General features: G+C 35.0%; 11 protein-coding genes, 1 long non-coding RNA gene and 3 pseudogenes across 37 annotated transcripts; 4 read left to right on the top strand and 11 right to left on the bottom strand.

The window, feature by feature from the left end:
- Positions 1-3423: 3423 nt before the first annotated feature.
- LOC131602219 (putative pentatricopeptide repeat-containing protein At5g59900) lies at positions 3424-7087 on the top strand. Its single transcript, XM_058874266.1, has 2 exons — positions 3424-6497; positions 6705-7087. The coding sequence occupies exon 1, from the start codon at positions 3490-3492 to the stop codon at positions 6169-6171; it is 2682 nt and encodes an 893-aa protein (XP_058730249.1). The 5' UTR covers positions 3424-3489; the 3' UTR covers positions 6172-6497; positions 6705-7087.
- A 730-nt stretch (positions 7088-7817) lies between these two features.
- LOC131602220 (uncharacterized) lies at positions 7818-10859 on the bottom strand. The gene is made up of 7 exons (XM_058874267.1): positions 10466-10859; positions 10321-10379; positions 9744-9803; positions 9595-9664; positions 8783-8852; positions 8224-8250; positions 7818-8118 (listed from the first exon to the last, which is right to left on the bottom strand). The coding sequence occupies exons 1-7, from the start codon at positions 10706-10708 to the stop codon at positions 8069-8071; spliced, it is 579 nt and encodes a 192-aa protein (XP_058730250.1). The 5' UTR covers positions 10709-10859; the 3' UTR covers positions 7818-8068.
- A 10634-nt stretch (positions 10860-21493) lies between these two features.
- LOC131602221 (peptidyl-prolyl cis-trans isomerase 1) lies at positions 21494-22401 on the bottom strand. The gene has a single exon (XM_058874269.1). It carries the CDS (start codon positions 22326-22328, stop codon positions 21813-21815), a length of 516 nt encoding a protein of 171 aa, XP_058730252.1. The 5' UTR covers positions 22329-22401; the 3' UTR covers positions 21494-21812.
- A 42886-nt stretch (positions 22402-65287) lies between these two features.
- Positions 65288-97532, bottom strand: LOC131602222 (uncharacterized). Of its 2 annotated transcripts, none has more exons than XM_058874271.1 (32): positions 97233-97532; positions 96980-97153; positions 96762-96857; positions 89295-89364; positions 89030-89160; positions 88545-88685; positions 88299-88456; positions 87294-87462; positions 87103-87201; positions 86875-86952; positions 86726-86785; positions 86464-86621; positions 86114-86315; positions 85866-85985; positions 85030-85118; positions 84803-84907; positions 84501-84599; positions 83876-83964; positions 73867-74015; positions 73087-73230; positions 72882-72989; positions 72272-72382; positions 71613-71720; positions 71412-71522; positions 70528-70691; positions 69898-70369; positions 69261-69368; positions 69026-69084; positions 68243-68621; positions 66089-67612; positions 65679-65883; positions 65288-65556 (listed from the first exon to the last, which is right to left on the bottom strand). In XM_058874271.1, exons 1-32 carry the CDS (start codon positions 97338-97340, stop codon positions 65474-65476), a joined length of 5871 nt encoding a protein of 1956 aa, XP_058730254.1. In that variant the 5' UTR covers positions 97341-97532; the 3' UTR covers positions 65288-65473. The 2 variants fall into 2 exon arrangements, with proteins under 2 accessions (XP_058730254.1, XP_058730253.1); XM_058874270.1 differs by having other exon boundaries at positions 86726-86791.
- Positions 97533-112680: 15148 nt separating this feature from the next.
- Positions 112681-116766, top strand: LOC131602223 (uncharacterized; annotated as a pseudogene).
- A 374-nt stretch (positions 116767-117140) lies between these two features.
- LOC131602224 (uncharacterized) lies at positions 117141-118540 on the bottom strand. Of its 2 annotated transcripts, XM_058874273.1 has the most exons (3): positions 118280-118540; positions 117690-118187; positions 117141-117592 (listed from the first exon to the last, which is right to left on the bottom strand). In XM_058874273.1, exons 1-3 carry the CDS (start codon positions 118290-118292, stop codon positions 117330-117332), a joined length of 774 nt encoding a protein of 257 aa, XP_058730256.1. In that variant the 5' UTR covers positions 118293-118540; the 3' UTR covers positions 117141-117329. The 2 variants fall into 2 exon arrangements, with proteins under 2 accessions (XP_058730256.1, XP_058730255.1); XM_058874272.1 differs by having other exon boundaries at positions 117690-118540.
- A 1431-nt stretch (positions 118541-119971) lies between these two features.
- On the bottom strand, positions 119972-143917 carry LOC131605260 (protein FAR1-RELATED SEQUENCE 5-like; annotated as a pseudogene).
- A 2232-nt stretch (positions 143918-146149) lies between these two features.
- On the bottom strand, positions 146150-150689 carry LOC131607136 (leucine--tRNA ligase, cytoplasmic-like; annotated as a pseudogene).
- A 7653-nt stretch (positions 150690-158342) lies between these two features.
- Positions 158343-225717, bottom strand: LOC131602227 (transcription factor bHLH95-like). 2 transcript variants are annotated; one of them, XM_058874276.1, is made up of 3 exons: positions 225386-225717; positions 158756-159238; positions 158343-158587 (listed from the first exon to the last, which is right to left on the bottom strand). In XM_058874276.1, exons 1-3 carry the CDS (start codon positions 225701-225703, stop codon positions 158504-158506), a joined length of 885 nt encoding a protein of 294 aa, XP_058730259.1. In that variant the 5' UTR covers positions 225704-225717; the 3' UTR covers positions 158343-158503. The 2 variants fall into 2 exon arrangements, with proteins under 2 accessions (XP_058730259.1, XP_058730258.1); XM_058874275.1 differs by lacking the exons at positions 158343-158587; positions 158756-159238 and adding exons at positions 224037-224174; positions 224341-224829.
- On the bottom strand, positions 165714-168156 carry LOC131602225 (extensin-1). The gene is made up of 2 exons (XM_058874274.1): positions 167896-168156; positions 165714-167654 (listed from the first exon to the last, which is right to left on the bottom strand). Exons 1-2 carry the CDS (start codon positions 168053-168055, stop codon positions 166045-166047), a joined length of 1770 nt encoding a protein of 589 aa, XP_058730257.1. The 5' UTR covers positions 168056-168156; the 3' UTR covers positions 165714-166044.
- Positions 169477-176163, top strand: LOC131602229 (uncharacterized). Of its 13 annotated transcripts, none has more exons than XR_009283966.1 (15): positions 169478-170202; positions 170439-172027; positions 172156-172382; positions 172484-172541; positions 172666-172713; positions 172800-172878; positions 172950-173041; positions 173732-173798; positions 173903-173969; positions 174063-174205; positions 174297-174412; positions 174640-174842; positions 175190-175253; positions 175329-175605; positions 175693-176162. It is a non-coding gene; the product is annotated as an uncharacterized LOC131602229 (long non-coding RNA). The 13 variants fall into 13 exon arrangements; XR_009283959.1 differs by having other exon boundaries at positions 169479-170202; positions 174640-174798; positions 175693-176160; XR_009283963.1 differs by having other exon boundaries at positions 169483-170202; positions 170439-170663; positions 171888-172027; positions 174640-175253; positions 175693-176154.
- On the bottom strand, positions 210856-213838 carry LOC131602228 (translocon-associated protein subunit alpha-like). The gene is made up of 8 exons (XM_058874277.1): positions 213678-213838; positions 213198-213356; positions 213049-213099; positions 212745-212833; positions 212370-212447; positions 212055-212258; positions 211284-211355; positions 210856-211169 (listed from the first exon to the last, which is right to left on the bottom strand). Exons 1-8 carry the CDS (start codon positions 213736-213738, stop codon positions 211119-211121), a joined length of 765 nt encoding a protein of 254 aa, XP_058730260.1. The 5' UTR covers positions 213739-213838; the 3' UTR covers positions 210856-211118.
- A 22257-nt stretch (positions 225718-247974) lies between the features above and the next one.
- LOC131602232 (transcription factor bHLH121) lies at positions 247975-250999 on the top strand. Of its 8 annotated transcripts, XM_058874283.1 has the most exons (7): positions 247976-248184; positions 248506-248594; positions 249153-249215; positions 249335-249452; positions 249801-249928; positions 250017-250487; positions 250588-250999. In XM_058874283.1, exons 4-7 carry the CDS (start codon positions 249353-249355, stop codon positions 250741-250743), a joined length of 855 nt encoding a protein of 284 aa, XP_058730266.1. In that variant the 5' UTR covers positions 247976-248184; positions 248506-248594; positions 249153-249215; positions 249335-249352; the 3' UTR covers positions 250744-250999. The 8 variants fall into 8 exon arrangements, with proteins under 8 accessions (XP_058730268.1, XP_058730270.1, XP_058730266.1 ...); XM_058874285.1 differs by lacking the exon at positions 248506-248594 and having other exon boundaries at positions 247975-248184; positions 249153-249212; XM_058874287.1 differs by lacking the exon at positions 248506-248594 and having other exon boundaries at positions 247975-248184; positions 249153-249209.
- A 926-nt stretch (positions 251000-251925) lies between these two features.
- LOC131602233 (uncharacterized) lies at positions 251926-253539 on the bottom strand. Its single transcript, XM_058874291.1, has one exon. The coding sequence runs from the start codon at positions 252509-252511 to the stop codon at positions 252131-252133; it is 381 nt and encodes a 126-aa protein (XP_058730274.1). The 5' UTR covers positions 252512-253539; the 3' UTR covers positions 251926-252130.
- A 924-nt stretch (positions 253540-254463) lies between these two features.
- LOC131602230 (uncharacterized) lies at positions 254464-266034 on the bottom strand. Of its 4 annotated transcripts, none has more exons than XM_058874278.1 (12): positions 264933-266034; positions 264510-264774; positions 264184-264436; positions 262414-264004; positions 260832-262175; positions 260245-260603; positions 257899-259622; positions 256617-257058; positions 256329-256497; positions 255579-255682; positions 255183-255274; positions 254464-255100 (listed from the first exon to the last, which is right to left on the bottom strand). In XM_058874278.1, the coding sequence occupies exons 3-12, from the start codon at positions 264378-264380 to the stop codon at positions 255024-255026; spliced, it is 6099 nt and encodes a 2032-aa protein (XP_058730261.1). In that variant the 5' UTR covers positions 264381-264436; positions 264510-264774; positions 264933-266034; the 3' UTR covers positions 254464-255023. The 4 variants fall into 4 exon arrangements, with proteins under 4 accessions (XP_058730261.1, XP_058730262.1, XP_058730263.1 ...); XM_058874279.1 differs by having other exon boundaries at positions 254464-254898; positions 255006-255100; positions 264510-266034; XM_058874280.1 differs by having other exon boundaries at positions 254464-254932; positions 255006-255100; positions 264510-266034.
- Between the last annotated feature and the right edge of the window lie 7015 nt (positions 266035-273049).

Consider the following 273049-nt stretch of genomic DNA (forward strand, 5'->3'; position numbering starts at 1 on the left):
ACCGAAACATTGCCATATTCACACAATTACACATATGCATAATATTTCGTTTCACAAAGCAATAAAATCAATTTTAAAAATAAGTCGAGCCACCTCCCAATCACCAATTCATCATATAAAATATTTAATTTTCTTTACAACGCCCAAAATGGCACCAAGAAAGGATACACGGATCAAAAGATACGCTATCTCAAAGTTTAGAAAAATTTCTGTACAGCAGGGTTCGCTCAGCGGACCACTAGCGACTCGGGACAGAAGCAAGCTAGGTCGGGTCCTCCGCTTAGCGGACGTCCTCGCTTAGCGGACCTGCGATTTTACAGATTCTCAGGTCTGCGACAGACCTGCGATTTCACTCTCCTTTCACCCAAAATCGATTCCAAACGTCATTTACAGACATACAGTCATCACGAAATCATCAGATATCATCAAACATCAAATAAACATACTATTAATCATCAATTCATACAAATTCATCAAGTTTCTCTAAACCTAACAATTTCAAATCCCGATATACCTAATTGAATCGAATCATACGTTAATCCATCCTATTACATATAATCGCATAATAGAAATTAACCGGAAGAGTCTCCCCTTACCGTAAGCCCTTTTTCTCCAATTTCAGCAAGAATATCCAATCTTCAAACTCGCTTATCTCCCTCATCAAGAATCTCCCTGACACGAATTAATATATCAAATCGAAGTAAATTTCGTGTAGAATCCGAATCTTCAAGAATTACCTGATTTGGAGTTATGAGCAGAAAGTTATGACTCATTTTGTGAGGGATGTACCATGAATACGAAAATAGTCTTGTCTATAAGTTCTTCTTCTCTCCCTCTTAGGTTTTCCTCTTCTATTTCTCAATCTCTTCTTATTTCCTTGTTTTATGAAAACATAACATAATTTAGTAATGGGCTCAAGTACTTAACACCCCCTCATTACTAAATACCACACTTGGCCCAAAGACCAATATTCCATAATTCCTCCAATTAGTTCAACGAAAATACTAAAGAATTCTAAATAATAATTTAATTTCCGATTAAATTAAAATTAGAAAATATGGGGTGTTACTGTGCAAAAACGAAGGAGGAAACAATAAGTGATAGTACACGAAGGGGATTTTACTGCAAGTAGATGGAACAAGATGGAACATAAAGGAGATTAAACCACGAAGCAAGGACAGGAGACAAACACACAAGGGGATATAGAAAGTAATTGAAAAATTAGGGTTTTCAAGTTTGAGTGTGGGAATATATAAAAAAAATCATTAATCCACGTTGTACTAGGTACGTGGCAATAAAATTGACGTTTGGGTGTCCACGTATGCATCCGTTGACTCATTTTTAACGAGAGGGATGAAAGTTATGGATGGAAAATTTTGTGAGGACCAAAGTTTGAAGGAAAATTTATGAGGGACTAAAAATGAATTTTGTGATATTTATAGGGACCTCAATCATATTTAACCCTTGATTCTACTATGGAGATGACCTGCATGTCAAGGCCTAAAAGCAAGCAATACGAAGGAAAGCACAAAGAAATAGGTACCACCTTGCTCGATTTTTGAACATCATAATTCTAACTTCCTGCTAATTTTGCATTGTCGAATTTAATTAGACGATGATTTGCATGAGACGTCGTATCAAGCGGAAGCGTTTCAAACTGTTATCTCTATATAAAGGTCTCCACGCACTAAGATTTAGTGAAAATGTGAATGTGGAATGGTCTAGAGTGCATTTATACTAAAATTTGTAAGAGATATGGAAGGAGAAATTGCACACCAGGCTTATATTGATTTAGTGCATTTGTCCTCGCTTTGCGCATAGGCGAGTCTTCAATGGCAAATTACTGAAAAATAGTTAGGTCTTCCACTATTTTGCAAATTATTATACAAGAGTTTTTTCTATAGTAGACAAGCAAGACAACACTGAACACTTCAAGCTAAATTGTGAAGCAAACACATATCTAAATCTATATTTCTCTTCCATATTAGCAAGACACTAAAAATTACCAATTTCATAAGATCTTCACTTGATCTTGAGCAAATCTCCTTACTAGACCCAAACTTCTGCTCCAAGTTTTTGTTCCGCAACATTTTTCACTCAATCCTACTGAAAATCCCTTGTTGGAGCCTTTGTTCTACAAAAGGATCCCCATTTGGTTACACTGCAATCTTCATTTGGTTCTACCGAAGTCTTCAATCAAAGAGATATAATATTTTTCTTTGTTGGAAGCCAGTCTTCATACACTAAAATCACAATATTTATCTATAATATGATACATACAAAAATATTCACAACAAACATTTGATTCCCTAATGTACTTTGCATCTATCACCCAAAGTCAATTTTTTAGAGTTGAGCATCACAATAATGAGGTTTATGGGTTCAAGGTTGAAAATGATTGGCGATCTAAAGAATCTCCCATAAATCCTAAAGAGGTCTAATCTAAAGAATCTCACATAACTCCTAAACAGGTCTAACTCAATCAACAAACATGAAGTTTTCTATAAGCTTGACTTGAAAGAGAAGGTGTGAGAGAAAGAACAATCATAATTTTTTTTAGATTTGTGAAAAATATGGTTTCTGATTATCTTCATTGTTGTTGATCATTAACAAAAATTATAGTGTTATATTTTGCAAAAGGGCTTTGCCTAGGGCGATTCCCTAAGACTGCCACCTAGATGGCCAACGTAATACTGATACGAAAGGTTAATAATAGATGGTGCATGTGTGTAGACCTCACGGATCTAAACGGTGCCTGTCCTAAGGATCCATATCCGCTGCCAGACATTGAGTGTCTAATCAACTGGTCGTCATGCTACTGTACGTCTAGCTTCATGGACGCCTAGTTGGGATACAATTAGATCCGAGATAGATCCCTTGGATGCGTCCAAAACCGCTTTCATGTCAAACCATGTCAATTACTAGGATAATGTCTTGCCTTCGGCCTCAAGAACGTTGGCACCACGTAACAGCGGCTCAGAAACGCGATTTTTGCCCATCAGATATGGCGAAATCTAGAGGTGTATGTCGACGACATGAATATCAAAATGGGGGAAGGCATTACAGTCAGTAAAAAGGCATGATATGTGCCTGAACTCCGCCAAGTGCTTTTTCGGAGTTCAGGCCAGGGGAGATTTCGATTTTAGGCAGACAAGAAAAAGGATTAATGCCAATCTAAACAAGTTCCGAACGATCATTGATATGAGGAATCCCACGAACGTGAAGGAAGTACAATAACTTACTAGACACTTTGTCGCCTTGTCAAAATTCCTCAATCTATATTATTTATTTATTTTAATAAAGAGCTCTGTCCATATTATTCTAGTTCTAGTTAATAAATTGAGTTGAATTAATTTTATATAACAAAAATAATAATTAAGAAAAAAATGTTTATTTGATTAAAAAACATTTTTGATATGTTTACCTAAGACCCCATAAACCCATCCCACATACATGAGGCGTTGTTACGGCGGTAGCGAATGAATTCCGATGAAGCTCCGCCAATTCCGTCGCGCACCCCTTTCATTCTCACTCTCAAACCCTCACCTTCAAAGAAACTTCTGCACCTCCAAATTCAACGACGAAAACGACACTCGTTTCGTATCACTCATTTCCGACATTGTTCGAGGAAATCAAAGTTGGAATGTAGCATTCAACGACCCTTCAATTTCATCCACATTGAAACCCCATCACGTAGAACGAGTCTTAATCAACACCTTACATGATTCCAAGTTAGCTTTAAGGTTCTTCAACTTTCTCGGTTTACACAAAAACATGAACCATTCCACAACCTCGTTTGCCATCTTAGTTCATGCCCTTGTTCAAAATAAGCTTTTTTGGCCTGCAAATTCTCTGTTGCAAACCCTTCTCCTTCGTGGGTCTGACCCAAAATTAGTTTTTGACAAGTTTCTAGAAACTTATAAACAGTGTAAGTTTTCTTCCACTTTGGGTTTTGATTTTTTGGTTCAGAGTTACTTGCAGAACACAAGAGTTTTTGATGCTGTGTTTGTTTTGAAACTCATGCTTGCTAATACTTTGTTGCCTGAGGTTAGAACATTGAGTACACTCTTGAATGGGTTATTGAGGATTAGAAAATTTATATTGGTTTGGGAACTTTTTGATGAGTCTGTGAATGCTGGTGTTAAACCTGATCCTTATACTTGCTCTGCCGTGATTCGGAGCTTGTGTGAATTGAAGGATTTTTTTAGAGCTAAGGAAAAGATTAGGTGGATGGAATCTAATAGGTTTGATCTGAGTATTGTTACTTACAATGTCTTAATTCATGGTTTGTGTAAGGGTCATCGGGTTTTGGAAGCTGTCGAGGTTAGAAAATCGTTGAGGGAAAAGGGTTTGAAGGAAGATGTGGTTACATATTGTACACTAGTGCTTGGATTTTGTAGGGTTCAACGATTTGAGGATGGAATTTGCCTCATGAATGAAATGATTGAATTAGGGCTTGTTCCATCCGAGGCTGCTATATCGGGGTTAGTGGATGGGTTAAGAAAGAAGGGAAAGATTGATAGTGCTTATGATTTGGTTGTTAAGTTAGCCAAATTCGATTTTTTGCCAAGTTTGTTTGTGTATAATTCATTATTAAACTCTTTGTGCAAAGGTGGGAATTTGGATAAAGCAGAGTTGCTTTATAATAATATGCGTTTGATGAACTTGCCGCGGAATGATGTCACATACTCTATTCTGATTGATTCCTTTTGCAAAAGGGGGAGATTAGATGTTGCAGCATCTTATTTTGATAGAATGATAGAAGACGGTATAAGAGAATCCGTATATCCCTACAACTCTTTGATACACGGTCAATGCAAGTTTGGGGATTTGAGTGCCGCTGAGTCTCTGTATACCGAGATGATCAATAAAGGGGTAGAGCCAACAGCTACTACCTTTGCAACATTAATTAGTGGATATTGCAAAGACCTACAAGTACATAAAGCATTTAAGCTATATAGTGAGATGACCGAGAAAGAAATTGCACCGACTGTATATACTTTCACCGCACTTATTTATGGTCTTTGCAGCACAAATGAGATGGCTGAAGCATCCAAACTTTTCGATGAAATGGTGGAAAGGAAAATCAAGCCAACTGAAGTGACATATAATGTTATGATAGAAGGGTATTGTATGGCTCATAACATGGATAAAGCCTTTGAATTGCTGGAAGACATGATCCGTAAAGGCCTTGTTCCGGATACTTATACGTACAGACCTCTTATCACCGGCCTTTGTTCTACTGGTAGGGTTTCAGAAGCTAAAGATTTTATTGATGATCTCCACAAGAAAAACCTCAAGTTAAATGAGATGTGCTATAGTGCGCTTCTACATGGTTATTGCGGGGAAGGAAGAATGACGGAGGCACTGAGTGTTTCTTGTGAGATGATTCAACGAGGAATCAACATGGACCTGGTTTGCCATGGTGTACTTATTGATGGTGCTCTAAAGCAACCAGACATGAAAATGCTATTTAGTCTCTTAAAAAAGATGTACAGTCAAGGATTGAGACCCGATAGTGTAATGTATACAAGTATGATTGATGCATACAGCAAAGAAGGGTCTTTTAAGAAAGCCACTGAATGTTGGGATTTAATGGTTACTGAGAAATGTGTTCCTAATGTTGTGACTTACACGGCTTTCATGAATGGTTTATGCAAAGCAGGTGAAACTGATAGAGCAGGTCTCCTTTTTGAAAAAATGCTGGCGGAAAATATCCATCCTAATTCAGTTTCATATGGTTGTTTTCTCCACCGTCTTACGGAGGAGGGAAATATGAAGGAAGCTACAGAGCTTCACTGTGCAATGCTTAAAGGGCATTTAGCAAGCACAGCAACATACAACATTCTTATCCGGGGCTTCTGCAAATTGGGTAGATTAATTGAAGCCACCGAAATTCTTTCTGAAATGACTGAAAATGGGATTTGCACCGATTGTATAACCTATTCAACTTTAATTTATGAGTATTGCAGAAGCGGTGATGTTGTAGCAGCAGTTAAATTGTGGGATACCATGTTAAAAAAAGGCGTTGAGCCAGATTTGGTTGCATTTAACTTGCTAATATATGGTTGCTGTGTTAATGGAGAGCTCAACAAGGCATTTGAATTGCGTGATGACATGTTGAGAAGAGGGTTGAAGCCAAGACAAAATTTACAACTGCAAAATGGGTAAAATAGGAGCAGCAGTTGAATTGTGGTGTATCATGCTCGAAAGAAGGTCGATAGCGTGATTTGGATGTGTGCGACTTTCTAAATCGTGGCTGTCGTGTGACTAGGGCGGTTAACAAGGAACTTCAGTTGCACAATGGCATGTTAAGAAGAGCAGTGAAGCCAAGGTAGAATCTCTTCTGTTGTTTGTGGCTAAACTATCTGAAAATGAGGTTGATGACTGAAGTTGAAGGTGGCTTCTGCAACCTGGAAATGCGGAAGGGAAGTGTTTGTATTTACAAACCGTACAAGATGGTGTCGTATATCCAAATCAGTCGATTTCCAGAAAAGGTTAGTATTTGCAGAGTAGATAAAATGTTCTTTTAGTTTTAATAACAATTGCTGCATATATTATTACTATTAGGCACTTGACTCCTCTAAAGTGGATGAACTTGACTCCTTTATTAGATAATCAATAGTTGAGATTATTATGATTGATGTGTAGACTGCAAAGTGGTATTATTATGTAGTCATAATTTTCTTTGTTTGGTATTGCAGTTAAGTGGTGTTCGGGATTGCTTGTGCAGTGGTGCGCTTTTGAACTAATAGCTTGCCTGGAACCATGATGGATGGCCAATTTATGCACATCATAACCAAAGATACGATCTAGACCTTGTTTCTGCGAGGAACTGTCTCTCTTGTCAAGTTTAATGATGAACTATTGGTTTAGGATAGAGAATTCATATATGATTTGTGCATTGACTGAAAGGAAAAGTATATGATTCATTCATTGTTTTTTTCCCTGTCAACAATTAGTCCTCCATGAAGTGAACACATTGTTCTTTCATAGTTTCATACAATTGATAACTAGGCAAAATTGAATTGTAAACATTGAGGATGATTATAAGTTTGGCAAGTGTCTATACTTCATCACGTAATAAGGTTTGTAACTTCCTCTCCAGTAATGATTTTGTGGCTATCTTGCACCGATGCAATCTAATCTAATTACATGTATAGAGGTTATTAAAGTAATCCATACTAATCTCCTAGTAGATTTAAACACAATCAATCGTTTGAGATTACATGCATGTTTGAATGATCGGTGAAATTGAAATATTACAAAGGTAGAAAAACTACCAAAGTAGAGACAAATCAAACACAAGAAAATGTGGGAGCACCTTTTCCATCAAACATTTCTAAAAGATCAACACATGGTTATGAAAGTATACTTCACAACAATATGATTTGGCACACAACCGGAAATATCATCGTTCGAACTCTAGTGATAATCAACCTAACAATATCGACTTAAAGATGTACTTTATTTACATTTAAAAGGTAGAGAAAGTTAATTCCAAATTTTTGTTAATAGAAATAGCCCAACTGAGATAATAAAGATTCTAAAAGTAGTGAGTTTAAGTGGTTTTTAAAACAAGTGAATTTGCAATGGTATCCATCATCCATGTTATAGTATGAGATACCGTGAAAGATGTTGACACAATGTATCTTATTCATCATGAGATTAAACTCATGGATAGTATTTTTGTTATTTTTCACCGCACTAGTATTTTCTTATGCCAAATACATGCATATTTTGTTTATGATGGCCTAAAAATAGTCACATCTCCCAAAAACAAATCATGGTACAATAACATAAATTTGGACACAACATTTCAGATAAAACAATGAATTGCAACCGTCTGTATTTACTACTAGTTTCGTGATTCCAAGTACAAGTTTTTCATCGTCATCATTACTGTCAACTGAAAATAAACTACAAAATTTTGAGTGGGTAAAGAACATGCCAAATCTTCCCGGGGCTCTAAGGACGTAAAGTTCCATATCGTTTAAAGTCTTATCCTTCATGAACACGTCCTTCATGAACACCCAACGGTGAATAACTAACCGCCTTCATTGGACAATTAAAGAAGTTTCAGTCCACCTGTTACCTCATCTACCACTTCAACAGGTCCTGCACATGAATATCATGTTAAAATCAAACTATTTTGAGCTATGAAAAGAAAAGGAAAAGCTAAATTGGCATGGAAAAATAGTTGTTACACTAGAGGAGTATTACCGAGAATTGCCATCACCGTTCTGGAATCTAGTAGGAAAAAAAAAACCATCATAAGCATTAAATACAAACCTATATATCGTAATAGAATGTTACATAATAAAAAAACAACAAAAAGCAGTTACTCATTCTGAGTACAATTTAAAATGTAAATCCACCTATCTTATTTCAGATACAGTTATAAACAGTCCAGAGGAACCAACTGCACATTTCTTTTATTCAAAATGCAAGCATGAACCAGCATTTTCAAGCACGGATTAATCTTCAATATATAAATAGAGGATAACGGAACATCTATTTCATTTTAGGGGATTGCCTAAAAACTATCTCTAGTTTCAGTTCTAGTTGTACTGGTTTCTGCAAACACAGTTTAATTGATATATATCCAGACAATTATATTACTTGAATATTTGCATCAACTCAAGTGTGAGATGTTAATAATTTTTTCATATTTCCGTTAGGAAGATAAAGAACACAAACGCGGGTAAAAGTTCCAATTACATGGCAAAACACTTCAAATCAGTCAGATAACAACAGAACAAGAGTAGTTTGAAATACTTACTTGGTGCAATCTGTGTTCGCCCAGCATCAATTGTTATATGAGTAGGTAACTTCAGAGATTTAGCTCTTTCCTAATTTTGGAGAAATAGACACAGATGGAATAAGAAGACTAATTGATTTGAAGGCAAAAATGATACCAATCAATATCAAATATAATTTATATAAAACCAGCTATTTGAGATTCTGACAATATGCTGAGTGCATAATAAAACTTGTTTCTTCTATTCTTTTTGTTAAAATAAAAGACCCGGTGATTTATATCCACATAGAGTACCATAACTTCTTCTGTATTTTACCATACAATTTAATCCAATCTAAAGATAATTCAATTAATCTTTTCAGCCTAAGAAATTAAAAGGATATTTTTCTTTTGAATTTGGCATTTTTTAAATCAAAATCTTTCCGTTGAATAATTTTCACCACTTCCTCTCCCTGCCCAATCATCATATACCTAGCGCTTCATTTATGTTAACTAGCAATCCCGGAAAACAAACTTTCTTTTTTCACTTAAGCCATGATATTTCTTTTGGACAGCTTTAAAACCTATATGATTGCAGTTGTCGATAAGCATATAGTGATTTTCTAAGTTTTAAGTTTGCAGATAATGTTTTCACAGTTAAGCCCAATTTTCATGCCTCGCATTCCTCAATGAAAGCGTCCCTTTCCTAGTGCTCCTTTTCATTTGTTGTTATAATCACAATCAATAACTGACCAATGTATAGCAAGCAAGTATCCAGTAAGAATCTTAAAACAATACAAAGAGAACTTAGCTAATGTAGCACAAGATTTCCCTAAGAATCAAACAATACATACTTGCAAAGCCAGCATATCTTCCTCACTTTCAATTTTGACAACAACCTTGGGCTGTGCGGACATCTCCCACCTGCACATTACCATTGCAAACTTGAAAATGAAGTTACACAACAATTCAAGATGGCCAAAAGCTCAACCAGTGACAGTACCTATTTAAAGCTTTTGGAGCTCGATAAAGAACCTTTTTGTAGAGTCCCAATGTTGCATGACTACAAGAAGAAAAGGAGACAGAAACTGAGCTTGGACCATTAATCATCAAGTTTTTTATAAGACAAAAACTACATAATAAATGAAAAACAAAATAGGAGCAACAAACAAGTCCACCCTTCACATGGACGAGGGATCTCTATGCCAGCAAGCTTCTACAAACTAGTGAAATTAAGCGTTTTTGTTACCTTAAGGGGTCACACTCTAAGCCATAGTAATATATTTGGAAGTTATTCCCAGTTTCATACAAATAAGGCCCCTGATTGAACTGGCTTATTCAAATTTTCAAACAAATAAGGCACCTGATTGAATTGGCTTAATCAAACTTATCTACCGCAATAAGCACCTATAAGAGACTATTTGAGAGAGCATATGGAAACAGCTTAATGATATTTTCAGTTTATTTCACAAGTTATTCTGGATAGCTTATACAAACAGCTTATGATATTTTCAGCTTATTTTCACAAGTCATTCTGGATAGCTTATAAAAACAAAGTAACATTAACAAACATCACATACCTGCATTGAGCTGCAATTTTTCCTTTACCCATTTTAAGATCATTTCTTACAACGAGTATCTACACAAAAAGGTACAATTTTTTAAGCAACCCATTAAAATAAAGTTACTAGGTTAGCAAAAAATCAATTCTTTTAGTCAATTTACCATCTTAAAATCCTCGAGAATTTCCGCGAGCTGTTCAACCTCAAGTGAGTCTTTGGTTTTGGGCTTACTATTCTTCTTCTGCTTACTGTTGTTGTTGTTATTGAGAAGCGAAGCATCTTTGTCTTTAGGGGATGAAAATCTATTGGAGAAAAAGAAACGATGGGGATAGTGAGAACCAATGAAGTAACCGAAAGCGAGATAACCGGCACCGACCAAAATTGCACTCAACCATGATACTTCCATTTCAATCGCTTCGGAAGCTGAAGATCACGGTTGGGATTTTAGGGTTCCGATAAGGAGGTCTTAGGGTTCCGAAGATTTTAATAATTAGTAAAATAAAAAATCACAACACCGAAAGAACTCTTTGAAAACTGCTAATTACACCCTTTACCAACCTAATTACGAGTATTTGATTAATAAAGGTTTAATATTTGTATGTTTACTCGGAAATCATTTTAATTTCATAATTTAAAAAAAATTATAAATTTTTTTAAACTATGTAAATTGAGTTATATTAGTTTTTTTTAATGAGTAAGATTATGTAACAATGATGTTGAGTATTTGATATCTATGTGTCATGGTAGACTCCATGTGATTAAACCAACTTTTATGATTGATTTAATGCCTAATGTGATTAATCTGAAGCTGCTAAATTCATAAAAGCTTAATCTTTCCCAGCTTCAGATTCCAATTTTCAATCTCAAAACTCTCCATTTCATATTGTCACATATAACTAGTGTATGATACAAAATGCAACAAATCATAAAACTTAGGTATAACCTTTGTTCTAGCAAAAGCGAAATTATTCTTTCAATTCCACATTTTAGTTGTTCCGTATAGGGGTGATCAAAACCAAACCAACCCAATAGAAAATCGCAAACCAAACCAAATCAAACCGAAACCGCAAAAAACCGCATTTGGTTCGGATTAGTTTGGGTCATCTTTTAACAAAACCGCATGGTTCGATTTGGTTTGCGGTTTGTATTTTATAAACCGAACCAAACCGAATCAAACCGCATTATGTTACAACCTAACTTTTACTTAACTCACACCCAACCCAAACTTAAATCTATAATACCTTAACCTTATGATTACGAACAATTTTCTCATCCTTACACATGATTTTAGTCCCGATCTTCTCAAATCTCTAATAGCATTATCGCTTCTTCTTTGTCACATACACCTTCCCTCTTTTTCTATAATCTTTACTCTCTTATATTCTTTCTTTTTCACCTTCTCATTTTTATGAAAATGTTCCCTATTTCAGTTTCGTTTTTATCGCACATCTTCTTCTCTAATCTCTTAACTCTTTTGTTTTTTCTTTTTCACATTCACTAATCTCTCGTATCTTCTACTTTTTTGTTTCATTCTAATAATTTTTATATTATTTTATACTATTATTTTATGTTTATTATTTCACTTTTGTCTAATTTAATTTTTACATATTAAATAGAAAGTTATTGTCAAAATATGACGGGTTTTGTTGTTATTTGATAGTGTATGAATGTCTAAATACAAAGTTATGTTATCATCTATATGTATATGAATGGTTCAATAAAATATTTCTAAAAAACCGAACCAACCGCACCGAACCAAACCGCATTAGGTTGGTTTGGTTTGGTTCGGATTTTTTTTAAAAGCCAACCGAACCAAACCAACCGCACGATTTTTTCTCTTGCGGTTCGGATGATTTTTTTCATCAAAACCGCCCAAACCGCACCGCGATCACCCCTAGTTCCGTACATGAACAAGAAACATGTGGAGATTGAATGAAACATAGTTTTGACGCGGTTCAGTGAGCTTTCAATACGAGGGAGAGGTGTGAACTTGCAAGGTTATAACTCCAATGTTTGAGTTAGTGAATGAATGAGAAAGTAGTTTGAGTGTATGAATGAAATAATACCTCAAATAACTCATGTAATACTTTATATAGTACTGTGGGCGGTTAAAATTATCCATGTGTATTTGATGCCTTACATAGGAGATTGTTCGATTATATCTGACTATGGGTGATCATTCAAGGGCGAGAGTGAGATGAGAGTCTCATTGTATCGGATACCATGAGTCCTCAATGTCTTTGTATGCACGTTCTTAGACTAGATTGGTCACAATTGAACTTTTTTGTCTTTGAGCCTGTGGTCGGCCCGGAACAGTTGCCACCAAAGTTTGTCATTGCGCATAAATGAGAAGACTTATAGAGTATTGGATCGTTGTCCCCTTCGATCGCGGTCCTCATGACATATTCTTACCTTGTAGGAATGGAAATGCTTGGAAAGCAAGAGCGGGTGACCTTCAAAACAAGCGCATTAAATGTCAGTCTTGTAATAAAAATGTTATGCCGAATCATTCTTACACGTGGCACTAGATCCCTAGGATAGGGTGTTGCACTTTATGGTACTCAAGTGTACTCGAGTGTCGTTATGATCTCGAGGAGAATTTGTGCGTTAATTTTTTTATGCCTAGCTTCCTTCATTTTAGACCGTTGATTCATTTACTCTGCTATGCTATATAAAGGAAATTTCTATTTTCAAGTTATGTTTCATTCTTTGTGCAAATAAAGGATTCCAATTCATTCTTAGTAGAATGAGAAGAATGTAATGCCCGATGGGGTTGTTCCATGAATCTTAACTCAAATCTTTCGTTCTCAAAAGCACGAGGTTTACAATAAGGTAAATAAAGGGAGAAATCTGCCAGTTTATTAGGTTTTACAAATGATCTGGACAAAGGACCCAGACATAAATGCACGAGTCTTACTTACAATGGAGAAAGGAATTAGTACTTTGGAAGTATATATGATGGTTTTTTTCCTTCTTCATTGGCGGTTCTGGAACAAAGTGTTACTGTCAAAATAGATCGGACCCTGAATATCAGTAGTAGAAGAGACTTGGCGTTGCTTTGTGATACTAGAAGAAGAGGCCATTTTTTGGAACTTAAGTAGAAGAAAATGTGAGAATGGAGACTGCAGAATATGAAAGTTCTTAGGGTTCAGAAAGAGTAAAGTGGTGAAATATAAGGAAGAAGAGGAGAGAAAGTTATATAGCTATAGTAATGAGACTCTTTGGTTTTCCCTCTAAAATAAAAACATAAATTTTGATTTTTTATTTAACTCATTATTAATGATTTTTCTTTTATTTGGTATAGTAAATTTTTGTGGCCTACAATGGCCTTGGAAATTAGAGTCATGATGGGAGGTACACACACGTTACTGCCATGATGGCTAGGTAATAGGAGTCATGAGGACGATGACGTATGCAAAATAGTTTGAATAATGCTTACTAAAAAACGTCATATTTCTTTCATGTTGCAAATATGATCGAAAATGGCATTTTGAGGGGGCATTTGTTAGCCTGAGATTTTTGACTTAGCCTTTTCTACATGGATGTTAGATACAAGGCGAATACAAATACTAAGTGTAGGTAACTAAGTCATGTCGTCAACACCAAGTTACAAATTCGAAAAATGAAGTTTTCGACAAATGTGATTAGGTAGCTTGAAGATGTTTTCGACAGCAACAACGGTTTGGAGCGGTTTGAACACGTGGAAACACTTCAAAAAAAATGCTCCCGTAGAAGATACATGTCGAATTTTAGAAATATAACTATTGTGGACAGTTATTAATGTACATAGTATATAAGTAGTTTTCGTTTATGTTAAAAGGGTTCGCGTTTTCATATTATTCTCTTTTAAACTCTCATATCCGATTTACTAAGATCATGACTCCGTGAGAAGTGTATGAACTTTTGTTTCTTCTTTAATTTAAATACTTTCTATTGCTTTTTATAATTTACATTTTCTTGTTCTTTTTTTATTTTAAGAACATTTGCTCAAATTCTATAATTATTTGTATTAGAAAATCTTACATCATTATCACACGTTTTCAAAATATTTACCGCAAAGTGTTCTTTTAAAATTTTCTAATCTGATCCTTAAAAAAAATAAAATTCATGGTTATTTACAAAAACAACAGTAAACAAATTTAACTCTGAAAAATTTGAGTCATTTACGGTAACTAAACTTTCATGCCCTTAAAGAGGACTTTGTCTTTAAAATTCCTTTATACGGTGATATACGCGGGTTAGTTGGTCCTTATTGATGTGTTTTTAGAATTTTATGTCTTCTTTCTCTAATTTATCTAAAGTGCTTGTGATTTGGACGAACTGACTCAATCTAAAATGGTTGGCTACATTACCTCTATGGACCTTTAAGTTATTTAATTGTAACGACTTGGTCCTTTATCTTATTTTTGCTACAACTAGGTCCTTTATGTTAACTAACATCTTCAGCATTGTCCTTCCTCACAGATTCCGTTCAAAAAAGGATGATGTGTCGCTAAAGTTGCTGAGGTGTCCACTACTATGTGTTGACTATGTATTTCTTTTATTATTAGAATAGTTGAAACGTTTTAATCAATCCTAAAATAGATTATCCCACCATAATCCCAAATCAGAGAGCGTTAAAGGAGGAGGCTACGCCGAAGCAGGGAACATTGAGGGAGAAGGTACTTGGAGATGACGATGGCACTGAAGGTGACGCAAGGGCAACGCTGAGGTACCTTTCACATTTTCTAAAGTAATTGTGGTATTCATTGTATGTGTGTCTGTTATTGATAGTAGCAACATTAGGGTTTTATGATCATTAGGTTGTAGGGTTTGTATGAGGCTGATGTTATTAGGTCAAAATGGTTATGGATGCATTTTATGTTGATTTCCATCATGAGGATTTTTCATTGGTGGTAAGTATGAAGAAGAGGAAGTGTCAAACTGGAAGTGTGATGGTGATAAATGGAGTTACTTTGAGATTTTGGGGGTTGTTAATGAGATGAAGTATCTAGGGGTTCTTGAAATTTGGTAAGACTTTGCTGGAACATTGAAGGCGCTAGAAGATGACTTTGGTGCTATAGAAGCATTGAACTAGTCCAAGACTAATGAAAAAGTTTATTTATACATTCTTCACCCTATTTCCCAACATGATATAGAAGTTACCCTACCTGAACTCCAACATGAAGTAGATTCAAATGAACTAACTGAAGTCCAACCTAAAGTTGTGTCAACTGAACCAACTGAGTCCCAACCTAAAGTAGTATTAACTGAACCAACTGAGGCCCAACCTGAAGTAGTGTTAACTGAACCAACTAAGGCCAAAACTGAACCAACTGAAGCCCAACCTGAAGTGGTGTCAACTGAACCAACTGAGGCCCAACCTGAAGTAGTGTCAACTGAACCAACTGAAGCCCAACCTGAAATAGTTTCAAATGATGCAAATGAACCAACTGAGGCCCAACTTGAAATAGTTTCAAATGAACTAAATGAGGCTCAACCTACAGATGTTATTGAGCAACAACATGATAGTGATGACAGTGATTTAAGAGTCACGTTTATGACTCAGATGATGAGATTTTAAATAATGGATTTGGTAAAGTGTTGATGAACTCCTGCCAGATGAAACATGTAAAAAAAAGAAAGAGGAATAGTGGAAGCCCAAAGAAAAAAAGGGTGGGAATGGAACTCCAAAAAAAGGCATCAGGTAGATCCAAGTCACAAATAGGAAAAAAAAGGGAAGACTAGAGAAAAAAGGGTGGATGGAGGAAGTTCAACTGCAGTTAGTGTTGAAACATCAAGTGAGGAAGATATTCTTGACTTTAGATTTAGACAAAGGAGTACAGGTATGAAGGTATGTCATGGTTTGTCAGATTCTGACTATCAAACCGAAGAGCTACAAAGTGAGGATGATATGAGTACTGATTATTTAGATGAGGGTGGGAATGTAAAGCATCCATCATTTGATATGCCTAAGAAGTTTAATGACTATAAGTGGGTATTAGGAAGCTTGTTTTCAACAAAGGAGTACTTCAAGGAAGCTATTGCAAGTTATGATGTTCACAATGACAGGGATTTAAGATTTATGAATAATGACAAGACTGGGGTTATAGTGGGCTGCAAAGAAGGGTGTGGATTGGTGGATTTATGTTTTAAGTTGCCAAATGAGGATACTTGGAAATTAAGAACCTTAAATGATAATCACTCTTGTAATAAAGATTATAATGTTATGATGTTTAATACTAACTAGCTAGGGACGAAATTATACTCAACAATTAGAATTAACCCCAATGTAAAATTGATTGTTATATGTGAAAAAGTACATGAGAAATGGAATGCTGGAATGAATAAGGCGAAAGCCTACAGGGAAAGAAAGGCAGTACTAGATATTGTTAAATGGTCTTTCAAAGAATAATATCGTAGACTTTATGACTACACACATGAGCTATTGAGGTCTAACCCAAACAACACCATCAAGATGAATGTCCAAGAACCTGAACAACATCCTACTGAAATTGAATAACAACCTGAAGAATATGTTAGTAGGCCATTACTACACGGTTTCCATAGAACTTATATGTGCCTTGATGCTTGCAAGAAAATTTTTCAAGTCTATAGACCAATAATAGGAATAGATGGATGTTTTCTCAAGGGTAATTATGGTGGGAAGATTCTTGCAGCAGTTGGTAGAGACCCCAATGATCAAATGTTGCCCATTGCATTGGCTGTAGTTGAAGCTAAGGCTAATGATTCTTGGGCATGGTTTTTTGATCTACTAGTTCGTGACTTGGGAGGACCAGAAATCTGCAAGAACATTACTTTCATTTCAAATCAGTAATAGGTAACATTCATGTCCTTCACCCTTTTATTTTGTAACAAGTAAGTCCTCTATGTTTTAAAAATACAATAGACTTGACATTCGTGATTTTAAATTGTAACACATTTTGTTTATTACATGATTAGGGACTGTTACCTGCAATAGAGGAGTTGTTACCTGGAGTTGACCAGAGATTTTGTGTTAGACATCTGTATAGCAACTTTAGAAAAAGGTTTCCAGACAAGCAGTTGAAGGAATCAATGTAGAGGGCAGCCAAAGCAACATATCCCCAACTATGGGAAAGGGGGATGAGGGAGATGAGAAATGTTAATGAGGAGGCATACAAACATTTGTTGAAGATTTCTCCTAGATACTGGAGTAAGTCACAGTTCAAATATACTACAAAAAGTGATATGTTGGTGAACAATATGTCTAGAACTTTTAATAGTGTTATAATTGGACCAAGACAAAAGCCAATTGTAACAATGTTAGAGGAGATCAGAGGGTACCTCATGGACAGATGGGCCACTAATAGAGCCAAGATTGAAGATTATAGTGACTCTGTACTTCCAAGAATTAAGAAGGTGCTTGAAAGAAGGCAAGAAATCTCAAGATTCTTTATAGCAAGGTAATTCAACATTATTTTACAATACATTAAAGTAATTCAGTAACACTATACTCGTGTAATTCTTATGTTTTTTAGGTTATTGAGCAACATGATTTATGAAGTGAGGCATATGAAAGTGTGACTGGGGAGAAATTCACAGTTGATCTCAAGAAGTTTGAGTGCTCTTGCAGGAATTGGATGCTTACTGTGATTCCATGCTACCATGCAATTTCTTGCATCCAAAGTAGATCTAAAGACCTAGATGAGTACATTCCTTCCTAGTATAGGAAGGAGAATTACCAGGCATGCTATTAACCATTGATATATCCAACAAATAGGGAAAATTGTGGGAGTTGACACCATATCCCAACATTCTTCCACCCCTATCGAGAAGGGCACCTAGGAGGCCAAAAAGAAGAAGAAACAAAGATGTTGATGAAAAGAGGAAGGATACAACAACAGTTTCCAGAAAAGGATTGCCAAACAAATGCTCAGCATGTGGTCTTTCTAGACATAACAAATCATCATGTCCTTCTGCACCAAGACAGTCCAAAACTGCCACCACTATCCAATCCCAAACTCCCCTAGTTGTCCAATCTCAAACTCCCCCAGTTGTCTAATCTCAAACTCCCACCACTGCATTCCCAATTATTCAATCCCAAACTCCTACAATCGTCCAATCTCAACCAAGTAAGAGAGTTCAAACCAGACAATCCCAAAATGCTAACATCCAAAGCCAACCAATCCAGAGAGTTCAAACAAGGCAATCAGCAGTGATCCAAAATCAAGGAGTACAACCACGACATTCAATCATAGTTTCTCAGCTACTTGTCATGAGAAGGGCTAGACAAGGACCAACAGCAGCATTTCAGTCACCACCAAGTCAGAGACCAAAGATGCCTTATAAGAGAATTTCCGAATAGGATGTTATCTATGTAGTTTTTTTTTTTTTTTGGATCCTTTCTAATGGAATGTTTAGAATCTTTTCTAATGTATTTTAGGATCTTTTCTAATGTATTTTGGGATATATGATAACAATGTTTTGGTTTATGTTATAACAATTCTTTGAATGCTATAGCGTTTTATTAGATTGTGCAAAAGTTCTGTTATGACTCTGCAATTTACTGGTTTGTGCACAAAATCTGTCATGTTTCTGCTATTTTTGGTTCAAAATAAAGTAACAAAATATATCAGTTCTATTTTAAATTGTAACAAACATCCTTCAGACTTTTAAATTATAACAAACATGTTCTAATTATTTATAAATTGTAACAAACATGTCCTTCAGTATTTATTAGTTGTACATAGTAGTAACTTACAGTATCAAAACTGGAATAAAAATTCAACACAAATTAAGCGAATCTGATTAATCTCCAATTGTCATCAAATATTACAACAACATGCCAAAAGTTATGTGTTACAATAATAACATCAACATTAACTAAGATCACCAATTTTTAAACAACATACAAATCAACACTACAACAATCAAAACTAAATAGATTATGACATAAAATAGCATCTTCAATATGTTCTTCATCATATCCTTATCGTAGTTGTCATCCCTTCTAAGCATCTTGATTTGTACATTCTTTTCATCACATTTGAAACACTTTGAAAATGCAATGTGTTGTATCTCTGGTTTGCCTTCATCACTGTGTTAGTTTTCGTACCAGAGAAAAAGGGTGCAATCAGGATTATCATCTTCACTCTGTAAACAAAATCATTAATAGTAAACTCAGCTTAGACACAGAAAAATGAAATATCAGAGCCACCTATTCACAACATACGTACCTTAAAGTATTTGCATCCCCAAAATAGTTTTCCCAAGTTTCTTCCTTTCTTCTAAACTGGTCTTATTGCTGCTTTGGATCCACACAAACATATCGGTTCGATTCCAGATTGGATGCACTCGAAATTAACGAGTTTGAGTTTCCAGCTCTTCGATTTGTTCCGCTGCTATAGAATTGTGCCATTGATGGAAAGCTTGAAAGTTAGGGTTTACAATTGTGGAGGACTATTTAACCTTTTCATTTTTCTTCAGAAATAAATGAAATATATAGTCAACATAGTTAACAGACACCTCAACAACGTTAGTGACACATCATTCTTTTTGAAATCGAATTTGTGAGGAAAGACAACGCTAAAGACGTTACGTATCATAAATAACCTAGTTGTAGCGAAAATAACATAAAAGATCAAGACGTTACAACTAAATAACTTAAAGGACCCTTGAGGTAATTTAGCCAAAACGATTTATATTAATTTAATATTTTTTTAAATATAAATTATTCAGTCTTATAAACACATTTACTATTGATATTTATTTCGTTTTTGTATTATATGAATCAATTAGGATTTTTTTTAAAATAACCATGTATTAAAAAAAATTACGTAAATAACCACATTTCGAAAAAAATTACGCAAATAACCAGGTTTCTGAAACTCTTAACACCAAGGCGCCATCTCACATGGCTTATTCCCTTTTTATTAGTCCTAGGCGTCATCTGACATGGCACACTCAGTCCCAATAAGCCATGTTAAATGGCGCCTCCCTTCAACTTTTAAGAGGAGGAGTCATCTCATATGGCGCCTCCTTGTATATTTTTGTTCAATTTTCCATTTGAAAATGCACCAAGACGCCATCTGAGATGGCTTATTGCAGAAAAGTTGTACATAGGAGCCATCCCAAATTGCGCCTCCCTTCATCAGATACAATGGTGACGTTATTTCACATGGCGCCTTGGTGACAATGTTTTCTGAAACTTGGTTATTTGCGTAATTTTTTCCAAAGTATGGTTATTTGTGTAATTTTTTTCTATTACATGGTTATTTAAAAAAAAAAAAAAAACATCAATTAGAGTTTAGACTTAAGAAGTCTTCAGTTAAATTAATATTATACTCCAACCTTAATTTGAGTTGTACTACCGACCCTTCAACACTAGTGGTGTGGTGTGATTTTCAAAATCGATGATGTTGAAAGGTTTTGACATCTTCAACCCAACCTCCTTCAACAACCTTTACGTCTATAAAGTGACAAAATCTACGGGGTTCTCGTCATCCATTCTAGATATTCCAATAACGTCCATACACCTACTGAAGCGCATGACTCCATTTGTATTTTGAAGCTTTATTGATTTATCATTTTGTTTTTTTTTTCTAATTAAAAAAATGACACCTTTTAAATACCTTTCGGTGGTATGTTTTCAAAAATCAAAGGAGTAATAAACAATTCTCAGTCAAGAAAAATTATAAAATGATAAATCATAAAACTAAATACTGAGGCCAGAAAAAATTGAGGTTATAGTTCTCCGCGTCCTACGGTAGTTAAATTATTAGTGGAGACATGTTTATAAAGATACTTTCAACTGTCCTTGCACTCCGAACCTGACACTAGATCACGCCTCCATCATCAACAATAATTTGAATCACGTGTTAAAGAAGTACAGTATCGCAAAATGCTACTTTACCAATAAAAATAAAGATAAAGTACAATATATTTTCACAAACATAAAATGAACAAAACAGTGTTTAGTTGTCAAAATCCAAAGGGATGGATAGAGTGGTTGTTGATAAAAAACTATCTTAATTTAATCTTTGTTAAAATATTTCTATTTGAAGTAAAATCACGTCTAGATTAGCTAATTGCCTTCAAAAAAATACAGATCAAAGTTAAATTGCTTCAAAAGGATGAAATTAACCCTAACAACAGGTCACATTTCAATATCAAATTAACATACTCACATGCAAAACGAAAATATAGAAAAACATAGATCAGATCAAAGATATATGAATAAATCCTAGTTTATTGAAGGTAGCTCATCATTTTTATGTTTAGCATAACAAGACTCAACTCACTCAACTACTAATTTCATACGGATAGTAACAGTAACAGAAAATTAAAAGGAAAGGGGGTTCAATACGGATAGTAACAGTAACAGAAAATTAAAAGGAAAGGGGGTTCAATACGATCCACAGAATAGCACCACCACCACAAACCCTAACACAACAAAAATAAAACGACACCGAATAACAAGACACTACTAGAATTTCAGATCAAATTAAAATTCAGAGCCACCAGATAGAAAACGCCTCAACGGTCAACATCTACAGTTGTCCAGAATTGGCGATCACAACAGGCTTCGAGGTCTTGCCGGAGCCAGATCCAACCTTCTCGATATCCTTCACAACGTTCATTCCCTCAACAACCTGACCGAACACGACGTGCTTCCCGTCGAGCCACTCGGTCTTGGCAGTGCAGATGAAGAACTGAGATCCGTTGGTTCCAGGACCAGCGTTCGCCATGGATAAGATTCCTGGACCGGTGTGCTTCTTGATGAAGTTCTCGTCAGCGAACTTGGAACCGTAGATCGATTCTCCTCCGGTGCCGTTTCCGGCGGTGAAGTCACCTCCCTGACACATGAAGTTGGGGATCACACGGTGGAAGGAGGATCCCTTGAAGTGGAGTGGCTTGCCGCTGCGACCGACTCCTTTCTCGCCGGTGCAGAGAGCACGGAAATTCTCGGCGGTTCTGGGAGTCACATCGGCGTAAAGCTCGAAGATGATGCGTCCAGCGGGTTGGCCGCCGACGGTCATGTCGAAGAAGACCTTAGGGTTTGCCATGGTTTAGGGTTTGAGAAGAGATTGAATCACAGTAATGGGAAAAAGGTTTAGGGTTTGGGAGATTGGGAACGACGAGCGTGGGTATTTATAACAGCGCGTGCTTCTGAATATCTTCAGCGGTGACCGTTGGATGGAGACACGTGGCGGGTTTTGAGATAAGTGGAGTAACTATGGTTGGGTTAGGAATTGACTAGGGTTAGTGACGCGGATCCGAGGACACGGATATGCTTTTCTTCTTTGGGTTGGGATTGGGTGTGGACTTGTTTTGGGCACAAACAAACGACGCCGCTTCGTGCTTAGAAGGTTGAGAGTAATTATTTTACGCGTTTTGTAGTTTTAGATTTAATTGCTCTAGTTTGGATAATTTTAAAATTGTTGATTTATCCACTAGAGCCATTCATATCAAAGTCACTTTTCAAAAAATAAATAAATTAAAATCATAAATTTATTAATTAAAATACTATAAATAATTATTTAATTTTTTTTAGTGAATTCAATGTCTTGAAGTATCGAAGATGCTATTAAATATAAAATATAAATATTTATAAATATTTTTTGCTATAAATATTAATAAATTATTTCATGAAGTTGTAAGACAATTTTTGAGAATTTCTTTATCCACCTCCTAACTTACTTGATCATCTCTGGTGAATTTACCAAAATACCCCATGTTTTGGAAGTTCATTTCCGAAAACGTACTTTTATTGAAAAAAAATGTATTTTCGGAGATGTATCTCCGAAAATGTGTTTTTTTTAATGTAAAACATTGATTTCGGAGATGCATATCCGAAATTGGTGTATTCGAAAGTTCATCTCCGAAAACACCCTCCTTGGATGAATTAGGAAATGTATTTCCGAAATAAGGTCTGGACAGAAGAAAAATAACAAACAACAACGATTCGCTTTATTTAATCGGATGAAGATTACAATGATAACATTACATAAAATTAAAGTTACATATTGTTGAACACGAGTAGGTGGGGATGAGTCAACATTTTGATAACGTCGTCCCCCGATCTTTGAAGTTTCGCGTCCAACTCGATCGGGCCCTTCGAAGAAAATTGGTCGAAAGTTGTCCACAAAACCGCTAAATCTTCGTTGTTCTTGATCTCAAAAGGTGTGAACTCAATGTCTCCCTCGTCGTTAAGCGATGGTGAGCGGTACTTGAGCTTGACAACCTTTCGATTTTTGGGATATTGCAATAGCGTGTTGAGCGACGTTATCAACACCGCAAACGGCGTGTCGCGCGAGAAGCGGAATTGGAACGGCATCGGGTAGCCGGTGGTGAAGTAAACGAATGCTAGATGGGGGTAGGTTTGTGTCATTTGTGTTTTGTGGTGTGAAGAGGATGAAGAAGAGTGTGTTGTATTTATAGACTTATTGGATCAATAATGGCCCAACAAACCTTATCCTGCATTCAGTGGTCATTTCGGAAATGAACTTCCAAAAATTGGAGGCAGACTAGTATATTTCGGAAGTTCATTTCCTAATTATGCAGAAACAGATGTAAATTTTGCATTTTGTTGATTGCTTAATGTTTTGTGTAAAAAATACAAAAGGAATTCAAAATAGACATAAATTACACAATGATGACATAAAACATACTTATATTATATATGTATTGAATCGGTCTGATTTTACATGATAAACAACAATACATACAAAAATGGTCATTACAAATAAAAAATGATCCGGAACAAACTAAAATTCACTGAACCAATCGGTGGATCCTAAGTCCAAAATAGGTATGTTCTTCGACCGCTCTCTATTTTGCTCGCGCTCTTGGCTCATCATTTCTTCAAACTCCGTCATTCTTGAAACGAAAGGATCCGGCCAAGTCTCCGCCTCATTTGAACGATGTGCCGTCCATTGACAAGAAGTAGCCGGTATAGGACACCCCTGTTTCAAAAACAATTGGACAAAGTGCCGCGATCGTAGATACCCGATGCATATGATGCGGCTCGACGCGTCCATTGGCAGTCGACTATGAAGTGGAAAGAAAGTTTCACTTAGTCCAAACCTCGTCAAATCGACACACACCATATCATATGCACTTGCTATTAGATGACCCATATCGGAGAATGACATCCACTTCGAAACCGGAGCGATACCGGTAAGTGATGGAACAAGTAAATCATGAATTTTCGCAAACTTTTCTTGATTTTCATATAGTCGGCCGTAGATGTCCCGATACGAAGTCAACTCCACAATAAGTTCTCGTCGGACTAAAGTGTGATTATTTTCCCCTTTACCGAGCAAACCCGCAACGGCCCGATATCCATAATTGTCGTCGCCTCCAACATCAACGATGTTATCGATATATTTCTGCATAAAAAGTGGCATCTCATCAATGTAGACAATGGGTATTTTTTGATCGGCGGTGTGCGAGGTGGCTTCGAAATACGGGCTCCTTTGTTACCACTACACTTGGACTTCGGTGTCGGTGAATCCGGGAATGATGCATCAACATGTTCAAAGTAGGATGGAGATTGTTTTGTTGATGTGTCTTCTTGTGTAATTTTGGACTTTTTCGGTGCACCTTTCGTTTTAACCGGTTGAGATGGCGGTTTCAAATCGGTGGTCTCCGGAAATGCAATTTTTCGCAATTGTTCTTTTATGTGCATTTTCATTGTGTCATCCGCTTTAGCAAACTTCTCCATTATCACTTCCAACTCGTCGGAGATGGTGATTTTGGAGTCATTTTCTTTCGGCGGGTCAAAATCATCAAAACGAAGCTTCTTCCAATGGTCGGCTACCTCATCCATGCGTATTGGTGAATTCAACTTCTTCTTTTCTGAAAGTATACAAGCACATGGAAGGCCGTATGTCTTTCTAATGGTGCACCCTCATAAAGAACTATCCGGCCTCGTGGTCTCCGACCGCTTCGCTTCATGAAACAAAAAATTCAAACCCGATCGGGATATGTTGTAAATCAATTGGGAGAATAGAATTTGAGCCTTATACCGGTGTTCCATAACTGTCTTGATTCGACCGAACGATGTTTGAATTTCATTGTGTTGATTTTCAAGCATTTGGTTCACGGTGTCCCATCCCCGACACAAATCTCCCTTGCTATCACCCAACCACCTCTTGAAGACCGCATGTGCAGATTCAACTCGGTTAGTCGTGGTGCAACCAAGATGTCTAACTCGATTTCTCCAAGCGCACACGACTTTTTCCCGCACTTTGTCAAGAATGGTGGATTCGACGTAATGACAAAAAGTCTTAATGGAACCACACAAAGACCTAAAGTGTACCAATTTCTCGGTATACAGATTTTTGGAGTATGCATCCAAAATTTCCTTCCATACCGCCATTATCCTATCAACCACAACACCGGCTTTGATAACTTTACCGTTTTCATCCGGCCTATCTTTTGTCCCAACCGCGGGTTTCAACTTACTTCTCACGTTACAAGTTATGTGATACCGACAAAGTAACACGGTAGATGTCGGGAAGACGGTATCGACCGCATTCATCAAAGCATTGTTCCAGTCGGTGACAATGACGTTTGGCATAACCTTTTGATCAACTAACAAAGACTTGCATATTCCCAAAGCCCATGTAAAGTTTTCTTCTTTTTCACACTCCAAAAAAGCAAACCCGATCGAATAAGTCTTGTCCGTCGAGGTCACACCGACTATCTCTAGAAGAGGAAGCCTATATTTGTTTGTCTTGTACGTCGAATCCATGACTAGAACGGTTGGAAATGTGTTGAATAACATGATACTTTCGGGATGAGTCCAAAAAATATCATGCACCGTAACTTTGTCCTCGGACGTTCGGAAGCTTGACACATATTTGTTATCGCCTAATAGTTTCAAAAGTTGTTCATTTCCGACCGAGGCCCCATTTTCAAAACTTTGAGATTGTGTCGTTCGTTGTAAACTTGCTTGATATTTGAAACGTTATCTGGTTTTTTCCGTTTCAAATCGGCAAGAATGTTGCGAGGCGCCACTTTAACTATCGATAAATCCGTGTCATACCCCAAAATTTGCCCATGCTATTTTTCATACACAAAACCAAATCAAAAGACAAAGCTCCAAAACACAGTCTCCTATACAGAAACTCTAAACTAGGGTTTGACTAATTCAAGGGAAAAACACTGAATCAATGGCTCAAGATGGTTCAATAAGGTCCCTAATATCCCAAAGTATCTCCATATAAAATTTCAAGTCAAACAGAACAAGCTTGGTCCTTCAAATCATGATTAGGTCAACAGTCGATCCTCAAGGGCAAAATAGTCATTTCAGGTCAAAATACAGTCAAAGTTCAAGATACTTGGTCAACAATATCCTCATAACCCTAAAATCATCATTTGATCAAGGATTGATCAGAGAAGTCAAAAGTCAAAAGTTACTATTTTTGGCATGAACTGAAAAAGTCAACCAAACTTTGAAAATTCACCAAAAATTCATACTTCATCAGAAAAATTCCCACCAAAGCTCATTTTGAAGGGAATTCAATTATCTATCCAATGGTACAAGAATCAAAGCTCATAGGTCAATGGTTTAAGAATTATGGCCTCAGACATTACAGGTCCTTTTCAAAAGCCAACAAAAAGACACTTTCTTCAAAAGGTCATAAAATAAGAATGGGAAAAGATTTTGATATGGGACCAAGGACATTGGTTAGAGGACTCTCCAAAGTTTCTAAAAAAATCCAAGAAATTGAAAAAATATTGAAGTATGAGGAAATGGCAAGGTGTACAAGTTCATTGATTTTTAAGGGTATGCATGAAGGAAAAGGGCCCAAAATCCCAAATATATTCAAATGAGCCCACATTCTTTTCATCCAATCCTTTTCCTTAGCCCATCCACGCCCCAAAAACACATCCCTCAAATTTATATTATTTTTATTAATTATTTTATGATTTTTTATACATTTAAATCATGATTTAATTATATGAAATAACAAATAAAATAAAGATATGATTTTGCTTGGATTTTAAGCCACATATCAATCAAATATCTTCATTAAAGCATACAAATTTCGTTCCCATACATTGAGATGCAAGAAAATCAATCAAGGCCAAAGATAGAAAGATATTTCCAATCAAATTTCCCAAGATTGCAAATCAAAGATTCACAAGGGATTTGGTTCAATTTTGTTACCCTAATCCATCCCCTATAAGTACTAAACAAGTTCAGATGGCAAGGGGTCAAGTTTTTTGCAGCTGGAAGCCCTAATCCGAGTCAAAGAAAACTCCAAAATTCCAAATTTCAATTCTGAGATTTAAGTCAATCCAAGGCCTCTAATCAATCTCAAATCATTCCTGGATCATCACTAAACGATTCCCAATCATTTTCGAGTCACAAAACCACACGAATCAAGCACTGTAAGTTGTTCTTAACCGAGTTCTAAACCAATTCGATTCTCTATATTCATGCATCCATATTCAAATCCAATTGCATATTTGTGTATATTATGATGTGTTGATTAATTCTGGAACTTTATAGATGTTATTATGCTGTTATGAATGATATACCATTGTTAGGGTTCTTGCTTCAATTTAGGGCTTTTCTGTACAAGCAAAATTAGGTTCAATCGATGCCATGGTCATGTTCGCAAGGACCGTATGAATCGAACGGTAAGGGTGCGCCAAATGTATGTGAACGATTAGCCATATTCGCTATTTTGTAGTTTCGTATGCAGGGGTTTTTACAGCACTTCAAATCAAAAAGCGCTGTAATAGGTACAGTTGCAGAATCTTGAGGTCAGGGATGATGCGTGTCACGCAACCATTGGCCTGTTCAAATCCAAAAGCGCGCGCAAGAACCTGGACTCCTGAGGGATCACGTGCGTTAAGAAACACGCTGTTATCATGGACCTTCGCATCCAGGCTGTCCGATCCCACTTATGCTCGATCCAACGCTCATAGAGATGCTGGCACACCGTAGACCTCATGCGAATGCTACACTGGATCAAAAGTTAAGATTTCCAGAAATTTTTTTATTTTTTATTACACAGCCACGTGTTTTTCTTCTTAATATATATATTTTGTTTCTTTTTACTAGATTTATTTTTATATGTAAAAATTATATAAAAAAATTATAGAAAAATTTTATAAAAAAAAACCTTTTATATGTTTATTTATTATTTAATTGATTAATTGTTTAAATTAATAAATTCATATATACTTGTTTAATAACTTTATTTATTTATTTTAATCTACCTTTAAATCTTTGAAAAATCATAATTATTTTATTTAAACTCCAAAAAATTTCTAAAAAATATTTTTACCTTCAACTTAATCTTCTGATCCTGATTTAATTAATTAGGTCGCAAGACCAATAATTAATTAAATCATTTGTGGTATTTTATTTAAATTCGTGCCCTAATCAGGGTTTACGAGATCATGCCATACACTGATTTATTTTTTTCTTTCTGTGCATTGCCAGGGTTAGCAACATGATTCGCCCCGAGTGCGCGCCTTCAACAAACCTCGAAGATAAGTGTGCTGCTTTATTCAATTTTTATTTATCTCTTAAATTGATTTATTTTTAGGATTTGCCTTGCGTTCACTTCTCGTTTTGCCTCGCCTTTTTCAGGGTTACCTCCGAGGTTTCCTCCGACTCTAACCATATCAGATCAAATTCGAAGCTAAGTGTCTATTCACTTTATTTTATTTTTTTAAATTTCATTATTCTTTATTTTTAGGGTTATAATGTTTGCCTCCGAACCGATAATGCACTCACCCTATTTCTGTTTGCCATTTTTCCGCCTTTTCAGGTTTGCCAAATGTCAAAGCCTCGCATAGTCGGTAACTCTAAACCCTAATTATTACTTATGTCAGACTTATTTATTTATTATCCCGCTGGTTTCAATTCCCCTTTCCTCCGCTGGTTTCAATTTCCCCCTTCCCTTTATTATTATTATTATCACTCTATAACTGCGTGGTTAGTAATTTAGGGAGTGCAACTTTAAATCGAATTAGCCTCACTAATTATAAGATAATTTAATCGAATTAATCACGTGATTGTTGCACACACGCACACCTTTTGGGTAATCCTCTTTGTTGCCTGTTGCCTGTTGCCTGTTGCCTTCGTTTTTCTGCAGAATAAGCCATGTCCCTCGAATTCGAGGATACCTCAGCCGTGTTGCCTCGATAAAAAGGTCACGACCCTAATGATGCTGCCTTCGATACACAAATGACCTCGACCCCCGGAAGTTGCCTACGAATAAGGCTGAGGTATCTTCTGGCTGCCTACGAAAAGGCTTATTCTGATCCTCGCCTTAGACTACCTGCCCTCTTTATGGCATGGGACAGTCTCATGGCAAAGGATATTTCGATGACCCTTAAACCTCCAAATGAAAGGCTTCTTGCCCTCTTATGGCAAAGATAGACCCTTTCGATCTGAAAGGCTGAAAGAACAGATTTCTCAAATACAAGGTAAATTGCTCTTAAATTGCTTTGCCTTGCTCTAAATATTTTCAAATATTCTTTCTCAAAATTCTTCAATATGGCTACGCTCATTTACGAGCTAAAGTTCATATCTTCTTCTTCTACCTTTCTGAAACAAAAAGAGCAAAGCAAGTTAAGAGCCCATGGATAACCATGGATGCAAAGGGTGCCTTACACCTTCCCTTTGCATAATTACCCCCCGAACCCTATTTTATTTAAAAGGTTTTTCCTGTTCTTTTAGCCTTTCTAATTAAATTTGGATAAAATAAAAGTCGGTGGCGACTCTTGCTTACCGCGACATTCCGATTAATAAAAAAGTCAGTTCACCGTGTTACTGAACTGGCGACTCTGCTGGGGATGCTTTCGAATAAAAGAGGGGTTACCTTAGAGTTTAGGATCACTTTATTGTTTGTTTGTTTGCTTTATTTTCCAAGATTGTTTTGGGTATTGAATGGAAGATAAATCCTATACCCGGATTCGAGTGCACCTTAAGATAGGAGCGGCATAGTCATGGAGACCTCCCTTGTGCATGCTTGGGATTGGTCAAAATGAAGTTCGCGCTTGAGTTAGGCCTCCATTGGTTATTGTGTACCTCTTTTGCATGAGAGAGGTTTACGCATGTATCTTTGGGTGCGTCGGAGCTCAGGGACCTTTAGTCACCTTCAACCCATCTTGGCCTTTAGGAACGTAGTGGGAGGACTACTCTTGATGCGTGTTAAGGGCATAGTCGCTACCCGATACTACAACTCAGATAGGTTCTTTCTCAAAGTATCATTGCGTGGTATGCATGTACCATGTTCGAGGGTGCTTTAGAAGGGCTGACAATTCTGGGTCACCTGGTAGAACCCGTTGCTGATATCATCCTTATCCCTAGAAGTACCTTTGGGGGAAGGGTAGTCACCTGGTCATACTTCATGCAAGCCTTTAAACTTAAGGACTCTTGTGTGACTTGCTTGTTATCTAACCTTTTGGTTTCCTTGCAGGATTTGCTTGTAGGACATTTCGTCCTTATTACCATATGCTCTACCTTTCTATTTCCTTGCAAGATTTGCTTGTAGGACATCTCGTCCTCGTTACCTTATGCTCTAACCTTTTATTTCCTCGCAGGGTTTTCCTGTAGGACGTCTCGTCCTTATGACCTTATGCCTTACTTAATGCATTGCATCTGCATGACATCATAACATCATAACATCACCTGTAAACTAACCCTTTCAAGGATCTTAGGGATTCAAAGTGCACAATCTCTTATCAAGGACGGAATTCCTAACTAGGGGCAAGAAGATTTACTTTCCTTTGGCCACGTACCTTCCAATTCAAAGACACCGTACCCATCAAAGGGGCAAGAGGATTTATTTTCCTCTAGCCATGTATCCTGAATCAGAGGCGATGACCCACTCGATATGGTGAGCTTGATTCTCAAAGAAGGATGTTCAAAGACAAAAGTCGTAATTCTTCAAACAAATATGCGACCGAATCACTCTCCAATGCTGCTAACTAAATTCCTTAAAGATCCTTGAAAACATTTCATTTGCATTCATGACATTGCATATTTCTAACTTTGTTTTCAGGTTCCGCCTCGACAATCATTCGTCTCAAATATAATCGAGCTGGAGATTCATTCTGACAAGCCCTTTTACATTCCAAAACTTCGTCGAATAACTCATCGACTCTAACAAGCAAGCATTCTCTATCAGATATGGTCTAATGTACGACCCGTTCCGGTATTCTCTATCAGATATGGTCTAATGTTCGACTCGTTCTGACACCCTTCATCAGACATGGTCTAATGTATGGCTCGTTCTGATGTTCTCTTCAGATATGGTTTAATGAATAACTCGTTCTGATTTCCAACTTCCAGATATGGTCTAATGTACGACCCGTTCCGGTATTCTCTATCAGATATGGTCTAATGTACGATTCGTTCTGACACCCTCCATCAGATATGGTCTAGTGTATGGCTCGTTCTGATGTTCTCTTCAGATATGGTTTAATGAATAACTCGTTCTGATTTCCTACTTCTAGATATGGTCTAATGTACGACCCGTTCTGGCATTCCTCTTCAGATATGGTTTCATGAATAACTCGTTCTGATGTCCTACACCAGTTCCACAACAACAACGCAAGCCAGATGCACCTAAGCGTCAATTCACCAAGATCAATATATCGTTGGCTCAAGCATTACAACATCTGTTGAAAATCAGATTGATTATTCTGAGGGATGCTCCTAAGAATTCTAACACCTACTATAAACCCAATGCGAGGTGCGCGTTCCATTCCAACAGTCTTGGACATTACATAAACGATTGCTGGACATTAAAGAATAAGATACAAGATCTGATCAATGACGGAGAAATCAAATCCAACCCTCTTGAAACCCCTGTGGTGATCACCGCTCCTATGCCTAGTCATGACAAGACTGATTGACGTCTAGACGGACAAACTTTTGGATCATTAGATCTACTTTCATTTGCAAGTTTCTTTTCTGTTTGTTTAAACATTTGACTCATGATAGACATTATCTGTTTTAATAATCATCATTAGTGCATTGCATATATTTGTCTTGAATAAATTATTTCGCTATCACTCATTTTAAAATATGTCTCTACTTTGCATATGTTTTATGATACTCAACTCCTGCTAAAGATGTATACTTTTTTAGGGAGGATGACGAAAACGATACCGCAACCTCATACAATATGCTTTTGAGCGGACTATGCTGACGATGTACAGGCATTGTTTCAATTCTTAAACAGTGGAGATATAAGGATGTTAATCCCTCGTTAACCCCTTTGGGCCTAAGAAGTAGAAGTTTCTTTTCTTGTACTAATTAAAACCCTTGATCATGACCTGGGGCAGGGTAGTTCTCAGTTAATTTGGCTGTGCATTCTATTTTAAGAGAATCATTCAGTACACCTTTCAACAAAGGTCTCAATCACAAGCGTTCATTCGCACACATCAAAGAAGTGTTGGAGGTGTCAATCGAAAGCCAATGATGGTTCATCAATCATTAAGCGAGGCAGTCAATATCTTTCAAAAAAGAAAAAATGAAAAAACATATATACAAAGAAAAGCCTGCTAAGTCAAAAAACCAAAAAGGTGACTTAGGCAAAAAAAATCAAGGCATCCCGCTGACTGTAAGCTCAAAATAGACAGTTCAGGCAAAAGTTAGGGATATCAAAAAGATGAAAAAAAAAAAAAAAAAAAGAAGAGAGAAGTCAATAAATTCTTGAACAACTCAAAGTTGTGACTACCAAAAGGAAGAAGTGACTGCCATCTCAAAAGTTCTCCCTGCTTGTGAACCATCATCATCAAAGGTGCAAATCCAAAAGTCTCTTGGAACCTGAATGCATAAGTCGAATCAATTGAGCTTAGGATTGAAGATCATCACGAAGAGGGGTGGATACAATCAAATTTCGAGCCTTTATCCTTTGTTTCTTAAACCGTGAACCAAGCCACGTTACAACCCTTGAAAGTCCTAACTGAAGCATGGTTAGTTCGAAAGCATACTGTCACCAAAAAAGAGTATCCCGACTCCTTAAGGTTTACTACAAATGTTAAGTTGATATCCTGTTTTTACAAACATCACGTTTTTATAAACATCATGCTTTTACATATCCAGTTTTAATGTTTTTCAACAAACTCAAGACAGACATATGCATTGCATCTCATGAATTCATTATTAAGCATATTCTGCTATATAATTTCAAATGTTAGCATCAGAAAGAACTTGCACAGGGTACAACTAATGACTGAAAGTTATCCCGACAGACAATATTACTCCAAGAAGCAATGTCTCTTACGTATACAAGGGGCATGATACGTTTTTTCCAATCAATCTGGGGCAATCAAGTCAAGATTCCAAGAATATCTCAAAAGCCAAACAATCAAAGGCATACACCTCAAGTGGGTTTCAAGCTATGTTCTTGATCAAACTGAGGCAATCAAGTCAAGATTCTGAGAATCTCTCAGGATGCCAAAATAATCAGGGGCATCATCCTGAGTTTACGATTACTAAGGGCATGTCGCCCATAGCGCACATCTCATAAAGTCCTCGTGAGGCGAATCTTTCCAAAGCTCTTACTAGCGGGGGCAAACCTATGCAAGTCCAGTTTGACATCTTGATCAACATTCAGTGACATGTCCTAAATCCAGGAATAGCAGGTACTATAATGCTAGGGGCAACTTTCACCCATGTCTCCCCACAAAGCCGGGTTCACAAGATCATATCCCCACAGAGTAATCATTAAGAAGATATCTTCAAACGCTCCCGATAAAGACATGGCTGCCCAACAGAGTTTACATCTTCAACACTGTCGCTCTCCTCCAACATGATTTATCAATATCTTTATCACCAATCAGGGAACATCAAGTCACTGATCATCTCCAATCATAAATTCCCAGCTGAGCATCTTCAAGACAAGATCAGACAGTACAATTACAAGGACATAAAGATCTACTTTCTTAATCAAAGACAACATAAATCATATTCACATATCATATGTCATAAACATATTCATACACTGCATACATTACCTCATACATAACATGCAAAAGCTCTCATTTATTTTGAGGGATTCATTACATAACTCATGCATCATGACATTGCATAAAGATTAACCTTACCTTTTTCAGAATACAGGTACCGACAAATGAACGAAATCTCCAACTTTCCAAGATCTAATTCAGCTACTACGAATGGTACTGACACGATCAACGCTCGAAGATCTAATTCATTTACCACGAACGGTAATGACACGATCACTTTCAAAGTCTAATTCAGCTACTACGAACAGTACTGACACGACAAAAGATCTAATTCGGTTACTACGAACGGTACTGACACGGTCAACTCTCAGAGATCTAATTCTATCATCACGAACGGTGTAGACACGATCACTGACTTTCCCAGTCTAATTCAGCAACTACGAACGGTACTGACACGACAAAATATCTAATTCGGTTACTACGAACAGTACCGACACGATCAACCTTTAAAGAGATCTAATTCCATCATCACGAACGATGTGGACACGATCAAATATTTCCTAAGTCTAATTCAGTTACTACGAACGGTGCTGACACGATCAAACTCTCAAAGATCTAATTCATCTACTACGAACGGTAATGACACGATCAAAACACAAACAACACTTCTCAAACACTTCAAACACCTGGATGGCATCTTCAAGCCCATCTCCGACAAAAGTCCCTACTTCAGCTAGGGCAAATTTCTTGGTATTCTAGTGTTCAATCATCTTCCACCTTCAGATACCGACTGGCACACAAACCACTCTATATCTTCAGGTTTAAGAAGATTGAACAGGGGCAGCTGTCATACCCCAAAATTTGCCCACAATATTCAAATATTCAAATTATTTTAAAATTGGATTTTTTTTATAAAATTTTGAGGTCATTCACATTGACGTCTTGAATTTTATAAATATTCAATTTAAAGTCTATTTTAAAATATAATAATTTACTCTTAAATTATTTATATTTTAATAAATAGCAAAATGCTTTCTCATGCTTCATACACTTCCAATTGGCTTTTATTTCAAACAAATAATATAACATAGTTGGTAAGGAGGTAAGGCTTGCAAGTACAAAGTCTCGGGTTCAAATCCCACTTCTAACACTTTTTTTTTCTTTTTTTTCTAACTATAGTTTTAATTTTATTTTTATTAAAAAAATCACAAAAAATCATTTTTTTTATCATTTTATTTTTCGCACTATTTAAATATGCATTTTTTAAAATAGTCAAATTTTCACTTTTATGTATTTTCTAGTCAAAAAGCATCAAAAATCATAAAATATTCAAAAAAATCCAAAAAAAAAAGTTTTTAATCTTATTTGTCCTATTTTTAGCACTTTTTATAACTTAGAGAACAAGTCAATCTTATTAAATTAGTTTGATTTAATTTTTTATTAAAATTAAAACAAATTGATTTTTGGGCTTTGATTTGGTCCATAGTTTTACTATAATTATTTTTTCTAACCTAATTCATGATATATAAATAAAACTAACAATTACAAATTTCTCAATTTACTCTCTCACAACTAAACCCTTATTTTTTTTAACACCTTCAACCTTATTCTTCATTCCTAATTCCTACCTACAAAACAATTCACCAAGTTTCTTTCAAAACTAAAAATAAACCTTTTGTTTTCAAAACCTTTTGGCCAATGATTATCATATGAGGCCCTTGATGTATGTTTTTATACTAACTTTAGTTTTTGGCTAATGATGATACTTGAGGCCACCTTTTATCAAAATTCTTATGTTTTTGACATCCTCTTTATGTTTCGAAACATTTTCTTTCAACTCTCTTTTTTTAAAAAACCTTTTTCAAATACTTTATCTAGAATTACAATTTTTTTGGCCAATGATGATACATGAGGCTTGTTTTTTTTAATCATTGTTTTGGTCATTGTTGCTACATTTTAGTTTAAATTTATGTTTTTACAATCATAATTATTTTTTTTTTACTTTTGAGAATTTTTGCCCTTTTAGCCATAATCTAACTTTCTGAACCTTTCTTTATTTTTTTGGGAAAATTTAGATTATATGAGGTCAAACCTATTTTATAATATTTTTTATTTTATTATTGTAACTATTATAATTACTAACCCTTATTATTATTATTATTATTATTATTATTATTATTATTATTATTATTATTATTATTATTATTATTATTATTATCATTATTATTAACATTATTACTATCCTTGTTTGCAGGTACTTCCTTTGGCCATTAACCTTGTTTTGGCCAAACAATTTTGCTGGCCACTTTCTCACCATGTACTCTCAAGAGCGCACAACACCCAATCTGAGCTAAGTTTCTTTTTTTGTTTTTATTTTAATTGCATGAAATTTTTTATATATATTCCTTTCTTTTTTTATTATTAGTATAATTTTTTTCTTTTATTTATTTTTATTTATTTAACCAAATTAGTTTTTATATATAATAATTTCATAGTTATTTATTTTAATCGAAAACTCGTTTTTTAATTTTATCAATAATTATTTTTAAAACAATAAAAAATTTTATTTTTGTATATATTTTTAATTAATTAATTAATTGAAAATTAATAATTAAAGTTTTTGTTAAACTTGATTCATTTATAAACCTTAAAATCTTCAGGCAGGTGTTCTCCACTAACGCATTGTTAGGCCTTATAAACCTTTTGGGTCACAATAAGTTTTCTTAAATAACCCTTTAGGGTTCGTAAACTTTTTAGGGTTTATAATCAATTAACGTTTAAATCAGTTAATGCACTAACATTTCTCTTCTTCATGTCAATTCTTTTCAGGGTTACCATCAGGGTTCGTCCGCCTACGCGCCACGCCAGATCAAAAGCTAAGTCCCTAATTTGATTATTATTTTAAATATTATTTTTGTCCTATAAAATAAATTATGATTTACTTTTAAATATCAATGAGTCAGCCATACACTCACTGCATCCTTTTTCTTTATGCCCATCTTTTAGGATTCATCACAATCTGGTCAGTGTCAATGCTTCATGCCTCAAGGCTAGCCTCTGCCCATCAACCTTCATCCATCAAAGATAAAAGTTTGTCAGACTGCCAAAGCTACGTTGGTAACCCTAAACTCTGTCTTTATTATTACTTATGTCAAACCCTATTAAGGGATCCGCTGGTTTCATTGTTCCCTTCCCCGTATTATTATGTAACTGTTCCCTGGTTGTATTGTTTGGCCTTGAAGGCACTTAAAACTGTTATATTATATTTACTGCGTGGTTAGTAATTTAGGGAGTGCAAACCATGAACTGAACATAGATCACCTAATTACAAGATAAATGTAATCGAAGTTAACCACGTGATTGCTGCACACACTCACCTTTAGGGTAACCTCTTCTGTTGCCTGTTGCCTTGCTGCCTCTAAGTGTACTAAATAGTCAATTCCCTCGATTCCGAGGATACCTAAAGCAAAACAAATGTTGCCCTAAGTTCATTATCATCATCAAGTTTGTCCCTCGATGTTGCCTTATATGATGATTGTCCCAATTGCTAAGGTATCCTCGCATGATGCCTAAAAAGATTAATGACTATTATATCCTTCCCTTAGACTACCTGCCCTCTTTATGGCATGGGACAGTCTTATGGCGAACGATTACTCGATGACCCTTAAACATCCAATTGAAAGGCTTCCTGCCCTCTTATGGCATGGATAGATCCTTTCGCCTCGAAAAGCTAAAAGAACAAATTTTTAAACTTAGGGTAAGTTGCTAGTAATTGCTTGCTCCATTCAAATTCAAAATTCAAAATCAAACTATTTTCCCATTAATTTTCAAATACTTTTCAAAAAGACTACGCTTATTTACAAGCTAAAGTTCTTCTTCAAAGTTTACTTTTCACACCTCCTATTTCAAAATAATTTCAAACAAGGCTACGCTTATTTATAAGCTAAAGTCCTTAACGAAACCTTTTACTATTCGCACACCGCTTTTCAAACAAATCAAACAAACAAAGTGAGCTAAGCAATTAAGAGCCCATGGATAACCATGGATGCAAAGGGTGCCTTACACCTTCCCTTTGTATAACTTACCCCCCGAACTCAAAATCTTTCAAAAGGTCTTTCCTGTTCTTTTAGCCTTTCTTTAAATTGGATAAAATAAAAGTCGGTGGCGACTCTTGCTTACCGCGACATTATTAAAAAGTCAGTTCACCGTATTACAATCCGAAATCACAATCTTCTCTTCACGGGACAAACGACACGCAATTGGATGCCCGTATAACTTGGCATCCAAGGCATGATTATGAACTCCACAAATGACGCTTAAACGCCACAAATCATCAACCCTCCAAGTAACACGCAACTTAAACGGACACCTGCACTTTCTCGATCCCGTGTCTTCGTGTTTTAGCACCCGGTTTGATTGTGCATAACTCCCACCCCATTCGCAATTCAAAACAACGAAAGCTTTCCGCCTACTATTTCCATTGTCGGACCTTAAAATAACAATTCCAAATCCAAGTTTACTAACTTCGTTCCGAACCCAATCAAGCAATTGTTCACGACTACCGAAGCTCCGATCATTTGTAAATTCTTGTCGTACATCAACCGCATTGATCATAGATTTAACGTCGATAACCGAGTCGTTATTAACGTTGACAACTTCCGGAATTACTACGTCATCGTCTTGCACAATGTTGTCCGGATGCACCATACCTAACATATGCAAAAATTAGCAAAATTGGCCAAAACTGTTTTTTTAACTGCCAGGGCATATTTCATAAGTTCATTTTCGAAATTTGTTAGGTAATATATTTCGGAAATGAACTTCCGAACCATCGTAGGTTTCAGCATAAATTTGTTGAATCAATGTAGTGAAATAGGGGATGAAATGAGAGATGCTTACCTCAAATTGTAGCTTTCTATGCTCCCTTTAACGTGATCAACGGTTTGAAACTTGATTTTGAGACGAAAAATGGATGGAGATTGATTGAGTTTTGGATAGGGTTTGGAGAAGTTTTGGAGAAAAAATGATGAAATAGTGAAGGAGGGAAATTGTATATGCAACAATGTTTTCGGAAATGAACTTCCGAAATATTCACGGTTTTGAATTTTTTTTTACTTCGGAAATGCATCTCCGAAAACACCACTTTTTTGGTGTTTTCCGAGATGCATTTCCAAAATCAAAAAAATTATAAAAAAAAATAACTTCGGAGATGCATCTCCGAAGCAGGGGCAATCAGGGATTTCGCTGGGGTCACCCCCATAGGGAGGTGGGTAAAGAAATTTTCCAATTTTTTTCTTTCTAATAAGCAAAAGTAGATTAAACTAAAAAGAGAAGTGTAAACATTGGGGACATAAACTGAAACTCATGTAACAGAAAATACAAAATCCATAAGGGTGATATATAGTAATCATTAAAAGATAGAGTAAACAAAAATCTTACTCTAAAGGTGTATTTGAATTGGTGGTGAATATAATTGAGTTTTATAGAATTGATTTTAACATAATTGAGTTTAGTAGAATTGATTTATGTTTGAATACATTTATATAAAAAAAATTAAACAATAAATATTAATGTAAAAATAATCCAGAATCAATTCTAAAAGTAGAAGCTACAAATTCTGTCTTCAAGTATAATCAATTTTGGAGACAGAATCAATTATACTTTTGATAAAACAAACATCTCAAAATCATCCAGAATCAATTCTACACCTCTAGAATTGATTCTGGGTCTTCCAAAAGTCAATACAAACATGCTATAAGACAAACAATTTTGCATCACTTGTACAATCTATCAAACTCACGTAGGGGAACAAAATCGAATTGTAAACAAATATGAAGTGTACATTGCTTGGCCCAAGACTCTGATCTTAGAATATGGATAATAAAATCGACCACAAACACGGTAACAAAATCATACCAACAAGTCATTGTAATGACAACAACAAAATTAAGGTCATTTATAGTCAACTAGTCATTTTCAATCACGAAGGATTAAGGTAGAACAAATCATCCCAAAATCTCCGGGTGGATGCAAAATCGAGCAAACTTGAACTTGTAGAACGCAACAGATCAAAGAACAAACATGGAACATACTCATAGATCCAAATTAATCCATAATGCAAAAACCACCTTGATCAATAAATATGATTACAGATTTGCAACTCCGAAAAAATATCATGGTTTAAAAACAAACATACGTGTTTGTGGTCAAAGAATGACCCAAACTAATTAAAGAAGAATTACCATCCACCGGTTATGACTGCCCGCTATTTACAAAATGTAAACCGTCCACCACGAACCGAAAAATGTATGACCACCCTTAAAGGGTGGTGAAGTCGTTAGGAGTGTGTAGAAGACTAACTTAAAGAGCTTTATAGGGCAAAAGAATATAATTTGAAAATAAAGTATTAAAGACTTTATAATTTCAATTTTGATAAACACGATAACTTACTCTAAGACTATACAACTAAACTTGATCATGTGTGAGCCTCTAGGCATATTCAATACTAAAAACCATAACTTAAGTATAAGCACATTCATAATTACGCACACACTTGGTCTCACTAATATAAATTTATATGTATTGGTCAATACCTCAATGTACATGGCCATCTTAAAAAAGGGTCATTAACTACTTTCGTATTATGGTGTCTAAAATAGAGGTCACAACCGAAGTGGGAGTGGGTACTCTTTTATCTATAAAGAGGGAATTCAACATAAACCCTATCATCAATTGTTATCTTAAATATTTAACGTCTCGAGTTTTGGTCATAGAATGTCTCTAATGATATTAACATATCATATACATAAGTATTACAAGATTTTGTTCATCGTTTACTGCTAACAAGATCCATCACCCATATAGTACGAACATTTGGTGCCCCCACTTAAAGAAAGTAAGGTTTTGGTTGCAATTCGAGCCACCATGAACGAATTACAAGATCAAAACAAGGCCTTTTAGACATAGTGTAATGCTTTTGATTATCAACATCCTTTTTCTTTCTTTTCGGAAACGGCACGCACAATCCTTCACGTGAAATTTGGAAGAAAAGGCAGCCTTGGGGGGAATGTTTCCTAGTCACACGAACTTTTAATTTATCCTAACTAAGAGGAAGGGGAAAAAGATCCCAATCTACCATAGGTGCTTAGGTGTGGGGATTTCACCTAATAGAGTTTTCTGGGGTCCGAGTACTCTACGGGAACCTTTCTACTGTCTATGCTTTGATTTGGTTTGTTTGTTGCTTGATTATTGGGAAAGTTTCTCCTTTGTGTTAGGAGAGGAAATGAACTGAAGAATAACGTATGAACTAAATATTTATGGTGTTTTTGTTTGCTCGCAAAGATTCCTTGTGAATCTTTTTCCTACATATCCCTAATGGAAGTCAAAGCTTTTGTAGTTCGGGAAACTAATTAGGGAAATGGATTGAATTTGAAGGTGCCTTGTTTAAAGCTCAAGATTGAAGCTTGGTGACCTCTGTTTACAGAAAAGAGACAAGTAGTCATCTTTACAAAGAGATATTTCTACTATTCCACCATAAACATTTTGAAGTGACAGAAAAGAAGGTTCATTTCACAAGAGAAGGGACCTTACTTGGATGAAGCAAGTATGCCAGTCACAGTCTATTGAATGAAAGAACAATTCTCAACCATTTTAGAGAGAGATGACAGTCTGGACGTGAAGTCAACAGAGCAGTGCATCTTGTGTCAATCTAAATGGGAAAATGTTTTGAAAGTGAATGGAAATGTTTGTATGTTTGAATGTGGAAAAATAGGAGAAATGTCTCTTTATAGAGATAAATGATGTTTATCTTCTGTATGAAAGATCTGAACTTTGACTGGCTTGCACAAGGCCCAAGCTTAAGGCTTAAATGACAATTTGAGGCTGACTCTGTTGAACTTTGATTCCATAATGGGATTGATGGTTTTGAGGATGCTCTTATTAAGCAGAGATTAATGATAAAAGCTCAGAATTGAAGCTGATTTTACAGAGGGTTACTCTGTTGAGTTTTTGACTGAATGGTTTTTGAAGGTGTTATGTACTAAGCTCAGAATTGAGGCTGACTCAGAGGGGAATTAATTTCTTTCTTGCATGAAAGTCCATAGTGGAGATTAACTCTAAGGGGGATTATACGAACAGGGTTGATTGAGGCCTTAGGTTAAGGTTGGCTCTTTGGGGGTTGTAGAAGACCAGCTTACTCTTATTTTGAATGGATTCTCTTAGGGGATAATATGCTTCTCATGTGCATCCTAAGATTGAAACTGACTCAACTGGGGAGTATATGAAAGATTGTGTGATGATTTGTGTCTTGCACAAAGCCCAAGATTGTGTTATGTATGACAATTCTTTTGGTGTCTTGTACAAAGTCCAAGATTGAGGCTAATCCTACTAGGGGATTTTGATGTTTTTCCTGGTTGGGGAGATCCAATGGTCTGGATTCTTTGATGGTTTGAAAGATGAGGTTTTTTTGTGTCTTGTACAAAGCCCAAGATTGAGGCTAACTGCTAAGGAAACAGAGTTTTGGAGATTATGGGTGACTCTATTTTGTGCCTTGTACAAAGCCCAAGGCTGTGGCTGACTGCTGGTAGGGGAAAGACCCAAAGGATTTTGAATATTTTGACTCAGGAAAGGATGTTTATTTTCCTTGTACAAAGCCGAGGTTGTGGCTGACTTATTGGGAAAAACTCCAGAGGTTTGAATCTTTTGACTCTTAATGAGGGACGGCCCCAGGGGTTTAAATCCTTTGATTATGAGAAGGGATTTTATGCCTTGTACAAAGCCCAAGGATGTGGCTGACTATAGCTAGTGAGACACTATTTTCTGCCTTGTACAAAGCCCAAGGTTGTGGCTAAACTTCACTGGGGAAGAAGTTAGGGTTTTACACAGGTGAGGAAGAATTCCAAGGGTTGACACACCTGGATGAATGAACTCGGAGGTTTGAATCCTTTGGACTCTGTTTGGGGAAATAAGATATGGATGACAAAGACTGTCCATGTCTCTCATTCCTAAGGGTTGAATGAACTAGGGATGACTGAAGATGTTTGAGAGTTAAGACTTTCCATGTCTTTTTCTCTGTAGAGGAGAGTCTAAATGATTGAGATTGAATGAACACTTGAATGATTGTGATTGTGAATTTTAAGGATTTGGCTTCTCACAAGGGTAAAGGTGACTAAAGACCTATCATATGCTTTCAGGAAGCCTGAAGGGTCCTTGTATACAAGCTGAAGAGGAAGATGAAGGGATGCTTATAAGAAGCTAGTGGGTCCTTGTATTGTAAGCCCAAGAGGAGGCTAATCGAGGGCCATCGAGGGTCCTTATTGTAGCACAAGAGAAAGCTATGTTGGCATGACTAATTTGGCTCTAAGAAAATGGGTAAGAGGTTTCACCGAGAATAATTTCTATTGGGTGGATATGCCCTATTGTGGATCTAAGGTTTTTTTTCAAGATGTTTCATCGGGAATAATTCATCTTGAGGGGAGAATCTATGTTATTCTATTAGGAAAGAGTCTTCACCGGGATGTCGTCCTCAATCCTAGGTCATAGTCCTATAATATATATACATGTTTATCTGTCCTAAGGTTTTTCTCAGACGAAGATTTAAACAGTATATATTTACAGGTTATATTTGACAGGTATTGAAAGCAATAAATTTAAAAGCTATAAACACTTATCTGGGTGAAGAGGAGGCTCAGAGATTGATGTATGTACAAAGCCTCATTTGAACAGTTGAATGTTTTATTGAAAAAGCAGTCAGATGCTTTATTTGAAAGACAGTTGAATGTCTTATTGAAAATAGTTGAATGTTTGAATTGAGAATGAAGTAGAAGATTTGAATTGAAAAACAGTTTAAAAGTTTGAAAACAGAAGAATTGAAGTTTGGGAGTTTATACCTCAAAAGAGGGGCCCAAAGGTCTAAGAGCAATTTCATCGGGAATAATGCCCCTCTTAGTACCAGAGTTTTGTTTTGAAAAACAGATAAAAATAAAAGAAGGGAAGGCTTAGGACTTATACCTCAGAGAGGGGCCTAAATGGTCTAGGAGTAGTTTCACCAAGAATAATGCCCCTCCTAGTACCAGAGATTTAAAACAGATGAGAGGGTTTTGTACAAAAGACAAGGTTTTGAAAACAAACAAGTATGTACAAAAACAAAAAGGGTTCATATGAGCACTTCACTATTTATGAAAAATAGTTGAAAGGAATTGATGTTTGAAATTGAATTGAACTAAAATTGAATTGAAATTAAATTGAACTGAAATTGAATTGAAAATGAACTGAATTGAAAAAAGGGGGTTGGGACTTAGACTCAAGGAGGGGCCCATGAATTGTTTTGAAATGATAGAACTTTGATTGAAGGATATAGGATTTTGTTGATTGAAAATCCTAATTGTCTGTTTAATCGAGAATTGAAGAAAACAGTTTTTTTTGAATGATAAAACCAACAAATTAAGGTAAGATACAATATCTACACTTAATTAGGACCTAAATAATTAGGGTTTGTTCACAAAATATTTACAAAGATTAGGTTTTGAAAATCAAAAGGAAAACATATTTTTTAAAGTATTAAAAATACTTTAAAATACATCATTTTAAACCTAATAAAAATATGTCAAATAAATAATATTTTTGTGATTTTTTTTATATTCATAAAATAGGTAGGATATATGAGAAGTGTGTGAAAAATCAAGTGAAAATAATTAATTTTGATAGGTGAAATGATTAAGTGAAGTTGGTAAAAAAATGATGAAAAATAGTGGTAAAAACAAACACACGCGTTTTGTAATATTTTGAATCTTCCCAGGAATTCATAAAACGTACGCATCAGCATCTTCATCTTCAACCTCAAGCTCGTGGAATTTGAATTTCCAGCTTCCTCGGTTCTCAACCAAATTGGATGATTCAAGCATGAAAGTTGTTATAAGTTTCCTCACAATTCCAAATATGTAACTAACATAGATTTATATTAACTACAACTATTGAATTTCTAAGAAAACATGAAGAACCCTAGAAGCTTGAAAATAAAATAAAATAATGATGCTAATGAATAAATGAACGGTGATAGAGGGCTTTTGATCCTCTAGTAATATATAACAAACTGGTATCGAGCTTTGATGAAATATGTACAAGAATAAAGGAGTTGAAGTTTAAAAATCTACCTCTGAAACTAAAGGTCGATGGCTATGGTGGAGAGCTCCCAACAATGATTTGATGATTGCAAAAGCTTCCTTGTACCTTAGGGATGCTAAAGGGACCTTTATTTCACCTTGGATCACTCTGAATTGCTCAGCTCGATTCCACTTGCTCAAGCTCTAAATGAAAATGTAGGATGATGATTCTGCACTTACAGATGTGTTGCAGGCACTTGGATAGCTTCCTTACAATTGGATTGACACCCTCTGAATCCTTCAACTCGACTTCACTTGCATAAGCTCCAAGTTGAAAGTCACCATGGTGCTCCAGCTGCTACGGAGCTCCAAAGAGTACTTGGACCACTTCCACTCAACCTCCTTGAGATGTTAGGACACTCACTTTCAATGGCTAAGTTCTGGTTTAAAGAATTGCCTTCTTCACTCCATGAACTTTTGAAAAATGAGCAAAAGAGAGAAATTTTAGAGAAAGCAAGTATTGAAGTTTATTTGGTGTGATTTGAACTGAAAATGAGGGATCTGAGTACTTGAAGGAGTGAGGTGAGCTTGATGAGGTCACTTGGAGAGTAGCTTATCCATGAAGAAATGTGAAATATCTTGAAAATGCAATGATGGATTTTTTATTCCTCTTGATCAAGTCCCTAGCCATTGATTCCATCTGATCTTATGGCTCAATTCTGACGTGTAGGAGCATCAAATTTTGTTTTAGGAAGATTCCTTGATGATTCACCAATTTGCCATAAATTCCATTTTGTAATCATTACATAATCACATGGTTTTGAAATTTTGTGATTGGCCAAACAATAATTTGATGATGAATTTGATTCTTCTCAATCTCTTCTGATATATTTGAAGCTCAGATGTACCAATTAGTAGAGGCGTTTACACAAAAATGACTAAAACCAAAGTTGGTCATGCCTTGAAATCCATCCTTGAATGCCTTACTTTGATCATGCATAACGTCTTGCTCAAATTGAATTAAGAGATGATCCAATACTTTTTGAAAAGCTTGGAGGATGTATTTCAATCCACTTGTTTTGTGTTTCCTCGAAATCATTAGGGATCTTGGTGAAAATTGCCCATAAAGTTTGAAGAAAATTAGAGTTTTTCAACACTTAAGGATTTTTCAGGAACTTTGAGAGCCCCTATCTCTCAAATGGTTGATTTTTTGAAGAAACTTTATATATGTCAAAGTTGTTTATTGGATCAAAATCTACAACTTTTATGTTGGAAGTTTTCTTCATTTTGTACTTGAAATTTAGAGTTATTTCTCTTTGAAGTTCGGACAAAAAACCATAAAAACACAAATTTCTACGTGTTGAAATTTCCAACTTTGACTTTTGTTGAGTTTTTGATTCTTAATTGATTTTCTTGATTTTTCTTAGTCATATGACTTCGATAATCATATGTTGATGATTTTGATCTTCAAAAGTCCATGGTTGACCAAAATTCCAAAAAGTCAAAGGTAATCCTGTATAGTTGACTTTTCCTGATGAACTGTGCTTCTTGAGATTTCAAATGAATCAAGCTCTCCTCTTTAAATGAATGATATTAATGGATAATATTGAATTAATAGAGGACCTTGAGCTATTATTTGGGCCATGGGGTCTTGTCCTGGTCAAAAGTCAACTGTTCGAGTGAATTAGGTTAAAAACCCTAATTGTGGACTAGATGAAATTGATGATTATGGATCTTGAATTGAAGTAAATCTCTCATTGGATATTGATATAGGAATCATTTGAATATGCTTGGCCCTTTTGGATCATGCCTTGAAGCTTTGTGAGTCTTCCCAAATGTAAGCCCTGATTTCAGTCCTCGATAGGCTCAAAACCCTAGTCTGGTGACGTTGATGGGTCTGAGGCCTGATGCCTTGAATATTGAAGATCATATATGGATGGATGAAACATCTTTAGCCCTATGATTGTGTTGGGGATAATTTCAATCATTGATTGATCCTTTGTCTGAACTTCCTGGCTTTGAAAACCCTGATATGAGTACTTGGTGAACAAGTGACTGCTCTAGGTATCTACTTTGAGTTGATGGAGTAGTTGAAATGTAACATCTCAGGAGGGTTCAAAAATTAGGGTATGACACATAGTTTCTGGTTATTCAACAGGAATGAGTCGTAAAGAGGGATCACGTCAAAGAGTTATAAGATCTTCAACATCTAGGTCAAAAATTTAGGGAGGCATGTATATTAGAGAAGTAAAATCCCTATTACTATAACTCATTTGATAGAAACAATAACCTAAACTCAGATATATATGTGAGGGCATTTCAGAATAGGTTAAAGGTCAAACACTTCAACAAATATCTATCATTAAAATTAACTCCAACATGGAAGAAATCATGAAGCGTGTTGAATACTACATTAAGTGAGAATAAAACAATGTAAAAGATATTAGCATAAATGTAAAATAAAATTCACTTGAATGAAAGTAAAAATTACCTATCAAGGCGTTGAGACATTTAATAGAGAAGAAAAATAAAATCAATGACTTTGTGATAAAAGACACTACAATTTCCAAACAACTCGATTGAATTCCAAGAGGAGTCAATTTCTGAAAAAAGATGATGAACATGAGACTAATGGACAATTATCCGAAACCAAAAGGCTCAGATGGGACCTAGAGCAAGTCAATGATGAAAGACTAATATAATGAAGACACATGAAGAAGTGGGTATAAGAATCTCGTTTAGAGACTAGTTGGACAAGAAACATGACATCCTTTCCAAGATCCTCCATAATAGAAGACAAAGAGAAACATAATAAAAAAGATAAACATACGACCACACGCACTTTTAACACATCTCCATTTTTTATCTTGAGGTGGCGAGTCGAGCTCAACTAGGTAAATATATATGAGGTAGTTAGGTGGCGAGTCAAGCGTACCAAGTTTCATTTTCATTGGAGATTCATTTATGATTGAGAAGGTTTTGTTTATTTTGACCCCATCTTCAAGATCTTAAAATCACTACCTCTCATGTCTTTTTATTTTATATATCGATATGTCATTACTACACCTTTTATCACAGCATCTCGTGAGACAATTTGTGTTGTTGTTACTTCCCATCAATCATGTTTCTATCTTTATTGGTCTTGAGATCATTTTAAAAAATAAAATAAAATAATGGCCTAAATGCACTTTTGGTCCTCCTATTTTCATATTTTTTAACTTTTAGTCCCCCCGTTTTAAAATCAAGCTTTTTGGTCCCTCAATTTCACATTCGTTGGGATTGTTGACCCCCCGCCAGTTTTGTATATATGGCCTTCTCATTAATGATGTGGCACTACTACAGTGAAGTCAAGTCGGATTTTATTTCATTTTTAATTAAAATTAATTATTTTTTTATTTTTTTAATTATTACAAAACATTTTATACTCTATTTTAAATATGTTAAATAGCAACAATTCTCTAACCCCCATTTCTGGAAAAAAAAGGAAGAACCCTTATTCCCCTAATATTCAATCATCTTTATTTTTCAAACATAATCTCTCAAGAACCATTGTTGCTTATTCAAATCCAAGCTCAATCACATCTACATACTCGCAGCTCAAACGTATCTGCCACCAATTGAGAATTTTTCTTCACATCCTTCTTTTATTCTCTAGTAACAAAGATGAGTCTCAATCAACTATAATGGAAGATTAATACTTCTTATTTTCTTAATCAACTTATTAGCCAATAATCCCACAGTTACCTCGACTTTCTTACCGTAAAAATTTTCACCGTTCTTAGTAAAAACGACAACCTCGTTGTCGTGGTTTTTGAAATCTTCAACCTTTGAGTTGTCTTTGAGAATAAAATTGTGTGTTGCGAGCCAGTGTGTGAAACACGGCAGCAGCTTTTGTGGCCTTTAACATTCTGACATGTTATGTGCACAAACCCACTAAACCTTCTTATAAGTCAGGTTTTGGGAATAACTTTGCAGTGAATTACTCGGTGTTTAGGACCTTATGGTTGAAACTTAGAACCATGCTTCTAGCATTGATGACAACACGGAAGGAAGGATTTTTGAAGTGGCAAATATGAAGGTGTTGGGCTTTGAACTAAACATCATAGCTAAATTGAACCTGGACCTCTTCCCAAAGTTTGTATGAGTTAACTACAAGAGGGTAATAATGACTTTGGGATAGGTGGATCGAATTGTGCAAGACTTACCATAGGAGGTAAGGGTGGACAAAAGAAAACCATCCGTGAATAACCGACCGGTCCGAATCAAAATAAACAATTCGGGTCGGATGAAATCGGGTCACGGGTTAAAATGGGTGATTCACTCGGTTTAAAGTGGACTGCTTCGGTTCGGTTCGGATTAAAATATTGGGCCCATCGGTGACCGAATCCGACCGATCCGGTTATTACTTTTTATTATTTATTAACACTGCTAGGGTTTCAGAACACAACCCAAATTTCTCACTTCATTTTTCTTCTGTTCCAAATAGCGCCGCTTCCCTCTCCTCTCATATGTTCTTCATCTTCAAACTTTTAACCTTATGTCTCTAGATCTTAGAAAAAAAAACCACCACCTTCAATGTTTTCATCACCACCACCTTCAATCTTTTCATTACCTTACTCACATATCAGTTTTGAAACCCAAACCATATCCCTAAATCCAGAAAAAGATCACAATAACAACTTGTTATTAGAGAATCCTTTAAAAAAAACAATACATGTATGTCTTTATATTTGTTCGTAGTTCTCGGTCTGCTTTGGATTCCACACTTGTTCGGAAATAAGTATCATTTTCATCTTTCTGTATTTTATTTTTAGGTGCTTGACCAACTTAAAGCTATCACATGTGGTACTCTGAATGTTACAAAAGGTTAGTTGTTGTTGATTTTTCTGTATAAGTGATTTAGATCTATGGCTAGTATTTGAGTTTTTGTGAACTTTTAAGATTAAGTCCGATTTGTTTTGATTTTAGTTGTGCTTTAATTTTTAGGTTCAACAAAGTGATATAATGAAGGTGATTCTTCTTTTAAGGTAACAGTTCTTAAGACTTTGATTAGGTTTTGATTATTCTGATTTTTTTCTAATTTGTTTAATCTTGTTGCAGCTTGAAAGATCTTAAGTTTCCTGAATTTATAGATCTTGAAAAGAGAACTCTCTAAACAACAAAGATCTTGATAAACACCTAAGACCAAGGAGTATTGTAATTACCTAGTTGTTGAAGATTTTTCCTATTTTTCTATCTATTTAGTGTAAAGTTCATTTTCTCTTACTTGTTTGAAAAACTGGTTTACTATCCCTATTTCATAGTTTGACTATTATCTTCTTGTCTTTGCAGACAAAACTGGTTTGCAAGAGGGATGACTTTCTGGTTCAGATCTACACTTTATACAAGTAAATCTAACTTTTTTACAAGTTTTGTTTAGATCTACACTTTATACAAGTAAATCTAACTTTTTTACAAGTTTTGTTTACTCTGTTTATGGTTTTTGTTTATTGTGATTTTGATGGGTCATGTGATTTGTGTTTGATTTGTGTTTCTACCAACAGGGTCTAACATTATTCCTCCACTGTAAGTTTTTTAGTTTCATTATTTTTTATGATGTTTATTATCATTTCATATTACCATGTTCATAGGATGTAAGACTGGTTCCTTATGCTTGTTAGTTCTTATGATCTTTCTAATATTTTTCCTACAATTTCAACTGCAGAAATCATTCTTTGAAGAAATCAATAAAAATGTGTTTTTTTCCTGATATTATAAGAATATCATTCTTTGAAGAAATCAATAAAAATGTGTTTTTTTTTCTGATATTATAAGAATTTATTGAACTTTAATGTTATTGAGTCAAATCAAATATTATCATTTATTCAATACTAATTTTGCATTAATAACTTTTTTAAGCTATTATTATTCTGTTTAAATGTTTGACAGGTATTACATGAATTTGAAGGTATCTCTTGGAGGAAGTATGGACATATCACACTTTATGATACAGAAGGATGGATATTCAATTTAAATGTCCATTTAAGTTGTAATAATAATATATTTGAAACACTTTATATTTTGTTTTTACTATGTTTTTCAATGTTTTAATTAAAATAATGTTTGTAAAGATAATTTTATTTTTCTATGTAAAAATGAAATATAATATATTTTTTTAATATGGTAGTTAAGTGAAGATAATTAAATTATAAATTTTAAAATGGAAAATATGAATTTAGTTGGGCTTGAAATATAAATTGGCCCAACAATGGAGTTAAGTTAACCTGAAAAAAATAGAATTCATTGACATCATTTTGGGCTTAAAAATCAAATTGATCCAATAAAATTAACCGAAAAAAACCGTTGTTGTAAACCGAACCGTTTTAAATCGAACCCGAAAAAACCGAAGGGTAAAACGGTCGGAAGTTGGGCCTAACCATCTCACCCGTGGATTGGTTCGGTTCAGTGGTTTGGGCCCGAAACCGAACCAAACCGAACCGTTGTCCACCCCTAATAGGAGGAACCATGCTGGTGAATGAAGTGAAATTATTGAAGAAAGTGTTTTGAGGCCACGTTTTGAGTAATAATGGTGATGGAAGAGAAATGGAATTAGAATTCTTTCTTTTTCCATAAATGAGATATTACAGAATACTATAAAATTATATTAAAATGGAATATATAAAAGTTTTAATAATTTACAAAATAAAAAATGATAATTTTAATGAAAAATGAAATACAATCTGACTTGGCTCCACTGTAGTAGACGCAGTGCTACGTCATTAACAAGGAGGCCACATGTGCAAAGCTGGATAGGGGGCAACAAAATCCCAAAAGATGTGAAGTTGATGGACCAGAAAGTTATGTTTTAAGATGAGGGGACTAAAAGTTGAAAAAACATCAAAATAGAGGGACCAAAAAGGCATTTAAGCCTAAAATAATTGAACTAAAAGTTTAACAAGATGAAGATGGAAAGAGAGAAAAATTGTAACTAACTTTTACTCAATTGAAAATCCAGTTATAAGAATGATTCTACACTCTTGCGCTACTAATAATTACCAAGCAAAATGTAATATATACTAAACCCATATTGGATCAAACTAACTAAAGTCTAACTCAAGGCCCCAAACAAACTAATAGCAAATACACTTTGAATGTGCAATTACACTTCAACAATATATGCATGAAGGATAGACTTGAGGAGTCCTTAACCTCCAATAAGGCATTGGATAGACTTTATGTTACATGTTGTCAATGATGATGCATTTTGTGTACCTATTTGTGTGATAATTCTATTTTTTGTTTTTTATATGTTTCCATTATTGATTAGGGTTTTGAAGATTTTGGGGCAAACTTGGATTTAAGGGATTAATAGATTTTATGTGTTAATTTGATTATTTGATATGATATTGATGATGTATAAGATGTTAATTGATGGTTTTAGGATGTAATAACAGTAGGTTAATGACCTATAATGATAGATTTTTGAAATAAGTTATTTCGACATGTTAAGGAGTGTTTGGGTGAAGTTTGTAAAATAAGTGATTTTATTGTACGTGTTGAAAACCTTGAAAAGTGATGATTTTGTTGATACCAATATGTGATATATTATGAATTTTCAATTTTAATCATTGGTTAATTATAGTATGTCGATTTCTGATATCAGGATTTTTTTGAGCTTGTAACCAGTTAACCACCGAGTGTGACTGGTTACCACTATTTTGGGTGGAAAATTGCTAAATTGAAAATGACGTAACTTGAGCTTCGTAACTCTGTTTGATGCGTTCAAAACGTTGGAAGGCTAATGCGTGGTACCATCTCATAGTGACGCCTTAAGAAGCTGATTGTGATGTCTTAACATTGAATTATTTGATAGTTGTTTATATAGGAGTTGTTTATATAGGAGTTGTTTATATTAATGTTGCAATTGTCGATTTCCGTGTTTTGTTGGTTGTTTGGCTATTGTTAGCTACTGTTTTGGGACTATTTTGATGTAATTAATGATTACATTGTAATTTACTTGATTTTGTGAAATATTCGACAAATTGTAAGTAATTGAAAATGTATTGATAATATTGTGTTGAGTTGTTATGTGTATCGTTAAGTACTTGTTGTTGTGTGAGCATAGTTATGTTATGTTGTTGTTGGTGGTGATTGTTGAATAATAATTCAGTGCGGGATTATTATGTTGTTGTCAATGCATGTTGTTTACGGTCGGTGTGGACCTTAAATGTTATAGTTGTTGTTGAGTTTTATTGACTTGCATGACATGCATCATATGTTATTGTTGTGGAAGAGGCGAGTTCATAGGTTCGGTGTGGGATTCTGTGACTTGTCCCAAGCTCGGTGTTGCGACTTAGAGCTTAGTGTGGGGCTTGGAGTTTGGTGTGAGACCCACTTTGAGTGAGGAACAATTTGTTGAGTTGGCACCACATGCATATGCCTCGAGTTGCATACTTGAGTCACATTGCATAATGAGTTGTATGCTTAATCACAACTGTGTATGATGTTGATTTGGGTGTGAGAATGTGATGGTATGATTTTTGTGAGCTATGTGTAGTTGTATATGTTCTACCTTGTAGTTTTTACCATTTAATTTATTGATGTGAATTCTCACCCTTTGTCGTTGTTGTCGTTGTTGTGGTATGTGTTCCTCTCGGAGTACATACAAGCAGGTAATAGAGTTGCTGCTTATAGAGGGAGGATGGCGCGAGACTGTTTTTATTTCCCTTTTATTTTTCATTTTAGAATAAGTGCCCTGGCATGTAACACTCGGAGAGGGAACATTATTATTTCGTGATTTATGTTTTGTTAATGAGAGTTAGATGATATACTCTCGGTGATTTGATGTTGTTAAATAGGGAGTCCTTGCCTAATTACTTTTCAGTTTCATGAAAGTTGTTTTTTATTGTGAAGCATGCTTAGTTGATGAAATTCCACTGCGATGATACCATACGTGAAGGTGAGCATGCGATGATAGGTGTTAAATGTTTTATTTTAAATTATGTGTTATAAATCAAGTAGTGATTTGAGATGCATGACATCCTAATGTGAAATATGTGATACACTCTTGATTTATTTTGTTATATTACGCGCGGGGAACTTAGGGTATTACATAACTCATCCATCATAATTGATTATGTCAAGTATCCGTTGGTGAGCATCTGCTCTCTTTTTTTAATGTCCAACAATCAATTCTTTTTAATCTTATTTTTGGGTATTTTTTTAGTATTTCTTCTTAATTATTATTTATCATTTTTATTATTTTATGTTTGTTATTAATATTATTTTTGAGAGTTTTATATCCTGCATAATTTGAATTATATTATTTTTGCTTCAAGTTGTTTAAAGTTTAAACATTTTATGTAATTTGTCATTGGTTTTTGTTTCAGTCAACCTTAAGTCAGCGACAATGCAGTTACGAGATATTGTTTGTTTTGAGTGTGAGAAGTCTCACGACTTTGTCATTTACAAAAGATGCCTTGTTAGGTAAGGTATATAAGTGTTGTATGTAAACTAATGTTAGTATTGATTCTTAAGAAATGTGAGACTATTTTGGCAAGTCCGAAACATTTGTCTTCTAATCAAGGTTAGAGGGCATAGTGCAAACTCTCAGTCCTCACAGACAGCTAGCCTAGATTCCCAAGTAATGTGAAACTATTTTGGCTAACTCAAAGTAGTTTCCCTCTATTTGAAGATAAATGACATAGTGCAACCTCTGAGTTCCCACCGACGACGCCAATGTTCAGTTAACAAACCAAAATATGTTTGGTAAGATGATGGACTAGAATCTTGATGCGGTGGAGTGGATTTCTGATACAAAAATGCGGGGGTGACCTGCTAAGTTAACACTCCAATACCTAAGACACTAGGAGAATGAAAAATAAAGTGAGTTATATATTAGAGAGGAAATACCTCAAATCTCATCGGGAATGCCTCGTTTACGAATGTTCTCTACCATTTCGACGTGAAGTGCAAGAGGTTTCCCAATGACTTCGCTTGAAGTTTGTCGCGGAACTCATACGATCTACCGCTCAAACCCAGAATCTGACCAATATTTGTCGAAAAAATTATACTCTATCGCCGCGATTACAACACCTAAACGGCCAAAAAACAACAATTTCCTAAAGGTTCCTAGCCCTTCCTCGGCGACGTCGGCGTCCAAAGTGGCACGACCACCATCAAATACCAACATCCACCAAAGAACCCCTAAAATCTATTTTTTCCTTATCCTAACACATGCATTATAAGCAAAAGCTAATACTGGAACTAATAAAAGCAAGAAAAATAGAAGAACTTACGTGTTCGGTTGTAGAAGAGTGGTGGTCAGATAGTTCAGACGGTGGAGGACGGCGGAAGATGACAGCGCAAAAAGTTTGCGAGAAAAAATGCAGAGAAGAAAGAGAAGTGAAAATGGAAATGGATAAAGCTCCCTCCTATTTATAAGGGACGCATGCAGCGCCTGTTCGAGCACGCGCCTAGCCTAGCTCATCCTAGCCATCATTACGCATAAACAGTTCAGCTCCCTGGGAGCCAAGCAACGATAATTCTCCTCGCGGACCTTCCACCCCAAACAACCGAAAAGTCGCCACCTCTTCAGAGAGCGGGCACCATCTGTACATATTCTCCTTCCTCGGACCATGATCTGCTCTTAAGTCATCACTCTCATGCTCGAAACAATGATTTGGGGGGCTCATGTTCTGGACTAGCCCAATGGCTAGGCGTGGCCTAATCCACTTCTGCACCCAAAATTGTCCAATAGCCTTGACCCAATCAGCTAAGGGCAAAAGAAGCCCTTCTTCCTCCAACCCTTTTCCGAGGACACACCTCATTCTGGATTAAGGACAACATACCATTATTGTCCTCGACCATACCTACTTTTTTTCCAGCAACAAGACATCTGCTCTGCTCCCCTGTTGGGTACAAGGGCTCCCATGCTTGTTGAGCAATTTCGGAAAGCCTCCTTGGATTCCTAAATACACTCCTAGAATCATGGCAGTCACGCGATTTGGACTTAGATCCACGATCCATCCCAAAACATGAATCAATGGCCAAACACTGAGGGCAATATAAAAACCCTCTCATTTGAAGAGGGCCGAATAACACAATTTCAAACCCTTAAAACACTAAAACCTATATGTGCTCCTACTTACATGATCGTCAAAGTATCTTGCAGGTACACCCCCTCCTCCTCATCACCAACATTGTGCAGACGTTTCAAGCCCACTTCTGATTCTGATCGAGAGCGCTTTAATTATGATGAATAAATCATTATCAAAGTATTATTAAAATATTCATTATAAATATTAGGATATGAATATTGAATACAAAATATAATTTAAATATATTTAGTATTTTTATTTAAAATTAAAATGACCTAAATTATAAATATTTTTTTAAACTAAAAGAAAAAAATCCAAAATAAAATTAATTTTAAAATATTCATAAACATAAATTCTTTATTTTTCTTCCTAATACTTAATTTATTTTTAAATAAAATAATTTTATATTAAATTCTTTTAAAATATTAGCTCTTAAAAATATAAATTAATTTCAAAAAAGCTATTTTAACATTGTATTTCACATTTTATATAATTATATTTTTTCACAATTTCTTTTGATAAGAAATTATGCTAAACTTACTTTTAAAATCAAACAAAAATCTTGATATTTTAATAACAATTTAATAATCACAATAAAGATTGTTAAATAAAAATTTAACATTAAATATATAACTTCTTTGAATTATTATTAGTTTTAAAAAATATTTAATTTAATTTTTAAATATTAAACATATTGATCGCGACAAAATGGGTATGTCTATGATTATGACTGCAAGTGCACAGTCTATCGCGTAGCTTAAAAGATTATCGAACCCAAAGGACTAAGAATCGACCTACGGTATTTAATTGTTACTACGTAAATCTAAGGCTAATATCTAATTAATTAGGATCAGACGGGGGAAATAGGGAAATAGAATTTGATTAAATTAATTGGGAATTACACCGGTATGTAATGGTCGGACGTTAGGAATCTAGTAAACAATCAACGCGATTCGTAATTTTAAATATCTTTCTGTAGAAATCATTAGTTTAAAAACCTTCCTCTCACACTCTCGTGTTTATTAATTTCGATCTTATTATTAAACCTAAGTGAGTGCTCTCGCTGTGTCAATTAAAGTTTAAAATAATTTTTGGAAACAAATGAAAACTAATTAATCTTAAAGCGCTCTCGCTGTATTTAAGGTTAATGCCTAATTTCTACTGTCCAGTTAAAACCTCAAACTCTCGTTTATCTTGATTTTAACTTCAATTGTTTTTAACTCTCGTTACAAAACAATTTAACTAAGTGCTAGAAATTATAACCAGGTAAATTATTTTTCAACGACGAATCGTATTGACGGTATTTATAGACTCCCTCAGTTTTGTGACCTTACATACCAGTGATATAAATCTAGCCGGACATAGTTTTAATTGACAGGGAAGAACAAATAAAATAGATAAACAACATTTCAGACATCAATTTATGGTTCAGCATAGACAATAAATAATAATGAATAAAAATAAAAATAATAAATACTAAAAATTGAAACCTGAATTAAAATTGCAGAACTGAAATTGCTAAACTGGTAGTATCAAGCTTTAATCCGGAACTGGAAATAATTTGCAGAAACAAAATCTACTCCTAAAACTAAAACTAAGTTCTGAAGTTGAAAAAGGAAATTGAAATGCAATAGTATTTCCGGTGTGGAAATCTATTGCTGAGACTGGTTGGGAAAAAGACTTGAAACTGGATGCAGAAGAAAAGTGACGGCAGTGGAGAAAAATCTTCGTTCTTCTTTCAAATCTTTTCTGAGTATTTATATCAAAGCTTTAGGTTTAGGTTGAATCTTTAATTTGTTTCAGAGCTGGGTTTTCGGAGGAGAAAGTATAGGGGTTGACGTGCTGATCGTTTCTGGGCTTTTCTCTTCTGGGCCAAGCATGACTAACGTCACACTTGGGTGTGTGACAGACGGCATCTAGGGGGTGACGGTCGGCATGGTGGGGTGCCTGACGAACGGCCCCTTTTGCCCCACGTTAACTTGTGTTGCGTGTGGGCTTGGGCCTGTGCTTCATGTGTTGGCTATTTTGTTTGGACCTCCCTTATTCTTTAGCACCTCCTAGTGCTTTTACTTCATTTTTCTTCTTTTTTCTCTATGTTTTCTCAAGCAAGCTCCTAAGTAATAAATTCCTGAAACATAACAAAATACCGGCGTAATGCGAAATAAAGTAATATAATTGAAATAAAATAGGAAAACAATACATATAAATTAAGCTAAATACACGATACGTTTTCGTGTTATCACATATCTATAACAAATAGAAAATACTTTTAATAAGAATATCTTTTTTTTAAAATTGTAATTATCAAATATAATAGAAAAATATTAAGTAAGATCTTTCTGCTTTTTGGTAACTCAACTAAGATATTTCTAATATAAATATTTTAAAATTTAATTAAATCTGAGCATTAATATCGTTTTTTATTTTGAAAATATCTTATTACACCCATTATATATCTCACACACCATGTGAGTTGCCTAAAATGTTCTTCTGCTTCCGTAGATGTACATCTGAAAACACAATTTTTAAATTTAGTTGTTTTGTTCCGTAGATGTACATACAGAAGCTTCCGTAGATGCATCTACATAAGCATTTGATGTTATATTAGCGCCAAACTCTTTCTTTCCCCATTCTCCACTTTCTCATTCCAAAAATCTCAAACTCTCTCAACCTCAAAAATCAAACTTCCATCGAAGGTATTTTCTTCCTCTTGAGTTCGGCCGATAACGTCAATATCATCTACCAACACATTCCAATAAGTTCTAAACTCCATTTAATCAATAAGTTTTCCAGATATCGAGTTATTTTAAAGTTTTTGTAATATAGATTTAATTTGATTTTTAGGTGTAGAAATGATTAGGTAGTTTTATAAATATATTTAGAGACAATGTAGGCAGTGTTTGATGTGTAAAACGGGCGATCAAGCCACCAAAATGGGGTTTTTAACCCTCTGCAACAGTGAGCATACGTCATTGTTGCGTTTTGGAGGTTTCACAACCTTCCGTAGATTCATCTACGGAAGAATGGAACGTTGGGTCATTCCGTAGATGCACCTACGAAAGAAACTCATTTTTTGAAATGTAAGGTACTTTCGTAGATGCATCTACGAAAGGTTCTGATATTTTTTTCCTTTCTTTTTCTTGTTATAACTACCTAGTAACTAATTCGATTTTATTAAATCATCATGCAGACATTATGGCCGACCATCCAGACAGACTTATACATGGGAGGACTGCATAACATGCATCTGTGCGGCGTGAACGGATGCATGTAGCATCACAAGTGTTTGATGGAGCTCCTGTTTAAGCTGATGTACCTGCTATACCCGTTCCAGTCGAGCCTACTCCATCAGTTCCAGTCGAGGGGTCTTCTCCATCTGTTCCAGTTGAGAGGCCTTCTCCATCTACTACTGCATCATGGAGGCCTTGGGATGATGCTGAAGGTTCATCACAGATGCCCTCCGCCGGAAGATGTCGGCGGGGCAGTTCTTCTACTTCTATGCATGTGCTAGTGACGGCCGCTGCAGGATCTTCGGTGCCATCTGATGAGCTGCACAATAATGATCCGGTTCCGGAGCTTGTCTGGTATCTGGGGGGTCCTATAGACGCGTCCTTGTTGACAGGGTATGCAGATCATTCAGGTAGACATATCTGGGAGAGAGAGGTAAATTTTCTTTGGTTATCACTTTTTTTCTTCAATTTTTTGACTTTGCTTATTAATAACAATGTTTTTTTGGAAAATTTCAGGATAGGGATCCCCAGAGTTTCTACAACCACGGCCGGAAGATTGCTGCTCTCACACAGCCTAATGGGTCGTGATTCCGAGATGCACTCGCAGCTTCTGGGCCGAGGGACCTATGTACGCTAGGCTTCCAGACGATTTATAACGGGATGCTGATGGCATTTGCAGAGAGGTGGCATCCAGATACTCATCCTTTCATCTTCCTCACGATGAGATTACCATCACTTTGAACGACATTGCATGCCTCCTGCATCTATCTATCAGGGGCGCCCACCTTAGTCACGATAGGCTGACAAAGGAGGAAGCGATGGAGATGCTGATTGAGGAGTTAGGGGTTGATCCTCCTGATGCGCTTGCGGAGGTGGAGAGGACCTGCGGGGCGCACATGAGGTTTCACTCCTTGTAGCAGATAAATGATGTGGAGCTTCTTGCGGCATATCAGGCTATTGGTGACGAGGAAAAGGCGGATATACATAGAGAGCCGGTGTTGAGATGTTAATTACTATATTTGATATGTCACTCAGCTATTTGTGGACACGAGCTCGACATACACAGACGTCATTTACCTGACGTATTTATTCGGATATCGCACGTGTTCATGAGTACAACTAGGGAGCGGCTACACTCGCGTACATCTACCATAAAACCGAAGGGGGATGCCTGTGGAAGGCAATGACTGTGGCTGGCTGCTGCAACCTCTTAGTGGTAACAATCTTATGATCTTCTATATTTTCTCAAAGTTTATTATATATTTGTAGTAAATTTGATCACCGTGTTTTTTTCCAAGGTTGGATACTACAACACTTCCCTGACATTATTGGCTAGGGAGAGGTGTCAGGTTACACTGAGGACATGCCGCGTGCCAGAGCCTTATCCCCCTCAGATGGAACCAGGTGTTGGATCCTTATAGACGTTGTCCTGACTGCATGGCTGCTAAAGACGTCCACAACGACCGCTACACTAATCACTTTGAGACGGTTTCGTTTGATGAGATCATACTATATTCTGGATGGTTGGTTGTCAGTTCGACCATCATTGTTCGTTATCTTCCGGAGTGCATCATGCGTCAGTTCGACTACCAGCAAACGATACCTCGCCACCATTCTGACTCCGCTCCTATCGCCATAACTCGTCGACATCTAGATGAGTTCTTTGCAGATTGGGAGCACTACATGGTTCCTGAGGCTCGGGCGACCACATTAGAGAGGGACTAGAGCCGCGTCGACGGGTTAATCACCTGGTACTACAGAGTGTCACACCCATACATGCTTTCCACCACACCTAAATCACCGCCCATACCAGCCCACGAGGAGATTTTGCGGACTCATCAGGCTCAGATGGACCACACTCAGGATGTTCTTCGTCGGTGTCATAAAATAGCTGACATGACGCGGACAGACATTGCCGTTGGGTTATTCCCCGAGGGGTCAGCTGGTCTGCGTCTAGTGGAGAGTATCATTATGGTAGTAAAGGAGGAATTTTTGTACTGTAGAAACCATGCCAGGACAAGTGGGTCACTCGACGGTAGAGGAAGAGTAGCCAACAGATGGCGCGGTGGATGCAGAGGCGGAGGCGGGGCCAGAGACAGCAGAGAGGCAAATGATGATGTCCGACACACACAGTAGTGATGCATGTGATTTATTTGATATATAAATTTGTTAGTACAAAAAAGTGGTAAGGTATGTTGATGGTACATTTAATAGGAAAGTCCTATAGATGAAAGGATTGGGCCATGTAAAAGGGATTTATAGGAGAAGTTGAGTCAAGGATAGAGAAAAGCTCAAGAAGTGACAAAGTTGGTAAAAGAGGAAAAGTCGACACAAATCCACAAAATTGGTCGAACCTTTTTCTGTCGACCATATGGGAAGCTAAAACTTAGAAATTTTTTGATGTGTTATGCGCTGGAGAGTAGTGTTGAGAGGAAGACTTGAGCGGGATAATTTGAATTTCAAATGTCAGCGGTTAACATAAAAGTAATCTTCAGAACAAGCGCCAAAAATGTGGGGGGCAGTTACTTGGGTCGTGTAGCAAGACGTCTAGCCTGCAGCCAGTTACGTTGCAGTTATTTTTATGTGTAGGCAGTTACTTTGTTGTATTATAAATAGGAGATCCTACAAAGGTCTCCAGGTGTTCACTTATACTAAATCACTTGTAAAAACTTCACATTCCCAACGCGAGGAAACAAAGAGTTTTCAAGAATGCTAATGTACGTGAATCACCATTTTTATCTAAATGCAATTTCCTTATTTATCAATCGTTCCTCTTGAACATTTTATTTTACTTTCATTTACGTTTGAACTATCTTTTTACGTCATTGTATACGCTATTGAATGTGGTTCTGTTACTATAATGGAATTCACCATAGATGCATTCGTTGTGTATCTATTCTGAATGTTATAGCGTTCTGTCGGTCACGAGTTACCCTCAATTGATAACATTAGCACCTTTTTGTGGAAAATTTCGCTTGCTCAAACTCTTTGTAGGAAACCGTTTCTCTTAGAGTCAAATATTGTGTCAAACTGAACAAGCTAAACCTTAGCTGCATTAGCACGTGTCTTAGGATCAACTAGTCGATTCTGCGAGTGACCCTTAGTTTGTAGACTTTGGGAGGACTAGCGGTTGTTTATCGATTTCCACAGTAAACAGTATTTTAATTTCATTTATGTACGAGGTTTTGATATATGTATTCGACATTATTGGCCGACTATTTATTCGATGTATTTTTTGTGTATTATTTACTATTGTCTTTAAATTGCATTACTTTAATTTACTATAATTGGGTTTTCCATTGCTGTTATAACAATTGAGTTTTGGAGTGAAATATATGTCATTGAAAAATATAGCAGACTTTTCCGTATGTGCATCTACGTAAAAAAAAATACTTTTTTTTGAAAAAAAATGTATTTCAAGATGTGCATCTACAAAAATAAAGAGCATAATTGAAATTTTGCCAAATAATTAAGAGATTCAAGAAGTACATTGAGATTTTGTCTTTATATACTATATAGTGATTCTTATTGAATACACTTTATAGATATCAGTGTTGTTGCGTGAGAATTACTTGATGTGAGAAAGTACAAAGTGCATATGGGGCCAAGTGAATATGGACAACAATTCATGTCGACCATCTGAAATGTACAAGACTCTACGGTGTTGATTTGGTTGTTTGGTCGAGAACCTGGCGAGGAGGAGGACTTACATTTTTTAAAATATATTAATACATAGGTTCTTATAACAGCAAAAAAGGCACGAGTGGGACATATCATCATGTTAAGGAGATATATTATATGCCATGCAATGAACAAATAGCACTCTACTTTTTTTATTATTTAAAGAAAGCACTCTCCTGCAAAATAAATGAGTAATGAAAAGCAAAAGTTTGTTAATGAAAAGCACTCTACTGTAAGATAATGGACATTGAAGTGATTATAGTTTCGACTATCTGGGAATAAAAATGGCAAAGTAAAGGGAGGGTGCACTAACCTAAACAAGAATTTGATTCTACCATTGGTTCCATAACGATTATTTTGGTATATCTATTTTTTTTCTTTAACTGCTCGTAAGGTCCACGACAAAAGGTTCAAGCATCGCGCAAAACAAATGAAACTTTAGCTCAGTTGAGGGCACTTGATTGGCTGATTCCAGCCTTTAATAAACTTTTTACCATTAGAACTGATTAAATGATTATCTAGATAAGGCGTCAGTTCTCATGGATGCAGTTTTAATCATCTGTCTTATATAAATCATTGTGAGATATTGGATCAAACTCTAGTATGGTCGAAGGGTAGCTTATTGGTTCGACAAGATTAAGCATGAAGTCGAAGGTTGTTCACATACTGGTGTCGAAGATGCTAGGGTTGTTAGCATGTTAAATTAGGTTTTAGTGTTTAAACCCTTCTTAAGTTAGCTTGTATATTAAGTTAACTTGTGTAATGGGCCTTGGGGAAAAAAGCTCATTAGTTTAGTATGTTAGGTTTTATTATAAATAGCATACTAGTCTCTCATCATTACATACAGCAAATTTTAATTTAGGGTGAGAGATGTTATTTGTTATTCTTGTAAACTTGTAATTTTGTTTTCTAAGAGAAAGTAAAAGAATAGCAGTTATAACCAATTCTTGTGTTCTTCTTCTTCCTTGTTCTTTATTCGTTCCTTGTTTTATACTTTGTTATTGGCATTGAATTCACAGCAATCATAATACGAATTAGATATTTTTTCATTCATATTTTTAAACTATTTTCTCATTCATTTACTAACTTAGATGTTGTAGTGCTAACCTTGCAATTCTACTTCTATTTTACCAGAAACTCACTCCATTGCATCAGAACTCAAGTGCACTCAATCTTCACCTATGGCTGGTTCTCGTACGAAACATTAACGTCGTATGTAGAAATTGACTTCTCACCCTCACGAGTTTCCCCAAAGGGCAACCATCTCTTCGCTACAATTTCAAATCACTGACCATATCTCTTTCAAAACACCAATCTCTTTCTCACAAAGATCATCGATCAAATTCCTATAGTCATGGTAGCATCGAAAACAATTTGTTTGGCCGTTCCACGCAACACCATTGCCACGCTAGCTATCATAATCAAATCTCTAGATTCGATGAAAGAGGCTCCATTTCTCACATCAGCTAAGGAGGCTCCGGTCTTAGTTACTCCTTATGTAGTTCTAACACTGCAAAATGTAGCACCTACGCCAGTTGGACAAGGAACCTTCCAAGTTCGTCCAAATTTTCAACTTCCCCTACAGCCGATCCAAAGTCGATATTCGAAGTGAACTTCTTATATTATGATAATGAAAGGGCTTAATGGGTAGTTTGTGCACAAATAATGAAAAAAAGTACTTTAATTAGAATGTTACGATTTTGCCCATTTGTTAGTGTAAATTTATTTGGAAGAAAGGGCAAAATAGAGAGATTGGTCAATTCTTTAGTAATGGTAAGATAGTAGATGTTGTCATAAACTCATAATCATTAATTACAGTCATAACTCACAAGTAACGATTGAACTTGTCAGGTCAGTACCCAATATTTGGTAAACTGTCTATATCATATACAATGTTTTAAGCTATCCTTATTAAATTGCAGAGTTGTAGTTCTTTGAGATCATTCATAAGAACGCTCTAGCAATTTTTAAGGTCGATGTCTTTAGAGGAGGAAAAACAATTTAATAACTTTATATTGTATATTTGCAATATTTGCAATCAGGCAAGTAAACTACAATTGCATGAAAGCCCTTTACTACCAAAGCTACATTTATATATCAACATTATGTACAATCAACAATCTTCTGTCCAGTATCCAGGGCAAATCTAACACATCAAATTCTCTGCTTACAACAACCCAGGATAGATACATGATATCATCTGTTTTAAAGAATTTCTAGATGCTTTCAGAAAATCATGACCCTCCAATGCTGCACAATGAATCAATAAATAATTAAAACTTCCTCAAGAAAGAGAATTAAATAATTATAAAAAATTTAAAGGTAATAAAATCAAACACAAATGCTACAGAAGGATGAAGAATAACATTTACCACTAAATAAAGATTTGGCTTCCTTTGAGAAGTCCTCAACACGCCCTAATACAGGTCTTATGGTGCAAATTTGCAGAACACATAGTTCCAATTGCAAAGCCATTTCAAGTATTTGCAATAATAAGTTGCATACACTCTTTATTTCCAAGGATTCCGTCAGTTTGTGGGTTTGACAGAGCTCCACTACAATGGTAATTGCTTGATCCTGCACCAAAAAGAAATCATGCTCAGATGTACATCCAATTATTTGCTTTCCCGATTCACGTAGCCCTTAACAATTAATTGTGTAAAGCAAGGCTTAAGCGCACTTGCATAATTCAACCACTGAAGAAACATCACATCGCTTTATATTAAAGCATATTACAAAAGTGAAAACAGCATATGCATGTAACTTGTGAAGCTCAATTTACCTGCAGTCCATGCAGGATTTCTGGCATCGGAAGCTCAGGAAAATGTGCAAGATCAATAAAGCCAACCTCCTCAGCCCTTTTAGCAGCACCCTCAGCTTGCAAACACAGAAATTTCAAAAGAAGAAATGTAATTCTATATACCTGTACAGCAACAGTGTCAGAGAAGCATGTTTTAGGAACAGGGTCAGTAGTGTCAGCCGTTTGACCATAGATAGATAATGCAGTTGAGAACGAAGAGGTCTTTGGTTTTGGCACACATCCAGGTGGTGAAAGAGCAAACCATCCACTTCTGCTGTTGATATATGAAGGTTTTGAGCAAATATCAAAATCCTCTTTAAGAGTAGGTGGGCACAGAAGAGGGGGACTCTTAATTGAAGGTTCACCAAGACGTTGAGTTCCCCTGCTAATGAAGGCTAAAAGATGAATGCACTTTTCTCTTAGCTGTTTATCCACATTTTTTATTGCTTTAATCCATGAATTCCAGTGTTTTGCTAATTCACACATGAGCATCAAAGTATGTTCTGTTTCTTTAAGAGTAGCAAAAGAAATCCATGGCCTCTGTGCCCGAGGTCTTTTCTTGTCGTGATCCTCGGAAGGGAAGTCTGGGGCATCAAGAGAATTGAAGATAAGATGAGCTTTCTCTGAAAAAAAGTAAGGCATCATGCTTTCCACTATAGCAGTGCCAGAAGAACTGTCGCCCAGTGATTGAACCATAGCAGTAACAACAGCTAATCCGAGTCCCCAAATGTCTTGAGGTATTTCCAACTTTTCACTTGCGCCCATATTCGGGCCACCGATTCTCGAGAAAGCCTCACCAAACTGAGAAAACAGCACTCTCAATGATGACAAGAAGCCAGAACAATAAAGCATCTCAGCAGCTCCTCTAGTCTGGGCAATGGTCAAAAAGAACTTCAGTATAATCGGAATGGTAGAAGAATTTTCATCTTGGAGTTTTAGCATGACAAACTGCATTTGGAGGTGATTCTGCAGGACAGGTAACCACGTTCTCGGCATCAAGAAGCTTCCCAATATCAGGTCCATGACCGACAGGGAGAGCATGCAATGCTCAGAAGTTGTAATGCAGTTGCAAAGAATGGGTAGTAGGCCAAGGGTTGCATTTGAAACCTTTGAGAAATCCTTACCAGAACCTTTGTCTGCTGCCGCATCAGAATTCAAATTGAGGGAGTTGGACTCAAGTACCAAAAGCAGCAATGTGAGTAATAATTTCACGATCAAATTGGCTTTGGAAGGTAACAGCTTGAGTTCACTTAACAATTTTAGACCTGAACTTGCGCATTTCATAACAAGTAGTGAAATGTCTGTGGATAAGTCTTTGCAAACAGTTCTAGTCAACAGGAGAAGCAATTCTACTTGACAAGCTAGAATATTGAGCATATCCTCAGAAGCATCCAGAACTGGTGATAACGTCTCAATGGTAGCAAGGAAAGATTGGCATATGTTATCCATACAGGTGAATATGAGTTCATTTTGAATTCTATCTCCAGTAGTAGCCCTCCCTTTTGACTGCAAAATTATGTACAAAATTAATAATGAACCGACATAAGATACCACAAAGAACAGAAAGAAGAAATTTACTAAGAGTAATAAAACTAAACAAGAAAGTTTCAGTTAATTAAGAAACCAAATGAAGTACAAGAAACCTGCAACATGAATGTTGAAACACTTTTTCTCTCAATCCTTTATTAGATAAATTACCAAAAAAAATTCTAATCATCCCTTGACATTTATAATCGTAGTAAGAAAAGATAAAATAGTTTAGAATCTTAACATACTGCTTCATGGTAAAGCAGGATCCTATTTTCCATATTTAAGTTGAGATATTGCCTTATTTAGTTTCTTTTATTTTTATTATATAGATATTTCGTTTTCATCTTTATGATATTGACTTCTACTGTTATCCCTATAATTCCGAGATCTTGATTGTAAGCATTTGATTATAAATACACTAGGCTGAGGGTTTAATCTCAAGCATTCAATCATTTCATTCAAAAAGAGTCTTGCATAAACCAACTGCAAGGCTCAAATTTGGAACAGTTGAGGTTGCATGCAGACAATTAAACATCTGTACCTTTGTAACTCTATTGTTTAGTTAGGAAAATGCAATGAAAGGAAATCAAGATTATAGATTCTTACTTCATCATGATAGACAGCCAACACAGCTATCAATTCTTTTAATGCAGAAAGCTTTGAACTCGAAAGCAACATAACGGCGTTTGCATCCTGCAGGAAACGCAACATGGTTTCTGCAATTTCCTTAGATGTTCTCCAATCAGAACAATCCCAAGCACCTAAGTTCAAATCTGCTCGCAATTGTGTAAGGTCAAACAAGTAAATATTCTTTGCGAAAAAATCTTCACTGAACTGGTGTTGATAGGATCCCAAAAAATTTGATTCAACAAGATACTGAGATAACTCTTTGAAAGGTCCGATACCCATTTTTCTCCCTTCAAGCTCTCCTTGTAAATGATAATAAAGGTCATTAAAAATCAACTTCTTTAGTTCCTTCCCCTCACTGTAGAAATTAAGAATAACGACCATATTATGATTGACATGGAAAATACAAACCTGTTTTAGTTAGATAACATAAATTCAAGACACATAATTTGGTGGAAAAAAACACGATTTTTTACTCAAAACCACCAAGAATTTTATAAAAAAGTGAGGCTTCCTGGATTCTCAGTAGTCCAATTCTTTTAGATACAATGATAGTAAAATCTGAGCCAAAAGAGTGTTCTGAAGTAAATTGAACATTCAAGAAAAAGGCATGCATCTTATTCAAAAATAAAAAGAGCCATGCATGATTATATGCAGCAAAATGAATTGTTAATTGACATTTCAAAAATCCCAGATAGTGTGTAATTGATAAGAAAACCTTTAATTAAGATCTTAAAGCAACAATCCAAAAAATCTAGTGACCTGTAACCACGGTGTGAATACTGAGATAGCAATTCAGAGAAGGCGGGATGAATTGTCAGCTGCAAACAAGAAACATTTTGTTAGAAAATGTTGACAAAATAGTCATAAGGATTAAATTTTAACTTTTTTGAAGCCTAACATATTACATCATGATTTGCACAAGACCGATTAACATGTTATGATAGTAAAGTAGAATAAATTACTTTCATAGATGAAAATAGAATAGACGTTAAACCTTCGTAACAATTCCATGAATCTTCTGAAGCAAGGACACGGATAAACTTCCGGAGTCGTTAACTGCTAATTTTAACATCACATGAACACAGAATAAACTGGTGGCCACCTGAAAATTTTCATGCATTTAACATGAGCATAAAGATTACGAGTTTATAATGCAAATCTATAATTAATTGAGTCACATAAAAATCATTAACACAAATAAAAAAGAATTTTCAGATTTTGATTTGTATGATACAAAAGGAAATGTTGTAAATAGAACCACATCAATGTTCCACTTTCAAGTAGTTTAGTTTCTGTACAGCAAGTAGTATAGATTCAATGCGTCTTAGGAAATAGGGATACTTTAGCAACCAATCTAATAAATTGTAGTATTACTCTTTGTAATCTTTCTGCATAAATTAAACACTCTGCTGGGCATTAATTCACTCAAGCATATTTGGAAAATCGATCTTATTTCTTAACTTTCACACATGTAAGTACTCAACAATAAGATTATAAGGGCAGAGAATGGAACATATACTTAACTTTATAACAAAACTAAGAAAATAGTACCATGCAAGTATAGAATTAACCCTATCGTAGTGAAGACTACCACAACTGTTAAAGCAACAAAAAAATCTTATCGAGCTAACCTTTGCACCATCATATACATCATTATTATGTGCACAAGAAGTATATGTTTTTATTAGTTTCTCTAAAACAGAATCTTTGAACCATGAAGACCAGACTCCCTTAAGATCATGAAAATCTGTGGCTTTAGATTTTTCAGTTTTTGTGGCATTTTGCTCCTTGTCCTTAGATTCTGCTGTATTCTTCACAAGTGACTCTGCATGCAACAACTTTTTCTGCAAGAATATTTCATATGCCATGATTCCCAGTATGGCAGATTGACAACGGAAACTGTATGCCAGATTAAGTGCATCTTTTCCTTTCAGACTCTCAAATAAGGGATTTTCACTGCTAGCAGTACTTGTGATTGCATTGGCCAAGTGCTTCCAGAAATTTGCGTGGCTTCTTAGAGACTCTAAGAGATTTGCATACTGGGGGGCTCCTTGCCATAAGGCAGTCAGGAAGTTAAGCACACAAAGCAGTATGCGGGGCTTACTGGAGATAAAGAAAAAAAAATACAATACGAAGACTAAGTCAAAAGAAATGTGTGACAAGCAAGCCAATCTACAAAAGGAACAGGCAATAAGGATGGAAATCAAAGCAAAAAACAGACAAACCCCCATCGCCCAACCACAAAACCCTCCGAATTGTACCTTTTGATCAGATCATCTGCCCGCTCAATGTAGTTTATAAGTGCATCTATCAGACTAGAACCTTTAGGCGCATAAGTTTCATTTCTTTGTAGCTTTGCTTCATCGGTACTTGAGGGGTCCTCATTCTTCTCCCCCGGAGCCAAGATGGAAACAATAAAAGAAGGCTGCAAAAACAAATGCTATATGAGAAACTGATAATTTAACACGAATACAGTGAAAAAAAATCTAATTGCAAACATCATCAACACTGTTAGAGCAAACAAAAAAGTATATAAAAATACGAATACTATCTTACAATATTTTAATCTATGTTAATACGCAATAATAGATATTAGGCTTAACTAATCCTAACAAGTCAGATAGAGATTGGTTATTAGTTTGTTATGCTGAGCTGTCATTCAAGTTTCACTATAAATAACAAACTCTGTAACTAACTCATCATGAATTCTGTTAATTCAATGCAATAGATTCATCTTTTTCTCTCATCAATGCTCCCTTTATCATTCTCAAAAAAATATTATATCTTAGAATAGCTTTCCATATTTCCTTAACTTTCATGATTGGTTTCCTTAATCAATTAGAATTGAGAGTTAAGTAAACCATCATAATATTGTACCAACAGCATTTGAGAGGTACCATCTTCAGTGACCTATGATGTCACTATTCCACAACTAAGTACAAGTATAACATGGTAGAGAGAAAATATAATGTACTGTCCCTCATATAACAGTTATAGAGTGGTGACCCAAGAGAAACTGAAGCCTCTATATGCCAGTTGTGAAAATAAAGTCCCTCATATAATGAAAATAAACACCAGACAAACTAAAAATGATATCACTGCAAGTAAACTTGTAATTATTAAATTCACTAAATATAGTTTCAACCTGGTAGTTTGCTGCAGAAGTAAGCAGGTTAACTGTTGCAACAAAGAGATCTTCATTTGATTCTGATTTCTCCCGGAGTATGTAGCTCATAGAGTGCCTCAAATTTATGATCTAAAACCAATTAGAAAAATCATCGGTTAAATTTTGCTTATAAACCAAAGGAACTATGAAGTTGAAGAAACTGAAACTAACACCCCAGACCTCCTGATTATCTGGAGCAAAGTATGTGGTTTCACATGAAAATGATTGGACACAGTCTGTTGTGGCAAATAATGTTGAAATAAACTTGACAGCACCAAGTTGGATGACCTGCATAAGCAGCACATCTGTTGTTAAACAACACAATAGGTAATCAGACACTCTCAAGTATACACTGGCTGAGAGTGAGGTATAATAAGTAACAAATACTCCATCAAGTATCAAGAAAGGTATGCAGGGCTCTCTAAGAGAACATTCAATACATTAAATGCCCAAAACGACATATATTTGATGAAGGAAAAGCGAGAGTGAAAAAAATAAGGCAATACAAGATTACAACATGAAAAAAAAGAGACAACAAGTTGTTAATCCAAGTAACTAAAAAAACTAAAGAAAATCTGGAAATTGTGACAAATATGAACAACGTAATTTAATTATGCAGCTAAATGCTAATGCCATTAATACCAATACTGTATACTGAAGTGTTCACAGACCACAAAATGATGAAAGACAAGAAAGTGGGCATAAAGAACATGTTCATTATGGTTGAATATAAACTCATTTAACACCACTGCAAGTGTGTGGTTCAGAGGAAGTCGCCATATTAAAATAATCAGAAAAATATAACAGTACTCCAATTTGAGAAAAGTTAAAGTTCATACAGGGTCTCGGAAGTATGAAATCAACGATATAGCAGAAGTGACAACAGGAACCGGTTTGGTTGTGCATGAGAACACTGCCTGAAGAAAAACAGGAATGCTGGATGATGTATCCTGGACAACACAGAACGATTTTCAGTACATACAGAATGTAAAGATGTTATAATTATAAATGTAAATAGTTCAGACTATTAACAACAACAACAACAACAAATATATATATATATATATATATATATATATATATATATATATATATATATATATATATATATATATATATATATATATATAAATATAATAATAATAATAATAATAATAATAATAAAAATAAAAATAATAAAATAATAATAATAATAATGTTAATAATAATAATAATAACAATAATAATAAAATAATAATAATAATAACAATAATAATAAAAATAATAATAATAATAATAATAATAATAATAATAATAATAATAATAATAATAAGATGCTTTACAAAAAAAATGAGATGACACTTCATCAATTCATTGCCATCACATGAAATTCTGTAATTACGTGAGACTGAAAACTATTGAAAATAGAAATGATCAGTCAAGATAGAATATTGGTGGCTTTCTTGGTACCTTAGAAAGCTTGGTGGTCATCTCTGAAAGAATATCTAAAACAGAACCTATAGCAAGGTGCAACCCTTCAATTTCCAATGGATCGAAGAAACGGCTTGCATTCAATTTCTGTTAAAAATAAATGATTTTGTCAATAAGGTGAAGGAATAATAAATACAATAACAAAATTACAATTACACAAAAAAAAGACTTCAGCTTATGTCACCTCCAAAGCATGTGCAGTAGTGCAAGCAATATGAAAAAGCGCGTTGTGGATGGAAGAATCAGAGAACAACACATTGTGTATGATCTCACCCAATTTTCCACAATACGGCATTAATATAATGCATTTTTTCATCAACTCGAGAACCTACAGAAGTATCCAAAGTTTGAAATAATCAGAATAGAATAATTGTTAAGTCTTAATTGTATAAAACCTACAATGAAGTAGAATCAACTGACTTAAGCTTCAGACAACCAAAAACTATTTCATATAATGTATTGTCATGAAAATATCTTTTAAAGCAAGTTAAAGTAAAAGACATATCAAATGATGCAGATTGTATATAATAAAGTCTTGTATTTCAATTGACCATAACAATGAAAGATAACCAGCGAAGATCAAATATACATAAACAGTTTTTTCCTGAACAATAAATATAAAAGACTTTTACAAAGTAGAAACATATTGGCATAATTAACAAAAATGAGGCATTCATAAAAAGATCAACAAAAAGAGCAGTATAAAACCCCAAGAACAGAGCGTTAAAATAGCTCGGCAGCCAATGCTTATTGTAATGAAAGAACATATACATGAAACCAAAAAACTGTCCAGGAGTAATGGAAAAATGTATTATTGACGGTTCAATTCAGTACACAGATAATAGGAGAAGAAATGACAGAAAAGTTATCATCACCTAGGTCAATCATGATCTTAGAAGTACTTCACTAAAAATAATTAAAACAATATAAAATTTAGCAACTCCAAAAGAAAAGCAGGACATACCTTCAATGTTATTTTCCATCTAATATGTTTTATCCTGTATTTCCAGTACTCATGATTGACCAGGACATACTGAAAAGAGAAAATGATCAATGCCAGGAGAACATCATTCTCTACTCCTGTTTCTACAAGCTCTATGGTGAAGTCTAGCACTGCAGGATTTGAACAGGAACATAAGATCAAGGAAAAAATGGATATAATATAACACACAATTTCACAAAAGCATGTCAGACCAACAATTCAAAGAATTAGTTAAAATATGAGAGAAAGAGAGAAATTTAGGTAAACCATGTGACTAAATGGCACTACGGAAAACGTGTGACTAAATAGCACTACGGAAGTTCTATTATATAGGGAAATGCACAATTAATTGTATTAATTACATAACAATGCAAAGAAATTCAACAAACAACAAACATTAATGGCTACCAAGATGAATTTGCTCAAGAACACGATGAACTTTTTTCCGATCGAATTTGAATAGGATGACTTGTATGATGCAGGGACAGTACTCTTAGTATTGGATTTGGAATTTCTTCATCAACAAGAAGAGATTCACAAATCAACTTAGAGTTTCAAGCTTTTTCCAAAGTTTCTTAAAGATGAAGAAACTTGAAATTTGGAAAGTGATTTGTGCAAGGCTTTGCCTCTATTTTTTCGTGTGTTTGTTAATGTCATTTATGGAAGAAATGGTGTTGATTTACAGGCTCTAGAATTGCGTGAAAGGATGGTTAAGAAATTATGAAAAAATGCAAAAAGTGTGAGTAAATTTGGATGAATTTAGACGTGAATTTGAATTTAGCATGAAATTATCTCAATTTTAAATTCAAATTTTGATATATTGTGTAATTAAATGAGATCAAAAGAAGTGTGAGTGAGAAGTGTGATGAGGCAAAACAACTGTGATTATTTTGTGTCTTTTATGCCCACAATCTTGACTTTTTATTAATGTTTTGAAATGAATGGTGTATGATAAATGAAAAATGAAATGAATAAAAATGATGATGAAATGAGAATTTGGCTTGGATTTTTTTCATTGAAATTACTATTTTTGGTTTTTTATGCATATGATGCAAAAATGAAAAATGATGCAAAATAATTTGAATATTTTAGTCAACTTTATCATTATTTTTATGCTGACTTTTGATTTTGAATGATGCAAAATGTATATAATGAATGATAGGAATTTACTTGAAATGATATGAAAGCACAAAATATCTTGAAGTATCTTTTATGTGCTTCAAGTATTATTTGTGTTTTGAATTTAGGTAAACCATGTGACTAAATAGCACTACAGAAACCATGCGACTAAATAACACTACGGAAGTTCTATTATATAGGGAAATGCATAATCAATTGTCTTAATTACATAAGGAATATACTACAGTATATTTAAGGAATATGCCAGAGATGTCATTCCCGGCCGCTATGGCCGCTATAGCGCGCTCTGGAGAGGAACGGCCCCCACCCGCGCGAGATACAGGGTGCGGTGGCGGAGATGCTGTAGCGTCTGCTACAGCCGAGGAACCGGGTCACGGATCATTCCCGGGCGGAGCAGATCCAGATTCATTCTTCTTTCTTTTTTTTAAAATCTGGGGAAAATTACTATATTGCCCTCGTTTTAAAAAGTCTAAAAGCTGAAAATGTTTTCTCTCTTCATTTTCTATCACTCTCACTCTCGTGCCCTAATCTCTCACTCGTTCGTGCCTAAGCTCTCACTCTCATTCGTGGCCACCGTTCCAGCCACCGTTCAGCCACCGTTCCAGCCACCATCGTTCTTGGTAATCTTCTTCTCCCTTCTTTACTTCTACTTCTTCTTCTACTTCTTTACTTTACTGATTTATACTTCTTCTTCTACTTCTTCTTTGTAAATTTATACTTTACTGTTATATACTTTACTGTATTATACTTCCTCTTTACTGTTTTATACTTTCTTGTTTCTACTTCTTTGTAAATTTATACTTTACTGTTTCATACTTTCTTGTTTCTACTTTACTGTTTTATACTTCTTCTTTGTAAATTTATACTTCTTCTACTTATTCCCCCACTGTTTTATTAAATTTATACTTCACTGTTTTTTGTCGATTCTAGAACAATATGGCTGCATCATCTTCAACACCGAATTCTGCATCGGTTGCTTCGTGTGCTCCAACATTCAAACCAACCAATAGTAAGGACATAGGATGAAAATATAATCATTTGAAGGATTTGAATAACCGGAAGAAGGTGACATGTGATTTCTGTAGTATAACAACCAGTGGGGGAATAAGTAGAGCAAAAAGGCATCAAGCAGGAATTCAAGGTGATGTAGTTCCTTGTTTGAAAACACCTGAGGATGTTAAGGCTATATTACGTGCTGACATGGTTGAGAAAGAAAGAATTAAGAAAGGAATACAAGAAATTGCGGAGCAAATAGATGCGGATGATAACATTACCATTGATATCGAGGAAATAAGTAGGATTCAAACCGGAAAGAGGCTTGCTGAGAGTGAGACCTCTTCAATAGACGTCAATAGGACTAAAGGGCCACTGGATTTGATGTATAAGAAGGCTAAGGACACAAGCATCAATGATGCGTGTGATAAAGAAGCAAGGGCAAAAACCATCCAATATATTGCTCGCTTTTTTTATACGTGAGTTGCTTTTAACGTAGCAAATGCAAGAGCTTTTAAGTTGATGTTGGAAGCCGTTGGAAGCTATGGTCCTCATTTGAAGCCGCCAAGTTATCATGAGCTTAGGGTTCCACTTCTTAAAAATGAGTTGGAATATACGAAAGGTTTGTTGAAGAACCAAGAGGTGCAAAGGAACAAATTGTCAATAAGGAAATCTGATATTATTAGTTTCCTATTATATTTTGTATAACTTAGGAAATTAGTAATTGTATATAATTATAATTCAAATCAAGATATTTGTAATTAGTAGTGATAATTATGTAATTATTGAGACTGTATTATTTATAGAGGAAAAGATAATGAAAGAGGCATCAAGCCAGAATTTGTTTTGACATGGTATCAGAGCTCTTGAATCTTGAACCGTGAATTTTTTTTTCCCTCTTAGTTCTCTGGTCTTGTTAGTTAAAAAAAAAAAACCCTTAGAGCAGTAGCAACTAGTGCAACAGTAGTTGATCAACTCTTTCTGTTCCTTGCGCACGAGTATTGTGCGATCTTGTTTCGATCACTTCGTCTCGTTATTCGTCGTTTTCTCATGGAAAAAGAGAACTCCTTCTGTGTTCGTTTTACCGGCAAAAATTATGCCGCTTGGGAGTTTCAATTTAGGATGTACGTGAAAGGAAAAGGTGTGTGGGGCCATGTTGATGGTACTTCAACACTTCCAACTGACAAAACTGCATTGGAGGCATGGCATACAAAGGATGCTCAAATTATATCTTGGATTCTCGCGTCCATCGAACCCCACATGGTTAACAATCTGCGTTCCTATTCTACTGCTAAGGACATGTGGGATTACCTGAAGCGCATTTACAACCAAAACAATGCTGCAAAAAGATTTCAGTTGGAACTTGACATAGCTAATTATCGTCAAAGCGATCTTTCGATTCAAGACTACTATTCCGGGTTCCTTAATCTGTGGGCTGAACATTCAGCTATTTTACATGGTGATCTTTCTGGGGCTGCGCTCATTGTTGTTCAAACTGTTTATGAAGTCAGCAAGCGGGATCAGTTTTTAATGAAACTTAGACCAGAAATTGAAGTTGTACGTGCTGGACTGCTGAATCGATCTCCACCTCCTTCTTTAGATGTGTGTCTTGGAGAATTACTGCGGGAGGAGCAGCGTCTGTTAACTCAAGGGGCCATGTCAAACGACAATACTACTACGGATGTCGTTTCTGTGGCCTATTCTGCCCAAAGTAAAGGGAAATCGCGTGATATGAAGCAAGTTCAATGTTTTTCCTGCAAACAGTTTGGCCACATCGCTCGCAATTGTAACAAGAAATTTTGTAACTACTGTAAGCAACATGGTCACATCATCGCAGAATGCCCGACCCGGCCCGCAAAGAGACCAGTGCAGGCCTTTCATGCCAATGCTGCTTCCTTTGGCCAGACCTATGCCACTGCTGCCTCCAACAATGTTGCTGCTGCCTCCAACAATGTTGCTGCTGCCTTGACTCCAGAAAGTGTGCAACAAATGGTACTCTCTGCCCTCTCTGCCTTAGGCATCCAAGGTAATTATAACACTGCCTCTCCACCTTGGTTTATTGATTCCGGGGCCTCCAATCACATGACTGGCTCCCTTGAAAATTTGCATAATGTTCACACATACAACGGCACCGAAAACATTCAGATTGCAGATGGTAATACTCTTCCTATAAGTGCTGTTGGTGACATTAATTCCTCTTTTCGGGATGTGTTTGTATCCCCTGGACTTGTTTCAAATTTAATTTCAGTTGGACAATTGGTGGATAATAATTGTGATGTTAATTTCTCTCGTGCTGGTTGTTCTGTGTAGGATCACGTGTCGGGGAAAGTGATCGCGAGGGGGCCTAAAGTGGGTCGTTTGTTTCCTCTCCAGTTTAATTCTAGTAATGTTTCTTTTGCTTGTAATAAAGTTCCTCATCAATATGAGGATTGGCATAGAAAGTTGGGTCACCCGAATTCTGTCGTTTTCTCTCATTTAATAAAAAATGGATTGATTGGAAACAAATCTGTTATGTCTAGTTCTTCCATTCCCTGTGCTGTTTGCAAACTTGGTAAAAGTAAAACTCTTCCTTTTTCTTCTCCTGCTCACCGTGCTACCAAATGTTTTGATGTTATTCATAGTGATGTTTGGGGTATGTCTCCTATTTTATCTCATGCTAAATATAAATATTTTGTGACGTTTATAGATGACTATAGTCGGTTTACTTGGTTATATTTTTTACGCTCTAAAGCTGAGGTTTTCACTATGTTTAAGAATTTTGTGGCATATCTTGAGAACCAATTTCAAACTAGCATTAAGATTTTACGCACTGACTCGGGAGGAGAGTATACCTCTCACGAGTTTCAAAAATACTTGCAGCAAAAAGGAATTATTTCTCAACGCTCTTGTCCTTATACACCTCAATAAAATGGCATTGCTGAACGCAAAAACCGACACTTGCTTGATGTTACAAGAACATTACTGCTTCAGGCCTCTGTTCCATCAAAATTTTGGGTTGAAGCTTTGTCCACTGCTGTTTTCTTGATCAACCGTCTTCCATCTCAGGTTCTAGATTTTGATACACCTTTCTTTCGTCTTTTTAACACTCATCCCAATTATCATAATCTTCACACTTTCGGTTGTGTATGTTTTGTTCACTTATCGCCTCGTGAACGTCATAAGCTTGGGGCACAATCTGTCCAATGTGCATTTATGGGGTATAGTCTTAATCAAAAAGGATTCTTGTGTTATGATGCCTCTGCACATCGCATCCGTATTTCTCGCAATGTGATTTTCTTTGATCATCAATTCTTTTTCCCATATCTTTCCCCTAATTCTTATGATGTTTCTATTCTTCCCAATTTCCAAGAGGTCTCTCGGTCTATAGAGCGTTTTAAACCCGGACTTGTGTATGTTAGGCGCTCCCCGCCACTTCTCGACACTGATCCGCCACCTGAACCTGCGCTGGAACCACTGCGGAAATCCACAAGAGAGTCTCACCCCCCAGATAGGTATGGTTCTTGGCATACTTCTTTAACTACCACCTTATCGAATATAGTTGTTCCAACATGTTATTCACAGGCAGTTAAAGACCCATGTTGGGTGAAAGCAATGCAAGATGAACTACAAGCACTTCAGGATAATTTTACTTGGGACATTGTCTCTTGTCCACCTGATGTGAAGCCCATAGGTTGCAAATGGATATATTCTCTGAAGTTGAATTCTGATGGTTCTCTCAATCGTTACAAGGCTCGCTTGGTCGCTTTGGGCAACAAACAAGAATATGGGATAGACTATGATGAGACATTTGCTCCTGTAGCCAAGATGACTACCATTAGAACAATGCTTTCTATTGCTGCTTCTGCAGGCTGGTCCCTTCATCAAATGGATGTGAAGAATGCTTTTCTTCATGGAGACCTTGAAGAAAATATTTACATGACTTCTCCTCAGGGTCTATTTTCATCTTCTCCAGGTGTTTGCAAGCTTAAACGCTCTTTATATGGCCTGCGACAAGCTCCTCGGGCATGGTATGAAAAATTTCGATCTACTCTTCTTGGATTTTCTTTTACTCAAAGTCAATATGACTCCTCATTATTCATCCATCGCACGACTACTGGAATTGTGCTTCTTCTTATTTATGTTGATGACATGGTCATTACTGGTTCGGATCAAGTGGCCATACAACAACTTAAACAACAACTTCAAGCCTCATTTCAGATGAAAGATCTTGGTTGCCTGCATTATTTCTTGGGTCTTGAAGTTCATTCTGATTCCAAGGGCATTTTTCTTCATCAGCACAAGTATACTACAGATCTAATCTCCTTGGCGGGGCTCCAATCTGCTGCTCCGGTGGATACTCCTCTTGAGGTTAACGTCAAATACCATCGTGATGAGGGTGATCTTTTGCCTGATCCACTTTTATATCGTCAACTAGTGGGGAGTCTTAATTATCTAACAATTACTCGCCCCGACATCTCATTTGCAGTCCAACAGGTCAGTCAATTTATGCACACTCCTCGACACCTTCATTTGGCTGCTGTTCGTCGCATCATTCGTTACATGAAAGGTAGCTCTCACCGTGGCCTCTTCTTTCCTATTGGATCATCCCTTGATTTGGTTGGCTATAGCGATGCTGATTGGGCAGGTTGTCCTGATACTCGACGATCTGTCACCGGTTGGTGCATGTTTCTTGGTTCCGCTTTAATTTCTTGGAAAAGTAAAAAAGCAAGCACGAGTTTCCAAGTCCTCCACTGAATCTGAATATCGAGCTATGTCAACAGCCTGTTCGGAAATTATTTGGCTTCGTGGTCTTCTAGCTGAGCTTGGTTTCTCTCAGCAAACAGCAACACCTCTCTATGCTGACAATACTAGTGCTATTCAAATTGCTGCCAATCCTGTTTTTCACGAACGGACTAAGCATATCGAGGTGGATTGTCATTCTATTCGGGAAGCCTTTGAGAATCACACTATATCTCTTCCACATGTCACCTCACAACTTCAGCTTGCTGATATATTCACCAAGGCTTTTCCTCGTCCTCGACATCAATTTCTCGTTAGCAAATTGATGCTGCTTGACAAGCCGCATCAATTTGAGGGGGGATGTCAATAAGGAAATCTGATATTATTAGTTTCCTATTATATTTTGTATAACTTAGGAAATTAGTAATTGTATATAATTATAATTCAAATCAAGATATTTGTAATTAGTAGTGATAATTATGTAATTATTGAGACTGTATTATTTATAGAGGAAAAGATAATGAAAGAGGCATCAAGCCAGAATTTGTTTTGACACAAATATGGTTGTTCAAGTATGTCGGATGGTTGGACGGATAGAAAAGATAGAACATTGATCAATTTCTTGGTCAATTGCCAGACGGGAACCATGTTTGTGAAGAGTGTGGATGCTTCTAACTATGCAAAGACGGGGAAAAGCTAGCTGAGTTGTTGGACACATTTATTGAGGAAATGGGTGAAAAAAATGTTGTCCAATTGATCACCGATAATGGAAGTAACTATGTAGCGGCGGGTAATAAATTGTGTAAGAGGAAACACATGTTTTGGACTCCATGTGCTGCCCATTGTATAGACCTTATGTTAGAAGACATAGGCAAAATTCTAAAGGTTCAAAAGGTTATACAAAAAGGGATTAAGGTTGTGGGCTACATTTATAACCATACTTTTGCTTTGAATTTAATGAGAAAGACTGCCAGCAATGTTGAATTGGTTAAACAAGGAGTGACAAGGTTTGCTACTCATTTCCTTTGTCTACAAAGGATGCAAGAATTAAAAGGAAAGCTTAGAGAGATGTTCCTTTGTGAAGAATGGACAAGTTCCAAGTGTGTCTATAAAGGATGCAAGAATTAAAAGGAAAGCTTAGAGAGATGTTCCTTTGTGAAGAATGGACAAGTTCCAAGTGTGCCAAAGATGCTAAAGGACAAAGGGCAGCTACTACTATACTTACGGTATCATTTTGGAATGATGTTCGCTACACTCTTAAGTGCATGGCGCCTCTTGTAGATGTGCTAAGAATGGTTGACAATGAAAGGAAACCCGCAATGGTACATATATGCCGCAATGGGGGTAGCGAAGGAATCGATTGAAAAAGCTTTCAGTTCAAATTCAAGCAAGTACAAAGCCGTATTTGAAATCATTGATAAAAGATGGGAGTGTCAACTTCATCATCCGCTACACGCTGCAGGTCACTATCTCAATCTTGAATCTATATGTTTTGAATCTTTATGTGTTGAATGATTAAGCATTGTTCTTTGTTTGACATTAGATTTTATAAATATTTTATGAGTGTTGTGAAATTAGTTTAGTATTACATGACATATGTTTTATAGTTTTTTATATAATTATTAGTATACAAAAATTTGTCCCGCTATCTGGGATACCGCTATTCCCACTATTCTCATTCCCGGAGGTCGGCCGCTCCGCTCCGCTATCTGGGATTAACAACTCCAGAATATGCCACGAAATATTTTATTCTAAATATAAACAAATATCAACAAATTCTATATGTTGAAAAAACAAATCAGCACAGAACTATATCAATATATTTTCATCAAGTACGGAACAAGTTTAGAAATGCGAGAAGGGAAATGCTAACGAGTGCCCCTGGGGCACTCTTCAAGGGCTTAGTGTAAGCTTAATCAACCAAATCGACATGGCAGTAGTGTCAATGTCGGATTTTTGGTGTTTGTACTTATTAGTGTAAGCTTAATCAACCAATTCAGGCTCTAACCAACGGAGATTCATTTATAAGTTGCGCTCTGAATTGTGCAATAATTGAAAGGAACACTAGGTAGAGGAATTTTGTTTGAACGGAATGAAAGTAAGTCTTGAAACATATACTGATGACTATGCATGATCAATTGTGGATAGGAGGTGAACTACAGGATATTGTACTTTCAATGATGTACATCTTATGAATCGAAAGAGTAAAAAAACAAAGTGTGATATCTAGATCTAGACATTTAGTGTTGATGCAGAGTTCAAGGCAATGTCATAAGGGATATGCTAATTACTATGATTGAAATTGATCTTAGAAGAATTAAAGATAAAGTGTGACAAACCAATGAAAGTTTATTGATATAATAGGATTGCTACTAACATTGCTCATAATCTAGTGCAATAGAACTAAACATATTGAAACTCACAAACATTTCATTTAAAAAAATAGATACTGGTGTTAATTGCACTACATATGTCTCTTGACAAGGCAACCTTGCAAATCTTCTAACATAAGGGTTGAATATCAACAACTTTGAAATAATTGTTTTAAAGCTGGGAAGAACAAATATTCATTCATCAACTTGAGGAGGTGTCGTAAATAATTAACTTTTACTTTTGTTATTTTTATTATTGTTTATAGTAATTTGTATTCGGACCTTTAGTTCATTAATCAAGCTCGTTAGAATAGAATACTCTATATTAACAGACAAGAGCTTGTACATTATTCATGCCGAATATATAATACTCAGTTTTCACACCTACTATTGTTCAATCAATGAAAAGTATTGTTGATAATTCAATTTTATAGTTTTCAATAGTATCTCCCTTTCTATCTGAAACTTAACAGTTAAAAATGATTTTCTGGGACTTGTTGCATATACCAGGTATTTCTAGAGAGCTTACAGATTAACAGGCTTAAAGCAAAATCTAACTAATCAGAATTCTAAGTCTAATGCAGCACACACACTGCAAAATCTTTCAAAACAAGCATCCGATATATTGAGTGCCCTGAGTTGCAATGTCGTCGATCCAACGGTATCGAATAAAAGACCGAAGAAAGAAGACAATAATACTAGAATCAAATCAACAGAAAAATTCAAAGATAAGCATAAGATTGCATGAAAGACATTGTTAGCCATACCTGATATTGTCAAGGGGTAGTCATTACTGTTTTGCTCACAGTCAATTAAAAGCATTCTAGCCAGTCTGCCAGAAAGCATCCATGACCCACTGGAAACAGACAGAATGACAGGGAGATGTAACTTTATATGCTATAAAATACTGTAGTGACTACAAGCCACTAAGAGTGCATGACCACTAAAAAAATGCATAAGCAAATGTGACATCGTAAAATAGAGGACCGAAGGATTAAAACAACCCATGGTTAACTATATCTTATGATACACGAGTCATATCTCGAATTAAAAGCAAAAGTAATCCTATCTATACAAATTGTCATGGACACATTTGCAGCATGAATATCAATTAGTTTTGATGGATCACAACTCCCTCAACTTATGGTTTTTGCATAATCCATTACTACTTACTTAAAAAGTGCCATATTTCTATTGATCGTGTATCCTATGATTCATAATAAGATCCGATTCACAATTTGGAAAATATGCATTTTGGTTAATGCTTTGAATCTTGATTTGATAACCATCCCTCTCTCTCTTTTTACATGGGCAACAATACAGAGCCAATTTCGTAAAGATGATAAAGATCCTATTTGTATATGCATGCTATTTTAAAAAATAGGACTTTACCTTGACAAATCATTACTGCTTACACTGAACACAGCAGTCTGCAAAGTGATATCAAATAGATTTGCATTTAGAGCAACTGCTGTAACATTAGATGGAGAACTGGATAGGAAATGGAAAAAAATTAGTGAATCTTTTCTTGACAACATAATCAAGTGCCAAAAATATGAAGATCCCAATAAGATAACCTAAAACAATCCTTCCAGATACAAGTTTTTAACTCTTGAGACTAGAGATACAAATACAGATCAAATACTTGATTAGCACAAATTGTTCAATTCTTTAAAAAAAATAAGTTAAATTACCAAATCAACATGACACCTAAAATCCTAACACCGATAGACATAAGCGCAGCACCGTAGGAATCCAGAGGCAGGTTTTTAACTAAATTGCAAATCATCTCAACCACCCTGTAAGATAAAGTAAAGTAAACCACTAAAAAATATACAAAAGATACTAAACAAACACGTGAAGATAAATGTGAACAAATTATACAACTAATCAAGAACAATTATTCGAAATGAAAATTTACCAGACATTCTTTTCAACTTGCTCATTTGTCAGTTTAATATCATGAAATTGCATGGAGTTGCTAATGTCCATCATTGCAAAACAAACAGCCTGCACAGAGTAAGTAAATCGTGTGAAAAAAACAGGGGAAAAGTCTTTTTACATAAAAATACAAGAGTATTATAAAGCATAGACTACACTTCTTGAAAATACTTTTTTAGTATAAGCAACTTCAAGTTTCAACAGAATCCAACTTGATTCAGTCAAGCTAGTGGTGACAAAGAACCATAACAGGCTCATAAATCAGGGCTTAGAAAAACAGAATATCTGAAGAGTGAAGCAGAATCATAGTCCCCACACCAAAACAGACATAATAAAAGCAAACTCATAATAATGCTGAGAGCCTCATGATACTTAAAAGAAAGACTTAATCTTGGACCAAAAACATTGTGTCACTTTTCTAATAATATGTGGATTATTAACATTCTATCTTTCTCCGAATATTTGATAAATTTATTACAAAGCTGAGGCATTGAAACAATTGGCACAAAAAGACTAGAAGCCAGTTGGTAACTAAATCTGATCCAACAAATAATAACAACACAGGTATAAGTCCAATTAAGTCAAAATAAAAGTCAATGACAAAATTCCTTAGGTAGACAAAAAGATTACTCCAAGACAATTGTTGCGCAGATCTTTGTCATTAACTTAAGCTATTCAACACATTTAATATCATCGCATGATGCCATTGATGAGAAATATCACACTGTACTGTTTTAAGCATTCATTATGCATCCATAAATCAGTCATGAAAGAATCAAATTGGAGATAAATCCCCAATGAAACTAACCAACTTACAGTGTTGAAGGAAACCAATCTATTGAGCAGGTCAAGAGTGAAAAAAACTTCCTCCTTTTTATTCAGATACATATCTTGTGCCAAGTGTAAGAGTAACACATATACTCCAGATGGGGGTAACTAGAAATATGAAAGTTTTGTTAGCAGGGAATTGTGCAATTGAGATTATATAATTATAGACCATCACAGGTTACAGCAGGCACTCCAACATAAAGTAAAACATAATAACAATATTACAGAGAATTCACCTCCCATCGTACAAGGGAAGTTTCCTCTCCTACAACTTTCAAGACACGCCCACGAGTTCCAGGTGGAACAAACAAGCCTTCAATTCCAGGAACCTGCACTGCTTGTTGTGCCTCAAGAATATGGTAGTCATCACTTGCTAGCAAATCACTATTGATCTCGAACAAGGAAGATATACCAACAGATCTATCTAGAAAGGTATACCTGTTGAAAAACTGCACCCATAAAAAAGGCTACCAACGATTGAAGAAGAAAAAAATGTTCCTTCAAGTTTGAGGAGACCAATTGCAGTGTCATACTCATTCCAATATACGAGATAACATGAAAAGGAACATGAAATTTGTGTACTTACACACACTCTGCAGGCCAAGTTCCTTCACAAAGGGATGAAAGGAGTTTAACAAGCTCTACTGTCCTGAAAGGGAACTCGCTCTCTATGTTGCAAAGAAGACTCCGAATTGGACCATCAATAAAACTTCCCTTGTCCCAAAACTGAATACACAGAGATTCCTGAAATTATATGAGCAGAATCCTTTATTAATAAATGATCACCAGCAGGTATTGTGATACTGGAGCAATGAATGAACTGAAGGGCTATGATTATATATCCAAACCTCTCCGCGATAAATCTTGCAGATAATATCCAGTATCAAAGCAGAGTTACTGTCCTCAGGCTGTACCTTTGTTGGAGCACACCAAATGAGAAATAAGTTTTTAAAAAAAAAAACATCCTTAAAGCTAACTACAGATTTTACAACCATACCTGAAGGTTGATCTCATAAGATGCAATAAATGCAGATATTAATGTCCTCAGAACACTGCGATAACCGGAAACCGGGCCCTGAATGGACAGGAGAAAGGGATAAATCCAAAAGCATGATTTAGTAGTTTAAAGAGAATGTTTCGTCACAGAGAAAAGAGGCCCCAAATCAGGTTTAACAAAAAAATCGTCCATTATAACAATTATGCTACACAGGAAAGAATGACTCACATCATAATCCTTCAAAATGTCACACTGAAGAATTTCAAGACAATAGTGTAATGATCCAGCCTCAAAGGCTTGACGAACATAACCAATGTGATCAATCTCCTGGGTGCAGAGTAAATAAAAGGGTCAAATCTGTTATATGCACAGATGCTAGAGTAGTAAATAAAAATTTCAAATATAACTTAACCACATACGATGAGCTCATTGTTCCCATCTTTTCCCGGGAGTGTAGAGAGTAGATAAAGAAATACTGCCCATGCTAGAACTAGAGGACCAGCTTCGTTCATTTCACAAGCACTGAAAGTAGAAACTAGTGTATCCATCTCTTGCACATCAGTAAAGGAGAAAGTATATGCACCTTTCCTGGAAATCCAAACAGATTTTACAACAAAAAACATAATATTAATTCGAAAAAACAGCCATAAAATACACAGATTTTGCCAGCCTACAGGACTACTTTAATAAGAAGACCAAAGAAACGTCATTAGGAACTAAGACCTAGGCTTAAAATCCACAGTTCTAGCTGACGAATATCAAAGGCTGGCAAGTAAAATTAATTAAAATACAAAATTCTAGGTAAAATCAAAGAACTCCAGCAATGACTTAAAAGATAGATATAATATACATCCCAAACAAGTAACACAAGTACAAGCCATCAAGGAGGGGGTTTGATGTATTACAGTGGAGAACAGAGCACGGCAATATGCAATTTCTTCCCAAGTTCCCAATTGAAAACTGTGGAAAATGAAATAATTCCGGCGAGACTCAAAGGATTGAACATCTGCCCCGTGTTTGCTTCATCAACTAGAAGATACTTTAATAAAGAGTGGAATTTATTGTACGTTCAAGACAAAATATGTAACACCACATTCAGTTCAGCATTTAGCAAGTTCATCAGAAATGAGGCTTGATATTACGGTATTGCAACTGGTAGTATATCATTGGTTTAACCAAACTGCCAGTTCCACAATGTGTTCTCCTCATAAGTAGTATTGTTTATGATGTTGTTGATATTTGTAAATATTTAATATTCGTAGCATATTCCTTAAATATACCATAGTATATTCCTTATGTAATTAAAACAATTAATTGTGCAATTCCCTATATAATAGAACTTCCGTAGTGCTATTCAGTCACATGGTTTACCTAAATGTCTCTCTTTCTCGATTTCAACAGATGTAAACAAAGACTAGTCTAACCTGTATGGTGTTTCGTCATGAACCATTTGAAGAAGATTCTCCAAGTTTAGGGTTTCTATTAAAATAAGCAGCAGCTGAACTTTGACATAATAAGATAACTGCTGTGCTTCGGAAGTAATTGACAGCTTTCCTAAGTTATATTCACCAGCTAAGATCCCCTGAATCAAAAGATAATCTTGAGCTAGATTTTAACTTATGAAAATATCACAAAACAAACCAAGTATAAGTAGAAATATATTAGTATACCTTGTAAATAGAACCAAACTTCTTCCATATCCCACTACCACATGTACAAAATGGGTCATAATAGGCTAGAAAAAGAATGTCTAAAACCAAATTGTCTTCAATTAGAGTCTCCTCAGCCCATAGAGTAAACAGATCAACATCCTTCAACCATTTCACAGTTAAGTAAATGGAGTCATCAAGTAATAAAATTTTCGGTTACAATTCATATCATAAAATTACCAATCAAAAACAAAGTAAATCCCCAAAAAAAGTTCCTAATTTTAAGTGTTTCGCATGTTGCATGAGTTAATCTACTGGTACAACATCCATAGCTTGGAGACACAGCGTCCTAATCAAGATTCAAGAACATGTAAAAGAGTGGCAAGACAATCCTATACTGGACTGAAATAAGCTAAGTGATGATCACATGTTGAACACTAGTTAACAACCCGCCTTATAGGGAAGTGCAAAATCAAAGACAGGTGGTGCATGGAGATTGAACATACCATTTGCTCAGGGTAACTGCAGGATAAAAGACCCTCCAAGAAAGATACTAATTTACTTTCCAGTCCATCATGAAATAGCTCTTTTGCCTCCTCCTTCACAAAATTGTTTTCAGACACAGCACCAATGTATACTGCATGAAATGTCAAGGTCTAAGTAATACCAGCAAGAAAATCCGACTAAGACAGAGTAGACAAGTAGCTGTCTTCCATACAAAAAATTGGCAGAGTAAGTACCACGTAGACATGAAAACGACATGACACTTACTAGCTCGCATGAGAATCCACCTGATGCATTTCAACAAACACTGCCGCTCCTTGTAATATTGAATTAATATCTTCATAACAAGATAGAAAACAAGTCAGAAACAGGAAATTAAAAGCTTGCCACACTGGTAAAGCTGTCTACAAATCTGCCCCACTTTTTTAGCAAAAAAACTGCCTAATAATATTTATTAAAAAAACTCATTATTATTACTATCTTAATTAAGGTTTATATCTAACAATACTCCCCCTTGCCCCTCCCAAAACTATCACCTTGCCTTCAAGGTGATTTACTGGAGAATAAAATCGAAAGCAATAATTAAAATGTTGGAATTTTTGCCTTCATTGCGGTACGCCTCTAGTCGTCTTAATTGCAACATTTGGCTTGCCTTCATTGCAGCCTCCAACACCATCATTGTGTTGGGTTTGAAGGGGTAAATTTAGTCTCACATTGCTTAGAGATATGGCATGTGTTGTGCTTCTAAGTGGGGACAATCATCACCTTACAAGTCGGTTTTGTAGGGATGAATTAGGCACAAAATTGTAATGAGTCTATCCTAGATTCATTGTTGGGCTTCCCGCATCGTCCACGTTTTGGGGTCATTGAAGCCCAAGCGTGAGGGGGTGTGTTGGAATTTCCGCCTTCATTGCGGTCCGCCCCTAGTCGCCTTAATTGTTGTATTTGGCTTGCCTTCATTGTGTTGGGTTTGAAGGGGTGAATTTAGTCTCACGTTGCTTAGAGATATGATTTGTTTTGTGTTAATAAGTGGGAGCAATCTTCACCTTACAAGTTGGTTTTGTAGGAATGAGTTAGGTCAAACCCAAATTGTAAGAATAAAACTATTTTAATGGCTTCCTGCAGCCCAATACTACCCCTAGGTCCCACACATGGGACCAAGCATTTTGAGATTATTGCACTGGCATTTGTTGGTCTTCCTTTGTAGGTTGGAGCATGCGGTGAATCTCTTTGTAGTCGTCGTCCTGTAGACAACAACACTCTTATCTGTCGATTTCGTTGATGAAAATACAACCAACATGCAAGAAAATCCTTAATTCTTCTCAACCATAGACCATTCCTTTCTATCAGTTAGATTCACTTTGGGTGGTTCTTCTTTCACTGACAATTTTGTTTTCTTGATTGTACTTTGTTGCATGCCTCCAATTTACTCTTTTCACGTTGTTTTCTCCATTTTTACTTTAATTTTTTACCGATCTGAAACACCAAACTCACCGCCTTCTTCTTTATTAGGGTTCTTTTCTTTGCTCCTTTTTTTCTTACCATGGATATTCAAAAAAAATTATATTTTCCTTGATTTCATAATCAATTTTGGTTCTTGATTCTCTACTGAATCAATTTAGACAATTTCTCAATCCACCCCATAGATCTCTTAGCCACCACGCAAAATTCCAATTTTGCCCCCTGTTTCCGTAGATGCACATACGGAAGCACCCCCTTTTTTTAAAAAAATTTGGTTTTTTCCGTAGATGCATCTACGGAAACGTTAAAACATAGTGGAACTTGGGATTTTCCCAATTAATTGGGAAAATCAGAATGATCCTTAGATACATCTACAGAACACTCTCTTTTCAACCCATTCCGTAGATATATCTACGGAAGATTTCATCGACTTAATTAATTTGGGATTTTCCCAATTAATTGAAAAATTAATTTGGGATTTTCCCAATTAATTTATAAATTAATTTGAGATTTTCTCAATTAATTTGTAACTTAATTTGGGATTTTCACAATTAATTGGGAAAATCACACGCTTACATATATGCCATGAACTTAACTAATTTGGGATTTTTCCAATTAATTGGGAAATTAATTTGGAATTTTCCCAAATAATTAGAAAAATCTCAAAATTTACTATGTTCTGTAGATGCATCTACGGAAAGAAAAAACAAAAAAAAGATGCTTCCGGAGATGCCTCTACGGAAGCACGAGGGCATTTTTGCCAATTCGGTGGTGCGTGAGAGACCTATGGGATCTATTGAGAAATCATCTCAATTTACGACCCAAATAGCTTGAGAATTACCTTTGTAAAATTTCTCCAAGTGGGACTTGGATTGGCCGAAACCCTTTATTGGTATACCATGTGACGACTCTACCACTTATCCAATGCGCAACTTTTGGTGTTTGATCTTCTTCTTTACATACACCTCATGCATCCAAATATTTCTCAGCCTTATCATCCACTCAGCAACATTCCTTCCTTCAAAGATTACTTTCCAGTCGTAACTCTGAGTTCTCTTCTCCAAACTCTAATTTCTTTCAACATTTCATCAACAAGGTTAAGTATTCCATCCATTCTTAATAACAACTCCATTTTTTTTCTTTTTTTTTAATTCTCTCTCCCAGTTCAAAAGTGCTCTTATACCAATTGATAAAAACTAACTAATATAGAAAAGTAAATAGAGAAAATCCCTTTGATTACAAAATAATATCGCAAAACTAGGGTTTAGGGTTGGCCCGCACCTCCCCATTGCCAAAGTGACCCCTTTCCAATCCAATTCCAAGATATCCTTTCTCTCGTCACCCTCTCTATTTATAGAGAACACTTTCATTCTCCAAATTAATTTATTCTTATTCTAACTTAAATGCCATTATATATGACAATTATTTTTAATAAAAAATGCCTACTAATAAATAACTATTGCCTATTAATAATAAAACTATCTAATAATATTTATTAACAAAACTCATTATTATTACTATCTTAATTAAGGCTCATATCTAACAAAAAGCTCTTGTAGTGAGATTAAATGCATATACATCGGGGAATTTAAGGAACACGTGTGGCATTAGACCTTCTACAAAAGCCGAAATATGTGACATGAAATATATGCACAATTATAAGTCATTATTAGAATTTCTAAACTACTTACAACAACAATAACCAAGCTTTACCATACTAAGTGGGTCGGCTACAAGGACAAACTTTCGTCATAATGTTCTATCCAAGATCATGCTTTTATCCAAATTGTTGATCTCGTAATCTTTCTTAATAACTTCTCTTATAGTTTTTCTAGGTCTTTCTCTATCGCTGGTTGTTTGACTTATATCCATTTGATCTACTCTTCTTATCATAAATCTATAGGTCTTCTCTCTACAATCCCAAACCACCTAAGTCGATTTTCATCATTTTTTTTATTATAAGTGTAGCCCCGACACTCTCTCTAATATTATCATTTATAATCTTAATTTGTCTAGTCTTACCATACATCCAACGCAAAATCCTCATCTCTGTTAAATTTACTTTTATCTTGTGTTGATTCTTAACTGCCCAACATTTTGTCTGGTACAACATCGCGTGTCTTATTGCAGTCCGATAAAAAATTTCCTTCAACTTGAGCGGTGCATTTGTGTCACTTAAAACTCCTGAAGCCCTCCTCCATTTCAGCCACTCAGCTTGAATTCGATGGCTTACATTCCCTTCTATTTCTCCATCGTTTTGTATTACGAACCCATAATATTTAAACCATGTGACTTGTGGGATGATATGGTCTCCGACTTTCACCTCTAAGTTAGAAACACTTCTTTTGTTGAACGTACAATCCATATACTCCATCTTACTTCTGCTTAGACGAAAGTCATGTGTTTCTAAAGCTCGTGTCCAAGTCTCCAAGCTCTCATTTAAATCCTCTTCCGACTCTCCAAGTAGGACTATATCATCTGCAAAAAACACGCATCTCAGTGCTAGAACTTGGATGTGTTGTGTGAGTACATCCAAAATTAAAGTAAAAAGATTTGAGCTTAGGGTTGACCCTTGATGCAAACCTATTGTAATGGAGAAATCGTCTGGCTCTCCACCTTGTATCTGCACACTAGTCGATACTCGTTCATATATATATCTAGTATAGTTTGAATATATGCAATCCTAACTTTTTTCTTCTCTACAGCTTTCAACAAAATATCTCTAGACACTCCATCATACGCCTTCTCCAAGTCAATAAAATTAGGTACAAATCTTGTTGGTCCAAATTTCTCGTCTTTCTTTCTCTTCCTTTAGCAAGTCTTATACTTTTCCCAAGTTTAGACATTGTTACACCTAGACCATTCTTTTAATACAATCTTTTTTTACTCCAATTTTAATCTGAACACTTTCATTTCATTGCCAGTTTGCCACAATTTTTTACCCCTAGGTCCAAAACCTCTTGATTCTCTTAACGTCTCTTTAACTACTTTTCGAAACTCTTTGACCATCTTATTTCACATATCATCTGCACTTCCTGGTGTGAGATCTATATAGCTCTAGCTATTCTAGAAGCACTTTCTATTAGCTTCCTCTCCTTTCGATTGTCATGTCAGCATAACTAACCAAAAGTTAGTTATAAATGATGCAAGGTAAGGCAACTCAGGTTGCAGGTTTAAGCTAGCTATATAAGTTCTAAAACTCCATTGTAACAAAATCAATTTTCGTAATAACTGTTTTTCAAAGGAATGAAACATTTTCCAATAAGCTTTCTCTCATCTTACATGGTATCAGTTTTTCAAAGGAATGAAACATTTTCCAATAAGCTTTCTCTCATCTTACATGGTATCACAGAACCAAGTTCTAAGGCAACCAAAACTCCTCCCACCACACCACCACCTTCACTGGTGTGTGCAACTCCTTTGCACTCTATGGCATCTTCATTTGCTTCTGATCTTCCAAAAGTTATGTGACAACTAAAGATTTCTGAGAAATTGAACGAGAAGAACTTACTTGTGTGGCATCGGCAGTGTTGTCCATGGCGGTCAATGGCGGAGAGTCAAAATCCCACCATCCCTACCACTTTGCGACACTATTATAGAGGATTATGGCAAAAAAACTGTAACATCAGCTGATATTTACCATTGTGGCAAGCCAAAAAACCGCCATGTATATCCGCCATAGCAGCTATGGCTCGCAATCCGCAAGTTGAACCTATGATCAATACGCATAATCTTCATTCCTTTCTCTTCTTTTTGAGATTTCTCCTCGATACCTTTCGATTGATGATGAACTAGCGGGATTTGAAAACCTTGTGTTTTGTCCTTGGATCATCCAAGATTAATGGTTATTCGCATGGCTTCAATCCACACATCTAGATTTGTTGCGACAAGAGTCGTTGGTTGCGCTTGTGTCCAACAACTCTAGTATCACATTCACGCTCACTTCCAAAAATTGATATGAGCTCATACACGTTGTTAAGAGTCCCACATCGGATAATTATGGCCTAAACATGTGCTTATAAGTGGGGGCAATCCTCACCCTACTAGCCGGTTTAGTAGGGTCGGGGTAGGTCCAACCACACTTCTTAACACACGTCAACTTATGAACTACGAGCAACAACACTCTCAAATGGTTTTGTGAAGGACTATCTCCTTCGCATCAAGTCACCAATCAACTCTCTAGCCTCAATATGTGATCATTTCCCCGTTTTGCAACATATAGATTAGATCCTTGAAGGTCTAGTTTACCACGGGATTTTAGTCATATCATATCATCTTTTCTATTGAGAGTAAGTTTTAATTAGTGCAATTGGAGGAAGTTAAAGATCTATTCTTTGCACGTGAGATGTGTCTTGACAAGTTCAAGAAACTTACAATTTCTGACACAGCTTCCATCAATCTTACTCAATCGAATAATCTTGGTGACTCTTCCTCTACACATATACCTCTACATCTCAAATTGTCCCTCAAACATTGTAGCAGGACAACAATGGCTCAGGATTTGCCTTTTGAGGTTATGGTGGTTTTGGATGTGGTCGTGGAGGATGCAGTCGCGAACCTGGCAGGTTCAGACGTTAAGTCATATGCAATGTCAAGTTTGCTTCAAATTTGGTCACATTGTTGCCATGTGCTACCATGTTTCAGCCAATACTATCAAGCATAAGTACCTCTAAGTTTCCAATGCTAGGGCCTGCCCAGCCAATACTATCAAGCATATGTACCTCTAATTTTCCAATGCTAGCCGCCCCTCCATGTCTCGATACTTCCCAACACCTATTGATATGATCAACAATGCCACATCCCAGTTCCCTAACTTTGGTGCATCCTATCATGTCACCAATAGTTCCTAAAACATCCAATCAGCAAATGCCTTTTGAAGGTCTTGAACAGATCTTTAAAGGAATGGCCGAGGTTTGCCTATTATTTCTTCTGGTTCCTCTCATTCTCCCCCTCTTTCAAAGCTTAATGTCTCTATAGTTTTGCACAGTTTACTTCATGTTCCTTTCATTCCCAAAAGTTTTATAAGTGTAAGTAAATCTTCCAAAGACAACTCAGTTCATTTTGTTTTTTATCCTGATCATTGTGTTGTTAAATCCCATGTCAATGATGTTGTCTTACTGGAAGGTTCAATAGGACCTGGTGATAGTCTTAATTAATTTCCAAGCCATTAGTTGCAGTCTTCAAGTACTAGCTCTTGTTTAGTTTCTCGCAACATTATTAGTTGTATGGTTTGCAACTCTTCTAGTAACCTTGTTGAAATTATGTCCCCTAGTTCTTACTTTATGTGGCACTTAAGGTTAGGCCATCCTAATCAAAATATTTTAAAACATTGTAATCTTCCAACCTAAAGGTAGGGGATATATATATATATATATATATATATATATATATATATATATATATATATATATATATATATATATATATATATATATATATATATATATATATATTCTAGTAGCTTCTTTCTATTAACTTCTTGTAGAAGCCTCTTCTCCCTTCTGCTGCCACATCAGCATGACTAACAAAAAGTTAGATATGTTATGACAGTGTAGATTAAGTAAACTAAGTGTGCGGGTTTGGGCTAGTTATATAAGATCCTAATCTCTGCTGTAGTAGAATCAATTTTCATAATAACTGTTTTTCAAAGGAATGAAATATTTTCCTCTCAATTCTCTCACATCTTACACTACTGAGTTAATATTTTTCACACAGAGAATCTTTGAGAGGATTCTATGAACTCGGGTTGAGTTCAATTCTGTTTTGAATGAAATGAATCAATGCTAGGATCATTCTCTTATATAGAGCTCCAAACTTGCGAGGGAATATAAGCTTCTAGATTAGGCTAAGTGCTGAGCTGTCAAAAGTTTTATAGATTCAACTTTGATAATTATAGGTTTGTACCAATATGTTTCAACAAATTGAATGTTAGTTGAGGACATAGGTAACTAGTTAAATGTTAGTTGGGACTGTTTACATAACTGTTAGTCATTCCAAATATTATGTCACGTCTCTAAAACTCCCAACGACTACTCTAAAGTCTCAACAAAAACATGTCACCAAAAATCTACAAATAAAACTTGGAATCTAGCAAACAATGACTTCACATAATTCACTTTAGTCATTTTATTCGAATTATGCCAGGTGATAGCATATGAGATCAGACAAATCTTTTGAAACAGTAACAAAGTATATGACCAATGTAAAAACAATAAAGCAGGACACGGCTGCAATGTTATATAAATGAATGGCAAGATGGATTGAAATACTTACAGTGTGAAGAAACTCTGGAGCCGTGGAATCAGCAGCTGCACTGTTATGTTCAATGAACCTTTCAACAACTATGTACGATTGAACTTCGTCTAATAGCTGAAATAAACATGAAAAGCAATCGATAACATCCATAAAGATAACAACAATATTGATAATAATACAGTAGTGATCAGTAAAGGCTGCAATGTTCGCGAAGCAAAGACAAGGAAGTAACTAACCAAACAGGAGCTAATTTGCAGAGCTTTATCTTTCAACTGAGATTGAATAGTAAGCTGATGAGATCCAATTTTCAGCTTCTTTGAATTCAAAGCTTCCTTAGACTTCTGATTGGGCGGTTTGAAGCAAGAGAGCGCATTCAAGAACCAGGCATGATTGTCCTTCAACTTCTTGGCCTAAAAGCAGCAAGAAGATTCGTGTAAATGCACAAATTGAGCTGCGAGTGAAGAAACGTAGAAATGAGTGGAAGTTTACCAAATTTAGTGGGAGATCTGAGGAGAGGGAGGAATTCTCAAGCTCGGAGAAGAGGAGAGTGAATGAATCCCACCACAGTGAGGCGTCTGCGGAGCTTGTATCGGCCATTGTTGGAGGAGAGAACGAGAACGAGAACGAGGACGAATTGAAGGTAAAACCCTAGCACTGAGAAAACCCAGAAAATGGAAGGGTTTAGTTTAATCTTTTTATTTGAGTGTTCTCTTTTTCGCGCTTTCTCTGAGGGTGTCCCTATGGACTGCGTGGATTCTACTTCTGACTTCTCAAACAATGAGTCTTACAAACACTTTTTTTTCCTTATCAAAATTTATTTATATTGTGTTTGGATTGGCACCGCGGTGAGCAAAATTGATTTTATTAGAATTGATTTTAATATAATTGAGTTTAGCATAATTGATTTATGTTTGGATACATTTATATAAAAATAAGTTGAAAATTAAATTTCAGTGTAAAAATCTCTCAAAATCAATTTTGAAAGTATAATCAATTCTGAAAGCAGTATCAATTCTATTTTTGATAAAACAAACACCTTGAAACTACTCGGAATCAATTTCATATCTCTAGAATTGATTTTAAGTCTTTCAAAAGTCAATCCAAACATGCTATTAGTGATTTGTTAAAGGTGGTAAGAATTTTTTGTTTTTGAATGAATTGATTTTCTTTAAATGTGAATTGACACACATTTGCATGATTATATTAAGAGAAGTGCTAGGAACACTCTCTCAAAGACTTACTCTCTTATTAGTTCAAACATATGTGAGTCTCTCACTTTGAAAACAGATCTTACATAAAGTGGTAGGACTCACATATGTTTCATCCAATGAAAGATGGAGTGTTTGATAGTGTTGAAAATTGAGTGTTATTAACTTTTCTCTTATATTAATGTGAAAGGGATTTGTAGAAGGAGAAAGTTTAAAATACTTCAATAAAAAAATTGTTTTTTTCTTTCTAAAAAGTTAGGTAACACTTATTATTGTAATTTATAATCTAATCAATTTTGTAGATATAGAGAGAGTTTTATTAAACTTGCAAGTGAGTGGGGAATCTTGTTTTTTTAAGTCAGTTGGTTGAGATATATAAACATCTTTTTGAAGAAAACATTGTTAATGTCAATTTGTTGAAATTCATAATTGGAAGCCAAGGCAAATGTGAGAATTTATCTTACTATGGTAGGTTTCACAACTGAAGAAAAAGTTTCATTAAAGTCAAAACCGAATTGTTTATGATAGTTTTTGGCTAAGTCTATCTTTGTACTTATTCATTGTGTCATCAGGGTTATCCTTGACCTTGTAAACCCATTTGCATCCAATCGGTTTTTTATAAGGTGGGAGAGTGTCAAAGTCCACGTTTGATTGACCAAGAAAATATCATATTTAAGTTGCATAGCTTGATGCCGCTTAGGTTGGGATAGAGCTTGCTTGACAGATTGAGGGATTCCACATGTGTGACAAATGTTTTAGGTTTGAAATGATCAGTTTTGGCCCTTGTCAACGTGAGGTGGCCTCTAATGTACAGGACTTCTAGATGTGTGGAATTGTGTATGGAAGGTGAAAGATACTCCTCGTACCAGTTGGTATGGGAAAAGACATGTGGTCTAGAACCAATTGTTAAGGGTGTAGGAAAAGTCTTGTTACTGTCACGGACACTTTGAGAAAGATTATGTCTAGTATTAGGTTGAGATAATTGAGTAAGACTGCTTGAGGTACTTATGGGTAAGCTATGTTCAGGTACAAAACCAGTACTAGGACTTGACTTGTCAATTAGTGACTTAACAAATGACAGTATATCCTACACAATTTGAGAAGAATGGACATTTTTCATTGAGTTTGTGACAGTTGGATGGTTGATGAGGGGACAACTAAAGAGATGGGGTCATACTAAAAGATATTAGGAAAAGGAAAGCAATGATCATGGAATACAACATCTTTTGAAATGAGCATTTTCCCATATTTGCTAAGACACTTGAACCCTTTGTGTTAAGATAAGACTCTTATATACACACTCTATTGACTTTTGAATTCTAGCTTGTGTTTGTTATAAGGTCTTGTAAAGGGAAAGCATTCGCATTGAAACATTTTAATAAATTCGTGTGTGTGTGTGTGTGTGTGTGTGTATATATATATATATATCTTGAGATACAAGGCATGGAAAATAGAGTGGTACTTGGTCAAGCCAGCAGTTGAGAGCCTATTGATAATGTGCACTGAGGTAGCAGAGTTATGATCCCAAAACTCGAGGGAAATGGAAGAACGAGACAACAGAGTAAGCCCGAATTCCATAATGTGTTTATGTTTCCTTTCAACTGTGCCATTTTGATGAAAGGTGTGAAAGCAATTCAATTCATGTGAGATGCCTAGTTTAGATATCTACTTAGTGAAAGGTCTAAAATATCCCTCGTAATTTGATTGTAACACCTTAATAATGGCGTTAAACGGAGCTTTGATGATGCTAAGGAACAATTTTAAGGCATGTAGCTGATTCTTTATAATGGAAGAAAATTGATTCGTTGTTTTCAGATTTTGGCCTTGAGCCAACAAACCTTAGTTTTGGGTTTGCCATAGATGGAATGAACCCTTTTGTTGATATGAGTACTAATCATACTTTGTGGCTTATTCTTCTCATGACTTACTACATATATCCTTGGTTATGCATGAAGCGCATGTATATCTTGTTATCTACGATGATTTTTGGACCAAAATAACTTGGAAACGACATGAAAGTTTATCTAAGTTTATTAATTGAATATTTGGACTTTTGAGGGAGGAAGGCGTTGACGTTGATGATGTGTATTCAGGTGAAAAGTTTAAGACGTGTGCTATGTTATTTTGTACAATCAACGAATTTTCTATATATGGTAATTTGGATGGATATAGTGTCAAGGGACATAAAGTGTGTTATATATAATACATGTTTTCGCCAACTTCAGTTTGGAAAAAAGATCGTTTACATTGGGCATCATAAATTTCAAAAACATAATCATTCTTATCGTAGATTGCGAAAGGCTTTTAACGAAGATCAGGAGTTTGAAATTGCTCTTAAACCTTTAACGGGAGATAAATTTTATCAAAAATTAGAACACCTTATTATTGTCTTTAGAAAGAATAAAAAGTCTCATTGAGATAAATATTTGGAAAAAAAGTGTTAGAACAAGATTTGTTCTGATCAATGTTCTTTGTTTTGATGATAACATTATATATGAATTTTGTATAAGACAATGTGGTACTCTAATCCTTTGCGTTTTCCATTTCAGGAAATATATAAAGAGTATGCATAAATCAGCGCTTAAGAAGCTATGGCTCAAAGGTTCTGGATGGCTGCATCAGAACATGCTCTGGCAAGACATCAGAAGATGGTCAAGCAGAATCAGAACATGGTCTATAAAGCATCAGAAGAACATGAAGTTAGAAGCAGAAGCACTGAAGTTCTGAACGGTATCCCGCTCAAGCTCTTCAAAGTCAGAAGACAAGAAAATGCTCTGCACCAAACTGTTTGACTCTGATTATTCAAACGTTGTATCTACAAATCTGAGTTCAGAAGCAAGTACAAGATGACAGGCTACTAAGACTGACAAAAGGAACGTTAGAAGCTACAAAAGGCAAAGTCAGTAAAAGCAGCAAAAGCATGGCTCGAGGTAGTTGACAAAAGTGTGAAACATTAAATGCAGCGCTGTACTTTTCACGCAACACATTAAATGCTCCCAACGGTCATCTTCTCAAACGCCTATATATAGAAGTTTTGATGTGAAGCAAACAACACAACACTTGCGCATTATACAGAAACACTGTTAAACTCAAAGCTCACGAACTTCATCTTCAACCTCACAAACTCTTGTAATATTTAGTGAGTGTTAAGCTTAGAACTTAAGAGAAGTATCACTGTTGTGATTATAGCTTGATTAGAAGCAAACAATACTCTTGTAAACATTTATTTTACATTGATTGTAAAAGGTTCCTAGAGTGATCGGTTGATCAGTAGACTCTAGAAGACTTAGAGGTTATCTAAGTGTTGATTTCCTAGAGTGATCAAGTTGTGATCAGTATACTCTAGAAGACTTAGAAGTTTTCTAAGTGGATAACCATTATACTCAGATTGACTAGTGGATAGAATCCTCAGTTGAGGTAAATCACTCTAAGGGGGTGGACTGGAGTAGTTTTGTTAACAACGAACCGGGATAAAAATAGTTGTGTTCATTGTTTTTATCTTAAGAGTTTTTAAAGTCACACTTATTCAAACCCCCATTTCTAAGTGTTTTTCTATCCTTCAATTGGCATTAGAGCGCCGGTTCTAGGTACAAGCACTTAACCGTGTTAGTAAAAGATTCAGGAGAAAAACACTAAGTCAATATGGTTGATCCACCATGTAATACGGTGAACTGACTTTATTTGAAAATATCGCGGTAAGCAAGAGTCGCCACCGACTTTTATTTTATCCAAATTAAATAGAAAGGCTAAAAGAACAGAAAAAACCTTTTTAAAAGAAACCTGAGTTCGGGGGGTAATTTATACAAAGGGAAGGTGTAAGGCACCCTTTACATCCATGGTTATCCATGGGCTCTTAATTGCTTTGCTCTTTTGTAACCAAAAGTTTAGAAATGTAGAAGAAGAAAATAAGGACTTTAGCTCGTAAATGAGCGTAGCCTTTTTGAAGGTTTATGAAAAAGTGTAAGAAAAAGATTTAAGCCAGTGCAAAGCAATTAGGGGCAAATTACCTTGACATTGTAAAAAAGGTTCTTTTAGCCTTTCAGGGCTATCCATACCATAAGAGGGTAGGAAGTCTTTTTATTTGGAGGTTGAAGGGTCGTCGCAATTATCGTTCGCCACAAGACTGTCCCTGCCATAGAGGGGCAGGTAGTCTAAGGGAAGGATCAGAATAGTCATCATTATTAGGTAACCAGAGGACACCTCAACATTTCGTAGACAACTTCGAGGGACGAGATCATATAAGCGAATCGAAGGCAGCATCATTGGGACTTATGATCTGAATGAACTGAGGGCGACATTGCTGAGGCGTCCTCGTATTCGAGGGACTTGACTATTCTGCAGTGAAAACAAAAGGCAACAAGGCAACAGGCAACAAGAGAGGTTACCATAAAAGGTGTGTGGGTGCACAATCACGTGATTAATTCAAATAATTATCTTGTAATTAGTTATTCTAGGTTCAGTTCGAGTTTTCACACCCTAAATTACTAACCACGCAATAATAATGACAGTTTAAGTGCCTTCAAGGCCACACAATACAACCCAGGAGCAGTTACAAAATAATAGCCATGGGGAGGGGGGAACAATAATAAATCCCAACAGAGCAATAGGTCAGACATAAATAATAATTAGAGAAGAAATTTAAAAGGAATGAATTTTAGGTTTACCGAACATTTGAGCTTTGACCGGTTGGTTAACCCTGAAAATTAATAAAGGCAAGGAAAAAAAGAGGATGAGTGCGTTACCAATTCATTGGCGATTTAAAGTAAATCCTAATTTCAGGAAAAAAAATAAAAAGTAAAATAATATTAAATTAAATAGGGATTCAGAAACTTAGCTTTTCAATCGGCATGGTGCGTAATCGGAAGAACCCTGATGGTAACCCTGAAAAATTGCACAAAGAACAAGAAATTTTTAGTGTAGGAATGATCTGATGATAAACCTCGTAAACCCTGATCAGGGCACAAGTTAACTATGATTAATAGAATAAATAAAAGCCAAACTAATTAATCATTATTTTTAACCTAATTAATTGAATCGGCAAGAATAAGATTTTCGATTAAATTACCTAACCCTAATATGTATTTTTTATCAATTAATAAAAATATTTATAATTAATTAAATAACTAAACAATTTAAATTAATTTAAAACCTTTGAACCAAATAAAATTATTTAATAACTAAATTAAATAAATTTATTTATTTATTTTTTATGTTTTTGTGAAAAAGAAATTTTAGAATAATTTTTGATATTTGAAAGAATCTTGAAATAAAAAAAAAAACAATATATAAACAAAATAAAAAACCAAGTTGTATAATTAAAAATAAAAAAAAATAGAAAATTCTTAGCTTATGATCCTGTGTGGCATGCTTGTGAGGAGTATAGTGCGCCTGCAGGCTTTGGTGCGTGGGATTTGGATAGAAGATGATCAGATGGCCAGGAATGAAGAGAGCATCAAGCTCGCGTGGGCTGGCATGCACAGGATCTGTCATTGGCTAAAGAGAGAGCGCGCGCCTCCTTCTTTTCAAACCGACCAATCCAAAGGCGACACCTAATCGTCTTCTTCACCATGACCTGTAACAAACTTTTTTACAACGCTTTTTATTCGTTAGTTGTAAAATATCATCTCTATTACACATGCGAATTCGTCAAATCTCCATACAAGTACGAAAAATCACAAACGAGACCATGGTCGAACTCGCCTCGTTCATGCGATCCTAATGGCAGCATTAATTTGCCCTAATTGTACCTGCATAACGAAACCCTCAAACCCTAAAAAGAAAACCTAAACGACTATCATGGCATATCACTATTTAGGCACGGAAACAATGAATCAAAAGCCCAGAATCATTCACCACATCAAGATAAACAAGGATATGCACTCAAAAACCATTCATAATGCATGAAAAGATGAAATCGAGAGTAAAGAAAATCGGCCAAACCGTGAGTTCTAGTGAAGTGTTCTTGATGCTTTAGGGCTCGAGAGTGGTTGGAAATCACTCAATGATGATCCAGGAACGTGTTTGGATTGATCAAATGCCTTAAATTGACTTGTAGTCCAAAATTCAAGTTAGAGATTTTCTTGAAATTTGGAGCTTGAGTTAGGGTTCTTCTGGCTGTGAATGCTATGTATATATATTGGAAGGGTTTAGGTCAACTAATTTGGACAAAATCCAATCTAATCATTGATTTGCAAATTTGAGAGAATTTGATTCATGAATGTTTCTAATTTAGGTAAATTTCAATCTTTCTCAATCCAATATCTTTAGCACGAATTTGGTAATGAATATTGATTATTTGTATGATTGATAATGATTGATATTGGGAGCAAATCATATCTTCTCAATTTTATTCAAATTTTTTGACTTAAATCCTTGATTTTAATGAATAAAAAATTTAAATAAAATCAAATATTCATCATTTTTTCGTGGCTTCAAGATTAGAGCTTCTAGATGACTTTTATAGCAAGATTGGATCTTAAAATCATGGGCCTCTTTTCAAAAAAATCCATTTGGAAGCCTTTTATTTCACATTTTTTCCTTCAAAATTAGTCAACTTTGACAAGGCATATCTCCCTCAATTTTTAAGATATGGAGGAGTTCTAGGACTTTTTGGAAACCATGAGATGTCCTCTACAAGTCACTTTGTAACCTTCTTTTCATTTGAAGATTTTATCTTGATGATAATGGCTTTGACAAAAAACTGTTTTTGGTTGACTTTCAAAAAGGACTTATAATATTTTGAGTCATATCTCTAAAATGAAGCATTTTTGGACTTGGCTTGTGAGAGATAAATTTGTAGAGAATTCAATTTCCTTCAAAATGAGCTTTGAATGGGAAATTTCTGATGTTCTATGTAGGAGTTATGGCTGGTCAAAGTTCAGTTGATTTTCTCCCATGAAAACCCTAATTTAGAAACTTTTGAATTTGTTGATTTCTGATCTTTTTCTTGATGAACCATGATCAATCCTTGATCAAATGGTGAATGATACTTCAAAATAAGTTTGTTGACAGAAAATCAGGAGTTTTGACTGTACTTTGACCACAGTTGACTTTTAGGTCAAACTAGTCGACTGTTGACTTTCTGAGCAATTGAGTGATCAATCCTTGGAATTAAAACCTGAATTTTGTCATGGAGATAGTTTGAAACATCATAAGCCATATGATGTGCATTGGAGCCTTTGATCCATTGATTTTCTTCAGAAAAACAAAACCCTAATTCTTTGAACCATTGCTTAGGAGAGTATGTCTTTGAGCCTTGAACTTTAATATGTGTTTGAATAAGAGAAAAAGGATGGGAAAATTTTGGGGTATGACAGCTGCCCCTGTTCAATTTTCTTAAACCTGAAGATGCAGAGTGGTTTGTATGCCAATCGGTATCTAAAGGTGGAAGAGGATTGAACACTATAGTACCCAAAAATTTGTACCATCGGGGGATGGGCTTAGAGATGCCATCCAGATGAGTATTAGTACAAATCATACCTTAGACTATGTCTGAAGTGTTTGAGAAGTAGTTGTCGAATGTTGATCGTGTTATTACTGTTCGTAGTAAATGAATTATATCCTTGAGAGTTGGCCATGTCAGCACTGCTCGTAGTAACTAAATTAGACTTTGACAGTTGATTGCGTCTACATCGTCCGTGATGATAGAATTAGATCCTTAAAGGTTGGTCGTGTCAGTACTGTTCATAGCAAGTGAATTAGATCTTGGAAAGATGATCGTGTCTACACCGTTCGTGATGATAGAATTAGATCTCTTGTCGTGTCAGTACCGTTCGTAGTAATTGAATTAGACTTAGGAAATAGTTGATCGTGTCCATACCGTTCATGATGATGGAATTAGATCTCTGTGGGTCGATCGTGTCAGTACCATTCGTAGTAGCTGAATTAGATCTTTGAAAATGATCGTGTCATCACCGTTTGTGGTAAATGAATTAGATCTTCGAGAATGATCGTGTCTACACCGTTCGTGATGATAGAATTAGATCTTTGAGCGTTGATCGTGTCAGCACCGTTCGTAGTAACTGAATTAGATCTTGGAAAATTGGAGATTTCGTTCATTTGTTTGTACCTGTATTCTGCAATAGGTATAGCAAGTTTTTATGCAATATCATGATGCATGTATTATGTAATGAGTTACTCAAAATAAATGAGAAACTTCGTATGTTATGCTTGAGTTTATTATGAGACACCATATGCAATGTATGGATATGTATGCGATGTATGATCATGATTCATATCATATGAAGTATTTTGATCGGGACCCTGATGTCTTTATCTTGTCTGGAAGATATACAGCTGGGGATTTATGATTTCTGCTTGGGGATGAACAGTAACTTGATGTACCCCGACTGGGGATAAGAGATATTAATAAACCATGTTGGAGGAGAGCAAAGTGTCGGAGAACCGGCAGTGTTGAAGACGTGAATTCCGTTGAGGAGCTAAGTTTTCTGTTGAGAGTATTTGAAGATATCTTCTTAATGATTAATCTGTGGGGATTCCTCCAGATTATTGACTCTGAGGGAAGACTTTTGGATTACTTTAGACATTGTCTATTTTCCTTTCCTATCTTTTTACTAATCATACAAATATTTTGCAAAAGAAAAGATAAATGATAATCATGTTCATATGCATATGTTCATTCAAAATTATCATTGGACGTTTGCGAATTCGAGGAAGAGAGAAACTCAGAAAAATAGAAAGGAAAAAATAACTTGTATTAAGGAAAAGCCATGAATAGGCAAGATAATAAGAGAACATTTGTGTGTTTTTTAGAAAAGATAAAGCAATAAAACAAAAGAAAAATAGCTATGTGGAAACAGTCCTATTGAGTTTCAATTCTGCTATTGCTAATATGTCTTCGAGTATCTCATTCCTTGCTTGTTGGAGGAAGATGATTGAATCGGTCTGTGCCTTTTGAACTTGATATTGTAAATGGAACTGAATGATGAGTGATCTGAACGAGACATAGTCGTACGCTTTAATCCTTAACTTTTGCCTAGGCCGCCCTTTCAAGTTTTCAGCCTACCAGGATACCCTTTTTTGCCCAAGTCGCCCTTTCGGGTTTTCAACTTGTCGGGTGTACAATTTTTCTATATATATCCCTAATTTTTTCCCGAACCCTTTTGGTTCATCGGGATGCCCTTACTTTTGCCTAGGTACGTCGACCTAGCGGATCTTATTTACGCGTAGTATTTTTTGACTATGTCTGCATTCACATGATGTGGAAAGTCTTCACCATCCATTGTAGTGAGTATCATTGCTCCTCCAGAGAATATCTTCTTGATTACGAATGGTCCTTCATATGTGGGAGTCCACTTTCCCCTAGGATCTCCTTGTGGTAGAATAATTCTCTTTATAACCAAGTCACCAGTCTGGTATGCTTGTTGCTTGACTCTCTTGTTGAATGCCTTGATCATACGCTTCTGATATAATTGTCCATGATAAACAGCCGCAAGCCTCTTCTCGTCAATCAGGTTTATCTGGTCTAGTCGAGTCTGAATCCATTCGTCTTCATCTAACTCTGCCTCCTTCGTGATCCTCAGAGACGGAATCTGAACTTCAATGGGTAATACAGCTTCCATGCCATAGACTAGTGAGAACGGAGTTGTCCCAGTTGAGGTACGTGCTGATGTACGGTAACCATGAAGAGCAAATGGTAACATCTCATGCCAATCCTTATAGGTCACTGTCATTTTCTGTACAATCTTCTTTATGTTATTGTTGGCGGCCTCCACTGCGCCATTCATCTTTGGTCTATAAGGAGAAGAGTTGTGGTGCTTGATCTTGAATTGCGTACAAAGCTCAGTAATCATCTTGTTGCTCAAGTTGGTACCATTATCTGTGATAATCCTTTCGGGGATACCATACCGATAAATAAGGTTGTGCTTAATGAATCGGGCCACCACATTCTTGGTAACGGAATCGAATGAAGCAGCTTCTACCCATTTGGTGAAGTAGTCAATGCCCACAAGGATGAAACGATGTCCATTGGAAGCGGTGGGTTTGATTTCCCCGATCATATCAATGTCCCACATTGCAAAAGGCCAAGGAGCAGTCAGGACATTTAGTGGAACTAGAGGTACGTGTACTTTGTCAGCATAGATCTGGCACTTGTGACAAGTTCTGGAATGCTGATGGCAGTCAGTTTCCATAATGGACCAGTAGTAACCCGCTCTCAAGATCTTTTTAGCCATAGTATGTCCACTAGAATGAGTTCCAAAGGTATCGTCATGCATATCTTCCATAATCTCTTCTGCTTCCTTCTTGTTCACACAACGAAGCAGAGTTGAATCGTGATTGCGCTTGTATAGGGTACCATTACTCAGGAAGAACTTGGAAGCAAACCTTCTTAAGAACTTCTTGTCATTGATAGATGCCCCTTCGGGGTATTCCTGAGCTTCGAGGTATCTTTTTACTTCATGAAACCATGGTTTTTCTTCGACCTCGTCGGTAGCTATCTCGTAACAGTATGCCGGTTCGTCTTGTCTTTCAATAATAACTACAGGAGCCTCGTTGTCCCATCTGACCTTGAACATGTATGACATAGTAGCTAATGCGTCTACCAATTGATTCTCCTCCCGGGGAATGTGTTCAAAAGTAATCTCTTCGAAATGAGGAATCAAATATAACACCAAATCCTTGTAAGGCATGAGATTAGGATGCTTCGTGTCCCATTCTCCTTTGATCTGACTAATCACTAGGGCTGAATCCCCATATACTTCCAAGAACTTGATTCTTAAGTCGATAGCAGCTCTGAGATCCAAGATGCAGGCTTCATACTCAGCCATATTGTTGGTACAATCGAAACACAGTCTTGCTGTAAATGGAGTGTGTCCACCTGCCGGAGAGATAATCACAGCGCCAATACCATTACCAAGTGCGTTCGAAGCTCCGTCAAAAACCATGGTCCATCGGGATCCTTGTTCAGGTCCTTCATCCGGACCAGGTTGTTTATAATCAGTAACAAGCATAACATCCTCATTTGGGAATTCAAAACTCATAGATTGATAATCGTCCACAACTTGTTGGGCCAAATGGTCTGCCAATACACTTCCTTTGATTGCTTTCTGTGTCGTGTACAAAATGTCGTATTCTGTTAGTATCATTTGCCACCCCGCTATTCGTCCGGAGAGAGCGGGTTTCTCAAACACATACTTGATAGGATCCATTCTAGAAATCAGTAAAGTGGTATGGTTCAACATATACTGTCTCAGTCGGCGAGCAGCCCATGCCAGAGCACAACAAGTTTTCTCGAGCAGTGAGTACCTTGTTTCACAGTCGGTAAACTTTTTGCTAAGGTAGTATATTGCATGCTCTTTTCGACCAGACTCGTCATGTTGCCCCAGTACACACCCCATTGAGTTCTCCAACACTGTTAAGTACATAATTAGAGGCCTTCCTTCAACCGGAGGTATCATAATCGGAGGTTCTTGAAGATACTTCTTGATCTTGTCAAAAGCTTCTTGGCATTGGTCATTCCATTTCACTACTTGATCTTTCCTCAGTAACTTGAAGATCTGCTCACAAGTAGCGGTCAGATGGGAAATAAACCTGGCAATGTAATTCAAACGTCCCAAGAATCCTCTAACTTCTTTCTCATTCCGTGGGACCGACATTTCTTGTATGGCTTTTACTTTCGCAGGGTCGACTTCAATACCTTTACTGCTAACAACGAACCCTAGTAGCTTACCAGACCTCACACCAAAAGTACACTTGTTCGGATTTAGTCTTAACTTGTATTTTTTCAACCTATCAAACAACTTCTGCAGATGGACCAGATGTTCTTATTCAGTGTTGGATTTTGCGATCATATCATCAACATAGACCTCTATCTATTTATGAATCATATCATGGAATAGAGCTACCATTGCACGCTGATACGTTGCCCCTGCGTTCTTCAACCCAAATGGCATGACCTTGTAACAGAAGGTGCCCCAAGGAGTAGTAAAGGTTGTCTTTTCCATATCTCCGGGTGCCATCTTGATCTGATTATAACCTGAGAATCCATCCATGAAGGAGAACACTTTGCACTGCGCCGTGCTATCAACTAAGATATCAATCTATGGTAGCGGGAAATCATCTTTGGGACTTGCTTAATTCAAATCTCTGTAGTCTACACACATCCTGACCTTTCCGTATTTCTTAGGTACCGGGACTATATTAACGATCCATGGTGGATAGCTCACAACCTTCAGGAAACCGATATTGAACTGTTTCTCAACCTCTTCTTTGATCTTCTAAGCCATGTCAGGTCTGCTTCTTCGTAACTTTTGTTTAACTGGAGGACTGTTTTCTTTGATAGGTAGACGGTGAACCACAATATCAGTATCGAGCCCAGGCATATCTTCGTAGGACCAAGCAAATATCTCAACATTGTCTCGTAGCATCTGAATTAATCTTTGTTTGACCATATTCTCTAGTTCAGCTCCTATCTTGATTTCCTTCTTCTCTTCGTCAGTACCTATATTCACAACCTCAATTGGCTCTTCGTGCGGCTGTATAGTCTTTTCTTCTTGCTCTAGTAATCTGGAAAGTTCTCTGGGCACTTCGCAATCTTCCTCACCTTCATCCTCAGCTTGGTAGATCGGATTTTCAAAGTCATATTTAGCAATAGCGGAGTCGTTATCAATAGGACCCATAGTGGATATGGATCTGCCGTGCATTATGTGAGTGTGTGTAAGAACACATAGCTATAGAAAAGTAAAGAAAATAAAAGCGAACACACAATTTTGAATACGAAACGTCCAATGTTTTATTGAATGAAAATATATTTATGAAATGACAAGCCCTAACAACGAGCCGTTGTGCCCCGGGCAAGACACACAGCTTTAAAGTTTATTGTTTATTGAAGTACAGGAATTAAAATTGGAAAACATAAAAGGAAGCAAACAAAACTAAGAATGGCAATTACTCCTGACTATAGGAGAAAGAGACAATGTCTTCAGTTTTCCAGTTGTCCAGCCCTTCGTCAGGTGTAGGAAAGATCCACTTGTCCATGTTGCAATCATCTTCATCTTCTCCAATGGCATTGACTCCTTTGCTGATGAAATGATACTTCAAACCTTCTGGGCGAGGATGTCGTTCTCCGTTCTGATCTTTAGCAGTGCAACCTATACCCCATTTGTTGGATTTATAAGGAATATCAGGGAGTTGCCCCCAGATAGTACAACCACCTTCTTTTACCACAACCCTAACATCTTTCAGAGAAGCCATTGTAGGAGGAACTCTAGTAACTTTAGGAACGACATTGATGGGTTTAGTCTCAGGAGCCACTTGAGGGACCAATTCAAACGTTTGACGGGGAGATTCAAAAGCTTCTCCAGTGAATTCAACATACTTGGTCTCATCTATGAAGCTCACCACATATTCTTCGTCGCCATACATAGTGACAATCTTGCCTTTCGCCGGATATTTCAGTTTCTGATGGAGAGTTGATGTCACAACATTTGCCCCATGTATCCAAGGACGCCCAAGTAGACATGAATAAGCGGGATGAATGTCCATCACGTAGAACACAGTGTTGAAAGTCTGGGAACCTATTCTGATCGGGAGTTCAACTTCACCATATACAGTACTCATTGAACCATCGAAAACTTTTACTATCACATCACTGGATTTCAGCACGATTCCTTCAGGGTTGAGATCTCCAGTACCAACTTGGGTAATACATTCAGAGACGAACCGTTGTCAACCAGTACGTGGGCCAGAGTGGTGCCCCCACATTCAATGGATATATGTAGAGCTTTGTTATGATTATTCCCACTAGGAATTATATCAGCATCATAAAATCTGAGGTAATTATCTGTCGTCAGGTTTGCAATACAATTCTTGAGTTGAGTGACAGAAATCTCTTGTGGCACATGAGCGGCTTCCAAAAACTTCATCATAGCTTTGACGTGAGTCTTGGAACAACTTAGAAGTGACAACATAGAAATCTTGGAAGGAGTATGCCCCATTTGTTCGACAATGTCGTAGTCACTCTTGCGGATGATCTTTAGGAACTCATTTGCTTCTTCAAAAGATGGATTTTCAGTAACGGTCTCAACTGGTGTCTGGACAGGTTCATGCAATGACCCTTTACCTCGAGTATCAGCATTTTGATTAAGAATAATTGTAGCAGTAGGTGAAGCAGTGTTTGGAGAGATCTCTGGAGAAAACACTCTTCCACTTCTTGTCACTTTACTAGTTCCGACAATATTACCCACATCAGGATTGGCGTCTTCGGAAACTTTATCAGCTATGAGTTCTTGCTTAACTCCTTGAATATAGACCTCGGCACCATAGTTCCAAGGGATAGCCTTATTAGAAGAATATGGAATTAGACCAGGCTTAGTGATGATAATAGGAGCCACACGGGGTTCAGCAGAAATCTTGAATGGAGCCTTAGTAGGAATCTTCAGTAGAGCTTTGGAAATCACTAATACATCTTCAATCTTCAAGCCACGGGAGAAACCTTCGCACAAATTCTTTATAGAAGGAATCTTCTCAAACCTGATAGTGCGACGATCCATCCAGCCTTGAATTCCTCTCTTCAGGTTCTCACAACCATTGGGTTGGGATGCACAGTAATAACAACCTGGGTCGCAACCTGGAAATAAACCAGCTTGCAGCAGCCTTCTCTTGATGTCAAGGATAGGAGTTGACAGATCTCTCACATCATAGACATGGACTGTGTCTATGATAGCGTTAACAGTCTTGTCATGCTTTGGCATGGGAGCAGTAATGACATTCGGAGTTTCCGGCGGGTCAAACTCGATTTCATCAGCTTCATCTTCAACCTTGACACAAGAAAATTTGGATTTTCGAATTTGACCAATATTCAATCATTTTTGAAAATGTAAGGGTGTAACTTGCATGATTTTTTAGGACGACATGTTTTGAAGAAAATGTATAAAGAAAAAGAAGGAAAATGTATGAGTAAAATATGGAGGTGCTAAAAGCAAATCCTATGTTTTGGCGTACTAGAAAACATGTTTCAGCCCAAACGTGTGTTTTTGTCCGGAAAAAAACAACATCAAGCTTTGCCGACGCCGTCAAGGGTGGCGATGATTCCCTGAGCTCTTGGCTTTCAAAGGTTCTCTCTTTTACTATTTTCACATCTAAATTGTTAATACCCACCTTCTCTTTTGTTCAGGTTTACTTGTTAAATTAGTTTTAATATTCTTATTGTTCTTGCTGTTGTTTTGAACTATTTTGTTGTATATATGAAAAATTGGGGTGGATTTTCATTTTTAGGGTTTTTTATTGTGTGAATTGTAACTCAAGTAACCACTTTATAACTGATTTTGAGCTTCTCTTTTATCTGGCAGAACATTTCTAGCATTTGAAGTTATTGTTGTGCTGAAATCATGTATGGTTGTTGATAAGGATTTCATATTCCTCAAATCGGATGGCTTTTTTGTTTCAGAAATTTCAAGAGGTATCTACTTATCTTATGCTTTACTTGAAAAGTAGTTACTTATTTGCTGTGATTATGCTAATCTGAAGTTTAGTTTTTATCTGTTGTGCATCTTGTGAAGTTTATTACGAAAGTCTTGGTTTGGATTTTGTTTTCAGGGTGTGAAAACCCTTGCAAGAAGTCCCACTTTTGCTTTTGCTAGGGATCCAAGACAACTGCAGTTTGAAGTCGATCTTAATCGTTTGTTCCTCTATACAAGGTAAGTGTTTTTTTTGTTGTTTGCATTTAAAACTCAAGGGTGTGTTAAACTCGATTCTCTATTTTTTCTTCTTCTGATATCCTCTTAATTATTTATTTCAAACTCATAGATTTCTTCTCTCTTAATCACCCCGATGTTACTTTTGATGATATTATTTATAGGTTTTTGTGAAGCATTTAACTAGTGTGATAGGGACATTTTGATATTTTTATATATATGCATCATTTATATGATTCCTTAATCTATAATTAAATACCTTAAACAACTTAAGTTTTGGAATGGAAGGAGTACTGACAATGGTTGGATTCAAAATACCGGCTTTACACCCCCTGATTATATTTAACGCTCAAAGGAGTCTCGGGCCAGTCAAATGGGTCTCACAGCATTCAGTTCGTATAGCAGTGGTTTAGATGGCTTAAACATAGTCAGCAGTAAGTGGAGATTTCTTCGGCAATGATGGCTTGTACTTAGCTGCTAATTGGCAGTAGATGACTATATATGTTTTTCCCAAAGGGCATTTAGAAATTAGTAAATATAGATGCCTCCCACTTAAATTTTGATGGCCAGCAGTGTTATCAATGGCTGATTGCGAACGGTTGGAAATTCTGCCTTCATAGCAGTTCCCCCCTAACCACCTAATTGCAGCATCTAGGTAGCCTTCATTGCAACCTCCAACATCTTTATTGAGAACAATATAGACTTGTCGAAAACAGTGACCCTTCTAAGGATAATAAAAATGAGGAAATACTTGTTTCATTCTTTTTATTTAATACAGCTATTCTAATGACTGTTAGTAATAAAGAAAATAGATCACAATGATACGATTATGCTTATTATAATTTAACCTATAGAGTAAACAAACTAAAACAAGTTAACAAAATAGAATCAAACAATTTAGGGAACAAAACAAAAATCTGATTATGATGAAGATTGATGAGGATGAAGGTTGATTCTGGTTGGCTCTTCATGTTATGATTTCACACACGAATTGTTATCTATTTGACGATGTTGTAGGGTTATATAAATTTAATGTCGTTTTTTATTCAATGTTGTTGATTTTATGATTCTTCTCGATTCAACATCTTAACTTGTTTTGCTCATGTAATGACTTGACTCTCCAGCTACAATCGATTGGGGAAGAATGCTAGTGAAACAGATGCAGAAGAGATTATTGAAATGGCCAGTAAAGTCTCTGTTGCCGATCAACATATGCTAGTACAAGAAAATGCCTATTCTCAAATTAAAGCATTTTGCACGTTAATGGATGAAATTCTTCTTACAAATGGGAATGATGACTCCTTCTAGTTACTATCTCAACAAACAAATGTTTTACCTCAAAATAGTGAGCTTAGTTCTGCCAATCGTAAGTGTGTGATCCACCAACTAACAATCTTGGTGAATTTTTTTTGTTTTAATTTTTCCTTTGTTTACTTGTCCTTTGGAAATATTTTTTGCTCATTACTTGATGATCTCACAATATTCCTATACCTTTTAACTAAGTGGTTAATGAGTTTTAGCTAATGTTGAAGCGTTTGGGAGAACCCGAGTTCGAATCTCGGTTTCAACAATTCTTGGTCGGACTTTACCTATCACTCTGCCGAACTCCAGATTACCAAAGTAGGGGGATGTGAACCAAAGGATTATGAGAAAACAAAAACCTATTCTACAGTGATTATGAAATGTTAACTGTTGCCTATTTACTCTATTCATCTACTAATGAGGTGTTGCACAGGTTTCCCGAAACAAAGACCGATAAGTCAAGCTGAGCTTTCGCATAAATTAAAGGACAAACTTGGCTACACGCTCAATGTTAAACCTTCTCAAATATCTCACAAGGATGCTGGCAAAGGTCTGCTTTTAGACGGTGTAGTAGATGTTGGTGCTGTGATAGCCTTTTATCCTGGGGCAGTATACTCTCCGGCTTATTATTATCATATTCCTGGATATCTTGATGAGCTGAACCCCTATTTGATTACAAGACATGACGGGACTGTCATCAACGCCCAACCTTGGGGTCATGGAGGTGACAGGAAAGAACTGTGGAATGTTAGAAAAATGGTAGACGAGAAAGAGTCTCAAGTAGATAACACTGAGAATGTACTCGAGCGTAGGAATCCACTAGCTTTGGCATATTTCGCTAATCACCCTTCAAAAGGGATGCTTCCAAATGTCACAATTTGCCCTTATGACTTCCCATTGGTTGAAAATGACATGAGAGTCTAAATTTCTAATATATTATTTGGAAATGAAACAAGTAAATGTGAAGAGATTTGGAAGTTCTTGGTTCAAATCTAGAGTTTCAGAAAATACTGAACCACATGTTCCTACTACTCTGAAAACTGTTGTTTTGGTAGCAACTAGGGCTCTTCAAGATGAAGAACTTCTCATGAACTACAGGCTGAACAACACGAAGCGGTTGCCTGAATGGTATGCTCCAGTTGATGAAGAAGAGATCATAGAAAGGTAAAATGAGCCAACGAGACGATGAAATTAGCCAATTAGCCAGTAATTTTTTTCTTTTCCATTATTTGTACATTATCTTAAAGTTGTAAGAATGAGGTCATGTATTTTTTGTTATGGATGAGCATGATATGACCAAATTTTAAAGGCTGATTTTGGCTCTTTTTAAGATGTCAAATTCCACTTCAAGGCTACACAATGTGGCTATAATTAAACTTAAACAAATTGAGGTGATATTTCGTAGATGTGTTGAGAATAAATTGGTATGCATATGCTAAAAGTTATAAGTCATTACTTATTTTAGATATATATGTTTAGGCGGATTTTCATCACATCTTATGAGTTTTTTTACAAATTATGTGAAACTCCAATAGTGCCTAGAAGCAAGGTTATTGTTGGAACACACCTATTATCTTTTGTTATTTATTTGTTCTCATTTAGCAAATGTTAAAGAATTGTGTTCCAAGTTATCTTCGGACGCACTCATTGTCCTCTCTTGCTCATTTGGCTTCATTCAATAAAAATTAAAAGAATTGAAGATAACTTTCTAACTTTTTGACGCACCTATTATTCACAATCAACTTTCGGACGCATCGATTACCCTATATTGTTCATGAAAGATGATGTTATTTATTTCACATTCCAAAAAAACAAAATCGTTTGAAAAATATGAGTGTCTAAAAATAGCTTATAGGAAAGACAATTTCAAGTTTTTGTAAGGTCTTTGAGAAATTCATAAGATGTAATAAACAATCTCAATCTATTTATAACATAAATATGTATGGACAAATGTCGGGCCAAGACCCAACTAGTATATATTATCATGTCATTATTTTTCTTGGCCATTATTTATTACACTGTATGTCTTACTCACACATCTCGACGAAATTTCAAAAATATCCTTAAAATTAAGATTTTAAAACTCGGACGCACCAAATATACAACAAACTCTTTGAAATACGCCAAAACAAAGTGTTAAAAAAGTTAAGAATTTGAAACTCAGATTAATATATTGTCGAGATTGAAATTCAGATTAATATAGTGCAGAGAGATCAATCAATGCAACAAAAGAGAAACTTCAAAAGAGGAATTTATTGAATTGTATTCACATTTTCAATATGTATATGTGTACTTAGAGAAAAATGTTAGTTTTGGCTCAAGTCATTTATCACTAATATGCTAGACTATATGCATTCTGAAATGTGGGACTGGGAGTCTACCAGAGAGCCCTCTATACTATAGTTCCAAGTATTTTGTGAGTTTCAGTAATGATCTCTCTCAACAGACAATCCAACGCTAACTTGTTCGGGAGTCCCCTTGAAAACTTCTTCAGATGCTTCAACAGACAAGTCCGCAAGCTCTTGCTCCGCAACTTCCATAGAAATGTCACTAGAGACCACATCAGCTAAAGCGCCAATAGCTTGGTCAGCGACTTCCTGAGGAACTTCTTCTAGGGCAGAAAACCCTGTAACTTCTTCGGCTCCAAAGCGTTCCTTATTTTCTATTCCACCATATAGTTTAGGTTCTGAAAAAAAATCCGGTTCTCAGAAATTACAAAAGCAAACTATCATTGGATGCACAAAATAATAACAATAATTAAGATTAGCAGATGAAAAACAAACCTGCTTCTTTTGGATCGGATGTCTCAAAACTGCCGTGCAGATAAAAACTTGGGTTCTCACCTACATCCCCAACATGATGGATATACTCTAAGCTCTCTACTTCAGTCTGCAACTCTGAGCTCTCTACTTCAGTCTGCAACTTATCCTCTTCTTCAACCTTGTTAATTTCTGCTTCTTCCTCAGGAAAAACCATGACTTGTTTCTTTTGGCGAGGGGAAACTGCAGGAGGCCTTCTCACAGCAGGTGTAGTAAAAGGGAAAGGGAAGATGTAGTCTGGTTCCTTATACAAAACAATTTGACAAAATCCGAGTCCTCCCTCAATTTCCTTATCTTCGAATAGCTCATTCTTAAGACTATAGGAACCAATATCATTTTGATGCTCTTTCATGAAGAAGAATATATCCCCTTTCTTCCCCATTCCAATTGGGTAACAAGTGCTCGGTATGTGTCCGAGGCTGAAATTATATAATTTCATCCAAGATTCTTGGATGCCCGGCTCTAGCAATAACAACACATCAAAGAGATTAGATCCACTCAGATTCATGATAATAGTCACCGCTCTGTTTATCATGTTCAAATTCACATCATACCTATCAACGACATCTAAAAAGTCCAACGGTGACGGGGTGGTTATAAACTGCTTACTATAGAATTCAAAAGAAACTAAGAAAGCATTTTCATTGTCATCTTTGCCCCACCAATGAAATGTGCTGTCGAAAAAAAGCTCACGGTCAAATTTTTGATATCTAACCGGCATTTGAATGAAAAGATCTTTCCAAAATCGGGTTTTTGAACTGTAAAGCTGCCATCTAGAGCTGCGACATTCATAATACTGATAAGACCTGTTATACAATGGCGGTTCTATGGCCCAGCCAGTCCGGGGTGTGAAAATTAAAACAGATGAATAACCAATGGTCCAGACCCAACCCAATTAATTATTTATGAATCAAAACAAAAATTAAAAAAAAAACTCCCTTAAAACTAAACAATGATTACAACATAGGTTCTTGCTAACGAGTGTCCTCAAGGCACTCGTTAAGATATTCAATAAAGATTTTTTTTTTATAAAAGTCAATATTTTAATTTCTAATACAATTTTAATGGATTAAATACACACATTTTTTTAAAAAACATTTACCATTTTAATTATTTAAAGAGTTCTCTTGGAGCACTGGTTAACATTTCCCTAATATATAGGACTTGTCTTATATATTCCTAAGTCGGTATTATTTTTTATTATTAGTCATGACTATCATAAAAATAAACATATATGATGATTCTATAACATGAATGTACTGCTTTGTTAAAACATATATAAAAAAAAGCCCAAAAAATATTTAATGCATATACTTAAATCAAAATAAATAAAAGCAAAAACAAGTCCCTTTTAATTTATTAGAATTAATTTATTTAATTTGTTGTCTAATTTACTTAATTTATTCTAGTGTTAAAAAATATTTTAAAAAACACAAAAATGTTTTCTTTTATTATTATTAGATTATTTATTTTATTAAAAAAATAGAAAACATGTAATTTTATTTGATTAGGTTTTTATTATTCAATAAATTTTTTATTTAATTTTGTTTTGCTACTGTTTATTTCTTTTTTTAATTACTTAATTTCTAATAGTTTTATATCCCCTATATAAATTAATTGATAGAATAGTCTACTAAGAATATGAGGTTTGTAAGTTCCTCCTAAGTTAAAAAGTCTATTAAGATAAGGTTTGTAAGCTCTTCTCAAGTTCTTTCTTAGTTAAATTTATTATTAAATTAAGACAATTAAATTCATTCATAAATTAAATAACTCAGAATCTTATGAGAGTTCAGGTTCACATGCATTCCAACTGCATCAGTCTCTCCTTAAGTAATATATTAGTCTACAAATTCATTAAGTTGACTTTGATATTACCGGTGTCGACAACATCCGTTGAAAGAGTTTTTTCAGCAATGAGGATTATCAAGTCTAATTTGCTCAACAAAATCAACAATTTGTGGTTCAATGACTTGATGATATGTTACACCGAGCGGGAGATATTCAAGTCAATTAAAGATGTTGATATTATTCAAACATTCACCGCAAAGAGGTCTTAGAGAGGGCACTTACCTCCTAATTTTATTTAGCACAATATTCACATGTTAGGTTTCATCTCTCTTATGTAGCACACTTTATGACTATTTATATATTATGTCACATGTAATTTGCAGTTAAATTTTTTGCCCAGACTATCTAAAATTCCTGGCTCCGCCACTGCTGTTATATGGAGGAGTATCATCGAGCATCTAGTAATCGACCCCAAAAGGTCCTGTTATATGTTGAATAATACAATGTTCAATTTTCGTTTCTTTCAAATAGGAGTCATAGTCGACTTCGAAGTTGATTTCACTTTTAGCGCAACAGTCATCCAAGTATTTATCAGTTTCAAACTCCCTTTCGGTATCCTCCTCGAATGGAAAGCTTCCAAAGCCATGCACAAGAATACGGAATTCTGATTCAGGACAGTAATGCTCTAAACTAGGGGAAGGGATGGGCTGAACCTCACCAGATATAGGGTTCCATAGATGCAGGTGCATATGATTCCCATCCGCGATACCAAAAATATCTTCATCATGATTCCTTCCCCCTAAACCAAAAACATCTCCATATTGAAACCTCTCATAGCGACGTTCGTCATCACCGTCAAAATCATAAAAACAGAAGGTCCCATTTTCAGCTTTACCCAAAATACGAATAGACCTGTAATCAGGGAATTCAACCGAAAGTTCTAATTGGCTTCTATCTTGAACAAACTCTAAAGTAGGATCTATGTAATTATGAATTCGAAGTAACAACGGTTCTGAATCGTCCTAATCATCATCAAATTTCTTCTTAAAGGTGTCTAGGGTGTGTTGGTAGAACATTGTTTGGAACTCATGACCCTCTATAAACCCGTACCAAGATTTGTTAACAGACGAAAATCTTTTGAAAGAACGAAAAGGAAGCTTGCATAAAATTTAAAATGTGATATCATCGGAAACGTAATTTACCTGAGCCATGGTAAACACGGTCCGAAATTGAGAGGAACAGATTCCGACGACAAAGCTTCGAGGAGACGCTTTGAAGAGACGCTTTGACCAGTGGATTGTCAAAGACAGAACAAGAAAGGTAAGGGTTTGCTTTAATTGCTTAGCGAGATAAAAAAATATAAATCTTTTATATTAAAATTAATTTATTTTTAAATTACTCAGAAGTAGGGGTGGCAATTGAATCCATTAAGCTAAAATCCATCCAATCCATCCACCAAATAAAAAATAAGTTAATGGATGGATTAAATCCATCCATTTATATACATGGATGGATCCAATCCATCCAACACATTTGGATAATTCAATGGATTATTTTTATTTTATACTTTAAATGGTTTAAATTATTTACAAGTTTCTTCAGAAAATTGAAAAATCGAGTTTTTTTTCGAAAAAACAAAAAATCATGTTTTTACGAAAAACAAAAAAATCCAGTTTTTTCGGGAAAACAAAAAAATCGCGTTTTTTCGAATTAACGAAAAATCATGTTTTTTCGGAAAGAAAAAAAAATCGCGTTTTTTCAGAAAAACGAAAAAACCTAGTTTTTTCCAAGAAACGAAAAAAATCGTGTTTTTCCGAAAAACGGAAAAAATCAGGTTTTTCTAAAAAAACAATAAAGTCGAGTTTTTTATCTTCAGAAAAACAAAAAAATCGAATTTTTTTCCTGAAAAACGAAAAAGTCGAGTTTTTTTGGGGAAAACGAAAAAAATTGAGTTTTTTCCAAAAAACGAAAAAAGCTGAGTTTTTTTCAGAAAACAAAAAATCGAGTTTTTTTCGAAAAAATGAAAAAAGTCGAGATTTTTTGGGGAAAACGAAAAAAATCGAGTTTTTTTTAGAAAAACGAAAAAAGTCGAGATTTTTTGGGGAAAACGAAAAAAATCGAGTTTTTTTCGGAAAAATGAAAAAAGCCGAGTTTTTTTTCGAAAAACGAAAAAATCGAGTTTTTTTTGAAAAAATGAAAAAAGTCGAGATTTTTTGGGAAAAACGAAAAAAATCGAGTTTTATTTGGAAAAACAAAAAAACTCGAGTTTTTTTTCGAAAAACGAAAAAAGTAGAGTATTTTTTCAAAAAACGAAAAAAATCAAGTTTTTTTTTTGGAAAAAAGTCGAGTTTTTTTCCGTAAAACGAAAAAAATTGAGTTTTTTTGGAAAAATGAAAAATGTCGAGCTTTTTTTCGAAAAACGAAAAACATTGAGTTTTTTTTGGAAAAATGAAAAAAGTCGAGTTTTTTTGGGGAAAACGAAAAAATCGATATTTTTTTGAAAAACGAAAAAAGTCGAGTTTTTTTGGGCAACACGAAAAAATCGAGTTTTTTTGGGAAAATGAAAAAATCGAGTTTTTTTTTCTCGAAAAAACGAAAAAAGTCGAGTTTTATTTTGGGAAAACGAAAAAATCGAGTTTTTTTTAGAAAAACAAAAAAATTGAGTTTTTTTCGAAAAAAACGAAAATACGAGTTTTATTTTTGAAAAAATGAAAATTCATATTTTTTCGGAAGAACGAAAAATCAATTATTATTTTTCAAAAAAACGAAAAAACTATTTTAAAATACGTAAATTATTATTTTTATGAAATTTTTTAAAAAATAAAATATTTTTAATTATCTTTTGGATGGATGGATATCCATCCATTAGAAATTTGTTAATGGATGGATTTGATGGATTTTATTCCTTAATGGATGGATTGGATTGGATTTTTATTTAGAGAGTTTAATGGATTGTAATGGATTAATGGATTGGTTTGATCCATCCATTAAAGATCAAATCCATATCCATCCAATCCATCCATTTTGCCACCCCTACTCAGAAGTGAGAAAAAACTAATAATTTGATAATCGTCTAATCACTGGACTAGACTATTCAAGACGACTAAAAGATTTCTTCGTGGTAAACGAATTTTTCAGCTGATCAATCTTTATCTAACTTCATAGTTTTATATTGTCTTCACTTGTAATTTTTGGGGGAGTCTATTGTTGTGTACAAGTGTGAGTTGTCAGTCCCACATTGTTTAAAATAGTGGAGGTTGAACACTTTATAAGTGAGATGACTCGTACACCTATCACCTTAAGGTTTTAGGTGAATATGTGGTGTCTCTTTCACTTGTGAGTTGCTCCTTACCCAATTTGGATGCTCCTCATGATGACCCCCAACAGTGTGGTATTAAAGCCGATGGTTCAATTAAGGAATCGACTCCTTGTATCGAAAGTCTTCCTGGCAACGTGGTGGTTAGGCGGCGTGTCACATTACATAAGGATTCATAACATAAACATAGAAAATCAGATTGACCACAATGCGGTCAGGGGTGGCCCTGAGCAAGGGCTCGTGGGGCGGGAGCCCAGGGCCCCATAATTTTAGGGGCACCAAAAATATTTTTTTACCCCTATATATATTAAAAGAAAATTTTCTAATATAAAAATACTTGCTAGAATTTTATTTTTGATAAATACTGACTAACAAAATTATAGCGGCACTACAAAGTAAGAATTAATTAATAAAAGAATGTAATTTTCCATAAATAAAATAAAGAGTAGAATAAAATCAATTAATATTATGATGAAAATCCCCTAAAAACAACACTATGATGAAAATCTGTCTCAACTCACACAACTGAATCTTGAGTCTGTTGAAGAGTATTTCCGAAATAACTATTTCTTATATATGGCAGATCAAACAATTGGCTCACTTGATAGAAGATTTTAGCAGTATAGCACATATGAAAATATTTTTGAATTCTTGTTTAGTATTGAAAGGCTTAGATCATTATCTGATAGGGACTTGAAAGCATGTTGTAAACATCTTGAAACTTGTTTAAAACATGGCGATTCTGTTGATCTTGATAATGAAATTTAGTTTGAAGAATTTAAATTAATTAGAAAAGTTTTAACAATTGAATCAAAATCAAGCTATATGATATTGAGTTTTTTAAATACTTTTAATTGTTTTTCTAATACACGCATACGTTATAGAATAATATAGACTATTCCTACCAGTGTTGCATCTGCTGAAAGAAGTTTTTCGAAATTAGAATTATTAAAATCTTATTTTAGATCTACTATGTCACAAGATAGATTAAATAGTCTTGCATTGATTTCAATTGAAAATAATTTTTTGAGGAACCTTGAGTATGGGCAAATTATTAATGATTTTGCAATAAAAAATATTAAGAGGACGGTATTTAAATAATTTAAAGGTTTGGTAAAAAAAATTATAGAAAAAAAATCGGATCAAGAAGAAGAAGAATAAGAAGTCTCTTTATAGTGATTTATGTTTTGATGTAATATAAACATTAATTCTAAGATCCATACTTATATTCTTTTTGCACAATGTCAAATGAAAATGTGTTTTTATCCAATTATTTCTTTTATCCTTATGTATTTATTGTTAAAAACAATTTTTGGACCCCACTCTTTTGATTCGCCCAGGGCACCCAAATTCAAAGGACCGGCCCTGAATGTGGTGGTCAGGCGGCGTGTCACATTACATAAGGATTCATAACATAAACATAGAAAATCAGATCGACCACAATGTGGTGGTCAGGCGGCGTGTCACATTACATAAGGATTCATAACATTAACATAGAAAATCAGATCGACCAATCTTGAATCCCCTCTGTGTCAAACGTTACAAATTGGCGCCGGTAAAGTGGACAACTCCAAACTACAAAAATGACTATATTTCCACAGCAGAATACATGAACAAGATGACATTTACAATAAAATGAGATCTAACTACGCAAATGACCCAAAAAAATTATCGTCGTCCAAATCCACCGGAGGCACCCCTTTTGAGTTTTCTCTATTTTTTTTTCCTATTTCCATCTTGTTCAACTTGTTGAATTCTTGGATCGTTTCATTGAATTGGTCCGGCCAAATCTCAGAAGGCATTGTGAAATGAATCGCCCACTCCGATGATGTAGGTGGTATAGGGCATCCCGGTTTCAAATACACTTGAACAAAATGTCGCGGATTTGAACCCAACCAACACATATGATACAATCATTGGGGTTTGCACTTGGAGCAGTGTGCAGAGGGAAAAAATGTCTTCGAGAGACTGTATCTCGTAAGATTAATACACACCCTCTCATACGCACTTGTTATTAGATTACATATTTCAGGGAAACGCATTCACTTATCCTCTGGTACGAATCCACTCACGCTTGGTACAAGAGCGTTATATATTTCTTTAAATTTCTCTTTACTCCCGAACACGCGTGTGTATAATATCTATTTCCCCTCAACACTTTGATCAGGGTATGTCAGACAATAATGTAATCCTCTTCCCTTTTCCTGAGCAAACCCGAAACAGCTCGAAAACCACAGTTACTGTCGCCCCCATATTGACGGTCCGTTCAATGTACTTGTGCATAAAAACCGGCAAGTGATCGATGAATGGTATTTTTTGGTGGAGTTGGTGTTGTAGTTGGTTTGCTTATACGGGGGCCTTTGAAAGCGCTTTTCTGAGATTTTGGAGTAGGTGAATCGGGAAAAACTTTGTCAACATGTTCAAAATATGATGGACTCCTCGTACTATCGCCCGGTGTCGGTTTTAATTTTTTAGGTGCCCCTTTAGTTTTTACTGGTTGAGATGGTGGTTTCAAATATGTGGTCTCCGGGAACACAATCTTCCTCGGTTGCTCCTTGAATCACTTCCCATTCAAAAATGGAAATACTTCTTGTATCACTTCCCTCAATCAAGATGGAAATACTGAGCTTTTGTCTTTCGTTTTATCGCCATCTTCAAAATTGAGTCTCTTCCAATGGCTAGAGACCTCGTCCATATGAATTGGGTAATCAACTTTCATCTTCTCAGATGACACAAGCACAAGGAAGACCATATGTTTTTACAATTGTATAGCGCATATTTGGATTGATCCCCCCTAAGCGCTAATTTGGATTGATAACGCATATTGTAAATCTTCTTGATATTTGATGTATTCTAGGGTCTTTTGTGCTTCAAGGTTGCAAGAATGTTTTTGGGCAGTATTAAGCTCAAAGTCATGTCAGAAACACATGTCTTCTCGTCCGGAAGACGGTGACACAAAATTGGATGACCGACCAACTTTTGACTTAGATCATGGTTGTGTAAACCACATATCATATTAAATCTCCAGTTTTTATTTGCCAAATGATAATCAGGCAACTTAAGCGAGCATTCACATTTTCTTGAACTGGTGTCATCGCGTTTCAATTTTTGGATACGACTGATATATTTCCCACTTCTTTCGCATGTCAAAGTCACAAATTTATTTCTTTTAGACGTACCATTATCTGACCTTCTAATCACAACATCAAATCTTAGTTTTGTTTCCTCTATGCGAATCCAATGCAACATGTTGTCACGTAATTCAAACTCTTCTCCATTTTTAAAAATGATCTTGAATATCTACCATCTTTGTTATGATAGGAGATACGAGTGGTGAAACAACTTGAGGTAATTGAGGTTTGAGAATGTTATCGGGATGCACCATACCTAATGTAGTAGGTAACATAATCACCAATTCTGGTGGAAAATAAACACAGACAGAAAACCAGAAATGTACTTCCGGTATTGTTCAACTGTAAACCGAAAATATATCTTCGGTTATCGTGTGACCAATTTTTAAATTAAAAAACAACATAATATATGGAATGGGGATTGAGTAGAATAAACTTTACCTTAAATTCCACTTCCTTGAGCTCCTTTTGATATGATGAATCACAAAAAGAAAGATTTTGAGTGAAAAATAGATTGAGTAGGGAAGGGTTTTTGAGAGATTTCATGGGAAGTTGAAGAAATGATATGATCAAAAGGTGACCATGTTGGTTGTTGTTTTGGGCTATATATAGTTGCAATATGATAAGTGCCAAAATGTTGTTATTTTGAGTATATAATTGTGGCACTTATCGATTCTATTCATTCCGTTTTTGTAATAAAATCCCCACTTTTGTGTATATATTCACATTATTTAGTTTTTATATGTTTTATATATCGTTTAATAGTTTTTCCTTTGTTTTTATAGGTATTCATGCTTATTGGAGCCTCGAGGAATAAAGTGTCGAAGGCACGGCTCCGATTGCGCGATTTTGGATCAAATAAGCAAGTTTTGTGCAGAGAGCGCCGCTGAGCGGCGTGTAAGCGCGCTTTCCAGGGGCGAACAAATTTCTCTGGCCGCTAAGCGGTGACTCTGGCCGCTAAGCGGAGGCCTGTTTACTATTCTTGATATTTTTGTAATACGTGTAGTCCGCTAAGCGAGATTTGGCCGCTAAGCGGCCGTAGCAGAAATTGTGTTTATATTTCCTCATTTGTAACATTTCTAGGGTATGGTTTTGGAGAGTTTTTGGTTCCAACTCCATCATTTTCATTCTTAGATTAGGATTAGCTTAGAAAACAACACCGGGTCATGCACTTGGAAGATCGGAGGTGGATTTCTCATCAACCGGAGCTGACAACCCGCGAGATGTTTGGTTTATCTTCTCTATTCTTTGTGTATTTCTTTTGTGTTGGGTTTGTTTGTATATTTACTTGAATCTGATGTATATTTACCGATTATAATGTTATATTTAACTTGATTTATAAATCTGTGTTGATATTGTTCTGGATTTTTGCTTTGTGCTGGAGATTTGAGTTGCTTTAGAGATAAACTGCTTGAATCTTTATCTAGGATGATATTCTGTTGGTTCTAAACTCTAGAGATAGATTTAGAGCTAGCATTCACTGTTTGTATCTGTTCTTAATCCTTTCGTGTTTGAGCGGCGCGCGAGAGATCGCCGACGCGAGAATACGGATGTTCTCGCAGCTTCGCGTTAGAGATAACCTTAGTTGTTGATGATCTCGTTTGTGCTCCAGAGATGGACACTTATGTGAGAGATACGTGATGACATAGATGAGTATCGCAGGTTGAATATAACGGGTTGGTAAGTGTATGTTTGTGAATAGTGAATATATTTACATTCCTGATAAGTTATTTCTCTTCTAAGAATGTGTTCGTTATTCTTTCCTGTCTATATCTTTGTTAACTTTTTGCTCATTCAAATCCAATGTTCGAAACCGTAGAAACTGTTGAATGGCATCTCTCCATCTCTGAGGACGATAATTCCCGGATCAATATTTCCAAATCTTTCTTTTGTTGCTTGCCCTATACTGCATTCAACAAAATGGCGCCGTTGCCGGGGATGGTTGTGATTACATAGCAATAGTTTTCGTGGTTTTTAGCTTTGTATATAACGTATATATTGTATAGTTTCACTTGTATATATATTTAATTGTACATGTTTACTTGTTTATGTCCACCATATAGTTTTACTTGTATATGTTACATATAAGTATACTTTTATTGATGAATGTTGGTGAAACATGTTGATCTCGGATGAACTCTTTAATAACAAATCTTCACTTTTCAACTTGTGAATCCAACATTCACCAACTTTCTCTTTGTGTATGTTAATAGTTATATGTGTTTCATGTTTGTATATATGTGTTTGTTTATGTACATATTTATATACTTGCGTTTTCTTTTATGTTCGTATAATTGTTGTATATATTGTACTCGTAACGTTTGTTGAGTGCTTTGGTTAGGACACTTTCTTTAGGCTTGTGCGGTGAGACGTCACCAAGGCATGACGAGAGGAAGCTACTTTCCAAACACCAAAACAATAAAGGCGTTGAGCTAACGACGTAAAACAAGCGCTTGTTGGGAGGCACCCCAACGGTTCTAAATTTTTGTCTATATTTCAGTATTTGAGGTATTTAGGTGAAGTGGAGGAAGATTGGAACAGCTGTTTTTGTTCTGATTTTTCTGGTTTTTCTGTCATCCGCTATGCGAGCCTAGCTCCGCTAAGCGATGACAGCAGAATTTTGTTTTCTTACTTTGTACCAGTGGGATTCCCATTCCACTTGGTTCACTCATTTTTCCCACTTTCACCAAGGCTATTTAGTAATAGATACTAGTTTTGTTTTTCTAATTCTTTTGTGGTTGTTTGTACTCAAATTTTGTTCGGTAATTCGAAGATTTTTGAGGTGATTTTCCAAAGCTTGAGTGTTTCAACTTGCGGATGTATGGTAGGATATTGTTTTTGAAGTCGTATCATTCAAGGTACTCATTTATCGCTTTCTATAGCATAGCATGTTTAGGAAACTTTTCATTTGTACAATTACCATACAATTCATTCTTTTGCATTACTTGCTTGTTGATTGAATCACTTTAGTTCCCAAACCATAAATGTGAGGAAGCTTTCCATTGTTCATATATGCTGGAGGCCACAATCTTTGTTTTAACTGGATTTTATTATGCTTAATCTTTTGTTTATGTTGATTTTATGAAAGCATGAAAAGAATCAAGGCATTTTGTTTCATTTTGAGCACAACTACCAAAACTAAATAGTCAATTCACCTTGTGAGTGTGTGATCATTTGTTAACCATTTTGAGCTTTTTGTCAAGGTCCATGTTATTTTTGCTAAATGCTTATCTTTGAGTGTTCAGTTCTCATTTTTGCATGGATGATTGATTCTTTGTTTTCTTGAACCCTCAACCATGATTTTTGGTATGAATTTTTACCTTGCCTTAAAAAGTAGGGAGTATTCATATGATGGTGTGGTTGAATTCAAGTTGGGGAGAAATGATTGCTACTTATATGGTTGTTGCTATGAGGTTGAAAAGAAAGAAAAAGAAAAGAAAAAAAATGTGAAAAAGAAAGAAAAGAAAAAGAAAAAAAAAGGAAAAAGAGTTTTGAAAAAGAAAAAGAAAAGAGAAGTGAATAATTGTGCTAATAAGTATTGTGATTGGTTTGAGAAACTTGTGGTTAAGGAAGAAGTTTGATCGAGATTTTGTTGTTTGAATCTTTGGTGGATTGATCACTCCCTTAGGTTTAGGCAAGTTTTTGTTTCGATTAGCCTTAGGACTTATCCCTTGTTTGTTAACCAAGCCACATTACAACCTTGAAAAGTCCTTGTGATTCTTGCTTTTGTATCTTCAATGTGATTTTTGGATGAATGCATAATTTAATCTTTTGTTTGCAAGATTGTTGGATGAGTGTTAAAAGTCCTTCACCTTTGTGTGTTCTTCATCCATTGATGAATTTTTGCTAGGTGTGATTCATGATGTGAGCATGTATTGTGTTAGAATGTTTTGTATGCTTTTTGTGCTTAGGATTAGTTTCATTTACATGTTGTCGTTGTAGGATAGTGGTAAGTATTTACTTTGTTTATACGTTTTTGTATTGAGCCATACATTTGTTTTTGGTTTTCAAAACTTGTTGATTCACAATTCTTTGGTTTATTACTTTCAATTCCTTGATTTATTTGACATTGTTTGAGGACAAACAAAGTTTTAAGTTGGGGAGAGTTTGATAAGTGCCAAAATGTTGTTATTTTGAGTATATAATTGTGGCACTTATCGATTCTATTCATTCCGTTTTTGTAATAAAATCCCCACTTTTGTGTATATATTCACATTATTTAGTTTTTATATGTTTTATATATCGTTTAATAGTTTTTCCTTTGTTTTTATAGGTATTCATGCTTATTGGAGCCTCGAGGAATAAAGTGTCGAAGGCACGACTCCGATTGCGCGATTTTGGATCAAATAAGCAAGTTTTGTGCAGAGAGCGCCGCTGAGCGGCGTGTAAGCGCGCTTTCCAGGGGCGAACAAATTTTTCTGGCCGCTAAGCGGTGACTCTGGCCGCTAAGCGGAGGCCTGTTTACTATTCTTGATATTTTTGTAATACGTGTAGTCCGCTAAGCGAGATTTGGCCGCTAAGCGGCCGTAGCAGAAATTGTGTTTATATTTCCTCATTTGTAACATTTCTAGGGTATGGTTTTGGAGAGTTTTTGGTTCCAACTCCATCATTTTCATTCTTAGATTAGGATTAGCTTAGAAAACAACACCGGGTCATGCACTTGGAAGATCGGAGGTGGATTTCTCATCAACCGGAGCTGACAACCCGCGAGATGTTTGGTTTATCTTCTCTATTCTTTGTGTATTTCTTTTGTGTTGGGTTTGTTTGTATATTTACTTGAATCTGATGTATATTTACCGATTATAATGTTATATTTAACTTGCTTTATAAATCTGTGTTGATATTATTCTGGATTTTTGCTTTGTGCTGGAGATTTGAGTTGCTTTAGAGATAAACTGCTTGAATCTTTATCTAGGATGATATTCTGTTGGTTCTGAACTCTAGAGATAGATTTAGAGCTAGCATTCACTGTTTGTATCTGTTCTTAATGCTTTCGTGTTTGAGCGGCGCGCGAGAGATCGCCGACGCGAGAATACGGATGTTCTCGCAGCTTCGCGTTAGAGATAACCTTAGTTGTTGATGATCTCGTTTGTGCTCCAGAGATGGACACTTATGTGAGAGATACGTGATGACATAGATGAGTATCGCAGGTTGAATATAACGGGTTGGTAAGTGTATGTTTGTGAATAGTGAATATATTTACATTCCTGATAAGTTATTTCTCTTCTAAGAATGTGTTCGTTATTCTTTCCTGTCTATATCTTTGTTAACTTTTTGCTCATTCAAATCCAATGTTCGAAACCGTAGAAACTGTTGAATGACATCTCTCCATCTCTGAGGACGATAATTCCCGGATCAATATTTCCAAATCTTTCTTTTGTTGCTTGCCCTATACTGCATTCAACAAAATGGCGCCGTTGCCGGGGATGGTTGTGATTGCATAGCAATAGTTTTCGTGGTTTTTAGCTTTGTATATAACGTATATATTGTATAGTTTCACTTGTATATATATTTACTTGTACATGTTTACTTGTTTATGTCCACCATATAGTTTTACTTGTATATGTTACATATAAGTATACTTTTATTGATGAATGTTGGTGAAACATGTTGATCTCGGATGAACTCTTTAATAACAAATCTTCACTTTTCAACTTGTGAATCCAACATTCACCAACTTTCTCTTTGTGTATGTTAATAGTTATATGTGTTTCATGTTTGTATATATGTGTTTGTTTATGTACATATTTATATACTTGCGTTTTCTTTTATGTTCGTATAATTGTTGTATATATTGTACTCGTAACGTTTGTTGAGTGCTTTGGTTAGGACACTTTCTTTAGGCTTGTGCGGTGAGACGTCACCAAGGCATGACGAGAGGAAGCTACTTTCCAAACACCAAAACAATAAAGGCGTTGAGCTAACGACGTAAAACAAGCGCTTGTTGGGAGGCACCCCAACGGTTGTAAATTTTTGTCTATATTTCAGTATTTGAGGTATTTAGGTGAAGTGGAGGAAGATTGGAACAGCTGTTTTTGTTCTGATTTTTCTGGTTTTTCTGTCATCCGCTATGCGAGCCTAGCTCCGCTAAGCGATGACAGCAGAATTTTGTTTTCTTACTTTGTACCAGTGGGATTCCCATTCCACTTGGTTCACTCATTTTTCCCACTTTCACCAAGGCTATTTAGTAATAGATACTAGTTTTGTTTTTCTAATTCTTTTGTGGTTGTTTGTACTCAAATTTTGTTCGGTAATTCGAAGATTTTTGAGGTGATTTTCCAAAGCTTGAGTGTTTCAACTTGCGGATGTATGGTAGGATATTGTTTTTGAAGTCGTATCATTCAAGGTACTCATTTATCGCTTTCTATAGCATAGCATGTTTAGGAAACTTTTCATTTGTACAATTACCATACAATTCATTCTTTTGCATTACTTGCTTGTTGATTGAATCACTTTAGTTCCCAAACCATAAATGTGAGGAAGCTTTCCATTGTTCATATATGCTGGAGGCCACAATCTTTGTTTTAACTGGATTTTATTATGCTTAATCTTTTGTTTATGTTGATTTTATGAAAGCATGAAAAGAATCAAGGCATTTTGTTTCATTTTGAGCACAACTACCAAAACTAAATAGTCAATTCACCTTGTGAGTGTGTGATCATTTGTTAACCATTTTGAGCTTTTTGTCAAGGTCCATGTTATTTTTGCTAAATGCTTATCTTTGAGTGTTCAGTTCTCATTTTTGCATGGATGATTGATTCTTTGTTTTCTTGAACCCTCAACCATGATTTTTGGTATGAATTTTTACCTTGCCTTAAAAAGTAGGGAGTATTCATATGATGGTGTGGTTGAATTCAAGTTGGGGAGAAATGATTGCTACTTATATGGTTGTTGCTATGAGGTTGAAAAGAAAGAAAAAGAAAAGAAAAAAAATGTGAAAAAGAAAGAAAAGAAAAAGAAAAAAAAAGGAAAAAGAGTTTTGAAAAAGAAAAAGAAAAGAGAAGTGAATAATTGTGCTAATAAGTATTGTGATTGGTTTGAGAAACTTGTGGTTAAGGAAGAAGTTTGATCGAGATTTTGTTGTTTGAATCTTTGGTGGATTGATCACTCCCTTAGGTTTAGGCAAGTTTTTGTTTCGATTAGCCTTAGGACTTATCCCTTGTTTGTTAACCAAGCCACATTACAACCTTGAAAAGTCCTTGTGATTCTTGCTTTTGTATCTTCAATGTGATTTTTGGATGAATGCATAATTTAATCTTTTGTTTGCAAGATTGTTGGATGAGTGTTAAAAGTCCTTCACCTTTGTGTGTTCTTCATCCATTGATGAATTTTTGCTAGGTGTGATTCATGATGTGAGCATGTATTGTGTTAGAATGTTTTGTATGCTTTTTGTGCTTAGGATTAGTTTCATTTACATGTTGTCGTTGTAGGATAGTGGTAAGTATTTACTTTGTTTATACGTTTTTGTATTGAGCCATACATTTGTTTTTGGTTTTCAAAACTTGTTGATTCACAATTCTTTGGTTTATTACTTTCAATTCCTTGATTTATTTGACATTGTTTGAGGACAAACAAAGTTTTAAGTTGGGGAGAGTTTGATAAGTGCCAAAATGTTGTTATTTTGAGTATATAATTGTGGCACTTATCGATTCTATTCATTCCGTTTTTGTAATAAAATCCCCACTTTTGTGTATATATTCACATTATTTAGTTTTTATATGTTTTATATATCGTTTAATAGTTTTTCCTTTGTTTTTATAGGTATTCATGCTTATTGGAGCCTCGAGGAATAAAGTGTCGAAGGCACGACTCCGATTGCGCGATTTTGGATCAAATAAGCAAGTTTTGTGCAGAGAGCGCCGCTGAGCGGCGTGTAAGCGCGCTTTCCAGGGGCGAACAAATTTTTCTGGCCGCTAAGCGGTGACTCTGGCCGCTAAGCGGAGGCCTGTTTACTATTCTTGATATTTTTGTAATACGTGTAGTCCGCTAAGCGAGATTTGGCCGCTAAGCGGCCGTAGCAGAAATTGTGTTTATATTTCCTCATTTGTAACATTTCTAGGGTATGGTTTTGGAGAGTTTTTGGTTCCAACTCCATCATTTTCATTCTTAGATTAGGATTAGCTTAGAAAACAACACCGGGTCATGCACTTGGAAGATCGGAGGTGGATTTCTCATCAACCGGAGCTGACAACCCGCGAGATGTTTGGTTTATCTTCTCTATTCTTTGTGTATTTCTTTTGTGTTGGGTTTGTTTGTATATTTACTTGAATCTGATGTATATTTACCGATTATAATGTTATATTTAACTTGCTTTATAAATCTGTGTTGATATTGTTCTGGATTTTTGCTTTGTGCTGGAGATTTGAGTTGCTTTAGAGATAAACTGCTTGAATCTTTATCTAGGATGATATTCTGTTGGTTCTGAACTCTAGAGATAGATTTAGAGCTAGCATTCACTGTTTGTATCTGTTCTTAATGCTTTCGTGTTTGAGCGGCGCGCGAGAGATCGCCGACGCGAGAATACGGATGTTCTCGCAGCTTCGCGTTAGAGATAACCTTAGTTGTTGATGATCTCGTTTGTGCTCCAGAGATGGACACTTATGTGAGAGATACGTGATGACATAGATGAGTATCGCAGGTTGAATATAACGGGTTGGTAAGTGTATGTTTGTGAATAGTGAATATATTTACATTCCTGATAAGTTATTTCTCTTCTAAGAATGTGTTCGTTATTCTTTCCTGTCTATATCTTTGTTAACTTTTTGCTCATTCAAATCCAATGTTCGAAACCGTAGAAACTGTTGAATGACATCTCTCCATCTCTGAGGACGATAATTCCCGGATCAATATTTCCAAATCTTTCTTTTGTTGCTTGCCCTATACTGCATTCAACAAAATGGCGCCGTTGCCGGGGATGGTTGTGATTGCATAGCAATAGTTTTCGTGGTTTTTAGCTTTGTATATAACGTATATATTGTATAGTTTCACTTGTATATATATTTACTTGTACATGTTTACTTGTTTATGTCCACCATATAGTTTTACTTGTATATGTTACATATAAGTATACTTTTATTGATGAATGTTGGTGAAACATGTTGATCTCGGATGAACTCTTTAATAACAAATCTTCACTTTTCAACTTGTGAATCCAACATTCACCAACTTTCTCTTTGTGTATGTTAATAGTTATATGTGTTTCATGTTTGTATATATGTGTTTGTTTATGTACATATTTATATACTTGCGTTTTCTTTTATGTTCGTATAATTGTTGTATATATTGTACTCGTAACGTTTGTTGAGTGCTTTGGTTAGGACACTTTCTTTAGGCTTGTGCGGTGAGACGTCACCAAGGCATGACGAGAGGAAGCTACTTTCCAAACACCAAAACAATAAAGGCGTTGAGCTAACGACGTAAAACAAGCGCTTGTTGGGAGGCACCCCAACGGTTGTAAATTTTTGTCTATATTTCAGTATTTGAGGTATTTAGGTGAAGTGGAGGAAGATTGGAACAGCTGTTTTTGTTCTGATTTTTCTGGTTTTTCTGTCATCCGCTATGCGAGCCTAGCTCCGCTAAGCGATGACAGCAGAATTTTGTTTTCTTACTTTGTACCAGTGGGATTCCCATTCCACTTGGTTCACTCATTTTTCCCACTTTCACCAAGGCTATTTAGTAATAGATACTAGTTTTGTTTTTCTAATTCTTTTGTGGTTGTTTGTACTCAAATTTTGTTCGGTAATTCGAAGATTTTTGAGGTGATTTTCCAAAGCTTGAGTGTTTCAACTTGCGGATGTATGGTAGGATATTGTTTTTGAAGTCGTATCATTCAAGGTACTCATTTATCGCTTTCTATAGCATAGCATGTTTAGGAAACTTTTCATTTGTACAATTACCATACAATTCATTCTTTTGCATTACTTGCTTGTTGATTGAATCACTTTAGTTCCCAAACCATAAATGTGAGGAAGCTTTCCATTGTTCATATATGCTGGAGGCCACAATCTTTGTTTTAACTGGATTTTATTATGCTTAATCTTTTGTTTATGTTGATTTTATGAAAGCATGAAAAGAATCAAGGCATTTTGTTTCATTTTGAGCACAACTACCAAAACTAAATAGTCAATTCACCTTGTGAGTGTGTGATCATTTGTTAACCATTTTGAGCTTTTTGTCAAGGTCCATGTTGTTTTTGCTAAATGCTTATCTTTGAGTGTTCAGTTCTCATTTTTGCATGGATGATTGATTCTTTGTTTTCTTGAACCCTCAACCATGATTTTTGGTATGAATTTTTACCTTGCCTTAAAAAGTAGGGAGTATTCATATGATGGTGTGGTTGAATTCAAGTTGGGGAGAAATGATTGCTACTTATATGGTTGTTGCTATGAGGTTGAAAAGAAAGAAAAAGAAAAGAAAAAAAATGTGAAAAAGAAAGAAAAGAAAAAGAAAAAAAAAGGAAAAAGAGTTTTGAAAAAGAAAAAGAAAAGAGAAGTGAATAATTGTGCTAATAAGTATTGTGATTGGTTTGAGAAACTTGTGGTTAAGGAAGAAGTTTGATCGAGATTTTGTTGTTTGAATCTTTGGTGGATTGATCACTCCCTTAGGTTTAGGCAAGTTTTTGTTTCGATTAGCCTTAGGACTTATCCCTTGTTTGTTAACCAAGCCACATTACAACCTTGAAAAGTCCTTGTGATTCTTGCTTTTGTATCTTCAATGTGATTTTTGGATGAATGCATAATTTAATCTTTTGTTTGCAAGATTGTTGGATGAGTGTTAAAAGTCCTTCACCTTTGTGTGTTCTTCATCCATTGATGAATTTTTGCTAGGTGTGATTCATGATGTGAGCATGTATTGTGTTAGAATGTTTTGTATGCTTTTTGTGCTTAGGATTAGTTTCATTTACATGTTGTCGTTGTAGGATAGTGGTAAGTATTTACTTTGTTTATACGTTTTTGTATTGAGCCATACATTTGTTTTTGGTTTTCAAAACTTGTTGATTCACAATTCTTTGGTTTATTACTTTCAATTCCTTGATTTATTTGACATTGTTTGAGGACAAACAAAGTTTTAAGTTGGGGAGAGTTTGATAAGTGCCAAAATGTTGTTATTTTGAGTATATAATTGTGGCACTTATCGATTCTATTCATTCCGTTTTTGTAATAAAATCCCCACTTTTGTGTATATATTCACATTATTTAGTTTTTATATGTTTTATATATCGTTTAATAGTTTTTCCTTTGTTTTTATAGGTATTCATGCTTATTGGAGCCTCGAGGAATAAAGTGTCGAAGGCACGACTCCGATTGCGCGATTTTGGATCAAATAAGCAAGTTTTGTGCAGAGAGCGCCGCTGAGCGGCGTGTAAGCGCGCTTTCCAGGGGCGAACAAATTTTTCTGGCCGCTAAGCGGTGACTCTGGCCGCTAAGCGGAGGCCTGTTTACTATTCTTGATATTTTTGTAATATGTGTAGTCCGCTAAGCGAGATTTGGCCGCTAAGCGGCCGTAGCAGAAATTGTGTTTATATTTCCTCATTTGTAACATTTCTAGGGTATGGTTTTGGAGAGTTTTTGGTTCCAACTCCATCATTTTCATTCTTAGATTAGGATTAGCTTAGAAAACAACACCGGGTCATGCACTTGGAAGATCGGAGGTGGATTTCTCATCAACCGGAGCTGACAACCCGCGAGATGTTTGGTTTATCTTCTCTATTCTTTGTGTATTTCTTTTGTGTTGGGTTTGTTTGTATATTTACTTGAATCTGATGTATATTTACCGATTATAATGTTATATTTAACTTGCTTTATAAATCTGTGTTGATATTGTTCTGGATTTTTGCTTTGTGCTGGAGATTTGAGTTGCTTTAGAGATAAACTGCTTGAATCTTTATCTAGGATGATATTCTGTTGGTTCTGAACTCTAGAGATAGATTTAGAGCTAGCATTCACTGTTTGTATCTGTTCTTAATGCTTTCGTGTTTGAGCGGCGCGCGAGAGATCGCCGACGCGAGAATACGGATGTTCTCGCAGCTTCGCGTTAGAGATAACCTTAGTTGTTGATGATCTCGTTTGTGCTCCAGAGATGGACACTTATGTGAGAGATACGTGATGACATAGATGAGTATCGCAGGTTGAATATAACGGGTTGGTAAGTGTATGTTTGTGAATAGTGAATATATTTACATTCCTGATAAGTTATTTCTCTTCTAAGAATGTATTCGTTATTCTTTCCTGTCTATATCTTTGTTAACTTTTTGCTCATTCAAATCCAATGTTCGAAACCGTAGAAACTGTTGAATGGCATCTCTCCATCTCTGAGGACAATAATTCCCGGATCAATATTTCCAAATCTTTCTTTTGTTGCTTGCCCTATACTGCATTCAACACAATAATACTAGAAGTATGGGGTGGAATAATAATTTTCTTAGGGTTTTGGGTGAACATGTGGCGTCTCTTTCACTTGTGTGTTGCTCTTGACCCAATATGGATGCTCCTCATGATGACCCAACATCCATTCCTTTACGATTATTTTCTAGATCTAGTTGTCTATTGACTTAAGAAAAGCAACTATATAGGCCTTTCAATAGTAATAGTTTATACCAACAAGAGTTAGTGGACGAATAACCTACCCTCTTTGTTTGGTATTGTGCATATTGAACTGAATTAAATAAACTCCTGGAGCTCACCCAACACGAACAAGGTGTCTTCTCTAATGTCAATTAAAATTTTATTCAATCAGTGACTACATGCCACATCCAATGTTGAGACAATTGTGACACAATATGATTTAAAAGGAACGACGAACAAATAAACAAAATAAATAACATATTATTGTTAATTTGGAGCAACGTCGCCTACGTCCGGAGGACATCTACCAATAAAAGGAAATTCACTAATATAGTAGTCAATAGTATAAAAAGCTCTCATTTGAACTCTCATTTTCCTAATACTATCAGTGAATTTCGACTTAGGCTTCCCGTTAATCTTAATCCCTCTAACTTTCACTCTAAGACTCTCCCAATTATTTGCAAGACAACAATTATAATTATAAGTGGAGTAATTTAAATCATCATTATAGAACAAATACTCTATCTTTCTCATATATGAAATACTATTTTATATGGAGTATTACATAAGAAACAAAATATAGAGTCAACCCAACAAAACTCTCCAACTAAGTAGATATTCTATCTAAAAATATGTCTTCAAATAAGGAGAACAATCTCTTTATATTTAAATTACCTTTCAGCCAAAAGTCCATTAAAAGACAATCAAAATCCAATCTAATTAAATATTCTGCAGACTAAATATTATATTTAAGACACGTTCAATTAAATCTCTTCATGCAATCTTTGTTTAATTAAATCTTTTTCAATCAAAATCTTTCCAAAACAACTTAAAAAAATGTTGGAATAAACAAATATGAGTTAATTTTTTGCTTCAAAGCACATCTAGTTAAATCTTTCTTTCAAAATAAATTCAATTAAATCTTTTAATGAATACAAATCCTATTAAATCTTTTTAATATTATTATGATAATTAAACCTCTTCCAACTAAAATATTTTTTAAACAAAACTGTAGAAACTTGAATAAATCAACCACTACTGAATCACAGAATATGGAATTAACCATAAAATCAAATTAGCCAAAAATCAAACTTTCCAAAAATAGTGCAACAGATAAGCACAGAGATATGATGTGATCATCAATTTACTCAAGAAATGAAGAAGAGCTGGACTCCTGTTGAGTCCAGCTCTTCTCTATTTCTTGAGGAAATGGGAATCGACATTTATTTCTCTAATTGAATGACACGTGGTATAAAATAATATCAATGGCTAAGATTATTTATACTATTTCCTCCATAATTTTAATTTCCAGTAAACTCCATCAACGACATCTGCACCATGATCCAAGCCGCTTCTCAACCATTATCATAGTCGATTGTGGTTCGATTCACTGTTCTTGGGCATGGTATCTATATCAAACTTCAAACTGTTAGTCTTTACGTTGTTGGAGCGAAGCTGATCGTATTTGAAACTTTCTGTTACTGTTGTTGGAGGCTGAATTTTTTATTTTCAGTTTAATACTTCGTCTCGGCCGATTTAGTGGTGTGAATTACAGCTTTGAAACTGTCGGTTCTCTAGGACCTATCATAGCTACGCATTTTTGTTTCGGCTCGTCCTACCGAATTTTCAGTCTCTTGTATCCGGCAGTGTTTTTATCTGATTTTATTGAGCTTTGGGTGCATCTTGTTGAGTGTTTCTCATCTGGTTTTGGTGGCTTTAATCTCTTCGATGGGGTTGCGGTATTAATCAATAGTGTTGATCTGTATATCTATTAATTTGATGTGTTTGAATGGTAGTTGATGGTTTAGATTGACTTGGTTTTGTTTGCTTCTCTGTTGCAAATAAACACACAATAGAAGCAATAGAAGCAAAAGAGGAACACACTGCTAGAAGGAAAAGAGAAACACAGTAGAAGCAAAAAAAAAGTGTATTGATAGGTGTTGATTTTGTTTTGCATTAGAAATGGTTAAAGAATGAAGAATTGTAAAGAATCTCCTAGCTCTATTGAAAATTCTTGTACTGAATGTATAATGTAATTATCTTTTGTACTCTTCTATTGAATTTTTTTTGTCCCGAATGTATTGAAAAATTCTTGTACTGAATGTATAATGTAATTATCTTTTGTACTCTTATATTGAAAAACTTAATAAAATGATATAAATTGTTTGACTAATTCCTGCTACAAAGTTAACTATACTTATAAACTACCACAAAGCTCCAACAACTTAGTCAAAAGGACAATATTGTTATAACATATACCAAATTAATTAAAGCATATAACATGAAATTAACTACTTTCTGCTACTTACTGATAAACTATCACAAAGCTAAACCCTGTTACTTTCTGCTACATGAAATTAACCATGTTATAAAAATTTGTAAATTGAAACCAACTAAAGCATAATACATATACTTAATAAAACTAAGTAAAGCATAACTTATGTACCAAGTTAAACTAGTTTCTGCTACAAAGTTAATTACACTGTAACAAAACTTTTTATACAAAATCTACAGAAAATGCAGTTCCAGATTTTCTGCAAAAAAGAGAGGCTCTCACCCTAAGGTCTTCTTTTTCATGAGTCTTTTTCTTCAAAAAATTTCATCTTCAAAAAAAATAATTCAAAATAGTTATATATAAATAGTTAAAATAAGTTGTGCATCTCTAACATGCCAAATTGACTTCCACCTTCACTTTGGCTTCCATCTAAAATCACATGATCTGAAGATAGAGAAATTGAATTGTAGTCTTGTGGTTGCTGCCAATGAATAGGAAGGTTCAGTATACTTTTATAAAAGATAGTTAAAAGTTATATTGTACGTATGCATGAAATATTTAATTACCATCAACAATTGAGTAAAAGTTTGATTTGAATGAAGGGCATGTTCACTGTCAGTTGTTGCCGCTGCTGTTGGTTTTTCCTGCATAATTGAACTAACTTGTATCATAAACATCAAGTATAAGTAACAAGTATTATAATGAAGATATTGAAATAAATTTATACATAAATTACCAAATTTTCTTGAGGTTTTTTCTTTTTCCTTGATACACTTGCCTTTCTCTTTTTAGACAATTTTTCATTCCAAGATTTGAGTCGTTTTTTACTCTTATATGGACATTCTTTCTTTTTTATTCCTTTTTCTTCCACAAAACCAACAGGGTTCACATTGTTGTCAAATTCAGCATTTGCAATTGATATGTTTATGTGATACATTCCAATTGATTCTCCTTCCATATACTTTTTAGCCAACATATCATTAATTATCTTATTGGACTCTTCATAAACTTTGGATAAAAAGTGTAAGTTTCATGAGATTCAGATGCTCTGTTTGTTAGTTTAACCATTCGAGTACATAGTTCATTGTATCGTTTCACGAAGTGAGCTTTTATGTCCAAATCAATATGGTGTCCTTTCCAATCTTGATTACTTCCCGACCTTGCTTCTCTTGTCCATCTCTTGAGTATATAGTGCGAAGGAATAAGCTTAATGTTCATTGCATCCAAAACCTTCAAAGCATGACTACATGAAATACCATGTTTTTCAAACTTACGACAATCACAAGCAACCTTTTGATCCTCTAAATTCCCTATTACTTTCCGCTCCTTATTGTCATCATAATTTATAACAATATACAACCCGTCTTCCAAATTCTTTATACAAGTGTCTAGATAATCTTCATATTCCTCTTGAAATTCCTCAAATATTTTTGGAGTGTAAATGGTTCCCGCTTGAACAAGCATTTGAGCCTTCTTCAATTTCAACCTAGGCAATTTATGTCTTGACTCATAATCGGCTTCGGACTCATTGTTTCGTTTTCCATTTACAACTCTTTCAAAATGTGTGAAAAATTGAACCAAATTTAAATCTGACTTCAAATGATATTTCAAATCAGCATTGAAGCTCTCACTTAATTGAGTAGATCTCATACCTGCGGTGAAAGTTTTCTGGACATACGCCCATGCCCATTTATTCTTCACTCGAAAAATTGAATGTAACCAAGAATCATCAGAAACATTATGCTCAAGAAGTAAAGCATTCCATGCATTATGAAATTCCTCTTCTTCTTCATGTAGATCAATGCATGCTTCAAAATCTAAGGAAAAATGTGAACTTTTTTGGTATAGATGGTTTACATGCCTTAGGGAGTTTTCTCTTATATGCCAAGTGCATATTCCATGAAATGTTTGAGGCATAACTAGAGAAATAGCCTTAGCCATTGTCGCATCTTGATCTGTTAAAATAGTTTTAGGCATTTTTCCACCCATAGCTTTGAGAAAAGTTTCAAATAACCATTGAAAAGAAGGAATTGTTACATCATAGAGCAATGTTGCCCCAAAAACAATCGTTTGTCTAAAATTATTAAGTCCAACAAACACTCCCAATGGTCGATAATCCTTATTTATCTTGTAAGTTGTATCAAAAGTGATGATATCACCAAAATATCCATAATCATTTATCATTTGTGCATCAGCCCAAAATATATTTGTTATTTGCTCTTCAACATCCATTTGAAATTCATAAAAGAATGAAGGATTTTCACTTTGTCCCTTGAAATACATCAACAATGCACCCACTTCACCATATCTTAATGAATGATTTCTTTTAGTTCGAAGGTAATTCTTATGGTCTTGTCTTGTATAACCAACAACGTCTATTCCTCCAACTTGCTTTGACACATACTCGTGAAAATCTTTTGGTTTTAGTCTCGATGCATCAGCCAACATAATTTGTGATGCTTGTACCTCAGAAATGCATCGATGAGAGCGAATCATATGAACATATCCCGATGGTTGAAGAGGGTGATTATGATCATATACAAAGTCAACAACCTTGTATTTTCCAACTTTTCTATCAAGTGAAATAACCATACGTGCTTTACATCCGGTTCTAGTTTCTGCTCTAGATTGTTTTGTCATGTGGTCTCGTTTGTCAATGCCCCGTTTTCCCTCTTTAAAGCACGAGAATCTTCTTGAAGTCAGAATTCCATCTATTTTGCTTTTATTACCATATTCTCGACGAATACCAAATCCAATTCTCCTACTATAATCATTATAAAATTCATAGGCAACCGCCTCCGATTCAAACTCCATTTCCAAGTGTGGAGCATAATCAACTAAATTCTCTTCACTATTTGGCAAAATACTTTCATGGATATTGTTGACCCATTGAACCACACTGTTAAGAGTTGAATTTGATAACTCATTTGGGGATTCTAATGAAAAAAAATAGATTCCATATGTTAAATATATAAATTCAAATATACTTTTGTATATAAATTAACAGGAACATTTTCAGAAAAATAATTTTATAAAATGAACAGTTATCTTGAGCTCAAATAAAAATCCCTAATGTTCTTACCCATGAAATGAGAATGAGGCACCATGTTCACTGTCATTTACTGCTCTTCCATTTGCATCAAACTCAAACGTCTACACAACACGAGACCGCGACGACGATATAACCCAAAAGTAAGATAAATGCTACCAGTGAGGAGTGAATGAAATTATAAAGAAGAGTGATAGATGATTATGAAGATTATTCTATGATGTGGTTTCTGGTTGGTGTGATTTTGATGAATATGCTTGAAGAAGATGCCATTGTTGTGGGTTTGGTTGGTGTTCCTCAACGTTTCCGGAAATATTTCCCACCAAAACTTTTTCAGCATTATGTAAAATGCTTTCTTCTCAATTTATTAAACATAAAATATTAATAAAAATCTTAACCATTGATATTAATTTATGCCACTTGTCATTCAATTAGAGAAAGAAATGTTGATCTCAATTTCTTTAGAAAATGGAGATGATTTGGACTCGACAGAGACACATTAGAGCAATGTGGAGCTTTGAGTAATCAAACTTAAATGTTCTTTCATCTTCAATTTATCTTGTAAAGATTAATCACAAGAAACTAAGTTTTTTTTTAATTATGTTTGGGACAATCAAGCAAAGAAAAACTGTTAGAGTCGAATTTTTTGTCATCAGACGTAATCCATTTACAATTTGCATTGTGGGAAGGTCTACCTTGGCAGAGCTTTATGTCGTGTCATCAATAATTCATCTCAATGTAAAGTTTCACATTGATACAAACTTAGAATTGTCTCACATTTATTTCCTGGTTTTGTTAGCAAAAAAATCAGACATTTAAAGAATTAGAGATCGTTGAACCTATCCATAATGAGTTACTTGAACTAGACACTTGTTTAGAGAGGTAACCCTCAAGCATGAAGAGGAAGGGTGAAGAGGATAACGATAAAACATTGTATTTTGGAAGCAAGGAATAAGGCCGAACGGCCAGAACCCTACAGAGAATTCGTCGAGAACGCTATGGAGAGCGGCCCTACCAAGGTCATCATGTGCCTTAGGCTATGAAGCCCTGACTCGGACACGGACACGGGACACGACACGGATACGGACACGAGGACTCCGCTAATATAGAAAACATAGGACACGGACACGGCTATATATATTTTATATATTAATATAATAATGCAATGTATGAGCATAATTTATAAATAGTTTAAAACGAAAAGCAAAATTTATATCATAGTCACTCCATATTGATAAACCAGTCTCAAAACCGTGGAATAAGAACAAAATAAAAAATTCTAATTCTATAGTGGAGAAGTAAAATAAGAAAGGTAAAAAACCCTATTACTTTTATAAATTAGAGTCTGATAATTATTGAGTTGGACTTTTTTTTATAAAAAAATCTAATTTTTTTTGAGTTAGGTGTGTCCTTTATTTGAAACAAGGTGTCGTATCCATGTCCGCTGCAATTAAATCATTATTTTTAGTTGGACACTGCAAAAATGTGTCAGATACGTGTCGTACGCGTGTCGTACGAGTATCCGTGTCCGATACGTGTCCGACGCAGCGACACGCCTTCTGAATGGCGTGTCGGCGCTTCATAGGCCTTAGGTCATTCAAGATTAGCCCACCAAGTGTTTGTGGGTCAATGTCAATTTGTTCTTTTGATTAACTGAAGAAATGTTTAGCATAGATCTTGAGATCGTCTATCACTCATTGTCTCTACGATAGAACATCCTCTACATGACCCAACACTGTCAATTTCAATCACTAGAATTGGCTCAACACAGTCTAATAGTTATTTTCCAAATGTTTGAATTTTAATTGTTTAATTTATTAACATTTGAAGTTTTAATTCAATATAAAGTTATATATACTATTATTTATTTATATTGATTAGATTTCAATTTTATATATTAAATTATATTTTAGAAAAACAAATTAAAAATTTATTATCTTATTATCTTTGTTTATGAGTCGGCAGAAGTCATTAGGGTCGTTTTGGTATAAGAAAATTGGACATCCGTGAACTAGTGTAGTTCATTGGTAAGACAAGGTCCAAATGTATGATACCAAAAGATAGAGAAGATTGATGTGTCTCTCCTAATAATGTCTCCGAAATTGAGGAATTATTTCCTAGCACACCACATCATTCTATCAAACAAGTACAGCTCAAACCTGACTTAGCAGGGAGAATGGTGAAATAAGTCATCAAACTCTCAGAATTCGACATCACCTACAAGTCGTGGAGAGACAGACCTCAAAACTCAAACCTTAGCCAATTTTATAGACGAAAGCACGTCTGAGAGTACCAGAAGAAGTATCAAGCAGAGCATGAGCTCTCTAAACTCATCATCAATTTTCCCAGTTGAATAACATTATAACAAATCCTCAAATTTCAAAAATCAACTTTCCAAATACAAAATTTCAAACAGAATTGTTGACTGGGAATAAAGCATCATAAATTAAGTTGGTCAGCGTAATTCAACTGTACTATGACAAAATAATTGCAAATGCACTATGTTCTTATAAGATGCAGCGCAACAAAATTCCAGCCTGTTCTCACAAGGAATTCTGCCAACAGATACAAACTTGTGTGCCTTGGTTCCAATCTTTCATCTGCAAAATGAAACTGATGCATTAAAACATGCCCGAGCTAACATTAGGCCTTTTCTTTTCCTTCCTATGCCTCTTCTCTAATAAAATACAAAAATACAGTTTTTTTTTTTAAATAATTCCATAAAATTCAAAAGAATCCAAAAAATTTCACAGAACACCAACTCGCCGTGCAAAACAGATTTCACTTAGCCAAACAGATAATACATATATGTCTCACAATTAACACATTTTGTTGAATATGGAAAAACAAATCTAACTTTACTAATACCTTTACGACAAGAGGGTTATCAACAAACAAAAACTGGACCTTAGTTCTAAACCTAATTTTTCATGAAAACCAGTATTTCGGAAAACAAAATTAATCTTCAAGTCAGATCAAGATAAGAGGGGAAATTTTTTATAAACTTACCCTGTAGTAGCTACTTGTTTAGATAAGAAGATGGCAGTAGGATTTCCAGGGGATGGAGGATTTTCGTATAGTATAGTTACAAGAGATCCAGCTTTAGCCACAGAATCAGCATCTGCAGCAAATACAATGTCCACATCTTCCACAACCACATCTTTTGAACTTACCTTTCTCTTAATCAAGTCTGAGTTTTCCCTAAGAACCTCAACTTCACCAAATGGTAATCTCAAATCCAGGGCTTCTGCCCCAAGTTTAATTGCTTCTTCCTTCTTATTATTCAAGAAAGGCATACATATCTTCTGAATACAATCAAATTCAGAAGATTGACCTACATAAATCTGTTGTAAAGCCTCCTCTATTTCTGACTCCGGAAGGAAAGTTCGAGTATCTTTGTTAAAGCTGTTTTGGAGAATACTAAGGCACTCGGCCTTCCAACCGTCATATTGCTCATTCACATATACCAAGCATCTTCCCTTGAGCGTTGCAACTGGAGCGGATTTCTTATTTCTTTTCTTTGAGCCTGAGAGTTGCTTTTGAAGCAAATTCCTTATCCGCACAATAGAATCTTGTAGATATTTGTTGGCACTCTTTAGTGTAAGGTCAGGGGCATCCGCTGTTGGCCAACCTGCCTTCACCACAAAGCCATCCTTCTTCAAAATCTCTCTCCAAATAAACTCTGCGTAATGTGGACAGATAGGTGCTAGAAGACGTGTCTGCATATCCATAAAACGCCACACCAAGTCATGATTGTAATCTTCTATATTATCCTTATTGTTATCCTTATATGTCGATTTATACTCATCCCTTGTAATCTGAAGATTGTAAAAGCCACTCTTAAGGGCTTCTCGAAACATGTAGTTGGTGTAATTTTGTTCAGTTGTTCTGATGGCAATGTTTATCGCATTGGCAAACACACGGTCAGCTAAAGTAGACAGGGCACCCATTCTCATAGAAGATTCTGCAGGCAAAATTGATTCATACCATGCAAGCTCTTTGGTGAGGTCCAGAATTGCGGAATTTGCTTTCGCGGAGTCAAAATTTGCATCATCGACGCCATCACCAGCATCGGCCAAAGAGAACCGTGTAGCATCAGCAGAAAACTCCCCAATTGCCTGTCGAAGAGTTTTGAAATTTCCAGTGGACTTGGACATTTTATTAGCATTGAGCGTTAAGTGGCCATTGCATCTAAACCCACGAGGCCAGTAATGTTTGGGCATACTTGCAGTGTGGTTGTAAATGCAGAAGGTAAGGTGATTTGAGATAAGATCTTTACCAGAAACCCGGAGATCAAATGGATACCAGTACTCAAACTCGAGCTTCATTATTTCTAAAAGGGATGTTGAAATATCGGTGGACTTAGGAAGAGGTCCATCACAGAAAATATAACCCCAGACATCATCGGTCAGTTGTTGAGGTTTGATAGATGATTCACTGGATCCATACATGTCACCGTCCTGTAAATAATGTGCAATAGTGTAATAAGCCATGTAAATGGTAGAATCCGACAAAGACTCAACTAGGAGCTGTTCATCCCATGGTATGCGTGTCCCAAGACCAAATGATCGTGAGCAAGCCCACTGGTTCAACCAGCCTAAAGTATGCTCAAATATATGCCGCGTCTCCTTGAAATACAGGCCCATGATAGACAGGCATTCATAGGCTAACGTCTTCCACTCTGATTCCCCGTATGTAATATACCACTGATTTGTCAGAGCTACAACACATTCATCACCAGATCTTGACATCACCGGCATCACTGGCTCACTGTACACAATAGCTTGACCTGAGTGCCAAAATAAAGAAAATCAAGTAATGAGCATAAGATGACTCACAATAATATGGAGAAACGGAAAAAAAAAATTACTAACATTTATTTATGGAAAATGCTTATTAGTAAGAAAATAGAAAAACAAGAAATGCAAGAATAAATCCCAACCATCCATTATCACCACAACCCCCATGATCTTTATTAAAAAGGAAATTAAATTTAAAATTAATTTAAAATTTTCCACTAAAATAGTGACACATATTCATTCTTGCATTTCTTCTTCAAATTCCTTCGTACTAATTAACACTACTCTTTATTTATATATGCCAAAAAGTAATGCAAATCATTAATTAGTTCAATTTCTGTTCTTCATTAGCACAAAACTTTTCTACAAGGAAAATACACCAAAAGAGCAAAAGAAAGCCTGTGAAGTCAGAATACTAACCAGTTTTCAAAAGCTTGCTCCTAATCAAGGGCGTAGCTTCTTAGACTTTCTTTCCAGAATATTCTCCAACAATCATAGTTCCTTCATTGAATCCTTTCAAGCATGTCCGGTTCTTGGCTTCTGCAAGTTTGTCTTTCTCGTTCTGACTTTTAATATTCATCTGCAGGCAAACCGTCTCGGCGCACTTATTTCCAAACGACGGAACATCAATGATAGGCACAATCTCGAACGGAAACACCCATTCATCTTTCACACTGTACTTTGCCCTAAACGCCGGTTTTGACTTGAAATCATGCAACGCCATGTAATCATCAGGGGCATCACTGGGCACGCTGGTCACCACCCCGGTAGCTTTATCCATCAAAATAGACAACATAGGGAGTGCATATATAATTTCATAAAAGGAAAGAGGAGATTTCAGTGGAAGTCCAATCAAATCATGACCCGTAAGCTCAAGAAAGCAAGTTGGTTTCTGAGGTACCCTAGAGTGATTCTGGTAAGCAAGATTAAGAGCTGCCCTGGGCGCCATAACAAAAACCTCTGTTTCATTGATTTCAAATGCACCATATTTCCCATCAGGCAACACCCATGCATTTGTTTGACCATACATAGTCTCGGGTCTCAACGTCGCCGCAGCAAGAGAAACCTTCTTTCCTTCCAAAACCTTAAGCTTTTCAGGGAAAGGCGATACCAACTCCATCTTAATAATAGTATACTCTTGAGGCTGAACACCCTTACCACTAGCCTTATCATGATCAGCACAAGGTTGTCCATCCAAAGGTGAACAAATTGTATATCCAACATCCTTAACAATCTTCCCCAATGACTTCAATTTCCTCATCTGCCACCTAACAAAAGAATCAAAGTAAGGTTTCATATCGGTTGTAATGAACGACCTTCTCCAATCACAACCTAAGCCAAAAGCCTTAAGATCCTCCATAACCAACTGTGGAAAATAAGATAACCACTTATAAGGATCTTGAAACTCGGAAATCTCAGCATCAGATATCCCAACACACCTCAAAATCTCCCATTGATAAGCCTGTCCACTTGATTTTGCTGCAGCCTTAGATTTCTTTCCTTTAAACTTAGGCAGGGCAGCATTTTCATCATCATCAGGAAAAACCGGAGGATTACCAAACTGCTGAATCTCTCTAGCAAGTTTATCAGCAGAAGCTTTAATCGGCATACCAGAACAATGAAAAGCGAAAGGTAACAACACGTTTGCACCGCGGAGACGATGAAACGCGGCAGCAAATTCGAGTTTGGAAAGCAAATAAGCGTGACCTAAATGTAAGTAATCGTTCGTGTAAGGAAAAGGGAAAGTTCCGAAGAATTTTTGACCTCGTTCGGGTGGTTTATCACCAGGTTCAGATTTGAAAACTTGCTCCTCTTCCCACCATTGTTGAACTTTGACTTCGATTTCCCGAAGACGGTCTCTACGAGCTAACTTTTTTCCACCATCTGTACCCATATCAGATATTACCCGAACACCTGATAATCGACTTTGAAGGTTATCAGAGAAGAGAACTAGGTTTGGGACATTGAACTAGCGAGCGACTGTGAATGTGAAAGAAGAAGAACTAGGGTTTTTTTTGTTCACTTTCTTAAATTGTTGAGCTTAAAAAGATTTTGCAGAATAGTGAAGTTACTTGCCCCACAAGTTAACTTCCTTACCCAACTATTATAGATTTTCTATTTTCATAACATAATATATTTTTATTATTTTCCATTTTATATAAATAAAAAATTAAAAGACCTTAAAATAAAAATATAATAGATATATAATAAATGTATTTGCGATGAAATTTGTATCAATTTAAAATAAAATCTAATCATACTAAATTATAATCTTACAATATCTCCATCAATTTTTTTCTTCTAAATTTTAAGAATTAGGTTTTTTGTTTTCTAATAGCGAGCGGCTGTGGCCTATGAGTGTGAAAGTAGAAGAATTAGGTTTTTTGTTTTTTAATAGCGAGTGGCTGTGAGCGTGAAATTAGAATAATTAGGATTTTTATTTTTTAACTAGTAACAAACTCACGGGTTCTGGTACAAGACGCACATTTGTTTCAGATTTATATTTTTTAATTAAAAAAATGTATATTAAAAGTAATTAATATTTTGTGGAAAAAAAATAAGAATAATTAACATTAAATCGTGTCTAAAAAATTAGGAACAAAATTGAAAGCATCAAAATTAAATTGTATCTAAATAGCCTTTTGTATCTTCATGTTTTCGTTAATATTCAATATTGTGATCAGTAACTTCATTTTCCCGTTAATATTCAATATTGTGATCAGTTATAACTTCATGTTCCCGTTAATATTCAATATTGTGATCAGTTATAACTTCATGTTACTGTTGAAGTAGGTAAAGCGGCAAGCAACAAAAGTTTTGGAAATATTTATCCGGGAATTTATCGTGTCCACGGAGATTAGTGCTATTGAACTGTCGTTCGACGGATTCTTTGTTCTTGAGTTTGGGTTAAATGGGTTTTAAGTAAACAAGGAAAATATAACATATGAACATAAAAAGAATTCATTCTTGATAGAGAATAACTTATCTGGTTTGAATCTAAACTACTCCTCACAAACTTAGATTTATCACTCCGTCGTACTCAATCTACAATACTTGTCAGAATCATCACATATCCCTCACATCAATGCCCATGTCTGTAACACCGACGAGAGTTCAACTATATTTTTCTTTCGACGATGTCTCAACAGTTCGAACAACATAGAGGCATTAAACTTAGATATTATGTGGATGTTAACCCCACTCCTATCTCTAGATTCTAAAGCTAACAGATCTCCCCCTAATCAAGATTTATGATGTCTATTTCTACAATAACACAAATCCAAAACATTTAAGCAAAAAGATCAAGGAAACACCGATTAAGATTCGTAAACCAAACTTTATACAACTAATAGAAAGAGTAACAAACATCCATGGGTTTAGAGTAATTTACTTTAATTATTGGATTGATCCTAATTAATTAAATCGATTTAAAAAGCATATGTGAAAAATAATAATTTTTATTGTTAAAAACAATTATTTTTAATGTTACGAGAAAAATCGAGTTTTCGATTAAATAAATTAAAGAGTCATGAAAAATATTATTTAATAAATAAAAATGTTTAAATAAATTAATTTCAATAAAAATATAAGAGAGAAAAGGAAATAAATAAAAAGGATTAATGTAATTAAAAATAAAAATAAAATTGGAAAAAACTTAGCTCTGGATCGTGTGTGGTTGCCCATTGAGGGTCTATGGTGGAGCTGCGCTGGGATCCTCCTAATCTGGCCTTTAGATCTGATGGCAGTGGAGATGAATGATGTGGATTTGAGGGTGTATCGTGGATGCCTGGGGATCGTACGCATCCAATCTGTGAGCAAACAAATTGCAAAAATAACATGTAGAAATCTGAGATCGAACCCACGCCTCTAGTGTTAAAACAACACTCCCAGCCGTCTCAACTACCTGCACGTGGTGTTAGTGTAATGAAAAGAAAATAATATATAAAAAAACAAATTAATTCAATGATTCAAACCAAAAGTCTTCGCGTGGGTCCCTGCATGACGCTGCATCCAATCAGAGAGAGGGAGGGCGCCTTTTGAACGTTGACTGGCCAATAGCGTATGGAGAGAGATTCTGAAATTCTGACCGGCCAATATGGATTACACACGCGCGTGGTCAACGTTAAGAGCCCGGTCTTCATCTTCAACCTACTGACCTGCGGATTTTCTTGCAGAATCTTCCACAAAATTACCTGCGAATTTTACCTTCGAATTTCCTGCAACTTCGAAACCTATGAAAAACGATATGAATAAGAAAACCTTAACGTCCAGATTACATAAATCGGCCATGGAGAATCCAATGGTGGCCTTTGTTTGGCCTGAAACCTCCTGTATAGAGAGATACGAACAAAAAAAGAGATGTGCCCTAACAATGGCGTGTTGCATTATAGGGCTTATAAATCTAAACTATCGGTTCCAATCACTTCTGAACAACATCACAAACTCGTCAGTAGCATTAGTTCTCATGGAAACATCGTAAATAATCAAAAACGAAAACATTCACATAAAGGATATTATGAACATGGCATATGCAATCCATGTAGTATGAGACTTGTTTAGTGATTCATTCTTACTATACAACACCTTAGGGACGAGATTGGATGACTGAGAAGTCTTGAAATTGGTTGAATTGAAGGACCCAAGTTGCCCTAGCTTTATGAAATTTTCTCTTCTTGAAACCCTAGTCCCTTGCTCCTTTTTTTCCTTCCGCCTTGGATGCAAGTGTTAGCTATATATAAGTGAAGATGTTAGGTCAAATTTTTTGGAAAGAAATTGTGTGATTGATGACTTGAAAATATTGAAAAAAAATTGATTTATTTTGTATGAAACCTTTCTATTTTCATTCAATCAATCTCTTCCCAATCAAATATTTGATTTAATTGAGTCCTAAGAATGATATTTGAGTGAAAAGATTGAATCATATACCAATTTGATCTTTATTTTATTTTTTCTTGATTTAAATTGAATAAAAATCAAAAATAAATAAAATAAAAATTCAAAACCATGCTTGAACGAAATTCCCTGGCCCTCAAGGTATTTCTTGGGCCCTCATGTGATCCAAAACAAAGCCCCATAATTTAATTTGCTATTTTTGATATTTTACCCAATTTATTTTGCATTTAAATGAATAAAATTAAAATAAATATAAATAAAACTGCCAAAAGTATGAGAATTATTTTATAGGTCCTTATTTGGGTCATATATGTGTTTGAAGTCCAACACTTAGGCCCATTAACTCAAAAGTCCAAAATTGACCAATTAAGGTTTTGTGTATTTCTTGAAATTTGACCAACTTGTGCGCTTCATATCTCATTCAATATTTGTTATATGGAGATGATCCAGGACTTTTTGGAAAGCCCAAGATCTCCTCTAAAAGCCACTTTGGAACATATTTTCCATTTGGAGATTTTATCTTGATGATATTGATCCTGACAAAAAATAGCTTTTTGCGATCTTCTAGAAGGACCTGTTGAAGCATTTTTAGACTTGGCTTGTGAGAGACAGAGTTGTAGAGAATTCAATTTCCTTCAAAATGAGCTTTGGATGGGAAATTTATGATGTTCCATGTGAAAGTTATGGTTGGTCAAAGTTCAGTTGACTTTAGGTCAAGAAACCCTAATTTAGAAACTTTAGGTTTTGTTGATTTCTGAACTTTCCTTGATGAATCATGATCGATACTTGATCAAATGATGAATGATACTTCAAAATGAGTATGTTGACCAAAAATCAGGAATTTTGACTGTACTTTGACCACAGTTGACTTTTAGGTCAAATCAGTCGACTGTTGACCATTTGAGCTGTTTTGTGAATCAAAGCTTGAAATATAGTGGGCAAATTTTGGGGTATGACAGATTCCTAGAGTGATCAAGTTGCGATCTGTAGACTCTAGAAGACTTAGAGGGTATCTAAGTGGAAAACCATTGTAATCAGTTGGATTAGTGGATTAAATCCTCAGTTGAGGTAAATCACCTTGTCAGGGGTGGACTGGAGTAATTTCTTTAACAACGAACCAGGATAAAAATCATTGTGTTGATTGTTTTTATCTTACAAGTTTTTGATTTACACTTATTCAATCCCCCCTTTCTAAGTGTTTTTCACTCCTTCAGTATATGTTGTTAGATGGTTGTTATGATTTTGAACTGATATGGTGTTATGTAGTTTTCTGTTGGTTTTTTTTTGTTATGCAGGTATTTGGATTGTCTCATCATTATTTTTCCTGATGCATCATATTTGGCCGTGAATGTATGACCTTTCTTGTGATTGTGTAGCTTGCTTACCGTTTCAAACGACTTGTGCAGCTGAACTTAGCGTGTGTTGACCTAGAGAAGGTCACGGTATCAAGTGGCAACTTGTTTGGAATCGTGACAGTAAGCTTTGATGACTTGATGAGTGTAATTTCAATATGTGCTTCGGTGGTTGTAACTTAGGCTTAGGATCTAGAGATTTTCATGTAGCCTTCCTTACAATTCTTGATGTAAAGTCTTGTATTTGGTTTTCGTCTTGTAAAGAACCTTGAACGAAAATTTGGTTATTTGATCTTAGACATGTATTAAATAGTAGTGAATGATATTGATTCTTGAATTCTTGTATTTGAACTTTGAATGATTTTGAATTTATGGGCTCTTTGTAATGAATGAGAATCTTTGGATAATTTTTGTAATCTTGTAAAATTTCCCTTATGAATAACTCTGAATCCAATGAGTCCTTGAATTTATCTTTTGACTTTGTGGGCATCTCAACAATGTTTCTTCCGATTTTACCTCTAGATCTTAATGATATGAAGAATGAATGAAACTTGGATAATACTTGAATGAGCTTGAATCGAATGTTGAACTTTTCTTCAAGTAATAGAGCTTTTGCAAATATTCCAAATTCCTTCCACTTTATCTTCTAATCTTGTATGCTTGAGAACTTTGATTCATTTTACAAAGGTAAACACAAATTCGACTTCAAAGTGTTAATGAATCCAAATTCGACTTCACTTCTCAAGGAAAACTTGACTTCAATTCAATCTTCTAATCCATATCAAACTTGCATGACACACGCCAAGTAACTGAAAGAATAGAACTTAAATTCCATCTTCAATTAATGGGCCTCAATGAGCACATACCAAAAACATCTGATTCCATTATTTGAGAGGCAGCTTCATGACTTGATTTGTTCGAGAAATAACCAAAGCTTCAATCCCAAGCAACCACCCTTCATTCCACTGCCAAGTTTATTGATTAATGATGCATGATATGTTAGATGGCCTAATGGGGAGTATGTACATGGATGCAAGGCTTACGCCAGTTAGAAATAAAGGGGTATGACAAATTTGGGGTATGACAATATGTCAATTCACAAACCTCGATATGGATAAGTTAATTGCATCATCCATGCCTTTTCTTCGGTCAAATTTTGGGGTCTTCCATTATTTAATCACCTCTGATCTGAACGTACGAGAACTGGAACGCTCGCATCCTTCAATCGAAGAGTAATTAAATAGGGGTAGATGGCATACCCCAAATTTGACCCACTAAGACTTGTCACTTCTTATTTATTTTTATGGGCACAACATTTAAAATACATATGTATTAAAATATATACGTATATAAGTGTGATCAGGATTATAAAATAGGTGTGTACTTCAATTCAATCTCTTAGACTTAACATCCATAAGATGTGAGGTCATTAGGTTTTTTATTAATTAAATGGGGGTATACATTGAATAAAAGTGTGTAATTGGGCTTATTACTCATAAAATATGAGGGCCCATTTCTAAATTCAAAATTATTTTTAAACTTAGATTTTATAAACTTTCTTGGTTTATTTACAATATTTTTGGATTTATATAATTAATTGTTTAAAAATATAATAGTTTACTCGTAAATTATTTGTATATTTTTTAAATAGCAAATATTTACTCGCCTTTCATATGCTTTCAATTGGGTTTTTATTTCAAATAATCATAATTGGTAAGCAATAAGGCTTGCAAGTAAGAGGTTACGGGTTCGAATTCCACAAATGGCATTTTCACACTTTTTCTCCTATTTTTATTACCAATTTTTAAAATGTCAAATTGGGCCTTTTGGGTTGGGTTATTTCCCTTTTGGGATTTTTAACCTAAATTTCACATTATAAATATGACCTTTGACAATCCTATTGGGGGACCTTTTTCCACTTTCACGTACAAATTTTCACACATTCCCAACACACATTTTTTTCAAAATTTTTCTACGCTTCTCTTCTCCCTCCGAGGGTTTGTCTTGAACACCCCTAACCTGCCGTTGTCGATTAACTGACAACGGCCGACAAACCCTTTCCCTTTTCAAACTCAAATCTCTCAACTCAAACTCAAACCTTTTGGCCGATGATTAATCCATGATGCCTCCCTTTTTTAAAACGTTTTTTCTAAACTTTTGGCCAATGATTTCTATGAGGCATGCCTTGTTCTAATCTTTGTTTTGGTCAATGATTTAATATGAGGTCTCCCTTTTTAAAAAAAACTTTGTTTTGGCCAATGATGTTACATTGAGGCCATTTTTTTATTCTTACTATATTTTGTTTTTATTCTCGCTATGTTTTGCTATACACAGTTTTTGGCCTGTGGTCATTGTTGTCTCGATCTGACAATGACCCTATCAAAACCTCTGAGGTTTTATCCTTTTGGCCAAAGGCCTATTATTTTTTAAAATCTATTAGTCAACAATTGTTCAAACCTTCTTTAAAAAACCTAAAGACTAAATGGATCCCCTTGAGTACAAATGAGGCAAAGGGGGCCTAATACCTTCCCTTTGGCTAATTAACCTACTTACCCACAAATCTCATTTTTTAAGGTTTCCCACTTACCTAAAACAAATAGTGGGTGGCGACTCATTTGAACGTAAATTTTAAAGGCAGGTTGCTACACCGGTCTGTAGTGTACATGGTTATAAGGGGGGACGTGTTATTTCTCTTATAGTGTGTGGGACATATTATATCCTAGATCCTTTTTTCCTTCATGAGATGTTGAGTATCTCTAGTTTCCCATGTTGATTATGGATTTCTACTAGTTGTTGCTAGTTCAAAAGACCCTCTGATGGACTACCTAATGAGGCCAAACTCAGGAAGTCTTGGCAGTTGGATATCTTACCTTGGTATATAAATCAATCAGATGATTGGTGCTTTTGAGCAATCCCTGGTCAATGAGATTGAGGTGTTTTACTAAGATGTTAAGCTTTAATTATGGGAAGTGAGTTACGCTAATAGATTAACCATGTATGCCTTAACTAGGTAGTTTGGGTAGCTAATGATTCAGTGGTTTAGATCAGAAATCCACTGAGATTAGTATCTCACCCCATATTGTTGTATATAATTTTAGGTAAGCAGATACTTTGATTAAATTTCAGCTATAGATTTCTCTAAATACCCCATGAAGAGTATTTCCGTTGTGATGGAAATTTTGTTTATTCAAGGATGTATCAGTTCAACTCATGTATTATTGTAAAAAATTTAATCTAGTCCACTTCCAAATATTTGCATTAATGTATCCAGTACCAATTATTAATAATGATGGTTGTCACTCTATACATATGACTATGGGTATTACAATATGTTTCAATTTATCAATTCATAAAATAAATTCATTTAATTAAAATAAAATTTATGCAATTTATATTGGAAAAGAAAATACAAACAACATATATAAACTAATTTAAGTACCATAATGTTTGCCTCAAATGAATAACACCATAATAATTTCATAAAAATGAAATATTATACTTGTCTAATCTTAAGAGAATCATACAAGTTTGACCATATCAAAACAGTTTTTTGGAGAAAAAACTAAATTCAAATTCATACAGAATGCAGAGACAAGTTTTATAATCTAAAATTTAAGCGATCCACATCATAATTTCTCTAGATGCATGTTTGTAAATTTCCTCCATTGAATTTGTGTCATGCGAACCCTGTCTTGCCTGCAAAACTAACACAATTTAATTAAGTTATTCATGTTAAATAACTTTTTTTAAATGAATTACTAAACTATTATAGTTGTTTGGTACCAATATATTATAGTTTCAAAAAGTCTACCATGATATCACATATAACCCATAAAGACGAGAGATATCAAATTTGAAACATACATGTGCCTGAATCATGTAGAAATTTCCATTTGCGTTGCAGATAATGCTGACTGATACAACATCAATCATATATTTCTCCAATACAAAAGCAATCTTTGTCAAAAGACCCGACCTTTTAGTAGCACATATAGAGAACAGTGCTTCACCACCACATATATTTGTGACAACATTTGGAGAAGACCATGTTTGAAAAGATACTTGTTGTGGTGGAGGTAGTGATAATGCTTTTGAATTAGGATATGAAGTTACAATTGCACTAGTAGGCAAGTTATTATTATAAGTCGAGGATCCTTGACCAGCTTTGGTTGTTTCCCTTGATTCATAGGGATGCCAATGTGATTTGTTGATCACAGATGATGACTCACTTCTGAACATGGAAGCATATTTTAGCTTTTCTTGCTTCTTCTTTTCTAACTTTTCAATACTTTGTTGTAGATTTTTAATTTGCTTCACTGCTCCATCCACAATTGTTAATTTATCAGCCTACAAAATAATAATAACATTAAACATTTTAATTAGCAAGTAAATCATTATGATATGAAACCCTTACTCTAGTGGTTTTTCTCAAATGTATATTTTCTTTTATTCCTTCAGTTCACAGGAGAAAAACACTTAATATTTCTATAATCCATATTTGATTTCAAGTTCTTCTAATAAAAGCAAAAATCTAATAAAGCTCATAGATTGGTTCTTATATATGTCCCTAATAAATCCTATTTAAATAAATGCTATCATATTAATATAATTAAATAAAATTACATTTTCTTAAATACAAAGTCATATTGATCTCTTATTATTTTTTACTTATGTGAGCAAATAAAAAAAAAAACTTTAAACTAGGGAATTGGGCAACCACAATTTTAATATGAGAATTTTGGAATTCAACATTTGCTAATTCTCCTCCTCTATGACTACACCGCAACCATAATATTTTTCTAATAACATGTGGTTAAATTATTATTTTAAATTGTATACCTTAATTGTTGGATTAATCTAATGGTTCAGATTAAATGTTAGATTAACAATCAAGGTGTAAATCAAAGAGACTAATGATAGTAATTGATCCAAGTCTGATTTCAAAAAAAAAAATCCAAGATTGACATTATGTATCTAATTTAAATCTCTACAAATTACGATAACAAAAAATATTTGAGTCATTTAATTTAGAAAATTTAATGTACATAGTGTACGAAATAATTGAATATTTTATTTTTTATTTAAAGAACTGTAGTTAGATAAAGATTTTGAGAGTCACTCTCAATAAAGAAAAATCCATCTTTTGTGGTTATCCTAATCTACTTAATATTGATTTTTTAACCTACTCGATGATAAAAAATTAACATAGTATATTAAAAAAAGAGAGATATTTTCATCCTATTAATTAATATAATATTTGTCCAAGTTGAAAATTATGATAACCATGACATTGATCATTAGATAAAATTCAATGGAGAAAAGAAACATTTGTTTTCAAATAATTAAAATTACTACTCTATTTGGTTCAACTTAAGTGACGTCTAAATAAATAGTACATAATCTATTTGATCATGCAATGATTATCCTTAAATTAATTTAAGATGAAAATGAAATTACCTAGAAGGTAGTTCAGGAACCAAAGCATGAAGGTTAGAGAACAAGTTACTCATTTTCTTTCTCCTTTCTCTCTCAGTCAAGATATGTATTTCATGATCTGGATCACGATACTTTTCATCTTTTCCTCCCCCGTTTGTATCATTCTCACTTCTAATCACAACTCCATTTCGGCTTCGTTTTTTATTCACAAGAACTTCTCCTTTATTAAGTCCTTCTTTATGATTCAATGACTTCATATCTAATTGTTGTTTGCTACTCTCACCTATGTTTTTAGAATTTGTGAGATCACTCCAGAGTTGATTTTCACTCATGGTCATGTCTATCTTTAAAAAATAAATAAAGTATAAGAAAGATAAAAGAGGTTAGAAAAGAAGAGAAGATAATTGATATATTTATATAAAAATATAGTAGAGTTTCGTGGAAATTACTACGAAAAATAATATAAATATAAAAATAAATAAAAATAGAGAACTTAGTATAGAAGTATCTAAATCTTATTCATAATGCAGTTTTTTTTTTTTTTTAAATCCTAGCAAATATTGAGAAACTAATCATATTGATATTTATCTTAAAAATTACACACCACATAAAACTAACACTATATGCATGGTTTGTGTTAAAGTGGGTTTATTGAAATTTCTGTGTGCGACAGTTATTTCGGTAAATATAATATACGGTATTAGAAAATTCATGTGTTCCTTGGATTTGGACAAACCGAAATATTGAAATGAATAATTTATTAATTATTAAAGAACTATTTTTAATTATTTAAATAATAAATATAATTACAAGTAATTATATAATTAATATTCTTAAATACATTTGATGCATATGGTATGGAGTTTTATATCCTATCCACCTAGTTAGATAGAAGTTTTATATTCCTATTAGTTATGGAGTTTTAAAATTGTATTCTCTTAATATTACTGCTAGTTAAAAGATCTAGAAGATGCAATTTTAAGTTAAGAAATTTCTAGGAAAAGTTATTATCAAGTTATTAAATTTATTATAATTTTTAGTTACCTTGAATTTATTTGGTAGCGCGGGTTAAATTAATTGAAAATTTTAATTTATTAATTAATAAATTTATATAAATATATGACATGGCATAAAATGGTTGGACGATAGTTACATACTTAATCAAACTCCAAACCACCATTGTGGTCACCTAAATTTAATTAATTTCAATCAGTTTATATGGTAATCTTTATATTATGATTCATACAAAGAATATTTTATTAAAAAATAATTAGTTACACATTTTTTTCATTCCATAACGTAATTTGTTTATCTTTTTACTTCTAATTCACTTAAGTCTACCTTTAACCTTTTCTCTTAAAAAATTATTTTATAATATCAAATATACATAATAATTCTCTCTAAAGAAATCATTAAAAGATTAAACTAAAATAAACATTTTCAAAATAGTCCATTATATGTTTTAACATTTTCTTAGCGTTACTAATAATTCTACTTGCAAACCCATATTGTTTAGGTAAGAAATATGCCACACTAAAAGTGTGTCTCATGATACTTTTTAAAACTTAATTTCTTCACAAACACGTAAAGTTAATATTAAAAATATTTATAAATTATTATTAAATATGCTGTTAAATAAGGAGTATGTGTTTTTCACTCTTAAAAGAAAAATATTTTTTCATATACGCCTTTAATCCATATAAATGAAATTATTAAGAGAAAATAGAAAGAAAAAATATATAATATGTGATTAAAACCCGCATTACATGTATATTGAATGTAGGGTTTTAATTATAATATAAAAAGTATTATTGATATTAAAATTGTAACGCCTAGAGCTGTCAAAATAGGCCGAAACCCATGGGCCGGTCCATTTGGCCTGAAAAATTTTAGGGTCTGGGTCTCATTTTTCGAGCCCATTTACATCCGGGACTTTTTTAGCCCAGCCCTAAAAAATATGGGTCGGTCTGTATGGGCCATGGGTAGCCCACCGGCCCGAAAAAATTAAATATTTTTAATATAATTAAAATTTATCCTTTCCTAATTATAATTATTATAAAAATTTATAACATTTTCTTGTTATAATTATCATAAAATTATAATTGTCATGAATATTTATAACTTAAAATTTGTTGGAACAAGTTATTTAATTATTTGTGCTACATTATAAGTTAACTTATATGGATTATTTAGAAATTATAATTTTGGATATAAAATTTAATATATATATATATATATATATATATATATATATATATATATATATATATATATATATATATATATATATATATATATATATATAATGTGTTCTTGCATGCAATTATATGGTTACTTACAAAAATAAGGAGAAAATTTTAATTTTTTATAGAAATGGGCCCGTTTAGGGCCGAAGCCCATTTAGGGCCGGGTAGCCCGCAACCCAGACAGGGCCGGGCCTGGGTAGTAAAATTAGAGCTCATTTAAAAATGGGTTTTTTGGGCCCATCCCTAAAAAGCCCGAAGCCCATATGGGCCGGGTAGCCCATATTGACAGCTCTAGTAACGCCCAAACATAATACACGTCTAGAATCACATTATATTAAGTATTAGTTTGGTATTGAGTGTATATATTTAGTGTCTAGATGTCATCTCAAAACATGTATGATACGACTTATAACAAAATATTGTATATGAATTATAAAGATGCATATACAAAGGTCCTTCATAAGATCACATAACGGAACAAAACATGATATAACAGAGACTTCAAGTCTTCATGTCGCATTGTTTTTACCTATGGCCTTCTTCGAGCTACCTGAAAATCAATAACATGAATGGGATGAGATACTACAACTCTATGGAGTTTCCCTATCTTATGGGTCCACTCAACTCTAAAGGGTTTCCCTGCCCAAAATCCTATTCCACTAGTACTACACTCGCACACTACGATATAAATAAAAGACTCGAAGCTTAATATTGCTTCATACATCATGTGAAAGTTGATGTCCTACGTACACTTGCTATGTAGAATAATATAAGCTACATATGTTGACCACGTTGAATCAAATTGACGAACAACTAAATCTGCTGCCCACGCAAGTAAGTTTTTACAAATGTTTTTGCCCTTTTCTATTAGATTATGTCCATTAAGGTAGTTTCCAGAACTACCCACCCCATCTCTTAGGATCATGTCTAGTAAGGTGGTATCCAGAGTTTTTTCCTACCTTCCTCTTACCGAATCTTCTTCTCCTACATTTCAAACTACAAATTAAAAGAGCCATAGAAATCGAACTTTCACCAACTATATTCCATCTTAATAAAATCACTATATCAGTATGTACCGAGGGTTGAAGTGTCACCACATTTCCGAGAATTTCTCACAGGTGAATACCATTTCAATCCTAGGGTATTCTCACTTACCAAGTATTTTCCATTAGGTATGAACACACGTAATAAATATAAATACTTTGATAACTCATCCTAATTGATTAACCTATGAGACCGTCGTCTTTAACCCTCCTTACTTGCTTATCGTACATGATCATCGAGAGTTTCTGCTTTCATTAAACCTCACTCGACCTTTCATAACAGTGCAATATAAGGATACTTCAACTACACCAACTAGCATTCACCTAGTTTACTTAGACTCGGTGAGTTTACGAATGTTTTACCCCTTTCTCTTAGACTACGTTCACACACCTCTAAGAATTTATCATGGTTCATACGTGATTCACATGCTAAACCAATCGTAGTCAATCATGAATTTAGCATACTATCATGGTACCACACTACCATTACAAGTTTCACCACTTCAAGTGATATAATACAAGCAAGCAAGTGAAAATACTAAAGTTATAGGGAGTGTAATTGGTTACACTAAAAGTGTAATCGATTACATACCCATTTTGTTTCAAAAGAAACATAGTCCCTTGGATGTTAATCAGTTAAACCAAAATTATAATTTGTTACATACCCATTATCTTAAAGAAAAACTGAAAATATCAGGGCGGTAATCGATTACACTATAAGTGTAATTAGTTACACCTCTGCCTAAATTCACAAATAACCCAGGTTCTGTCAACTGATTACACTTAGAGTGTAATAGATTGCAGTATGCTACTTTTTTGAAAAATCATGGTTTAACTCAATTTTCAGCATACTGTTAACATGCTTAGAGGATCACAACACACCTAAAATAGCACATGAAAGTTATCAACATATATGACCACACCATGTTCTACATGCACTCACAAAATACACATAATTCACCTATTCTAAACAAGATTCAACCATCCTACATGAACCTTAACATGCATTTTGGTTAGAATCTAACTAGAAACTCCACCTTTAAGATAAAAACTTGATTTTTTGATGTTTGGAGGTTAGATGATGATGATCCTTGTGGTGTTTCATCACTTTCTTGTCTTGCATGCTCCTAAGGTTCCACAAATTCACACGTACAATGATGAGAAATGATGATGAATTATTCTATGATATGAATTAGCAGATACATAAATTGCACTAATTCTATGATATGAGAAATGATCCTTGTGGTGTTTCATCACTTTATTATCTTGCATGCTCTCTTCTCTTAATATAATTAGCAGATACATAAATTGCACTAATTCTATGATATGAATTATTATAAATAACTTGAAAGATAACATGTTAGTCAAAGATTTGGACCATAAATTAGGTTCTATCGAAGACCTATTATTAAGAGAAAAATTTTTCTAGTATAAAAAAATTATATCAAACTTGTGATGGTAACACAATCTTTTAAGAGAAAAGGGGATGTGCACTGACTGTGTAAATTATTTTTACACTGTCAACCAATATAATGACAACTATGTATCTTACCAAGTCACCCTTTAAATTTTAAATTAATGATATGATTTGGCACTTTAAAATAATCTGATTGGATGTCTGTGTAATACTTTTTTACACCGACAGTACACTACCATTAAACTCATCTTTTAAAAACCAATTGGAAAGATGTGTTGACTATCCCCAAATATTCTAAAAAAGACACCTCATTTGAACGGTTTATTATAACCTACTATATAGAAGGTTAATTTGTAATTTCTTCTCTTTACCTTTCTCCTCTTTCTTTATTTTCTTTTCATTATTTCTTAATTCTATATACAATACTTCATTACCTTAAATGGAACGACAATACAAAGAAAAATATTTTGTTTGTTTGTACTTTATGATTTCACATCTCTCCCATGAGCCTTACACAACAAGACATTAAAAGCTTTGTTAGTTACTACTATTTGTGTTTTTTAAACCATAAATACAAATTAGGTACTTACACTAGCAAATAAATGTTAATACTATAATAAAGCTTAAGAACAATGTGCAAAAGCTATAAGCATTTCAAACTTTTTAATGACAATGATTAATGATACAAATGGATTTATTAATTAAACATAAAGTAAGAACTAATAATACAATGACACAAAGTGAAAAAAAACCATCACAAATAACACAACTATATACACATGAAAGTAACTTTAAGAAAAAATAATTCTGGTGATCTTCACTCAAGCACAACTAGTGATTACACTCAGTTTCATCAAACTTCTTCAAACAACACCGTACTATGTCTGTTTTTTTGTCCACACACTCTATATCCCTTGCAGGTTTTATTTGCAAATTGATTGATGATAGATTTTAAATAAACGAAGAAGACGAAAAAACAATGGAAGTATTCTGTAAGCTCAGACATGGCTCCTAATGGTGAGGACTTAATGGTGGCCATTTCCCAAACTTGGGGTAATGGAAGAAGCTTTTTGGATCCTTTGGCCATTTTCCAAACTTGGGGTAATGGAAGAAGCTCTTATGGATTGGTGGCCATTTGCCATACTTGGGGTGGTGGAAGAAGCTTTTTGGGTGGATTGGTGGCCATTTTCCAAACTTGGGGTGATGGAAAAAGCTCTTTGGAGGCAATGGAGGCAATTTTCCATACTTGGGGTGATGGAAAAAATCGTGCACTGGAGGGAACTTGGGAAGAGGTGGAAGTGGAGGTTTCTGGAATGGAGGGAACTTTGGAAAAGGAGGAAGAGGTTTGATAACAACTGGTGGTTTATAAATTGGAACAATAGGAGGATGAGGCTTGGTGATTGGAACCACTGGTGGCTTTGGAATTACTACTGGAGGTTTGTATATTGGAACAGGTGGTAGAATTGGATGCTCAACCTTTGGTGGACACGGTTTCTTGACCGGAACAGGTGGTGGAAGTGGCTTTGGAACTGGAGAAGGATGAGGTTTGTAGATTGGAACTGGTGGTAGAATTGGATGTTCAACCTTTGGTGGACAAGGTTTCTTGGCCGGAACCGGTGGTGGATGTGGTTTATGATAAACGGGCGTAGGCGGCTCATGGTAAACAGGTGTAGGAGGCTTATGATAAACAGGTGTAGGCGGCTTATGATAAACAGGCGTAGGTGGTGCATGATAAATAGGTGTAGGTGGTTTATGATAAACAGGAGTTGGAGGTTCATGATAAACAGGTGTAGGCGGCTTATGATAAACAGGCGTAGGCGGTGCATGATAAACAGGCGTAGGTGGTGCATGATAAACAGGCGTTGGTGGTTTATGATAAACAGGCGTAGGCGGTGCATGATAAACAGGTGTAGGTGGTTTATGATAAACAGGCGTAGGAGGTTCATGGTAAACAGGCGTTGGTGGTTTATGATAAACAGGTGTAGGTGGTTCATGGTAGACAGGCGTAGGCGGTTTATGATAAACGGGCACAGGAGGAGGAAGAGGTTTCTCATAGACAGGAGGAGGGAGAGGTTTCTCATATACCGGTGTAGGGGGAGGGAGAGGTTTCTCATAGATAGGCACAGGTGGAGGGAGAGGTTTGGTGTATATAGGAACATGAGGAAAAGGAGGTTTTTTGTAGATAGGAATAGGAGGAAAGAGAGGGTGGTGTTTATGAAAAAACTTTGGTGGAAATGGTGGAAAAACTTTAGGTGGGAAATGAGGTAATTGTGGAAGAGGAAGCTTAGGAAAAAGAGGGTGTTTATAAAAAGGCCAAAAAGTTGCTGAGACACATGTTGCTGATGAAAACTTGAGTTTACCAGCAGCAGCAGTACTGAGAGTATGTTTCTCATCAGATTTTGAACTGATCACAATTTTAGTATCTTCCAGTCCATCATGAGCAGGACATGGTGCGGCTGATGCACTATGCAGCTGAGCGTAGCACTCTTCTTTCAGTTCACCTTCTTTAACAATGTCTTGTGGAAGAGATACCTTAAAATTTCCATTGGTATCAAGTTCACCAGCCCCTCTTGTTTTAAAATGACCATTTGCTTCCTTGCAATCTATTGTTACTTTTAGTCCTGCAAAAAAATTACGCACAAGATATTAATATCAAACACCTCTACATTTTTCGTATCTTACTATAATAAAGAAAGTACATTCATTTGATCTAAATTTAGACCAGACATATGTATTTTTTTATATATTTGATTACGAGTAAGTAAAACAAAACAGTAAAAAAACAACAGTTAATATCAAATTCAGTTATTTTAAACGATTAGTCTTCACATATACACGCAAAAAGATAAGACTAGATGGTACCTGAGAAAGCCTGACTAACTTTAATATTGTTCTGGTCGCAATCTGCGCATTCTCCAAGACCAACAACCTCAACGGTACTATGGCAAGAACCTATTACCAAAAAAGCAACAGACAGCCAAAAGCACACAAGTGCTACCTGGCTTCGAGTGAAAATCTGCATTACACAATTCCTATACTCAATCAATCAAGATACAATTGTAACTCAAGAGAAGCTATTAAGCTTCTTTGGTTGATCATGTACTAATGTGAGTATATCACTGACTCGTGATACCAAATATATATATACACAATGTTTGACATTATCTCCAAACCACACCGACATTGAAATTTAAGAACCTCACATGCTTGAAAGGTGGTTATAAATTATAATCCTCAAAGAAAAAGACATTAACATGCAAATACCAGCTATACCATGAACAAAATCACACTGTCTTTCATTGAACTCATTATAGTTCTCAACTATAAAGCTAACTGTATAATTAATCTTTATGACAATACACACATATCATTATCTGTCTCTACCTACTTATGGTGCCAATAAATGTTTTTACATTGTACTCTAGTATTGAAATGAAACGTTGTTCTTTTTTGACATCAAAAAATGATTGCAATGTTTCTATACTTTTTCACATAATGGATCATTTAATTTTACTACTTTGAGCTTACTTTTCCATCAAAGGTTGACAATGAATGAGTCAACTTGGCTTATTCTTTATGATTATCAACTGTATATAGTACAAGTGCCGATTTAGAAATTTTTACACAAGATCATGAAAATAGTATTCATGTTCTTCTTGCCTTTGGGGTGGACACGAGAAAATAACCACCACCACATATTGTCATGATCTTCATATTTCTTTTTCAAAATACTACCGCAATATTTAGTACTAGTAACTATAATAAATATTTTATACACAAGTATTTGATAATAGTAATTTACTTCTTATATTTTTTATTCTATGTAAAATGGAGAATATTAAATAGAAAGCCGACAAATTTAGATTGGTGGTAGGATAACCGACAAACTAGACACTTACATTTTCCTTGTGGTGCTTATTTATTTGAGATGTCTGTCATTTTTGAAATTATATATTTTTTTTAAATATTGAGAAAATTGAATACGCTCCTTCTAATAAATTTTCTTAGTTGGCTTCTTAACGAGTTTTTAAAAGCATTTGTTAGCTTTTACTTTGAAAACCAATTCAAATTTATTCAAGACAAAATGACAAAGATCTCTTAATGAGTTTTTTTTTGGTTGGATCATACACTAGTGCAAAAAGAACAATATAACTTTAAAATTTACACCCAATATGTTAAAAACGGGTGTAAATATAAACTGCAGTGGCAATTTTGTAAATAAAGTATTATTTTAAACATTATCAAGTGACAATATACACCCTATTTTTTAAAAACGGGTTTAAATTAAAAATATTATTATTATTAACTCTCAATTACTCCCTTTAAATTAAAAAACGGGTGTAAATTTATACAAATTAAAAAATTTTATTTAATTTTATAACTCAAAATATATAATTTATGTGACATATTAATAAATAATTTAAATATTATTAACACATGAATATTAATGGGTCTAAATTTATTAAGTAAATAAAATAATCTAGTAACAAATTTAATAGACTGAATAAAATAATCTAATTTCATACTAGCATTTAACAAAACTGTAGTTCTAAACCCAGTTTTCAACAAAGTATGGTTCATCGCATTTCACCGATAACGGAATCAAAGAACAAAGAGAATCCCTTTTTGAAGTCTTCTCAAAGAGAATCCAAACCCAGTTTCACCACATTTCACCGAAACCCTTTTTACCACCGCGCAGTGACGAAAACGAAGCTGGTGGCCTAGTGGCGCCTTTTCCAGCCATTGGCGCTTCGTTCTTGCTATCTTTGGCATCGACGAGGGCGGCGGAGGAGTAGAAGGCGACGCCAGTGGAGGTAACGGTTGTGAAACCGGAGGAGGTGAAGAAGATTGAGGAGGAAGTGATAACTTCGAGGATTTACGATGCGACGCGATTGGTGAACCGTTGGCGTTTGGGAAAGAGAAAGGGAAAATGTGGGAGAAGTTGATGAATGCTAGGGTTGTTTATTTGGGGGAAGCTGAACAGGATCCGGTTCGAGATGATAAGGATTTGGAGCTTAAGATTGTCAAGAATTTGCATAAGCGTTGTGTTGAGATGATAAGCGTTTATCTTTGGCTATTGAAGCTTTTCCCTCTGATCTTCAGGAACCACTCAATCAGTATATTGATAAAAATGGAATTCGTCTTGTTACTTGTGGTACTCCACTGGAGGTGTGTTCAAATTTTCATTCATACTGATGTAGATCGTTAAGAAAAAGCTAGTGTATGAAAGATAAATAGATCTCGCATTTGATGTTTTACTAAATTATTGGTTTTTGATAGAGTTGTTTGTTCTTAGTAGATCTTTGTAATCAATTCCACTAAGTAGGATCAAGCTCAATTCTTGTATCTCTATGTCAAGTTCCACTAAGATGATGTTTATAAATTGACAATTTTCTCATCAACAGATATTAATTAAGGACTGTCCAAGCAGAAGGAGTTAGTGGGCTAACAAAGGCTGAACGTAATTTATACGCACCTCCTGCTGGTTCAGGCTTCATATCTATCTGCACAGGTTAGAGTAGTTGACGAGTATACTATGTCCCGGACCCTGTAGCAGAAAATGCTTTGACCGGGTTGAGATTGCTCGGGTTATGAATGCTGCCAGACAGAGGCGGGATGCCCTCCCACAGGTTAGCCAACCACTACATCCACTGATTAGCTTAACTGCTACTTTTCTTGCTTTGCTGATTTCCCCTTCCAAATTTTATCCCTTTATTTTCTCTCATTGCCTATTAGGCCTAGTTCTAGTCCATAATATAGTCCTGTCATTGGGCCTAGTTCCAGTCCATATTATAGTCCTGTCATTGGGCCTAGTTCTGTTGATTGTAGGGCTTTGAATAAAACAATGATTCGTTTTATTACATCTGTATTCAATGTACAACTCCAGAAATCATAAGTGGTTTAGAGTATGAATGGATATTAGCTGGCTTATATGATCGTAAGTGACTTCTATTCAAGTCTATTTTAGTAGATTTATTAGTTAAGTAATCCTTAATGATATATATTAGACTCTAGTCAATTTTATTAGATAGATATGGATATATGTTTGAGATTTGTAATTTGCTATCATACTAATATGCTTACATTTTTAATGGGAGTTAGACTGGATGGATGATCATTTGTTAGAAATAGAGAAAGATCAATGCAAATTTTAATTCATACCATTATTTAAGATTTGGAGTTAAATAGAAAATCTTTAAATAAGATCCATGACATTATACTATGACACTATTTGATCCATGCAGTTAACTATACCTAGTAGAAGAAACTTTGATTGTTGTTCTTGTTGAGTGTCCAATTGATATTAGTTAATGAATAATAAATGACATTTCTTTAATTAAAAATCCATCATTTAATACATTGGTAGCCTAAAAAGTCAGTTTTCGTTTAATATTTTCAAGTTTTGAATCTTTTCACACATTAGCATACTATGAAGAATCTGTGATATGACTCATACTTGAACTAAATTTAAGATTTAAAATCTCTAGAGTAAAAAGATACAAGAAGTTCATGCAACTTGCAGTATGAGAAATATTAACTTGACAGTGCTACTAATATTTTAAAATGCCTCATACTTCCTTTCTATTTTTTCAATTCAGTTGATTACATCCTAATTGTGAACATCTTGCAGCACATAGTAATTTTTGGTGAAACGTTTTAGGTCATACTTTCTACTATTAAACTAACTAATTGCTTTGTTAACTTACGTCATGTTTTTCCATAATTTTTTATTCTTAGGATTTGAAAATAGGTGATGAAATCAATGTCATAGATTCTTGTTTTTGTGATGCTAAATGGTTCTATATGTTGTATACATGTTATAATACCAAGTAACTGTTTTGGATGAGTTTTAGTGAGAAAAACGTGTTGATAATCGTATTCTAAAGAGGTTTTGATAAATAAAGATGAAGTTGCGGAAGATGACAATGGTGGTGGCAGAGAGCACATAATGGAAGAAATGCAGATGCTTGTGTTAGAGAAAAGACAGTATAGTGTAATGTTTTCTTCAATTCAACTTACCAGTGTTTATGTTTGTTCATTATTGTGTTAATGCATATGCATAGCATATGCATTTGACGAGCATTTCATCATTTCCTTATTCTTTTCCACTGATTCCTGCAGCCAGTGTAGTCAGAAAGGGATATGTCTATTGAATTTATGAGCATCAATTCCAGCATTAGATCCTCCCAAGAACCATTATATCCTCAAAGAGTCTCTCCCAGAGTCCTCAATCCCCGACAGTCTTCAAAATATCGGACAACACTAGTTTATTAAATCTCAGCCCCCGAAACTCAGTTTTCTTTAGATGAGAATTCACTTTGTTCTTCAGATTCTGATGCTGAAATGAGGTAATTGATGCCAGCTAGAGAACGAAAATCCAATAGGAACTGAATTTTCTATGCTTTTTGTTTTGGTTCTTTTAATGATAAGTGTTGAATATGTCCTGTAGGAAAAAGACAGAAATATAGCATTGTTGGAACCTCAACAAATCCAAACCCATCCCTGAGGTAATTGATGTTGTACTTGTCATGGTTGACATGGCTTTGTAGTTGATATTATCCACTTTCTTTGGAATTTATATCGAAATTGTAGAGTTGTACTTGTCATGGTTGACATGACTTTGTTCTTCAGATTCTGAGGCTGAAATGAGGTAATTGATGCCAGCTAGAGAACGAAAAGGTGGTCAATGCAAGATCTTAAATAATTTGCCCCTGCAGCGTGTGTTTGTGTAACTATATCAACTAACTACTGCCTTTTCCATTCAGGATCACAAGGAGAGGGTACTCCTTTGGTCTGTGGTTTCCCTCTCGCTATTGGTAGTCGGATATATTCTGGAGATTTTAGGTACTATAATTTAGATTTCTCAAGATTAAGATACATTTAATTCTCCTACTAACAACTGTAAGGTTTTTCAGGAATTCCTGTATCAAAAGCACTGTACAGATTAAGCTACATGTTCATCACCGCAGAGGCATCGGGCTTTGTTTTGACTGCTATATACTACATTGTAAGCTATATACTACGTAGACCTCATATTATTGGTGAATACTGAACATGTTTTGTCTTCTTCAGATTTACTACAAAACTCACCAATTTCATTTTCATGTCTTTAATTTCATTTTCATGTCTTTAATATATCTATATATCTCTATAAGGTATGTACTTTGGGCGGCATCCTCTCTCCAATGGTCCAGCTTGCCTAGCTAGTTAAAAAATATTCCCTGTCCTGCAATATTCCCTGATTATAGTCGATTCTGCTTTCACCTTTTTAGCCTCAATACTGCAGCAAATCATAATTTTTTTAAATCAATGTTCCACTAACATAACTTACACCTGAGCTGATAATGATATATATAATAGTTTCATCAATTCAAATATATGTAACTATATACCTTGAGATGCTCATAATGATAATGAAATTGTAAGCCAGCTATTTGTTCTTCATGTTATGAAGCCATTGCTTGGTTCCAAATTTGTTGATGCTGGTGTATGTATTCTCTTTCAATAGCTTACTATCTTTGTTATTTATAATCATTCATGAATTGTTTAGTTATAAATGCAAAACCTTGTACTTTCCTGATGAATTAAATCTTATGTGTAGGAAATATTATTTTTAATTTTTCCATAATATGAACTCGAACAAATATTTCCCAACAGATTTTGAATTAAATATTCTTTGTTAAATCTTCATTTTCAGACATCTGGAGAATTATCTGCAGCCTCACCAGAGAGGTTGTCAATGGCATCTCATGGAAATGTTCGTGGTAATTAAGTTCATAATCATCTATTATATTCGTCTGATCTTAATCAATCACGTAATTCCTCACATTCTTATATAGTGTCTTTTCTATCTAATATTTATTTTCAGACATCTGGAGAATTATCTGCAGCCTCACCAGAGAGGTTGTCAATGGCATCTCATGGAAATGTTCGTGGTAATTGAGTTCATAATCATCTATTATATTCGTCTGATCTTAATCAATCACATAATTCCTCACATTCTTATGTGTCTTTTCATATGAATGTAGGAAATACAAAACACATTGTTCTCAACTATACAGAAAATGATGTGTTAGATGATGGCTGTTAAGTTTTGATAACTTTTGAGTTGACTAATTTGTAATTGTTGCAGTACAACTCTGAGCCTGAAGCCGTTGACCTTTTAATGGAGGTAACATGTAAGATCCTTTTTAAGTTTGTTACTCAACTACTTCAGATGATGAACTGAATGTTGTTTTCATGTAACTGATGTTCAATATTAGGTTGAGGACCTTGACATGTTGAATGAATATATAGACAAAACAAATTTACGAAGGTGTTTACTTCTTGCAATGATGTGCATCAAAAGAAGCAATTCTGTTACATTATTGCACGTCATGTAAGTCCTGGATTCTGTGCTAGTGCTCTAAATGTTTCTCTGAGTGATAATAGGTGTATTGTTACACATCAGTTGTTTAACTGTGGAGTGGAGTTATGTGCTAGTCTCTCTTTAGCTTTATGTTGGCAAGTGACAAAGCTACAGGGAATCAAAGGGACTGAGAAGAAGAAGATTTCACTATCAGCTTTATTGAGACTCTCTTTTGATGATTTTTGTGATGTGTGTAGGGAATTGCTTTTGTGCTCGACATAGAAATGGCTGGAAATGAAGATGACAGAGAAAAGTTGCAGGATATCTTATACAATTCTAAGTTAAGTGAAGGATATCTAGCTCTTGCTCGTGATCTTGAAGTCATGGAGGCCAAGTCCCCTATGGATATATACAAGGTTTGACACTGAGAATAAATTTAGTCCCGCCTCAATGAATCCCGGTACATGTGTAGTTTTTACATCTAATGCCCTAAGATTAGAATTGTAAATAATTAAATTATGGTCCAATTTGATGAAAGGGCATGTAAATAAATCATGCTCTTTTAATTTGAGGTACAAACAACTATTAGTTTTGCTGCTTGCATATGTTTTCTTTTAAATCTACGATTTTTTTTATTAATAGTTGTAAGTGATTGTTGAACAATTGGTTATGATTTTTTATACAAGTGTTGAACTTGGTGCTCATATTTTAAAAGCCAAAAAATAATCTGCAATGCAAGTATGTGTGAAGTTATTTTCAGAAATCAGAAGCTACTATTTTTAACTGCCAAAAACATTGCTTAAGCAGCTATTTTGAAGATTGGCTTTTCAAACACGAGGAACACGGGAGGACTAGTGCTGTAGCATGCCTGGTATGTCTTCATTACTAGTTTATGGATCATATAAATTCCATTTGTGATACTTATATTATCCATGTGATATATCAGGGTATGATTTCACTCTGGGATGTTAGGAGATAGTATCATTGAGAATATTGTAAATAGATTATGGACTAAGCCAAGGCTATGACATCTACATAGCTAGATTATTGATGTCAAATAGCCGCTATCAAACTGGTCATTTCTTGGCCAACCCACAAGGTGACCTAGGTCTTCAGTTTGCACAGCTTGGCCGAGATGTAAATTTTATGGACTTTGGCAGTACATGTTCAACAAGTTAGAGCTTCATGTACTTATTTTAGGGAATGACAAGGCTGGCAAAACGGTAAAACATTTTTTAACCTCGTAGTTTTTAAGAAATTAGAGGTTTGTTGTGTGGCTCTGGATTTCTATATAATGAATAATTTTGTAGACTTTGCTTGAGAAGATGAAGTCGGTGTACACGAATGTAGAAGTTCTTCCTCCGGATCGAATTGTGGAAAGCAATTGCTTCTCCAGGGCGTGGTATTTTGGCCATGGATGAATCCAATGCTACATGTGGAAAGCAGATGGATTCAATTGGAGTAGAGAACACTGAAGCTAACTGTCAAGCATGGTGTAAAATTATATATGAAGAAAATGTTATGACTTGGTTAAAATATAATTTTTATGTGTATGATTTTTTAGTACTTGAAATATTATGAATGCACATGATTTTGTATACTTTTTGGTTAATATTAAAAATATTTTGACTTAGTCAAAATATGATTTTTATGTGTATGATTTTATAGTATTTGTAATATTATGACTGAAAATGAAATATAACTAAATGATGTATATGAAATAGGGTGTAAATAGATTTAAATATAATATAATTGTTCATTCATAAATGACGTATTTACTCCCGATTTTTATTAAAATAGGGTGTAATTAAGAACATATCTACACCCGGTTTTAATTAAAACAGGGTGTAATTATAACGTAATTACGCCCAATTACACCCGATTTTTATTAAAATAGGATGTAATTAAAACGTAATTACGCCCAATTACACCCGATTTTTACTAAAACAGGGTGTAATTAAAAACGTAATTATGCTCAATTACACCCGATTTTTATTAAAACAGGGCGTAATTAAAAACGTAATTACACCCGATTTTTATTAAAACAGGGTGTAATTAAAAACGTAATTACGCCCAATTACACCCGATTTTTGTTAAAATATGGTGTAACGTAGAACATATTTACACCCGATATTCTTAAAATAGGGAGTAAATACGAACGTATTTACACCCGTTTTTTAAACGGGTGTAAATGCGTTAGACATTTCTCACCCTGTGGATATACACCCGATTTTTATTAAAAATAATGGGTGTAAATTTAATAAAAATCGGGTGTAAATTAACATTTTTGTACTAGTGATAAGAGAAGTAGGATGATTATGACATTGGATAAGAATAATCATACTCTTTTAGAGAGGATTGAAGATTGATAAACTTGATTAATGAGGCGGATAACTAAAATATGTAGGTGAGTTTAGATGAATGTCTCTAGGCCATGTTGTTGTTACACTCTGGCGACCCGAGCAAGAGAGGAGAGAAGAATTTCCAAACACTCTAATGCACAAGTCAACGATTACTAAAAGCAGGAGATATTTAGTTAGAGGTTAAGAGATGTGAATTTTGATGTGGTGTTTTCGTTAGGATTTATAAAAGGATTATGAGGTTTTAGGAATCTATAACCTTACACTTTGGACAATTGTGAGAAAAGACAAATGTTAGAATATATTTTACAGTATAATCTAACATCTATGCTCCCTCTAATTGTTCTGATAAGGTATCCTTTTATGTCAAGTCTGTCATACCTTAATTTTCACCCCTAAGATCCCACCTATCATTCATATGCATTTGTACAAGATCACAAGCATGCTTATCTCCTTTTTCCTTAGGCTTTGGTTTGACCTTTTGAGGGAGATCACCATGCACCCTTGTGTGTTTTTTTTTGCATCTTTATTTGCTTATATTTATCATCTAACTTTCACTAACCATATTTCAAAATGCAAAAACATGTTGGCTTGTTGCTTTCCTTTTCTCTTATTGTGCAAAGGTATGGTTGGCAATTAAGGCAAGAGAGTGTCTATTACTCAAGAGGATCTTATTTCATGTTCAAAGATGTTAAAAGGCTCAAAGTAACTCGGCAAAAGGAGTTCAAAGAATGGTCAACCATTGGTTCTCAAGAGCTTCAACTTTAAGGCATGACCTCTAATCTTAGGTCACATTCATGTCAAGCCTCATTTAGCATCATATAACCAAAAGGAGTTCAAGTTTGTTGCTTGGTTTTCAATTCATCTCATGATAGGCTCATGTGTTTATTTCCATGTCTTCTTCATCAAGTTTCTCAAGCAATTTTCAAGTTTAATCAAAGAACAACCAAGGATCATTCATGTGAAGTTCATATGATCATCATTGTGCTTTGGATTGCAAGAAAAATTCAAAAGTTACAAGATGGTACAAGTTGGTTTGACCTAAAAGTCAAGTGTGGCATGCCTTTGGTCCAAGTACCATAACTTCTTCAATTCTTAATATTTTTGGGCGCTTATTTTTACCAAAAGTCCCTCTTGATGTCTTTTACAACTTTCATTTAGAAGTCAAATATCAATCCAGCCTCTAATTATCTCAATTTTTAGATTGGACTTCAGGTCACTTGTGCACAAAACTAGGTCCATTACATGGTCGACCTAATGCCTAACCTGATTTTCAGTGGTGAAACCCCAACTTTCCAAGCTTGCCATTTTCACATCAATAATCCAATTGAAGTTGTTCTTTTTGTATTGTGCTTTACTCCATGAAAGGAGCATTTGGCTCAAAGAAAATCAAGAAACGCACGAGTAAATTTCATTTGGCCTCAGTTGGAAGTTGGTAACTTGAACTCTGTTTGTACTGTGACCTGTAATTTGCAAAATGACCTAAAACTTAATATTGGACCACTTTGCACATGTGCAAACTTCTTTGTGATGATGAAACATGTTTGGTATATAGAAAAACGACCTGAATCACTCAACAAGTTATGCATTTCACGCCATTTTTACACGGTTTTGGATCTAGAATTTTCCAACTTGGTTCACACGATAGAAGCTTCATTTGGCACGTATGATGAGCTCACTATTTTCCCTATAAATAGAGGAGTTTTTCCCCTTCATTTGCAAGCTTGAAAATCCAAAGAAACTCTGAAACACTCTAGACTAAAACCTTCAAAAACCAGAAGTTCGTATTTTTATTTTATCTTGATTTTAACCTCAAATCTCTGCCCAAAAAGCTTCATTGTCTTCATCGAAAGCTAACTGAAGCATTACTGAAGTTTGAAACATCTTCCAAAGCTCAACTTGATTCCACAATTTTCAGACCTTGAAGCTCACTTAGAAAAGGTAGATACGAGTTCCTATTCCATTCAAACGAGATATTATACTCTTCGTATTGTTCCACTGATCAAAAGCCATAACATATCTAGAATTTATTCATTGTGTTCATCATTTAATTTTACTTTGAAGTTTTAGGGTTCTTACATTTTTTCTGCAAATTCTCTTCACTCACAACAAGTAAATTTTTCATGAGTGAAGAGACATGTACGATGATGTTAAGTGAAGCTAAAACACGTGAAGTTTAAGCTTAAAATAACTAGTTCATTGATCTGCAAAAATCAAGTTTAGAGGTTGAAGATGAAGTTTTTCGCGCGCAATGGAGCGAAATTTGAATCCTCTGGCCAATAGAGCACTGACACCTCACCTATCCGTTGGTTTTTATTTTCTTTTTTCTATTTTAATTCATTTAAATTCTATTTTCTTTCAAAAATGATTAAAAATAACTCCCTTAACTTTTTTTAACTTCAATTTTTTTCTATAATTTTCTATAAATATTTTCTACCTTATATGTTTTTTTTCTTCAGATTTTAAAAATGACTTTTATTATTTTTCCATTATTTTATTTTTAATTCATTTTTGACAAATTATTTCTCCATCATTTTAAAATATTTTGAGGTCCGACTTTTGAGATTTTGTTTCTCATAATTTTCTTGATTTTACATAATTTTTCTGATCATTTGAGGTGTCTTTTGAATTTTCCTTTTAATTTCCCTTTTAATTCATTTAAAAATCTTTTGAAAAACCTTTTAATCTTTTTCTTTTGATTTTATTTGGTTGTTTGCTTCTGAATTTTGGTTGACTTGGTCAATTTTGGTTGATTGAAGTTTCATCTTGTTCAATTGACTTTGGATTAATACTTGATGAACTTTCATCATTTCAAATATACCATTATATGATTATTTGATCATTTTTAGTACTTTGGATTGATGAGAAGTTTGTCTCAAGGTATCATGAAGAAGGTAGATTGAAGTAATGATCTCAACCCTTTTTCCTTAGTGCTTGATAAAATCTACATTCTCTTCTCTTCTTCTTCATCTCTTTCTTTTAATTTTGTTTTGACTTATGCTACTTGTTTTAGGAGAATGATTTCTATCATTTCTCTAACAAGTATATGGTACATAAATTGCTATTGACCGGTCTCATGTAGGTGCTACTTCTACATAAGTACACTTACGATTGCTTAACATAGTGCTAAATTGTCCTGAACCGGTTGATTGATCAATAACACTAACATTAACCATTAATTGTGCTAACATTTATTTTATGCGCATTTACTTTTATGCCTTTACTTTATTGTCATTTATTTTATACCATTTACATTCATATCATTTTATATTTATTTCCCTTTACTTTTATGCTTTTTCTCTTTGCCCCTTGGGCTTTTTGTTGTTTCTTTTATTCAAAATACCAAAAACACTTAAATATGAGAAAACCCTAAAAAAACTCTTAATAATTTTCTGTGGACTTGATGTTAGTATCCCATGCTTATGGAGTTTGGACTTTGGACTTAGACTTAGGATGCTTTCTCTTTGCTTGGAGATTCATCTAAAACCTTGATTCATCCAGACCATAGACTTTCACCTCAGAACTTGAATCTTATCTTGATAAACAATTAAACTTTTGAACTTGGAGATTCATCTGATGCTTTGTGATTTTTATGTTCATCTGATACAATTGAGGCTTTGAATTTCATCAGATGATTGGTTCATCTGAGGATTTGGGATTCATCTGACCATGTTACTTTGTAGGTTTGCTTGTAGCTTCTTGTGGATAAACTCCAAAGAAAAAGAATGCTCATCTTGTGGTTAGTTCACTTGCACAAACAAAGGATTTCTCTTGGGCTACCTTACAAGGAGACCTTTTATTTCATGCTTTAGGATAGTCTCTTCGTCTCCTCCCCATTCTTAAATTTTCAAAACTTATCTCCTTTTCAAAACCTTCTTGTTTTCATTATAATTACTCTGATCAAGTGTTGTTCTAGGGTAAACCCATCTTAGGTCCCGCAATGCTAGAATCTTCTTATTGATGATTGTTCTAAAAGGGTTACAACGTCGATTTGATGTGGGGGCATCAACATCATTTGTTACTTAAATTCGATGATCCATAAGCTTTCTATCGATATGACTCTTGGACAATTCCATATTGGTTGGATTGAAACTAGTTGGGTCTTGAATTTAACTGAAACACTTACAGAGATAATTAAGCATCATATATTTGTCGAAAATACTAATGTATTAGGCATAAATAGACCATGTGTCACTTATATATTTAAAATAAGTATTCTAACTCACATTTCACACTTAACAATCTTTTTATTTTGAAATAGGATCCATCTATTTATCTTTGATTGATCTCTTTGAGAAAGTTTTATTCATTTACATACATTTTTACTGTCGTTGACACCCATCACATCAACAAGACACGTTGCTTGATCACCATTGTCATGAAAATTATCGACATCAAGAGTCTATATCTTTAATAATCTTCAACTTTGAAATCAATGTTTGACTTTCAAAGGAGCCTTAACATATTGTGGTAAATTGAAACATTGGTAAAAAAACAATCACACAAGTGAATTTGGAAATTACATTTTCACTCAAAATTTTACGACATTAGATATGAATTTTTGTAACACCCTTCTAAACCCCGCGGCAAATTAAATAAGTTTATTCATAGTACATGAAATAAGGGTGCCACAATTCAAAATAAATTAAAAACATCGTTCAGTCATGTCATGCATTCACTGAGGCAAATCTCATTAATTAAAACAATTCATGTAAACACAGCGGAATTAAATCAAACAGATTAAGTTTAACATCTTTCAAACTAATCCTTCAAACATCAAAACATAACTAGAGTTATAAAACATAAACTCTAAACATCGCGTCCCCAGTGTTACAACTATCAGAGCATGACACCTGACGCTAACCAAACAACTGACTCATGAGCTAATCCTCACCGAGTCGAACAGCCGCTATGCTCAATCTGAAAATGACAACATGTAAGGGTGAGTCTTCATCATAATTAACAAATGTTATAAGGTTATAAGGCAATAACACATCATAGTTGCATCGTTCACCCAATTGTTTCATAAACAAACATTCAGACAAGTTTCATCATCACAATAATCAACCAACACGCCATTAATAATTATAACACTGGAATACATCCAATCATGTTATAAAGTATGCATATGTATGAACTGACACTATGCATGTGGTACCAACATCATCAAATGGGAATAACCCATGACCGATCCAACATCATCAAGATACGGCCCTGTCAGCACAGATTCCACACAATGGGAATCATGCCCTTCACTGATCCAACACATCATCATGGATACAACATCATCAATGAATATGAATGAATGCAAACATACATGAACATACTTATACCATCGTCAAGTCTAATGAGTAACATCATCAAATACTCATTTCATCATAATCATCATCATCACCAAGCATGTTTATATATATATATGCATCATTCAATCACAATCACATCATTAATCATCACATAGCTTATTTAATAAGGTTCGTTTAGCTCGAAACGGCAGACGAAACGGACCAACGGTTCAAAAGTTATGAACTTTTCAAAATGATTCATTTTTCAAAAACCTTCAGCCGTAACGGGTTACGAAAAGGCGTAACGGGTTACGAAAATAATTTTTCAAAAAAAGCTTCAGCCGTAACGGGTTAAGAAAAGCGTAACGGGTTACGAAGAACAATTTTCCAAAACACAGTTTTAGCCGTAACCGGTTACGAACTCGTAACCAGCCCAAAAACCCCATTTTCACGACCGTAACCGGTTACAAGCCCGACCGTAACCGGTTACATCACCTGTAACAGCAAAAAAAAAGCACTTTTGACAGCAGCTTATTTCCATCCAACACAACCCAAATCGAATCATTTCGACCATGCACGAAAACAGGATCAATTCACAATTATTCCATGTCATTTCATGCCTCAACAACACATTCAAACACAATCAAACATCACAAACAAGCATTTACACATACTTTATCAATTTGAAACACAACATCATCCAAATTGACTCAAATCGCTAACTCTATCATATGACTCAATCGATACGAATTATACCTCTATTCTATGCTATCAACCCCTAACCCGATAATAGATGTTAACCAGATAAGTCCCCCCTTACCTTAGGCAAATTCTTGAATGGGTCTTCTTCCTCTTTGATTCTCTTTCACGTTCTTCAGCTCCTCTTCTCACAACTTCTTGTTTTCACGTTCTAATTCTTTCTCCTCTTGTTTTCCTTATTTTATGAAAAACATAAAATTAGAAATGGGCTCCTTCACACTTACACCCCCACATTACTAATTCCACCATAAGGCCCAACAACTCAACATTTTATATTTCTTTCCACATAATCCCAATAAAATGCTAATTCAAATTAATTAATTTAAAAATTTAATTAAACTAATTAAATAAGAAATTTTGGAATGTTACAATTTTCACACTTACATATCATTCAACATCCACACTTTTGTCAAATGTGAAACTTCTAACTTACAATTAATACAAGAAAATTCAACCTTACAAGTGAATTTTACCCTCAAGTATGAAATTCTTTCTGTCGTTGATCCAACACCAAAAACAACATCCTCTCTCAAACCCTCCACCATGTTAAACTAGAACTTTAATATGACATTTGAAATTTTTGAGTAGTCCACCCTTAAAGTGATAATCACAGAAAAATTCAACCATACAAGTGAGTTTGAGATTATATCCTTATCCAAAATCTTAAAAAATAATATATATATATATATATATATATATATATATATATATATATATACACACACACACACACACACACACATACGTGTGTGTGGATTTAGATTAAATGACACTAAAATGTTAAATTTAGTAATATGACACATCCGATAACTCTTTATTTCATATCTACATAACAAAATTCACCGTTGGATTGAAAGCTATTATCATATAGGTTTTTCTGGACTGGGCCGGACAGGCCCAAGGACAGGCAAGCCCAATTCAGGGTCCAAGCCCAATCGCGCCTACTTCCTTTGGAGAACGTTTAAGGTTCTGCCCCACGTGCCCCACGAAGAGCACGTGGTCACCCACCAGCGGGAAACTCGGTTATCACCTCTGAACCCTACGGTCGGTTCAACCAGAATATGAGTCATTTGGTGACTGTGCCCTACCACGTGGGATCCTGGCAGTTTCCAGTGTTTTAGGCCTCCAACGATCCAGCCAAAAATAGGAAAATCTTGGCCCCGTGATGGGGGCTATAAATAACCTATGTCACTAGAGGATCAGGAATTCATTCAATTACATATTCTCAGTACTTGCACTCATTTGCTCTCTTTATTACTTTGGCATCGGAGTACCTTGCAGGTACACCCCTCCCCTATTCACACAAAGTCCACTAGCTTGCAGGCCATTGGCGATTCATTCTGATCAGGTACGATCATAGGTTATGTCTATAAATTTAACATCAATAGAAAATTATTTGATATGTTGAAGAGAATTATCAAAATTAACAATTTTGGTGAAGTTTTGTAAGACGTTAGTTTTTATGCATCTCGTTGGCATGTCAAGTGATTTTTGATTAATGTTAAATTTTATAGACAAGATCTCTATGATATAACTTTCAATTCAACAGCGGATTTTGTTATACAAATATGTGGTAAAGAGTTATCAGATGTGTAATGTTACTAAGTTTGACACATTTACGTCATTAGGATACACCAACTTGTTTTTATGAAAGAGTATTTTCGCAAGCTTTAACTAACAAATAGTTAAATACACTCAAATATGTGTGTTACTAAAATACTCCTTTTATAAAATAAGTGGGTGTAAGTTAACATCGTCTGTAGACACTTTTTTAAAATACATCTGTTTATTATTTTTTAGAAGGAGTGTGTTAGCGAATAATAACTAAAAATTCATTAAATATATTCTAAGGTGCATGTTGCTAAAACACACTGTCATAAAAATAAATGAGCGTATCATAACAAAACCGATATATATATATATATATATATATATATATATATATATATATATATATATATATATATATATATATATATATATACACACACACACACACACACACACATATATATAATGACACCAATGTGTCAAATTTAATAATATGACACCTCCGATAACTCTTTACCGCATATCCGTATAACAAATTCTACCGTTGGATTGAAATATAATATCACATAGATCATGTCTATAAAATTTAACATCAATCGGAAATTATTTGATATATTAAAGAGAATGATCAAAATTAACGGTTTTGTTAAAGTTTTGTAAGACGTTAGTTTTTATGCATTCCGTTGACATATCAAATGATTTTTGATTGATGTTAAATTTTATGGATATAATCTATGTGATATTATATTTCAATCCAACGGTAGATTTTGTTATACAAATATGCGATAAAGAGTTATTAGAGGTGTTATGCTACTAAATTTGACACTTTGGTGGCATTTTATCATGTCTCATATATATATATATATATATATATATATATATATATATATGTATATATATATATATATATAGGGCCGGCCCTGGGCCCGGGCAAGCAGGCCCACAGCCCAGGGCCTCACAAAAATAGGGGCCTCATACAGAAATTATAAAATATATATTTGCAAGCGAAAGAATAAATCAATTCCTTCCTTGTAGTCCATCGGCTGGTTCATATTTTTGGGTGATTAGTGTAAGTGGTTCGATACTTACTGACCTTTAAATTCCAGTTTCTTTTTAACAAAAACACTTTATTCTTTAACCGTGTTAATTATATTTTTGTGCTCAATCTTTCTTAAAATGACTAACCGAGTTAATTATATTTTTGTGCTCCCTTATTCCATTGGTATGCAATGAATTCCTATATAATTTTTTTTGACAATTATCATTTATTAAATTTTAATTATAAAATAATTTTCATATTGTCAATTAAAATTTATAATGAAATTTTAAACCAAATTTTATCCTCGATAGTTATTTATTGTTACTCTTGTAATTTTATTTTAATTTATTTCAATATAAATTTTAGAAATTATTTATATATTATAATTAAATATTTAAAAGTTCATCACACAGTTAGCTCATTTATTATCATATTTTTATGATGAAATCAAATTCATTATAAGTTGTTTTTTGATTTATTATTTATCTGATCATAAAAATAAACTTTTTACTAATTAAGCTTAGAAATTGTAGCAATTAAAGCACTTATAAGATTCTCATTCTTGATTCAATTAATTATATTTTGATTTTGAATTCTTTAACGATTTACATATTAATTTTCTTATCTACATTGAAATTCTTTTTATGGGTAAAAACAACTAAGACTTTATATTTCTGATATTGTCTTCGAGATTTTTTTTTATTTTGGTGGTAGTAAAACATCATTTTTTTTGTTAAGGGTCCATTTTTTTGTTTGCCCTGGGCCTCTAAAAAGTCGGGACCGGCCCTATATATATATATATATATATATATATATATATATATATATATATATATATATATATATATATATATATATATATATATATATATATATATATATATATCCATTTTTCCACAAATTCACACTTCACGCTCAACATATTTTTCTCATTTATTTGGTTACATTTCATTATTTGTATTTAATTGCCGCGGTTTCTGTTTTGCATTTCAATTATTGTAATGAAGTTTCTATTTATATCTTTTGTATGATTGATATGGATATATACCTATAATGTTTTTTAAACCTAACTAAAGTTTTTATAATTCAACTCGTGTCAAAAGCAATGAGATTCCTACCCTATCAATTAAATAAACAAATGTGACATTTTCCTAATTGCCACTGAAGTGTTTTTTTCTTTCTGAATTTAGCATAGGTGAATTATACTCCTAAGCAGCAGGTATTAAATATAAGTTCATGTTCATGAGAAAGGCATTTAATACAAACGATAAATTAAGCATGGGGCTGCCATTACCGGTGAGCATTAGGGTTGACAATGACGAATGTATCCACTATCCAATTATATTAACTTTTGGGACAATGAATTTCACAATTATTTGCATTGATGTGATTGATGCATGTGAGGGTTAGGACTTAGGAACCTTTGGAGGCATGCTGCGTCAACTCATTTTATTCCATATTCACACTAATTTTATTTCATATTCAATTTTAATAGATTGAGTTTTTCGTCTAACTTTTTTTTTTTTTTTTTTTTAAGCTAGGATATATTAATATTGAGTACTAGGGGTACTCAAAACCCAGATACAAAATAGGAGGAAAATGACTAAAGAAAATTACAAAACCAATAGAAACTTAAGTAAGACAGGAAATGGGGTCTTTACAAAAGTTGTAGAAATTACTATTGGTATGAGTAATATCCCCCACCGTAAGCCATTTCCAAGCTTTGATCTTGATGTTCCACCGTAAGTCCGACAATGAAACAGTCTGGTTCTTAAAAATAATCTCGTTGCGAGCATTCCAGATATTCCAACAAACAACCATCCACATGAATCTTTCCTTTCCAGCTTTCACTTTCTTGCTGCTGAAAAACTCAAACCAGAAATTGAAACTATTGCTTAAAGAGAGGTCGGAAACCGCTGTAACTCCAAACCAATCTCCGACGTCTTCCCATATCTTTTTCGCCAAAGGACAAGACAGTAAAATGTGCTGGATGGATTCCTCATACAAAGAACAAAAACAACATGATATATCAGACGTGATGCTCACTATGCCTCTTTTTGCCAGCATATCTTTTGTAGCAATTCTGTTCCACAAACACCTCCATCCAAATGCTTTGATTCTAAAAGGAATTTTAATCCTGTCTTCTCCCTTTGCAAATGTCTAACTTGTAATTTTTGTTTTTAGTGTCAAAATCTAACACCCGCTTATTTATGGGTTTATTTGGAAGTTGTGTATAAAATAAAAAATATTTGTGGTTATTTTTTTCAATTAAAAGAAAATTACACAATTGCACATATATTTTTGACATTTAAATCGAATAAAAAATAAAGTGAAGATCCATTTTGATTTTGATCCTTCACATTTTACATAAATTAAATTAGTCCTTAACAAAAAAATAGATCTGATTTAATCTCTTACAAAATTTAACTGAATCATATTAGTCATTTTGCTAATATTTTTCTCAAATCGATTTTTTTCTACTCTTAGACTAGTTTTTTTATATTTTTAAATCATGACTGGACTGTCACGTTGAATTTTATTTTTAATTTTTTAAATATTAAATTGATTTTTTATTTTTAATTTCATTTTTAAACAATTGTGAATTAATAATATCTAAAAATCCCAAAGTGTTTCTTATAAAGAATCAAACTCGGGTCTTTAAAAGACATCTTTGTGCCTTTACCACTAGGCTAATGTACATTCATGATAAGTAATTCTCATGATTTTAACTAATATTAACAAATTATGTACATAAATATTTATCTATGAGGTCTCAAATTCAAGTCCTTTCACGTTAAATGATATTCACTTTACAACTAGACAAATCAATTTCTATTGTTAGTAAAGTGACTATTATTTACAATTAGAAAAATCAATTTCCAGTAAAGTGACTATTATTTACAACAAGATAAATCAATTTCTATGGTAGTAAATTGACTATCATTTAATCCGAAGGGATTTGGATTTCAGACCCTATTAGTACAAATTTTGTATTTTTTGTTTTTAATTATAATTATTTAAGATTACTAGAAATCATTGAAATTGCTTATCATAAATATACATTGATCTAGTGGTAAAAACGTAAAAAAATCATTTGAAAAAAATATTAACATAATGATTAATCGGTTCATTTTATTGTAAATGACTAATTTGAATTGTGTAATTTTTGTGAGGAACCAAAATGAATACTCACTCTAAAAAATATCATAGTAATACATTTTATAAAACAAGTCATTTAATTTTCATAAAATGTATAAGTGAAAAATGATACAAAATCAAATGACCAATCTATCTTAAAATTATAGAATATTATTGATCTGGTAGTAATATTAGTGGTGAATGAATATTTATGACAAAATAGTGATTTGCAATCATATATTAATTTTGTTTTTTCATTTAAAAAATAGTAAAATAAAATGATAAATCACTAAATTCATATAAATGGATTGAGTCAACGAGTTTGTGGATTCAGAAACTCAAACTTAATATTCAAACCAAACTACGAGAGTTATCGCAGGATGGATCAGGTATACCCATAAATGAATGAGTTTAAATAATTAATGAATTAATTCAATTTAAATTAATGAATTTGCGGGTCGATCTGCATCCATGTATCTCAAGTGTATTGCATAGAAATCAAACTACTGTAAAAGTTTCGTGTATATGTTTGATTTCTCATTTGAAACATTTAAAATTAATTCAAGATGTGTATAATTAACTAGATCTATAGCCCGTGCGATGCACGGGTTTGATTAAACATATTTTAATTATTATATATGGTTCAAGTGTGATGTGATTTTTAATTTCTAAATTATTTTTCAATTGAAAAATAAAATTTATTTTTAATAAATATTTCCATTTTTTTTAAATGCTAAAGTAATAAATTTGATATGTATTAGGTTGAACTTTTAAGAGACTATGTTAACAAAAAAAAATTGCAAATATTTAAAATTTTATACACAGTGTTTTTTTTTTTTGAAAAATCTTGGTATAAGTCTTTGTACACAATTAATTTATATTTTAAATAAACATATAATGATGGAAATGAGAAAGAGAAAAAGATTAGTGATAAAAACATAAAGAAGTTGCTATAGTATTGTACGGAAAACGCAATCGATGATCCATATCCATATCCATATTTAATGTAATCAAAATGTGTTATACCGATAAAAATATATGATCATTCATTTTTATAGAATTCTAAAAATTGAACAAAAAATAAGTATACAATAAAAATGATGTGACATTTAATTCAAATGTGTAATATTTAATTATTGTAAAAAAATTGATTCTCTTATTGGTCAATAAATATAATAGATACCCATAATAAATTTTTTTCTCGAAAAAAGATTGACTATTCGTATAATAATAAAATATTAATTAAAAAATAAAAATGTATTTTGAAATTAAAAGATATAAAAAATATTTAAGGTTAAATGAAAAATATAATAACATTATATCATTTAGATAAATTAAGATGTTGTAAACATAACTTAATAGATACGTGTTGCAATTATAAACACAATAAGGTTAACAATATAATGTTTTTCCTGAAATTTTACAAATTATAAGCAGTTAAGACATGAAAACCATCATCATTCAAAATTCATATATACATACTTAATCTTCAAGATTTCATCATATATAATTGATGGTAACATTAAACAATTACAATTAATTTATCAAAAATCTCACTAAATAAGTCATACCTATTTTCATGTTTGTCACCTCCAATTTAAATGTGCACTTGATTGCCTCCATTCCCAACTTTTTTTGTATACAATATATTCTCACCTCAGATACTTTCTATTTTGCGATCGACCACTCTATATACATTACATTGAAAACTGAATAATCTAAACAAAAATATACAATATATAAAATAATAATTACACCATATAGGACAATTTTGATTCTAGAAAAATTGAAAAAAAATCTATTAGTACAATATATTCTCACCTCAGATACTTTGTATTTTGCGATCGACCACTCTATTTACATTACATTGAAAACTGAATAATCTAAACAAAAATATACAACATATAAAATAATAATTACACCATATAGAACAATTTTGATTCTAGAAAAATTGAAAAAAATCTATTAGTACAATATATTCTCACCTCAGATACTTTGTATTTTGCGATCGACCACTCTATTTACATTACATTGAAAACTGAATAATCTAAACAAAAATATACAATATATAAAATAATAATTACACCATATAGTACGATTTTGATTCTAGAAAAATTGAAAAAAAAAAATATTATTCCTGTAACACAATGTTGCAATACTGCTTGAATTTCACGCCCGTGTGAAATGCGAAGGGAAGAGTGATATATAATAAGGTATATATAATAAATTTTCGTTACTCATTTTTTATTAATTACATATTGACTTAAAATCAAGAATTTGTATAAATTACATAAAGGAATACGTTTCATAGTTAATTATCAGTTTAGAATAAGAATAATAAAAAATACAAATTATCAAATTTAATTACAATGAATGTTTTTAATTCATGAGACAAAAAATTAAAGAAATTAAATGTATATTTATGGTAATAAATAGTAGCTAGTCAATTAAAATAAGAATTTTTTTATTAAATAACTTAATTATATAATACTTGTTTTTCAAAATATTTTGAAACAAAAATATGAGATTTATTTGGAGGCTTATGAATTAAGGAAATTTTTTTATAAAATGGGAAGAAAAAATATTTCAACGTAAATATCACGGAAAATTTATTAACCAAATTAATATCATAATATTCAATGAGTGGGGTATTTAAAGCAAATAAATTCTATAATATTTAATTTTTGACTTAAAAGCAAATTAAAATCACAATGTTAAAAATTTCATTTTAATTATACAAAAAGTAACAGTTAAGGAGAGATAACTAAATAATTGTTAAAAAAAATGTTGATTAATATAGAAATAATAACAATTGCTTCATCTTACGTGTAAATTGATTATGTCTAAACTAATATTTAGGACATTTGAGATATATTGGATAACATAGTTCCATTTTTTAATTTTTATTTTTATAATATAACATAATTGTTTTTATTATTATTCTTAATGGTTCTAGTTGAATAATAATTATTTTTGTTTATAATAATAATAATAATTATTATTATTATTATTATTATTATTATATATACACACACAATTTATTAAATTGATAATAATAATAATAATAAAAACATTTTTTAAATATATTTTGAATCCAGAAATATATATATATATATATATATATATATATATATATATATATATATATATATATATATATATATATATTATATTATCATTGTAGTTTATTATTTATAATTTTAGTGATAATTAAAATAAAAAAATCTACTTATAAAACTATTATAAGTTACTTCCCATATTATCGCAACATTTTGTATTTTATATGTTTATATTTATTAGAATTCATAAACTCATCTGGATTATATCTTTTTTTTATTAGACAATAATTATATATTTATTTGAAATTGTATAAAATAAAAAAATGGAAATTTGATTTATTTTGAGAAGCTTTGTGAGTTTGCCACGTAAGCATGAGGCTTTGTGAGTTTGCCACATAAGCATGAGGCTAGGGTTTTGTCTAAGGTTGTCATCATGACAACCTTAGATTTATATTAAGTAGATTTTGGTATATTTAGTTGCTCTCAAATAAAATTAATTCTCCTTAAATTATGATTTGTAATTTGTTAATCTAAACGTGCTTTTTATTACATTGAAATTTTTTGTTATAATCAATTTTGCGAAATGTTATTTAGACATCAATTATTTTATTTTTAACCCCCTTTTATTTCGAATCAATTTTGAAAAAAAATTTCATTCAAATCAACGCTCTTTACCACATAATCAAGCACACACTAAAATCAAGATGCTCTTTTTCATTATATGAAATTGCCAACTAGTTTACAACCGGAGACGTGTGCAAAATATGTTAGTTAAACTAACTATTGAAAGTGTGTGAATAAATAATTAGGGAGTTTTTTTTTTTTACACAATAAATTAGGGAGTTAAAAGTTCTAGTTTATGTTTTAAAAAATTTAGAGTTGAACACTTTGTAAATGAAAAGTAAGTATTTGAGTCCTTGCATTGCATTCATATGAACTCGATTTTATTATTTATTCCTGTGTGAATAAATAATTAGGGAGTTTTTTTTTTTTTACACAATGAATTAGGGAGTTAAAAGTTCTAGTTTATTTTTTAAAAAATTTAGAGTTGAACACTTTGTAAATGAAAAGTAAGTATTTGAGTCCTTGTATTGCATTCATATGAACTCGATTTTATTATTTATTCCTCTACTATCTTTTCTAAATTGATTACATATTTTATGATTTTCAATTAAAATATCACTCGTAATATGTTTTCTTTTCCATGATTTTTGTTGGAAGTCGGGCTGGGTGACGAAAAATACGAAAAATATCAGGTGATACGACAAAACTTTTATATGAATGATTATGTGTACGCAAGACATATATCGTGCCACACTTTACTAGTTTAATATTGGACCCTAAAACATTTGTTGTGTTATGTAGGATGGACGAATTTCTTCAAGATCACTCGTGTACCTCAACATGATATGTAGAGTGTACATTAATCATCATTATGGTCATTCTGTTACAAACAACGTTTGAACAACAATAAAAATAGTCTCAATACGTTAGTGTTATCCCACTTCACAATAAAATTAGACTACATATTATTTAAGAACATTATTCTTCTTTTTAAAGGTATCTCATGATTAAGTCATACTTAATGTTTTATCAAATAAACTAACTATTGTAGACACTTTATTACTTTAGAAAAAGAAACATAATAATAAAAGTATTACTATTATTATTAATAGATAAATCGATACAAATATTAAATTTTAATAAAATTATCAGCCTCTAAAATTTACACCAATATTAACACACGCTTGCTTGTGCCCTCCACAATTAAGCAACCATTCCACTCATTTTTTATTCGATTGTCCACTTCATAAATGTCACTTGATCTAAGTCATCCATCATAGACCAATATTGGGCTTTTGCTACAAATAAATAGCTTCCCTCAACTTTCTAATTACACTAAACTAGGAGGCAATTCAAATTTCTCTCTTTTGCTCGACCCATTTTTGAGTTTTTTCCCACTTTTTCATCTCTTTCTTTTTTTCCTTTTTAAATAATTTATTTTTAGAGTGATTTTTGTACCATGTTTGATGGTGCAATTTTGTAACAGATCATATAGTGTCGTGGAATACCAATAGTATATAACTGAGTTGTTTTAAGTTAGAGACTTCGTAGTTGATAGTCTGTTTGTACTTTTTTATACGGTGCCACAAAACTTCTTAATGAAAACTACCTGGTATGTGACTTAACTCAATTGTCTCTTTAGTAAGAAAAACCCTTTTACCATAAGAATATATATATATATATATATATATATATATATATATATATATATATATATATATATATATATATATATATATATATATATATATATATATATATATATATATATATAAATGTGTGTGTGTAAGTGTTTTGAGTTGGCTAGAGGCCCAAATGACTAAATTTCAATTTGTCTCAGATCCACTTCACTTGATCTAAGGTATAAAATCGGTTCACACGCAAAAAGCAAGGTATAATCTTTATTTTTCACTACACTCATCTTGAATTTTAAAGTGGCTTGGACGTTGGAGTGCTAACCATGTAGGTCCACCCCGCGCCACCGTGACGGAGATTAGCACCACAATTTCAAGATTATCAGTTCTTCAAATACATCCATATCTAGTTCTTAAACGGGAGAGTGGTGCCGTTTATGAGAATCGACTTCTGATTCCTATGATTTTCACAATTTTAGATTCAATCTCCAATTTACCAGTTCGTAAACTCCTCAGATCATTTATTCAAGAATGTTCAGAAATGAACATGGAGATATGCCGCAATCAATCCAATCAATCATTGTTTATAACTATGATTGTTCGAAGTTCAAGATTTCTAATTCCCTCAAAAACTCCGTAAAGAAATAGAAGAAAGGATCTTAGGTTTAGATCTGGATCCGCACCAAGTAAGGCCAGGGAAAAGAAATCCTTTAAAGGATCTTCCAGTCTGAAAAAAGCGAGTGGTGGCTAGCAACAGGTTAAATCATGTATGTCGGAAAATAAGGTGAAAATTCTCGTGTTTGAAGTAGATGACCTCTTTGCATGGAATGCCACGGAGGAGATGCGTAGGAAACTTGCACGTTTGAGTATGGAGGGCTCAACGATTCAATGGTTCAATCTTTTGATGGAGACTAAGGATGAGTTGTCTTGGGAGAAGTTAAAAAAGGCGATGATCGCAAGATATGGAACGAAGATATTGTAGAATACATTTGAAGAAGATATATCCTTCCCTCTCTCCCTTTCCCACTATATATCTAACTCCTCATGTCATACCCATGTTCATATTTTTATCTCTCTCTCTCTCTTTATGATATATTTAAATCCTCATTCCATACCCATGATATCTTCCCATTCAGACATGTTTCTTCCCTTATAATGTTTTCTACTGTAACCTCCCCACACATTGAGCCTATTCCTCTCATTAACCAATGATTGGCCCAAATCTTCTCTCACATTCTTATCAAGCAAAGAGTCTGGAGAATTTTGTTGAAGCGTTTGAATTGCTATCATCACATGTAGGGAGTTTTCTAGAGAAGCAATACCTAAGTTATTTCATGAGTGGGCTAAAACCCCATATACAAAGAAGAGTACAAACGTTTAACCCACAGATTTGGATGTAGATGATAAGGATATATAAGGATGTTGAGGAAGAATTGATAGGTGAAGAAGATAACGATGGAATAAATTATGTTAAAGGAAAACTTACAGGCATCGACATTGTTGTGCTCGTTGATAAAGGAGCGAGCCACAATTTTATTTCACCAGAACTTGCTATTGCACTAGGGCTAACAGTGATAGAGACAACAAAAAAGGGAACAAGGTTAGGTGATGGGCATAAGGTGTTCACTTAAGGAGTTTTTCAGGGGATCAAAATCAATATGGCATCCCTCATTTTTGCGGTGGATGTGTTGGTATTGGGACTTAGAAGGTTGGATTTAGTGTTTGGTATATCATGGCCAAGTACAATGGGGAGGTAATGATGGACTGGAATAAACATTTCTATGAAATTTATGCATCAAGGAAAAATGGTGAGGTTGTAGAGCAAGGGAGCTTATAGCACAACATAGTGTTTTCTAAACACTTTTTTTTAGGAGAAATAGACAAGGGAGGGTTAGAAGTGGTGTTGGACACATAAGGAGGATCAAGTAGAGAAATAAGGTGATAAAAACAAGGGATAAAGTCACTATTGTTGGATCAATTTTCTACAGTTTTTCAAGAAAAAAAACTAGCTACCTCCAATCAAAAATCAAGTCCATCGTATTAAACTGTATCCGGAACAAGGCCCCATAAATGTGAGACCTTATAGATATCCTCGACATTAGAAAGAAGAAATCGAAAGATGAGTTATGAGATGTTAGATAATGGGATTATCCGCCCTGGCATGAGTGCTTTTTTAAGTCCGCTTATATTGGTCAAGAAAAAGGATTCTTCATGGAGAATGTGTGTGGATTACAGGGCTCTCAACAAAGTCACCATTTTTTACAAATATCCTATTCCGATAGTAGATGAGCTATTGGATGAGCTCTTTGGGGAAACAATTTTCTCTAAGGTTGATCTCAAATTAGGTTACCATCAGATTCGAGTGCACGGGGCAGATGTGCACATGACAACTTTTCGAACACACAGCGGACACTATGAGTACCTCGTTATGTCATTCGGTTTGATGAATGATCCAACCACATTTCAAGCAACGATGAATGATTTGTTCAGTCCTTTTCTTAGGAGGTTTGTTCTTGTATTCTTTGATGACATTTTAGTTTATAGTAAAAATGAAAAAGAGCATCAAATCCGCCTTAGTAAAGTGCTATCAATTTAGCTGAAAATTGTTTTGCAGTTTTTAGACGCTAGACTACTATCTAGAGGAGGTGAATAGATCCCACTAAAAATTTTGTTCGCTTTTTAAATTTGTTTTCAAAGATGGCTTACGGAAGCACTTCGGGATCGACTTGCGTCTATTTCGAACGCTATTGGTAGAATCGGATATGCGACTAAACCTTTAATAAATGTGTGAGATACTAAAGATGAAAAGTATCTTAAATTAATTGGTTTTGAAATATAGTCGTTTGAACAATTAAACACTCGAGCACCTACTTCCAATGAAATATAATTGACATAATCAATTTGTCGAACACTTGTTGTGCAAATGTTATTTTGCACAATCAATTTCACAAATAGTTGGTATGTAATTGATTGGAAGCCAATTGTATCTAAGTGTTATTGATTGTGAAATCCAATTGCAATTAACAAGTGCAATTCTCTACACAAAAATAGTTTTGTATCACAATTTAAACACTTAGAATTATTAGCAATTAATCAATTGTATACCAATATCAATATCAAGTAATGGATATATAAGGAGATAGGAACACAAAGATTTGTTTAGGCAGTTCACTGACCGTCCTCGCTACAATTACGTCTGCCCCCAATTCGAAACAGAAATCGAGACAATTTTTATTTCTTTGCAAATGTTTTTACCAGAGAAGTTAAAGCAATAAACAGACAAACTCAGTTTTGATGTTGATTCTTTATCTTCTCTCCCCTTGATCTTAAGCAAGATCATGTCACCCAACAATGTTGAATAAATCCTCTAGTTACCGTTACTCCCTTGACCGAACCCACCGTTCTTCAAGGATTTCACTCGGTTGAATTGCAATTGCAAATTGTTTTCACCCAAGAACTTTGGTTGATCCTCCGTCTACCATTACTCCCTTGACCGGACCCACCGTTCTTCAAGGCTTTCACTCGGCTGAATCGAATCCAAAGCTTCTCGTTCAAAACCCCCCAAATCACTTTGATCTTGGAGGACAAAACCCCAGTGGTTTTATTCAATGAAACCCCTAAAATTCTTCACTCAATCAGAATGTACAAATTCCTAACCTTGGACGTTATCACTCTCAATCTATGATGTCTCAACAAGAATTATTATGTGTAATTGATGAATTAACAAGAGTAAGAATGAAGATGAGAATAATGTTTGTCTCTTTCAGGTTTCAAAGTTGTGTCGACTTAGATGCATGAATGTATTTATGTGTGTGTGTGTGTGTGTGAAAGAAAGATAGCAAAATGTGGAAAATTCATGCACAAAAATGCCCAAAAATATGCGATGTGTCGACCTCCAACACCCTGTTCATCGACCTCTACAATGCAGTAAGGTCTGCAGGCAGTCATGTAGTTCATGCGTCGACCTCTGGGTCACTATGCGTCGACTAACACAATGCAGTGAGGTCTGGAGGTGGCTTGCACAATATGCGTCGACCTCTGGTACTTCATGCATCGACTTACATAGTGTTATGCGTCGACCTACATGTTGTGTGCGTCGACCTATGCCTGGCAAAGGTGTTTTTCATGGAGTTTTTCTTTTCTTGCTCAGTGGAGGTCGACCTCCAAGAGCTATGCATCGACCTATGGTATGCTTTTTCACTAAAACCATGTTTTTTACTTATGAAACTTATTCACATGCATATGAAGAAAGTTTAGAATGATTATGGAGATGTTTTCATTCATGAGCACACCTTAGGCTAAGTGGATAATGTCCAATACATTCTACTTCTAAATACTTAGTTTTGACATTGAAGGATAGAAAAACACTTAGAAAGGGGGGGTTTGAATAAGTGTAGCTTTAAAAACTTGACAGATAAAAATAAATTGCACAGTTATTTTTATCCTGGTTCGTTGTTAACTAAACTACTCCAGTCCACCCCCGCAGAGATGATTTACCTCAACTGAGGATTTAATCCACTAATCGCACGGATTACAATGGTTCTCCACTTAGTCAGCAACTAAGTCTTCCAGAGTCTTTTGATCACACACTGATCACTCCAGGAACAACTGCTTAGATACCCTCTAAGACTTTCTAGAGTATTCTGATCCACACGATCACTCTAGTTACAACCTGCTTAGATAACCTCTAAGACTTCCTAGAGTATTCTGATCCACACGATCACTCTAGTTCCTTACAACTTAATGTAATCAATTCTAAGAGTATTACAATTGCTTCTTAAAAGCTATAATCACAAACTGTGATATTTCTCTTAACGTTTAAGCTTAATCTCACTAATATATTACAACAGCAATGTAGTGAGCTTTGATGAAGATGAAGATTCTGAGTTTTGAGTAGAACAGAGTTTCAGCAAGTTAATAGGAGTTGTTTTGTTCAGAACCGTTAACCTTGCTTCTCATCAGAACTTCATATTTATAGGCGTTGGAGAAGATGACCGTTGAGTGCATTTAATGCTTTGCGTGTTCCGTACAGCATCGCATTTAATGTTATACGCTTTTGTCAACTACCTCGAGCCTTGTTCACGCTGTGTCTACTGACGTTGCCTATAGTAGCTTTTAACGTTCCTTTTGTCAGTCAGCGTAGCTTGCCACTTGTACTTCCTTCTGATCTGATGTTTGTAAATACAACGTTTGAATATCATCAGAGTCAAACAGCTTGGTGCAAAGCATCTTCTGATCTTCTGACCTTGAAGTGCTTCTGAGCGTGATACCATCAGAACTTCAGTGCTTCTGATCTCATGTTCTTCTGATGCTTCCATAGACCCATGTTCTGATTCTGCTTCGACCATCTTCTGATGTCTTGCCAGACCATGTTCTGATGTTGCATGCTGAACCCTTTGAGACAAAGCTTCTGAGCGCTGAATTATGCGTACTCTTTATATATTTCCTGAAAAGGAAATTGCATTGGATTAGAGTACCATATTATCTTAAGCAAAATTCATATTATTGTTATCATCAAAACTAAGATAATTGATCAGAACAAATCTTGTTCTAACAATCTCCCCCTTTTTGATGATGACAAAAACATATATAAATGATATGAATTTGCGATCAGAAAGAGCAGACGGCAAAAGACAAATTACACAACTATAGCATAAGCATATGAATATGTCTCCCCCTGAGATTAACAATCTCCCCCTGAAATAAATACTCGAAGAACTTTAATAAAAGACTTCCCTGATTATTTCGGTAGAGACGATCACATAAGCTTCTGTCTTTAGAGAATTCATAGCTTCTGACTTCTGCTTCCATTGGACAGCTTCAGAACTAGAATTTCTTTAGATCCTTAGAATACTCACAGCTTCTGATTCCTGCTTCCATCTAGGACAGCTTCAGAACTTGAATTTCTTTGATCTTCAGAACATTCACAGCTTCTGATTTCTGCTTCCATTTAGGACAGCTTCAGAACTTGAATTTCTTTGATCTTCAGAACATTCACAGCTTCTGATTTCTGCTTCCATTTAGGACAGCTTCAGAACTTGAGTTTTCTGGATTTTTAGAACATTCACAGCTTCTGATTTCTGCTTCCCTCGGATAGCTTCAGAGCTTGAATTTCTACCAACCTCACTTCATGCTAGATTTGTATCAGAACATTGTTGAATGTACCAGAGCATCATCAGAGCATCTCTACATCCTGAAATGTTACAGAACAAAAACTAAACGACAAAAGTCAGCATGAACGAGTCAGAACATAAAATGTATATTAGAACACATGATATGTATCAGAGCCATATAGGCTAAAATAATGTATCAGAGCAAATAGAATTTTGTCAAAGCAAATAGACAAATATGGATCAAATTCTATTATCAGTGCTTCTGATTCATTCTTCTTTCTTGCTTCTGATTTCTGAAGCTTGACAGCACTCAGCTTGCTTCAGTTTCCATGAGCTTATTCTTTTTACAGAATAACACTTCTTATGGTTTTGCTTCTGGTGTTTGCTTTGAAGATTCTCTTCACTTCTTTATACCTGCAAAACACTTAAACCATATAGAACTTGCAGTTCTTGTTAGTAAAAGCAACTGATTAAATCAAATCATTTATCACATATTTCTCCCCCTTTTTGTCATATCATCAAAAAGCAAAAAAGATTCAGAGACACACAAAACGAAACACACGGAGGAAGAAGATGATTTCATTGAAGTTCAAACAGCAGGTACAGAAGTACATGAAGATAAGTAAGATCAGATGCACAAAGACAGATGCAACGAAAAGAAAGAAACAACATAGACTCAATCTAAGATGGCCCTAGCCTTGACAAGATCTTGGCCAGCATCTCTTGAACCTCATTGTTGTGTCCATCTTGCCTCACCATGAAAGCTCTATACTCAGCATTGAGTGAGCTTTGCTCATCCTGTCTCTTCTGAATTTCTTCCAGAGTCCTTGCAAGACGAGAAGGTTCATCAGAAGAAGCTTCACCGCTTTCAACCACAGGAATAGCAACTTGATCTGTAGCTTCCATGGATAGATCATTTGCAGGGATTTCCTCAACAGGATCTGATTCAGCAACATGATCTTCAGCATCTGCTTCTTGCATAGAAGCATCTCCATATTCTGCAGCAGGAATTTCCGAGTCTCCATTCTCAAGTGCCTGAAGAATGGCAGCTAGATTCCTGGGAGCAGAAGGACCTTCAACTTCTGGTGGGTCAACAACTTCTGGAATGACCAAGCTTGGATCTTTCTCAGAAGGGTTTTCCCTCAGATAGTCAAAGAGAGTCTTGAAGTCTCCGAGCAGAACAGGATAATCAGGAATAAAGATAACAATATCCCTGCATGGATTTTCTTCCATTTCAGCAGCCAGTCTTAATTGTTCCATTTCATCCAAGAAGGGCTTCTCTTCCAACAGATGTCTGCCTTTGAGACTAGCGAACCAGAAGTCTTCATAATTCCTCAGAATTCCACGAGGTCGTGGGGCAGCAGCTACACAGGCTTCCTGAAGTTCTAAAAACAGAGCATCTGATTCTCTGCGAAAGATCCTCCAAAAGTTCCGCATAGCAACATCATTCAATCCAGAACTTTCAGCAATTCTGAGAGTATCAAGGATACTTCTGAGATTCCTCTTTATGTTTTCAAAAACTACACCAATAGGGTATACAGGGCGGAATTTTATTTGGGTTTTTGAAAAGGCAGGGTTGGAAGTGAAGTACGGATGAGGTTCTCTATCCAACCTATAAGAAGATTCTGCTTCAATATCAGAATCTAACACTACCACTTCAGCTTCAGGACGAGGCTTGGGAGTGTAGTTGCAATCACGGAGCAGCTGCTCATGTGATGCAGAGGTTGGAAGGGGAGAATCACAAAGATTGTCTTGAGAGGTGGAGGGAGTACGTTCAAGGGTGGCATTGAGAGAAGGTTGAGATGGAAAGAGAGTTTGAAGGGGTGGAATATCCAGAACAGGATTTATGGTAGGTGGAGAGGAAGGAATGGTTATAGGAGAAGATGGAGGTGTAAGAACATGGACAAAGACAGGTGATTCTGATGTGGCTTTTTCTGGTTCAGGTGTAGGGACAACCTCTATTGGTGCAACTTCTGAACGAACAGCAGGAACAGAATCAGGTTCAGAAATGCATATACCTTTGGAACCTCTCAGAAAAGCTTTGGCCACATCCTCAGTCTTCTTCTGCTTCTTACTCTTCGGCTCTTCAATAATCTTTGCTTTGCCGCTAGCGATTTCTTTCCTTCTGACATATGCCAGAACTTCTGGTTGATTCTTAGCCTCTTGAGAGACATTTTCTTCATCAGATTCTTGAAGAATCATCTTCCTTTTTCTTGTTTTCTTCTTCTCAACAGCTTCTTTCCCTTTCTTCTCAAACTCATCAGAGACAGACTTAGCAACCTTTGCAATGACCTCTTTAGAAGCATCTTGTTTCTTAGAGACAGCAGAAGGATAATCGTGCTTTCTTTTAGTCCTTTCTTCCTTCTTCTTATTTATTTTCATTGGAGCACCCTTCTCTTGATTTTTGAGATATTTATTTTCTTCTTGTGATAACAGATACCTAGTTTTGACTACAGGTACCTCACAGTTGAAGAAAGTTTCAAACTCAGCAAGAACAGGTGCTCTTCTGATTCTTGTATCAGTAAGAGGTTGAGGAGTCTTACTGATAGTCTTAATTACTTTCATCTTCTTCAAAGTGAATGCATTCAGACAAGCCCCAGATGTGACAGCAAGGTCTTTCACAATACCTTCAGATTCCAAGCTTTCAACAATCTTTGAATGCACCAAAAGATTTGAAATAATCCTTCCAAAAGGAATGATTGTTCCACCTTTTTCTCTGAAAGCGTTTATGGAATCCTTTACTGCTTTCCACAAGTGGTTGAAGATGATGTAGATCGCATCAACCTTCTTCCCAGTGGCAATGCAATAAAGAATATACTTTTGCTCATTACTGATGAAATCCGAAGCATGTGTTGCTTTCCTATGGTAGAAACACCCAAGAATGATCTTTGTCCAGATTTTGTAGATATCTCTCAAATCCTTGACGTGTTTTGTTTTCTTGACATTTGGATAGAGAGTGGATAGAACATCTTCCCAAACTGCCCTTTGATCAATCTCAAAAGCCCCTTCAGGGTTTTTCAGATCAAACATCACTCTTAGGATGTTTTCAGTAATAACAACAAACTTTCCATGGACGAAGGAAAGTATTGATTTTGGAGCAACCACAGCATGTGCCCAGAATTCCTTGACAAGATCCGGATAAACTGGGCCAACGAACTCAGCGAACAACGAGGTCCATCCTTGAAAGATGATGTCTTCTTTAAGATGAAATCCATGTTCTTCAAGGTTGTCAAAATCAACAATAAGTTCACATATAACTTCTAATTTGTCCTTGGGAATAGAGCATGCAACAACAGGAGTAAGTTGCAAAATTTCTTCTTGGAGATGGTGAGGAACAGATGTACCAACATTTTGGGATGAGAAGGCAGCCATGGATGCAGAATGAACAAAAACGAACAGGAGAAGAGAGCTGGGTTTTTGATTAGGGTTTTAGAAAACGGCTAAGAACTTTTCAAACGAGAGAATGCAAGAAGAAAGAGAGGCAAGGGAGCGAAAAAGATGTATGATATGATTTGAAAAGAATATAAGGAGACGAATATAAAATAGAAAATGAAAAAGAATAAATAAACAAGATGAATAGTTTCAGAATCAAAAGAAATCATTTTCATTAAATGACGAGTGACGTGAGGAGAGAGATCGTGGTAAAAGAAATGATTTAAAACAGTTACCTAGGTCGGCGTCTTTTCAACTGCACGCTTCGTACTGACCGTAGAGACACGTGTTCATCATTAGATAATGGATGACAGGTGTGAAATATTCAATAGGCTTTACGCCTTCTGATCACTGCTTCTAAATTGATCAAGTTTCTCTTCTGGAGACACTCCTTCTGAAGTGTGCTGATATAAATCTGAATGATCTTCTGATCCATTACTTCTGATATACACAGCTTCTGGAGATTCACTTCTTTGTTCAGCAGCTTCTGATAAGACAAAACTGTATCTGCAGAAATTCTTGAGCTGCTTTGTTTCATCAGAAACAAGTTTATCATCAAACCAGATATTTATTGATTCGTCCATAATCAATGTTTCAATATTGTATATTCTGTAACATTTAGAGCCTTAAGAATAATCAGGAACGAAACATCATTGCTTTAGAAACAAACATAACAGATGGTTCCAGGACTAATAAACTTCCTTTTCTGATCTCCTACAAACATAGTTTCTTCAACAGATTTAAGTACCAGAACTTGGAAGACAGTCTTTCTTCCCTTCAAGTGTTGAGACCAACTTGAGTCCAGGTGACATGTCATGTTGACTTTTATCTTCTTTGTCGCCAAGAGAATCTGCAAAAGAAATAGTCTTTTTCTTTGGTACCCACATTTTCTTGGGTCCTTTCTTGTTAGTTCTCCTCAAGTTCTGATTGACCTTGGGTTTAACATTGTAAGCAATAGGAGGAACAGCATGATAATTTTTAATGTGAGTTTCATGATATTTCCTAGGCTGTGTCACATGCTTTTTGGTGTGTGTTATGTGAAAACTTTGAGCATGTGAAGTGTGCCTAATATCATGGGAGTGGCCATACTTGAACTGATCATACAATGGCTTGTATGTGAATTTCATTTCATCAACAGGTTCAAGTTTGTATGGGGTTTCACCCTCAAAACCAATGCCGACTCTTTTGTTTCCAGATACAACATATATCATAGAAGCTAGCTGACTTCTGCCAATACTTCTAGATAAGAACTTCCTGAAACTTAAATCATATTCTTTCAGAATATGGTTTAGACTAGGAGTGGATTTTTCTGAATCAGAAGGAGATCCAACATTATTGGATAATTTTAAAAGTTTTTCTTTTAATTCAGAATTTTCCAACTCAAGCTTCTTTGTTTCAAATTCAAATAGCTTTTTCAGCTTTTTGTATTTGAGACTAATCTGAGACTTGAATTCCAGAAGTTCTATTAGACCGGAAACTAACTCATCTCTAGTAAGTTCAGAAAATACCTCTTCAGAATCTGATTCTGATGTAGATTCTGATCCGTCATCTTCTGTCGCCATCAGCGCACAGTTAGCCTGCTCATCTTCAGAGTCTGAATCATCTTCTGACTCATCCCAGGTTGCCATAAGACCTTTCTTCTTATGAAACTTCTTCTTGGGATTTTCCTTCTGAAGCTTTGGACATTCATTCTTGAAGTGTCCAGGCTCATTGCATTCATAGCACATGACCTTCTTCTTGTCAAATCTTCTGTCATCAGAAGATTCTCCACGTTCAAATTTCTTTGAACTTCTGACGCCTCTAAACTTCCTTTGCTTGTTCTTCCAGAGTTGATTTAGCCTTCTGGAGATCAAGGACAGTTCATCTTCTTCTTCAGATTCTGATTCTTCAGGATCTTCTTCTCTAGCCTGAAAAGCGTTAGTGCATTTCTTGATATTGGATTTTAATGCAATAGACTTACCTTTCTTTTGAGGCTCATTTGCGTCCAGCTCTATTTCATGACTCCTCAAGGCACTGATAAGCTCTTCCAGAGAAACTTCATTCAGATTCTTTGCAATCTTGAATGCAGTCACCATAGGACCCCATCTTCTGAGTAAGCTTCTGATGATCTTCTTTACATGATCAGCCTTGGTGTATCCCTTGTCAAGAACTCTCAATCCAGCAGTAAGAGTTTGAAATCTTGAAAACATCTTTTCAATGTCTTCATCATCCTCCATCTTGAAGGCTTCATACTTCTGGATTAAAGCGAGAGCTTTAGTCTCCTTGACTTGAGCATTTCCTTCATGAGTCATTTTCAAGGACTCATATATGTCATAGGCCGTTTCCCTGTTAGATATCTTCTCATACTCAGCATGAGAGATAGCATTCAGCAAAACAGTTCTGCATTTATGATGATTCCTGAAAAGCTTCTTCTGATCATCATTCATTTCTTGCCTTGTCAGCTTTACGCCACTGGCATTTACTGGATGTTTGTAACCATCCATCAGAAGATCCCATAGATCACCATCTAGACCAAGAAAGTAACTTTCCAGTTTATCTTTCCAGTATTCAAAGTTTTCACCATCAAATACCGGGGGTCTAGTATAACCATTGTTACCGTTGTGTTGCTCAGCAGAGCCAGATGTAGATGCAGGTGTAGACTTTCCAGTTTCATCAGCCATCTTTTACTGAAGCGTTTTTCTCTTCCTGAATCTTTTCTAAACACGGTTAAGTGCTTGCACCTTAGAACCGGCGCTCTGATGCCAATTGAAGGATAGAAAAACACTTAGGAAGGGGGGGTTTGAATAAGTGTAGCTTTAAAAACTTGACAGATAAAAATAAATTGCACAGTTATTTTTATCCTGGTTCGTTGTTAACTAAACTACTCCAGTCCACCCCCGCATAGATGATTTACCTCAACTGAGGATTTAATCCACTAATCGCACGGATTACAATGGTTCTCCACTTAGTCAGCAACTAAGTCTTCCAGAGTCTTCTGATCACACACTGATCACTCCAGGAACAACTGCTTAGATACCCTCTAAGACTTTCTAGAGTATTCTGATCCACACGATCACTCTAGTTACAACCTGCTTAGATAACCTCTAAGACTTCCTAGAGTATTCTGATCCACACGATCACTCTAGTTCCTTACAACTTAATGTAATCAATTCTAAGAGTATTACAATTGCTTCTTAAAAGCTATAATCACAAACTGTGATATTTCTCTTAACGTTTAAGCTTAATCTCACTAATATATTACAACAGCAATGTAGTGAGCTTTGATGAAGATGAAGATTCTGAGTTTTGAGTAGAACAGAGTTTCAGCAAGTTAATAGGAGTTGTTTTGTTCAGAATCGTTAACCTTGCTTCTCATCAGAACTTCATATTTATAGGCGTTGGAGAAGATGACCGTTGAGTGCATTTAATGCTTTGCGTGTTCCGTACAGCATCGCATTTAATGTTATACGCTTTTGTCAACTACCTCGAGCCTTGTTCACGCTGTGTCTACTGACGTTGCCTATAGTAGCTTTTAACGTTCCTTTTGTCAGTCAGCGTAGCTTGCCACTTGTACTTCCTTCTGATCTGATGTTTGTAAATACAACGTTTGAATATCATCAGAGTCAAACAGCTTGGTGCAAAGCATCTTCTGATCTTCTGACCTTGAAGTGCTTCTGAGCGTGATACCATCAGAACTTCAGTGCTTCTGATCTCATGTTCTTCTGATGCTTCCATAGACCCATGTTCTGATTCTGCTTCGACCATCTTCTGATGTCTTGCCAGACCATGTTCTGATGTTGCATGCTGAACCCTTTGAGACAAAGCTTCTGAGCGCTGAAGTATGCGTACTCTTTATATATTTCCTGAAAAGGAAATTGCATTGGATTAGAGTACCATATTATCTTAAGCAAAATTCATATTATTGTTATCATCAAAACTAAGATAATTGATCAGAACAAATCTTGTTCTAACAGACATCACTCAAAATAAACTTCTTGAGGTATGCACTCGTAGTAGCCAACAATGTAAAATGTAAGTTTGGATGTAGGGAGGTTGATTACTTAGGCCATGTGATCTCCGGTACGGAGCAGTTATGGACCTTGAAAAAATTCAATGCATTTTGGATTGGCCTGTCCCTAAGTCGGTTAAAGGAGTTTGTGGATTTTTGGGGTTAACTAGATACTATCAGAAGTTCATTAAGGATTATGGCAAGATTGCTAAACCTTTAACTAAGTTGACAAAAAAAAGACATTTTTTATGGGGAAATGATCCAAGAAGCCTTCAGTCATTTTAAGTTAATTATGACCACAGCTCCGGTTTTAGCTTTTCCTAATCTTTCCTTGCTCAATGAAGTGGAATGCGATGTTGCAGATACGGGAATCGGATCAGTTTTAATGCAAAAACGGCAGCCCATCGCATTCTTTAGCAAAGCAATGTTAGATGGTAATCTTCCAAAGTCAATCTATAAGAAGGAGCTAATGGCGCTAGTACTAGCTATTCAGCATTTGAAACACTATATGATGGGTAAGCAATTTATGGTTTACGCAGATCACAAGAGTCTGAAACAATTTCTACAACAACTAATTTCCTCCACTAATCGAAAATGTTGGCTAGCCAAATTGTTAGGATACTAATTTGAAGTACATTACAAACCCAACATGGAGAATAAGGCGGCAGATGCACTATCTAGGTGTTATGAAGAAGGGGAATTGGAAGCCATGGTATCTTACCCAACATGGCTGGATGGACTTCAATTAATTCAACAGGTTCAACAAGATGATGCCCTTAATAAAATTGTGACTGAAGTGGAGAAAAATCCAGATTCTAAACCTGGTTTTTCTGTCCAAAACAGAGTTTTGTTTACCAAGGACGTCTGGTCCTTTCTCCAAATTCCCTCTCGATCCCATTATTGTTGCAGGAATTTTATACCACTCCGTTGAGAGGACACTCGGGGTTTCTGCGTACTTATGGGCGATTGGCAGCAAATCTCTATTAGGTAGGAATGCAAAAAACATTAGAGAACTTTGTGCGATTGTTTGTTAGATGTCAATGACTAAAGTATGTTGCGGCCACTCCTAGAGGACTTTTGCAACCCTTGCATATCCCCAATGTTGTATGGGAAGATACTTCATTAGATTTCATCGCATGGCTTTCGAAATCTAAGGGTTATCAAGTTGTTTTGGTGGTTGTGGATAGACTATCCAAATACAACATTTTCATGTTGATGAAGCACCCATACACCGCTAAGTCAATTGCTGGAATCTTTACTAATGAGATTATGCACCTCCAAGGGGTTTCCAATTCTATCATTAGTAGGGATGTCAACTTGCCTCCGTTAGCGGGGATCCCCGTGGGGATTCCCCATTTGGGGCTCCAAAGACGGGGAATTTCCCCCCCACGGGGACGGGGATGGGGAACAAAGTCTCCCCGAAGGACTTCGGGGACGGGGGTGGCGTAAATATCCCCCGCCCCGTGGAGTCCCCGTCCCGCATAAAATAGCCAAATGTCCTTAATTTATTTTATATATATATATATATATATATATATATATATATATATATATATATATATATATATATATATATATATATATATATAATTTTAAATTATTATGTAAGTCTATTTGTCATTTCATATAATTAATCTTATACACAAATTTAAAATATATATGCATTGTTAGTAAAAGAGTGAGATCTAAATGATTATTTCAAGTTTATTTTAAGTTTGAAATTTTGATGGTCATGACACTCAATATTATAGATTAAATATTGTTAAAACAATATTATTTATCGTAAAGCAATAATTTATAAATTTCTCGTGGTTACTTTTTGAAGTTTTTACTGTTAATTTGGTTTAAAAAAATAATAATCATGTCTATGGATCTCCGCATGGGGATCCGTGGGGACCCGCGGGGATCCGCGGGGACGGGGATGGGGGACAAAATCCCCCCGTAGCGGGGACCCGAAGCGGGGATGGGGAATAGATTCGATGGCGGGGATTATGATGGGAATGTATCCCCCGGCCCCGCCCCGCCCCATTGACATCCCTAATCATTAGTGATAGGGATTCCTTGTTTGTCAACAATTTTTTGAAAATAACTGTTTAAAATGCAGGGAACACAACTAAAAATGAGCTTTGCTTATCATCCGGAAATCGATGGGCAAATAGAGGTAATCAATAGGTGTTTGGAAAGTTATTTGCGTTGTTTTGCATATGAACAGCCCAAGTCATGAGTGTATTGGGTACCGTGGGAGGAGTATTGGTGCAACACCATATTTCACATTTCCATTGGCCAAACACCATTTGAGGTGGTATATGGGAGAAAACCTCCTAATATTTTGTTATTTTTGAGCAAACAAAACCAAGATGGTTGCAGTCGCACTAGAGTTGAGTGAGACAGATGAAGCGCTTAACCAACTCAAACTCTATTTGTTGAAATCCCAACAACAAATAAAAATGTATGCAGACAAGAAGCGTCGTGATCTACACTTCAAGGTGGGAGAATGAGTTTTTTTTTAAGCTGCGACTACATAGGAAACATTCAGTTGTTAAAAGGATAAAGTAGGAGTTAGCTGTCAGGTTCTATGGTCCATTTTAAATTATTAATAAGTTGGGGGAGACCACATACAAACTAAAGTTATCCTGTCAGTAAAAAATCCACTCGATTTTCCATGTCACAATTGAATCTATGGTCTATTTCAAATTATTAATAAGTTGGAGGAGGCCACATAATAACTACAGATATCCGATCAGTAAAAAATCCACCCGATTTTTCATGTCACAATTGAATAGGGCTGTTGGGAATTATCAGATTCAAGGGGCACTGCCTAAAAAAGCTGAAAATTCAAATAGATAAAGAAAATAATCCCCGTTAACCAAAGTTTAATACGTTTAATACAGTGGAAGAATAAGTCAGTCGAGTCACATGGGAGGATGATGTTTATATGAGCGGCCAATTTTCAGAAATAAGCCTTGAGGACATGGCAGTGATTATAAAACGTGGTGTGATTATAGTGTGGTATTGATAGGAATGTGAGGGTAGATTTAGGCCAGTCATTGGCTAATGAGGGGACTAGGCCTAATGTGTGGAAATTTTACAGTAGGAAACGTTACAAGGGAAGAAACATGGTTGTATTGGCAAAAATCATGGGTTTGGCATGAGGAGTTAAATACATGGTGTGAAAGGGAAAGAGGGAAAAATATGAACATGGGTATAGTGGGTAAGGGAGAGAGGGAAGGATATAACTTCTTTTATAGATCAAGTGAAGCTTTGCAGCTTTGAGGGCTGATAGAATGTCTTTCTGTCAGATTAGTTTATTTCCACTTCTGTATTTGTTCTTGAGAATTACTCACTGATTTTGTAAATCTTTAAAACACATGAAGCTACAATTGAATCAACTCCAGTTTGTCTTCACTGTATATATTAAAAGATACTAGTGATTATCTAAACATTTTGAAATCCAACTTGCAAAATAGGGCCCTTAACCCCTTTGATCATATGGCTCTATTTTACTTTGTTCTTTGACCCTTTGTCTGAATTCTCTCAGATATGCAAAAACAAAATAAATAGTAAAATGAACATTATGTAACAAAAATTGTGCCACTTCTCAAAAGTTCTATCCTTCCTAACTCACATTCCTGTTAGTTTTTTCTTAAAAAAAGCTCAAACTCATTGGAAGGGGAAAAAGTAAAATTTCTTTAAAGCTACAACAGAAAAGGCAGGTCGTCATCATTCAGCCACAATTCCTCGCGCTCTCTCAAACTAATTAACATGGTGTTACATCTCTAGTCATGTTTGGCTGAAGAACTTGAGGAAAACTATTCATCTACTTCTTCTTCTTTGATTTGCTGGAAAGAGACTGAGTATATGCAGTTCCCTGGGTGACAACACAAGGTAAAGAAAGTGAATTCATTTCAGATGTCGGGTTTTTGTGGTAGGTTTATCCAGGAAAAAATGGAAATGACATCAAACAAGTATCTTAAGAAAATACCTGTAGCCATTCGTCTGTCGAAGCATCTATAGACCTGGTTCCAACTTCAACTTTGGGAGCTCTCTTTGATTTCTGACCAAATATTCACGAGCAAACATGAGAATATCACAAAGTTCAAGAAAATATTGAATTCTAGGATTTTCATTAAAATTGAAATTTGGATCAATTATTATACATGGGTAAGAACAGACAATTAAACACATGAAGTGAGCCCAAAGCTGGGGTGTTAACCAGGACCAAATTAAAGGTGAGGAGTTTAGGGCCTTTTTGTAATTGGTATCAGAAAACATTTTCTATTTTGGTTCTATGTTTTCACTCTATTTTCTGTTTCCAAATATTTAGGGCCTCTTTGTAATTGGTATCAGAAAACATTAGCTATTTTGGTTCTATGTTTTCACTCTATTTTCTGTTTCCAAATATTTAGGGCCTCTTTGTAATTGGTATCAGAGTGAGCTATTTTCTCAAGTTAGCAATTCAAACACATGAAGAGAGCACAGAGCTGGAGCCTTAACCAGGACCAAAATCACCAAATTAAAGGTGAGCAATTTGGGACCTTGTACAAATAATGTTTTCATTGTTTCTGTAAAAATATTTGAATATAGGGAGTAAATTGAAAACGATGGGGCAGTTTAGTTGTGTGAAGAGAATACTAGAAATGAAAACAAAGAGTTTTCATAAATCAAACAAACCATTATGTAAAAATTAGCAAATTCTAAATGCAAAGGAGGTCCAGTGATAGCATATTATCTGAAAAGATAAAGATTATAGTACCTTAGATAGGTTTTGTACTTGACCCTGAATCCATAGCCCCAGGAGGACAAGGAGGGCAGCTCCAAGAGTAACAAGAAAAACAGATTCGATGCTAAGAAACCCACCCGATTCAACAACTTCAATAGTTCCATTAAAGAAGGTGCTTTGGTATGGATGCTCATCTATCTCATAGATAATAGTGCCAACAAGATCAAAACTTCCAGGCTGCATACGGAATAATCATTACGCATAATGAGATCAAAAGTATATAAGTACACGCTTATGTTTCACTCATTCAGAAACTAAAAGAAGCGGTGTACAAAGTGATGGTGATACCTGCAAGAATTTGCTGACTGCAAATATGTATGGGAAAGTGGCTTGCGCTGAGGCTGGTACAGAACCATTGTTGAAAACCTGCAACAACAAAAAACTTATATTTATATTTTATGTTATTTGTCCAATGTCATCTGCTGAATCAGAATTGGTGATTCTAAAACCTAGTCTATCAAGAGAACAAAAAAAAACTTCAAATTCTAGACTTTATACACAAACTCTTTCTAGCAGGATTGGAAATTCCCTTTTCATATAAATGGCTTTCATCAATTTGATCATTAGAAGTTTAATATTGCTTAAAAGGTAACAAGCATAAATATTTTTTCACACAAATAAATAGCCAAGTTTAATTTGGGATTTTCAGTAATCAATTTCTACCTGAGCAGTAAGATTTTGGACAAGAAGACGATGATCAACAGGAAGGTGAATACTGGCCTTGATTGCAACAACATTCAAGCTGGACTCGCCTGTTTTCAGCCCAAAAATAAAAAACAAAATCAGCTAGACTACAGGTGAAGGAGCCCCTCATTTTCCTCTCGGATCCCACACTCCTCAAACACCGGTAAGAAAATAATGTAACACAAAGAAAGGAATGAAATATGAAACCTAAACAATGACAGCAAAAATTTTAAGAAACTCAAAAGAGTAAAACTACAACACGTATCCAATCTGATTGAATTACCATCATTTTTTAAACCAACTAGCAGCTCGGTCTCTTCTCCAGCTGTAACCACTGCATCACATTCACATAAACAAACAAAATCAACCCACTATCCATCACAAAAAACAAAATCAAAACACATTTCATAAACTACACAAAACAATCCTTACATTTCGCAATATTTTTCGGAAACACACTTATCGTATCAATCCCCGGAGCAGCAGAAAAGGTACCAACACTATCAAAGTCTTGAGCATCATCACCAACAATTCCAATATCACTTTCAGTAGTCTCAACAGCTTCACCTGAATCCGACTGACACCTAACAACTACCAAATAACAACAACCACATTCAATAATCATCATGCATATAACCATAAAAACATACTCATCAGCTATTTGCAAGATCCAATAGTGCAAAACTAAAATAATACATAATCCAAAATCCAAAATCGCAATCACGTCAACATGAAATTAAGATTAAAATAAAACCAATTTTTGACACAAATATAAAATATAAACCAGATCAAAGCTCAAAAGCATGCAAAATTGAAACAATTGTGACACCGCAAAAGTCCGCAAAAGTAATCGTAACATGCATGGAATGAAGAATGGAAACAGATCTAGATCTGGAATGCGGAGAAGCGAACCTGGAGAAGCGATGAGGAGAAGAGCGAGAGAGAAAATCCAAATGGTGTTGAAGGAAGCCATGGTTGTGTGTTGCGATTTTCTCAAATGAAACGTGTGAGGGAATTTTTCAACGATGAAATAAACCAGATTTGTAATGGGGTTGTTGTTCGTCTTAAAACGACGTCGTTTTGGTTTATGTCAGTAATGTCGTATTTTGAATCCTTCTATATGCTTAGATGTCTGATTTGTCCGTTTTTCATTGGTCGTTTTTACGTGGTGCTTTGAAAGTGTGACTCTTTTATCCTACTCATCATAAATTCGTAAACTAATTATTTTTTATTTAAAAACTTAATTATAAATTAATAAATTAAAATTTTGTTGGTTTTTTTTAAAAAGTCTTTAAGCGACCTAATATCTCGCCTAAGTAATTAAATTTATTGAATATATCTCCTAAGTAATTAAATTTAGAGAAAAGGGGTGATGCACTGACAACCAATTACCACCCATGTATCTAATTAAACCATTTTTTTATTTAAAAAAAACTTAATGACATGGCACCTTTATGATTTTCTATTGGATGACAGTGTAAAGTTATTTTACACTGTCAGTGCACTACCTTGTCAGTGTTAAATTTATAAATAAAACAATTTTGATTAAAAAATAATTATTTTTAATATGAGCTAGTGTGTGTTATTCGGCCAACATGTTCTTTAACAATTAACACACATTTTTTAATATGAGCTACAGTTAGGGATGTCAATTGCATCTGTTAATGGGGATCTCTGTAGGGAATATCTGTGCGGAGATCCGAAGTTGGAGATTTTTTTCCCCGTGGGGATGGGGATGGAGGGAAAAGTTCCCCCGATAACACTTTGGGGCGGAGATTGGGAAAGTATCCTCCGTCCCCGTGGATTTCCCGACTCCGAAGATATATGTTAATTTATATATTATATAATTATATAATTTTACAATGTATTAGAAAATGAATAGTCATTAGAAGTTATAGATTTGTCACACATAATCAACCACTTGCGCTGGACGACATCGATATTGTGGTAGTAAATTAGTGGAAGCACGGTAGCAAAAAGTTATGTTACTATTTATTTATTTTTACATAAAAGATATTAGCACCATCAAGTTCTTTTGCTTTTTTTATTTATTATTGATGCAAGATGTATTTTGATTTTTTTTATAAAATTAAGATGCAAATATATGTGTTTTAAAAAATACAGAAAAAAAATAACAAAATACTAGTGTCATAGTTTTGATCAAAAAGTGTAGAAATTTTCTTAAGATTCGATCTCCGTGGATATCCGTGGGGATCTGTGGGGATGGAGGGAAATATTCCCCCGTGGCGGGGATTGGGGATGGGGATGGGGACTAAATTTGGGGACGGGGCAGAGAGTGGAGAAGCATCCTCCGAACAATATCTGCCCCGTTGACATCCCTAGCTACAGTGTTAAAAATACAAATGAGTGATTTGAATAGTGTGGGCTAAAATAAATTTGGTGGATAAATAAATTTAGTGGATCGAAGTGAATTTTAAATAGGGAATTTTTAATGCACCGTATGTATTACTAATACATCTCGTGAAAAATCAAAAATATTTTTTGTTCTGAGCTCGACCGACGTCAGGAACGGTCCAATCCATACCTACTCCGGGATGGCCCAATGATCTTGGCCCAATCACTCAAGGGCAGAAAGGTCGGCACCTCCCCGACCCGATGCCAAGGTCGCTCCTCCGTCCACGACCAGGGACGACTCATGCTTCAGTAGTCGAACATTTGACTCCTCGAATACCGCTCATAGCTCTTTCGTGTCGACCAGGAGCATCCTTCTGCTCGCCAACGGCTAGTTCTGAGCAACTTTCCAGGATTTCTAGATTTGCTCCTATAATCTTGGCAGTCACGCATTTTAGGCCTAAATCCACGATTCAGTCCAAAACACTGACCATTGGCCATGCGCTGGGGGTATTATATAAACTCTCTCCCTCGAAAGAGTCAGGTAACACAATTTCAAAATCCTAAACACTAAATCGTATTTGCGCTCCTACTTACTTGATCTTCGGAGTACCTTGTAGGTACACTCACTTCTCTCTATCGTCAACATTGTGCAAGACGTTTGTGGCCCTCTCTGGTTCTGATCCTCAGGTCATTACAGTGATTCCGTCCGTGGGAATTCCTTTGTTATCCATGTCTTCTCCTTCCTTATAAATGTAGATCAAAAGTAACTTTCATCACTCATATTATGGCCAATCTTGACGACGACCACAGTGTCCATTCCACGATCATCTCTCTCGAGCACAAGACGGACGTCGGCTTCGTCAACCCATTCATTGAGGACATTGTTCCTCAAAGAAAGGACAGTGAAATTGCGTCTCCTTCCCCAACAGACACTCTTAATCTGTCCGTCCAGGATGCGAAAACGGACAGACTCAAGAAAGTGCTTTCGAATCATTGCAGCAACCTTCTTCGTCGACAAATACAGACACTATCCTCACAGCCCTCTTTGAGGCCATCAACATACAAGACCAACACTCTTATCCTCCAACAGAACGAAAGGATAAGAGCGTTGAAACAAGCACACTCTTCAAGATACCCTCCTCAGGGACACCAAAGGCAATCCCGAAGTCCCTCTCCTTGCAAGCACTATGACCGAGGGGAGCTCGAGTGACCAGTAGTCAAGAAGCAATGTCGCGAGTCTCTCAGACAGAATCCATCCTCCCCGGCTACACATAAGAACAGAGAAAATTCCCGATCATTTGACAGGAAAGTTCCCCAAAGTACGTCCAGAAATTTCTTCCCCCAGCAAGACCGAAGGCACCGAGGGTCACCTGCCCGCTCGCCCAGCCATAGCGACGACAATGAGCCCCGAGGCCCATTGTCCCAAGAAATTCTCTTCACCAGACTCCCCAAAGGCCTGGAGAAACCTCTCCCTTTGGGTACGTATGATGGGACCACATATCCCGACGAGCATCTTGAGAATATAAACGCATTGCTCGACTACTGAGGCATTCGAGGCGCGATCAAATGCAAATTGTTCTGCACAAATTTGAGAAAGGGAGCGATGACTTGTCATAAGAGTCTCCCTAACGATTTCATAACATCGTGGAGGCAACTGGGGAGCATCTTCTCCAGATACTTCACGACTTCCAGGGGCCACCCAAAGTCAGAGGCGTCCCAAGAAGCAACAAAAGTTTTTGGAAATATTTATCCGGGAATTTATCGTGTCCACAGAGATTAGTGCTACTGAATCGCCGTTCGACGGATTCTTAGTTCTTGAGTTTGGGTTCAATGGGTTTTAAGTAAGAAGGAAAAATATAACATATGAACACAAAAGAATTCATTCTTGATAGAGAATAGCTTATCTGGTTTGAATCTAAACTACTCCTCACAAACTTAGATTTATCACTCCGCCGTACTCAATCTACAATACTCATCAGAATCACCACATATCCCTCACATCAATGTCCATTTCTGCAACACCAACGGGAATTCAACTATATTGCTCTTTCGACGATGTCTCAACCGATCGAACAACATAGAGACATTAAACTCAGATATTATGTGGATGTCAACCCCAATCTTATGTCTAGAATCAAAAGCTAACAGATATCCCCCTAATCAAGATTTGTGATGTCTATTTCTACAACAACACAAATCCAAAGCATTTAAGCAAAAAGATTAGAAAACACCGATTAAGATTTGTAAAGCAAACTTTATACAACTAGTAGAAAAAGCAACAAACATCCATGGGTTTATAGTAATTTACATACAAACTCACCAAAAGAGAAATACAAAGAGAAGAGAAGAAGAGGAACCAAACATTTCTTGGTTTGTCAACACCAATCGATGAGAAATTCGACCTCCGATCATCCGATTACAAGCTCCAATGGTGTTTCCAAGCTAAATCTACCCAAAAATGACCTAAGATGAGTTGGGGTTCAAAAATACCCAAAACATAACCTAAAAAATTTTATTTCGGCCTATTTATGCAATTTTGAGTTTTTTCCAACGCGCGTCGCGCGTAGGAGCGCACATCGCGCCCAAACTGCTGACTTGAAAAAACAGCTTTTAGTAAAAAAAAGGCGTAACTTGAGAACCGTAACTCCGATTTGTGCCCGGTTCGAAGCGTTGGAAAGCTTATTCAATTTCCTATCTAACAATGAATAAATGGCCGTCAAATTTATGATTTTTATCATCCTTATTTTGAGCCTTAACCACCGAATGAATTGATTCCGTCGCTCAAAATCGCGCGTTTGAAGCCGTGTCTTCGCCAAGTTATTGCTCATGCTCCAAATACGCCTCAATACCCACAAAATGAATAGAAAACTATCAAAAAGTATAAAAGTATATGAAAATACATCTATTCACAAAGTATACGTATTTATACACAAAATGAGGTATTATTCGAACGGTATTAACAAAATGTATTGATAAGTGCAACAAAATATATATACAAAATAAGTACATTTTGGCACTTAACACCTTCATCAACAGGTTCAATAAATAGGCCGTCCAAGTCTCTACAACAGACGATATGAAGAAGTACTTGCTCAAACGCGGCCTTCGCCCCGTGCAGTGATTTTTCCAAAGCAATCGGCATAGAGAGTCCTTCTTCCCTAGACGCTCTCCTCCTCAACGCCTAAGCGTATATCCAATACGAAGAGAAAGAGGCAGCCAATACAGCATGCGACGCTCGACATTAGGAGAACACCAAATCGACAAAACCCGACGACCTGTCGGCATCCCGTCGAGGGGGAAACAGAAAGAAAGAAGACAAAAGCCGCAACCCTCGAGACTACAAAGGGCCGCTTGACCGTTTTCACGACTATACCCTCTTGCCCGTCTCAAGGGAGAAAATCATGTCCAACTGCATCAATGCCGAGTTTAAACAGGAAAGAGTACGTTTTCCTCGACATACCCCGACCAAACCAAATATAGACAAGACGAAGTATTTTCGGTTCCATAGGAGCCACGAGAATAACACCAAAAGATTGCGTCCATTTGAAGGACGCCATAGAAATACTTATCAAAGACGACCACTTGAATCAGTACACGAAGAAGAAAGAAGATGGTCGTCCAAAGGCCCAAGAAACAACGAGTATTGAGGATAAGACTCCTGACGCGGGCGGATCCATGTCCGTCACCCTCAGCATCACACATCCCGAAGACTTCTTAATCCCCGATCAGATGTCATTTCCTACCTACTTGGTTACGCACAACCCTTGGGAAAACTTCCCTTCTGCCATGGTAATCTCTAGGGGTGGAGGAGGCAAGATGACACTCTACTCAGTAAAGATAAAGTTTGAGGAGTTAATCACCTCGACCTCGGCTGAGAAATCTACCCTCGACGTGATCTAGGGAACTTCCACTCCAATAACTTTCTACAAAAAAGAACTCCTGGGCGATTTGCCCAACGCAACCATTATGTTGCTCGTTCATGCTCATATGGCCAACTTTGACGTACGATGCATATTGGTCGACTAAGGAAGTTCGTTAGACATCGTGTATTCACAAATCTACTCGACACTCCAGCTAGAAGAAACCCATTTGACGCCTTGCGTAGGCTCTAACCTACAAGGCTTCAACGGGGCCGTCACCATACCTTGGGGCTTCGTCGAACTCATAGTGACATTCTGCGGCAGAAACGACCAGGGCCATCATAGTCCAATTCCTGGTAATTGATTGCCATTCCTTATACGAGTGTATCCTTGGAAGACCGGACCTCGTCGAGCTCGTGGCTGTACCATCCACGGTCCACCTCAAAATGAAGTATCACACGTTTAAGGGCCTCGTGGCCACCCTCCACAGAGACATTGAAGCCGCACGAAGGTGTTTTGAAACATCCTCCAAGGGTCTGAACTATATCATCGCTCCAGGCAAGAAATTGGGCCTCCCGAAAGCTCGGAAGATCCCAAGCCATTGCCACGTACGTGCCGACTCCATCGACCTCGACAACCGATTCTTCAAAGACAACTTCAGAGACCAGAAGGAAATTAAAGATTCATCAACCAACCCCGACAACAGGGAGGGCATAGACCCATGCACCCCATCCCCGACGCTGATTTCAAACTCATCCTCCTCAAAGACGATCCTAACAAAGGGGTAAAGGTCGGGGCAAACATCCCACACCTTGCAAAGAAACAACTCAAAGCTTGCCTCAGAGAAAATATTGATTTGTTTGTGTGGTGCGCTGCCGACATTCCCAGATTAGATCCAAAAACTACACGCCGTCACTTAATTGTAGACTCGGCCCTTAGAGTCGTAGCTCAAAGTAGACACAGACAGTCCCTGAAAAAATGGAGGTTGTCGAGCAGGATGTTATGAATTTATTAACTGCTAATTTCATTTCCGAAGCCAAGTACACCACTTAGCTCTTCAACACTGTATTCGTGAAAAAGAGTCATAGAAAATGGCGCATGTGTATGTGTATGGACGTATAATATTGTTACAACTTAATCCCCATGGCAAACGGGGGAAAAAATATACGTCTTTCATGACCGAATCGGGAAACTATTGCTACAACGTGATGCCCTTTAGACTAAAGAACGCCAGAGCAACATACCAGTGAATGATGAATAAAGTTTTCCAGGGAGAAATCAGAGACATGCTTGAAGTCTACATGGATGACATAATCGTTAAATCCTAAGAGGATAATGATCACGCTGCCCACCTGAAGAAAGTGTTCTACCAAGCACAAAAATGTAAAATGCTATTCAATCCAGAAAAATGTACGTTTGGGGTACGAGCAGGAAAATTCCTCGGCTTCTATCTAACAGAACGAGGAATCAAATTCAACCTTGACAAGTGCAGGGCCTTCTCCGAGCTCCCCACGCCTAACTCTAAAAATTCAATCTAGATGTTAAGCAGGAGGCTCACGTCCCTATCTCGCTTCGTGGCAAAATCTACCCAACATGCCCTCCTCTTCTTTAAACTTCAAAGGAAGGAAACGACCTTTGAATGGTCGGAAGAGTGCGAGCAAGCCCTCCTCCACCTCAGGCAAGCCTTATCCAAACCTCCGGCCCTTACCAGGCCCAACAGCGGGGAAATCATTTATCTCTACCTCGCGGCCGCCAACGAGGGTGTCAGCGCAGTCCTCATTCGGGAAACTCCCGAAGGTCAAAAACCAATATATTTTAAAAGTAAGGCCTTACAAGGTCTCGAGCACCGATACCAGCGTATGGAGAAGGTAGCGCTGACCCTCATGAACGCGGCAAGAAGACTAAGGCACTACTTCCTCGCCCATACCATTGTTGTACAAACCGACCAACCGGTAAAACAACTATTGGGATGACTAGACATGGCCGGACGGTCCGGGTGCTCAAATGGTCGTTGGAGCTCTCTGAATTCAATGTCAAATAGGAAAGCAGGAAAGCCCTAAAGGTCCAGGTCCTGGAATACTTTGTCGCCGAGATGACTCTGCCCGCCGCCCCGGTACAAGGAACTCATAAATGGATCATCTTCGTAAACGGAGCTTCCAGAGTGGGGCCGAAATCATTCTCGAAAACAGGGAAGGCATCCTAGTCGAGGTCTCACTGGCCTTAACCTTTCCAACGTCCAAAAATTAAGCAGAATATGAAGCCTTCCTCGCTTCGGTTGTCCAAAGACCTAGAAGCATAAGAGAAAGAAATATGCACTGACTCCTATCTCGTCGCCCTCTAAGTGCGAGGAGAATACCAGGTCAAAAATGAAAATCTATCCAAGTACAGCACTCTAGTAAAAGAAAAAATGGTTGTCTTCACCACCGTAGAAATAAAACACGTCCCTCGATAACATAACGTATGGGCAAACGTCCTATCCAAACTCGACAACACGAAAAAGAAAAGGGGAAACAAGTCAGTCATCCACGAAATCCTTCCCCGACCAAGCATCGAGAAACTGTCGACCATCCTCAATATCAACGCCACCGGAGACAATCATTGTTAGATGACCCCGGTCTTCAATTTTCTTGCCTGCGGCAAACTGCTTTAAGACCCCAAGGAAGCCAGCACTATAAGACGCAGGGCCTGCTCACATATCCTAGTAAAAAACAAACTCTATAGACGAGGATTCAACACCCACTTCTCAAATGTGTCAAAGAAAGCATGGTCCCCCACATCATGCACAACATCCACTAATGCATAAACGCCCAACACTTCGGTGGTAAATCCCTATCCTGAAAGGCTCTGCACGTCGATTACTATTGGCCGACCATGCAGTTTGATGCCAAGGAACATGTAAAAAATGCAACAAATGACAGCGTCACATGGACATGCACATCGTACCCTCAGCGTCACGCGAGCATCACCATAGGTGGGATCATACACAAGAATCAAGCCTAAGAGGAGTGACTATTGCCTAGTCCGAGATACTTGGTCACAATTCTTGCCTAAGCGCTTGATTTGAAGTCTCAAATAAGAAGTTATATGCTAGTCTGAGGGACTTATGATCTCTTCAGTTGAGCTACATATTATTGTGCCTGGGGGACTTAGACTCCACAAGAAAAATAAACTCTCGTCTGAGGAACTTAATGTCTCCTCGGGTGGGACTAAACTCAAGAATCATGCCTAAGAGGCGCGATCAATGTCCCGCTTGAGAGAATTAATCATAAGTATTGTTTGAGGTCTTGATTGGAAGTCCCTCTCGAGAGGTTTAACGCCACGTCTAAGGTATTTATGTTTTCTTCAATCAGGCTACACATTACTATGCACGAGGGACTCGGGTTCCCAATAATAATTGAGGCCTCGCCTAAGGGAATGCAGATTCTCAGGATAATCCCCTAAGTTGTCTCCAAAAACAATTTGTCTTCCATCAAAGGCTTCTTGCTTGAGGGATTATGTAGTGTTATAATTGTAAAAGGCCCCACCTATGGTGATGCCTTTAGTACGCCTCACAAGAGGCGATGATGGAATTTTTCTCAAAGGGAGGTATCGCCTCGCCCTGGGGATTTTCTATCGTCCAATCACGGTAGATGTGGGATAAGACGTTTCTTGGGTAGAGAGAAGGCAATGTCATCAACGGACCCACGTTTCCCTTATAAACAAGTATTCAACAACCCATCATTGACTGAGTGGGCAGTGACCATTCCCAAGAAAAACTTATGTCCTATAGGCCTTTATAAATATTTTTTTCCTCAAGGGAAAATGCACATGTCATTACACTTTAAAGTGTTGCGCTTATCAAGATCACAACTCAGATGATCACCCCCGATAACTCATCCACAAAGCCTTTAACCTCACGTGAGTAGGATCCTAAAACCATTGTACAGGGCTTCTCTCCGTTGTGAGCAAACCCTAAACACCATACAATATAATATACCTACAAAGGCCTCTAAGTCTCCCTGCCATTGTAGACGTAACACACACACACTTGTACTTTTTGAGTAGTACACACATGAACATGCATTATCACAATCAAGTAAAAGATCAAGAATTCATGAACTATTTCCCTTCCACTCATCATGGATTTCCTATTTGGTGGTAGTTCCCAATTTGAATCTTAACTAGAACCCACCTTTGATGAAAACCTGGTAATTCCTTTCAAAGTGGTGATTAAGGAATAATGAGGACGATTACAACTTTCTTGATGTTTCTACTCAAGAATTCACTCCCAGTTGAACATGCAATAACAATTGGACTTGATCAATCCTTTCATCCTTCTTCCTCAAAGGCTACGCCTCACTCCCCTCTTGTTTCTCCTCTCCACTTTATTTTCTAAGTTGAGGAAAGAGAATAAGGACGGAAAATTAGGCTTTTTCTCATCAAGTGGAACTTAAAAATAGTTGTCTTGAGAAATGCCCATTTTACCCTTTTTCTAAAAGGTATTTACTAACGATGTTATTCTTTTATTATTTATGGACTTGAGCTCTTGGTTAATTTCTAAATCTCTATATTAGATGTCGAATTCTATTCTTTAATGGACAAAGACACTATTTAGAAATTAGGTTTTTATAACTTTGGTGATAAACACCATGCTTTCAAACAACTACAATAACTATAAACTTATTTTGGTACGAAGGAAGATATTATACGTTGTATTTCTTAAAGTATAGATTTTTTAAATATTTTTCCAAAAAAAAAGGTCTTGAGGTTTAATAATCTAAGTCATAGCATATATAATTTTTTACCATAATCATCTTGATGTATTTCAAATGACAAAAATTGGTATGTTTCAATTTTTTAGTTTTTAAAATAAATTTATTTAACTTAAGTAGAATTTATGAAATTTATATTAGAAAAGCAAACACAAATAGCATATATAAAAACTAGTTTAAGCACCATTAATTTTGTCTCAAATGAAAACTACCATAATAATTTCATAAAAAAGAAATATTACACTTGATTGGTCTTAAGATAATCATGCAAGTTTGATCATTTCTAACGATTTTTGGAGGAAAAAAACTAAATTAAAATTCATATGGAATATACAAAGACAAGTTCAATAATCTAAAATTTAAGAGATCCACATCATAATCTCTCTAGCTGCTTGCTGGTAAATTTCCTTCATTAAATTTGTGTCATGTGAACCTTGCCTTGCCTGCAAAATTAACATAATTCAATTAAGTTATTCATGCAAAATAACTCTTTTTATGATTTAGTAAACTATTATAGTTGTTTGGTACCACAATATTGTAATTTCAACAAGTTTACTCAGATATCACGTATAAGCCATAAAGACGAGAGAGATCGGGTTTGAAACGTACATGTGCTTGAATCATGTAGAAATTTCCATTTCTGTTGCACATAATGCTGGCAGATACAACATCAATCATATATTTCTCCAACACAAAAGAAATTTGTGTCAAAAGACCTGACCTTTTAGTAGCGCATATGGAGAATTGTACTTCATCGCCACATATATTTGTGACGACATTTGGAGAAGTCCATGTTTGAAAAGCTACTTGTTGTGATGGAGGTGCCGATAATGATAAGGCTTTTGAATTAGGATATGAAGGTACAATTGCAGCAGTAGGCAAGTTATTATTATAACTTAAGGATCTTTGATCAGCTTTGATTGTTTCCCTTGGTTCATATGGCCGCCAATTTGATTTTTTTATCACAGATGATGGCTCACTTTCAAATAGGGATATATATTTCAGCTTTTCTTGCTTCTCCTTTTCTAACTTTTCAATAAGTTGTTGTAGATTTTTTATTTGTGTCACTGCTCCATCCACAATTGTTGATTTATCAGCCTATAAAAAATATTCAAAATAAGAATTTTAATTAGTAAATATGATAACAATTGATTCAAGTCTCGCATTATATCTAGGTTAGATTTCTACAAACTATGATAACAAAAAATGTTTGAGTTGGTTTATTTAGAAAATTTAGTGTACATAGTGCACGAAATAATTGAATATTTTCTTTCACCCTTAAATAACTCTAGTTAGATAAGGGATTTTGTGGGTCATGCTCAAGAAAGAAAAATTCATCATTTATGGTTATCCGAGTTTGGTTAATATTATTTTTTTAACATAGTCGTTAATAAAAATTAAAATAGATATTGAAAAATAGAGATATTTCTGTCCTTTAATAATTTCTATTTGTCCAAATTGAAAAATATGGTAACCATGACATTGATCATTAGATAAAGTTCAACGGAGAAAATAAACATTTGTTTTCAAATAATTGAAATTACTAATCTATTTAGTTCAAAATAAGTGATGTCTCGGCAAAATATATACTACAAAATCTATTTGATTATGCAATGATTACCCGAAAACTAATTGAAGAAGAAAATGAAATTACCTTAGAAGGTAGTTCAGGAAGCAAATCATGAAGGCTAGAGAACATGTTACTCATTTTCTTTCTCCTTTCTCTTTCAGTCAAAATATGCATTTCATGATCTGGATCACGATACTTTTCATCTTTCCCTCCCCCATTTGTATCATTCTCACTTCTAATCACAGCCTTATCTCTGCTTCGTTTTTTATTCACACGAACTTCTCCTTCATTAGGACCTTCTTTATGGTTCAATGATTTCATATTTAACTTTTGTTTGCTACTCTCGCCTATGATTTTAGAATTTGTGAGATCATTCAACAATTGATTTTCACTTATGGTCATGTTTATCTTTGAGAAAGAAATAGAGTATAAGAAAGACAGAAGATGTTAGAAAAAATAGAAGAGAATTAATATATTTATATAGAAATACAATAGAGTTTTGTGGAAGCTACTAAGAAAAATAGTATTAAATAAATAAATAAAAATGGAGAACTTAGTATAGAAGCATTCAAAATTTATTCATAATACAGTTGTTTTTCTTTACGTGACAAATACTTATAAACTAATCATATTGATATTTATCATTAAAAAAAAACAAATCAAAATTTAAAAATGTGTACAACAAATGTAACTTTTCCTTAAGATATTAGGACCTCACCACATAATACTAACACTACATGCATGATTTGTGTTAAAGTGGTTTATTGAAATTACTGCGTGTGGCCGTTATTTTGGAAAATTTAATAGCAGTTTTGTAAAAATCATGCTTGTTCCTTGCATTTGGACACCGACATATTAAAATGACTAATTTTAAAATTTTATTTTTAATTATTTAAACAATGAATATAATTATATAATTAATAAATAGTTTTGATGGTATTTTATTTACCATTGTGATGTCGACATTAAAATACACTTCAATCCTATCCACCTAGATAAGCATTTTCTATTCCTATTTAGTTAGGGAGTTCTAGAATTATATTATCTGAAAATAACCACTAATTGAAAGATCTAGATGAAGCTATAAATATATTTTTTCTAGAAGTTATTATTAAGTTATTAAATTTAATATAATTTTTAATTATCTTGAGTTTAACAACAACTAATTAAAAAAATTTAATATAATTTTTAATTATCTTGAGTTTAACAACAACTAATTAAAAAAATTTAATATAATTTTTAATTATCTTGAGTTTAACAACAACTGATTAAAAGATTTAGAAGAAGAAGTTATAAGTATATTTTTCCAGGAGAAGTTATTCTCACATTATTAAATTTAATAAAAAAATTAGTTACCTTGAGTTTATTTGGTAGTGTAGGTTATATTGGTTGAAAATTTTAATTTTTTAATTAATAAACTTATATAAATTTATGTCTACATCCCGGAACTAGCTAGTAAGTGCAAGGAGGTGAATCAAGTGTATGTGTGAGACAAATTCAATCCTTCAATAAACTCTATGCACCATATAAGTCGTCCTAAGGTTGAGATACCCCAAGAGATGTCATATAGGTTGTCCTAAAGTTGATATATCCCAAGAGATGCGATATAGGTTACCTCATGGTCGAGATACCCCATATGCACTTTTATGAACATTATAATGATAGAACATTCGACTATTATGACCGTTGAATATAATTAAACTATTTTGTTATCCCTTGCCTCATATGAGGAGGGGGTCACTATAAAATGAACTTACTTTAAACAAAAAAAAATAGATTAATTTGATACGACCAAGTCATCTATTGTGGCTCTTTTTGACAAGCATCATATGAGTTATTCAATCATTGTTCTTAGCGTGTAGATTTAGCACCCACCATGGGGCCAGATAAATTTTCAAACCAATGGCATAATCATTATTACAGGACAAGGGCGGGCAAGATCAATCAAGAATCACAAGCCACCATGGAGAAACTACTTGCCGTTGTGGAAAACTTTCACCAACAAAACAAATTGATGCATGGTAGCTTTCACGCCTGGCTACAAAATCAACACCAACCCTAACTAGAAGATGATGACTTGGAAGACCCAATTGACCCGTAGTTATTGACCATGGAAATATGGGACGATCAAGTCCTAGATAATTTCAAGTCTCCCTAGTTGTCCACATATAATGGAAGGAACAATCTACATAAGCAAATCATAATGGTCAACAATTAGATGGCCATCATCGAAGCTAACGACTTGACAAAGAGAAAGCTGGTTGAGGGAACATTAAAATATATCACATTATGATGGTACATGAGCCTCCCCATATTTTCCATAATCAACTACGAGGATTTGGCGAGAAAAATGATACATTAATTTTTTGCCAACAGACACAAGAATGTGTCTACCACAAGCATCTGAAAAGTCCACCAGGGGTATGCCGAGTCTCTCGAAGAATACCTAGATCATTTTAATGAAGAGACCATCAAGGTCGCCCATCCGAATCAAAAGATGTTTGTAGGGGCCGTTTCAGAACGGACTTTATGCGGGTCACTATAATGATTCCTTAGATCAAAAATCGAAAATGAAAATGAAGGAAATAATGGCGCAACCGAATTTTACATCAAATGGGACGTAATTCATATGGAGAATAGGTTTAGATATGTAAAATTGAAGGGAGTGGTAAAGTCAGAATCTGGAAGAAAAAGGAAGCCTGAGGATCAAGCTCCCCCAAGAGAAAATGTGGCTCAAAACAAATCGAAGACCATACAAATATCTCACCCTGCTGAACACAAGGCGAAAAAGGATTCTACAATAAGTTTTCTATACAAATATCCTCCCTGAACCTAATCCGCCCAAGGAGAACATGATGAGAGTGGATACAGACAAGTGGTGTAAATAACATAAGGTGAGAGGTCATCACACCAAAGATTGTCACCAAATTAAGTAGGAGGTTGAGAAGCTGATACAAAGGGGCCATCTTCAGAAACATAAGAAGACTCGAGCACAAATTCTATGGGACGTACACCGAGAATAAATTATTTGTAGTGGAGAGTCAATTGCAATCGGGTAATGAAGCTAATAGGACTATAGAGATAAGGGAAACGCGCATGATTTCAATAATTAGGTGGCCATTGAAATTAGAGTAGCGCAGGAGACAAAGAAAAATTAGATAAGCTTGTGGTTAGTGATGGATGGAGTATCCACGAGATTTTGTTTTGATTGGAAGCATCTTCCTATGAAACTCATCAGATAAATGTTTCCGTTCACTCCAGTATCTTAAGGATCCACCAAAATCTAGAGGAGTAATGTTGGTGAACTAGTATAAAAGAGACACTATGGTTTGTGTGTGATTAGATGTTCAGTGCGTCAGCCCGTGGAAATTAGTACACGGAGAGAGAGAGAGAGAGAGAGAGAGAGAGAGAGAGAGAGAGAGAGAGAGAGAGAGAGAGAGAGAGAGAGAGAGAGAGAGAGAGAGAGAGAGAGAGATAGAGAGTTGAGTGATATGTTATAACCATTGAAGATGCTAGATGGAATTAAGTAATATATCTCGATAAATTTTTGTTGTGGCTTTACCTTTTGCACTAGGCATTCATATTTTGATATGGGTGGTTGTGGATAAGTTGACCAAAATCACCCCCTTTCTTACCTGACAAAGACCACGTGTAAGGTTATCAATATAGAGGAATTATCTGTAGTTGGGATCATTTGGTTGTGTGGTATTTAATCCGAGGTGTTTTCCAACTAAGGCCAGAAGATGAATCGAAGTTCGAAAACTTTTGACGTGTAACTTGGATTTAAAATGGAAAGATTGAAGGATGAAGAGTATCCAACAAGAGTAAAGTGTGGTGATTTATGAAGCTTCATAGGCTCAGTGTAATAAAAGAAGAGTTTGGATCCTGGAAGACTTTGTAACCAAGCAGATTAGATTGGTGCGTCGGAAGTGGTAGAATTTGTACAAAAGTGGAAGGACCAGTAGACCAAGAAGGATTAGAGAACTCGTAAAAAATGAAGTTTTTCTATAAGGAGGTACTAGAAGCTCAAGTATATCAGGGAATTATGCAAAATGTCTAGGAGTCACTTCTAGATGGAGTCCAGTGTTAGCCAAAGAAGAAAGTGTAAGAAGCGTTTCACGCTCTAGTTTAAATGAAATCCGAGGACACATTTTAATTTAAGGGAAGGATGTAATAACCCAACCTTATGCCTAAATTTGTACCACTATTCCTAATTACTAATTAAGTATAACACATTTAATTAGCGATTAATTATGGGAGTAAAACACTAATTCCCAAACTCTTGGACTAATGTCATAGTTGTATATTGACATAAGTGCAAGGGTAAAAAAGTAAATTCCACCATTCTATCTTTTAAAAACCATAATTTTAGAGGAAACCTTCAGTATTATCATTCTTCTCTTTCCTTCCCAAAAATATAAAATGAGAGAGAAAGTAGAGAAGCAAAATATGGAGATGGAAAATGAAATTGAGAGAGGGAAAAGAAGAAAGGTTCATGATTCAAGCCAGACTAACATCAAGGCAAGCTAGACTAACATCATCTCCTCATCATCAAGATCAGAATTTGTGAGTTTTAAATGTGGGTTTCTTAGTTAGTCTTAGCACCTTGTATGATAGGTTTTCCACATGATTCTTGCAATGTTGCTTTTAGTGAGTAAGAGTTTGCTAGATTGTTGATGCATGTTTATATGGTATGATTTCGAACTTGCATGTGTTGGTTTGTATATGTTTTGATTCCCCGAGTGTGTTAGTATATGTTAGGGTTGAATTTATGGTGGATTGGGGTGCTGAATATGGTGTTAGAACACTGATTTTTGAGAAAAGTCGCAGAGTTTCTCGTTTAGCAGTGGATAATTTGCTTAGCGAGCTATGCTAATATGCAAAATTGTTGTGGCACTGAAATTAGCATATCTTGAATTTCGTAACTTGAAATGAGACACGGTCAAATGAATTGGAAAATGTCGTACCCTAAATTATTGATCTGAGCATTTTAATTTTTCAGACAACCAACTTTGTTTTATTTTGTACAAAATAATAGTGGATTTTTGCAGACAGTCCGGTTGGAGCAATTTTCAATTGCGTGTAAAATTGGAAAGGTTGTTTTTAGATTTGGGTCTGTTTAATGAACACTATTACGGGTATGTGAGTTTGGTTTGCTTATTTGTTATCGCATTCACGGACGTTCACATTTTATTCGGGTTAAATCCTTTTTATCTGGGTATTTTGTTAGTCGCAATAAATAAAAGGAAAAATTTAATAATTTTCATAAAAATTATTTTGTTTAATAATATATTTTTATTATTTAAAATGACAAAATAAATTGTACTAGATGATGGACAAAATATCTTCTCAAATTATCTCAATTTCTCACTTTAAGGACAAAATAAACTTAATAAGTTTCATTACTCACACTTTTCACATATTCTTCTCATACACCCTCACTCACACACTCTCACTCACATTTTTCTCCTCACTCTCATTTTCATCTCACTAAAAGACAAAAAGGACAACCAATTTTCATTGCATAATTTCACACTAAAATTAGAAAACGTGAACAATGTAAAGGGGGGAGGATAACAAAAAAAACCATAGCATCATCCTCTCACCATCGCCATTTTCCCACTTATTAATCACTACCATTTTCATTCTTCTCCAACAACATTCACACAATATTTTCACCATCACCCTTTTCCTCCATAGCAAACATAACATCCATCTTCCTTAACACACAACATAACCATCTTCAAGCATTCATCACCCAACACCAGCACCTCTTTCATTAACCACAATCACACACCATTCAACATAACAACCAACCTTCATCTTTGATAGCATTCATCATCTCCAACATCCACCATCAACAACACCAACAAAATCAACACAATATCACTCTCAATAGCTCATCACCATCAATAACATTCATCAAATCAAAAAACAAAAAAATGAAGCAAAAAAAATGAAGGAAATTGATTGAAAACTTTTATCAAACACATTGTAAGAAAGATGGAAAGCTCAGCGTTTTGAAAGCATTTTGATAACAACACAATAGCCAAAACAACAAGAGTGACGTTTTATTATTCTTGAGAAAAGAGAGAAGTGTTTTCCTAGTTTCTGGGAAAAAGATGATATTATTACGTTTTTGCTATTAAAAAATTATTGGTTTTATTTTTTGAAAAGCCAATGGTATTAAAAAATAATTAATGGTTTGTTTTCTAGTGTTGAAAAGACAACATTTTGGTTTTTTATTTTATTTTACTTTTATAGTTGTAACTAGTATGGATGGATTAACGTTTTTATATTGTTTGGGCTTGGATCCTTCTTCAAAATTTGAGTCCATCTTGTTTGCAACTGCCATCTATGTACAATTACACTTCCTTTTATTTAGACAATTTTCATCCCACCCTTGGCTTTATGGGACGCACCCCTGAAAATCCAAAAATGTTTTTGGATGAATTCGAAGATGTATCTTTGAACACATTAAATACAATTTCTTTGCCAAAAAATATTTAAAGATGTCTCTCCGAATTCACCTTTTGGCATTAAAATAATCAAACAACCCCCACATTTCTTAAGGAAATTTGTTTGAAAATGCATCTCCGAATTTTAGTCTGTGCAATTTTTCCATAATGAGTTTTCAAGTATTGTGGTGTTTTCAATCCAAACTAATTTCAATTTGATTAAAAATGTTATTTGTTTCAATGATTAATAAAAACGAATTTTATAGAAACCAAATATTATAGAAACCGAATATATTAGTACAACCATGATTCTAAAAGTCGATTAAAATTAATTAAGATACAATCAAAATACCTTAATATTTATTCCTAATCCTAACATTTTGGTTCATCCTCTGCCTACGGTAAGCCATGACACTTTGTGCCTCACAAAGAATGGACTTTACTAGGGCGACCGCTTCATCTCCACCTCTCACAAACACTCCAGACTCATTGCTCTGATGTGTAAGTCGCATAATATTATGACAGTTCTGCTACACATCACTGACACGGTCCTTCAATGCCTGCTGATCCTCCAGGAGCTCAAAATACTAACACTAACCTATTTGAGCTATGTAATACATTAAAACTAAAATATTTGAGCTAATACATTCATCAAAAATTAAAATAAACTAAATGAAATACTTACTAAAAAATGTGTTGGTGAGGGATTAAAAAGCTTTGTTGTTGAATGAAATAGGTATAAGGAGTTGGGAATGGTAAGAAACAAGTAAATGTAGCTTCAAAACTTGATCTTGAATGGAAACTTTAAATGAGTATTTTAAGGTAGAGAGGAAGTTGTTTTTCTCAATGTAAAGAATGAGAAGAGGGAAGGGTATGGTGTGAGCTTTAAATATGCTCGCCTAGTTCGAATATGCATCTTCGAACTATTTTTTTTAAAAAAATGTTTGTTCGGAGATACATCTCTGAACATACCATTAAAATGACTTCGGTTATGCATCTCCGAATTTTATTTAGAAAAAAATGGTTTTTGGTGCGTCCGGGGATGCATCTCTGAAAAACATGGAGCATTTTAGAAATTTCGCGCAAGGTCTGGAAGAGTGTATATAGGTGGCATGAGAAATTGTCTTTATTTATATTTGACCTAATAAGTGGGCTCAAAAGCCCATTGGTATGTAGAAAGTAAATTCACACTCCCCTATTTTTTTCATCCACCTCTTGTTACCTTCAATTATTTTTATTTCATTTATTGTCTGCTAATATTTCATTTTAGGAAGCATTAACTTTAGAATTTTTAGTTTACTTAATCAAATAACCGATGAAAACTTTTCAAAATTCAGACTAAAAAGATATAATCGGATGTACATCCGCTTTGTCCTCGAGTAATCAGATGCAATGTATACACCTTTTTTAAGTTCGATTATTTATCATCCGTTAAAAAATACTTTAATCACAACTTGGATGAAAAGGGGTAATCAGATGTACATCCATTTTGTCCTTGAATAATCAGATGCAAGGTGTACAACTTGTTTAAGGTCAATTATTCATCTTCCGCTAAAATATATCATTAACCAAAACTCGGATGAAAAAGGATAATCAGACGTACATCTACTTTGGTTGCGACGACCATATTTTTGTTCATTTGGGGTTTTATTAACGTTTTCTCTTTAAAACAAAACTTCATTGGCGACTTTATTAAATTTCAAGTGTTTATTCGCACGAGTATTTTTTGTCCCGCGACAGAAAGCTGGTTCAACTAACTATCTTATGATTATTAAATATCATGTTTGTATGACTGTTTGTGATATATTATCATCTTAGAAACATGACAGTACAATATGAAAGTAAGATGTAAGTTATGTTATGTGTATGGTGTCATCTTGGGAATGGCCGGAAATTTTGGATTGAAGTGAGTTTTGTCTGGTTTACTCACTTAGCGACGCCAGGCTTGCTAAGCGAGCCATGTCACTTTTAAAGGGCCAAGAGAAGAATGATGAATTTGGAAAACTCTACATTCTAACTTGTCTCGCTTTGAGCTCGCTAATCGAGACTACTGATGTACAAATTTTTAGGGAACTAATCAGAGTGCATCTTGAGTTTCGTATCTCAACACCAAACATTGTTATTTGTGTTGGGAAGATAACTTAGAGATCTATAACATAGTGGAACTTTCATTGCTCTTATTCCACTTCAATCCCCCCGTTTGTCCATTCATACCCCGCCTTGGATGATTGAATGTGCATTTACCTGGAATCATATAAGTTAATTAGTTTAGGTTAAATCATAGGGCTATTATGGGTATGTGAGTTTGATATGCTCATTTGTTTTCACATTTGTGGGTGTTCGCATTTTATTCGGGTTAAATCCTTTTTATCAAGGTATTTTGTTAGTCACAATAAATAAAATCAGAAATTTATTAATTTTCATAAAAAATTAATTTGTTTGATAATGCATTTTTTTAATATTTAAAAATGACAATAAATTGTACTAGATGGCAAAGTGGACAAAATATCTTCTCAAATTATCACAATTTTCTCTCTTCCCATGAAAACAAGGAGCATTTTGGAAATTTCGCGCAAGGTATGGAAGAATGTGTATGGGTGGCAAGAGAAATTAAATTTATTTATCTTTGAACTAAAAAGTGGGTTCAAAGGCCCATTGATATGTAGAAAGTAAATTTTCACTCCCCTATTTTTTATCCACCTCTTGTTACCTTTGTTCGATTCTCAAAGGTGTCACATGCAAGTATACATGTTTTGATTGCAGCAAGTAATAAGTATAAGAGTATTGTTCCCACAGGGAGCGTATTACTTAGATATGACTTTGTATTTAAACCATTATTTCACTTTAAGCATAAGTAGAGAGAAAATTAACAATAGATGATGGTATTATATCCAGTTTTCTTGTGATTTGCAAATAAGATAAAACGAATAAGGTGTTGTAAAAGTGATGAGATAAATATAGTTGAGTGATCCATTAACATATTATGGTGTGTTTATATGCTAAAGTTGTGTGAGGTCGTGACATGCAGAGTCAGAAGGATCTAAAGTAGTGAATCTCTACATAAATCAACATCATACATAAAAGGGCAAGAAAAACAAATCTCTAATATTCACTTGTAACCCCAATACATGTCTATTAAAAGTTTTGTTCTTCCTTAATGATTGTGGTTTCTTATTTCTAAGCTACTAATTCAAGTAAATATCTCTATTATACTCTTTCAATTATGTTTACTCATGAAGTCCACTTGTTCTTGGATCTCTCACAACAATAAGCATTTGCCTACATTCTAAGGTGATCAATCATAGAAACAAGTATTGGAATTATAAACGCATGGTAAAGCATGCACTACTCAACACATATATAACATAAACACACTTATAACATTAACTTCACGTAACTCAACTAAAAGAAGTTTAGCTCATGGTGAACTGAGTACAGATCATGAACATGTTTCTCAAGAGATTCATCTTATGACAATAAATTGCATAAAAGAAAATAACCTAAGAGAAACTTGAAGTGATACTTGAAATGGCTAGGTCTTCAAGAGAAACTTCCAGTCGCACAAGTGTTCATCAACAAGCACTTAAATGAGAGATGAGAGGAAATGACAACATTCATCTACAACATGCTTCAAGAAACTATGACTTGTAATACTTGTTTTTCTCTTTCCAATGTTGCTTCCAGCTCCTTTTATAGGCCAAGAAATTAAGGTTTTTCTTCTATCTTGGATCATGGGCCTAGGATCAAGAATATCACACAGCCCAATGCAATCAGAACTGTTTCAAACAAGACAAAAGAGGATCTTCGTACTATCGACCAAGGGGAGGGAACAAGACGAAATTGACAATTTGATGTAGTAGGTGCAGACGACGCGTAGAGTTCTTTCGTACCAGAAGTTTGTCTTTTAGCGCTGCAAGCCCTGCCATGAATTTGAATTAGTTCCACTATCATTTTTAGTGTCGTTTGAGTTTTTCACTCCATTTATTGCTTCTTCCTATTCCTTTGTTGCTTGCTTTCCACGTGAGCTTGGTGTTTTGTTTTTACTTATTCTTCCTCACTTATAACTCATCCTCTGACTTTCCTAGTCATGACTCAGCTTGCCTATTTGCTAACTTCTGCGCACAAAATAAACATTAAACGAACAAATGGGAGCACCTAGTGTACTCCCCACTAATACGATAAAAACAACAAATAAACCAAATAAACTAATCAGACAACCATAAAAATAGCACTAAATTATAAATTAAAAAGATATGTATTAACTCACAAAATGTGGGTTAACAATCTTCAATTATTTTTATTTCATTTATTACCTGCTAATGTTTCATTTCTTTCATTATTTAAAAAGCATTAGCTTTAGAAATTTTAGTTTACTTAATCAAATAACCGATGAAAACTTTTCAAAACTCAAATTAAAAAGGTATAGTGAGATGTACATTTGTTTTGTCCTCGAATAATCAAATGCAATATGTACACCTTATTTAAGTTCGATTGTCTGTCATCCGTTAAAAAATACTTTTATCACAACTTGGATTAAAAGAGGGTAATCAGATGTACATCCACTTTGTCCTCGAATAATCGAATGTAAGGTGTACATATTGTTTAAGGTTGATTATTCGTCTTTTGCTAAAGTAAATCATTAATCAAAACTCTGATGAAAAAGGGTAATCGAATGTACATCTGTTTCATCAATGAATAATCGAACGCAAGGTGTACACCTTGTTTAAGATTGATTATTCGTCTTCCACCTAAAAGCAACTACAGCCAATCAAATTTATTTTTTCCCGTGCACAAATAAGCAGTTTCTCAAGCAAGCGTTTACCGCCCAAGTGCATATTATAACACCCCAAATTTAATTAATTATTTAATTAAATTATTAAGGATTTATTTATCGGAATTTAGTCGAATTGGATGTTATCGATATTATTTGAAGAGACTAATTGGATTGATATGTCAATCGGAATTATTAAGTTAAAAGTTGGATTATTTAGTCGATTAATCGGAGAATTAATAAAGTTGATTTTGTTAAAGAAATAATATTAGTAATAATATTATTATTTAATTTGGTTTAGTTGTGGTGTGGTATATATAGCAATGTGTAGGTGTACAATTAGTAGGCCCATTAAGAAATAATAGTAACTATATTATTATTATTTGATTTATTGGATTAAAAGGAAAGGTATTAGGTTTTGCTGAGCACAAAGAAATAAGGGTTTTGGAAGTTGTTGGAAAACAGATCGTGAAACGAAGTTGCTGATAAAGAGGAACGAGGTTTTGAGCAGAAGAGGAATTGATTGAGGATTGCTGGGAAAAGACAAAGAGGGCAAAGGTTTGCACTCGATCGAATATTAGAGGCGATCTCTAATCCAAGATAAGAGTGAGGTTTAATCTCTATAACCGGGATTACGATAAGTTGTATGTGAGATTGGGATTATATTAATTGATACCATGGATTATTTGTTTGATGCTGCTTCGTTTGATTGTGGAAAAAGTTGGTTAGTTCTGGAATTTTGTGATAGGTTGATGAATTTGTCCTAATGATCGATTAAGTTGTTAATTTGTTGCTGAATATTGAGTTGTTGTGTTAATTTTATTAATTGAATTGAAGCCAAAAAGGATTGTATGGACTGGAAATATTTGTGATATGATTTACTAAGCAATGAATATAATCGATACTGGATAAAACGCAAGAGAATGGAAGTTGCAGGTACCTTCAATTTAAGGCCACAACATGGTGGCCAAGGTGGGACTCCCTGGCATTGTGGAGACGGGCGCCTCTAGTGGGGAGGGCCTTGGGGACGGACGCCCTAGAGGTGAGGGACGTGGGTCTCAAACTTTTATGGTGAGCGCCCTTAGTTGTAATGGGCCCATGCTGTTTGGTTTAATACTAGTACCTTATACCATTTTGGCTACTTTAGTATGGTTTAATGAATTAATAGAATTAAAAGGTAAAAATTGTTTTCAGGCAATAAATTGATAACTCTAAGTAGCATGAATATAGTATATTGGGTGTAACACCCGTATAATTTTAATTTTAATTTAATTTGAATATTAGATCAATAATTAATATTATTATGGATTTTATGAAAATAATGGAAAATTGATGGTTAATGGCATTTTGGCCATGTGTGAGATTAGTAAGAAGAGGATGTGTGGTGTAGTAAAGCCCTTACTAATTTAATATTATTTTTCATAAAATAATTAGAATTGGGAAAGAAGGAACAGAACGTGAAAAGAGAGAAGTTGGAACACGAAGAACATAGAAGAGGAACAAAGAGGAAGAGACCAAAGAGCAAGAATTTGGCTAAGGTAAGGGGGGACTCTTCCAATTATCATCTCTTATCGTGATTATAGATGAATAGTGTATGAATAGTTGTGTTGTTGAGTCAATTCTGTTTGTATGTCAGAAATAGGTTTTGGGGTTCTAAGAATTGGGTTAGATTTCAGGATTTGGATGTGTTGATTGATATATGATGATATATTAGTTTGTATGAATGAATCCTGTGAATGAAAACGTAAAATTGGACTGTTTTAGACTCAAAATCGTGGACTGGTATGAGTAGAAACGAGTGGGTTTTGGACTGTTACGAAATTGCAGGTTTCTGGACATTTTCTGGTGTTTCGCGTATGGAACAGTGTCATATGCGTATGGGATGAAGTCATACGCGTATGAGGGACACTCCCAAGGGGCTATACGCGTATGATACGCAGGTGCCCTGTCCCAAATACCCTGTGCTGATGATTTGCGTATGAGGAGCGTATGAGGATGCTCATACGCGTATGGAAATTTTTAAAGAGGAAATTGGTCCTGGTGATACGCGTATGGTAAGGCTGATACGCGTATGGGTTGGTTTTTAGGCCATTTTGGATTCTGATGAAATGCGTATGATACGTGTACGGGGAAAGGTGATACGCGTATAGATGCGTATGGGTCTTATGATACGCGTATGGTCGCTGCATGTGTAAAATTCTGTTTTGTGATTTTCTGGAAAGTTCAATGATGTATAACTTTCGATCTGTAGACCTGTTTTGTATGCTGTTGAGACTGTGTAAACCTTGTGATGTGATTCTGTGGTTTACTGATGATTGATTGTATTGAATGATGTTAATGTATATATGAACATGCTTAGTAATGATGATGATGATGAAATGAGTATAGATGATGCTACTCATAGAGTGGAGATGATGAAAGTATGTTATATATATGTTTGCATGCATTCATAAGCATTGAAGAGGACTGAATCCTAGATGATGAGAGGATTCAGTGAATGGCAGAATTCCCATTGTGTGGAATTTGTGCTGGCAGGGCCGTATCTGGATGATGATAGATCGGTCGGTGGGTGATCCCCATTGATAATGATTGGTACCACATGCATAGAGTCAGTTGCATTCATTCCCTGGATTTGATAACATGACTATATGTATAATCTTATATTATTGTGATGATATGTGTATGTATGTTGATGGACGATCTGGATATAGATGAGTTGGGTGAATAATATAACTGTTAATGTACTGTTATTTATAATGCAATAATATTTGTTAATTGCGAATGAGACTCACCCTTACACTATATTTTTCAGATTGAGGATAGCGGCTTCGACTCGGTGAGGATTAGCTCATGAGTCAATGTGTCGGTTAGCGTCGGGTCATGCTCTGATAGGTGTAACACTGGGGAACGCTATTTTTAAGTTTATGACATTAACTCTCTTTTGTTTAATTTATTTTGAGGATTGGAAGCATTAATGATGTGATGCTAGTCGATGATTATTCCGCTGTGTAAACATGAGTTATTTGATTTATGAGTTATGTTAAGACGTTTTCCTTCAGTGAATGCATGACTATGACAGATGTTGTTTTATTTTATTTATTAATTGTGACGCCCTTATGCATGTAACTCTGATTTAATTGTTTAATTGCCGCGGGGTTTAGAAGGGTGTTACAATAGTGGTATCAGAACATAGTCGGTCGTTGTGACCAGAGTCTTAGCGTCAGTCTTTCTGTGTATGCGACTAATACGAGTTATTTGTCGATACTTTTGTTTCTGACTGAATTGTTTGCGATTAAGCAGAGTAATGGCTGGAAGAGGTGGAAGAAATGATGATGCTATTGCTGAAGCTCTGGGCATGATTGCTGGTGTGCTTGGAGGGGGAGCTGTAGGAGAAGGGATTGGTGCTAATAGGCAATTGGGGAATTTTCAGAGGAACAATCCTCCATTGTTCAAGGGCACACATGATCCTGAGGGTGCTCAGAAATGGCTCAAAGAGATCGAGAGGATCTTCAGAGTCATTGATTGTGCTGAGAACCTCAAGGTGAGGTATGGCACTCACATGTTATCTGAAGAGGCTGATGACTGGTGGTTAGCAACCAGAGCTGAACTGGATGCTGATGGTGTAGAAGTTACTTGGGCTATATTCAAGAGGGAATTTCTGAGGAGGTATTTTCCTGAGGATGTCAGGGGCAGAAAAAAGGTTGAATTTCTGGAGCTGGTCCAAGGTAACATGACGATACCAGAGTATGCTGCAAAGTTTATGGAGCTGGCAAAGTATTATGTACACTACAACAATGATGAAGCCAGTGAGTTCTCAAAATGTGTCAAGTTTGAGAATGGTCTTCGTGATGAGATCAAGCAGGGTATTAGGTACCAGAGGATTCGGAGGTTTGTTGACTTAGTGGATTGTAGCATGATTTTTGAGGAGGATAATATCAAGCTGAAGTCATCTCACTCTCGCGAGTTAGTTGACAGAAAAGGGAAGAAGCCTATGGATAGAGGTAAACCATATGGTAGAGGTAAGTCTGCTGATTGGAAGAAACCCAGTGGGGGAGATTCTAGTGCTCGTATCAGATGTTACAATTGTGGTGAGGTGGGACATCGTCGGAACGAGTGTAAGAATGATCAGAAGAAATGTTACAAGTGTGACCAGGTGGGTCATATTGCTGCTGATTGTAAGAGGAAGAGTGTGACTTGTTACAACTGTGGTGAAGAGGGTCACATTAGTCCGAATTGTACCAAGCCAAAGAAGAACCAATCGGGAGGAAAGGTTTTTGCTTTGACCGGGTCAGAGACTACTCCAGAAGACAGACTGATTAAAGGTACGTGTTTCATTCATGGCACACCTTTAGTTGCAATTATTGATACTGGAGCAACTCATTCTTTTATTTCTTTGGATTGTGCTATGAGGTTGAATCTTGAGATATCTGATATAAATGGAAGTATGGTTATTGACACTCCTGCGTCGGGTTCAGTAACTACTTCGTCTGCATGCTTGAATTGTCCGGTTGACATTTTTGGCAGAGAATTCAGGATGGACTTAGTGTGCCTTCCGTTGAAACAACTCGATGTAATCCTGGGAATGAACTGGTTGGAGTTCAACCGTGTTCATATCAACTGTTTTGCGAAGACGGTAATTTTTCCCGAAGAGGTTAGCACTGATAATCTGGAAATGACAGCTAGACAGGTGAATGAGGCTATCGAGGATGGTGCAACAGTGTTTATGTTGTTCGCATTGATGAATGTGAAAGAAAAAGTGGCGAGTAGCGAATTACCTGTTGTGTGTGAATTTCCAGAAGTTTTTCCAGAAGATGTGAACGAATTACCACCGGAAAGAGAAGTGGAGTTTTCTATTGATTTAATTCCGGGAACTAGTCCAGTGTCGATGGCACCATATCGTATGTCGCCGTCTGAGTTGGCCGAACTGAAGAAACAGTTAGAAGAATTGCTGGAGAAGAAATTCATTCATCCTAGTGTTTCTCCGTGGGGTGCGCCTGTGTTACTAGTGAAGAAGAAAGAGGGTTCGATGAGGCTGTGTGTAGATTACAGACAATTGAACAAGGTTACTATCAAGAATCGGTATCCTTTACCGAGGATTGATGATTTGATGGATCAGTTGGTTGGAGCGCGTGTGTTTAGCAAAATTGATCTGAGGTCTGGGTATCATCAGATACGTGTGAAAGATGACGATATTCAGAAGACTGCTTTTATAACAAGGTATGGACATTATGAGTATTCTGTAATGCCGTTTGGAGTTACTAATGCACCTGGTGTTTTTATGGAGTATATGAACAATATCTTTCATCCTTATCTCGCTAAGTTCGTGGTGGTGTTTATAGATGATATCCTAATATACTCTAAGGATGAGGAAGAGCATGCCGAACATCTCAGAACGGTATTGGAACTGTTAAAAGAGAAGCAACTTTTTGCCAAGCTGTCGAAGTGTGAATTCTGGTTAAGGGAAGTCAGTTTTCTTGGGCATGTGATTTCTAAGAATGGTATTGCTGTTGATCCTACAAAGATAGAAGTTGTGTCTCAGTGGGAAGCTCCGAAGACAGTGTCAGAGATTCGTAGCTTTCTTGGTCTTGCAGGTTACTACAGAAAGTTTATTGAAGGATTTTCAAAGTTAGCTTTGTCGTTAACTAAACTAACCAGGAAAGGACAAGCTTTTATTTGGGATGCAAAGTGTGAAGAAGGATTCCAAGAGCTGAAGAGGAGGTTGACTAGTGCTCCTATATTGATTTTGCCGAATCCGACAGAATCATTCGTGGTTTATTGTGATGCATCACTGATGGGTTTAGGTGGCGTATTGATGCAAAATCAACAAGTAGTCGCTTATGCGTCAAGACAACTCAAAGTACATGAAAGGAATTATCCGACTCATGATTTGGAGTTGGCAGCTGTAGTTTTTGTTTTGAAGTTGTGGCGGCACTATTTGTATGGTTCGAGATTTGAAGTATTCAGCGATCATAAGAGCCTAAAGTATCTCTTTGATCAGAAAGAGTTGAATATGAGACAGAGAAGGTGGTTAGAATTTCTGAAAGACTATGATTTTGGTTTGAATTACCATCCGGGTAAGGCAAACGTTGTTGCTGATGCATTGAGTAGGAAGACCTAGCATATGTCTATGCTAATGGTGAAGGAATTGGATTTGATTGAACAATTCAGAGACTTGAGTTTGGTGTGTGAAGGCACTCCTACTAGTGTCAAATTGGGTATGCTGAAGCTGACTAGCGGTATTCTTGAAGAGATCAGAGAGGGTCAGAAAGCTGATGTTGAATTGATCGATAAGTTGACTTTGATGAATCAAGGCAAGAGTGGCGAATTCAGAATTGACGAGAATGGTATACTGAGGTTTGGTGACCGAGTCTGTGTTCCTGATGTTGCTGAACTACGAAAACATATTTTAGAAGAAGGACACCGTAGTGGGTTGAGCATTCATCCTGGTGCTACCAAGATGTATCATGATTTGAAAAAGTTGTTTTGGTGGCCTGGAATGAAGAAGGAAATTGCTGAGTTTGTGTACTCTTGTTTGACGTGCCAGAAGTCAAAAATTGAGCATCAGAAGCCATCTGGGTTTATGCAACCGATGTTTATTCCTGAGTGGAAGTGGGATAGCATATCGATGGATTTTGTTTCGGGTTTGCCGAGAACTGTCAGGAATTGTGAAGCTATCTGGGTCGTGGTGGACAGATTGACGAAGTCTGCACATTTTATACCAGTGAGAATGGATTATCCGATGGAGAAGCTAGCTCAGTTGTATATTGAGAAGATAGTTAGTCTACATGGTATTCCTTCAAGTATCGTGTCAGACAGAGATCCGAGGTTTACGTCTAAGTTCTGGGAAGGTTTGCAGAAAGCTTTGGGTACTAAGATGAGACTAAGTTCTGCTTATCATCCGCAGACTGATGGACAGACTGAGAGGACAATTCAGTCGTTAGAGGATTTGTTGCGTGCTTGTGTGTTAGAAAAAGGAGGTACTTGGGATAGTTATCTACCTTTGATTGAGTTTACCTACAACAACAGTTATCATTCGAGTATCAGTATGGCTCCGTTTGAGGCTTGTATGGTAGGAGGTGTAGGATGCCGTTGTGTTGGTACGAATCTGGTGAGAGTGCTGTGATTGGTCCAGAATTTGTACAAGAGACCACAGAGAAGATTAAGATGATTCAAGAGAAGATGAAAGCTTCTCAGAGTCGTCAGAAGAGTTATCATGACAAGAGGAGGAAAACACTTGAGTTTCAAGAGGGAGACCATGTGTTTATGAGAGTTACTCCTATGACAGGTATTGGTCGGGAATTGAAGTCAAAGAAGTTGACTCCATGTTTTATTGGACCATTCCAAATTTCTGAAAGAGTGGGAGAAGTGGCATATCGTGTCGCTTTACCGCCGATGCTTGCAAACTTGCATGATGTGTTTCATGTGTCTCAGTTGAGGAAATACATTTCAGATCCGTCCCATGTGATCCAAGTAGATGATGTACAGGTAAAAGACAACTTAACGGTTGAGGCATTGCCTGTGAGGATTGAGGATCGAAAGCTGAAGCAATTGCGTTGTAAGGAAATAGCTTTAGTCAGAGTAGCTTGGGGAGGACCGGCTGAAGGAAATGTTACCTGGGAGCTAGAGAGCCAGATGAAGGATTCTTATCCAGAGCTCTTTACCTAAGGTATGTTTTCGAGGACGAAAACTCTTTTAGTGGGGGAGAGTTGTAACACCCGTATAATTTTAATTTTAATTTAATTTGAATATTAGATCAATAATTAATATTATTATGGATTTTATGAAAATAATGGAAAATTGATGGTTAATGGCATTTGGGCCATGTGTGAGATTAGTAAGAAGAGGGGGTGTGGTGTAGTAAAACCCTTACTAATTTAATATTATTTTTCATAAAATAATTAGAATTGGGAAAGAAGGAACAGAACGTGAAAAGAGAGAAGTTGGAACACGAAGAACATAGAAGAGGAACAAAGAGGAAGAGACCAAAGAGCAAGAATTTGGCTAAGGTAAGGGGGGACTCTTCCAATTATCATCTCTTATCGTGATTATAGATGAATAGTGTATGAATAGTTGTGTTGTTGAGTCAATTATGTTTGTATGTCAGAATTAGGTTTTGGGGTTCTAAGAATTGGGTTAGATTTCGGGATTTGGATGTGTTGATTGATATATGATGATATATTAGTTTGTATGAATGAATCCTGTGAATGAAAACGTAAAATTGGACTGTTTTAGACTCAAAATCGTGGACTGGTATGAGTAGAAACGAGTGGGTTTTGGACTGTTACGAAATTGCAGGTTTCTAGACATTTTCTGGTGTTTCGCGTATGGAACAGTGTCATACGCGTATGGGATAAAGTCATACGCGTATGAGGGACACTCCCAAGGGGCTATACGCGTATGATACGCAGGTGCCCTGTCCCAAATACCCTGTGCTGATGATTTGCGTATGAGGAGCGTATGAGGATGCTCATACGCGTATGGAAATTTTTAAAGAGGAAATTGGTCCTGGTGATACGCGTATGGTAAGGCTGATACGCGTATGGGTTGGTTTTTAGGCCATTTTGGATTCTGATGAAATGCGTATGATACGCGTACGGGGAAAGGTGATACGCGTATAGATGCGTATGGGTCTTATGATACGCGTATGGTCGCTGCATGTGTAAAATTCTGTTTTGTGATTTTCTGGAAAGTTCAATGATGTATAACTTTCGATCTGTAGACCTGTTTTGTATGCTGTTGAGACTGTGTAAACCTTGTGATGTGATTCTGTGGTTTACTGATGATTGATTGTATTGAATGATGTTAATGTATATATGAACATGCTTAGTAATGATGATGATGATGAAATGAGTATAGATGATGCTACTCATAGAGTGGAGATGATGAAAGTATGTTATATATATGTTTGCATGCATTCATAAGCATTGAAGAGGACTGAATCCTAGATGATGAGAGGATTTAGTGAATGGCAGAATTCCCATTGTGTGGAATTTGTGCTGGCAGGGCCGTATCTGGATGATGAAAGATCGGTCGGTGGGTGATCCCCATTGATGATGATTGGTACCACATGCATAGAGTCAGTTGCATTCATTCCCTGGATTTGATAACATGACTATATGTATACTCTTATATTATTTTGATGATATGTGTATGTATGTTGATGGACGATCTGGATATAGATGAGTTGGGTGAATAATATAACTGTTAATGTACTGTTATTTATAATGCTATAATATTTGTTAATTGCGAATGAGACTCACCCTTACACTATATTTTTCAGATTGAGGATAACGGCTTCGACTCGGTGAGGATTAGCTCACGAGTCAATGTGTCGGTTAGCGTCGGGTCATGCTCTGATAGGTGTAACACTGGGGAACGCTATTTTTAAGTTTATGACATTAACTCTGTTTTGTTTAATTTATTTTGAGGATTGGAAGCATTAATGATGTGATGCTAGTCGATGATTATTCCGCTGTGTAAACATGAGTTATTTGATTTATGAGTTATGTTAAGACGTTTTCCTTCAGTGAATGCATGACTATGACAGATGTTGTTTTATTTTATTTATTAATTGTGACGCCCTTGTGCATGTAACTCTGATTTAATTGTTTAATTGCCGCGGGGTTTAGAAGGGTGTTACATTGGGTGATATGAATAATATCGTGTGTAGGAAATTTAGTAGGATAACGATTGAGAAGATTGGCAACAGTAGTAGTGAACTGAAATAACAGGAGAACAAACATCAAGTAGCAGGTAAATATTTTGTAGAGAAAAGTTGGTAACTTAGATGAATATACTAACTAACAAGCTAGTCAATTGGCCGAGTATTATTTTAGCATAATTGAAGTAATTTAGCAGAAAAGTTAAATCGGTAGTAGATGATGATTTGATGACAATATAATATTAGTAACAGGAAATAATTTTGTATCAGGATACTAAATTGACTAGTAACCTTATAAATAATAGGTAATAATGGTATATAAAAATAGTGTCGATTAGTCGCATTAATGGTTTTAAACGGTATAATTAGTTAACTGGAATTAATCAAAAAAATTGGAGTAGTTAGTATATATTAGCAGGTAATTGTGTTTGATTTGTTTTGTGAAAACGACGATGCATAGGTTGAATTGCGGGTACAACTGAATAAGTTGAATTGTCCTGATTCATGGACATGCTTGAGTTGTAGGTCGTATGACCAGTGTTGATTTAAGTTGATGCAATTGATGCATGTTTAAGTTGTTGGTATTGGTGTTGTTGTATGTTGATGTTGTTGTTGCATTATTGTGTAATTGTGGTTCGAGTTGAGGTCGCATGACATACATTGCATTATTAAGTTGGTTTGGATTGCCACCATGTTGACCTTGATGGCACCACGTTGAAGGCTTATGCCTTGTTAATGCCTCGATAAACTGGCATATATTTAAGTTGGGAGTTGTGCTCCAAATGGTACCACATGCATTTGCATAGTTGAGTCGCATATTGATTTGCGTGTTAAAGTTATTGTTATTATTCATTGTTTATTGATTGTCGTTGTGTTGTTGTTGTTATAAGTTGTTGTTGCTATAAGTTGTTGTTGTTGTTATAAGTTGTTGTTGTTATTGAGTTGTGTTGATTAAGTTGTTACGTTGATTTAATAAGTGGCTTGTTGTTGTTACTAAGTGGGTGGTTGGTTATTATATAGTCGCTGTTATGAAGTGGTGAAATTTGTATGATTCTGATCTAATATATTGTTTATCATACGCCTGTTTATATTGATTCGATATCTCACCCTTTCTTTTGTTTCGCCGTTACCTTTATACTAGTAACGTGCATGCGATGCACAGTGATGAAGATTTAGTAGCTTCATCGAGTCCAAGTTGGTGTGTCGTTCTGATACGTAGCACTCGGGAGATGTTTACACTATTGTTTCAATGTTGTTAATATTGTAGTTGTTTAATAATTATAAATTGAATTTGGTGTTAGTTGAATAAATATTGTTAAATAATTTCTAAGTAAAAAGTTGTGAATTCCCTTAATTAGTCATTGAAAAAAGAGAATGATTATTGAATTTATTTAGAAAGAGAAAATAAATGAGAATATAATAGAAAAAACAACCATAATAATCCACTATTTTGGTTGAAGAACTTTATGCTAAAATAACACTTAAAATGAAACAGAGAAAATATAGTATAAGAGTTTATCAATTCGTCATCCACCCTTTATACTCAAACATCAAATTCAATTCAATAATATTAGATACGAGAAGATATGTTAGAAAACTCTAATCCCAGGTTAATTAAAGATAAAGTTAAGTGATATTACATTTTTATACATCATATCATATAATATCTTATTTAAAATTAAAACATGTTAGATTATTAATTTAAAAAATCAGCAATAATTAATTAAGTTGATAATAATAAATAAGACGACATGCTTATCCATAGGGTATAAAATACAAGAATACCAATAACCTTCAAATTCACTCTCACTCCGTCGTTATTCTATCGTATTGGGAATAAGAGACACCAGTACGACCGAACAAACCGTCGTTTGCTCTCAATCAAAACGACAACGCTTTCAGTTTTCGTTTCACTTTTTACCTTCTTACGCTCTCTCTAACAATTCGAATGGGAATTGGGGAAAATTGAAGATAAGCATCGAGCATAGATAAGGTGAATCTTTCGCTAACCCTTTTCTTCTTAATTGCAGTTTCCTTCACCTTGTTTTCAGCTCAATTTTCCCTTTAATTTCTTCTCTTAATGCGTTTTCTCCTTCCAATTTCCCGTCTTTATAGTTTAATTAACATGGGTTTTGCTCCGTTTTCTATCCTTCGTTTTAAAAATTTGAGCTTTTTTTTTTCAGTTTGACAGTTGAAGCCCCAAAATTCGTGTTTCCTTGTCACTGATGAGTTTATGAACATTGTTTTTTTTTTCCAATGAAATTACTTATGTGTTTAATCTTAAATTGGTGTTTGTGGTTCATTGATTGTGCAGTGTGAGAAATTTAGAAGGTTTGATAGTACTACATGAATGAATGTGCTTTAATGATAAGTTGATTCTAATCTATGATTATTCGAGTCATGGTAAGATCTGTATTAGTTTACTTATGAGTAAGGAAAATTAAAGGGTGTTTGACATTGTTAATTGTTTATTTTTTTCTACAATATTTTGATGACTATAACATGGAGTAGATTATAGTGAAATTTTCCTATGGCCTTTTTGGCTTTGTTTGAATTGATGGAATCGGATGGAGTGGAGCGGTATGAGATGGAACGGAGTGGTATTTCATTGTTTGGATCATTTAAAATCGAATGGAGCGGAGCGGAATGGAGTGGTAACGATTCTATTCCATTTCATCACTTACCATCAGATTTCTTCCCCTCCGATTTGGATGGAGTGAAGAATTTGGCTTGTTCCGTCCAAAAAATTTCAAACGATGGAATTGAATTTTCATTCTGCTCTATTCCGCTCTATTATACTCTGTTCATTTTATGATATTCAAACATAGCTTAAGTAGAACATCATGGAGAAAAATAAGTTTTTGGTAGTTTTTAAATAGGGACGGTTCTATGAATTTGATTGCTGAGAAGTTAGGTTATTATTCGATGAAATTAAGTACCTTTATCTGAAAAAATGTGTAGGAGGAACAAATTATCAAGCTGAGCTTTTTGGAGGCGACAAAGATTACTGTTTGAAGAGTTGTAGTAAATTACTTACTTTATTTTGATAGTTTTGGTTCTCCAAGGCTGAAATAAATTATCTAAGTATCTAACCTTTGATTTTATTATTTGGCATTTTTCGGAACTTATGTGTCTCCTGCCAGAGGTCTGAAGTTGAATTGATGGAGTGTACACCTGCTAGAAAGACACAGAAAGCTGACCGAGAAAAGTTAAGGAGGGATCGACTCAATGAACAGTTTGTAGAACTTGGTAGCATTTTAGGTAAATGAAACTTCACACTTTCTTACATAGGAGAATAGCAAAGAGTAAGCAGACTGATGAAAAACATTACTGGTTCTTTATCTGTTCTATTGTTATTCCTTACTTTCTGATGATATACAACTTCCAGATTCTCATTGGTTAGATAATGTATTACTAATGAAGCATTATATGAACGTTGGCATCGTTTTCGTGTGGCATAAATTACTCGAGGTTATAGATGCTGCTAAATTTTACCAAACAATTGTTGCTTGTTGCTTCTCTAGAAGTCACCCTTGTGTTACGAATTTGATCTTAATAAAATAGAATTCATCTTGATTACTATGTGCATTTGCTGACTCTAAAATGCAGACCCTGATAGACCCAAAAATGATAAAGCAACCATTCTAGGTGATACGGTTCAATTGCTGAAGGACCTTACTTCTCAAGTTAGTAAACTAAAAGATGAATATACTATGCTAAATGAAGAATCTCGTGAGGTAATAGTATCACAGATCGATGAATCACCTTGTTGCTTTAGAGACCTAAAATTACAGAAGAAATGACTTTGTTTCATTTTATTTTCAGTTGTCTCAGGAGAAAAATGATCTCAGAGAAGAAAAGGCTTCTCTTAAATCAGATATTGAGAATTTGAATAACCAATATCAGCTGCAACTCAGGACTATGTATCCATGGCCTGCAATGGATCATTCAGTAATGATGGCTCCACCATCATATCCGTATCCAGTTCCAATGCCGGTGCCTCCTCCTGGTTCAATTCCCATGCAGCCGTACCCCTACTATGCTAACCAACATCCTGCAATCATCCCTAACCCGTGCTCGACATATGTCCCGTTTTTAGCTCCCAACACAATTGTTGAACAGCAATCCACACAGTACGTATCCCCGCCTCTTCATCCAGGTAGCCGGTCCCACATATCAGGAAAACAAGAATCCAAAAACAAATCATCGAGGGAGAGCAGAGCTGAAAGACATGCAGATTCTAATGATGTCGCCACAGACCTTGAGTTGAAGACTCCTGGGTCTTCTGCAGATCAGGTTTGTGCTAAAACAAATTCCGGAAATCTTGTATCCTATATCAATAGTATTAGTAGAATAAGTATTGGATTATAGTCGTGTCTTTTGTCGGATTTTGCAGGATTTATCATCCGCACAGAAAAAATCCAGCAAGTCTCCTTCAAGGAAGGAAAACAGTTACACAGATGGTAGTTCCTTAGGCAAGTGTTCTTCATCTCACAGTGTTCAGGATAGCTCATCAAGTAGTGTAGTTGGGAGCAGAAAAGCTAGTGAATGAGAAAGGACTAATGTTAGGCAAGTGATTATGCCTTTTGAAACTACTATGATGAAGGTTTTCACCGTGCTTCTGCTGCAACTATTCCATAGGTATATGTCACATTTATTCTTGTCCGGCAAAGAAAGCCGCTTCTGTTCTCTCTTCCTGACTAGGAATTTATATTTTGAGTGCTGTGTAATTTAATCATAAACTACTTTTCCTTGTGATGGAAAAGCTTCACAGGTTCAATTGTTTATATTCCTACTACTTGTGAAAACATCGGTAAGATCTAAATAGTGCTACTAGTATGATATAAAAAAAGAATAAGAAAAAGTGCACCTATCAATTATATTATTATTACCAATATTGAATTTTTTTTAAATACAATTCCAAACATTATTATTACCAATATTAAATTTAAGAATTGTTTTCAAGTTTGTTCAATTTGAATTATTCACCTGATTGAATTGAAAATCTTGTTTTGACACCAACATGTGTGACACAAATGATAGTTTCTGTGGTCATAAGCATGTGATACCTTAGTTTATTAAGGTATCAAAGAATTTGGCAGGATTTTTTTTTCTTTCTCTTGAAGTGTGTTGAATAAGGCCAATGATAATTCTCTGTTCTCATTCAAAAAAATTCTTGTGTACTCATCCAGAAAAGGAAAAAAGAAACACTCGTACACACTTAAAAGTTCTAGCACAGACCAATATATGTTAATAGGTCCTTACTTACACTCAAAGAATATATGCTAAAACCAAAACCTTACATTAGAAGCAAAAGAAGTTCATAACCTCTTATATAAACCTTAGAGAACAACATAGTCCTAATGTATTGTTCATGATATAGTCTATTTTTCTGAGTGAGATAAAGAAAGCTTCACATGGGGTGGTTTTTCTCCAAGAAGAGGAATGCAGAATGGAAGCATGGATACACAGAAGAACACAACATGGCACTTGTTTCTCCTCCTTCGCCAACTCTTCATTTGTTTGTGATATTTGGCATTGTAATTAGCTTGTTGTGGCTCTCCCATTACAAACTTATTTAGATATGTAACAATCCTTACTAATTTCTGTATGTCACTGTCTGAAAGTTTACTAAAAATTACATTATAGTACTTTTGTTAACTATTTGTGCTGAATATGTCATGTAAAAATGTTATTTAATTTGATATTGAGTTTATAAGGATAATTATAAGACTTGTAATAGAAACTCCATGATTTCATAACAAAGGGACAAGCATATTCATGACACCACCTTCCTTTCTTCATCTAAATAGTTACAAACAAGACTATAGGATATGTATCACATATTCATAGTTCATAGTTAATAATAGTCAATAGAAACCAAAAACAGAACAGATAAAACCAAACCAACCTAAATCAAGTAAAACAAAGATTACAAATCAATAAAACCAACCATCAAGAAAAGAAGATTGAAAGTGCACCAATAGCAACAAAACAACAATCAAGGCAGCCACACCCCATGGAGAGCTCCCTTCTGAGGGAGTTTGGTAGGTTGTCCTGCGCCTGCCCCATACAGAAAACCATTCTGAATCATCCATTGATGATAACAACCAAACTATAAGTATAAGAACCACTGGCAAGGCAAATAGAACCCAACCCAATTGTTCTTGAGCATTTTCAACAGCTTCTTCATAAGAAAAGTACCATGAACTACCAAGGAAGATGAAGATCACTGCTAAGATTAACAGAACAGGATATGGTAGAGGACTCAGAGTGAATCCATCCAAAACAGAAGAACCTCTGTTCCCTTCATAGGCCATTGAGTTTTATGGTTTTCTTTAAGGAACCACTGATATATAGTAAGTCAAAGAATTAGAGATAGTGTTGTGTTGGCAGGTAGAAAATTCAAAAAGAGGTTTCAGGATTTCTTTCCTTAAAAGGAGTGAATGGTGTTGTAGGAGGACATAATATATAGCAAGATAATGTTGTTTATCTTTTCAAGCTATATTAACTATTGATTATGACCTTTAATGATACACGACTTTTCATATAAACAGTACTAATTGTATAAACATGTTTGTTACTGCCAATAATTACATGTACATTACAAATTAGTACCGTAAATAAAAGCATATAAAAAGTTTGATTTTCTTTGATGTCACTTTGCCCCATTTCCTACTCAGATTATTGAATTGTACCTACTACAGTAGGTTTTAGAAAAGAAAAAGTGATAACTTCCTACACAACAACACTATTTACATTTCTAACGCAACATGGCTGTCTCTTTCAGCCGACTCATCCAAGTGCTTTCCTACCACAGCTGCAAGAATTTAACTTTTGCAAGTAATGTATAATCCACTTATATGCCGACATCATTTTAGACTGGTTCACATATCTATCATATTTGTGGTGATGTGTGGTAAATGAGCCACTTTATGATGCTGGGTGGTGATTATTGATTGCACCATTACCTACTAATAAAATAAATCTATTTTTCTACTTTTTCCTTCCTTCCTTCCTTCCTTCCTTCCTTCCTTCTCTCTCTCTCTCTCTCTCTCTCTCTCTCTCTCACACACACACACATTGAATACAAGAATCAATGCATTCCTCCTGAAAAACCTCTGTCTTGTAACTTGTTTAACACCAAAAAGTCAAAACCTCAACAAATTGTTATCATGAAATGCTTAAGCAAGCAAGCAAGAAAACACAACCATATAAAATATAACATTATATTATAGTTGATAGGAAACAATGGAACAGACTCATAAATTACAAGCATAGATAAGAGGTGATAGAACACAATTACAATTCAACCATTACCCACCACCAAGCTCTTGGACAAACATTGCCTACCGGTAACAGTAGCAGGCATGAGTGCAGCGACAGTATGTTGGCTTGGCACAAACCCTTTTTCTAGAGCTTCCCAACCAGGACACCAGAAAGAGGATCAGTAATACAATTATTGGTAGTACAAAAGGTGAGGAACCACTCTCCTCTTCAGCTTCTTCCTCTTGTTCACCAGAGAATAGCTTTGGTAGAGCCAAAAGAATCAACGCCACGGCCAAGATCAGAACAACATTTGAAGTATGAGCATCATTAGCCCTGGGTTTACAATAGTAGTAACCCATCAGGGGATTTGAATAAAAAGCCTCAGAAAATGGGAAGAATGAGTTTATAGAAGGGATTCACAATGATAAATTTGGAGCATACAATGATGACAAGGGAATTGCCCCAACCATATCAACATGGAATTTTATAAAAATAAGGTGGAATCTATACAAGAACAGAAAATTATTCATAACATTATTGCCCACCACACAACTTTTTGGTAGTTGTTCATTTAATATTATCTTTTTAGTTAAGCTATCACATTCCGTGAGAAAGACGATACTATCATCACATATAAACAATGGTGGGGTCAATTGTAGCATTTATAGAAGATTTGACTTAAGGCAGTGTTTGCCGTTTGGTATGAAGTGGGGGATTCCAATACTCCAATTTTAACATAAAATAATTATAGCGCAGATTATCATTTGAACTATTTATTTACATAAACTAACCAAAGGTAAATCCAAATTCCCGACTCACTATTTATCCTGTGATTCGTAAAAATGACTTTTACGGAGTGTAGAAGTTTAATTTGTCTTATCACTGTCAATATATAGGAAAACAGGAAAAATATTTTAATATCAGAGCTCATTCCCGTCCAAAAAACAGTTGGGACTAAGATCAATTATTGGATATTAAATGTTACATCATATTTGGAAGCATGTGGCCTACAGGAAATCAGCTGTTGATACGCCTCATTACCTAATATTCAACACAACAGATATCATAAACTTCAATCAAAGTCAACCAGTTTCTGTATATCTGAATTGCTAATGTTGTCACCGAAATTATCGTACTACGTACCATTGTCACAAAACTTTCTATTACTTTCGATTAGCCGACCATAAAAATTGGACAATTTAGTTCAAGCTATCTTCAAACTACGCTTGAAAAATTACAAAAAACAGTTAAATAATTATCTATGATAGTGTTGACTGTTGAACTGTTACAGCTGAACCTAGCGACATGAATGGCGCAAGAAATTTCCTCAGTATAATGTGTCTTCCACAACCCAATAAATATTACTTTGTAAAATGGCCACCCGGAATGTTGTAAAGCTAGTTTTGTCACAAGATGCAAAATTGACAAACACGGTTCCCTACAAGAACAAAGTTGGCTTTCCTTAAATATTACTTGAAAAATTAAGTTATCAGTCTCAGTGGAATGCGTTCTGTGTGGTAATAAAATGAAGGCGCGAAAATTTACCATCAACAGAGTTTCAGGTCACACTTTTCCTTCATATTTAAAATTGAGTTTGTAATCGTTTTGAAGAGTTGCCAAGGTACTTCTGCAAGGTCCCTCTACAAAAGGAAACAAAAAATTTAATTTAGATTCTTCTTTTAATTGCTTTTCTAGAATTTGATTAAGTCAAGGTATGCATACCTCCAAAAACAGTGTGAAGATATTGAAGATCATCGACAGAGCAAGCATCTATCAAAGCATAGACACCAGGCCGTAAAGCTTCATCTATTTCTCTGCAAATAATGGTGTGAATAATTAGTATTTGAAAGGTTATTTGGCTAAATTTTCTTAAGTTAGCTAGAGCCTACCAAATTTCATTTCTATGGATACTTTTTTATCGTTAATCATTTCAAAATACGGGCAACAAAAAACTTAAATGCATAGATCAATATCTGTATTTTGAGAAACTCAGATGACAAAGTTGAGTGAAAGTCGGGGAGAGAAACAGGGTATCTGAGTGATTGAAAAGTGTAATCCTGCAACAGATAAACTATGGCGGGAAAAAGAAATGAGTAAACAACAAAAATAATAAACAACCTTCTGATACCACTTCTCTTGGGACCATATCCTGAATAAACCGATATGTAGTTGGATAAAAATAGACAACATTGCCGACCAAATATATCTTTTTGCTGTTTTATCTGCATCATGATCATAGAAACAAACTGGGTAAGCAACCAAATATAAGAAACAAATACATGATTTGTCAAATAAAGACTGAGCCTTTTTGGAGGTTTTCACAATTTGCTAAACCAAGAAGGTAAACACATCATCCATTTAAATAAGAAGAAAACAAAACTGATTTTCGAGAGATAAGAAATGACTACAGAAAACAAGTATTAGCTGGTGAAGTAATATGCCATATCGATTTTAAGAAGAATACGGGCTTAGGAACTACAACAGCCTGTTACAAGCAACATCTAGACGGTGTTTCATGTCAGCAAGCTGAAATAGGCAGCTCCAAGCCACTAACATGACTACTTACTTACTAGACGGTGTTAGTTTTGCTATTAGTGTAAAAATAGGCAAGGGTATATTGATATATACATAGTATCACATCACATTAACTGTTTGAAATTTGACCCACTTCAAATCCCACTTGCCTCTGTCAAAATTAACATCAACAAAAGCAAGAACATAAAAGCAATTTATGTTCTTTATGCATTAAAATAAGCTTTGGTCTTTGAAAAGGCAGGACAGAGAGTATTTGAGTTGAAACGAGGAAAATTATTAAATGGAATGCAAAATATATTATTAAATGATGCAAAATAATATGGACGTACATACCTCTTCATATATTCTTCGAAGAAAACAAGCACATTTCACTCCCTCTTCTACTTCCCACAAAAACCAGCCTTCATTCCCCATCGATTTGTTGTTCTCTAAAACTGTCTCCAAGCAATTAAGAAGAACAGCGACAGAGGCTTCAAGATGGGCAACACACTGTTTGCACTCACTGGAAAGGTTATAAACAAGCAGAATATCATGCAGAGTCTAAATGTTGGGATTACAATAATAAGGCAGTGGAATGCACAGAGATGCTATTAACTTATTAAGTACGTCAAATAATAATACCTTGGACGATGCCTTATAATGGTACACAATAGTTGACAACAAGCAACAAATAGATTAATCGTGAATTGGTGATCTACATGACAGAAATTCACTCCATCTGCTGAATGAGAACTTTGCTCTTCTGAGACCATAATTGAATCTGAAGGACGAGAAGCTTTAGAAATTCTATGTTGATAGAAATTCTGAAAGAATGCAGCAGGGATATGTAACATGTGACCCACATGCCACACATCCATTGAGAAAAGACCATGTTTCCTTGAAATTGTAGTTAGCACTTCAACACACATGAGAATGGCTGACCCAGGATCGGGAGTACCGGCAACTGTTTTACATCTCATGTTAACATAAAATATATGTGGGCTCTGTAAATGCACAATAATGTTGAAAACAGCAGATACTAAGCTCTGACAGTGTCTTTTGATCAGCTTCAGGCTTTTCCGACCTTGAAAACAGGAAGAAGAAAAAGGTCAGAGAATAACAAAAGAAAGATATGCATTTTCCCTGACCGTATTTTGTACCAATTAAACATGCAATATATATTGATAGAATAGAAGCAATCAATAAAATGCACCAATGTCAATCTGATAATCTAGGTATTTCAATTAAGGATTATAAATAGGGAATCCAGTATCATAAAATATGAAAGCTGCAGACAATGTTAGGATTCCCAAAAAGCGATTATAGATAACATACGAGTGAGAATTTAGGGTAAATTAGCAAAACAAGTGAATACAAGAAAGAACTGAGTTCTGACAGTTAAATTTTAGAGAACAGAAACGGTATAATAAATAATATTCCTGTGTGTTTGTATAACATGTGTTGGAAGATTATATCATAAGTTTGATTTATGATAGGATATTATGATGCATTTGATGTGTGAAGTGACACATTTAGTGGAAAAGGTTTTGGTTATCATTGTTGTTTGAATACAATATTCACTATACTCTGTCATCAGCAAGATATTTTACCCTGCTAATTCTACATCTCCATCAGTATGTGATGCATATCATAATTATTCAACAATCAACAAATGACTTTCATAACCCAACGTGTGCGTAGTGCTGAATCCTTTTTGAATAAAAAAATAGTAAAACTATGAAAAAAAAACCATTTAATATTATTTCAGATTTTCTGAAGTGAATCAAAATGCAGTACTTATGTACTAGCTTTAAGAATGGCAAAAGGATATTCAAGGGATATAGTTTGCAAACATTAATTATACAATGAAATGAAAACTTTATTTTCAAGCCATATATGTGCCCTCAGCAGATGTTCTTAATACCTGAAACAAATTCGAGAATCATGTCCAAACAATCAATGCCAGCTGCCACAACTGTTGAAATTTCACCCCCATCTTTGTTTGTTTTTATGCCATAGATTGCAGTGCATCCTTCTTCTAATCCAACTAGAGCTCTCTCAATGGCCTGTATAGTAGACAAAAGATGCAACTCTGATTGCCCCTCTATAAAAGCTTTAAATGACACCCGCAGCCTAGTTTTCAATTCATTCAAGCAAAAGTCGTGCATTTCATTAGAAGAGCAAGCTTCAAATGGTCCTTTATGCAGTGTCTTCGTGCTTGACTGTCTTTCGTGCAACGTTAGTTTTGCCCTTTTTCCTTGCAACAATATGGACTTGCCTATTGCCCTCATGTGAATATGTACTAATTTTGTATAAACTTTACTCGATGAGGTAGGATCTGTAAAAGGAAAATAACTTGCTAATTCTCTCAGATAGGTGAGAGCACCGTCTAACAAAAGAAAAGCAGACTGTTGTGGGACCCCAACCATCTCAGTAAATTCTAATAACAATACTTGTGAGATTTCAATAAATGCAGGCAGAGAACTTGAAGGCAATGACGAATCATCCATCTGCAAATTTAGCCTCAAAAGAGACGATGAAGCTATTAACAGTTGTCTAAGTAAAAAAGCTACTTCTGGATTATCACCTTTTATCAAGCTTTGTAACAAAGGTTTATTCAAACCCAGTGGCTCAGGGGAATCATCCCTAGCCAAAACACTGGCAACAAAGTTTACACTTTTGGGATTTGACATTATTTCAACATCACTGTCACTTTTTGAGACATTATCAGTTGCTGATGAAGTGGAGCAAGTAGCTTCCGTTTTAGATTCTTTTTGCGTTCCAGCCGAGCCATTTGCCTTAGAAACTGAGCATAAGTTGAAGGCTGGCTTTTCAAAATTCCGGTGATCGTGTAAATTTTCGGAGAGTTGATTATTCTCACTGAGCATTTTGTCTATTAAAAAGTTAACAACTTCCACAAAAGAAAATATACAACTATTTAGTTCTGAGCCATGTTCACGTTTCCACATCAACACTTTTTCTTTGTAACCACTATCTTCGACATTTTGACCCAGGGCAGATGTTAGGGCCCACAAAACTCCATTGAAGCATGAAACTGCCGAAGACAATCTATTCATGTTTTCGAAAGTAAGATCATGACCCACATTGACATGGCAAAGAATACCCTTTTGAGATGCAAGCAAATTTTGCATCAGCTCTTTCAAATTCTCAGCCATTAAGGTTAAACACTTCAATGCCTCAAGCTTGGAAGAATCTACATGCTGAGAAGATGAAAGCAAATGATTCTCTGCATGGCTAATTTTGTGATCAGAGTTTTCTTCACAAGGTATCTCATCTTCTTTATCAAAACAAAAAGCATGGATATATTGATGTTTTCCAATGCCCAACAAGGCATATGAAGTGTGATCCATTAAAGAAAACATCAGAGATTTAAATAGAATATTTTCTGCTGAGAATACCTCTTGAAATCTAGCAATCACAGTTAATGACTTTAAAAGCCACAAAACAGGATACGAACTTTCAGAAATAACTGAGTTTGGTGAGGAACGGATGGTGTCTGTCTTCTCACTTAAACCCATTAATATATATCTTAAGGCCTTCCGGCAAGAGACAAATAACCTCAAATACTCACAATAATAGTCCCGATACACGGTGCTCTGAAAATATACCAAGGCATTTACAAGAAGCCTGCAAAGATTATGCAGATAGAAATTGAGAATTAATAATGTAAGCACTTCACAAATTATGCTCCAGAGAAATCATTGGCACAAACAATTAAATATGTCTAAGACATCTTTATCAAAGGCTCACAAATCACAACTATTTGGATTTCCTTTTCATCAGCAAGGTGTATAATAAGTAAATTTGAAAATTTCTTTGGACAGAGGTTGTTTGGCATTTTCATCAAATTAATTTCTTATTTTTGAACATATAACACAGAACAGAACAGAAGCATGGATGCATTGATTTTATGTCTTATTCCCAAAGTTAAGTTGTCGAAAATGATAATAGGACTAGTTTTAATGAGCTATTGGATTCAAAGTAACTGATCAAATTATGGCATAGGATAGGATTATGTTTATAGCGTGAAAATTCCCATTTACCATCTCAGCAAAATCAGAAACTTTTGTAGCATTTTTGCATTATTTTTTATCTCTTTCATTCACACTCTCTTTTAATTAATATCTTTGTTTTAGGAGCTATCTTATCCTCAGCACTAATTGAACTTTTTACTCTGTAATACAATTTGTTCTTTTATTTACACATACAAAAGACAATAAGGTTGTATCCAGCACAAAGATGACTGTACCTTTCAAGGTTGAAAATACAAGACGCAATATGTGAAAATGATCCTGTATTGACATCTGACATCAAAGTTAATAGATTAAGCAAAAGATGGCAATCTGTGAAACTCTTGATGGTAAGGGGGGAGGCATTTTCACTGCTGCTGATATCAGCATTAAGCTTATCACATGAATGAGCGACCGGCATTTTAACTGCAGAACAATCAACTGGAATCTCTTTTGAGTTGTCGAGGCCCCTTAAAAACTCAATCCAGTTAGGTACTGACCCAAGCTCGACAGCAGTACATGTGGTATTACTAAACAGTGGTAATACAGATTTCTCTAAAGCACTGCAAAAGATTGTGGCTAGATTCCTGTGGGCAAACTAAAACAATAAAACCAAATGAATACCTATGGATATAGTCGTTTTCTTAAGCAAAATACTGCATGAAACGAAAGCATCGATAAATAAACAAATTCAGGTTTACAGAAATCAGAACTAAAGCTGAAACAAACACTGGCAAAGATTAATATGTAATTCTTTACTAGATAATACATGAGTGTCTCTGCGACCAAAAAAAAAAAAAAACTCTGCATAATCTAAGCATATTACCTTTAGCTCATACAAAATTGAATCACTTAGAAGATCTGCTGATATATGCGGCAAAGTGACTCTCTTGAGTAGCTTACAGTTATCTTGCATGTCTGGCTCTTGAAACTTGCTTGATACACAATGAAGGGAAGTTTGAAGTAAATGTGAGAAGAATTTTTTCAACTGCTTCTTGGAACCGTGATTACCCCAAATATCAACATTTTTGCAGAGATTTGACCATATGGCTATTGGCAATGAATTTTTGTTAGCAACATAAATTCCCTGGTTCCATTTGTTGATTTGAGGAGCCACAGAAACTAAATCTTCACTCTTAACATCATCAGAAATAAAGACCGGGGATTGATACACACACGATAAGTTTTCCATAATAAAATTAGTAAGTCCAGCAGCCTCTTCCTTCAGGGCCTTGATTTGTGATCTATAAAGCTTATTTTGCAAATACTTCAATAATACAATGTGCCTATTCAAGTCAACAAGCCTCTGAAGAGCCATAGACTGAAAGATATAAACCAAAGGGGAACACTCATTGAAACCATACTTTAGATAGAAGTCTGAAATTAATTGCATAACAGCAAGGAGGGAAGCAGAAGGTTGGGTAATCCACGAGAAGAAACCAATGTCGATCTCATCAGTCTTCTCCATCAACTCAAAGGCAGAATATGCTGAGTAATCCCCCATCTCGGCTGACATTTTTTTTGATAGACTAGGAGACACAAGGCTGATTGCTTGCCTAAGCAAGCTTCGGCTGGACAAAAACAATTGCAAAAAGAGCACAAAGACCCATTGGCTGGACCTGCCAAATTTCTTGAAAACTTTGTCCTTTCCAACAGCCCGATCAGCAGTTTCTCCTAGTATAGATGAAAAAAACTTGCAAATAGTATCTGGTTGTTGTACAACTAGAATACTCAAGTAGGGACGCAACAATGACATAAGTTCTTTAACAGCAACTCCAACAAGATTGCTATTGCCTTCAGTTATAGTGGCTGAATCAAGCACTAAAGAATACAGTCTAGAGAGCCCTCTACCCAAGAGTTCCGCATGCAGATTAATCATTCGCAATTTGTTCCCATCAGCCAATAGAGAGCAGTTTTTCATCCACCTAAGAGTTTCAGATATATCACCTGTTATCTGTCTAATAAAGCCACTCACTTGCCCTTCTGGAATAGATTCCATGGCTTTATAAATAGTGTGGATGAACTTATGTGAAGATAACAGTCTTTCAACTGATTCGGAATAAACATTCTTAGACAGAAATGTCAATAACTTCGAAGAACTTTCTTCAGCATCACCGTCACAAGTCATAAGCCTGAGCGCTTTGCACAATGCTAGAATGGCTATTTGCACCTACATCATTTAACAGACAAAATGTGACGTTAGCTAAATAAAACCGTGACTATAACATTTTTCTGTAAGACTTTCCTTGAACATCATTTCCCTTCCCTCTGCCAGATGATCATACGTATAACTAGTATGAGTTACTGACAGTTTGACACACAATATAGTAATGAAACCATGAGAAGGACAAACCCATGCGAAACTCTAAAACATTAATTTCTACAGTGATCAGAGTTTGGATACAGACCTGGCGAAGTTGACTGTAGAGATTAACTATTTGGCATCCCAAGGCAGGAATAGTTGAAGATAGTGAGCTTTGATCAAAAGCACTTGCCATATTGCAATTGACGGTGGAGTATGATAACAAAATAAGCCATAAATTCACCAAATCTTCTCCAATAACCTCGTACTCAATTTCCAAAAGGTAGCCCATTGCAACTAATATCTCGTTAGCGGATAAAATAAATGTTTCCATCCCCGTCACATTAGTTGTATCATAATTGGATAAGCAGAGTATACTAGTGGAACTAGCTACCAATGTATTAAATATTTTCTTCAAGAAATTGAGACAAGCTCCTCCAGATGTGTCCTCTGTTTTCACATATACTTTCTCTTGCATAAAACTAGCAAGCAAATTACCAATAGACTTTAGTATACCATAAAGATCACAAAAAAGGAGCTTGGCATCTATTTTAGCTTGGAGATAGGCATTCATCTCGAGCAAAAGAGGCTCCATAATCAGTACCAAAAAATTAAAAAGGGATTTTTGAGTATCTACAGAAATATTATTGGAGCTACAAGATTCTGCTGGCACAGGTGGCCTTGAATCATTTATTTTCTCCGTTGTATTGCTCCCTTCATGCAAAACTGAAGTTCCCTTAAACTTTCTCGCAGAATCGGCAAACAAGCGAAATATCAAACCTAAGCTACCCATTGCAATAGCATTCTTTTTGGATATAATTTTGTTCAGCACATCAAACAAATGTCTATGATAACTCTTAATAGTTGCTTTTGAATCTTTTGGTTTATCATCAGATGAAGCGGCATACTTTTCTGAACCATGTAAGCTTAAAAATTCATCAATATGAACTGGATGAAAAAGTCCATGAGAAATAACTTCTTCCACCACCTTCACCAATCTCCCTGTCCAAACGGGATCACTTCTATTAGCTGGAAGATGCAACTCACCGCACAAATGCAACAATGGTTCAAGAAGTTTGTCAACAAAATTCTGAAATCCTTTCCTAGCTGGATGGACCCTCAAAAATTTGGAGAAGGGCTGAAGCACCAACCACAAAAAACGGAATCCACAAGCACCCACACAGCTTCCATCAAGATTCTTGCCATACACTTTCAAGACAAGCTCAAGCACTGCCCCCGTTGTTTCAACCCATAAGTCCAAATTTTCATTTGACAACCCGCCATGCGATGAGAACACCAACGAAATACAATCAAGAGCAGTATTGTATAGTTTAAACTTTTCTTCTGAACAAGTGGAGAAGTCCTCTAGTAGAGATAGAGCATTTTTGACAATAAACTGAACAGTCTGTAGGAGGTTCCGCGACATATTCAAAGAGACACGAAGCTTCAAAGACTCCTGCAGACAGAACTTGAAAATCTCCCAACAACCAACATCCATATATGCATCAATTCCATCAAGCTGGGGTGTTTTGCCTTCACCCCAGTTTTCCTTCCCATTTGGAGGGAACAACACTGTCAGGATCCAATCCTTAAGATAACCTAGTAGTCTTGGTAGTTTAACAGTTTCACAATGTTGATCAATGTCAGCATCATCACCCACCATAGTACTCACAAAATTGAATGCTTGATTGACCTTACTGCACTAACACACAAAAAGCACCCAAAATAAGTCTCAGCCTCTCATGGATGGTTTATATGGCGAGAGAATTCATATTAAATTGTTTATAAAAAATCAAAACACACAGTTGAAAGTATTCAATTACTTGAAAATTTGTTGCCTAATTCAAGATATAAATTAAAATTGGTTGAAAATAACCTGTGAAGATCAAGTTGTCTGTCTTGAATGCACAGTATTAATTGAAGATTGTTCCATGGAGTGGAAGATTTCACAGGCTCCTGAGGCTTCTGAGCAGACTCCAAACGGTGCAGTTTGGAAGGTTTTTCGGTTTGGTCATGAATTTTCTCCTTTCGCTTACGTTTTTGAAACTTTGCATTAGCTTCCGAATTCGTCATTGTCGAGTTTTATTTGAATTAGGAAGGTTTCTGAATTTAAGGTGTAATGATAAACCCTACAGCGCAATCAAAATATTAAGGGTTTAAGCTTTTATAACTAAAATCAGTTATGCAGAGAACTGAACTAACCTGAAGCACGGAGAGACGGAGGAGACGGCGAGAGGAAAGGAGGGACACGACGGAGGCGGCGGCGGCGAAACACGAACGGCTACAGACAAGGTGTACGTTCAATGAGTGCAATAAAGTGAGGTGGCGGCGAGAACAAAAGGGAGGGATGGAGTTGAGAGAGGGAGAAGGATAGTGATTTGGTATGATAAATCTATTATAACATCTGTGGACTTGTGTGATCGAATGGTTTAAAATGGTGTTGCATGGTGCACCACTTTAGTGGTTTCTGCATAATAAAAAATTCCCTACTTTAAAATGTCAAAAAGGATGTACTAGAAAAATAAAAAAGTCAAAAAAATTCTAGCCCAACACACATGAGTTGAGTTATTTCTCAACAACTTGCTACATTTAAGAAAAATCATAATATTAATATTAGAAAAATACCATTTTTTCATCCTTTAACTTTGTTTCGGAGTCTAATTTGATCTTTTAACTTTTAAAAAGTTCAAATTAATCCTTTAACTATTAAAACAACGCCATGTTAGTCCTTCCGTCTGAGTCTGTTAGTCAAAGTAAAAAAAACGTCTAAGTGACATTGTAATATGCTGATGTGAAATGCCACGTGTTTAGATCAACTTTAGTGACGGAAAAAACCATCACTTTGTTCGAAAACCAAATGACCCTTCAGACCTCCAAATTCACTTTCCAGAAAACCAACTTTTTTTGTCATTTTTCAATCTCCAAGCTCTTTGTAACACTCTCATCTTGAAGCTTCATGCAAATTCCGATAAACTCATTCACCTTATTTTTCAATTGTTCCCTTAACAGACTGAGCTCTTATTTGATTGAAGATTGGTGGTTTCATTACTCAGTAATTCATGAACTATTCCATCTTTTATAAAATTAGAAGAAGCCAGACACAGAATAAGACGTACACTTGAATCGCCATAGTCCACAATCAAATTCGTTGTTTGCTTTTCCTCCATCACTTCCCATGAAATTATCTGACTCGACCCATCAAATTCGTAAGGCCTTTTCCATGACTCTGAGACTCAGATCTTGATTGGCTTCTTCATCGTCGTCATCGCCATCGAGATTGTCGCTTGTTTCATTAAGTTGTTCGTGCTCTGTTGTCGTGGCTTTCGAGTTTGGTTGTTGCAGGTGGAGCATCGAAGTTTTGGGTTTTCTGATTGGGTGGTGGTTCCTGATTCGATGTCGAAATCGGTATATGGGTATGCGAAGAAGGATTTGTAGGATTGGGATTGAAGCGATGCAATGGAATCATTAGATCGCAGTTGAGGAAAAGGGAAGCTATAAGGAGTGGAAAAGTGGAATTGGGAGGCGACGATGATGGGATCTGGATTCAGAAGGTTTCATTTTTGTGTGTGTTTTTTCTTCTCTTCCGGCGAAAGATTACATGACGATTTTTGTTTCAGGATGGTTTTTGTTTATGAAACAATGATTTTTGATGCAGGTTTTGGTTTATGAGATTAAGGGTATTTTGAAGAAGATAAGAATATATTAAAACTCATAAATTCTCATTTAGTGTCTGATTTTCTGTCACTAATATCGGTCACAAAAATTGAATTTCATGTCACCTACCACATTTGCAAAAGTTAATGCCGTTATTGACATTTGGACGAAAAGGACCTACATGCTCCGTTTTTTAGACTTAAGGGATTGATTTGAACTTTTTAAAAGTTAAAGGACCGTAATGGACCCCGAGACAAAGTTAAGGGACGAAAAGGGTATTTTCCCTATTATATTTCAATTAAGGATGACAAAATAAGTTCGACTCATTGAACATGTCTATTTTGTTTGTGCAATTTCTTATGGAGTGTGTTAATGTTTTAGTTTCGTACTTTTTAATATATATGTTTTTTTCTGCTTTGGTTTTGTCGGACGCGAGTATTAAGAAGATTTTTTTGCAACTTTTTGGTTTTTAAGGATGCAAGGCTCGCACATCTGCCTTGTCCCTTCTCAATTTTCCGCGGGGTGAGTCGAAGTTTTAGACACGTACGCTAAAGTATGATTCGTCTCACTTCCGTTTTATTACAATTTTTACAAAGCAGACATGCCTGTTTGTCATCCCTAATTTTTATCTACTCATTCGAAATTCTAAAAATAATTGATTCAACTTTAGCATTGTCTATCATCTTTCTCCAATTTCATCATCCCTTTTTTCAATTACTCGTGCACATTTTTTAGATGAATCTTATAGATTGGATAATATGTTTCATCACACAACATCTTCTTTGCTAGATTCCATTTATTTTAGCGTGTAACATTTTCTTTATTAAGTATCAGGACAATGCAAACCACTAGATCCAAAGCTGAAATATTACAACAAAACTTAAGTGTTGTTATTATTAAAAGAAGGACTAGGTGAGTCTCTCTCCATATTTTTCTTTTCATTATTGAGCAAGTAATTTTAAAAGAATATTTTCTTCTTATCTTCTTTCCTTACACCTTTGACTCCCACACAATCTTTTTAACCTATAAATTAAAGTATTTCAGTTTGACTTAAAACCTAATATAGGATCATCAAGATTCATGATAGTCTTAATCCTAGACAAAGAATCACCGTGATAAATTAAAATATTTCAGTTTGACTTAAAACATAATATAGGATCATCAAGATCCATGGTAGTCTTAATCCTAGACAAAGGATCACCATGATAAATTAAAATATTTCAGTCTGACTTAAAACATAATATAGGATCATTAAGATTCATGGTAGTCGTAATCCTAGACAAAGGATCACCATGATAGACTTTAACTATTTGGCCATTAATCTTAAATTTGTGTCTTGTTTTATCATTAAAGAGGTCTACAACCACATAAGGATATACCTTAATAAGTTTGAAAGAGTCTGACCACATAGACTTAAGTTTTCCAAGAAAAAGTTAAAAAATAATAGACTACATTAGTATATAAAATCATACTATTTTTTAAACATTTTAAAAATATCAAACACATTGCAAAATATAGACACAACCCTCCAAAGTCTTTCCCTCCAAAAGTTAACTCCCAAACAAACCCTAATGAAATGTCAAGATGATTGATTATACATCATCTTTACAAAGCAAATGAATTGTTTGAATAATTATTCAAGGATCACATCAAGTACGTTCTTGCTCGATTTCATTAATTTACAAGTGAATTAAGTTATTACAAGACTAGTAATAAACATGTTGCTTACGCACGGGTTCTGTTCGGTTACACGCATTTGGATACATCATTTATTTTAAATAAAATCTTAAAAAAGAAAAAATATTTAGATAAATAATTGATTATTCCGTATATAAAAAAATTTAGATCAATAATAAATTTTTTTTTCGTATATCTTTTTTGGATAAAAAGTATTTGATCATAAATATTATTTCTCGTATATAAAAATATTTAGATCAATAATAAATTTTTTTCGTATACAACCTTCATTTTTGTTTAGGTATCATTTACAAAAATATTTGGATCAATAGTAAATTTCGTATATAAAAATATTTAGATCAATAGTAGATTTTTTCCCGTATACCATTTTTGAATAAAAAATATTTGGATCATAAATATCATTTTTCGTAAATAATAGATTTTTTTCCGTATACAAATATTATTAATAGATTTTTTGGCCTATGCATTTTTGAATAAAAAATATATGGATCATAAATACCATTTTTCGTATATAAAAATATTTTGATAAATAATATTTTTTTTTCCCGTATACAGACTTCATTTTTGTTTAGGTATCATTTACAAAAATATTTGGATCAATCGTAAATTCCTTATATACAAATATTTAGATCAATAGTAGATTTTTTCCCATATACCATTTTTTAATAAAAAAATATTTGGATCATGAATACCATTTTTCGTAAATAATAGATTTTTTTATGGATACAAATATTATTTTTATTTAGGCATCATTTACAAATATATTTGGATCAATATTAAATTTTCGTATGTAAAAATATTTAGATCAATAATAAATTTTTTCTCGTATACCATTTTTGGATAAAAAATATTTGATCATAAATATCATTTCTCGTATATAAAAATATTTAGATCAATAATAGATTTATTTTTCCGCATACATACTTCATTTTTGTTTATGGTATCATTCACAAAAATATTTGGATCAATAGTAAATTTCGTATATAAAAATATTTAGATCAATAGTAGATTTTTTTTTCCGTATACCATTTTTGAATAAAAATATTTAGATCATAAATACCATTTTTCGTAAATAATATATTTTTTTCCATATACAAATATTTTTTTTAGGTATCATCTACAAAAATATTTGGATAAATATTAAATTTTCGTATATAAAAATATTTAGATCAATAATAGATTTTTTTGGCCTATGTCATTTTTGAATAAAAAATATTTGGATAATAGATAATATTTTCGTATATAAAAATATTTAGATCAATAATAGATTTTTTTTCCCGTTTAAAGACTTCATTTTTGTATAAGTATTACTTACAAAAATATTTGGATTAATAGTAAATATCGTATATAAAAATATTTAGATCAATAATAGATTTTTTTCCGTATACCATTTTTGAATAAAAAATATTCAAAACATAAATACAATTTTTCGTAAATAATATATTTTTTTCCATATACAAATATTATTTTTATTTAGGTATCATTTACAAAAATATTTTGATAAATATTAAATTTTCGTATATAAGAATATTTAGATCAATAATAAATTTTTTGAATAAATTTTTCCGTATATCATTTTTGACTAAAAAATATTTTGATCATAAATACCATTTTTCTTATATAAAAATATATATCAATAATTTTTTTTTGTAGAAGAAAGAAGTGAGAAAGTGATGAAAGAGAAAAAAAATAGAGAATAGAGAGAGATCTGGTAAGTTTAACAAAATACGAGGATTGTATTATTTTAATAATAAAATTAAGATACAACCCCATAAAGATATATCTTAATATGTTTGAAAGAGTCTGACCACATAGACTTAAGTTTTCCAAGATAAAGTTAAAAAATAATATACTACATTAGTATATAAAATCATCCTGTTTTTTAAAAATTTTAAAAATATCAAACACATTGCAAAATATAGACACAACTCTCTAAAGCTTTTTCCTCAAAAAATCAACTCCCAAACAAACCCTGATGAAACGTCAAGATGATTATACATCATCTTTATATAGCAAATGAATTGTTTGAACAATTATTCAAGGATCACATCAAGTACGTTCTTGCTCAATTTCATTAATTTACAAGTGAATTAAGTTATTACAAGATTACAAGTGAGAATAGTTTTTATACGTAAAATTGGACCAAATTATTATACATGTAAAATCAAAAACACATCAATTTTCAAAGACCAAATGACTATTAAAATCTTAAAAATATCAACCAAACGTAATGTACCAGCTTAATAATAGTCTACAAAATTTATATTTGATTAATAATTTATGTTAGAACAAGATTTGTTCTGATCAATATTCTTGTTTTAATGATAACAATGTATATGAATTTTGTATAAGATAATGTGGTACTCTAATCCTTTACATTTTCCAATTCAGGAATTATATAAGGAGTACGCACAATTCAACGCCAGAAGCACTGACTCAGAAGGTTCAAGATTACAACATCAGAACATGCTCTCGCAAGACATCAGAAGATGGTCAAGCAGAATCAAAATATGGTCTATGAAGCATCAGAAGAACATGATATCAGAAGCAGAAGCACTGAAGTTCTTATGGTATCACGCTCAAGCACTTCAAGGTCAGAAGACAAGAAGATGCTCTGCACCAAGCTGTTTGACTCTGATCATTCAAACGTTGTATCTAGAAACATCAGAATCAGAAGCAAGTGCAAGATGACAGGCTACGCTGACTGACAAAAGGAACGTTAGAAGCTACAAAAGACAAAGTCAGTAAAAGCAGCAAAAGTAAGGCTCGAGGTAGTTGACAAAAGAGTGAAACATTAAATGCAGAGTTGTACGGAACACACAACGCATTAAATGCTCCCAACGGTCATCTTCTCAAAACGCATATAAATATGAAGTTCTGATTAGAAGCGAAACAACAACTCTTGCAAAAATACTGAAACGCTGCTGAATTAATTGCTTACGAACTTCATCCTCAAACTCACTACACTTGTAATGTCTTAGTGAGATTTAAGCTTAGAACTTAAGAGAAATATCACAGTTGTGATTATAGTTTTCTAAGAAGCATTTGAATACTCTTGTAAACTTTATTTTACATTGATTGTAAAAGGTTCCTAGAGTGATCAGTGAGATCAGAACACTCTAGAAGACTTAGAAGTTGTCTAAATGGTATTTCCTAGAGTGATCAATGTGGGATCAGTATACTCTAGAAGACTTAGAGTATTTCTAAGTGGATAACCATTGTAATCAAGATTGATTAGTGGATTAAATCCTCAGTTGAGGTAAATCACCTTGTCAAGGGTGGACTGGAGTAGTTTCGTTAACAACGAACCAGAATAAAAATAATTGTGTTAATTGTTTTTATCTTAAGAGTTTTAAAGTCACACTTATTCAAACCCCCTATTTTTAAGTGTTTTTCTATCCTTCAATTTCCTCTTCCTATTATTTTCTTTTCCATCAAAATAAATAATAAAAAAAAAGATGATTATTAAATATCAAAACTTTGATATCAAATACAATATTATTTGATCAACATTTCTGTCTTTATAAAATGTACACAAATATTAGGAAAAAAAAAGAGTGAGATAAACTAAAAACAAATACATACTATATCTTATTTTAATGTTTATAGATGGATAACAAAATTCAAAATTTTGAAGTATAAAAAACCAAGCAAGCGCCAAAGCAGAAAACCGGAACGTGCAAACTGTAATACGTTCTTTCCCTCTCAGCAATAGCAGCTCCACACACTCTTTCTCTCTTCAATTTCTAGGGTTTGTTTTCTTCATTCCAATCTCATCTCTTATTATTCCTATTACTATGTTCTTAACATTCAATATGCATGTGTATGTTCTTCATCATCATTTCGAGTTTATTCATCAAAATGTATGCTATTTCTATATAATCTTGATTTTAGATATAAATCTTTTCTTGAATGAATTCTTGAATTTTGCAGAATTGATCAATACATTACTGGTGTAATTGCAAGACTATGGATCGAGCATTGGGTCGAGTAGGATCAGCGGATGCAGTATTTACCTCGTGGATTTCTTCATTTGCTAACAACTTGTACCGAATTGGGGAGAATTCTTCTTTTGATCTGATGGATCATCCTGAAAATAATAATAAGGCAGATCCTTTTCTGCAAAACTCAGCTTTCAATCCACAACCATTGGATCCACAACCAATGATTTCTGAAGCCTGGGAAACCCTGAGGCACTCTTTGGTGAATTTTCGCGGTGTTCCTGTTGGTACAATCGCTGCTTTGGATAATTCTGAAGAGAAACTGAATTATGATCAGGTAAAAGGATATTTTAGCAACTTTTCCGAGGGTGTGGTTTGCAAAATTTAGTCCCTTCTGAGAGTATTGATTATATATTTGCTTGTGTGTAGGTGTTTGTAAGAGACTTTGTGCCAAGTGCTTTGGCTTTCTTGATGAGCAAGGAACATGACATTGTTAAAAACTTTCTGGAAATGACTCTTCTGCTTCAATCACGGGAGAAAGTTATTGATCGGTTTCGTCTATCAGCAGGCGTAATGCCAGCTAGTTTTAAGGTTAAACGTGAGCCAGGAAAGAAAAGGGAGTCCATGGATGCTGATTTTGGTGGAAGTGCAATAGGCAGGGTTGCTCCTGTTGATTCTGGATTTTGGTGGATTATATTACTTCGTGCATACACTAAGTCTACTGGTGACAATTCCTTGGCTGATAGTGATGCGTGTCAAGAGGGTATGCGCTTGATTCTGAATCTATGCCTTTCAGAAGGATTCGACACGTTTCCAACTCTACTATGTGCTGATGGATGCTGCATGATTGATCGTAGAATGGTAAGTACTACTACTTATGTTGCAAATTTGAATGAAGAAGATCTATATAGCACTGACACTTTATATAGAAGACATGTCTAGTATCGCGTCTGTGTCATTTGTCAGTGCTTCCTAAGCTATAAAAATTGACCATAAATTACACTGACTAGTTAAATAGGCAATGATTATTTTGCACTCTAAAAAACAAACTTGTTTGATTTATATTTTGAAGAGTTTTTTTACATTCATCTTTTGACCAACTATTTTCAGGGTCTATATGGTTATCCAATTGAAATTCAAGCATTGTTCTACATGGCTTTAAGGTGTGCAATGCATTTGCTTAAGCAAGATAAGGAAGGGAAAATGTTCGTGGAAAAAATTCTGCGACGCTTGAATGCGTTAAGGTTTCATTTGAGAAGCTATTTTTGGTTGGATATAAAGCAACTCAACGACGTATATCGATACAAAACTGAAGAGTACTCACACACTGCAGTAAATAAGTTTAATGTGATGCCTGATTCTCTACCTGATTGGATATTTGATTTCATGCCTCGTCGTGGAGGTTACTTCATTGGCAATGTAAGTCCTGCTAGGATGGATTTCCGTTGG

This window comes from Vicia villosa, linkage group LG5 (assembly GCF_029867415.1).
Source record: "Vicia villosa cultivar HV-30 ecotype Madison, WI linkage group LG5, Vvil1.0, whole genome shotgun sequence".
Lineage (NCBI taxonomy): Eukaryota > Viridiplantae > Streptophyta > Magnoliopsida > Fabales > Fabaceae > Vicia > Vicia villosa.

What these genes read in the sequence shown, in the direction of transcription:
- LOC131602219 (XM_058874266.1), top strand. Translation starts at nt 3,490, where the DNA reads ATGAAGCTCCGCCAATTCCGTCGCGCACCCCTTTCATTCTCACTCTCA.
- LOC131602220 (XM_058874267.1), bottom strand. Translation starts at nt 10,708, where the DNA reads ATGGAAGTATCATGGTTGAGTGCAATTTTGGTCGGTGCCGGTTATCTC. An exon ending in GCTCCAAAAGCTTTAAATAG is followed by an intron (nt 9,665 to 9,743) that starts GTACTGTCACTG and finishes GGTAATGTGCAG; the next exon opens with GTGGGAGATGTCCGCACAGC. An exon ending in GCGAACACAGATTGCACCAA is followed by an intron (nt 8,251 to 8,782) that starts GTAAGTATTTCA and finishes TTTTCCTACTAG; the next exon opens with ATTCCAGAACGGTGATGGCA.
- LOC131602221 (XM_058874269.1), bottom strand. Translation starts at nt 22,328, where the DNA reads ATGGCAAACCCTAAGGTCTTCTTCGACATGACCGTCGGCGGCCAACCC.
- LOC131602222 (XM_058874270.1), bottom strand. Translation starts at nt 97,340, where the DNA reads ATGGCCGATACAAGCTCCGCAGACGCCTCACTGTGGTGGGATTCATTC. An exon ending in CAGATCTCCCACTAAATTTG is followed by an intron (nt 97,154 to 97,232) that starts GTAAACTTCCAC and finishes TGCTGCTTTTAG; the next exon opens with GCCAAGAAGTTGAAGGACAA. An exon ending in GCAGATGATCTGATCAAAAG is followed by an intron (nt 70,370 to 70,527) that starts GTACAATTCGGA and finishes CTTTATCTCCAG; the next exon opens with TAAGCCCCGCATACTGCTTT.
- LOC131602224 (XM_058874272.1), bottom strand. Translation starts at nt 118,446, where the DNA reads ATGCCGGTTAGATATCAAAAATTTGACCGTGAGCTTTTTTTCGACAGC. An exon ending in ATCCGATCCAAAAGAAGCAG is followed by an intron (nt 117,593 to 117,689) that starts GTTTGTTTTTCA and finishes ATTTTTTTTCAG; the next exon opens with AACCTAAACTATATGGTGGA.
- LOC131602225 (XM_058874274.1), bottom strand. Translation starts at nt 168,055, where the DNA reads ATGCAGATTTTCACTCGAAGCCAGGTAGCACTTGTGTGCTTTTGGCTG. An exon ending in AGTTAGTCAGGCTTTCTCAG is followed by an intron (nt 167,655 to 167,895) that starts GTACCATCTAGT and finishes ATTTTTTTGCAG; the next exon opens with GACTAAAAGTAACAATAGAT.
- LOC131602228 (XM_058874277.1), bottom strand. Translation starts at nt 213,738, where the DNA reads ATGGCTTCCTTCAACACCATTTGGATTTTCTCTCTCGCTCTTCTCCTC. An exon ending in CAGTCAGCAAATTCTTGCAG is followed by an intron (nt 212,259 to 212,369) that starts GTATCACCATCA and finishes TTCCGTATGCAG; the next exon opens with CCTGGAAGTTTTGATCTTGT. An exon ending in AAGTACAAAACCTATCTAAG is followed by an intron (nt 211,356 to 212,054) that starts GTACTATAATCT and finishes ATATTTGGTCAG; the next exon opens with AAATCAAAGAGAGCTCCCAA.
- LOC131602227 (XM_058874275.1), bottom strand. Translation starts at nt 225,703, where the DNA reads ATGACCATAAGTGAAAATCAATTGTTGAATGATCTCACAAATTCTAAA. An exon ending in TTCCTGAACTACCTTCTAAG is followed by an intron (nt 224,830 to 225,385) that starts GTAATTTCATTT and finishes TATTTTTTATAG; the next exon opens with GCTGATAAATCAACAATTGT. An exon ending in TCTACATGATTCAAGCACAT is followed by an intron (nt 224,175 to 224,340) that starts GTACGTTTCAAA and finishes TTAATTTTGCAG; the next exon opens with GCAAGGCAAGGTTCACATGA.
- LOC131602232 (XM_058874285.1), top strand. Translation starts at nt 249,353, where the DNA reads ATGGAGTGTACACCTGCTAGAAAGACACAGAAAGCTGACCGAGAAAAG. An exon ending in AGAACTTGGTAGCATTTTAG is followed by an intron (nt 249,453 to 249,800) that starts GTAAATGAAACT and finishes TCTAAAATGCAG; the next exon opens with ACCCTGATAGACCCAAAAAT. An exon ending in TAAATGAAGAATCTCGTGAG is followed by an intron (nt 249,929 to 250,016) that starts GTAATAGTATCA and finishes TTTTATTTTCAG; the next exon opens with TTGTCTCAGGAGAAAAATGA.
- LOC131602233 (XM_058874291.1), bottom strand. Translation starts at nt 252,511, where the DNA reads ATGGCCTATGAAGGGAACAGAGGTTCTTCTGTTTTGGATGGATTCACT.
- LOC131602230 (XM_058874278.1), bottom strand. Translation starts at nt 264,380, where the DNA reads ATGACGAATTCGGAAGCTAATGCAAAGTTTCAAAAACGTAAGCGAAAG. An exon ending in TCTACAGTCAACTTCGCCAG is followed by an intron (nt 262,176 to 262,413) that starts GTCTGTATCCAA and finishes TAAATGATGTAG; the next exon opens with GTGCAAATAGCCATTCTAGC. An exon ending in GATTCTCGAATTTGTTTCAG is followed by an intron (nt 257,059 to 257,898) that starts GTATTAAGAACA and finishes CCTGTTTTCAAG; the next exon opens with GTCGGAAAAGCCTGAAGCTG.